At 44.2% G+C, this 288,358-nt stretch overlaps 1 protein-coding gene across 1 annotated transcript; it reads right to left on the bottom strand.

Annotated features, from left to right (window-relative positions):
• Positions 1–117,660: 117,660 nt before the first annotated feature.
• Positions 117,661–285,545, bottom strand: LOC126163887 (cytochrome P450 315a1, mitochondrial). The gene is made up of 8 exons (XM_049920193.1): positions 285,522–285,545; positions 279,509–280,146; positions 162,718–162,899; positions 150,913–151,119; positions 144,462–144,598; positions 136,912–137,145; positions 131,559–131,771; positions 117,661–118,103 (listed from the first exon to the last, which is right to left on the bottom strand). The coding sequence occupies exons 1-8, from the start codon at positions 285,543–285,545 to the stop codon at positions 117,990–117,992; spliced, it is 1,749 nt and encodes a 582-aa protein (XP_049776150.1). The 3' UTR covers positions 117,661–117,989.
• Between the last annotated feature and the right edge of the window lie 2,813 nt (positions 285,546–288,358).

The raw sequence follows: 288,358 nt of genomic DNA, 5'->3' as shown, positions 1-288,358 counted from the left end.
CATACTCCGCTAGCCACCAAGCGGTGTGTGGCGGAGGGCACAATTCGCGGCCAAGTGATATTCCCCACCCCTCTGTTCCACTCGCAGGTCGCGCGAGGGAAAAACGACTGTCTGAACGCCTCAGTACGAGCTCTAACTTCCCTTATCTTTGAATGATGATCATTGCGCGATTTGAAGGTTCGTGGTAATAATATATGCTCTCCATCCTCGGCGAAGATTGGATTTCGGAATTTAGTGAGCAGCTCCTTCTGTTTTGCGCGCCGTCTATCTGAAAGTGTGTCCCACTTCAAGCTTTCTATGAGATTTGTAACGCTCTCGCGTTGGCTAAATGTACCAGTCACGAATCTTGTCGCTCTTCTTTGGACCTTGTCAATCTTTTGAATCAGACACAACTGGTAAAGGTCCCATACAGGCGAACAATAAAACTGGACGAACTAACGTATTGTAAGCTATTTTCTTTGTTGAAGGACTGCATCGCTTCAGGATTCTACCAATAAACCGCAATCTAGAGTTCGCCTTAACCGTTACTTGTGTAATCTGATCATTCCATTTGAGATCATTTCGAATAACACACAGATACTTGACTGATGTTACCGCTTCCAAAGACTTATCATTTATTTTGTACTTATACATTCATGGGGATTTTCGCCTTGTTATACGCAGTAGGTTACACTTACTAATATTGGGAGATAACTGCCAGTCATTATACCAAGCATTTATTTTCTGCAAATCCTCATTGATTTGTTCACAACTTTCGTGTGATACTACTTTCCCGTAGACTACAGCATCATCGGCAAACAGTCTAAGGCTGCTGTCAATACCATCAACCAGATCGTTTATGTAAATCGTAAAAAGCAGAGGACCTATTACGCTGCCCTGGGGCACACCTGAAGTTACTCTTGTTTCTGTTGAAGTGACACCGTTCAGGACGACATACTGCTCCCTGTCTGTTAGAAAACTTTCTAGCCAACCGCATGTGTCACTGGATAGACCGTAAGCGCGCACTTTTTGTAGCAAACGACAGTGTGAAACTGAGTCGAACGCCTTTCGAAAGTCGAGACATATGGCATCAACCTGGAAGCCGGTATCTAGAGCCTGTTGTATATCATGCACAAAGAGGGCCAGCTGTGTCTCGCATGACCGCTGTTTCCTAAAACCGTGCTGGTTTCTGCAGATGAGCTTCACAGATTCTAGAAAGGTAATTATGTCTGAATACAAAATATGTTCCATAATTCTACAACAAATCGATGTCAGTGAAATTGGCCGGTAATTGTATACATCCGGTTTTCTCCCCTTTTTATAGATTGCTATGACCTGGGCCTTCTTCCAGTCCTGTGGAACTTTCCGCCGTTCCAATTATCTCTGATAGATGACGGATAAGAATGGTGCTATACTTGTAGCATAGTCAACAGCATTTGTTCAGTTATACCAAACAGGACGGCCAGTCTCTGCAGCGGAGTGATGCTGTTATCACAAGAGGACTGGGCCGCTGTCCACACGGCTCGCAGCGTCCAAGTTTGGTTTGAGAGCACGAGAATGAGCGTCGCATCGCCCCTGGCCACTGCAGTCAGCACATCTGAATACTTGTTGATCCTTTGTGGTCTGTTATCCGCAGTGGCCAATATTTTGCAGGAAAACTGGTATAATATTCCGTTGATAACCACGCAGGACCTGTGTTTATCCGTGTTTTGAATTTCAGTTGTGGTTTGGGTGGTTCCATATTTTTGTCCATCGCCTGTATATAAACCGAATCCCTGAAGACATAACACCCGTTTTATTTCCTCAACGGTTCGAGATAACTAAACGAATACCTGGTGGGGCGTGTGATTTTGCTGTCACACTATGGTGACAAAAGTCACGGCACAGGGATATGCACGTGTACCTATGGCGGTATATGACGGTAGTATTACGTACAACAGGTATGAAGGGGCAACGCATTGGCGGACCTGTTATTTGTACTTAGGTGGTTCGCGTGGAAATATTTCCGACGTGATTATGGCCGCATCACAAGACTTTCAACGCAGAATGCTGACTGAAGCATGATGCACGGGACACTGCATTTCGGAAATCGTTAGGGATTTCAACATTACCAGTTCCTCAGTGTCAATAGTGTGCCTATAAAACCAAATTTCAGGCATTATCTCTTACCACGGACAACGCTGTGGTCGACGGCCTTCACTTAACGACCGATACCAGCGGCGTTTGCATAGAGCTGTCAGTGCTAACAGACAAGCAACTATGTGTGGAATAACTGCACAATCAATGTGGGACGTACGAAGAACGTCTCCGTTGGGATAGTGCGGCGAAACGTGGCGTTATTGCGCTACGGCAGCAGACGACCGACGCGAATCCCTTTGTCGACAGCACCTCTCCTCGACTCTTGACCATATCGGTTGGATCATGGACGACTGTGAAACTGTGGCCTTGTCAGATGAGTCCTGATTTCAGTTGGTTCAGCTCATGCTAGGGTTCGAGTGTGGTGCACACCCCACGAAGCCATGGACCCATATTGCCAACACGTCACTGTCACTATGCATAATGGTGTGGGCTGTGTTTACAAGGAATGGACTGCGTCCTCTGGTCCAGCTGAACCGATCATTGACATGGAGACCATCTGCAGCCATACATGGAATAGTTCCTAAACAACGGTGCCATTTTTTAGACGCCAATGTGCAATGTCACCAGGCCACAGTTGTTTTGAAGAACATTCTTGACAACTCGAGCGAATGATTTGGCTACCCAGAACGCTCGAGATGATGACATCAGACATTTATGGGGCATAATTGAGAGCCTGCATCGGCAACACTTTCGCTATTGTGGACGGCTACAGGTATAGTTAGTTAGTTGGTTACGTGTTCCATTGATCAATAGCACGGTACGGTAGCCATTATGATGTGGAACGTGCCAAGTACACAAGAAATGCACATATGAAACAAGATTATATATATGTATATAATACAGAGTTAAAGATTAATACTTCTATTATTTACCCCATTCCCTTAAATGGCACAAAATGCATATACTATATTTATAGATTTATTTATTCCTATTCAAGAATTCATGTATGGTATAGAAGGAGTTGTCAAGGAGATATGATTTCAGTTTATTTTTGAAGCTATTACTGCTGTCTGTCAGACATTTTATTTCATCTGGTAATTTGTTGAAAAATTTTATAGCAGCATATTTTACCCCTTTCTATGCCAAAGATAGGTTGAGTAAAGGATAGTGTAAGTCTTTCTTTCTTCTGGTTTTATAATCATGAATATCACTGTTGTTTTTAAACTGGCCCATGTTGTTGAGAACAAATTTCATTAGTGAGTAAATGTACTGTGAGGCTGTTGTAAGAATCCCCAATCTTTTAGAAAGATGCCTACAAGATGTGCGACTATCAACCCCACACATTATTCTAACAACTTTTTTTGGAGCAGTGAATACTTTTTGTCTAGGGCTCAACATTTCTGCACGGGCTTCCAGCGACTTCTTGAGTCCATGCAACGCCGAGCAATAGGAGGTCCAGCGCTGTATGTTGAGGTATGCCATGACTTTTTTCATATTCTTGACACTTCCGTCAACCGACGTAAGTACGTTTTCTTAATGCATTCGAAAGTTCTTCCGAGACAAGTGCAATGGTAGCGTTCGTGTTAACACTTTTCCAAAAGTGTCCCCGAAATGTGATCAAAATGAAAGGCAAAACGATTGTAATCGGGTACTACGATTAAACTCCCCCAAGTCGGGTTCTGATACGAGGCTCCGTCGTTATAACTAGATAAAAAGTATTTTTCTCTTGAACCTGCTTTATATGAAAAAGACACAAGGACAGCTAAAAAAATATTTTAACTAGAATGAAAAATCCTCCGGTCATAAACAGAAAAAAGGCCAATGTGTCCCTGGCAAAGTTAGGGTAGTAAAAGAAGTGAACTAGCTCTTCAACTTACAACAATATTATTAATATTATCTCATGCAAAAACCATGTTCAACATTAAAACGTCCTGTCAACTCTACTCATGTGTAATCGTCTCCTCCAAACGTAGTCTCCTGTTGTAATGTTCGAATCAGTACCTTCTCTCAGAATTCCTATAAAATTTACTCTCAAAGTAGATTCTAAATCTTACATTCCCCAAGTTAACGTTACCCCTTTTACAGCAATTTTTTAAATTAATTTGACCGTGTATTGTACGTCTAATGGAGACAAGTATCAGGCCATTATTTGGTATCCTGAGAAGACTCCAGTACAGAGCAACAATGCAGGTAATCAGGGATCGAACGCGTAACCTTTGGTTACAGGCCTTTTATGTGGTCAAGACTATTTATGAACGGTCTGCAGCTTAATTAAGCACGAAGTTACGTTTATTCAATTATTCTAATGTGGAACTGAGATCAGCTATTTTGCATAGAGCCTACTGTAATTACAAAAGCAGAACGAGTTTGTCAAGTACAGCACAACAGCTGACTTTCATTCTTACTTTGTCATCTCCAGGGAAATTATACTACTGTATCCCAGACACATTAAGACTTCCTCTAATTCTCGCCGTGCGGTTAAAGGCGCTGCAGTCTGGAACCGTAAGACCGCTACGGTCGCAGGTTCGAATCCTATCTCGGGCATGGATGTTTGTAATGTCTTTAGGTTAGTCAGGTTTAACTAGTTCTAAGTTCTAGGGGACTAATGACCTCAGCAGTTGAGTCCCATAGTGTTCAGAGCCATTTGAACCTCTAATTCTCTGTGTAGATAATATTTTTCAAGTACAGACAAAGAAAAATCGGCCATGAGGGGTTTCTGTAATTGAGTTCTTGTAAATATTTACCTTATTCAGAAATAAATTGTTTTAAAAAATGTTATACAAAAATCTTTTAAAACTCACCCTATTGCAATTTAGACTTAAATGTGGTTTACAGCAGTTTTGTTCAAGGTATTAACTTTCACAAATAAGCAATAAAACGATCGAACCTGATAAGACAGATTGTATAGTTTATTTTATTTTATTTTTTTAAGTTACATATGAATCACGGACAATTGTGTTACAGACTTACCTGGCAGCTTCATGGACATTTACATCAAAACATTTTAACATATTTGGGCGTTTTTACTTGTCAGCATTAGTACTACGATCATATTATAATATGCATCGTGTTATGTAAAACAATGTGCTACATGATGTCGTGAAGTATAACATGATACACGCCATTGTGTCCTCCAGCATGTTGTTTGTCGTGTCGTACAATATAACAAAACTTGTATGGGACACTTCATGTTTTAGATGCACCCCCCACTCTCGGATAATTCCTATTGTAGATGCGGCCCACTCACTAGAAGCTTGTGTCTATTTGTTCTCACTCCCTCAATATACATGTAACAGGGGTTGGATTCGGAGGAAGAATGGTTTCCTTGGGTAAAAAATTAACACCCCCCCCCCCCCCGCAATCCAGAATTAAAAAAAAAATTGTTCTAGTGTCCCCACAGAAACAAATCCACCACCTCAGAAATTTTTTTCCTCAAGAAAAATGTTTTTAACTATTACATGTATGTTTTTCAGCCATATGATATACATTGTCCACTATGACTGTAGAATCTTCTGGAATATGGGCACAGGATCATAGATTTAAGCCTATAAATTGAAAGATGCAATGGTACCGACACCTTGAAGCTAAGAGAGTTCACTGCACTTGGGAAGTAGGGTTAACCTGTAAAAAAGCGCGAATACGTCACGGTGTTTTGATTAACATGTCTATGACGCTGCCACATAAGTAGAAAAACTGGTCGCATTCTTTTACATCCGTAATTCTGCCCTGGACGTATTCGCCTTTTCTGTGGTATGATAGGAGCATTTGTCATTCTGATTCCCAACTTTTACTCTGTCCCAGTTTTGACGTTAGACCGCCATAGCTTGGCAACTGATGTAGATTTCTGTTGTTCTTTCCAACAATGTCACTTATATTGTGGCAGCGGATAAAACTTTCGCAACACAACAGAATGACCAATAGTTACGTATATTTGTCTACCTTCTTTCAAAATTTGAACTGACTCGCGCTAGTCAGAAACATCGAAATGGCGTGCGTAAAAAAAAAGTAAGAACGTGTTTTGTACCGTAAAAACGCTTTCCTTATTTATGTGATTCACTTTAAACCGTTTCCGCGCATCCAGTTTACGTGTAAACTAAATTTACTTGTTATAGCTAAACTATCGTATTTCGACAACCAAGAAAGTGTATTGGTTAAAAAAAATTTCGTATTGACTTTATCCATTTATCTACTTTCGTGTAAAATTTGAAACGATTCGTACAAGTTTAAAGCACAGAAGTGGCATAGCTGAAGAAAATCTCAGGGAAATGTGTTTTTTGCTAGTTTTTGCACGTAAAATGCGAATGGTGCACATACAAATAATGGCATTAGCTAAGCAATAATCTGAGGCCAAGTAAAATCTTTTTCAAAAGGAATTAGACGTTTCGCACAATCTGCTTGGGTGGCAGCCCCGATTCGTCGTTCAAACCTAGCTTAATATACCGCAACATAGCTACAGTAAGAGAGATGTTCGAATGGATATACAAACGGCCGCTGGTCCGGGTAAACAGAAACTTTTTAGGAACCGACCAGCAGGACACCCACTCGCCCCTGCGCTTACCACGATTCCGCGTGCGAACTTTTCAGTCGTATTTGTTACACTATTTCCGCGCTGTAGGGTACCTAACGATTTCTAGCGTCTCAGGTTGGACTTTGCAAAACTATTTCACATCTGTGTATGTAGTCCTGCATAAGTGAAAAGATTTTCTGAAAACAAATAAACAACTGAAATATTTGGTACGGCGATAGAACCTGCTATGGTAGCCCCATCCAGCGATATTTACAATAATCTAATACTACTGCCATGTGTTTCACATACAGCGCATTTCTAGGTTTTTTTGTGGAAAGATACAGCGGCAATAATAACAGGCATTAAACGGCGATATCCGTTTTTATATGAATACGTGGGGTCTGCCCTTTCGGACATATCTGAAAGAACAAACATCTGACGGAACCCGCAGCTGTGACACATCACACGTAAATTGATGGTGGAGGGGAAAGGGGGGGGGGGAGAAAAGAAAGGAAAGGAAAGGAAAGGAAAGGAAAGGAAAGCGATTACTGATGTCAGATGCACTGGGCATCGGGACATTACGCGAAATCAGCGGCGGCGAGTGAAAATGTGGACCTGGTAACGCTGTGCCCCGGATGGCGCAGTGGTTAACACACCTGCCTAGCAAGCAGGAGATCCCGAGTTCGAACCACGGCCTGGTACACATTTCCACCCGTCGCCGCTGATTCCGCATATGTCCCGATGCAGTTTACAGCAGTAGCCCCTTTCCTTTCCTTTCTGCCCCCTCCCTCTTCAATTTACATATAATATTCGTCTTTGCAACCGAGCGAGGTGGCGCAGTGTTTATCACACTAGACTCGCACTCGGGAGGACGATGGTTCAAATCTGCTGCAGGCTACTGCTGGAATGGTTCCTTTAAAAGGGCACGGCCGATTTCCTTCCCTACCCTTGAAACAATCCGAGCTTGTGCTCCGTCTAATGACTTCGATGGAGACGGGACATTAACCTCTAACCTTCCTTCTTTCCTTCCTGACATAAACACAGTCCACTTGACAGTCTGCTGTTCCACATACTCGCATGTGGGAGCCACATCGCAACACCTCCTTCCTCCGCCTCAGTGGTCTAAAACACGATCGTTTGTTACCACTCCAAGCGACGTCACATATTTCTTTTTGTTATCAATCACTTCTGGGAAGTAGTTCGATCATGGATTTAGTTTCACATTTTGTCTCAAGGGCCATTCTCTGACTTAACTGCAGCAGCAGTTCTTTGCAGCCGGCCACGGAGGCCGAGCGGTTCTAGGCAATTCAGTCAGGAACCGCGCGACTGCTACGGTCACAGGTTCGAATACTGTCTCGGGCATGGATGTGTGTGATGTCCTTAGGTTAGTTAGGTTTAAGTAGTTCTAGGGGACTGATGACCTAAGATGTTAAGTCCCATAGTGCTCAGAGTCATTTTTTTAGTTCTTTGCAAAAGCAGACAGGCCTGTTAGGCTTTTGACTGGAAGAGGAGGGTTTAGAATTTAGCGGTTGCTGTCGGTCGGTTTCCGTGACGTACGCACACCAAAACAGCATCAGAACAGTGTCATTCGGTGACGAACTGTCGGAACATGTTGGGTTTCCTTAGAAGTCCTTCATTTCTCGCTGCTGACATTTCGAAGCGTGACTCTCAACCGAGACCTTCGCTTTGTGATAGAGAGTTTTCGTCACATGTTGTGGAAGTATAAAGTCAATTTACATTTCGTTTGTTAGCTTGCGAGATGAATGAACAGAACTCAGTAGCGATTCGAGTCCTTATGTCGACTTTAAGATCGATGGTCTGATACTCTGGCAACCTTACTGTACCTTTTAGGTAGTTTGTCATACCTTCTTAGAAAAACTTCAGTTTAAGGAAATTCTAGAAAGAAAACTAATTTACATATAGAATGTTCAAAAAATTGGTTCAAATAGCTCTGAGCACTATGGGACTTAACATCTGACGTCATCAGTCCCCTACAACTTAGAACTACTTAAACCTAAGTAACCTAAGGACATCACACACATCCATGCCCGAGGCAGGGTTCGAACCTGCGACCGTAGCGGTCGCGCGGTTCCAGACTGTAGCGCCTAGAACCGCTCGGCCACACCGGCCGGCGTACATATAGAATGTGTTCGTGACGTCAACCACCAGCTAAAGTTATCATAACATTGGACGACGGCAGGAGCGCTCACTCACAGAATTGAATGTAAAATGTAGTGACAGGAAACGAGTCACCCAAGGTTCCCAAAGCACCGGAGCGTAAAGACAGGAACAAGAGGAGGAAAGGCCGATCCCCCACCAACCACAGTCAATAAGAATGCAACTAAGACACAAACTTTTCTGGAGACTAGAAATCTACTCTGTAGAAATCAGCATGGGTTTCGAAAAAGACGATCGTGTGAAACCCAGTTTGCGCAATTCGTCCACGAGACTCAGAAGGCCATAGACACGGGTTCCCATTTAGATGCCGCGTTTCTTGACTTCTGCAAGGCGTTTGATACAGTTCCCTGCAGTCGTTTAATGAACAAAGTAAGGGCATATGGGCTATCAGACCAATTGTGTGATTGGATTGAAGAGTTCCTAGATAACAGAACGCAGCATGTCATTCTCAATGGAGAGAAGTCTTCTGAAGTAAGAGTGATTTCAGGTGTGCCACAGGGGAGTGTCGTAGGACCGTTGCTATTCACAATATATATAAATGATCTTGTGGATAACATCGGAAGTTCGTTGAGGCTATTTGCGGATGATGCTGTAGTATATCGAGAGGTTGCAACAATGGAAAATTGTACTGAAATGCACGAGGATCTGCAACGAATTGACGCATGGTGCAGAAAATGGCATTTGAATTTCAATTTAGACAAGTGTAATATGCTGCGAATACATAGAAAGATCATTTATCAGTTAGCTACAATATAGCAGGTAAGCAACTGAAAGCAATTAATTCCATAAATTATCTGGAAGTAGGGATTAGGAGTGATCTAAAATGAAACGACCATATACAATTAATCGTCGGTAAAGCAGATGCCAGACTGAGTAAATGCAGTCCGAAAACAAAGGAAGTAGGTTACAGTACACTTGTTCGCCCGGTGCTTGAATACTGCTCAACCGTGTGGGTTCCGTACCAGATAGGGTTGATAGAAGAGAGAGAGAAGGTCCAACGGAGAGCAGCGCGCTTCGTTACAGGATCATTTAGTAACCGCGAAAGCGTTACGTAGATGATAGGTAAACTCCAGTGGAAGACTCTGCAGGAGAGACGCTCAGTAGCTCGGTACGGGCTTTTGTTGAACTTTCGAGAACATACCTTCACCGAGGAGTCAAGCAGTATACTGCTCCCTCCTACGTATATCTCGCTAAGAGACCATGAGGATAAAATCAGAGAGATAGCTCCCACACAGAGGCATACCGACAATCTTTCTTTCCACGAACAATACGAGACTGGAATAGAAGGGAGAACCGATAAGAGGTACTCAAGGTACCCTCCTTCACACACCGTCCAGTGGCTTGCGGAGTATAGATGTAGATGTAGAAAAATAGGAACGCAAATTCTGGCCTATGTTTTATCTTCCTTCCCAAAGCAAGGTCAACAAAATTCACTGATGTTCAGAGAAAACAGAACACCTTACATGACTGGAGATTGGACGTTCATATTCACAGAACATGTGCATTAGTATGTTCTGCAGGAACGATTAGCATTCCAGTCACCTCGGTTCAGCATGTGTCCTGTTGCCTAGTAGTCCATCTACGGTGGTCGGCGTTGGATCACAGTGCTAAAGCCGTCGTTTCACCATTGTTGTTGTTGTTGCTGTGGTCTTCAGTCCAGAGACTGGTTTGATGCAGCTCTCCATGCTACTATATCCTGTGCAAGCCTCTTCATCTCCCAGTACCTACTGCAAACTAGTTCAGTGTATTCGTTTCACCACATCCCACACATTTTCGATTGGCGACAAGTCCGGTGATCTGGTGGGCCAGGGCAAAAGGCTGACATCCTGTGACGCCAGGAATGCGCGTGTTCGTGCAGCAACGTGTGGTGTTGCGTTGTCTTGCTGAAAAATGGCGACTGGGGTGTCGTGTAGAAATACATGGCTACGCGTCGCAGGATGTCATTCACGTAGGTTACACTGCCGTGGACACGCACCAACTGTCATTTGCGGCTGCACCCAGTAGCAAGCCACACCATAAGGCCTCAAGTTCGACCTGCGTGTCTTGTGCGAATGCAGTCAACGCGACGCCGCTCCCGCTGTCTGTGGCGCATCGAAATGCGGCCGTCGTTTTCAAACGAACAGCACCTGTATTCATCCGGAAATACTATCTGATGCCATTTCTGTCCCCAGTGACGTAGTTACACACACCATTGCCGTCTAACAAGTTTCAGCCCATTCGTCAAGGGTATGCTGAGAAGTGGACGACGCGCACATAACCCGTGCCGTAATAAACGCCGACGAACTGTCACCCCTGATAGTGGTTGGTTGGTTGGTTTGGGAAAGGAGACCAGACAGCGTGGTCATCGGTCTCATCGGATTAGGGAAGGATGGGGAAGGAAGTCGGCTGTGCCCTTTCAGAGGAACCATCCCGGCATTTGCCTGGAGTGATTTAGGGAAATCACGGAAAACCTAAATCAGGATGGCCGGACGCGGGATTGAACCGTCGTCCTTCACCCCTGATAGTGCGCCATGTTTTACAGTGTTCCGCTGTTGCGCTAGAGCCAGGATGACGCAGATCTGTCCTGGATGAGATGCCGATTGTCTCGGCAGGTGGTCTGCGTGGTGCAACCTGACCCGTCTCGTCGTGTTCTGTGGCCTTCCGTGAACCATTTTGCACACAACCATTGCACTGACGAAACACTTGATGTGTTGGTGTTACACGAGCAGAAATTTCCGGGATGGATGCGTCTCATTCTGTCAGGCCAGTAATGCACCCTCTTTCAAACTCACTGATTTGACGTTACGGTTCGCGCAGACGTCTTCGAGGCGTCCTGCACGTCTGATCAAATCACACTGATGCATTCGTTACCGTCAATTTACAGCGACAGCGAGAGCCGCAAACACATTTTAAAGGCAGGTTGGCCTTGAACGCGTGGGCGAACATGGTTGAAATACTAATCATTTCTGTAGAACATCTACATATATACTCCACTAGCCACCAAGTAGTGTGTGGCGGAGGGCACAATTCGCGACCAAACTCTTATTTCCCCCCGTTTGTTCCACTAGCGGATCGCGCGAGGGATAAACGACTGTCTGAACGCCTCAGTACGAGCTCTAATTCCCCTTATCATTGCGTGGTGATCATTGCGCGATTTGAAAGTTGTTGGTAATAGTATAGATGGTGGTCCACTGATCTTGACCGGGCCAAATATCTCACGAAATAAGCGTCAAACGAAAAAACTACAAAGAACGAAACTTGTCTAGCTTGAAGGGGGAAACCAGATGGCGCCATGGTTGGCCCGCTAGACAGCGCTGCCATAGGTCAAACGGATATCAACTGCGTTTTTTAAAATAGGAACCCCCATTTTCTCTTACATATTCGTGTAGTACGTAAAGAAATATGAATGTTTTAGTTGGACCACTTTTTTCGCTTTGTGATAGATGGCGCTGTAATAGTCACAAACATGGTATCACGTAACATTCCGCCAGTGCGGACGGTATCTGCTTCGTGATGCATTACCCGTGTTAAAATGGACCGTTTAGAAATTGCGGAAAAGGTCGATATCGTGTTGATGTATGACTATCGTGATCAAAATGCCCAATGAGTGTGTGCTATGTATGCTGCTCGGTATCCTCGGTATCCGGACCGTTCGCCGGATAGTTACGTTATTTAAGGAAACAGGAAGTGTTTAGACACATGTGAAACCTCAACCACGACCTGCAACAAATGATGATACCCAAGTAGGTGCTTTAGCTGCTATCTCGGCTAATCCGCACATTAGTAGCAGACAAACTGCGCGAGAATCGGAAATCTCAAGAACTTCGGTGTTGAGAATGCTACATCAACATCGATTGCACCCGTACCATATTTCTATGCAACAGGAATTGCATGGCGACGACTTTGAACGTCGTGTACAGTTCTGCCACTGGGCACAAGAGAAATTACGGGACGATGACAGATTTTTTGCACGCGTTCTATTTAGCGACGACCAACAGCGGTAACGTGAACCGGCATAATATGCATTATTGGGCAACGGAAAATCCACGATGGGTGCGACGAGTGGAACATCAGCGACCTTGGCAGGTTAATGTATGGTGCAGCATTATGGGAGGAAGGATAATTGGCCCCCATTTTATCGATGGCAATCTAAATGGTGCAATGTATGCTGATTTCCTACGCAATGTTCTACCGATGTTACTACAAGATGTTTCACTGCATGACAGAATGGCGATGTACTTCCAACATGATGGATGTCCGGCACATAGCTCGCGTGCGGTTCAAGCGGTATTGAATAGCATATTGCATGACAGGTGGATTGGTCATCGAAGCATCATACCATCGCCCGCACGTTCACCGGATCTGACGTCCCCGGATTTCTTTCTGTGGGGAAAGTAGAACCATATTTGCTATCGTGATCCACCGACAACGCCTGACAACATGCGTCACCGCATTGTCAATGTATGTGCGAACATTACGGAAGGCGAACTGTTGAGTGGAATGTCGTTACACGTATTGCCAGATGCATTGAGGTTGACGGACATCATTTGGAGCATTTATTGCATTAATGTGGTATTTACAAGTAATCTCGCTGTAACAGCATGCGTTCTCAAAAATGATAAGTTCACAAAGGTACATGTATCACATTGGAACAACCGAATAAAATGTTCAAACCTACCTACGTTCTGTAGTTTAATATAAAAAAACCTACCTGTTACCAGCTGTTGGTCTAAAATTGTGAACCATATGTTTGTGACTATTACAGCGCCCTCCATCACAAAGCGAAAAAAGTGGTCCAACTAAAACATTCTCATTTCTTTACGTACTACACTAATATGTAATAAAAATTGGGGTTCCTATTTTTTTAAAAAAAAAACGCAATTGATATCCGCTTGACCTATGGCAGCGCCATCTAGCGGGGCAACCATAGCACCATCTGGTTTCGCCCTTCAAGCTACACGAGTTTCGTTCTTTGTAATTGTTTCGTTTGGCACTTATTTCGTGAGATATTTGGCCCGGTCACTATCAATGGACCATCCTGTATACTCTACATCCTCGGCGAAGATCGCATTTCGGAATTTAGTGAGCAGCCCCTTCCGCTTAGCGCGCTGTCCATCTGCAACCGTGAGCCACTTCAAGCTTTCTATGAGATTTGTAACGCTCTCGCGATGGCTAAATGTAACAGTCACGAATCTTGTAATGTCCTGTAAATATGAACGTCCTGTATCTAGTCGTTCAAGATGTATTATGTAATACATACAACAGTAAAAGTCGTCTGGACGTAAGAATTTTATGTGCCACAACCAACTACTGTGAAGACAATGACACGTAAATACAGAAGACATGCCGATATGACGACGTATTAAATAAATGACGTATTATAGTAAATAAATACTAAATGTTGAAAAATCCAAAAGCTGTCACAAGGTTTTGTAGTTGGTAATTCATGTATTTGAGCAATTGTAATAAACATTTTTGGAACAGTGATTAAAATTTTTTAAAATTTACAAGAACATAGGTGACCGGTTCCGGTCATATCACACGGCCATCATCACACCCATGGCATCCTTCGAAGATGGTAGGTGGAGCTCTCTTCTCAGCTGCTGTGATGTCAACTGGTCTAATGTCATGTATCTGACATTCTTCATTCTGAATCTCACCCTCAGGTGCACCTCTTTAGCCGTCCGCTCAGCTCTCGTAAACGTCTTAGTACTGTGTCCAACAATGATGGATGTGGCACGAAATCTGTGCAAGATCTGACTGCTGTGTGATAGCCGTGAGTAACATACGAGAAGTGACACTGAATAGCCATCGAGTGATATTGATGCTCATCACACAACGAATGCTCACAGTGAATGCGGAAACTTCTCACAATACCCAACAGTTCGGGGAAGGGTGAGTAAATAAGTTGGCATTTGATACTGGCCCTCGTGTGGAAAATAGCTCTAGTGAGAAAAGTAACACTTTTTCAAAGTATTTAGCGTTGTTTCGATCATTTTAAGAGGTGGTAATTGTAAAAATACCAACCATCATCACAAGTAGGACACTACTGAAGACCAATGTTTGATTGGTTAACCGTTAGAGATTTCGTAGACTTTACTATGGACAGAAAAACAGCAAAACGGTATTATATTGCACGAAGCGAAGCACAAAAGCAAGAATTAAAGTCAAGCTGATGCAACGAGCAGAACAGCGTCATGTCGACAGAGAGGTTCCAATGCGGCCGAGCGGAATCACGCAGTGGTAAGGCAGTGGGGCAGTGGGTCCGTGCTCGCAAGAACGGTGGTTAAAAACCCCTCCCGATCATCATGATTTAGCTACACAGTTAATTTCAGTCAAAGATCTCATAAATGGTGCCCTTAGCCGATAGCTCGGCCAAAGCGAGTTAGGAGTCAACAGTTTCATTAGGTTCCTACTAGCGGCGCCTCAGATTACAGTGACGCAGATTTAAACCAGCAAATCGGCAGCCAAAGACGAGAAAAGAGGTGGGATAAGGAGAGGGGTGGGAGGGAGGGAGGGAGGGAGGGAGGGAGGGAGGTGAGGGAGAAGGAAGCGTCATGAAGCCCGAGTAGTAGGGAGAAGGGCGTGACTGAATAGCAAGCGGAAAGAGGAAGAAGCGTAGCCGAGTGGAGACAGGAGCGTTTCCTTTGCCGTTTGACAAAGAAAAGCAGTTTATCAATTTTTTAGAAAAACATTGAAAAGTCAAAATGGAATGGTTCGTTTTTTTTGTTTTTTTTTTTAACACAACTTAGTATTGAAACGTATGGCGGAGGTCAGCTTGTTCAGGAGACAGGGAACAGCAATAGAGAAGGAGTTTGCCGATGTTTTTGTTTTATGCTTGGCTATAGCTGGGATACTACGAGGGCGTGCTACAAAGTAATATCCCCGAATTTTTTATGTGAAAAACTCATAAAGCTTTTCAAATAGAACAAGCCTTATAAACATTCTACGTCCTTATTTTTCATTTCCATATATTCATTTCTCAACACATTCACCCTGACGACGAATAAATTTCTCCCAAGGACGGATCAGTTTCTTGACATCGTCATCACAGAACGTCTCACTTTGTTGTCGGAGCCAAAATCTCACCGCTGCTTGCACCGCCTCATCACTGTCAAAGTGAAGTCCTTGAAGGTGTTATATAACCCTTTGAGTACCAGTGGTTTCTGCTTGAAAGAACCGTTCTATTAATTATTTTTAAAGTAGCAGAGCCTTTAGCATGAAACCACAGAAGCTGTTGCATCTAGTGGCGCACAGCGGTACTTCTACGAATGTCATTGCATTTGCACTTACAGCGTTCAAAGCAACAGTCGGTGTATAGACAGTCCTACATGATTATAGGAAATTGTGACACGCCGTTCTTTTTTATAGTGGCCATTCTGAGGAAATCGTTATTACTGAAAGTAAGTATATCTAAAATTATTGTAACGATAATTTGAGATTGTACTACTGCTTTTGTCAGTGGTTTCGAAATGAAACGATTAGGGACGTATATAGTTTTGCACAAAATTTTTAAATTTTAGGGCTCTTTTGCTTGTTATTTAGGACTATAATTTGTTTTATGCAATATTATTTCACGAAAGTTTCGAGATGTGGGATTGTGTCTCTCAAAGTGCGAATTTGCTTTCAAAAATATTATATGAAGTGATGGGTGGATGAAGACTGCATTTCCTAGTAGATCGAAACTGAAACCACTTCCTTAAGACAACAGTTTCTTTACTTTTGCCAGTTTCTTCTAGAATGTTTACTTTCTCCCGATTTCTTCTTGCCTTCGTTGCTTGCTATTATAATAAAGATTAATTATCTGAGAAAATTTAAAACTGTATTTTTTTCATATTGATGGGACTGAAAGGGTGAAACTATGGAGAAGTATTAAAATCGGATATGGCCAAGTCGGGACTTTATGGAGAATGATCTGTGACAGTAAAATCAAGGAATAGGATTGTTTTAGTTGTCACACTGCTTGTGTGTGGTTTGGCACTGTCATGCTGAAGTCCATATGTGGATTAACTCTTCGAATTTGTGTTTTCAGTTTTCTGAGGGTCTCGCGATACCTTGCAGCGTTTATAGTGGTGGCTTAAGGTATGAATTCCAAATGCACCACACTCCCATCTATCACACAGTACTGCAATGATGGCCTGTGCACGCTCTCATGATACGCCACGCTTACCTGTGTCTGTGTTATCCGACGAACTTCTCTGATGAGTGCATCAACCCGAGTCCAATACGTCCGAGCACGAACAAGCCAATGTCGGACATTTCTGATATCGATACAATCATCAGCGTACACAGTATTCATTCTTCTATGTATTTCAAATGGAGGAATGTTTTCTGCGGTCAGAATGTCGATTACAGCTCGCTGTTTCTCACGCACCGACACATTTGACGTTACACACTGCACATTACACGCAGAGACCTCTAACGGCAGACGGTTGCAACTTGGGTCAGCGAAGCGAGAAAGTCGACCGAGTATTATGCATGACATGTAATTCCCCAACCGATGTTGGAAACAGAATAATGAATTCGGAGGCATTACTTTTCATCCCGCTGTCTTAGATAAGTGGCAATTTTTATCGCGACTTCGATGAGATGACAATGGACGGCGACCGCACGCCTTTTCATAGGACTGCACTATGAAGGTGTTAGTCACCTGTTAGAAACTTAATTTGCACGTCGATTTGTTTGGCCACGTCTCGCATCTTTTCAAATGTGGTAATGAACGGAGTCGGCCAATGGGAACAAAAGGTGCGTCTGGTTGGTTTCTGTGTGCTGATTGAACGACAAAGGTTGCGGCACTTCTCCTCTTTTTTTCTGCCTTGACAACACGCTACTAACAAACATCGCTTCAGACGTTTGTCTTGTGTGTGGAACATGGAAGCTCAGTTTGATGTAAATGATGACACCCAAGTAGCCGCGCCCAGTGCAGTGCTTTCAGACTAGGGTCTGACCATTTCGTCACTATTTCGCACTGACATGCGTACGGAAATTCCACGCGGTAAATGTGCGTCTTTTTTCACCCTTGTATCTGCTCTACAACACGTGGCGATTCAAATATTTTTCAGGGACTTCTAGGCAGCTCTTTCAACTTTAAAACGATGTTTCACGTACGAGGAGTGTTAATTTTGTGGCATGGCTCTATGGTACTGCATTGAAGTGGTACAAAGATAGTCCATTTAGAGTGTGTATTCGTACCCATCGTGGTTGATTGTAACCTTTCGGTCAATTGTATGGGACTTCAATTGATTTATTGATGTAAATTCATTATCTGATGACACTTTTCCTGATTTAACAACTCTACTTCGTGTAATGGCATTTGTGTTGGAATTTCAGAAATTGATCCCATGGGACAACGTATCTATTGAATGGACACGGCACTTTACTTAAGGGTCATACTGTACAAACGTGTTCCCTTACAGTTTAATTTTTGTAAGTGATTTTCGGCAGTTCAAGTAAATACGATGCCGTTCGAGTACTCCTAGATCATCCGACGGTGGACATGACACAGTTAGAAGTGGTAATTTTCGTAAATAAGAATTACACTCTCAGTTCATTAGGCGACGATAGCTGAGTGTCAGTAAGGTACATTACTAGCGCTAATGGACCTGTACTGTGCATTTTATCACAGTTCGTGTAGCGTCGACTTTGCAGTATCCGCTACATATTCAATGTTCGAATGGTATTACTACCAATAACTTTATCCCGTTCTTGCATGTTGCAGAAGCTTTGTCACCTCCTTATTACTAGTCAAACGCTAGGATCACGTTGTCCATAAATTATTTTTTCTGTTTGAGTGTATATATCAGCGCAAGAACAGTGGCTGTGAACAATTGTGGTTAATACAAAACGGAGAGGTAACTTGCCGCAGGTGTGGTATTGGGTTACGCGGACACTGCGGACCAGGTGATGACAACAGAGTGTGGTAGTCATGTAACTTGTCTGGCTGCATATTGCCACTGTCGTGTTTGATTACGTCACGTTAGAGGAGATTCGGCAGAACGAGTGATTTCACGGCTACACGTTTCACGTTCTATGGGAATATGTTTTAGAACTTCCGGAGGGCAAATGGCCTTTGCAGGGAAGTGTTTTTACAGGTTTTTTTAAACCTTCCGAAGACAGTTCGATCTGCAACTTGCTGTAGCCGATTAATAAATTATACGAAGTTCCCTTAAGTTGTGCGGCCAGCTGCTCATGTCACGATAGATCGAGCTCAATCTCCGACGCAAGCAGTTGTCTCCTGTTCAAAGGAACCCGCGGCATTAACTTTAATAAATTTAAGGATACCGGAGAAAACTTAAATCTTGATAGCCAGACGCATACCTGAACTCCGAACCTCCGAAAAGTGAGCCAGATGTCATAAACAACGGGCCAAATCGGTCGGCCGTCCTGCACAATTCAGTAAGACAAAAAAACTGGTGTAAAGCGGCACGCACAAGGCGCGCCACCAAAGTGGATCCCATGCAGATGAGGTGATTATGTTTTCAGATGTGAGAAATTCGTCTCTGACACCAAGTGTGCTGCTTCAGGTTCTAGATTAGGACTGACTATGAATGAAGGTAGGATGTAATACGACAGCAGAACACCTGCATAAGGCAGATAAACGAAATCACAAAGTCAATAGGCTACTGGAAGTTTATGAGCGTGCTCGTGCATGCGATTATGACAATTTCGGTGAGTCCCGCTTAACATCGACGCTCAGACGAGAGAAAACTGTTCGCTGCACCAGAGGCACACATGTAGTCAGGCGTCTCCTACTGCGCTCTAAAATATGCGAGCTGCGACCACACCTGATTTCTAAATAAGAAGTGTGAAGACTCGAAGGGCGTGCAGCATTTTAAGTTAAATAAATTGTACCTGACGGAACAATGAAAGTGTTTAAACCGTTGTTTTTATAACATTGTTTGGCGTGTTGCTTGGCAAGCATAATATCACAGTAGCTCTTCTTGAATGGACGTCAAAAACGTTGGCAAAGGAACATACATCTAATGTCGACTGACTCCCCGTGCTATCAAAACTTTGCCCATGACACATCATCTCGATTAGCATGTTGACTGTTTTCCGTTGTTGCTTTGTAGAACAACTTCATATCTACAAATGAAAACATATTGTGGATGTCCACCGCACTAACATATTTAGTGATCCCAGAATGTATGATTTTCCGAAACTGCATAAACAATGTGCACCAATCCGTCGTAACGTCGTATTTTAACTTCCTAGTCGACCGGAGTGCCCGAGCGGTTATAGGCGCTACAGTCTGGAACCGCGCGACGGTCGCAGGTTCGAATCCTACCTCGGGCATTGATGTGTGTGATGTCCTTAGGTTAGTTAGGTTTAAGTAGTTCTAAGTTCTTGGGGACTGATGACCTCAGCAGTTATGTCCCGTAGTGCTCAGAGCCATCTGAACCATTAACTTCCTATTTGTTTTCTAACACGCCTTCAGTGTTCTGTTCGCTCCAGACGGACTCGGCATCGAGCGAGATTGCACAAAACTGGAATAATGTTTACGGATTGATTACAAATTTAATTCTTTTCTTATATTTGTGTACCGTATACCAAGCACGAAGAAGCGCGTCAGATGGTGCTTCAACACGATAGCACAGTTCATCACGAGTAGTGACTGGCGTATTGTGACGAGCCAGTTGCTCGGCCACCATTGACCAGACGTTTTCAATTGGTGAGAGATCTGGAGAATGTGCTGGCCAGGGCAGCAGTCGAACATTTTCTATATCCAGAAAAGCCCGCACAGGACCTGCAACATGCGGTTGTGCATTATCCTGCTGAAATGTAGGGTTTCGGAAGGATCGAATGAAGGGTGGAGTCACGGGTCGTAACACATCTGAAATATAACGTCCACTGTTCAAAGTGCCGTCAATGCCAACAAGAGGTGACCGAGACGTGTAACCAATGGCACCCCATACCATCACGCCGGGTGACCCGCCAGTATGGCAATGACGAATACACGCTTCCAATGTGCGTTCACGGCGATGTCGCCAAACACGGATGCCACCATCATGTTGCTGTAAACAGAACCTGGATTCATCCGGAAAATTACGTTTTGCTATTCGTGCACCCAGGTTCGTCGTTGAGTATACCATCGCAAGCGCTCCTGTCTGTGATGCAGGGTCAAGGGTAAGCGCAGCCGTGGTCTCCGAGCTGATAGTCCGTGCTGCTGCAAACGTCGTCGAACTGTTCGTGCTGATGGTTGTTGTCTTGTAAACGTCCCCATCTGTTGACTCAGGGATCGATATGTGGCTGCACGATCTGTTACAGCCATGCGGATAAGGTGCCTGTCATCTCGACTGTTAGTGATACGAGGCCGTTGGGATCCAACACTGCGTTCCGTATTACCCTCCTGAACCCACCGATTCCATATTCTACTAACAGTCATTGGATGTCGACCAACGCGAGCAGCAATGTCGCGATACGATAAACTGCAATCGCGATAGGCTACATTCCGATCTTTATCAAAGCCAAAAACGTGATGGTACGCATTTCTCCTCCTTACACGAGGCATCACAACAACGCTTCACCAGGCGACGCCGGTCAACTGCTGTTTGTGTATGAAAAATCGGTTGGAAACTTTCCTCATATCAGCACGTTGTAGGTGTCGGCACCGGCGCCAACCTTGTGTGAATTCTCTGAAAAGCTAATCATTTGCATATCACAGCATCTTCTTCCTGTCGGTTAAATTTCGCGTCTGTAGGACGTCATCATCGTGGTGTAGCAATTTTAATGCCCAGTAGTGTATCTAACTGATTAAGATTACAATATCACAAATTAAATTAAGCGCAAGATAAGCCATTGCGAATGCGAAATGCAGTTACATTAACAACAGGTGTAACTGCCAGACTGTTGAATGCAAGGACGTAAAGGCGCATGCATCGTGTGGTGCGGGTGCCGGATGTCAGTTTGTAGGATGGAGTTCCATGCCTGTTGCACCTGGTCGATCGATACGGCGACGGTTAATGCTGTTCGCTAATGACGCTGAAGTTGTCAATCGATAACGTCCCATATGTGCTCGTTTGGATGCAGATGTGGTGATCGAACAGGCCGAAATAACATTTCGGCACTGTGTAGAGCATGTTGGGTTACACAGCGGTATGTGAGAGAGCGTTATCCTGTTGGAAAACACCCACTGGAATGCTGTTAATGAGTGGCAGCACAACAGGTCAAATCACCGGACTGACGCACAGATTTTCAGGCAGGGAGCGTGGTACAGCCACTAGAGTGCTCCTGCCCTCATACGAAGTAGCACCACAGACCACAAGTCGAGGTGTCGGTCCACTGTGTCCAGCACGCAGTCAGGTTGGCTGCAGGCCCTCGACGTGTCTCCCTCTAACCAACACACAGCCGTCACTGGCCGTTCTTTCATCAGAAAACACCACACACCTCCACCCTGTCCTCCATCACGGAAGCTACAAATTGCGGTCGTTTGAGGCCAGTGGAATGCAAGCTACATGCCGTTTGGCTCGGAGCTGTCGTCGAAGTGACTGATTTGTAACAGTTCGTCGTGCCACTGCCGTGCTAACCGGTGCTCAAATTCCTACCGCAGGCGGAGTGCGATGCGCCACACCCATTCGCAGAACGCGACGGTGTTCCCTCTTGGTAGCGCCATGTGACTGTCTGGAGCCCGGTCTTCTTGCGTAAGTACCCTCCCGTGACCACCGCTCCAACCAATCATGTGCAGTGGCTACACTGTCAAGTCGTTCTGCAATACGAGGTGAATTCAAGTTCTAAGGCCTCCGATTTTTTTTCTCCGGACTGGAAAGAGATAGAAACATGCGCATTATTTTAAAATGAGGCCGCGTTCATTGTCAATACGTCCCAGAGATGGCAGCACCGTACGGCAGATGGAATTTTACCGCCAGCGGCGAGGATGACAACTGTTTCAAATACTTAAAATGGCGACGTTTTCCTTACTTGAACAGCGTGCAATCATTCGTTTTCTGAATTTGCGTGGTGTGAAACCAATTGAAATTCATCGACAGTTGAAGGAGACATGTGGTGATGGAGTTATGGATGTGTCGAAAGTGCGTTCGTGGGTGCGACAGTTTAATGAAGGCAGGACATCGTGTGCCAACAAACCGAAACAACCTCGGGCTCGCACAAGCCGGTCTGACGACATGATCGAGAAAGTGGAGAGAATTGTTTTGGGGGATCGCCGAATGACTGTTGAACAGATCGCCTCCAGAGTTGGCATTTCCGTGGGTTCTGTGCACACAATCCTGCATGACGACCCGAAAATGCGAAAAGTGTCATCCAGGTGGGTGCCACGAATGCTGATGGACGACCACACGGCTGCCCGTGTGGCATGTTGCCGAGCAATGTTGACGCGCAGCGACAGCATGAATGGGACTTTCTTTTCTTCGGTTGTGACAGTGGATGAGACGTGGATGCCATTTTTCAATCCAGAAACAAAGCGCCAGTCAGCTCAATGGAAGCACACAGATTCACCGCCACCAAAAAAATTTCGGGTAACCGCCAGTGCTGAAAAAATGATGGTGTCCATGTTCTGGGACAGCGAGGGCGTAATCCTTACCCATTGCGTTCCAAAGAGCACTACGGTAACAGGTGCATCCTACGAAAATGTTTTGAAGAACAAATACCTTCCTGCACTGCAACAAAAACGTCCGGGAAGGGCTGCGCGTGTGCTGTTTCACCAAGACAACGCACCCGCACATCGAGCTAACGTTACGCAACAGTTTCTTCGTGATAACAACTTTGAAGTGATTCCTCATGCTCCCTACTCACCTGACCTGGCTCCTAGTGACTTTTGGCTTTTTCCAACAATGAAAGACACTCTCCGTGGCCGCACATTCACCAGCCGAGCTGCTATTGCCTCAGCGATTTTCCAGTGGTCAAAACAGACTCCTAAAGAAGCCTTCGCCGCTGCCATGGAATCATGGCGTCAGCGTTGTGAAAAATGTGTACGTCTGCAGGGCGATTACGCCGAGAAGTAACGCCAGTTTCATCGATTTCGGGTGAGTAGTTAATTAGAAAAAAAAATCGGAGGCCTTAGAACTTGAATGCACCTCGTATCGCGGAAGGAACATCCAGCTTCTCCTAGCCCTATTACACGACTTCGTTCAAACTCAGTGAGACGTTCATACGGTGCCTTTGTTGCCTTAAGCCCATTCTTGATTAACATCAGCTCACCACGTCCGATTTCTAAGGTAACTAATTCTCACGACAGTTACAGCTTGCACTTAAAGGCAACATGATTTGCATCTTCACAGTGGCGCTACCAGTATCACTCTTATGCGACTGGCGCAAAATTTCGATGCAGAAACAGGCCTACCAACTTTCGTTTATGTTGCATAACGCCTTGTAGCGATTTTTTCTGCGCCAGTTTATATGCGCCACGTTAGACGTCTGTCTAACGTCATGGCTAGGTACTGAGCAGACGATGCTCAGTTCAGGGCTGTTCTCCTGATGATGCCAGGTCGCAGAGCTGGTGGCACCTCTCTCTTTGTTGATAGCTAGACCCCATTTCCTCGACCAGTGCCGAGTTTATATATCGCCATCTGAAGTCTCCGTTGCAATATCGGTAATAAAAACACTCTTGATGCGCGAGATTGTCTCATCAGCGTATAATTCTCTAGCTTCATCCGTAGTGTTTGGAGGTGTGCGATTGCACGACGTATATAAAGATTGGCCCAATCGCCGACTCTGGCGGTACACCAGCGGCGATGGATCGACGTTATGACACTCCGTCGGCAGCACATACTTTGAGAGTACGTCGATTCAAGTAACTGCACAGATGTCTCCTGTGTGGTAAAGGGACTCCATGTGTTAGCATCTTATACTATAGTCTCTCATGCCACACGGAGTCGAACGCTCTGGTGACACTGAGGAGCAGGGCTCCTAACAAGTGTTGGTCGATGTCCTACACTGTATCCTACACCAAATGGAGTACTTGTTGAGTTCTGCAACGCCCTTTCTCGAATATGATCTGGACATCATGTGTTGAGTTTCCACGTGATCGGGGAGGCGTCACAGGAAGAGATGTTGGAACACGGCAGATACTTCAGAGAATAGGCTTTTCAGTCAGTAACTTTGGGGGAGAGCAGGTATCTTTCCCAGGATTGGCTATCACCACTGTGTGCTACTATCTTCTGGTCTTATGTCAAACTAGTAAGTCGATCGAAACAGCATATCCAGACACTCCGGGATGATGATGGCATTGAAACAGAGGATAACATGCGTAAAGCTGAAATACTAAACACCTTTCTCCAAAGCTGTTTCACAGAGGAAGACAGCACTGCAGTTCCTTCTCTAAATCACCACACAAACGAAAAAATGGCTGACATCGAAATAAGTGTCCAAGAAATAGAAAATCAACTGAAATCACTCAACAGAGGAAAGTCCACTGGACCTGACGTGATACCAAGTCGATTCTACACAGAGTACGCGAAAGAACTTGCCCCCCTTCTAAGAGCCATGTACCGCAAGTCTCTAGAGGAACGGAAGGTTCCAAATGATTGGAAAAGAGCACAGGTAGTCCCAGTCTTCAAGAAGGGTCGTCGAGCAGATGCGCAAAACTATAGGCCTATACCTCTGACATCGATCTGTTGCAGAATTATAGAACATGTTTTTAACTCGTGTATCATGTCGTTTTTGGAAACCCAGAATCTACTCTGTAGGAAACAACATGGATTCCGGAAACAGCGATCGTGTGAGACCCAACTCGCTTTATTTGTTCATGAGACCCAGAAAATATTAGATTCAGGCTCCCAGGGAGATGCCATTTTCCTTGACTTCCGGAAGGCGTTCGATACAGTTCCGCAATGTCGCCTGATAAACAAAGTAAGAGCCTACGGAATATCAGACCAGCTGTGTGGCTGGATTGAAGAGTTTTTAGCAAAGAGAACACAGCATGTTGTTCTCAATGGAGAGACGTCTACAGACGTTAAAGTAACCTGTGGCGTGCCACAGCGGAGTGTTATGGGACTATTGCTTTTCACAATATATATAAATGACCTAGTAGATAGTGTCGGAAGTCCCATGCGGCTTTTCGCGGATGATGCTGTAGCATGCAGCATTAGAAAATTGTAGCGAAATGCAGGAAGAACTGCAGCGGATAGGCAGTTGGTGCAGGGAGTGGCAACTGACCCTTAACACAGACAAATGTAATGTATTGCGAATACATAGAATGAAAAAACCCTTATTGTATGATTATATGATAGCGGAACAAACACTGGTAGCAGTTACTACCGTAAAATATCTGGGAGTATGGGTACGGAACGATTTGAAGTGGAATGATCATATAAAATTAATTGTTGGTAAGGCGGGTGCCTAGTTGAGATTGATTGGGAGAGTCCTTAGAAAATGTAGTCCATCAACAAAGGAGGTGGCTTACAAAACACTCGTTCGACCTATACTTGAGTATTGCTCACCAGTGTGGGATCTGTAGCAGGTCGGGTTGTCAGAGGAGATAGAGAAGATCCAAAGAAGAGCGGCGCGTTTCGTCACAGGGTTATTTGGGAAGCGTGATAGCGTTACGGAGATGTTTAGCAAACTCAAGTGGCAGACTCTGCAAGAGAGACGCTCTGCATCGCGGTGTAGCTTGCTGTCCAGGTTTCGACAGGATGCGATCCTGGATGAGGTATCGAATATATTGCTTCCCCCTACGTATACCTCCCGAGGAGATCACGAATGTAAAATTAGAGAGATTCGAGAGCGCACGGACGCTTTCAGACAGTCGTTCTTCCCGCGAATCATACGCGGCTGGAACAGGAAAGGGAGGTAACGACAGTGGCACGTGAAGTGCCCTCCACCACACATCGTTGGGTGGCTTGCGCAGTATAAATGTAGATGTAGATGTAGACTATCGCCACTTGCTCTCATACTGCAGGGTAGCTGGCAGTCCTCGCTACTCCATTGGAAAGGATCGCCAAGTGGACAACAACTTTCGCTGGCAGACAGAGGAGCACCTGCTGGAGGCGGTGTCCGCCGCTGCAGGCTCTCTTGGTGCCCAGCGGTGAGGCTGCTGCCAGTCAGACTGAACACAGAGCGCTCTTAAATCGTCCGGCGGGGCAATCGTGCGCTCTAGAGTGGTACTGTAACACTCGTTGCTAAGTTACAACATTAGGGATATAATAGAAGGCAGGCTACTGTCGATAGTGAGCTAACGTACGGCCCAGAGACCCAGACAGGAATGCAGTAAGCAGAGTGAAATGGCTGGAGGTTGCAGTGGTTAGAGGTGGAGAGCCTTCCACAGGTAGGCAACCTTCGAGAGCTGCGTGAAACGAGTAGCGAGAAAGTGGACCGACTTCTGTAGAGTCCCCATTTTCATTAGGCTGCGTGAGGGTTGGTAAAGGCAGGTAGCCAACCACGGTCGGCCAGCGGGCAGCAGGCAGCGGCCACGCTCGCCAGTAGTCTGGGAATTCGCGCTGCGAGGTTAGGCCCTCTCGCTGACAAGTGCTTCAGTCTAGCTGGGGGGAGGGGGGAGGGGGTGGATGTGACGTAACGGCTCTCCACAGTTCTGAGAGACAAGATTTCCACGCCTAAACCGCACCAGGAAATCAGCGAGCAGCTATGAATTAATGTAACTGAGACTGAATAATAATAACATACAAAGCAATGCAGTGGTAATAGTTACTGCAGATCGAAACAATGCTGAGTGCGATATGGAATTAGGAAATTTGTGACCTAAACGATAAGGAAACAGTACCAAAAGCAAGCATCTACATCTACATCTACATCCATACTCCGCAAGCCACCTGACGGTGTGTGGCGGAGGGTACCTTCAGTACCTCTATCGGTTCTCCCTTCTATTCCAGTCTCGTATTGTTCGTGGAAAGAAGGATTGTCGGTATGCCTCTGTGTGGGCTCTAATCTCTCTGATTTTATCCTCATGGTCTCTTCGCGAGATATACGTAGGAGGGAGCAATATACTGCTTGACTCTTCGGTGAAGGTATGTTCTCGAAACTTTGACGAAAGCCCGTACCGAGCTACTGAGCGTCTCTCCTGCAGTCTTCCACTGGAGTTTATCTATCATCTCCGTAACGCTTTCGCGATTACTAAATGATCCTGTAACGAAGCGCGCTGCTCTCCGTTGGATCTTCTCTATGTCTTGTATCAACCCTATCTGGTACGGATCCCACACTGCTGAGCAGTATTCAAGCAGTGGGCGAACAAGCGTACTGTAACCTACTTCCTTTGTTTTCGGATTGCATTTCCTTAGGATTCTTCCAATGAATCTCAGTCTGGCATCTGCTTTACCGACAATCAACTTTATATGATCATTCCATTTTAAATCACTCCTAATGCGTACTCCCAGATAATTTATGGTATTAACTGCTTCCAGTTGCTGACCTGCTATTTTGTAGCTAAATGATAAAGGATCTATCTTTCTGTGTATTCGCAGCACATTACACTTGTCTACATTGAGATTCAGTTGCCATTCCCTGCACCATGCGTCAATTCGCTGCAGATCCTCCTGCATTTCAGTACAATTTTCCATTGTTACAACCTCTCGATACACCACAGCATCATCTGCAAAAAGCCTCAGTGAACTTCCGATGTCATCCACCAGGTCATTTATGTATATTGTGAATAGCAACGGTCCTATGACACCCCCCTGCGGCACACCTGAAATTACTCTTACTTCGGAAGACTTCTCTCCATTGAGAATAACATGCTGCGTCCTCTTATCTAGGAACTCCTCAATCCAATCACACAATTGGTCTGATAGTCCATATGCTCTTACTTTGTTCAATAAACGACTGTGGAGAACTGCAGCGTAGGAAGACAAGCGTTCTGAGATTATAACTCGCTTCTTGGTGGAGTACTATTCTAGTGAAACACTTTTTCTGTCCTCAAATATGTTGCAGCCACATGTAGTAAGTATTGCTTCACGCAGTGGAGAATGGCGAAACAGAGGCACGCCGGCGACCGAGGCGTACCGAAGTAGACAGGCACAGATAACCTTGCTGACAGCAGCAGTCTACCAACCGGCTGACGCAAGGTCGCAAACAGACCGAGCGCCGAGCAAAGCCTGGAGAGTGCTGACAAGAGAACCTCCCCATCGCACCCCCCTCAGATTTAGTTATAAGTTGGCACAGTGGATAGGCCTTGAAAAACTGAACACAGATCAATCGAGAAAACAGGAAGAAGTTGTGTGGAACTATGAAAAAAATTAGTACAATATACAAACTGAGTAGTCCACCCGAAGATAGGCAACATCAAGGACAATGGGAGTGAAGGAGGGCCGTGGTCCCGTGGTTAGCGTGAGCAGCTTCGGAACGAGAGGTCCTAGGTTCAAGTCTTCCCTCGAGCGAAAAGTTTAATTTTTTATTTTCAGTTTATGTGACAAACTCTTACGTTTTCATCACTTTTTTGGGAGTGATTATCACATCCACAAGAAAACCTAAATCGGGCAAGGTAGAAGAATCTTTTTACCCATTCGCTAAGTGTACAAGTTCGGTGGGTCGACAACATATTCCTGTCATGTGACGCACACGCCGTCACCAGTGTCGTTTAGAATATGTCAGATGTGTTTTCCTGTGGAGGAATCGGTTGACCTACGACCTTGCGATCAAACGTTTTCGGTTCCCATTGGAGAGGCACGTCCTTTCGTCTACAAATCGCACGGTTTTGCGGTGCAGTCGCAAAACACAGACACTAAACTTACTACAGTGAACAGAGACGTCAATGAACGAACGGACAGATCATAACTTTGCGAAAATAAAGAAAGAAAACTTTTCACTCGAGGGAAGATTTGAACCAAGGACCTCTCGTTCTGCAGCTACTCACGCTAACCACGGGACCATGGCGCTCCTGAGCTCACTTACACCTTGATGTTGCCTATCTTGCACATGGACTACTTACTTTGTGTATTTTACTACTTTTTTTTCATAGTTCCACTCAACTTCTTCTTGTTTTCTCGATTGATCTGTGTTCAGTTTTTCAAGGCCTATCCACTGTGCCAACTTATAACTAAATCTGAGGGGGGTGCGATGAGGAGGTTCCCTTGTGAGTAAGGGGAAGTGAGGCCGGCACGCTAAGTTACGCTGCAATATACTGTAGAAGAAATAACAAAAAGCTACCACCGAGGGTAAAAAACGCCCTCCTGCCGGATGTAAATAGTGGAGCGCAGGCAGCAACAGACAGAAGCCATTAGTTCGGATCTGAGGAAGGACGTGGTCCGTGTCCGAATGTTCAATCTTAGTAGGTGACCATTCCAGAAGTCTGTTCCAGCTCGCAGGAGTCATCCGTTCGTCGCCAGATGTCAACTTCAGCTCTGGAGGTCGGCCCGACTTCGGTCGGCACCACGGATGACTGACTACAGCGAGAACTTCCAGCAGGACCGGCCGCAGCGCGGTCGCGGTCAGAGGCGCCGCCGGGGACTGACGCCCGGACTTCACAGCAACCCGGCCCCACGGCTCGAGGTCCGTCCACGACGGGACCTCGCGGACACCGCGACTGACGGCTTCCCAGCCGCCGGTGCTGCAGGCGTCGGCAGCTGGACTCACGGCGACGCGGCCCCGTGGGCGTGCCCGTACCGGGGCGCCGAGCGGCGACCAGTTCATCCCAGCCACAGGGCATCCTGGCTTCAGCGGAGCACTGGTGGCCTGAGGCCCCCGAGTGCGATCAGCGGCGCGCTTTGCGCGCATTGTCGGGGAATCTACACAGCAGCAGCCAGGCGGAGGGATCCGCAGGGCTGGGCAGCGACGGCGAGGGAGAAATTGTAAAGAAAGTTCAATAAATAATTGTAAAACTCCACGCCGTCTCAGTCTTTGGCGCAGCCACTGTGTCTGCTGCTAACAAGTGGTGCAGAAGTCGTAACAAATACTATGGTGACAAGTGCATTGGTTTGTTGCCTATCGCGGAACTTCTCTGAACAGATAGAGGGGTAGTATGTACAGGGCTATTACAAATGATTGAAGCGATTTCATAAATTCACTGTAGCTCCATTCATTGACATATGGTCACGACACACTACAGATACGTAGAAAAACTCATAAAGTTTTGTTCGGCTGAAGCCCCACTTCAGGTTTCTGCCGCCAGAGCGCTCGAGAGCGCAGCGAGACAAAATGGCGACAGGAGCCGAGAAAGCGTATGTCGTGCTTGAAATGCACTCACATCAGTCAGTCATAACAGTGCAACGGCACTTCAGGACGAAGTTCAACAAAGATCCACCAACTGCTAACTCCATTCGGCGATGGTATGCGCAGTTTAAAGCTTCTGGATGCCTCTGTAAGGGGAAATCGACAGGTCTGCCTGCAGTGAGCGAAGAAACGGTTGAACGCGTGCGGGCAAGTTTCACGTGTAGCCCGCGGAAGTCGACGAATAAAGCAAGCAGGGAGTTAAACGTACCACAGCCGACGGTTTGGAAAATCTTACGGAAAAGGCTAAAGCAGAAGCCTTACCGTTTACAATTGCTACAAGCCCTGACACCCGACGACAAAGTCAAATGCTTTGAATTTTCGGCGCGGTTGCAACAGCTCATGGAAGAGGATGCGTTCAGTGCGAAACTTGTTTTCAGTGATGAAGCAACATTTTTTCTTAATGGTGAAGTGAACAGACACAATGTGCGAATCTGGGCGGTAGAGAATCCTCACGCATTCGTGCAGCAAATTCGCAATTCACCGAAAGTTAACGTGTTTTGTGCAATCTCACGGTTTAAAGTTTACGGCCCCTTTTTCTTCTGCGAAAAAAACGTTACAGGACACGTGTATCTGGACATGCTGGAAATTTGGCTCATGCCACAACTGGAGACCGACAGCGGCGACTTCATCTTTCAACAGGATGGTGCTCCACCGCACTTCCATCATGATGTTCGGCATTTCTTAAACAGGAGTTTGGAAAACCGGTGGATCGGTCGTGGTGGAGATCATGATCAACAATTCATGGCATGGCCTCGACGCTCTCCCGACTTAACCCCATGCGATTTCTTTCTGTGGGGTTATATGAAAGATTCAGTGTTTAAACCTCCTCTACCAAGAAACGTGCCAGAACTGCGAGCTCGCATCAACGATACTTTCGAACTCATTGATGGGGACATGCTGCGCCGAGTGTGGGAGGAACTTGATTATCGGCTTGATGTGTGCCGAATCACTAAAGGGGCACATATCGAACATTTGTGAATGCCTAAAAAAACTTTTTGAGTTTTTGTATGTGTGTGCAAAGCATTGTGAAAATATCTCAAATAATAAAGTTATTGTAGAGCTGTGAAATCGCTTCAATCATTTGTAATAACCCTGTATATCATGGTAACTTTTTAACGAAGATAGAACTTTTTTCTGTTACTGATCATTTTTCCTTTTCAACCTTCATTGTAACATTCGTTTTACTTATGTATGTAGTTAGCTCCACCAGTTACTATGCAAACAAAGCCTTGTGCCTCGAATACGTGTACTGCACTGAAGCAGCGATGATTTAATGCAAGGGTGCAAAGATAGCAACCTGTGGGCTGCCTGTGGCCCACAGGTGATGTGAGGGCGGCCTGCTCGTCACCATTCACCCTTCTAATTTCTAATTTCATTCCCTCCGAAGAAGAATGGAGCGCGCCCTTGTATAACTTAGTTCTTTTGAGCCATGTTTATCTGGAATTGGGGCAGGATAACCAAAATTCGAAACAATAGCGTTTTTCTCGACGAATCATTTTTTATCTTGTGGCCCTTTCGTAGTCACTGAAGGAGGTTTATGGTCCACGCTACCAGCAAGTCTCTACACCCCTGACTTAGTGTGCTGAGAGCACAACCAAAAAGCCAAGAGCGGAGTCACAGAGAGGCACCTGCAGAGTGCCAGCAGGAGTGTCATGGAGGCGAACTTGTTGAATACTAGCAGCAGTGTGATGGAGAGGCACTTCCAGAAGCCTGCAGCAGTGTTCCGATGAGGCCTGTGCAGAACGCCATGGAGAGACACTTGCAGAATGCCAGCAACTGTGTCATGGAGAGACCCTCTCAGAAAAACAAACTGCATTGTCGAGCACACACATATATTGTCATAGAGAGGCTCTGGCAGGATGCCAGGAGCAGTGTCATGGAGAGACAGTTTCAGAAATACTTAATTTTGTCGATCTCAAATATGATACGTGCCTCTGTGTGCTTACAATGCAATGTATGTATCATAGAAATGACGCTAGATTATTTTACAGGTAGTTTTTTCTTGGATTAATGATAAATATCCATTTTAGCAATTAACATGAGTGATTATCTTAACTAGTGCAGCAGTGACTGCCTAGCGTTGGCCAAATAGTAATTAAATTATTTTAAATGTTACAAAGATTATATGGTATCTTATAATAAGAAGTAAGATCACATATCTTACACTGTTAATAGATTGACATGTTGATTCTCCATTTTAGCATCAATAAAGCAAGAAATATACCAATTACCTTGACATGGTTACTAAACTGTGAAAGTTGTCTCTCATGTTTGCCAGCTGCCATACATCCGATTTCTTACATATTGACTATTAGCGAGTAATTTTTGCTGTTATCTCTGAACTCACGGGTCGACCTCTGTAGTCTGCTGTCGACGATCTTAGAGGTGAGTGTGGTCTCAGCCAATGAACAACAGGGGCACTCAGAGGCAAGAAATGCTTTGCAAGTTCTTGTAAGGTGGCAGAATAAATGGTCAGATTTGCACCTTACATGAGACTTCCACACATCACAACGAGAAGGTGAAGATGACACCTAACGTAATTCGGCGGTTATGAGAACATTTGTCTATCAGTATGTAATGCAAAAAGGGTTGACAGCCAATTGGTGGTAATTAACACACCGTTCCTATAGAATGCATGTCTTTGAGCAGAAGGTGGAACAGGGAGCATGAGTCACTTTTGGTTTTGAAAAGCCAGCAACACAACGGCGTACTGCAGCCGCACTGTGGGAGTTACGACGGAAACCACTTAAAGGGGTGGCAGGAGGAAGGTCAGCGACCCCGGGCCAGGTGATTCAAGCCAAAGGACGCGTGTAGCGGCAACTGTGCAAAAGGGAAAGAAAAGAGCTTTAGAAAGCTGTGTTTCGGAATTCCGACGGGATACGAACAAAAGGAAGTGACGCATTTTTGTACAGCGAGTGCAGCACATGGAAAGGTCAATGACCTTAAGGCGTCTAGAAAAGGCACAAAACGTCCGATTGCGGAAAACGCACTAGGAAGGAGAAAAATACTGAAGTTTCGATGCAGTTTGATAGAAGGGACATTGCGATTGGTAGAGAGAGTTTCTACAAAAGAAGAGGAATGCTCCTATTGGTCGAAAAAAGCCGTGGCGTGAAAAAGGAACCCAAGTGAATGGAGGCAGTTCTGCCATGAGTAGGACAATAGAGAAATTTTTTGAGGGACTCTTCTCTGAACTGGCGTCAAGTGCAGAAAGGAGCCTCTAACGCTCTGTACGGCGCAGAGAAAAAACTTGTGTGGTCACTGCATTCACAGCGACTGCACTTCAGCTAGAAATTAGCTGTAGGAACGTTTAGCTCCAATTGTGGAGAAACGAGCCAGCCGAATTAGTTAACTGTTCTTGCAAGAACTGAGAGGGCACTATAATATGCACACTGCTCCAACCATGCGCGTGTATAACACCACATGATAAGACTAGGGCTGAGTACATATTTTCTTGCATATCGAGAAACATAAGGAAAGTTTCTGCTGGAAAGTTCAGCAAAGGCCAGATTAATTTTATAGGAATTCCAGCGGGAGAGATTGGCCTTGCAGACAGCATCACATCGCAGCTTAAGGTAAATACTGCGTGCAGAGGCGTAAACCTTGTTGGTTCACCAGCTTGCGACCACTGGAAACTGGAGCGGCCTTGGGTAATCTTGCGCTCAAATTTGTCACTTAACTAACCACCTACTGTAGACTTCATTGTAGTCCTAATTAGAACCGAACTTTGAATCGGAATCGAATGATTTTCGTAGTACTGACCAACATCATAAGGTATGCGTAGGAGTAATTTTGTAAAGGAACTTCCAATTAAACTTTCATAATATTGTGTTTGGGATTAATATTCTTTCAGAGAGCTAATATTTCACAGTGTTGTGTATAAAAATATTTCATTTTTTGATGTTGGCAAGATGCGTTATCCATTGCGCTGTTTTTATGTTGGTGAGTTGAAAACTGTGTAAAAGCTGTAATTTTGTGAGAAAAACTGTGACATTAAACTTGTCACTTTACCTTACACAGTTGTTCTCAGCTCTAAAATAAGGAAAAAACAAACCGCACCTTACAGTCTGAATGAGGACAAAGTGTTCCTGATGATTCTATTCTATTGAAGGCTGTGCTTACGATGTGTTATAGTGTGCTATTAGAAGTGGCAGCGTTTAAATATGTTGAGAAAGAGAGAGAGGGAGGTGTGCACAGAAGCAGAAGTGGGTTACCAGTAGTGAAGTGCTAAGTGCTATGGAAACTTTGAAGCTCCTCTCGTGCAACCGTTTTCGACAAAAAGGTAACATATTTTAGAACCGTATGTTTGCTCACCCAAATTGGACTGGAGAAATTTCTGTGACAGTATAATTGAATATATAGCAGTATGGGACTCTAAGGCGTCCAAGTGGGACAGATTCCATTCTCCATATGAGATATCTTCAATTCGGATCGGGTTTTGTAAGACATTATTTAATTCATCAAATAGGTTTTGCATACTATATACGTTTTAAAACGTGCGTTATGGAGCCTTCCATTGTGTGGCTGTGCGTGGGACACCGCGTGTCTCAAGTGCCCTGTGTAAAGTGATTGTATTCTTGCAAGATGGTAGTAGTGAATAACCATGACGCCTTGCACTGATGCTTCCCGTAAGAGCAAACAAATAACTATTCTCAGACCTTCGACTGGATCAATAGTTGAACCAGGCAGGAAGCATTCTATTGTGTTACTTAAATATTTTCAGATCACAGAACGTAAGTTTGTCTTGGTATCTTCAGGAGAGCAACTATTTTGCCATTTTTATACTACGTCTGTGATAGTGTGGCGTTACCAGGTCACTAAATTAAAGTTTCTTAAGTTTATGAGTGAATAATTGCGTGGTTATGGGTACACAGGTCAAAACCCAATGTTGTTTGTGATACTCAAACTTGAATTCAGTGAAGACAAAGCTAGTGACCAATAGAAAAATATTTAAAATGCTAAATAACATTACTTTGTGTTGAAGTACTGTGGCAAACCATACCTGAGAATCGATATCTTAATATTATTTTGTGTGGGGTTTATTCGTTGCGAAAAAAGGGCAGCTTCTTCGTGGAATCTGATGACCATTGTAAGTAGCGGCATAGACACACATATAATAAAATTTTACAGACAATATACAACTGTGACGCTCGGTAGGAGAACAGAGAATTAAGGTATCTTGTTTATTTTTACATTCATGTTTTTACCAGGGCTGTATTATATAATCTGTATAAGTAAATTAAATAAATTAAAAACATTTTGTTCAGCAGCTCTATCTGATACTATAGGATTTTATTTCGTATATGAGCTTATGGAAATAAATTATATTTCTTCGAGTTGCTTCATTCTTTTGCTTTTGACAGGTAGGTGAAATATTTGTAGGCTGTTGTGCTATGTCTGGCACTTCATGTTCATGTTCATATTCAGCAGCATGTGTTTGATTACGTATTTTAAACAAAGAACGTCCATGTGCTCGCAGAATCGTAAACTGAAATTTCTATCTGTTTGGGGGATGTATATATTTGGTTATCAGTTGCAGATGAGCTCTTATACCCTTGATAAACTGCAGCGACTGCTGTTGTTCTCAAATACGGACGGTTTTGAACTTTATTTTGTCATTTGTGTAAAAACTTAATCTCACATTTGTTCATCAGTTAGCTACCTTATATGAAAAGTTTCATAAATATGGCTTGCTCACATATTTTTCAGTTACCTACACTAATGGAAAAAATTTCCAACGCCAAGAAGCAGTTGTGCGAGATAAACGAAAGATGGATGGTGTGTTTCTGCATCTGGAAGAAGACGTCTATTCAGATTTCATGCCCACAACAAATTCTGTATTTTTCAACCAAAATTGGCTGAGACAAACAAAACGTGTTTCGTTACTTATTGAACGCCTCTTGTAGTTAGGTTGTAGACGCTACTTGAGCGTAAGGGTGAAAGGTAATTAGTTAGCTGTAAGTGTACGTTACATAATTATAGGTTCAGAAATTCATTTCTATTGTGCTAAATTTTAATTTCTTTATCTGTTTTACTGATTTGCTATGACTGTTGATTTTCACAGTGATTTCATTCTGAATCACTAACTCACCAACTGTTTTCTTAGAATGGAAAGAACTGCTTTTACTAACTAACTTCGCAGATTTCGAAAATATATAAGACTCTGGTAATTTGAATGAAATGCCCTCCTAAGGTTACACAGTCCAGCACTCGTACCGTTAATGACATAAATTTGGGTATAGCCTGTATCACAGTACTACTTCAAAATACCCGTGCTGTTTCTTTGAAAAAAGAAAAAGAACCCGTGGGAGTTGCATCAAGTTTTTAGTCGTTCAAGATGTAGCACCCTCTACACATTGCTGTTTGGAAATCTGCAAGTTTCTAACTTGCCTGTTTCTCCTTTCATTCACGAATTCGAGTCATCTGTTTGTAAAATTTTAGCTTTTACTCTGTGTTACTTACATGTGGGGCACAGATTGATTATCAGGACATCATATTACAACCGAGAAAATTAATTGCGGTATCTGACCATTGTTCTTGAAAAACTATGCATCCCTGAGGGTTATTCCTAACATAAAAAAGAACGAGCTGTTTTCACGGCGAAGTCCTGTCAATAAAAAATTGGATATGCGTCTGAACATCCACACGTTCATTGGCGATGTCTACGCTGACTTGACAGGACTTCAACATTTGAAAGATGTTTCAGGATATATAGGTTAGTCAGTACTTTTAAGGTGAAGAAAATTCATAGGAATGAATTGTAACGTGACCTCTTCCACCTTTCTGCAAGTAAAATACTCATCTGGGCAGATTTGAATACCAAATCATAATCTGCTGTATTCAGTTATAGAATTTTCATAATGAGGCGACAGTCTGACTGTTATAAATGTAATGAATGTAAATGTATTTTGTCTAACCATAAATGTAAGAGTTAAGGGGCATCTCTGTATTAATCATAGATGATAGAAGCAATCCGTGACCTAGTATTCAAATTGTCATCCAAGGGCGTTTTGTTTTTCTTCATGAAAATGTAAGCAACAGCACTCCTTTTCTGACACTGCAGTACACTGTCGATGGTGTGAACATTAGAAAAAATATTGATTTAAGGAGAGACACCGGTGAAATTTCAACGAGGTCGCAAAAAAATCGTAGGGAACTGAAAATTTGTTTCATAACATGTCTTGGCATGCTGAATTCAGAAAATTCAAATTTGCAAGTTCTGCCGCCACCCATCCTGGATCAGAAATAGTTATAAATACACACATCAAAAAAAGTTTTGCATCACCCCGGTTCCCAATACTCCTAAAGATAGACGTTGACTGTGGATATTGTATCCCTTTGACTGTTCAGGGATGTCACTAAACCCGCCCAAAGATGTATACTGGCGAGGCATTCGTCTTCATGGACGACAATTCGCGCCCCCATCGTTCACATCTCATGAATGACTTCCTTCAAGATAACATCGCTCGACTAGAGTGGTCAGCAAGTTCTCCCAACCCAATCGAACATCCTTGGGATAGACTGAAAAGGGCTGTTTATGGACGACGTGACCCACCAACCACTCTGAGGGATCTACGCTGAATCACCGTTAAGGAGTGGGGCAATGTGGACCATCAGTACCTTGATGAACTTGTGGATAGTATGCCACGACGAATACAGGCATGCATTAATGCAAGAGAATGTGCTACTGGGTATTAGAGGTACCGGTGTGTACAGCAATCTGGACCACCACCTCTGAAAGTCTCGGTGTATGGTGGTACAACATGTAATGTGTGGTTTCCATGAGGAATGAAGAAAGCGGAAATGATGTTTGTGTTGATCTCTATTCCAGTTTTCTGTACAGGCTCCGGGACTCTCGGAACCGAGGTGATGCAAAACTTTTTTTTATGTATGTATTTACTCTCCAGTTCACAATTGAGTCCGTCGCGAACACAAATCCACATGTCTGGAACTTGCAAATAAATGTAAACAGTAGTTTACATTCATTTATTTACGTCGATTCCGGACGCACACATACAATCTTCACATACGCGATTACGAATTTTTGTACAGATTATGCACATATAGAGACATAGTCATAGCAAATTAATGTTACAATTAAATTTCTGCACCCTATATATCTATCTTGTGGTACAAAACTAACTGTACTTTTTTTTTAATCAAAATGATCAAAATCGCTACAATAAAGGAAATGCTACTCCTCTGTCAATTTTAAACATTTCTTGTGAATACATTCCGTGACAAACTAGACTCCACGTATGGATCTGAAAAAAAATATTGATTTTTTCAAAACTCAAAAATCAAAAAGTATGAAAAAATTTGTTTAGCAAACTAGATTTACCCAGTGAAGATAAGTTATGAAACAAGTTTTCAGCTCCCTACGATTTTTTTTTTTTTTTTGCGACTGTGTTGAAATTTCACCAGTATCTCCCGTTAAGTAAGTTTTTCTCTTTGTCTACTGCACATATTCCGAAATACTAAAGGTATGCTAGTTTTCACTTTTCCCACAGACAAACATAACTATACACGCTCTTTCGTCCATGGTGGTGTCATCTGCCGTAAAAGTACTAGTGCTAGAAATAGTACCAGCGGTGGCTAATTTTCAGATGTACGTTTTTTATGCGGCTGATATATTTTTATGATATTATATATATCAGGTGAAGATCCAGATCGTATGGACACGACAGCAGTACTAAAGTAACAACGACTTTAAAATTCAGTTCCTTAAAAATGAACGTCATCCATTAAATTCAAGATCAAAGACAATCAGATTGTCGTGAAGCTGTATTAAAGATGTTACTGAAAGTTCTGTTTTAACATATTACAGCTCATGTTGTGGATGAAATGAATTTTCATATCTATCGCACTGTGCTTCATCAATCTGATTTAATTGTGGCCAGTAATATACAAATTTGTAATCCAAGAAGTGATGGAATTTTCGGGAAGTCTTGTTGGTAAAACAACAGAAAAGAACAGTTTTCTTAATCAGTGTTATCACCACTGCTGTAACCCAAAAATTTTTACATTCCTCTGGACGATTCATCATTCACTAAAATTCTGTCTACCTTATAACAACATTTGGTAATCAGAGCAGATTTAAATTTTCTCAAATCATAGAACTTGTCCACCAGTGTAAGAGATGGATAACGTTTAGCCCATTATCGCGGGAAATGCTAGGGAGAAATAAATGAAAATATGTATGGATATAGTTTACTCTTCGACAATCATTTTTCAAAAGAAGAGTTCAAACACCACTGAGTAGCACGAGTAATGGCCAAGAGGCCAATGTGGTCTACATCACAGGTTGCGAAATGGCTGTCAAAACATGCCTAGTACAGAGCATAGCCGCCTCGGACAGACACACAATGAGTGGCCGTACTGTTAAACTAAAGAGTTCAGGGGAGCCTGTGGAAGTCGCACACATTGCTTCTCCAGAGCGGCTTATGGCTCCTGAGTGATTCTCGGTGTGGAGGTGGCGCGTTGCAACTACCCCCTCTTGCCACTCTCTCCCCCCCACCCTCCCCGTCGGCCGCGGTGGTCTCGCGGTTCTAGGCGCGCAGTCCGGAACCGCGCGACTGCTACGGTCGCAGGTTCCAATCCTGCCTCGGGCATGGATGTGTGTGATGTCCTTGGGTTGGTTGGGTTTAAGTAGTTCTAAGTTCTAGGGGACTGATGACCACAGCTGTTAAGTCCCATAGTGCTCAGAGCCATTTCAACCATTTTCTCCCCCCCCCCCCCTCCCCCACCACCGCCACGAGAGCATCCCAAGCACTTTCTATAGGACTCAGGTCAGGAGATTTAGCTGGCCAAGCCACACTGTAAATATCCTCGCTTCGCAGATTTTCATTACGCAGTTGGGTTCTAAATGCTCTTGCGTTGTCGTCCATAGAGTGAACAAAACACCTGAAAGGTCGCAGATAGGGGTCTAAGATCTCCAGCCTGTATCTCTGGGCATTCAAGTAACCACACCACCGTATCTATCTTGGCCACAAGAATGCGTTCACTATGCTCTTTATAGTAGCTTACCCGCATTCCTATTTTCTTATTCATTATTAAACCTACTCCTGCATTACCCCTATTTGATTTTGTATTTATAACCCTGTACGTCCGCATCTATATCTACATCTAATATATACTACGCAACCCACTGCACGGTGCGTGGGGGAGGGTACCTTGTCATTTCATTTCCTGTTACACTCGCAAACAGAGCGAGGAAAGTGAGACCTGAGTTTCTCCTGGCGTATACAACTTTCAAATAACTTCCGGGAATTCAGCCAGGTAACACTTTCAGCGACCGCCGATATTTCGGCGGGAGAACACCCCACCATTTTCAAGGCAAACTGCAACGGACAGGCGGCGTACATGCAAATTTAAAACCTCGGTCCTCGGACTGAAGCAGGAAAGATAACACACACACTGAACACTAGTGCCACCAAAGATGACCAAAGTCAGAGCTATCGATAGTGATACTATGAATTCGCAGGTGAGGTAGCATTGATTCTGTCCCTCTGTTTTTTGACAAGGGGGAGAGCCGCATTCCAAACAGACTTTAAACAGAAACCTCCATCCCTGTTAACGAGGTTGCTCGCTAATTTACTCTCAACTGCCTCCCTAATAACACTGTCCCAATAGCTGGACGTGCATGCCAATATCTCGGTGTTGTTACATAACATTAGGTGACCAGTATCCAAGCAATGTTCGGCAATAGCACGTGTTGCTCGAATCTACCGGTAACAGACCTAGCAGCCTGCCTCTGAAATGGTTCCATGGATTCCTTCAATGCGAGCGAGGAAAGAACGACTTTCTATATGCCTCCGTATGAGTCTTAATTTCCGGTATGTTATCGTCGTGGTCCTTGCGCGCTATGTATGTTGGCGGCAATAGAATCGTTTGGCAGTCAGCTTCAAATGTCGGTGCTCTAAATATTTGAGTTCCAGAAGCATGTCCGTAACACTCACGTGTTGCTCGAGCCTGCCAGTAACAGATCTAGCAGCCTGCCTCTGAAATAGTTCCATGGTTTCCTTCAATGCGACCTGGTATGGATCCCAAACACTCAAGCAGTAGTAACAATATGTCGCACCAGCGTCCTATATGCTATCTCCTTTACAGGGGAACCACTCTTTCCTAAAATTAGAAGACAAAAAAGTACAAAAGTTCAAAAAATGTCCGACAGATGGTGCTTCATCTGACCAGAATAGCAATAATTAGCATATCAAAGAAAGACAAAGCAAAGATGGTTCTTTACAGGAAATGCTCAATATGTCCACCATCATTCCTCAACAGTAGCTGTAGTCGAGGAATAATGTTGTCAACAGCACTTGCGACTTCAGGTAACCCCAAAGCCAATAATCTGAGGTCTGGGGACCCGGAAGGCCAAGCATGAAGAAAGTGGCGGCTGAGCACACGATCATCACCAAACGACGCGCGCAAGAGATCTTTCACGCGTCTAGCAATATGGGGTGGAGCGCCACCCTGCATACACATCGTACTTTCCAGCAGGTGTTTATCAGCCAGGCTGGGGATGATGCGATTCTGTAACATGTCGGCGTACCTCTCACCCGTCACGGTAGCAGTTACAAAACCGGAATCACGCATTTCCTCGAAGAAAAAAGGTCCGATAACGTTAAATCCAACCCATACCGCGACTTTCTCGTCGTGCAGTGGAGTTTCCACGACAGTTCTAGGATTTTCGGTAGCCCAAATTCTGCAGTTGTGGGCGTTGACAGACCCACGGAGCGTGAAATGAGCTTCGTCGGTCCACAACACGTTACTCAACCAATCGTCAGCTTCCGCCATCTTTGAAATACCCACACCGCAAATGCCCTCCGCTTCACTAAATCGCCAGGTAACAGTTCATGATGCAGATGGATTTTGTACGGATAGCATCGGAGGGTACGTCTAAGTGCCAACCAAACAATAGCGTCTGGAATGCCGGTGCGACGTGCATAGACGAACCCACCACAGTCTCCATTTCTTCCTGAACTGTCTCAGCAGCATTACGCCTTGTGCTCGGTCGGCCACCACGGGATCTATGATCTAAACAACCCGTGCCTTCGAACTTCGAAATCATTCTCGCCACAGCTGCATTTGTCAACGGACGGCCGGCCGGGGTAGCCGAGCGGTTCTAGGCGCTTCAGTCCGGAACCGCGTGACCGCTACGGTCGCAGGTTCGAATCCTGCCTCGGACATGGATGTGTGTGATGTCCTTAGGTTAGTTAGGTTTAAGTGTAAGTAGGCTGTTTAAGTTTTTTTATTGGTAACGCCACATAGCGCTCTATATGAAAATCACTGACAGTACTGTGTGCGGTCTGAGGCTGGTCGGCATTGTTGCAATAGGCGCTAATGTAGTGTTGGGCAGTTGGCTGTTAACAGCGCGTAGCGTTGCGCAGTTGGAGGTGAGCCGCCAGCAGTGGTGGATGTGGGGAGAGAGATGGCGGAGTTTTGAGAGCGGACGATCTGGACGTGTGTCCATCAGAAAGAGTAAACTTGTAATATGGATATCATGGACTGGTATATATATTATGACTTTTGAACACTATTAAGGTAAATGCATTGTTTCTTCTCTGTCAAAATCTTTCATTTGCTAACTATGCCTATCAGTAGTTAGTGCCTTCAGTAGTTTTTATTTACCTGGCAGTATTGGCGCTCGCTGTACTGCAGTAGTTCGAGTAATGAAGATTTTTGTGAGGTAAGTGATTCATGAAAGGTATAGGTTAATGTTAGTCAGGGCCATTCTTTTGTAGGGATTACTGAAAGTCAGATTGCGTTGCGCTAAAAAATATTGTGTGTCAGTTTAAGCACAGTCATGTATAATTTTTCTAAGGGGACGTTTCATAAGTAGTTCTAAGTTCTAGGGGACTGATGACCTTAAATGTTAAGTCCCATAGTGCTCCGAGCCATTTGAACCATTTGTCAACGGGCCTTTACCCGTTCGGATCCCCTTCCTATGGCGATCGTAACGCTGAACTATCACGTTCCCCATTCTGATAATACAGCTTCACTAAAAACGCCTTTCAGGTAACGTCAACATGCTGCATCTGCTGGCGCATCTGATTCTCTCTCTCATTAGAGCTCCTTTTATACACGATTGTCATGCGCAGTCACTGACGTTTTGCTGTCCATCGCCATCTGTCGGACATTTTGTGAACTTTGTTTTTTTTTTGTTCTAGTAATACCCCATGTCATTCCAAGCATGTGTGTCAATTTTTACCTCTCTATCTACATTATTCCGTGGTTTATTCAGTTTTCAAATTTATACTGACTTTTTTATCACCCAGTATATAATGTGAGAAAAGTTGAGTTTCGCACTAGAAATGCTTCCTAAAACCACGCTGATTCGTGCACATAAGCTTCTCAGTTTCAAGAAAGTTTATTGTATTCGAACTGGGAATATGTTCAAGGATTCTGCAGCAAACAGAAATTAGGGATATTGGGTGTATTCTTTTACCCTTCATATATACAGGTGTCAGCTGTGCTTTTTTCCAGTCGCTTGGGACTTTGCGCTGGGCGAGAGATTCATAATAAATGCAAGCTAGGTAAGGGGCCAATGCCGTGCTCTCAGTAAAAGAGAACTGGGAATCCATCCAGACCTGGTGACTTACTTGCTTTCGAATTTTTCAGTTGTTTCTCTACGCCAGGTATCCTTATTGCAATGCCGTTCATACGGGAGTCTGAACAATGGTCAAATGACGCGTCCCTTTCCCTGATGACGCGGGGTTGGTATCGTGTCCCACGTTCACTCCATATAAGTGTCGCAGAGAATCAGGTTGTAGACTGAATCTGGACTCGTACATGAACAGAACATTAGCCCATTGAAACTGTGTCCACTCTCTGTATCGTATGCACCATCATAAACGGCCTCTTTTGTGCGAGACGGTGAGAGGGTTGCACGCGGCCGACTTTCTGTCGCACAGCCCTACTTCATGGAGCTTTCTGGCAACTGTCTTCCAGAAACTGATGTTCCCGTGGCAGCAGCGAGGACACGAGAGAGTTGCGTCGCTGCAGAAGACGTCCTCTGGCGCTTGGCTGAAAGCACCAATTACCGGTCGTCATTCGCCGTTGTGGCTCTCGGGTGACCTTGTCCTGGTCTTCTAGTCACTGTTACACTGGCTTTAAACTGCCTCCATATATTCGAGATGTCAACTGGTATTACATCCAGTTCTCTTGCAACCTGAGCTTGGGACTGCTCTGCCTCAAGCGTACTGACGATTCTCCAGCTCATATTGTTGTCTAAGCGATAATGTGCACTCATTTCACCTAAACAAACAGAAAGAAAACATTACTCACTGAAGGCAACAACACTTGCTGCTATATTGCGGAGTTGACGTCGCTGCGCAGACTTACATACTCGTACCACGCACTGGCTTTCGGACGCCTGCACGAATACGTAATCTTATCTCAGCAACGCGAGAGCCACATTGTTTTTATATGACACCATGCGGTCCCAATTTTGTGTGGTTTTTTGGAGAAATGCGAAAGAAATGCTACTCGTCTCGTAATTTTGTCCACTAATGTAGTTTCAAAGCCGGCCGGGGTGGCCGATCAGTTCTAGGCGCTTCAGTCAGGAACCGCGCGACTGCTACGGTCGCAGATTCGAATCCTGTCTCGGGCATGAATGTGTCTGATGTCCTTAGGTTAGTTAGGTTTAAGTAGTTCTAAGATCTAGGGGACTGATGACCTCAGATGTTAAGTCCCATAGCGCTCAAAACCATTTCAACCATATTTTTTTCTTTTTTTTGTAGTTTCAACGTGGTCCCTGACAGCAAGTTTCTTTTTCTTAATTAACTTAGTATTAGTATTAACTGACTTTGGAAGCTTTTATAGACTACTACATTTACTATACCTCTGTGATTCGAGATGAATTGGAGGAGTACTGTTAACAGCGGGTAATAAGAAAGAAGGCAGACGTAAGGATTTAACAGCCCGTCGACTTTGAGGTTGTCAGAGACAGAACACCATCTCGGACTGGGGAAGGACGGAACGAAAAAAGGACGTGCGACTTTCAGAGAACTGGCCTGCCATTTCCCTTAAGTGGTTTGGGAAAATCTCACAAAACCTAAATCTACGTTACTATGCGGAGATCTGAACCGCCGAGCTCCCGAATACCTGTCGATTTTCTGACTTCGTAGCAGTGGTACATGCGAAGCTACATTCGTAGCAAACGTTGACGCAGGAGGATCGTACAAACATACCGCCGTTTGAGTCTCGTACAGATTCCCGAATCGAGGACATAGTGATAGACATCCCTGGGGTTGTGAAGCAGCTGAATGGGTTGAAAATAAATAAATCGCCAGGTCCTGATGGGATTCCAATTCGGTTTTACAGAGAGTACTCTACTGCATTGGCTCCTTACTTAGCTTGCATTTATCGCGAATCTCTTGCCAACGTAAAGTCCCGAGAGACTGGAAAAAAGCGCAGGTGACGCCTGTATATAAGAAGGGTGGAAGGACTGATCCTAAAAATTACAGACCAATATCCTTAACATTGGTTTGTTGCAGGATTTTCGAACATATTCTCATTTCGAATATAATGAATTTCCTTGAGACAGAGAAGTTGCTGTCCATGCATCAGCACGGCTTTAGAAAACATCGCTCCTGCGAAATGCAACTTGCCCTTTTTTCACATGATATCTTGCGAACCTTGGATGAAGGGTATCAGACGGATGCCATATTCCTTGACTTCCGGAAAGCGTTTGACTCGGTGCCCCACTGCAGACTCCTAACTAAGGTACGAGCATATGGAATTGGTTCCCAAATATGTGAGTGGTTCGAAGACTTCTAAAGTAATAGAACCCAGTACGTTGTCCTCGATGGTGAGTGTTCATCGGACATGAGGGTATCATCTGGAGTGCCCCAGGGAAGTGTGGTAGGTCCGCTGTTGTTTTCGATCTACATAAATGATCTTTTGGATAGGGTGGATAGCAATGTGCGGCTGTTTGCTGATGATGCTGTGTTGTACGGGAAGGTGTCGTCGTTGAGTGACTGTAGGGGGATACAAGATGACTTTGACAGGATTTGTGATTCATGTAAAGAAATGCAGCTAACTCTAAATATAGATAAACGTAAATTAATGCAGATGAATAGGAGAAAGAATCCCGTAATATTTGAATACTTGATTAGTAGTGTAGCGCTTGACACAGTCACGTCGATTAAATATTTGGGCGTAACATTGCAGAGCGATATGAAGTGGGACAAGCATGTAATGGCAGGGGAAGGCAGATAGTCGTCTTCGGTTCATTGGTAGAATTTTGGGAAGATGTGGTTCATCTGTAAAGGAGACCGCTTATAAAACACTAATACGACCTATTCTTGAGTACTGCTCGAGCGTTTGGGATCCCTATCAGGTCGGATTGAGGGAGGACATAGAAGCAATCTACATCTACATCTACATCTACATCCATACTCCGCAAGCCACCTGACGGTGTGTGGCGGAGGGTACCTTCAGTACCTCTATCGGTTCTCCCTTCTATTCCAGTCTCGTATTGTTCGCGGAAAGAAGGATTGTCGGTATGCCTCTGTGTGGGCTCTAATCTCTCTGATTTTATCCTCATGGTCTCTTCGCGAGATATACGTAGGAGGGAGCAATATACTGCTTGACTCTTCGGTGAAGGTATGTTCTCGAAACTTTGACAAAAGCCCGTACCGAGCTACTGAGCGTCTCTCCTGCAGAGTCTTCCACTGGAGTTTATCTATCATCTCCGTAACGCTTTCGCTATTACTAAATGATCCTGTAACGAAGCGCGCTGCTCTCCGTTGGATCTTCTCTATGTCTTGTATCAACCCTATCTGGTACGGATCCCACACTGCTGAGCAGTATTCAAGCAGTGGGCGAACAAGCGTACTGTAACCTACTTCCTTTGTTTTCGGATTGCATTTCCCTAGGATTCTTCCAATGAATCTCAGTCTGGCATCTGCTTTACCGACAATCAACATTATATGATCATTCCATTTTAAATCACTCCTAATGCGTACTCCCAGATAATTTATGGTATTAACTGCTTCCAGTTGCTGATCTGCTATTTTGTAGCTAAATGATAAAGGATCTATCTTTCTGTGTATTCGCAGCACATTACACTTGTCTACATTGAGATTCAGTTGCCATTCCCTGCACCATGCGTCAATTCGCTGCAGATCCTCCTGCATTTCAGTACAATTTTCCATTGTTACAACCTCTCGATACACCACAGCATCATCTGCAAAAAGCCTCAGTGAACTTCCGATGTCATCCACCAGGTCATTTATGTATATTGTGAATAGCAACGGTCCTATGACACTCCCCTGCGGCACACCTGAAATTACTCTTACTTCGGAAGACTTCTCTCCATTGAGAATAACATGCTGCGTCCTGTTATCTAGGAACTCCTCAATCCAATCACACAATTGGTCTGATAGTCCATATGCTCTTACTTTTTTCAATAAACGACTGTGGGGAACTGTATCGAACGCCTTGCGGAAGTCAAGAAACACGGCATCTACCTGTGAACCCGTGTCTATGGCCCTCTGAGTTTCGTGGACGAATAGCGCGAGCTGGGTTTCACATGACCGTCTTTTTCGAAACCCATGCTGATTCCTACAGAGTAGATTTCTAGTCTCCAGAAAAGTCATTATACTCGAACACAATACGTGTTCCAAAATTCTACAACTGATCGACGTTAGAGATATAGGTCTATAGTTCTGCACATCTGTTCGACGTCCCTTCTTGAAAACGGTGATGACCTGTGCCCTTTTCCAATCCTTTGGAACGCTACGCTCTTCTAGAGACCTACGGTACACCGCTGCAAGAAGGGGGGCAAGTTCCTTCGCGTACTCTGTGTAAAATTGAACTGGTATCCCATCAGGTCCAGAGGCCTTTCCTCTTTTGAGCGATTTTAATTGTTTCTCTATCCCTCTGTCGTCTATTTCGATATCTACCATTTTGTCATCTGTGCGACAATCTAGAGAAGGAACTACAGTGCAATCTTCCTCTGTGAAACAACTTTGGAAAAAGACATTTAGTATTTCGGCCTTTAGTCTGTCATCCTCTGTTTCAGTACCATTTTGGTCACAGAGTGTCTGGACATTTTGTTTTGATCCACCTACCGCTTTGACATAAGACCAAAATTTCTTAGGATTTTCTGCCAAGTCAGTACATAGAACTTTACTTTCGAATTCATTGAACGCCTCTCGCATAGCCCTCCTCACACTACATTTCGCTTCGCGTAATTTTTGTTTGTCTGCAAGGCTTTGGCTATGTTTATGTTTGCTGTGAAGTTCCCTTTGCTTCCGCAGCAGTTTTCTAACTCGGTTGTTGAACCACGGTGGCTCTTTTCCATCTCTTACGATCTTGCTTGGCACATACTCATCTAACGCATATTGTACGATGGTTTTGAACTTTGTCCACTGATCCTCAACACTATCAGTACTTGAGACAAAACTTTTGTGTTGAGCCAACAGGTACTCTGAAATCTGCTTTTTGTCACTTTTTCTAAACAGAAAAATCTTCCTACCCTTTTTAATATTCCTTTTTACGGCTGAAATCATCGATGCCGTAACCGCTTTATGATCACTGATTCCCTGTTCTGCGTTAACTTTTTCGAATAGTTCTGGTCTGTTTGTCACCAGAAGGTCTAATATGTTATCGCCACGAGTCGGTTCTCTGTTTAACTGCTCAAGGTAGTTTTCAGATAAAGCACTTAAAAAAATTTCACTGGATTCTTTGTCCCTGCCACCCGTTATGAACGTCTGAGTCTCCCAGTCTATATCCGGCAAATTAAAATCTCCACCCAGAACTATAACATGGTGGGGAAATCTACTCGAAATATTTTCCAAATTATCCTTCAGGTGCTCAGCCACAACAGCTGCTGAGCCAGGGGGCCTATAGAGACATCCAATTACCATGTCTGAGCCTGCTTTAACCGCGACCTTCACCCAAATCATTTCACATTTCGGATCTCCGTCAATTTCCTTCGATACTATTGCACTTCTTACCGCTATAAACACGCCTCCCCCTTCACTGTTCAGCCTGTCTCTGCGGTATACATTCCAATCTGAGTTTAGGATTTCGTTACTGTTTACGTCTGGTTTCAGCCAACTTTCTGTCCCTAGTACTATATGGGCGTTGTGATCTTTTATTAATGAGAGCAGTTCTGGGACCTTTCTATAGACGCTCCTGCAGTTTACTATTAGCACATTAATATTGTTATTCCCTGTTGCATTTTGCCTACTCCTATCTTGCCGCGTCTCAGGAGGCGGGCTGTTAGATTTGTTACTGGTAGGTTTGATCATCACGCGAGTGTTACGGAAATGCTTCAGGAACTAGGATGGGAGTCTCTAGACGAAAGGAGGCGTTCTTTTCGTGAATCGCTACTGAGGAAATTTGGGGAACAAGCATTTGAGGCTGACTGCAGTACAATTTTACTGCCGCCAACTTATATTTCGCAGAAAGACCACAAAGATAAGAGAAATTAGGGCTCGTATAGAGGCATACAGGCAGTCATTTTTCCCTCGTTCTGTTTGGGAGTGGAACAGGGAGAGAAGATGCTAGTTGTGGTACGAGGTACCCTCCGCCACGCACCGTTTGATGGATTGCGGAGTATGTATGTAGATGCAGAAGTAGAAATTGAGTAACTCGGATGTCCACATAAAATCACGCCTCGTCAAGTAGTCTCCGAGAGAATACCTTAACGCAGACATCGGCACCTCCGGTGAACCGGGGGGGCCGTGACCACTTAAGCTCGGACGCCGCTTCGTCACGTGACGTGACGGCAGCGCTCCTGGTGCATAAAATCGAAACTTTTTTTTTTTCAGTCGTCAGTCTTCTGACTGGTACGGTGAGACACGCCCACAAACTCCTCTCCTCTGCCAACCTTCCCATCTCAGATTAGCAATTGCAGCCTATGTCCTCAGTTATTTGCTGGATGTGTTCCAGTCCCTATCTCCTCTACAGCTCCCTCTAGTGCCTTGGAAGTCATTCCATGGAGTCCTCTCCCTTATTCTTCTTGTCAGTGTTCTCCATATACTCTTTTTCTCGCCGATTCTTCGGAGAACTTCCTCATTCCTTATCTCATCCGTCTATCTAATTTTGAATATTCGTCAGTAACACCACATCTAAAATGCTTCGATTCTGTTCTTTTCCGGTTTTCCCACAGACTATGTTCACTGCCATACAATTCTGTGCTCCAGACGTACATTCCCACAAATTTATTCCTCAAATTAAGGACTATGTTTGACTTTAAAGACATTTGTTATAGCCAAGATCGTGTTCAAATCTATTTTTGATTGACCTGTTTCGATGTTCAAAGCTTCAAAAACGTTTTTGGTTTTACGTCATGTCACATTGGGCTTTCGTTACTCATGCTTCGTTAACATTTTAGTGAAGAGTATATCGCACATTCCACACAGATTTGTCAAAAATAAAATTACAAACATGTCTGACATAAGTAAAAATATATCCAATGAAAGTGTATCTTGTGAAAACTGGTATGTTTACATATCTAGTTCTCCTTTGATGCTTGTCAGTTCTTAAAATCTGCAATATATAATATATTACACATATATGACGAGTAAAGCATATCTTGGAACATACTCAATTGAAATATATAGTGAAACTGTGTAACAGCTTTGTTTGATACGTTGTTATATATTTCCTCCTTTGATCGATTATATTAAGTACACTCCTGGAAATGGAAAAAAGAACACATTGACACCGGTGTGTCAGACCCACCATACTTGCTCCGGACACTGCGAGAGGGCTGTACAAGCAATGATCACACGCACGGCACAGCGGACACACCAGGAACCGCGGTGTTGGCCGTCGAATGGCGCTAGCTGCGCAGCATTTGTGCACCGCCGCCGTCAGTGTCAGCCAGTTTGCCGTGGCATACGGAGCTCCATCGCAGTCTTTAACACTGGTAGCATGCCGCGACAGCGTGGACGTGAACCGTATGTGCAGTTGACGGACTTTGAGCGAGGGCGTATAGTGGGCATGCGGGAGGCCGGGTGGACGTGCCAATGATGGTCGTATGCGTGTTTGGCGCCGTGCATGTGAGCGCCACAATCAGGACTCCATACGACCGAGGCACACAGGGCCAACACCCGGCATCATGGTGTGGGGAGCGATCTCCTACACTGGCCGTACACCACTGGTGATCGTCGAGGGGACACTGAATAGTGCACGGTACATCCAAACCGTCATCGAACCCATCGTTCTACCATTCCTAGACCGGCAAGGGAACTTGCTGTTCCAACAGGACAATGCACGTCCGCATGTATCCCGTGCCACCCAACGTGCTCTAGAAGGTGTAAGTCAACTACCCTGGCCAGCAAGATCTCCGGATCTGTTCCCCATTGAGCTTGTTTGGGACTGGATGAAGCGTCGTCTCACGCGGTCTGCACGTCCAGCACGAACGCTGGTCCAACTGAGGTGCCAGGTGGAAATGGCATGGCAAGCCGTTCCACAGGACTACATCCAGCATCTCTACGATCGTCTCCATGGGAGAATAGCAGCCTGCATTGCTGCGAAAGGTGGATATACACTGTACTAGTGCCGACATTGTGCATGCTCTGTTGCCTGTGTCTATGTGCCTGTGGTTCTGTCAGTGTGATCATGTGATGTATCTGACCCCAGGAATGTGTCAATAAAGTTTCCCCTTCCTGGGACAATGAATTCACGGCGTTCTTATTTCAATTTCCAGGAGTGTATTTTATGTGTTATTCGAAGATTCTACTGGCCTTGTCTTTTTGACAATTTCATGCTTTTCTCGTTTTTTCATCTCTTAAAGTTACCCATTCGTCTTATATCGTATTCCTTCCCCTATTTGACCCAATCGTTTCAAAAAAAAATCCTGTGAAACATTCAACAACTTCTGATTCTTTCAATTTGTCCAGGTATTATCTCCTTCATTTATCTTTCTGTAATTTCTTTAGTTTTAATCTCCATTTTGTAACCAATAAATTGTCAGAGTCTTCATCTGTAATTTAATATGTTTTGCAGTTTAAAATCTGTGTTCAAACACTCTGTCTTACCATTACATAAATTATGTGAAACCTTGTGGCGTCTCCAGGTCTTTACCAAGTATACAGATCTTTTTCGTCTTACATAAATCAAATGTTCGTAATGATTCAATTATGCTCAGTGCAAAATTCTCCCAAGCGGTTTCCCCATTCATTCATTTCCCCCAGTCTTTGTTCTCATACTATTTTTCCTTCTTTTTCCTAACATTAAATTCCAGTCTGCTGTCATAACACCTGAATCATTTCCCTTATTTCATTAAACATTTTTTCAAGCTCTACATCAACTGCAAAGCTAGTAGATATAAAAAAAATTGTAGTACTATAGCGGCTTTTGGCTTCGTGTCTATCATGGCTACGATAATAAGTTCAATTTGCTGTTCATAGTAGCGTATCCGAATTCCAATTTTTTAATTTATTATTAGACCAGTCCTGATTACTCCTATTTCATCTTGTGTTGATAGCCCTGTACTCACCTGTTCTACCTGCCACCTGTAATATTAGTATCTGTTTCGATAGCTTAAATAAACTTATATTCTAATCTAACCATGCAGGCTCATAAAAGCCATACAATTTGTGTAAAAATTTCTTAGGTCGTCGCTGAGCAGCGACCACCTGATAGTTCAAAGAATATCTTACGCACCACGGCGCAGAATACGAATATCGATAGCGATATTTTGTGTTTCTTATTTTTTGACAGCTGAAGAATTGTAATCCTATTCTGTTACCACAGTCCTGATATATTTTTTAAAGGCGGCGGAGGCGTATACGGCGTGGTCCGCAATTACTAATTAGTTATTATAAAATATTACTATTGTGCAGTGCTATGTAAGAATTTATGTCTGCAGCTAAGATGAAATATCCAAAATGTTAAAGGACTTTATTTAAAGAAACAGCCAGCAAGATATAAAATTGAAATGTACGGATCCTATTGTTACCAATACTAACGTAATTAAATAGGTTATTGCGCTCACAAATGCTGTAGTGCCTGCTTATTACTTAAAGTATTTCAGTGCTGTCCATCTCCTACTAATGGCAACAGAAATAACGGAGTTTTTATATTTTTCACACAGCTACCAGGGACCGACTGCATGTCGGCAAACGTCGTAGTTAAGGCAGAAGGCGCATTGCCATTTACCTTGTCTGTGATTTAAATCCAATTTCTTTTAACGTGTGGTGCAGTATAGAAAAGAAAATTTACAGCTCTGTCTGGTCCCTTAGGTTTCTCTGTTCGTAGTTGCTATGTCTCATATCCGGTCGTGGTAGAACATGATCACGACGCAAATAAATTAAGTGGCAATGCACTGTGTTCTTGATCTTGAGAACGCTATGCCTTTTGCAAACGATTTCAGGTGAAATATAAACTATCACATACTGTACTTAAGTTTTTGAAAAGTCTTTGCTCTTCCCACCAAGAAGTGGTGCAGACCGCACAACAGATTTCTGACTCTTCACAAAAGAATAATAATTTAATCAAAATATAATTTTTTTTAAGAAGAAACATCACACACTGCACTTCACTCTTTCCCACTATAGCGTATTTTATTGATTCATTTCCGTTTTTAAATTGTCTAACCTACTCTACTATCCGTTTATTGGATCTACCATACCATACTTCGACCCATGAACGCCGGTTTTATTTTTTCTTATGACATACGCTTCGCCCACAACTCCAATTGCGGAATTATTTTACTTCCTGAATATTTTAATCGAAATTATATCGTCAAAATTAAGCCATACAGTACGGTAGCGTGCCCTAGGGTAAAACAACAACTAACGTTTCCTCTCGCTTTCAGCCGTTCGCAGTACTAACATAGTAAGCCCTTGCTGGACAATGTTCTCGTCTTTGTTTTTCGGCCTCTTTCCTCCACAGTTGCGGATATACACGTTGTATACGTTAATTACTGTCTTTTGCAACCGCAATGAAAGTTTTATTAAGACCAGAAGCGTTTCGCTTTATTCTAAAACATCTTCTATGGTCACTGTAACGATATGATTTTTTCTCTTAGAATTTTTTTTCCTTTGACCACGCACAGTTCGCGTGCTTTACTTGCTACTACAAACAGGTTTTTTATTGTTTCCTTAATTCATCTTTTTCTTTCACGTATATGTGTCGGGCTCTTGCACAAAATACTTTCATCGCACTAAATATATTCACGTGTCTGTGTTGAGAAGTATCGCTGTCCTCCCGCCATTTCGTGTTATGTTTTGGTATTGCGAGATGCCTTCATATTTTGTTTGTTCTGGTAGTGATAGGAGCGTCTACTATCGCTCTGTCGTATTTATATAGAGGGGGGGGGGGGGTGAGGGGGTGAGAGAGAGAGAGAGGGAGAGGGGGGGTGAGAGAGAGAGTGTACATTTTTAAAGTGGGGGTGATTATCTTTGTGTGTGTGTGTGTGTGTGTGTGTGTGTGTGTGTGTGTGTGTGAAGGGAGGTAACGTGTCTTAGCTAACATGCGTGCAAACTTGCAAACCATTGCTTTACAGTGGTGGATGACCTGGGGTGAGGATACTGCTCAATTCGTGATATTATTTTGTCATGTCTAGAGGGGCTGTACTTTCTCAACAATATGTTTTATTAGTTTCAACAGCCTGTGGTTGCCGATGTTTATCTGTTCATTTATTACGTGTTTCTTCTCCTTAAATGTATTTTGAATTTGAAAGTTTTCTTGTACGTTTATGTGATGTTTCTTGTTACTGAATATGACTGTTTTCACGGCCTTTTGTATTGTGGTTTGGTGATTGTTTTCTTGCCAGAGGTGTTCTGCAAACCACACGCTATTTAAACTGTTAAAACATGTTGTGGAAAAAGAACATGGACACCACAAAATAATATTACAATCTGGGCATTATCCCCACCACTGTACTGTAGTAAAGCAATAACTTGCACACACAACAGCTGGACATGTGAGCTCAAATGTACAAACTCTCACGCACTCTCTCTCTCTCTCTCTCTCTCTCTCTCTCTCTCTCTCTTATCGGAAAATATAACCACTCGCAGTGCGACAGCAGCCGATCCCACGAGTACCAAAACAAACAAAAGACGAACGTACCCCGCAACAGCAAAACAAAACAGACTAAATGGCAAGAGGACAGGAATACTGCTCAACACAGATACGGGAATGTATTTAGTGCAGTAAAAGAGCTGTGCGCTAAGACCCAACACATACACGTGGGAGAAAAAGAAGAATGAAATAAACAAGAAAAAAACGTGAGTAACAAAAAGAATGAAAATTGTTCATAGCACTAAGTAAAGCATGCGAACTGTACATGATCGTAGCAAACAAAACTGTAAGAGGAAAGATCATATTTTTACAGTGATCACTGAAGATACTTTAGGTTAATGCGAGACGCATCTGGTCTTGCTAAGACTTTGGTTACAGTCGCAAAAGACAGCAATTAACCTATACAACTTGGATAATGTAACACGACCAAATCAATAATCATCTGGGCTGTTGTCCCTGCAACTACTGAAATGGCTGCTGCCCTGTCCTGTCCACAGGTGCTTCTCCATTGCAGTTGCTCCTACTGTATGGATGCCTGTATCGCTGAAGCACGCAAGCTCCCCCACCTCAGCAATTCCCACAGTTTGTAAGGTCAAGTTATAAAGCACTGAAAAATATGAGATGCGTACAAGAGGCATGTAACAAGGACTCTGCACTTACTTGTCAACTGCGTTCTCTCTTTAATGCACCAGACAATATAATCGATGGCAAGCTAGAACAGCTCAGAAATTTACAGTATAGGTAAAGCACTGAGAAATATTTCATAATGATAAACAACGGCTTATTTTAGGCGCACTGTCGTCAACAATAAGCATTTACGTATGTCCATGGTTTGGTCATTTTTACCATCTGCTCATCCTGCCCATATCGTACAACACAATTTGATCGTTTTCAATAGAAATCCGAATACGTCACCGCATCGCCTGATTAACACTTAATATGCGAGCTGTATTCGAAAAAAGACCGGAAGTTTGAAATATCGCGTCAACCAGTACAAGGCTGCGACTACTGAACTTATGTAGCTTCAGGTATAGACAACTGACTGCCATTATCATTGTTTGGCGATGACTTTTAGTTGCCACGATGTCTACAGTCTGAAGTGGGCTGCTTATCGGATTAGTGACAAAGCGAGTATCTAAGAGCTTGAATTACAACTTTGTGTGTTGTGAAATTTAGCTACAAAATGCAAAACTGTTGTGGCTATGATTCATGAACGAAGGGGCAACAATTGTGTGAGCAAACGCACATCAGGATGATGTTGGTGCCTTTTTTATTTTTTTTTATTTTTCATTAGCGTTCAAGTGTCTATCGGGAATTTGTACCACCTGGTCAGATGGGAACGAGGCAGGTCTACGAGAGAATTTTAGCATACTTGAAGAATGCTGGACTGTGGAGAAAAGATGGGTTTAGTTAGCATAATGACAAGACGCCGACTGGTGCGGCTCCTTGTCCACAGCTGTCTAGCGAAACATCAGACCCTCATTGTGTTTCAACCACCCTATTTTCTGGACCTAGCTAGAGTGGGCTTTTTTCTGTTTCCCAAATTTGAAACCACGTTGAAAGAACATTGTTACCAAATCATAGAGGTGATTGAAGCTCACTTTTGTTTTAAATTTCCTTAGTGAGTCAGCTGTCTCCCTCCCTCCTCCTCTCACTTTCTTATGATCCCTCTATTGTGTCCTGTTATCATAGCTCGATCACTAACAGATCATGCAAGCAAATGGGAAAAAAGCTAGCCTTCTCGCAGTTCCCTGATGAGCCAGTTGATTGCGGCACTGAATGGCATCCACGAATCTGTGAGTTGCGTAGTTTTGTAAAATAAATATTGATAGTTGTACAAAGACTTTAAGCCCATTCTGTATTTTTATTGCAAAGGCTCTAGTAAAGTGCAGAGCGTCGGTAAAGAATATCTCCTGCAAGAGGCTATTACGACTAATTTCAGAGAACGGCTGCAGCTTCAGAACTCCTTGCTGTAAGAGAATTCGAAAAACTTCGTAAACGCGTTCGTATGCTCATAAATGTTTAGTGCACTCATAGACAGGAAACTTAAATGGGAGCTTTCAGGGGAAATGCGTTTTTTTTCCTCACGGAACACAGTTGAGTAAGTAAAGTGAATTGATGTCAGAATTTTAAACGTACTAGGCAAATTCGGAAATCCGAAAAGGGATGTGTAGCGGCTCAATTTAGGTATGGTGGAGATCAGTGAAGTGAAATGGGAAGCCGAAAAGGATTTATGGTCTGGTGAATCCACGGTACTATCAGCTACAACGGGAATGGAGTCCGATATGAATAGGAAGGTTGGAGAGAGAGTGAGATATTGTAAATAGTTGAGTAACAGAGTTGTTCTAATCAGAATGGTTCAGGTATAGATGCCGACGTCGGAAGCAGAACGTGAAGAGACAGAGAAAGTATGTGATGATACTGAACAGGTATTTCAGTTCGTATGGGGAGATGATAATCTAATAATCGCTGGAGGTTGGAAAGCAGTATTAGAGGAAGAAATAGAAGAAAGCAAAAAAATGGTTCAAATGGCTCTGAGCACTATGGGACTTAACTTCTGAGGTCATCAGTCCCCTAGAACTTAGAACTGCTTAAACCTAACTAACGTAAGGACATCACACACATCCACGCCCAAGGCAGGATTCTATCATGCGACTGTTGCGCTCGCGTGGTTCCAGACTGTACCTCCTAGAATCGCTCGGCCACCACCGGCCAGCAGAAAGAGTTACGGGAGTATATGGGCTTGTTAGTATGAACGAGACAGTAGAAAGAATAATTGAGTTCTGCAATAAATTTCAAATAGTAAGAGCTGATACTGTATTCAAAAATCACAAGAGGGGGATGTATACTTGGAAAAGGCCCAGAGACACGGGAAAATTCCAGCTGGATTACATCATGGTAACACAGAGTCTGCGAAAAGAAATATTGGATTGTAAGATGTACCCAGAAGCAGCTATAGACTCGAATCACAATTTAGTAATGATGGAAAGTAGATTGATGTGTAAGAGAATCGTCTGGAAAAAACAATGTAGAAAAATTTTGGATACTATCGTACTGAGGAATGACGACATGCCACTGTTCTCTAAGGCTGTAGATACCACGGTAATGACTACCACAGTAGGTATCCCAGTTAACTAGGAATGCACATCTCTGTAAACGGCAGTCAAAAGTTGGACTGACACACCTAAGTACTGCGAAGATAACTGTGAAGAAGTCCTGCATAACACAAGAAGTCAGGTAATCGACGGAAGAAGGAAATGCAAGGAAAGATACAGCAGTGTAGTGTCGGACATCCGTTTGTCCGTTGCAGTGCACCACCTCGACGTAGCACGGATTCAACAAGCGTTGGAAGTCCCCTGCAGAAATATTGAGACGTGCATAATTGCGAAAATGTTGCCGCGCAAAATTTCGTGCGCTAACTGGCCTCTCGGTTATGTCCCATAAATGTTTGATGGTATTAATGTCAGGCGATCTTGGTGGACAGATTATTCGCTCAAATTGTCCACAACCGATCGCAAACAATTGTGGACCGGTGATATGGTGCATTTTTATCAATATGAATTCCGTCGTTGTTTGGGGACACGAATGGCTGGAAATGGTCTGCAAGTAGCCGAAAATAACTACTTCCAGTCAATGATCGGTTCAATTGGACCGTAGGACCCAGTGCATTCCATAAAATCGCAGCATTCACTATTATGTAAACACCACCAGCTTGCACGGTGCCTTTTTGACATCTTGGGTCCGTGGCTTCGTGGGGTCTGCACCAAACTCGAACACTACCATCAGCTCCTACTAACTGAAATCGGGACTCGTGTGACCGGGCCACGCTTTTCCAGTCTCCTAGAGTCCTACCGGTACGGTCAGGAGCCCAGGAGAGACACGCTGTCGTGCTATTTGCAAGGGCACCCGCGCCGGTTGCCTGCTGCCGTAGCCCAGTAACGCCACATCTCGCCGCACTGTCCTAACGGATGTCTTCGTCGGACGTCCAACATTGATTTCTGCCGTTATTTCACGCAGCGTTACTTGTCTGTTAGCACTGACAACTATACGCAAACGGTGCTGGTCTCTGTCGTTAAGTGAAGGCCGTCGGCCACTGCGTTGATCGTGGTGAGATGTAATGGCTGAAATGTGATGTTCTCGGCACACTATTGACACTGTGGATCTCGGAATACTGAACTCCCTAACGATTTTCGAAATGGGATGTCCCATGTGTTTAGCGTCAACAATCATTCCGCGTTCAAAGTCTGTTAGTTCCTGTCATACGACCTGACTCGTGGCGGACTCCTTTTCACATTAATAAGCTGAGTACAAACGGCATCTCCGCCAGCGCAATGCCCTGTAATATCTCGTGTACACGATACTACCGCCATCTGTAAACTCGCATATCGCATATCCCGTGACTTTTGTTACTTCGGTATAAGACACACAGGAACGAAATAAATAGGAATCGCAGATTAGCCAAGACGAAAAAGTTGCAGAAAAAATGTGAAGAAATCGAAAAGAAATAATCGGCGGAAGGAATGACTCAATACACAGAAAAGGTGAAAAAATCTTCCGTGAAATTAACAGCTATGGCGTCAACATAAAGTGTGCAGAGGGAATGCCATTTTTAAACGCAGACGGCACAGCGGACAGGTTCAGAATGTACACAGAACGCCTCTAAGTGGGGCAAGAATTAGGTGACGACGTGATAGAAGAAGAAAGTTTGGCTCTGAGCACTATGGGACTCAACTGCTGAGGTCATCAGTCGCCTAGAACTTAGAACTACTTAAACCTAACTAATCTAAGGACATCACACACATCCATGCCCGAGGCAGGATTCGAACCTGCGACCGTAGCAGTCGCGCGGTTCTAGACTGTAGCGCCTAGAACCCCTCGGCCACCGCGGCCGGCTAGAAGAAGAAAGGAAAGTCGATGTGGAAGACAGAGATGTGGAAGACAGAGTATCCAGTAGTACAGAAAGACATTATCAGAACTTTGGAGGACTTGCTACAAAATAAGACGGAAGTGACAGATAAGACACCTCCGGAATCTCTAAAACCATTGGCGTAAGAGGCAGTCAAACGGCTACGCACTTAGATTTATAGAATCTGTATGACTGACAATATACCATTCGACTTTCTGAAAAAAAGAATCCAGAAGAAGGGAGCGGGAGATAAGTACGAGAACAGTCGCTCAAACAGTTAAAGCTAATGCATCGAAGCTTGTGAGAAGAGTAATAAACGGAAGAACGAATAAGGAAATTGATAATCTATTACACGACAACCACCGTTTCCTTAGGAATGGTGAAAACACCAAAATAGCCGTTCTGACACAGTACTTGACAATGGGAGCAGTACTAAGGAAAAATCGAAATATGTCCATTCCATTTTTAGACGTAGAAAAAGAGGAGCACAAGCTCGGATTGTTTTGAGGAAAGGGAACTAAGTCGGCAGTGCCCTTTCAATGTTACCACCCCGGCATTTGTCCAGAGTGATTTAGGGAAATCACAGAAAACCTAGATCTGAATGGCCGGACGGGGATTTGAAGAATCGTCCATTCGAATGCGAGTCCAGTTTACTGACCACTGCGCCACGTCATCGGTGCAAGAACTAAGAGGCAACAATAACAACGCAAGACCAAGAACAGAATGGTCTAGTTGAAAGCCCACACATACTGATCGTCACCTACATAAAGATTCAAACCACCACCCTAGACAAAAAAGAGGTGTAATGAAAACTTTGATAGACACGGCGTACAAACTTTGTGAACCTGTTTATTTAAAAGATGAGATTGAACATCTACGATCAACTTTCGTGAAGAATGGCCATTCAAGCAAGGATATAGATCGAACACTTCGCTCTAGGCAGAGAATCAGGAGCAACGACGAACAACAGTCGCCCAAGGGAAAAGTTTTTCTTCCGTTCATTAGGAAAGTCACAGATCGCATTGGGAAAGTTTTAGGCAAGTATGGGGTGGAAACTACTTTCAGACCGACTAGGAAAATAAAAGAATTTTTAAGGTCGGCAAAAGATGCACGACACCCTTTGGCTATACCGGGGGTATATAAAATTCCTTGTAGTTGTGGACAGGTTTACATCGGTACCACAAAGAGAAGTGCGAACACCCGTCTTGTTGAACATAAGAGGAATTGCCGCCTGGGTCACGCGGATAAATCGGCCGTAGCGGAACATGTTTACCAGGAATGTGATCATGAAATAAAATTCAGCGAGACAAGCGTCATATCAAAAACCTCGCATTATTATGCACGCTTGTATAGAGAGGCTATCGAGATTGATAAACATCGTAATAATTTTAACAGGAAAGACGAAGGTGTTAAACTGGATAAAATTTGGATGTCAGCGTTGCACGGCAAGCGTGACGATCGATTACTTTCAATCGAGAATGTTGACATCACCAGAGACAATCTCATAGCCGACGCCACGTGATCGACTGTTGCGCCCTCTGTACTGCTTATATAATCAGCGCTTCCTCGAGTTCTCTTCGCAGTTCGCCGTTTTACCTCCGAGGATGTCTCCCGCAGTCGGAGACGAAACGTCAGGAGAGAGTTTTATACTTCGACCACGGCCTATCAGCCCGGAAGTTTTAAGTGAAGACTGCAGGATCTGTTGAACGGAATGACCATTCTAAGCAGTATAGAATATGGATTGAGAGTGGACCGAAGGAAGACGGAATTAGTGAAGAGTGGCGGAAATGAGATTAGCGACAAAGTTAACATAAAAATTGGGGACCATGAAATAGAGGAAGTGCAGGAATTCTGGTACGTTGGAAGTAAAATTACACATAACGGACGACGCAAGGAGGCCATGGAAAACAGACCAGCACAGGCTAGGGGACTGGACAACATTGGCCTTAATTTGAGGAATAAATTTTTGAGAATTTGGAGCGCAGCACTGCATGATAGTGAATAAAGGGCTGTGGAAATACTGGGACGGAGGAGAATCAAAGCTTTTGTGCTATAGAAGAAGAATGTGGAAGTTCCCGCCGTACTAGCGAAGAAAGGAACGTGTGCAAAACAGATGATGACGGTACAGGATGATAGCACATGTGTTACAGTCATCACAGAATAACCTTCATGATAGTAGAGGGAGCTTTACTGGGTAAAACTGCAGGGGAAGCAGAGGTTAGAATACTTGCCACAAATCATTTAGGACGTGGGGTGCAAGTAGTGCTCTGAGACTGAGATGAAGAGGTTGGCGCAAGAGAGAAGTTCGTGGCGGGTCCCATGAAACTCGTCAGAAGACTCAGGCCTAAAAAGAGCATATGCAATATTTCAAATACTTCCGTAATATCTTTTGTGGGGATCATGAGAACAGGACGATTACTTAGACACACGGACACTTTTCTCTTGATCCATACGTAAATGAAATGGGACAGAGTTTCGTTGATAATGGTACGTAGTAACCTCCTCTATAGACGATAGAGTTGCTTATGCAGGATATGTCGATGTGACGTGTTTCGGCACACATCATAAGGTGGCTTGCGGAGTATGGATGTATATGTAGAATGACAATCCCTACAGCTGTCGCAGCATGCAACTGACAAGTGATTTGATCGTTGGTAATTGCGGGGAAAAGATGGAATTTGTCAGACGTTTATAGTGGTTGAGAGGTCACCATTCCTGCATCTCGATCGATACGAGAACAAATGCAATCTCTAGGAGGTGTTACTCCACGGACTTGAGCATCTCAGATCTCTACCATGAGTTTTACGGGTTCTTGTTTTCGAGCGCATGCCGGCGGGGAAGCCGTTAACGTGGAGGCGTCAGACGTGCTCGGGCGCCAACTCCCGGTCGTAAAAAGCCAAGAGGTGTACTCAGCCTTACGGTCTCATTTCGGAAGAACAGGTAGCAGTAATTCACACGTAGGGAATGCAGTCCAAGTTTGAAGTATTCATTAAAATTGAAGTATTATTCGAATCTGGCGACATGATTATATTATATCTTTCAACAAAGGATATACGAGGTGCAATCAAATAACGAACGGAAAGGAGCTGCTGAACGAAAACCGCTGAAAGGATAGTAATTCCACTGCCTGCGAAAGAAGATGTGGTCCCTATAAGAGTGTTTGGATAAAAAACTTGAAAGAAGTTTATTGTTAATGAAATAAAGATCCACGCAACGGACACCAAGTGAAGAAGCTACTCCTTATGTTTCTGATCCAGACTGCCATAAAAATGCGAAGGAACTGTTAATCAGAACTCAGGGAGTAGTTGTAGTCTAATTCACAATCGATTTATTGATCTTAACCATGTCAAGACAACAAAATTATTAAAGAAACATCATACAAAAAATATTTATTTAACAAAAGCCTTACTGAAATGGGATCTATGGTGGACAAAGTGATGTGCTGGGGATCAACACACGATACTAACCAGAAAACTACCCGCTCTATCTCACCTCATACATCTGAATCCTGGTTATGGCATCAAACTATGCCACGACCAAGCATCTACATTCTACCGTACAAACAAAAAAAAGGAAAAATATGGTTCGAAAGAACAGGGTGCTGAGAAATAGATATTATAGCCCTATGTTACAGCAGTGAATACTTTACCGTCCTGCTGGTCAAGGCGGCACGTCACGATGCGTTCGGCGACTGAAGTCATGGACGGCGGCAATCTCTTATTAAATGTGCGTTCCCAAAAAATGCAAGTTAGGTTAATTCAGAACGCAGATACTTCCCTACAAGCCTCTGAGACCTCCACGGATTCCAGTGTGCAGGTGGACCCGTTTGCTGGTCTGCCAAATCAATTTCACTCCCTGCCACGATTGTGCGTGTCGGAATTCGTCAAATGTTTAGACGGCCGACTCAAGACAAATAAGTACATGCACGCATCACTCGTTGTGACCATGATTATATAAGCAGTACCTCTGATGGTTCAAAAGGTGACTGGCCCAGGCTAAAAGTCGTACCCTAGCAAAGAACACAAGTCTCACCATTTAGGTAGAGACCTGCAGCTCTTTACCAGCGAAGCGCCAGTACAAGAGACTTGTACAAGAGTGACCATCTCCCTTTCTCTGTGTTGCCTCCTCAGCTCTGTTCCAAAAGCACATTTCTCTTTTTCACTTCCCCCGATTTCACACAAGCCAATCACGAGATGGAGCCTGGTCTTTGCACTGCAAATCGATTTGACCAATCAGAGACTTAAAGTTAATTGGCAGAAAATGGAAAAAAATTCAGCTTCACAGCCTCTTTCCCACACGTTTGCTGTGTCTTTTGCTAACACAATACAGGGTGGAAGCACAGCCTTCCATAAACAGCTTGTTATCTCCCCTGTTGCGTCCATTTCAAAGTTTGCAAAGAATGGCCATAAACTCGCATTGACAAAACATATTTTGAAACAGAGTCTGGACGTCTGGGCCCCAGTTTCCCTGTCGCACAGACATTTGCAGAACGTTTACACTTCTTTTGGCGGCTTGATCGCTAACAAGGCCTGCAATGCGCTGTCGGCGACTTTTCGGCGCTAGGCTGTATACCTGGACATCTGGCGCCAAAGCTTAATGTGTTTCTGCACAATGCGACCGTGGGACGGGCGGTCTGGAAATGTCTCCTCACCGTTCTCCAGAAAAAACGCGCTTTGTCGTCCTACCAATGCCGTGCTTTTACTGCATTCGTTGAAGTTGGCACCATGTTCCTTTGAATGCAGGTAAAGCTTCCCGTAGTCCTTTCCCTAGAGCACGCAAACAAGACCATAAACTGCTGCCCACCATTTCATCACAACGTGTGAAGTCACATCGCCGTAGATCGTATTCCCTACACCGAACAGAAGTGAGAGTGCCCTGCAATCACTCAAACTTGCCGTTAAAAGCAGCTACTCTCGTAACTCCATGCTTCACAAGCCGGCATGAGCAAGAGTGTTAGCCCAGGCATACTTGAGGGTATGTACTTTAAACGTTCGCAAGAAACAGGACTGAAAAAGCAGCCTTGTGGCTGTTCGAACTTCAATAGTGTATGAGCATGTGTACCAAAATAGCGACGCTTGTGCAAGCATTCATCAGTGGTTTGACTTAATTTTTATTTGGTCCTCTTACATTACATTCTGCTCAAAGGTTGTATTGTAATGCAGGACTAATCAAAGAACACAATATTACATGGAGAAGAAGGGACACAGCACTATTGTGACACAGTTTCCATAGCGTCTCTGTGGAGAACACTTAATATGGGAATAATACGTGGTTTTGTTTGTTTAACCACTCTTTACTCCACATATCACGGTCCCACTTATGTGTGTGTGTGTGTGTGTGTGTGTGTTTTTTTTTTTGTCGTAACAGAACTAAAGAGGCTGCCAAAGCCAGTGCACGATCATGTGAGCTCGACATTTTCCGTAAACAAACTGGTGCTTGTACAAGCATGCTTCATCCGTGTGGAGGCGCGAGGAATTTGAGCGTGCTTGCGCAAGCACGCTTGGGCATGAATGCTAGCCAAGCAAGCATGCAGTTTCGTGTGTAACCACCTTAAAGGGACACGGACACACAACCACGTGACCACAGAGCGAGCAGGCTGACACCTCGACTGGCCACTGCAGTCTGACGCGCTGAGAACAGTGATAAGGACAAAGGGGTGCAGAGCGTTTTCTGACAGCGGAAGGAGTTCGCGTGACGAAAGTTCATCTAAGAATGGCACAAGTGTATGGAGAACACTGCAAGGGTCAAGGCGTGGCGCAAGTGATTCACGGAAGGACGGATGTCATAGGCCGATGATGGACGCTCTGGAACACCACACCACGTTACCGAAGGCATTTTCAAACAAGTAGTTGCCGTTCACTATTCAAGAGTTACAGGGGCAGTCACTGGCGCAGAGGTTGGATTGAGCGTCGGATGTGTTCACATCTACATAGATACTTCGCAAGCCACCGTACGGTGCGTGGCGGCGGGTACCCTGTGCCACTACTATTTTAATTCGTGTTCCACTCGCAAATAGAGCGAGGGAAAAATACTACCTGTATGCCTTCGTATCAGACCTAATTTCTAATATCTCGTATCTCATATCACGCCATCATTAAGAACACACTGCAGTTTCACAAAGTGTGCGCCCAATGGGTGCCTCACAGTCTTCAACCAGCACAGGAAGCATGCTGAATGGGATTCTCTGCTGAACTTCTGGAGTGCTATGCCAACGACTGGAGTCAGTTCCTGCTGCGACTGGTTACTGGAGACTAGAAATGGTGTCACCACTTCGAATACAAGTCAAAACGACAGCGTCCAGAGGGAACATGCAGAGTCGCCGTTAACCAAAACTTCCGGCCGGTGTGGGCGTGCGTTTAAAGGCGCTTCAGTCTGGAACCGCGTGACCGCTACGGTCGCAGGTTCGAATCCTGCCCCGGGCATGGATGTGTCTGATGTCCTTAGGTTAGTTAGGTTTAAGTAGTTCTAAGTTCTAGGCGACTGATGACCTTAGAAGTTAAGTCGCATAGTGCTCAGAGCCATTTGTTAACCAAAACGCACCACACACTATTGCTCTTCTCTTTGAAACCTCCATTTCTCTGTTTGCAGCACTCTTTGGAGGGTGTATGCGTGCACGTTCTCGCTCTCTCGTCTCGTTCATGTGCACCAACGTCTCTCTAGGGCCGAGTTTGGGACCTAAGCGTTCTTACAGCGAACGCACTTTCTTCCGGTGGCAATGACGTTACGATTCTTTCAGAGACGTTCATTTTACTGCCTCCAGCTCGTTACTTTTTGAATACCTCCTTACCAACTAGGCTTGCCAAACAGACCGTAGTCGATTTTTGCCCTCGAAATCACTGTCCTCCATCTTCCTCGGTCCATGTAGTCTTCTCCAGCTACTCACATCTTCCACATTCTGATCCCGCCAGCCCACCTCAACCGTGGTCTTCCCCCCGGTCTGCTGCCCCTGATGTCTTCTTCCACTACCTGCCTGGTGATCTGGCCTTCTTGCAGCATTACGTGCCCGTACCACTTTAATCTCCTCTCTCCAACTACTGAGGTGGACTGGCGGAATCAGAGAGGAAATGTGTAAAATCTGACTATTTGGAGAAGACTACATAGACCGAGGAAGATGGAGGACAGTGAGTGCGAGGGCAAAAACCGACTACGGTTTGTTGGTAAGGAAGTATTCAAAAAGTTACGAGCTGGAGGCAGTAAAATGAACGCCTCCGAAACAATCGTAACGTCATTGCCACCGGAAGAACGTGCTTTCGCTGTAAGAACGCTTAGTTCCCAGACTCGCCGCTAGAGAAACATGGGTGCGCATGAACGAGACGAGAGGGCGAGAAAGTGCACGCATAGACCCTCCAAAGACTGCTGCAAACAGAGAAATGGAGGTTTCAAAGAGAAGAGCAGTAGTGTGTGGTGCGTTTTAGGTAACGGCGACTCTGCATGCTCCCTCTGGACGCTTTCGTTTTGTTTCGGATTCGAAGTACAACTTCTACAATTTGCGGTTTTTCCTTCTCCAGTCGCCCCCACCCTTCACTCGCCTAGAAATCTGTCTCAGAACTCTATTCTCAAATACCACGAATTTTCTTTCTATATTTTGTGTCATGGTCCAGGCCTCTGCTCCGTACATCACGACGTGTTGTATTACAGTCCCGTAAATCCCAATCTTCGTGGATTTTGATAGTCATCCTTCCCTCTGCTCACAGCGAGGTAACTGATCTTATCCATAGTCCTCTTCAGGCCTGCTCTCGTTGCCTCTTCAATTAACGCTCTTGCATCTGGAACAGATCTTGCTCATTCTGTGCTATTACAACAAGCAAAACGAGGATAATGGAATGTAGTCCAATTAAGTCGGGTGATGCTGAGGGAATTAGATTAGGAAATGAGACACTTAAAGTAGTAAAGGAGTTTTGCTATTTAGGCAGTAAAATAACCGATGATGGTCGAAGTAGAGAGGATATAAAATGTAGACTGGCAATGGCAAGGAAAGCGTTTCTCAAGAAGAGGAATTTGTTAACATCGAGTATAGATTTAAGTGTCAGGAAGTCGTTTCTGAAAGTATTTGTATGGAGTGTAGCCATGTATGGAAGTGAAACATGGACGATAACTAGTTTGGACAAGAAGAGAATAGAAGCTTTCGAAATGTGGTGCTACAGAAGAATGCTGAAGATAAGGTGGGTAGATCACGTAACTAATGAGGAGGTATTGAATAGGATTGGGGAGAAGAGAAGTTTGTGGCACAACTTGACTAGAAGAAGGGATCGGTTGGTAGGACATGTTTTGAGGCATCAAGGGATCACAAATTTAGCATTGGAGGGCAGTGTGGAGGGTAAAAATCGTAGAGGGAGACCAAGAGATGAATACACTAAGCAGATTCAGAAGGATGTAGGTTGCAGTAGATACTGGGAGATGAAGAAGCTTGCACAGGATAGAGTAGCATGGAGAGCTGCATCAAACCAGTCTCAGGACTGAAGACCACAACAACAACAACAACAACAACTACATCATCCGCATAAGCCAAAGCGTTGATCTTTCCAGCCAGCAGTATTCCTGTTCCCAGGCTTGTTACCTTTCTCAATGCTCTTTCCAGAACCAGATTAAATAAAAGGGGGGGAAGGACAGTCTGCAGTCTTCACCTTGAATTTCTATAACGTCTTTCCATTTGCTTTCACGACACATGTTGTCCCTTGCATACACACTTGTGTTAGTTTTATTACTTGTTTAGGAACCTACGCCCACCACTTCTCGTCATATTGCTTGCCTATTCACACTATCACGCCCTTTTTGAAGGACCACAAAGAAAAGAGTCGACATATCTTCGAAATTTCCAGCTTTTTGATAGCATTTGCCTTATTGTATATATTTCTTTGAACACACATTATAATAAACATATTGTGGTATCTCAATCTATTGTGCATAAAGAACTTCACCCAGCTTATCATTAAATAATACTGGTGGTGAAACAATACACCATCGACACGGAGAAGTCTAAACCTGCACTAAAAGAAGCAATGAGGTAGCAGACTTATATGGTGTAGGTTACTGAGTTTCTGGTAACAAAGTCAACATCAACCAGTTCCAGTTATGAGACATACATTAAAATTTATTATTAACTACGTAAAGTATATCATCTCAATGAGTCCTGTCAGTAATAACATAGTAGTAAGGGACACTTGCATGACTTTGGAGATTTTATTTATTAAAGCTTAAACAGTAAGTTACAAAACTATTTAAACAACGCCGCCCTCAACTGCTGTATATAGTCCCTGGTAACTAATTTAAAAGAATATAAATTCCGAGGAAAATAAACACACTGTGTTTAAAAAACATAACATCTGCAAGTGGTACAAATCAGGAATCCGGTTTCCTAATTGGTACTGCATGAATCGTACCACCTTTATACACTACATCCCTGAGATTAGAGATATGTGCTACTTTATGTTTAACGAAATGTTACGTATTTTAGTTGTTACCTCACTATTTGCGAGCATTCCAATACGATTTATTCACTTCTTTCTCCACCCATGCCAACTTTTCATGAATCCACATTATGCAATTCATTCTCTGATCATTTTTTATATCCGATCTTCCTCGCACAACGCGCCATGCCATTCCTCTGTTTTACGAATTAGTTTCTGTGGTGAATTCGCCGCAGAGGCTCCAAAACACTTCCTGTAGTTCCAGATTTCCCTTCCTTTGCTTCGGTTATCTCTTATTTCTGCGAGGACCGCTCGTCAACCGAAAGGATCCATGGCCATGCCCTGACGTTTTGTTTGGAGGTTCCAGCATTTCCGAAGGACTCGCTAATATTTCTTGGATGAACTCCTTCAGTCTACTTTTTGCCCGTATGAATTCTTGTAATTTGAAATTATGGTGGGGTCTGTTTCGTTCTGTAATTTCGAACGCTAGCTTTCTGAAGTCCGAAGTGCTTCAACGGTAAGAATTCGCTCTTACAATTCGTTTTCAAGTTCGCTGGAAAAGACATTACAGCGGCCAAATATTTTTATACCTGCGTTTGCATTTTCTTTTTCTTTTCCGCATGTACCTTAATTGATAGCTGAGACACATTGTATACGGATGCACATTTATTTAATCCGTCATATCCTTTTAGATTTACTGTTGAATTTAAACGCAGTTCATCTGAGTTCCACTTCCTATAACGCCTTTCTGTTGACGTACTGTGATACAAAATAATTATTTAATTAATAACTTACCACTTAATTTCTAATCATTATGTTGCACTAATAACGCTAAAATTGCTTATTAAAGCTCACTATACGGCCAACTTTCTTAAATTCTACCGGTTCAATATCAGAAACGTCGCCATTTCTTCTTTGTAAATTCTCTACAGAAAAACCACAACGAATACAGATTCTTCACTGTCTGAAAACTAAGGTTATTTGATGAGTGTTCATCCATAAATAAAATATTATGTTGTTACTTACGTTTGTAAGAGTAGTTCTCTTGCCACGAAAAGTTAGATTAAAACTACAAAACAATCTTTCAAATAACTTCCGGGAATTCAGCCAGGTAACACTTTCAGCGACCGCCGATATTTCGGCGGGAGAACACCCCGCCATTTTCAAGGCAAACTGCAACGGACAGGCGGTGTACATGCAAATTTAATACCTCTGTTCTCGGACCGAAGCAGGAAAGATAACACACACACACACACACACACACACACACACACACACACACACACACACTGAACACTAGTGCCACCAAAGATGACCAAAGTCAGAGCTATCGATAGTGAGACTATGAATTCGCAGATGAGGCAACATTGACTCTGTTCCTCTGTTTTTTGACAAGGGAGAGAGCCGGATTCCAAACAGAGTTTAAACAGAAACCTCCATCCCTGTTAACGAGGTTGCTCGCTAATTTAATCTCAACTGCCTCCCGAATCACACTGTCCCAATAGCTGGACGTGCATGCCAATATCTCGGTGTTATTATATAACATGGGGTGACCAGTATCCAAGCAATGTTCGGCAATAGCAGATCTATTTGGCTGCTGTAATCGTGTGTGCCGTTTATGCTCAGTACATCTGTCCTCCACGGTCCTGATAGTTTGACCAATATATGCCATGCCGCAGCTACAAGGGACACGATATACACCCGCCTTACGCAGTCCAAGATCATCCTTAACGGAACTCAAAAGTGCTCTAATTTTAGATGGAGGTCGGAAAACACATTTCACATCGTATTTCCGTAAAATACGACCGATCTTATTGGACGTGTTTCCTACGTAAGGCAAGAAGGCAGTAGACTTAGGTGTTGACTCAGAATTATCATCAATCACCTGATGTACAGTTGGTCGATAGCGCAACGCACGTTCAATCTGTCTATCACTGTAACCATTTTGACGAAATGTAACTTCAAGATGGGACAGCTCAGCTGGCAAAGTCTCAGCGTCAGAAACGACATGTGCCCTGTGTACCAAGGTACGAAGTACCCCTTCACGCTGAGCCGAATGGTGACAACTATTAGCTTGTAAGTACAAGTCGGTGTGAGTACGTTTCCTGTAGACTGCATGTCCCAAAGATCCATCATCCTTCCTCCTAACCAACACGTCGAGAAAGGGAAGGCAACCATCCTCTTCCACCTCCATCGTAAAACGAATGCTCGGGTGGATCGAATTCAGATGTTCTAGAAAGACATTCAAATTCTCCCTACCGTGAGGGAGAACCTTCCAAAGGTTCATAAGGAAGGGGTTCCTTTCCGTCCTATAGTGAGTAACATCGGCGCCCCGACATATCGTGTATCCAAGCATCTTGCTTCTCTGTTGAGTCCACAAGTAGGATGGTGTGAACATCATATCAGGAACTCAGCTGATTTTTTACGTCATTTGGAGGGACTGAGGCTGAATGACTCTGATATTTTAGTGAGTTTCGATGTGGTCTCTCTCTTCACTCGTGTTCCTCTGTCTGATTCGTTGCGGTTAATTGAAGCCAGGTTTGGTGCTGATTTAACTAATCTCTTTAGGCATGTGTTGACATCCACTTACTTTTTATTTAATGACCAGTATTACGAGCAGACAGATGGAGTTGCGATGGGTAGTCCGTTGTCTCCTGTAATCGCAAATTTGTTTATGGAAGACTTCGAGGAACGTGCATTGGAGTCGGCGCCTTTAAAACCCGCCTGTTTCTATAGATACGTTGACGATACCTTCGTTGTTTGGCCTCACGGTAGGGAGAATTTGAATGTCTTTCTAGAACATCTGAACTCGATCCACCCGAACATTCGTTTACGATGGAGGTGGAAGAGGATGGTTGCCTTCCCTTTCTCGACGTGTTGGTTAGGAGGAAGGATGATGGATCTTTGGGACATGCAGTCTACAGGAAACGTACTCACACCGACTTGTACTTACAAGCTAATAGTTGTCACCATTCGGCTCAGCGTGAAGGGGTACTTCGTACCTTGGTACACAGGGCACATGTCGTTTCTGACGCTGAGACTTTGCCAGCTGAGCTGTCCCATCTTGAAGTTACATTTCGTCAAAATGGTTACAGTGATAGACAGATTGAACGTGCGTTGCGCTATCGACCAACTGTACATCAGGTGATTGATGATAATTCTGAGTCAACACCTAAGTCTACTGCCTTCTTGCCTTACGTAGGAAACACGTCCAATAAGATCGGTCGTATTTTACGGAAATACGATGTGAAATGTGTTTTCCGACCTCCATCTAAAATTAGAGCACTTTTGAGTTCCGTTAAGGATGATCTTGGACTGCGTAAGGCGGGTGTATATCGTGTCCCTTGTAGCTGCGGCATGGCATATATTGGTCAAACTATCAGGACCGTGGAGGACAGATGTACTGAGCATAAACGGCACACACGATTACAGCAGCCAAATAGATCTGCTATTGCCGAACATTGCTTGGATACTGGTCACCCCATGTTATATAATAACACCGAGATATTGGCATGCACGTCCAGTTATTGGGACAGTGTGATTCGGGAGGCAGTTGAGATTAAATTAGCGAGCAACCTCGTTAACAGGGATGGAGGTTTCTGTTTAAACTCTGTTTGGAATCCGGCTCTCTCCCTTGTCAAAAAACAGAGGAACAGAGTCAATGTTGCCTCATCTGCGAATTCATAGTCTCACTATCGATAGCTCTGACTTTGGTCATCTTTGGTGGCACTAGTGTTCAGTGTGTGTGTGTGTGTGTGTGTGTGTGTGTGTGTGTGTGTGTGTGTGTGTGCGTTCGTGTTATCTTTCCTGCTTCGGTCCGAGAACCGAGGTATTAAATTTGCATGTACACCGCCTGTCCGTTGCAGTTTGCCTTGAAAATGGCGGGGTGTTCTCCCGCCGAAATATCGGCGGTCGCTGAAAGTGTTACCTGGCTGAATTCCCGGAAGTTATTTGAAAGTTGTATACGCCAGGAGAAACTCAGGTCTTACAAAACAATCGTTGTTGCCTCTGATGACCTGTTTCTCAACAGACAGAGCTCATAGCTGACAACATGGCTCCGAGAAGCATGTAGTAGCTGATGCTAATAGCACGAAATGAGGTGCGAATTTTATAGTAGGGGCCCGGCACCTCTCCCCTAGTAAGTGCATTGGCGAAGTGGGTGTTATTTCGGCATTTGCGTTTAGCGATGAGCCTGTAGCGGTACAACACTAAGCACCAACTGTTTCGAGAAAAGTTGGTGACGAGGTGACTCTGGCGGTCTTTGTTCACATTCTCCAACTTTGTGAACGATGTAGCTAAGAACGACCCTAAAGGTCCCGAATAATGACGACGCCAGGAGAAAGGGAACTCGCTTTATTCACTCGGAGCACACGAGGCAGAGTGACGTAATCGGGAAACCGCTTGACGTCCAGTGTACCAGTGCTGGACTTCTCCGTGCAGAACGGCCTCTAGCTATACGTAGCCATTTTACTCGTGCGTATTTTCAAATGTTATCTCGATTCCTCCCTCCCCCCCCCGCCCCCCGTCTTCTCCCCAACACCCCAAAGTCCCTGCCCCTATCAGGTCTCGCTCATGGTCTTGATATCTCGGAACAACCCTTCTTTATTTACTATCAGTTGGCCTGGCTACATATTCTGCTCTCCTTAATCACGTTTTGATTATAGTCATAATCATATAACCTTATTTTTAGGGTTGCGTACTTTAGTTGGTAAAAACGGAACTCTCGTAAGATCAATTCGTTGTCCATCTGTCTGTCCGCCTGGTAAGACTCCTTCTTGTCAGGAACTGTTTGAGGTATCAAACCGAAATTTTATATCAATTACTAAGGTCTACGGTCCCTTGGCGGTGTAAAATGTTAAGCTTCTGAGTAAATGGAATCGAAAGATACTGCCATTTATGCGACATATTTTGATACAAACTCACTCATCAAAATCTCTTGATGACCTGCCTACATACGTAATTACGTCTGTACGGAACCCTCACTACAAGGTAAACCGTACAGAAATGGACGTATGCAACCACTGACTGTAAACTCCGTTTCAAGCATTTTGGAATCATTGTTCTGAATGGTCGATTTTCTTAACTGAAAACAGTTCTGACTGTTTTTGTTATTCTGTTAATTTCTTTTGTCTTTTTATGTTTTTTTTTGTTTTTTGCTTGGAGGAATGCTTGTTTCACATATAAAACCATATTATTTTCCTGCAGGGCACTTATACTTTAATAACTTCTTTTCCGCCTCTAATTGGAAATCTCGTCTTTCATAATAGCACCGGTCATTTTCGTGTAATTACTCCCTTCAGTTTCACAGTTAATTAGAGGCGCAGTCGCTTGTTTGAACCGATGGAGCAAATTCGACATCATACTAAGCTAATCTAAGTTACTCAAGTATATGAAATTTTTCGATGCAAGGGTTAGATTAATTTATTGTAAATCTTCATCGAGTTTAGCAAATGTCATGGCATAAATGACGTTTTTGTCGTGTGTAATGTTAAAGACCGAATCCAAGGACACTTACCTTGAACATTCTGTCGACCATTTGGCGTTAGTATGGCGAGCAGACACAGGGTTCTGCGTACAGTAGACTGAACAGACTGGGCTGCTCCACAACAGAGGTAACACTTGGACGCAGCGTTTGGTCTGTGACGAGTGCGACAGTCGACTGTTTGGTCACAATAGTTACAAGCAATGACGAAACCTTAGGTACAGAACAGATATTAAACGGATACAGAATTAATCCAAACAATTGAGAAGTAGAACTGAAGAGATATTAAAAACACCACTATGCACAGTAACAATGGAAAAGGTGATAGTGCTTAAAGCAAACTATAACTTCATTTGACACCTATGACAGTGAAGCCATTATGTGAAACATATCAGGACCGGCAGTTGTAATCTTAGAGAAGGATCATAAGCCATTAGTAACATAGTTACGAAACACGCATTGTTTCTGAAAATATAAAAGAGTTACTGTTTGCAGGTAATAAAATCACAGGCGAGCTGGGTTAACTTATCTGCAACTATTTGCAATGAAATAGCACATAGACCAGTGGTTACACAAAACTGTATCATCACTACGTTGATAATGGGATGCTGCTTATCATGCAATCAATTGTGAAGTAATTGCATATTGTGCAACTGAACATGACTGTACCATGCAGAGTGATAATGACTATGGAATAAAAGCCGTTACAACAAACAATGTCTTGTCATTGGACATATAAAAGAAGTGAAAGTAATCGAACAGGGTAGTTTTTGCGTGTTGGTAACTAATTAAAAGTAAACTGAGCTAAATTTGCTTTATATCTTTACAGTAAAGGAACAGATGCCAAAGCTTACACAGAGTTGTACTGACGAATACAGATAAAGCAGTGTGTAATTAGTTATACAAATTATGAAGTAATTGTACACAACATAGGAAAAAATGTAAATTTGTTCACTCAAAGTGACTGTGAGTAATGAACAAAAGCGACTACACGAAAACGTACTGTCACTGAACATGTGGAATGCTAAAATAATTCTACGCGATAGTTTCAGCCGTCGACTGACAATTAAGATCTAGCTTTGTTAAACTTGCTGCTATTACGTATAAGTACAGAACTATTAAAGGACAGAAACCATTATACAATTAATCCAAACAATTGAGAAACGGACACGAACAAACGTATGTAATACAACTGTGCACAATTACAAGGGAACACGTAACAGTGCTTATTGCAAACTGCATCGTCATGTGACACGTATGGCGGTAAGTAATTAACTATAAAATACAATTACAAAGTAATGAATTGTGATTGTTCTGTGAGATCTTAATTACCTTCCCTGAAATTTTATGCCATTACTTTGTAACTATATTTTATTGTTAATTACCGCCATACGTCTCACATGACGATGCAGTTTGCAGTAAGCACTGTTACGTGTTCCCTTGTTATTATGCACAGTTGCATTACATACATTTGTTCGTATCCGTTTCTCAACTGTTTTGGATTAATTGTATAATGGTTTCTGCCCTTTAACAGTTCTGTGCTTGTACATAATAGCAGCAAGTTTAACACAGATACATCTTAATTGTCAGTCGACGGCTGAAACTATTCCATAGGATTGTTTTAGCCTTCCGCATGTTCGGTGACGATACGTTTTCTTGTAATCGCTTTTATTCATTATTAATGGGCACTTCATGTGAGCGCATTGTTACGGCGTAACGTCAAGCGCCGGCGCACCAGTGGGGAACGACAGAGAAGAGAGGGCTGTGAAGAAGGCGTCGGCCAGTAGCACGCTGACCGACCGCTCTCCAGGACGACAACGCGACAGGAGCGGCCCCTATGTGGAGAGGGCCTAAGCGCCGCACCCGACCGGTAGTCGAATAGTAGCTTCAAGACTAACGACTTGGATGGAAGCGTCAACGCTGGTTACTTTACTTGTAAAGCTTATATAACACGGACTTGGGAATCGTTTTACTGAAGAGATTTCTTATTTTGTCTGTCGCCCTTTGCTTGCGACACCACTGTGTAACACAAAGTTAAGTATAGTATTTTTTTATTTTGTAATAAAACTCATTAACACGACTTGCTTGAATGTTGTCTAGCGATCCGAGAAAGCAGGCTTCCTAGACATCGCACATTTGACACTAGGCTGGATTTAACATTTGGCATGACTGTTAGTACGAAACAGCTAGCTCGTAGACACTGTACTTGGCGGGGTATGGGCACCGAAATACAAAAGATGGCGTCGAATTGTCATGCATGTGCAGAAAAACAGTCCGCTCCGCCACAAAAATTCCCAGCTTGGCCTAAGTCGCAGTGACCATGGCATCGTGTGGCCTTAGACATTGCAGGACCTTTTTGGAACACTGACTGGTTGATTGGGATAGACTCTTAATAGCAAGTTTCCTTTTGCTGTGCCAATGAACTCGACAACGTCACGTAGCACGATGCAGGCGTTCATTTTTTGCCTCGAAGCTTTCCCTAAAGTCATAGTCTCGGACAACGGATCTTAGTTCACCTCAAATGAATTAGAAACATTCTGTGAACGCAATGGCATACAGCATCTAACTAGTGCACCGTTCCATCCACAGTCCAATGGCGAAGCGGAACGTTTTGTCAGAATCTTCAAGCAGCAGATGGTTAAACTTCGCACCACACACACCAGGGTTCAAGCATTGCAAGTGTTTCTCGCCTCTTATCGTTCGCATCCACGAGATGGACCATCGCCAGCAGAGCTGCTTCACGGCTGCCGCCATCGGACACTGCTCCACCCTCCTGAGCATCCGGCGCCGAAGGAAGGCCCCAAGTATCGCTCCTCTCCTCACGGTATCGTGCTTTTCAGGGTTTTTAGCAGCAGCAGACTGTTTGCTGGAGGCGAGATCCTTCTTCGACTTGGTAATGTATGTATCTCATTTCAGGCCCAGACGGATTCCAGCGCCGACATCACAATCCGCCACTTTCATGTGCAGGGTTATCCTTCTGTATCTCTTACCCCAGATTCACGGTTTCCAAGTACGGCGCGATCACAGAGGCCGCCAGAGGGTAACATCACGGCACCACGGGACGACCCCATGGAGACGCTGCCTTCGCCTCCTCCGCCTTCTCTCGTCCTGCCGATGGAGCTGGACTCGCTAGCAGCCGACGCCTTCTACATCTTGTTTTCCGGGGGACGTTTCCACCAGAGCGAAGGCAAAGTATCGCTGGAAGTGTAACGTGCCTCGCAGCCGCAGTTTCCAGCGCATCGCAGTGTCCACGCTCCTGCCTCCTGCACGCTCCTGCCTCCCCTCCTATTGCCTTGCTCCTTATACGACGACGGTCCGTCGCCTTGTGTGGGGGGGGGGGAAGGGAGGGGAGGGAGAGGGGGGAAGGGGGGAGGGGGGAGGGGGGGAGGATGTCACGGCGTAAAGTGAAGCACCGGCACGCCAGTTGGGAACGATAGGATAGAGAGGGCTGTGAGAAGATGTCAGCCAATCGCATACTGACCGAACTCTTTCCAGGACGACAACATGACAGCAGCAACCCCTATGTTGAAGAGGACATAAACGCCGTATCCGACTGGTCGCGGAGCAGTTGAAGAGTAGCTTCGAGACTAGCGACTTGGATAGAAGCGTCAACGCTCGTTACTTTACTCGTAGAACTTATGTAACATGGACTTGGGAATTCTTGTACTGAAGAGATTTCTTATATTGTCTGTTGCCCTTTGCTTGCGGCACCACTGTGTAACACAAAGTTAAATATTGTATTTTTTTAATTTTGTAATGTAATACGATTTGTTTGAATGTTGTCTAGCGATCGGAGAAAGCAGGTTTCCCAGACACCCCATGTTTGACGACTAGGCTGGATTTAGCAATTATGTTGTGTGCAACTACTGCATCATATATGTAGCTACTTATATAATGTTTTATCCGTCTGCTTCGGTGCAACCGTGTGTTAACTTTGGTTTCTTTTCGTTTACTATACAGACATGTATCAAATTCAGCGCAGCTGGCTTTTAGTTAGTCACTAACGCACAAAACTACCTAGTTCAGTCATTTTTCCTTCTTTTGTACGTTCAATTACAGGACATTGGTTGTTGCAACTGATTTTATTCTGTAATCATTATCACTTTGTATGATCATAATTACAGGTTCTGTTGTATAATACGTAACTAATTACTTCACAATCGACTGTGTAATAAGTTGTATGACCTTAACAACCTAATGATGATACAGCTTTGTGTAACTATGTTATATCTTCTCCTCCACAAGTCATTGCAGCTAACTTAATTGTAATTTTACTAACATCACACAATAACCATCAGTTTGGTTGCTTCAGCACTCTTTACGTTTTCAACGACAATGCATCTTTTCTAACTACATAATTAATGACTTACTATCGTTCTGTAACATCGTAATTATCGTTCCTGATATATTTCTCGTAACTGTTTTGCAACTGTACTTCGTAGTGATTGAGTTACAGTCATTGCTGTGAAGTGACTTTAGAGTCTTGTGTAAGCACTGTTCCCTTGTTACTGCGCATAATTGTGGTGTTGAGTTGCATTCGTTTCTTCTTCTCAGTTGTTTGGTTTACTTATGTACGCTTTAATATCAGTTCTGTACTTTTGTCACTGCCTCTAACGATTATGTTCACACAGTCGACTATCGCATTCCATGGAGTCCAAACACTACGTCTACATGTACTCGTACAAATAAGTTAGAGAAACGCAACTAAGTGACGTCATCGACAACCACCGACATTTCGATAGGTGACCCGCCTGTCACAACTGCAGCAATTAAGCACTGAGCAATGAATTTAAAACCTCGGCCTGTGGAGCAATTCCGGAAAGAGAAATCTCTTTCTCTCTCTCTCTCTCTCTCTCTCTCCGTCTCCGTCTCCGTCTCTCTCTCTCTCTCTCTCTCACTGTAAACACTATGATATGTGTGTGACTTCGTATGGGACCATGCTGAGGTCATCGGTCCCTAGACTTACACACTACTTAAACTAACTAACGCTAAGGACAACACACACACACACACACACACACACACACACACACACACACACACACATGCCCGAGGGAGGACTCGAACTTCCGGCGGGAGGGGCCGCGCTGTCCGTGACATGACGCCTCAAACCGCTCGGCCACTCCGCGCAGCTGTAAACACTATCGCCACCACGCAGCCAAAGATGACGATGACAGAATTTACCAGTACTGAAAATTACAAAATAACGGATGATTTGTTGCTGACACTGCCCCTCTCTTGTGTGGTGCCGGTAGTGTTTACTGTTTTCGGGTGCGTGCGTGTGCGTGTGTGTGTGTGTGTGTGTGTGTGTGTGTGTGTGGAGGCGCGCGCGCGCGCGCGCGTATATGTGTTATCTTTGTTTCTCTGCAAACCGAGGTTTTAAATTGCCTTGCTACAGTTCCGCCTTGAAAATGTCAGGGTGGTCGCCTGGCGAAACGTCGGTGGTTGTCGACGACGCCACCCAGCTCCATTCCCGCAAGTTATTTGAACAGTGTATAGGCCGGTAGAAACTCAGGTCTCGCTGTGTCCACATACTCACCTGTGACGTGAGCGGCCCTGTCTGGCCATTTTACTCTACGTAGCAAGCCGTGTCTGCTCGCCATACTTCCGCCAGGCGATCGGCAGTAGGTTTATGAGCAGTATTTTTGATTCCGCCTTTGACATTATATACAACCAGACAATTTGTGTCATCACTCTAGCGCAACTCGGTGAAGACGTAGTGCAAGGTTGTTAGAGTGAGTTCCCCATTTTACTCGTTAACATGCTGCAGCTTTACTCTGACCTCCTGTCTTGTTCAACGGCAGACAGCCTGACGATGTTCAAAGAACTAAACCGGTCGCAGCGCAATAAATGTGCAATATTATTGCTGAGTTGGTTTTTATTAGTAATAAATATCAACAGTGGGATTGTTGCGACATACACTGTCAAGGGGGGTTAGTTTAACTGACTTTAATTAACGACGGCTTCCACTAATGGCAGTCGCAAAATAAATGTAATACAATGACGTATGAGCGAAGTCACTTCGTCAGAGAACACTATTCAAATTACATAACTATGGGAGCTCTTTCACAATTACATGTCAATGAGCATTTTAATTCAACCGTTACTTCTTCAATAACTTTTCACTCTGCAGCAGTGTGCGCGCTATTTTGAAACATTCTGACAGATTAACACTGTGTGCCGTACCAGGACTCGAATCTGAAACCTTTCTCTATAGCGCTCCACCAACTGATCTATCCCAACACGACTCACGAGCCGCTCTCACAGCCGTACTTCCGATAGTATCTCTTTCCTACTTTCCAAACTTCACACTTTTCCTGCTTATCTTGCACGCCTAGCACTCGTAGCCAGGGGCTATAACTTTCTACGCTGCATCCAGTAGGAAACTATGCGAGAATGACAGTGCATCTCGGCCTACTCTTCTTCATCAGTAATCGTATTTATACAGCTCCGTATAACCGACACTGCCGGAAAAACGGAGCCGAGGCAGAACTGAGCTTGAGAGCGAAGAGTGAAGCGGGCCTTATTGGCGTCAGTGGCAATTACCACGAGTGGATCGAACAAATTAATTTAGCTTTCAAAGAGGACACACAGCGCATGCATTGTTGCGGAAATAGTTTCAGGACAGTCCTGCCATATTATCAAACATGTATGCATGTACGTATGTAAGCATGTATCTTCCACATCTCTTAAAGGACTGGATCAATTTCAACCTGACATGGTACAAATATCACCCACCGTCAGAAGACAACCACTGTGTGGCTAAAAACCATCTGTGGGCAATAACCACCTGCCTCCCAAGGAGCTGGGGGGGATACGTGAAAGAGCCCACGACGTGCAAATAATTAGACTACACTTGTAACACCATAGCTCTAATACTCTACTGATTTATTTTGCTTTTGTTTCATTTAACGTTCCATCGTTGAGCTTCTGTAAATATTGTTTGATTGAATCGATAACACAGAATTGTATACTCCTTTCTTTGTACAAACTTTGATGTCATGGTTTGGTTCCATGCAAAGTAGTGTATCTTTCATTTAAACTCTTTGTCCCATTTGGAGGGAACAAAACTTACTGTATATAATTGTAATTTTGTGTGAATAATTTTTGGTAGAAATGTCAATATGTGAAAATGTTCTGTCTTATTTAATGTGTTTGGTTGCTGTTATGTAAACTGCTGATCCTCACTTAGGGTTCGTAGTTATTGTGTATGTAAAAGTTGTTGTGGTTCCCCTCGGGAACGGAACTGTGTAGCGCGAGCAAATTGTGGTTGGCCTAGGTAGAAAAGGTGGAACTGATAGTCCGTCGGGGATAAGCTACGAGTCGAAGACGAGCTACGAGTCGAAGACGAGCTACGAGTCGGGGACGAGCTACGAGTCGGGGACGAGCTACGAGTCTGTGCACTGCCATGTAAATGTGGCATATTGTGCTGGTTCCGAGAGAGGCTTTGCCTGCTACTTTCCAATGCCTCGGATGGATGGATAAATAGCTGGAAATATTCTGGGATTGGTATCAATCATCGCCACCAAGAAATGACAGAGTCCAGCAATTCTACCTGCAATTCCACCTAACAACATGCTGTTGCCACCACATTGCGCAATCATTACATCGGAATACTACAATGATGTACAGTGAAGGATCAGCTTAATGGATGTGTTAGTGTGCTCAAATATAAGGTAATTTATATCTGAATTTATGTACCTACCCTGATTTTTCTCCTCATCATAACACCTCTCAGGTTCCTCTCCGTTTGAGCTAAAGTGATATCCGAGTGTCCTTACTAAAAGAACATTAAAGCCCAATATTTTACTCATTAATGCCTCTTCAACATAGTAAAAAGAAAGTTAAAGTTAATGTGGCAAGAGAGTGAGTTAAAGTCAATGATGCTTGCTGAAAATAATTTTCCTAGTAAAACTGCTTATTAATGTGTTGTTGCCAACTTCAAATTAAAAGTTCTTAAGAATGAGGCTTATAAAGTTTTGCTTAGTAAATGATCACATTACTGCTTGTAAATCGCAGAAGGTGAGTCAGTATCTTACATATATGTTAATTTTGTGTCTCACTGTAGTAAAAGTGGAAAACTGCAGTTGTGAAACGTTACTCGTGTTTGCTAAGTGTTTGTCTCTCTTGTGTATTAGAAGTGCATATTAATAGTAATGTTATAAAGACCATTCACTTTGTGTAAGCCCTGAAAGTAATAGTGTGTTTCGGTATCTGTTATAATTTTGCAAATAGTTAGTGCTGCTCTGTTAGTTTCCATCTTACCGTAAACATATGTGTGTGTCAGAGTTCACTGCACTCGCGTGTGACAAAGTATAGGTTGTGTTGATCCGTTATAGTTACTTATACCTACTTTCTTGAACGAGAATGTTAATCATTCTCTTGCCTAGTTAGGCTGGCGACCGTTTTCTTTATCAGTTAAGCAGTGCAGATAGGCAAAATTTTGTTTCTTACTGTTCAAATATTTACGTAATTCTGACTTTCACTTTCGATAAGCCACGTCCGTTAGGTACAACACGGTCAACATAAAATTCCTCTCAGAGGGTAACACTGCTCTGTTAGTTTATACCATAATTGCTTTAACAAAACAGTTTTATTTCACAACCTGTTTCCAGCTTTAAGGTTATGGTACAGCAGTAGCAGACGGTAGGAGTGTTATACACTGATCAGACAGAACATTGCAGACTAGCCGATTAACTGTTGGTATAAACCCGTCGAGGCGATAGCAGCCTCACCTGCCGATGAATGGCTCCCAATCATGCAAGGTGCATGTCGTGTCAGTGGGTAGAATGGGGAAGGCACGCCATCTAACTGTTTACGACCGAGGACAGATTGCTATGGCCTGGAGGATCGGGACGAGCGTTTCGGAAACTGCACAACTTGTTGGGTGTTCGAGGAGTGAGGTGGCGAGTGTCTTCAACACTTGGCGAAATCAAGGTGAAACCACGTCCAGACGTCGTGGGGTTGGGCGGCCACCCCTCAGTACAGATGTCGGGCGTCGTAGGCTGGGCAGGCTGGTAAAACAGGACAGGCGACGAACAGTGGCTGAATTATCATCAGACTTTAACGTTGGTCAGAGGATGAGTGTGTCTGAACACACGGTGCACCGAACACTCCCAATGATGGGTCGCCGCACCTGACGACCCATGCAAGTGCCATTGTTAGCGCCACGTCATCGGCAACTATGAAAGAAATGGCCACGTGACCATTGGCAATGGACGTGTGTGCAGTGGCAGAGCGTTACGTGGTCTGATGAATCCCGATATTTTCTTCATCATTCCGATGGAGGGCACGAATCCGTCGTCTTCCGAGGAAACAGTTCCTCGACTCCTGTGCTGTAGGATGGAGACAGGCTGGCGCCGGCTCTGTTGTGCTCTGGGGAACACTCACTTGGGCGTTGATTGGTCCAGTGAAACTCGTACGAGGCACCATGATGGCGAAGGAGTGTCGTACACTGGTTGCAGACCTTGTGCACCCATGTTTCCTGACAGCAGAGGCATTTTGCAAGAACATAATGCGCCGTGTCACAAGAACAAGAGTGTGATGGAGTGGTTCGAGGGCTGGGGTGAGTTCCAGTTGATGGACTGACCCCACCGACTCGCCAGACCTGAACCCAGTCGAACACATCTGGGACGTGACTGGTGTCACAGCTGATCGCCCCCCTCCCCGTAGTTTACAGGAATTCGGTGACGTGTGTGTGGAGATGTGGAGACAACTCCCTCCAGTGACCTACCGACGCCTCATTGCTTCCATGCCACGAAGAATCGCCGCTGTTGTCTGTGCCAAAGGTGGACATAATTAGGTAGATGGACATAATGTTCTGTCTGCTCAGTGTATATTCATCCAGTATTTGAGAGTGAGAGCACTTAATGACTTGCCACAAAGTTTAAATATAATGTCGAACTGTTTCCAACTGACATTCGCCACAATATGATGAAAGGAAAAACGTTTATCGCTTACTACATTTTTGCTGTTCATGCTATAAACTGTTGCTTCAGGCATGACGTTTTAATTCATTACTTCTTTACTACTTAGTCTGTTCACAACAAATTTTACAGAGACGATTACGTATACCACCGGATTTACCTGCAGAATTATATCATTTTGCGACTCGTAGCTCGGGAGATAAGACTTCATAAAAGGCAGAAAAATGAAACTTCACGAAACTGCAGGGCGAAATTCGCTAGAGGTACAAGTAAAATATGAATACAAATATTGAATACATATTAAATATATGTGACAGGTGGTTATTCTGGCAAAGCCTCGAGAAAAAATTTCCTCCTAAACCCTTGGATCGATTTTAATTAATTTGGTACATATGTTATCTCCTAATTTCAAAGTAAATACTGTGGGGGAAGGAAACAGCTGCCTTCTGTTGGGGATATAATGCGCAGAGAGAAGTGGGAGAAGATGAAGAGGTAGAGAGGTGAAGCAGGGAATAGAGATGGTGAGGGACAAATGGTCAGAGACAGAGAAGAGGAGGTGATGGACGGAGGGAGGGGGTGGAGGAGATAGACAAAGAGAGAGAGGAAGGAGCACGTGGACAGAAGTGGGAGGAGTTGGTGGAATGACAGAGAGAGCGGAGCAGATGAAAAGACAGACGGGCAAGAGGTACTGGACAGGGAGTTTGGATGTAGGAGTCGGACAGATAGAGACTAATAGAAGACTGGAATAAACACGTACCTGAACAACGCCCGGTACTCAGCTAGTACAGATATAAAGCTAAATGAGTTGAAGAAAACAAACTGAATGCAATTAGTACCGCAACGAGTCTGTCGTTCCAATGTACTCAGAAACTTTCTAGGTGTAATTAGGTCTCAGCCAGTATGTAGGAGAGGCACATGGCAGCAGACACCACAGCTACCGCCGCTCCTATGTAGGAGAGGAGTTCTCGCTGGCCGTGCTTCTCGCCCCCTCTTACACACGGTCCAGTGATATTAATGTGACCACGGCCTATGTTCGGCGTGAACGAACCACTCACAGACGGCAGGTGGCAACACTAGCAGTGGACGGCATGTAAAGCGTGTCGGGAAGGGGGAGGGGGGGGGGCGGAGTAAAGAGTGGAGTCGTTGTCATAATCCGGAAACGGAATGCTTTACCTACAGTCCTAAAGGACATATTCATTGGCTTTCGGACCAAGGGTGGAACCATTGCCGAAATGGCTAACTTCGTAAACAGATCGCTTGTCACCATAGCTACAGTATAGTGTGCATGACAGAATGCACTGTCCAAAATCGGCACTGCGCCAGCTGTGGCTCATCACGGGCCGTATATGACGGGGGTGAAACACAGCTGCAGAGATGCGTACATGCGAACAGATGTGGAACTGTCGACCAGTTGACCGTCCAGATGAACCAAGGGTCTGGCAACAATGTCTCCTCAACGACCGTTTAGCGAACGTCGCTGCATATGGCGGCTGGTTCATGCAGCCATGGTGACTGGTGTTCATCAGCGACAAAGACAGGGAAGTGCTCCTGGACCGCCACTGAGTGCAACAGGTCGCCTTATCAGATGAATCACGTTTTATGCTGCGTTACACCGACGGCCATTGACGTCTGAAAGAAAACAAAATGCAACGATCGTTGTAAGGGTCCAGGTCGATGGAGGGAGCGTTATGGTCTGGGGAATATTCTCCTGGCATTCCCTGGCTAATCAACATTTTATTCAGTACATCTAGCTTTGGGGACCATGTGCACCCCTACACGCAATTTGTTTTTTTCTTGGTACGAGGCACAGTGCAGCGCGCCACACAGTCGGCAGGGTGTGTGCGCGAATCCAAGACCACCAGGGTGAGTTCACCGCACTCCCCTGGACATCAGACTCCCCGAATTGACACCCAGTCGACAGTCTGTGGGGTGACCTCGATCGGGCTGTTCGTGCTACGGATCGTCGACCGAGAAATCTAATGCAGCCAGCCGTCACACTGGAGTCAATAAGGCTCCATTTTCCGCTCGGTACCTGCCTGTCAGGTTTGGAAGCGATTTGGATTCAAAAGCCGTGAAACGCGTGTCTCGTCCCTCTTCCGACCACAATTCTACATCTAAATCTACATATATACTCCGCAAGCCACCCAAAGGTGTGTGGCGGAGGGCACTTTACGTGCCACTGTCATTACCTCCCTTTGAAACGTCCCCTTAGAACAATTTATACATGACTGTGCTTAAACTGACACACAATACTTTTAGCGCAACGCAATCTGACTATCAAAGATCCCTGCAAAAGAATGGCCCTGAGTAACATTGAACTATACCTTTCAGAAATCACTTACCTCATAAAAATCTTCGTTACTCGTACTACTGCAATACAGCGAGCGCCACTACTGCCAGCTAAATAAAAGATTCAAACTACTTAAGGCACTAACTACTGATAGGGATAGTTAGCAAATGAAACATTTTAATAGAGAAGAAACAATGTATTTACCTTAATAGTCATAATATATATAGCAGTTCATGACAAACTACAAAACTCCACCATCTCTCTCCCCACATCCACCACTGCTGGCGGCTCACCTCCAACTGCGCAACGCTACGCGCTGTTCACATCCAAGGTACTGATTCTTGTGCAACATGTCTTCAAAATATTTCACAAGACTGGAAAATTCAGATTGTTCAAAGTGTTTCATCATCATGATGCTATGTTTTACTCGGTCTTGTGTAGCTTGTGACCAATATGCTGAGAGGAAGGCATGATAAAATTCTCCTTCACTGTGACAATCGTGAATGACCGATCGCATTCTTACAGCTGGTTCATTCTCCAAGTAGCCACACATCAATTCTAATCTGTGTTCTAATGACCAGTTGGGAGGAAAACAATGAGAGAATTGATGGAGCCACGCTTGTGGATGAATGTCGTTGGCAGAATTCTTAAACGTTTTGAATTTACGTGTAGTAATGAACAGCTTATAGTCAAAATCATCATGTCGGCGAGTCGCATGTCGGTCATTGTTACGTCGTTTCGGCGGTTCCATCTCAAAATTCGGTGTACCTTGCCAATTTCTTTCATAATTTCCGAAGTGTCCTGTGTTATTATTTTGTGGCTGTTCCGTATTTCCCTCTTCCCGTATTGGAGCGCGAGTATCCTCTGAAATACGTAATTCTTGTATTACCTGTGTCAGCTGATCTTGTACTTCCCGGATTTCTCTTTGGTGTTGCGTATTAATTTGATTCTGATTTTGTTTGAATTTCCTAATTTGTTCGCACTCTTCTGTGTCAGTGATGGCTACAGGTCTTGTGTCATTCAGATCATCATCTACCTTTGTAGAATAAGTTAGTGACCTGATCCGAAAGTTCGGCTACTTTCTCCGATAGTGAACACATTTCCTCAGTATGTCTTTCTACTGTGTCCTTTAAGTTTTCCTGAGTTTTTGCAAGTTGCGTAACCGAATCGGTAGATGCAACTGCGTCCATTTTAGCTTGCAAGGTCTCATGATTTTCATGAACAATGGTTTGCAGTTCTTTTATGGCTGCTTCGTGATTCTGTAATGCATTTTCATGCCGCGAAAAAATAGGTTGAAAATGCTCACAAATTTGTGTTTTTACGTCATTACAGACTTTTTGACATTTCGATTCTATTTTATGTAACTCAGTAGTTAAATCTTCACGCGTTTGTTCAAGTGTGGTGTGAAGATTTTGTTCCATTGCGTCTAGCTGTTGCTGTGTTTGTCTCTGATGTTGTTCCATTGTGTCTAACTTTTGAAGCTTTTGCTGTGTTTGTCTCTGATTTTGTTCCATTGTGTCTAACTTTTGAAGATTTTGTCCCATTGTGTCTAACTGTTGCCGTGTTTGTTTCTGATTTTGTTCCATTTTTTGCATTAATTGCAATAATAATGTATTAGTGTCTGGGACCTGTTTCTCTATGCTTTTTGGCAGTGCCTTTTCACCGGCAGCATTCACATTTTGACAAGCAGAAAATGTGTCTTGACTCATTTGAGAAAACGGTGAGGACCCAAAACCTAAGTCTACAGTATTTGCAATATTGTGTTCTGTCATTTCGGATTCCTGAGGCGAGCTGTTGCCGACCGTTCGATCAATAATGCTTCCCTGCTCACTACCTGTTTGACTGTCTACACCATTATTTGCCGCCCGCTCCATATCCCTATGCACAATTACCAAAATACTACTTCGAATGTCTGTTAATTCACTACCCAGTGGTGCTGATAAGCTACGCTCGTCGTCACTATTATTTCTCAGTTTACTTTGGAGCCGAGTGTTACGTTTTTCACACGCCATTATTGTCACAATATTTCACACGATAACACAGAAAAGCACAATTTGAATAGCAAAAATAAGAGAACACATTAACATAGTACTGAAAATAATATCTAGTTAATTGCAGCTGCGAAATACTTGGTGCAAATCTACATGCATGCCACAAATGTTTTACTGTACAACAATGAAAGGCTGCAACTACAAGGGAGATTCTCTCTACAATTACGCACTAGCAATAAACAAAATCTACACTAATTACACAAACTACAAGAAAAAATCAGAAGATTCCAGTGAGGTATCCTGGCAGGGTCGCCATATGAAACGTCCCCTTAGAACAATTTATACATGACTGTGCTTAAACTGACACACAATATTTTTAGCGCAACGCAATCTGACTATCAAAGATCCCTGCAAAAGAATTGCCCTGATTAACATTAAACTATACCTTTCAGAAATCACTTACCTCATAAAAATCTTCGTTACTCGAACTACTGCAATACAGCGAGCGCCACTACTGCCAGCTAAATAAAAGATTCAAACTACTGAAGGCACTAACTACTGATAGGCATAGTTAGCAAATGAAAGATTTTAATAGAGAAGAAACAATGTATTTACCTTAATAGTCATAATATATATAGCAGTTCATGACAAATTACAAAACTCCACCATCTCTCTCCCCACATCCACCACTGCTGGCGGCTCACCTCCAACTGCGCAACGCTACGCGCTGTTCACATCCAGCTGACGCTGCCTAACACTACAATGGCAGACAACAATGCAAACTAGCCACAGGCTGCACACTGCACAGCCAGTGATTTTCATACAGAGCGCTACGTAATGTTGCCAATAAGAAAATATAAACAGCCTACTTACACCTTTCCTGTTCCAGTCGCGTATGGTTCGCGGGAAGAACGACTGTCTGAAAGCCTCCGTGCGCGCTCGAATCTCTCTAATTTTACATTCGTGATCTCCTCGGGAGGTATAAGTAGGGAGAAGCAATATATTCGATACCTCATCCAGAAACGCACCCTCTCGAAAGCTGGCGAGCAAGCTACACCGCGATGCAGGGCGCCTCTCTTGCAGAGTCTGCCACTTGAGTTTCCTAAACATCTCCGTAACGCTATCACGGTTACCAAATAACCCTGTGACGAAACGCGCCGCTCTTCTTTGGATCTTCTCTATCTCTTCCGTCAACCCGATCTGGTACGGATCCCACACTGATGAGCAATACTCTGGCGTTGTGTTTCGTGACCACGCGTGTTACTCCATTGCCTGTAGACACAATGAACAGACTGTAGCCGGCCGCTGTGGCCGAGCTGTTCTAGGCGCTTCAGTCCGGTCGCAGGTTCGAATCTGCGCGAGCACGGATGTGTGTGATAACTTTAGGTTAGTTAGGTTCAAGTAGTTCTAAGTCTAGGGCACTGATGACCTCAGATGTTAAGTCCCATAGTGTTTAGAGCCATTTGAACCATTTGAACAGTCTGTAGACACACCAACAAATCCAGGAACTTCACACGCCGTATGGCCGTGGGCTACGCCATACACTCTGGCCTCATTTTGCCAGTATATCGTGTCCTCGCATTCACCCATGTTCACCTACAATGTATGTGTTCCGGCGTAATGACAAACGCCGGCTCGAAGGTGAAGAACGCAAGAGCAGACAAGGCTGTGAGACGACATCAGGCAACAGCTCGCTGACTAGGACCGCACCACAGCAGCAGCGGCCTCTATACGAAGAGAACATAAGCGCCGCTCTTGCCAGCCTCGGCCGGACAGTGGAAGACGCGCACTTCCATGGACATTGTATATACAAAGGGCACTGATTGTTTGCATGTCGCCAATCGCTTGTGACACGCTCTTGTAAATCAAAATTAAGTCTTGTCAATCTACTTTATTGTAATAAAAACTATTAATGTGATTTGCTTGAATTGTTGTATAGTTATCCGAGAAAAGCAGCATCCATTAAGCACCCTTTAATCTTTAAAATCAAAAACATCTAGTGGGTATGATGAAATACCAACAAAGTTAATTAAAGAATGTGATTCTGCGCTAAGTATCATATTAAGCTATCTGTGTAACCAGTCGTTTACCAGTGGAATATTTCCTGAATGGCTGAAATATGCTGAAGTTAAGCCACAGTTTAAGAAGGGAGATAAAGAAATAGCATCAAATTTCCGTACAATTTCACTGTTGCCAGCCTTCTCAAAAATTTTCGAAAAAGTGATGTACAGCCGGCTTTATAACCACCTTATCTCAAATAACATACCGTCAAAGTCACGGTTTGGATTTCTAAAAGGTTCTGATATTGAGGAGGCTATCTACACTTACAGTGAAAATGTGCTCAATTCATTACACAAAAAATTGCAGGCAACTGGTTTATTGTGTGATCTATCAAAGGCATTTGACTGTGTAAATCACAATATCCTTTTAAGTAAGTTAGAATATTAAAGTGTAACAGAAAATGCTGCAAAATGGTTCAAATCTTATATTTCTGGCAGGAAACAAATGGTGTTATTAGGAAAGAGACATGTATCAAGCTATCAGGCATCATCCAACTGGGAACTAATTACATGTGGGGTCCCACAAGGTTCCATTTTGGGGACCTTTCATCAGTAACATTACCAGATGCCAAGTTCGTTTTGTTTGCCGATGACATAAACATTGCAATAAATAGCAAATCAAGTGTAGTCTTAGAAAGATCAGCTAATAAAATATTTGTGGACGTTAATCACTGGTTTCTAGCCAATTCTGTGTCACTAAACTTTGAAAAAAAAACACACTACATGCAGTTCAGAACTTGTAAGGGGTGTCCCACGAGTATATGTCTAACATACGATGGCAAGAAGATAGAAGAAGTGGACAATGTTAAATTCTTGGGATTACAGCTTGATAATAAATTCTAACAGCTCAATTCATGGAATCAATACTAGAAATAAGAATAATCTTCACAAGGATTTAAAGTCACTTAGTCTTGTACAAAAAGGTGTACATTATTCAGGAACACACATTTTCAATAACTTGCCAGTAGCCATAAAAAGCTTAACAACCAATGAAATTCAGTTTAAGAGAAGCCAAAAGGATTTATTGGTGGCCAACTCCTTCTACTCCATTGATGAATTTCTCAGTAAAACCAACTGATTTATATATACATATATATATATCTTCTGCACAATTTCAGTGCAGTAATGTGTTCATTGTAAATGTGTGTGTGTGTGTGTGTGTGTTTGTGTGTGTGTAAGTACAATCTAACTTCAGCACCATTTCAGTGTAGTAATGTGTTCATTGTAAATAAGTATTATAGTAGTTGTATTACATGTTTATTACCTTATAAATAAATAAAAAAACTTTTTTATTTTAAATTCAGTGCATTAGTGTTTGTAAAATGACTCTTTCATACAGTGTTCATTACAAAATGACGATCATTCCACTTGGGACCTGTGGAATGGTACATTAGCTTATTTGTTTTAGCTGTAAATATTTGTCATGTATTGTTGTTTTTCTGACATGTTCCACATCCTGGAGGACCTCCTCACTACGGATCAATTCGAATGAAAGTAAATCTAATCTAATCTAATCTGAACCCTATAGGAGGCGAGTGGGCAGGACCCCACAGTCCGCTTGAAACGTCCCACTGATCGCAACAGCCTTATACTCGCACAGAGGCAGTGTGCGCGCGGTTACCACGTGACTTGTTCGCCGCGCCATCTGTAAAAGCTAAACGATTCATCTATTCGTCCACACTGCGATGACTGCTTTTTTCCGGTGAGCTTACTTATCTCTAGTACTTTAATTTACAAGTAGTAGACACAGAATAACTTGAGGAAGAGCTGAACTAGTTTCAGCCTCTGCCCTGAACCCTTTACAGGTATCGAGCTACAAGCAATATCTCTAAGGTAAAGCAATATTTAATAGCGCATGAGCATTGCTACGACTTGGCGACATTTGCTACTGTACTGTCAAATTAGCAAATTTGTAAATTATTTTTTACTGTACTGACAATTAATGATAAAGATTGTTCTGTGATCAAAGGAAAATCGAAATCAATGAAACAAACTCGTAAGATTATCCGACAGTTTTTACAGTGAAGTGTGGGGACCATAAATAATCTAAATCAACATAGCGAGATAGGAATTTCGGGCCTGCTCCTCCCATATACCGGCTGGTGTGCAAAGCTCAAGGACGAAAGCAAATCACACGTTTTATGTCACTGCCGAGTAACGAAGCTCGATGAAACTCGGACATTACACAGTAACAAATGCTACAGTATATTACTGAAGGCAACAAAGGAATATGCAAGGAGACAAACATAAACGACACTTTTAAGCAAAAACGACAGTTACACTGAAGTCACCGCGATTCATGATGGTCCCCTGGACATAACAAAAGGGAGGGGGGGGGGGACGTGGTGCTTAATAAGATGTGTGATCAGCACGGACGGCGTTATGTGCTCTGCAACGTGCTCCCATATTTGTCATAAGGTTGGTAAGGGGTTCTCGTGGTAGGACGTTCCATTCCCCCAGCAACGAAGTTGACAACTGCTGGCTGGAGGTTGGTGCACGTGGCTTTGCTGCAGTACGTCTTCCCAACGCATCCCACATCTGATCGATGCAAAGACCGCTGAAAATTTAGACTAGATAAATGACTCTCGCTGTAATCTTACAGTCAGCCTCTGCTATACTGCGCATACCGAGAAACGATGGCACTGGTATTCGCTATGTCAGAACCACTCTGTTGAGCTTGGCCATGAACTTTTACTTACTTTGTAATGCTTACTTAACTGGACCCCCACACACTATTTTTGGCGGAGTGTAGAGATGGAAAAAAAAATTTATTTTCTCCGTGTTGAGACAGCTGATGTTCCACAACTGTATATCCAGCTGCTGACACACTTCGTTTATACCAAGGCCGGTTTCGGTCTTGCACATCCTCGCCATTGCCATGTGGATCTGAAACTGTCATTGTTAATGCATTGTTGTTGTTGTGGCCTTCAATTCAAAGAATGCCTTGACTCAGCTCTACGCTGTTCTATACCGTGCAAGTATCTTCACCTCTGACTAATTACTCCAAACTACATACATTTCAACCTGCTTATCGTATTCATCCCTCCGTCTCGCTACACAATTTTTACCACCCACAATTCCTTCCACTACTTATTTGAGGACTTCCTGACGTCTCAGGATGTCTCGTACCAAACGGTCCCTTCTTTTAGTCAAGTTGTGATGCAAATTTCTTTTCTCCCCAGTTCTATTCGTCCGCCGCTCGTGGTCTCGCGGTAGCGTTCTCACTTCCCGAGAACGGGGTCCAGGTTTCGATTCCCGGTGGGTCATGGATTTTTCACCTGCCCCGAGATGACTGGTTGTTGTTGTGTCGTCTTCATCATCCATAGACAACGGCAAACCACCTCCATTAGAACCTTGCCTAGTATGGCGGTGCGGGTCTCCCGCATCGTTCCCCTACGCTCTGTCAAGAAGCATGGTACTTCATGTCCATTTTACAGTTCTGTTCAGTACCTCCTGATTAGTAATGTGATCTATCCATCAAATCTTGGAAATCTTCTGGAGCACGACATTTCATTCTTTTATTTCCTGAGCGGCTTGTCCTCCACGCTTCACCACTGTGCGAGGCTGCACTCCATACTAATACCTTCCGAAAAGACTTCCTAACATTTGAACTCATGTCGGATGTTAACGAACGTCTCTTCTTCAGAAACGCCTTTCTTGCCATTGTCAGTCTACCTTTTATATCGTCTCTACTTCGGCCATCGTCAGTTACTTTGCTGCCCAGATAGCGAAAGTCGTCTGTTACTTTTAGTCTCCCATCTCCTAATCTACTTCCCTCAGGATCTCCTGATTTAATTCGACTACATTTTAATATCTTTGTTTTTCTTTTGTTGACGTTCGTCTTACATCTTTTTTTCAAGACACTGTCCATTCTCTCCAACTACTCTTCCATGTCCTTTACTGCCTCTGGCAGAATTACAACGTTATCGGTAAACCTCAAGGTTATATTTCTGCTCCCTGAACTTTAATTTGTTTTCCAAATTTTTCTTTAGTTTGCTGTACTGCTTGCTCAGAATTGACACTGGACAACATCGGGGATAACCTATAACTCTGTTTCACTCTCTTCTCAAGCAATGATTCTCTTTGGTGACCTTCGACTCTGTACACATATCTGAATACAACTTCTTTCAAGGCTAAAGCATGCCAATACTTTTAATGTATCGAAATATACAATTTTTTATGATCGTGACACGTCTTCTTTTCGTATGACATCATTGAGCATGTGGGAATGTCACTTTTAAGTGCAACCGACTTTTAATTTCTCAATAATTTGGCGTTGCTTCACAATGTCATCATATACTGCACATATATAAACTTAGTTTTTCGTGTGCTATTATGAAAAACAGTAATATATACCGAGATTCAAATTAATTTTACAATTTCGTTAATCAGCGGAATTACAAGTACGATGAAAGAAACAAATATTAAGCTTTGAAACAGACAGTATTGAATTCGAAAAGTTTACTTCCTGTGGAGGGTAATAAAAAAAATATGTTTCTCTCAGGTGAAATTCAACAGATGCTAACAGAAAAAGTGCATTGTAACCATGAACTATTTCTAGTATTTCCACCTTAATACGTACCTATTTCTGGCGTGGACCATCTTCACAGGATACAAGACATCCTTATTAGACTTTTGTGGAACATGCTGTGTTCTTTTCTTATACCTATTATGACATTTTGGATTTTCTATCAGAGAGAAAAGAAAATTATCTGTATGTACATGTGATCTGTTTTTTCCTTGTATCCTGTGAATATGGTCCCCTACCGAAACCAGCAGATATTAAGAGACAAATAATAAAAGCAGCTGATGGTTAAAATGTGTTAAAAAAACAGGTTTAAAGAAGTGTCGTGTTGACTTCGTGGAGTAAGCTGTTCGCACTTCTTGGCGTCACATAGCAGCTATTCTAAGTGGATGGATAGAGTCTCACCAGATGGTAAATCCCACTTATTTCGTATGAGGAATATTCGCGTTCACTATCTCCGAAACAGTATTGTACAAATTAAGAGGGTATGTTCTCAAATGCGCAGTTGCTGAGTTTATGGCAGTTCTGGCAAGATATCTCTGTTCGGCGACAGCTTGTGGGTGGTGAGAAGTAGCGTGTCCCCTCGCACGATAGGCAACCCCGCCGTGCACCTGCCACAGCAGCAACCCGCTCCAGCCACTCGCTGGCACTGCCTCGGTCCTGAGGGCCACACCACGCAGACCGCGTCAGCACGTTTACTAACACACATTCTCTCACTGGAATTATAGCTACATGCTGACCATTTATATATCGGAATTTTTACTTTATTCCTTGTCTAATAAATGTAATTCAACCGAACACCAGTCATCTATGGAGGAGAAAGAACTGTTCAGCAGAAATGATTTAAATTTCATTGTAAAACCGTTTTCATGTACAATTGAGGTATTCTAATATTTTTATGGCAGCATACTTTACCCTTTTCTGTGTAACAGCAAGGTTGATTTTTAGGCAGTGTGGCATTTATGCCACATCACTGCCCACATCTGTTACTTTTTGTTCGTAAGTTTTAATGCACAGTATAGGCAGTGTGGCATTTATGCCACATCACTGCCCACATCTGTTACTTTTTGTTCGTATGTTTTAATGCACAGTATAGGAAAATTTTGTTAATGGGACACTATACGTGAAATTCGTTGAGATTTGACATATTCTGTTTTCTTCTCCATAATGTACTCTGGACTTTCCTGAACATTTTGGTACATAATACTTTAAAATCAGACACTTGTGAGACCTTCAAATAATGAATGTTGACTGGCGACTGTGAAATTTCGCGGCTACGCATATGCCACAGTTGAGCGGTCATATCTTGGAAACTACACAGTCTACAAGGTTGTGAATCGTTTTCTTTTTGTGCTACGTCTCAGAAGTTGGCGTTACAAATAAACAAATCAGTCCTTTGTTTCTGATACTAGTTCAAAGTAGTGTGATTATCGGCTATTTTTGTAGTGACCTAACTTATATTGCTTTTTATACGAAAATGAAATTACTAAGCGTAAAAGTAACTTCAAGAAAAGCAAATTTGTGGGTAACAGATATGTGACACCTGCATTTTCTTCTGAAGTACTTGAAAACACGTGTGATAGCAGTGAAGGAAACCGACGATAATATTTCACAAGTGGTCACGCCCCCTAGTGCATCGAAAATGAAAGTAACCTTAGAAACGGGTGACAGAGGTAAAAATAATGATATTATGGCAATCAAATCTATTTACAGACATTTGTCAAATCCTAAGCTACTAAAGAAGTGTTTACATGGGAAGACCCAGAATGTAAATGAGTCCTCCAATAATGTTGTGTGGTGCCGTGTGCCTAAAAAATGTATTTGTTGGCCTTATAACTAGAAAGTTAGCTGTGTTTGATGCTGTAATAACTTATCATGGTGGGTACTATGAAATAATGAAAGTTCTGGTGAAGTTAGAGGTAAGATTTGGACAGAACATAGCTAAAGAACTGCGGGAACTGGATGAGCTACGTGCACGTGAAGCAGAGTTAGCTGCTCAGCAAATGACAAAAGAAGAAAGAAGGACAAGGAGGAGGCAAGCACTGTGCTGTTGTGACACTGAAGACGACACAGACTATGGGCTAGGGCAGTTCTAATGCATAAAATACGCAGAAATGTAAGTCTGTGTGAGAATTTGTAATAAAAAAGTTTTAAACCTCAATATCTCTGAACTACATTTTTAGCAATAAATGACCCGTTTTCTAGAAAAGGACTCATGGTAGAGACATGAAATTTTCACAGCATGCCAAGTGTGAGATTCAACACATATGGAACTAGAATGGTTAAAATATCCTGAATTGTTTTGTTTTATTTTTAATTTACTTACAAAATTCCGTAAAAAATTGAGTGTTTACAAAAAAAAGATAACATGCCCCACAATTCAATTTTAGTAATAATTCTAGTTCAGTGTATCTAGAAAGGTGTATTGAATAATTACGGAAAATTTTAAGTTGGCGTCTCAAAAAGTTTCCAAGATAATGGGTCACAAAATTCGATAATTTAACATTGGTGACATAGGACATACAATGTCCCCTTAAAGGAGGCTAGATAGTAGGTAGGATCACATAGCAGCCTCATCGAACGACGCACCAGATGGTCACATAGCGTGAGAAACGCCGGGTGAGCAAGAGGCGTACCTTACTGGAGCAGAGAGAGAGAGAGAGACAGTGGACGATTCACCTGCCACGCTGAGCGCCAAGTAGCTAATCTTTTATTTTTTACATTTAATGTTTAAGTATTAATATACAGCTCCAAGCGTGCTGCTACCGGTACTTACACTGAGGACTTGTTAATACGAGTAATAATTTCAGCATCACTCAATTTATCAAGAAATGCTAATTACAAATTTTATTTCCTGCCTGTGCTTCTTGATGGAAAGGATGACCAATCACAAGTGCACCCCGAAAGGGCAAGCGCTAAACAGCGAAGATAGCTCACTAGTCTACTATCGGTTTCCGAGCAGATAACACCTGAATCCGTATATAAAATCTGATCCCATATAAAGACGGAACAGTCTGCTGAAAAATTGCCTCGGATGACGTACTTGCGCGATGTTAAGTTAATTCAAGTCAGCCTATGACTGATTTTCAAGATGGCAACACGGGAACTAGTGTGTGAAGAGCAACGTGGAGTAAAGGGGAATTAATTGTTAAATTTGCCTCGGAAAACATATTTGTGCAATCTCATATTGATTCTAAGATATTATGAAATATATTACTGTGACTTTTTCGGTGCTTGGGAAATAATGATTAATGAGCGGTAACCTTGTTAATGTTAACAATAGACTGGATGTCAGAATATTTTTCTTCACTTTCTGGTTTCTATATGTAGAAATAAATATCCATCGGCATCCTAATCCTAGTACTCGGTAATTTCAGTTTTAATAGCACTGAATTCTTTCCCATTTGCCACTTCGTTATGCATTGGTTACCGCATACATGGCAGAACCTGTGTCCAGGGACAAGGAAACCAACTGGGTCATCCCGCGAACATTATTTACTGAAAACCACCGTGTTTGTTAATGATGGCACATCTTTTTCATGGGAAATGTTATGTTCAGGGACGCGCTGTGTGGCATTTGAAGGTAATAATTTGCATTTTTGGGAATAATACTTGACATATCTTCACGATTACTTTACACTTGGCGTCCCTTCTGTGGAGAAAAATATCTTTAAAAAGCGGTTAATTTTAATTGCATGCATTAAAACCCTCAGTATATTTTGTAGTAGTATGCATTATCTGTGATCGTAATGTTTAATTGTGAATGATATTTTGAAATTGTGGATGGTTTTTATACCAAATATTCTAAGAGATTTAATGTGTTGCCAGGCCGTTCTTAGTACGAACAGTTTTTAAACATTGGCCTGCAATAGATTCGAAAATGGACACCAGTTATTAACACTACAGCAAGTTTATGTCCAGTGAATATTTCATGTCTATATCAGGAAAGGCCCCAAGAAATTATTCCATATGACAGTAACGACTTGACGTATGTAAAGTAAGCCAACTTTCTGATGCTTTGATCATGCAAACCAGCAAACACATGCAGAGTACACGCTGCTGCTCAAATGTTTTGGAAAATCGGTAACGTGTCGTACCTTATTCAAATTTTGATTAACATGCACACCCAAGGAAATTTAACCTTCAGTTTTCCCATTTCCTTTTCCTACTGTTACTGATCACGACGAATTCTGTCTCATACAGAATCCAGTAACCTGTGTAACGTTACGTTAAGTTATAGGCTATCTACTGAGAACTAGTCAGTATTATCATCTGAACATTTTATTTATTTGGTTCTGTTGTTCTTGCACCGTCAACTAAGAGCGCTATTTCTTTTTCATAATGTACAATGGAAGATTATTCATACACCGCACGGAAATAACAGGAACAGTTCTATTATTGAACCCTGAAGGAAATCAGCAGCAATTTGTCTCCTCTCAGAATAAGATCCGTCTTCAAAACTTCGTGAGCTACTTAACAGGACTGTTTGAAACTTCCTGGCAGATTAAAACTGTGTGCCGGACCGAGACTCGAACTCGGGACCTTTGCCTATCGCGGGCAAGTGCTCTACCAACTGAGCTGCCCAAGCACGACTCACGCGCCGTCCTCACAGCTTTAAATCCGCCAGTACCTCGTCTCCTAACTTCCAAACTTCACAGAAGCTCTCCTGCGAACCTTGCAGAACTAGCACTCCTGGAAGAAATTAGACACTGGACTCGCATTCGGGAGGACGACGGTTCAATCCCGCGTCCGGCCATCCTGATTTAGGTTTTCCGTGATTTCCCTAAATCGCTCCAGGCAAATGCCGGGATGGTTCCTTTGAAAAGGGCACGGCCGACTTCCTTCCCTAATCCGATGAGACCGATGACCTCGCTGTCTGGTCTCCTTCCCCAAAACAACCCAACCCAACCCAACCTGGAAGAAAGGATATTGCGGAGCCATGGCTTAGCCACAGCCTGGGAGATGTTTCTATTGACCGCGAAATGCAAAGGTCCCGAGTTCGAGTCTCGGTCCGGCACACAGTTTTAATTGGCCAGGAAGTTTTATATCAGCGCACACTCCGCTGTAGAGTGAAAATTTCATTCTAGAAACAGGAGTGTTTGCTTTCTGTCAGTATGCCACTCCGAAAGGATAGAGTGACTGGCATTGACGAATGCATTTTTACAGATCATAAAAAAAATGCTGATCGGTGAAATGTTCACTGGAACGGTCCTTCCGGAATTAAAGTGGTAAATGACTCAGAATTTCATATTTCCCCACATTTATACTACTTAATTTGTAATATCCTTAAACATACGGGACGGTCAGAAACGGTCTGTAAAGCTTGTAAGAGATGCAGAGTAGGTTTCCCCGAGAAATAATGGATAGGAAAATGTTCGACACTTCGCGCCGTTTCCGAATTAACAAGTTAGAAGATAGCTAGTGAGACCGTTGCGTGCGAAAGTTCAAAGAGCCCGCCGGGTGCAGTTGGTATCAGCTGTTCTCACACTGTAGACAACAGCGGACGAGACTGATGGGCCTTTGTCTCGGGTTCGATCGTTACTACCGTCCCACGTCCATTTTCTTCAGGAAACCGAACACAGAACACGTTTGGCGACATCCTCTCTGGAGGTCCGCTTGAATTTGCGCGCACAGTGGCTGGTTGGTTAACATCAATGATACTTTAACTCGCAAACGGCACAACGCATCGCATTTTTTCCTCAACAATTAGTTCCCAGCACATTCTTCCCAGCAACACCCTTACAAGCTTTTCAGACTATTTCTGACAATTCTGTATTACGTTTTTCGCTTTTTTAACAGTCGATCTACAATGCATAACACATTTAAAGTATCACTTTTTGAATTCGCCTAATTGTGTCCCATTGCGGCGCAGAAGTTTCAAATTCGACTCAAAGGTGCGTACGTCCTTCCTCTGTAATGATGCAAAAGCGTGTTGCTCTGCGACGTCACTCCCCGGCTCAACGATGCACCAAACACACCGCAGATCATAATCGACACGAAAAGGCCTCAAGAAGCGGCATAAAGAGGGTAAATGGAACCACCCCACACATTTCGTGGTCGAAAATGACAATTAGCTGAGCGGTGAGCACAGGACGAACGTTCTTGACAAAGTTTGTCACTGCTGACACCTCCAGACGTTTCAGCTCTCCTCTGTGGACATCGTGGGCCTGCATCCCCATTGGGCATGATCATACCGCTTTTGAGTGTAGCGTGATCGCTGTTTTTTGCTCTTATGTACGGGTTCGAATTACTACAGTCCGTTCAAAAACACTAGACGAAATTTGGACGTGACCTGAAGCAGAAAATGGTGCTGATGCGCTTTCAGTCTATCTGTTTGGCGCTCTCCTGTGTCGTGATCATGAAGGGTTGCGACATCGACTCACTCGTGAATAAAATGACAAAGGACCCTCCAAAGACACTCCACTTCGGGAACACGCTCAGTGGCACCTCCACACGTTTATAGAGAATTTTAAAAATGTGCTGTACAGAAACAACATGTAAAATAGTCCTAGGCGCCTGGGAGCAGGCAACCTTGTGACACCTCTGCGATTCCAGATACCTGTCCACAGGCTCCAAGGACTACTTTCAAGGTTGTTTCTGTAAAGGCACAGTTTTAAAATTCTCAATAAAGTTGGGTGGGTGCCACTGAGGGTGGTGACGAACTGGGGGAGAGGGGGGGGGGCATCTTAGAGGGGCCCCTTGTTGTATCATTCACACATATGTCATGTCTCACAACCCCCGCACCTTCCCTGCACTGTTCCCCCACTACGACGCCCCAGGAAGGTTGAAAATGCATAAGTAAATTTTGCGGTTTCAGACCACGTCCAGATTTTATCGAATGGTTCTGAACGGGCTGTAGTGGTGCCAACCTGTAGACGAGAGCAAAAATATCGGTCGTGCTCCACTCCGAATGCGTTTGGTGACGTTCAGTGGGGATGCAGTCCTTAGAGAAGGGTTGAAACGACCAAGAGTCTCAGCAGTGTCAAATATTGTCAAGAGAGTCGTCCTATTGCTCGTCTCACTACGAACTGTAATTTTCGATAGGAAAATGTTTGGGAGTCAGTGTTGCAGGGAAAGGGGTGGTTTGATTGATGCTCTTTAGACCGCTTCCTGAAGCTTTTTAGTGTTGATGCTCAGCGACGGTGTGTCTGAAATGTTTTCCTCGGCCACACCTAAGCAAACTGCAAGCCTTACTTTTCTAACCTCCATCACAAGGGCTAGAAAAGACGGGGTGAAATGTGGATAAGAGGAGTTGTGATGACCTTTCCACATTGTGTGACGCCTTTATGGTTGGTCTGGGAACAATTTTCGTGAAATTTGGTGCAAATGTGACGTCATTAACCGATCTTACAGCTCACATGAACTTCTCTACTCCTGCCTTTCTTTGGCATGTGTCGACATCGTGACTTCTCAGGGCTCCACGCTTTCGCACCATTGCAGAGGAATGTTTTACGCACCTTTGAGCCACATTTCGGACTTAAGGATCGCAATGGGTGGGCATTAACGAAAAAGTTATGTTTTAATTCTGTTGCGCGTTGTATATCGAAGCCTGGCAGACCAGCGAATATAGCTGTTAGCTACCGTCCACTCGCCCCCTAGAGCTGCTGCTACGATCTTTTGGAAAGGCTCATCCTCAGCAGGATCGGCACAAACATCTGTGAAGTTACTCCCAGCGAATAAACTGGTCTCAGACCTAACAGTAGCTGTACTCACTAAGTGCTTTAACCTAAACACACGCATAGAAGCCGGGTTCCAACAATGACTTAAAACATCAGTGGCTTTTGTTGATCTTGTAGCTGTCTGTGATACAGTGCGGAAAAAAGGTTTCCGGTACAAACTTGCAAGTGTTATAAAATGCTACATTACTAGTAAATTGCACTCCAGAAAGTCTGTCTCCTGTGGATATTAAGTTATCTATGGAGTTTAAGTTCATCCGTCGTTTTGAAATACAAGAACGCAGTACAGTTAATTCTTGTTTTGCTTCCTATTAGAGCTTTCAGATGAGAAGATTCTGTACGTGTACCATCGTAATTGGTAGTGAAATAATTACTAAATGCTTAAAAGCTATCTTATGTTTCATTCAAAGTAGTGAAATCAACAAAATGCTCCACTAATCCAAAAAAGTTTGTGTATTTTCAGTTTGTTCATTATACACGGGCCGGTGAAACATGTCACCTGACAGCTGGCATGTGGTTGGCAACACTACGATTGCGAGGTTGCAACAGCTGCCACCGCACACGCCCACAGCTCCGAAGTACGTTTTGTAGTTGTAAGCTACAATCAACGTTTATACGTAAGTGCAACAAAGTACGTTTTTCTAACAATGGAGAGAACGACGACGGAGACTAACCGTTTGATAGCATATTAAACCGAAAATAAAAGCATCTGAAGTTAATGACAATATCTATGAAAAGGTCGTTCCAAATTGTTACAGTAATAGCTGCATGTAAAACGTCGTATAATAATGTATCTAATTACACCAAATAACACGCTATCCACACTCATAGAAAGAAATAAAGAAAAACATGCATAGCTTACTCGATTGCAGAGAGAAAAAGAATTAATTCTGTATACATTTACACTCACCAATTTACGATGTCAATGGCGCAGTTCCATCCAGTTCTCCTTCACTGTCATCGGAATCGGCGCCAAAACCGTTGTCTTCGTCATCATCATCATGAAGAGAAATCATTAACTGTTCGTTTTCATTTATAATGCCATCTATAGTCTGTGCTTTTCTTATCAGTGTAGCAACATGGTCTACTTTTTTCCTCCATTAAGTAGCGTCTACAGTAGCAATACCTTCACGTGGCAGTCTTTCCACTTCTGATAGTAAAAGTCTTGTTGTTACTTCTAATGTACGCCTTGACTACACTCCAAACCTATTCAATTGGATTAAAATGACAGTGATAAGGCGGTAGCCTAATTACCGAGTGCCCTCTTCGCTTGGAATTTCATCTACAACGTATTTTGGCGTCACAGGCTTATTTTGTTTCACGAGCGAGTATAACAGCAGTTTTGTCATGCTCATGTCCGCAGCAATGTCTCTCGCCTGCAACCACGGCACCATAGTTTCTTTACGGTCACTAGTGGTGGTGGTTTTATCTAAAGTCACGGAATGGTACGGTGCATTGTCCATCACAAAAACTGTCGGAACTCTAAACTGGAGTAACAAATTTTTAAACCGCTATAGAAACCGTGGGTGGTCCATATCCTCATCATAGTCGCTGGTTTTTTCGATCGAAAAACGAAGTCCTTCAGGCACAAAGCCGTTTGAAGATCCTGCATGGGCCACAATTAAGCGTGATCCTCTTCGTGTTGGTTGATGACCGCTGCTATTCGGAGTATCATCTGTCCAGTATTTCTCAACTGATTCTCCAGCGTCGACCCAGGTTTAGTCTAACCATATGACTGAGTGTATGTCCTTTCCTACAGTCTTGTGTAAGAAAATTGTACGAGCTGCAACGACATGAGCTTTTTCTAGTATCAGTTTACGTCCATCTAACTTTTTAAAACCGAAGCACATACTTTTAATATCATCTTAAGTGACTTTTTCCCCCCTGAGAAAAGTTCACTTTCTCTTAAAGAAATTAGCAACTTCGCTGTTGTGGGGTATTCTTTCCTTTTATAGTATCCGTATATGCGCCGACGAAATGCATCGGATTGGAAATAATGAAGATCTGTAATAGGACGACTTTTTCTCGCCCGGAGTACTTAAAAACACACTGTTTCTTTCACAGGGGCTTTCTTCCACACTGTTTACTTCACTGTTTTGTAAGTCTTGAAGTAGCACCCCTTTCCTTATAACTGTTCTCTCACCGAGTCCTAGAGTTTTCGAGGTACGCTCTAAAACTTTATCGGCAGGAATCGACGCATGCACATGAACAGAAACAAATTCTTTTTCTTGCTCGTAAAACTCACGCGTCCTCCGCAGTAATTCCAAAGCCTGACTATTTAATGGCACTCCAGGGCGCAACGGATTGTCGCCTGGTGAACGACATCGTTTTGGAGACATCGTTTAACAAACAAAAACTGTAGTCGAGGCGGGAACACAACAGCAGGCGTTCGCGCACTAACATACAATGTTTACACGTAAGCCGGCAACGTGGTAGCGTCGACGACGGAACCGGCTGTTGTTCGGTGCTGTTATTGGTTCAGTAGACGCGGCGCCTCCCGTTCCTCATTTGTTTGTTAGTTGTACTACCAACTCAACGGCGTTTGGGGAGTGACCTTGAAGTGACATGTTTCAGCGGCCCGGGTATAGTTAGTTCATAATGTTAACGAAGTCCAGTATTTATTGTTATTATAACACAAATCGTTGTTTGTACTGAAACCTAACATAAACCTGGTCTCGTGTAGCCAAGCTTTTCCACTTTCTAATAGCGACCTCTGTTCCTGATGATACAGTTTCGTAAAGATAACAGGTATTTAATGAATACTTTAACTCATTAAATCTAAAACTTACGTTTTTCATGGTGCTATTATTCTCTTGTTGTCATGAGTGTGATGCGACCTGTAGCCTTACATTGTGCGAAATTCCCCTCACGTCTGTGTAAACTATTATTTTGGAATCACCGTGGAATTATTACGAGACCAAATACGGACGCCTTAATGTCATTCCCACTGAAGCAGAGGAAGTAATACAATGCTATAGCAATCATCTCTTTATGTAAAAAGTGTCTGTAATAAAGAGAGCCTCTCTTACATTGTTTTATAATTGTCCTTCTTCCCTTTCTGGACGCCGACTCGAACAGATGTAAGTGCATTGAACTGCGCCAATTGTATAACATCGAAACACATCAAACACTTTTATTTGAGTAAAGGGGAAAGTGTCATTCCCTTTTATATTAGATGAATTACGAAAGAACATTTTGGTCGTTTTAAGTGAGTTCGAGACGATAGTTATGGTGACGCGGCTATCAGGCGCCATTAGTGCTGTATCGTTAAGTGTTAAATTAATTAAAGTGAACTTCCATTTTGAAGTCCGACAATCTGTTGCAAAGTATTTCTGTATGTGTGTGACAATATTAACTAACTTACGCGGTAAAGCGTCATCAGGCTAACCGTTGACCAATGTCGAACTTCGGACTATGCCTTTTCTACGGTACTGAAAACTCTAACAAAACGATATAACTTACCGGAAAACGTAAGAAAGAAATGGTTAAACGAATGTGACAGGTAACACATATTCCGTTCCATAAGAGATCGAATTGTTTCCTCTCGTTGAATGTTTTAAAATTCGTAATTACGTTAACAGCTAGAGCACGAAACAAAATCTTTAGACCTTGTTTCGTGAAACTGTTACTTCTGATACTGCAACAATTTAAAACATCCATACCGGTACTCACCATGGCAGCGTTACACTGGTGATTCAGTGACTGCATGTCACCATTTGATGTACGCTTTTATACATTAAATTTTGTCATTACATTGTTTTCTGTGCTTGTTTCATCAAAACTGACGAGTAATGAGAAAATTTATGAACGACCAAAGAAACATCTAATTATAAAGAAGGGAAATCTATCAGCACAAACACATTGTTCAAAAATTGTAAATAACAATTACGCTGTGACATAATACAAAAGGTAAGGGTAACATTGTTTATTCTCCCATGCCTCTTCATAGATTCTGCATAGATTCTGCTGAAGAGGTGTAGTCTTTCAGTGTCCAGTTTTGTTTAGTAATTATTTTAAAATTTTTTTAACAATAATAAAAATTTGGCTTTAGCAAGATCGCTAGCTTCGCTTCACGCTTTCCAGAAATTACTGTCGTCTTTCCAGAACGTTCATTCTCAGCGGTATTGTTATTTGTGTGCTGATTGTTGTGGTTGGCAGGAGAGCCAACACCGTGTTACTACAGGGAGCCGAAAGGCACGCGTTTTAGCTCACGCAGGCTGGCGTGAGGTCTGGAACAGGACAAGGAAATTAGAATTTAGAGAAAACGGACGTAGCTGGTGGAATACTTAACTTTAATCCTTAATGGAGAACGTCGCTCTTGACGGTACATGTTTCAGTATCAACAGTAACTGGTAATGGCGCCTTGCTAGGTCGTAGCAAATGACGTAGCTGAAGGCTATGCTAACTATCGTCTCGGCAAATGAGAGCGTATTTTATCAGTGAACCATCGCTAGCAAAGTCGGTTGTACAACTGGGGCGAGTGCTAGGAAGTCTCTCTAGACCTGCCGTGTGGCGGTGCTCGGTCTGCAATCACTGACAGTGGCGACACGCGGGTCCGACGTACACTAATGGACCGCGGCCGATTTAAAGGCTACCACCTAGCAAGTGTGGTGTCTGGCGGTGACACCACACTGCTATTAAATTGAGATACATGATCTTAAACGTGTGACTTTAGCCTCATTTTTTGTCGAGGGAAATATAGGAAAATTCACAAAAATGGGAGCTGAAACATGAGACGAAATAGAATCGAACGCCGGTAATAGCAAATTCACTGATGCCACCGCTGAGAACATTGTAGCCTCAGCTCGCGAAACTGAATCAGTCGCTGAGACCGAGGAAATCCAGCCAAGTTCCAGTTACTGCAGTGCATCGTAGTTTGAGAGAAACGATAAAAACAATTTTTGGCCGATTATCCTTAAAAAAGAAACGAAATGTTAGCCACGCAAAACGAGGTGTCGTCAAAACTGAAAAATTTGTTGGCGCAGCAGGATGCCCCAACTACTGAAACCACTGGACTAAAAACTACGCACTAGGGCATTCCTGATGCGATAAACCAATTAACTGACAAAAAAGCCCTGTTACAAGAACCTGTTCGTGAACTGAACGAAAAGGTACATCATTTTACATCAGAACAGGAAGCTAAAATCAGCGAACAATCTGATGCAAAAAGAAGAAGTTTCTGTAAAGAGTTTTCGCAGTGGATTTCGAGCACAGACATACAAATAAATGAAAAGTTAAATTCAGAACTAAGAGGTGTTATGCAACAATATGCCAGTGAGGTGTTGTCACAAAAAGGCACTTCACAAGAAGTACGAAAGACAGAACTGAACTAAATTAAGACTACTTTGAGTAAATATTTACTAGAGAAGCAAGGAAGTGATATGTCACATATTAGTAGTGCACGACCAGAGTTGTCCAATATTAAGAAAACAGTATTTGATACACAACCACCTTCCCATACAATCAGTAGTGAAAATATTAGTGCTACAGCACCTGGTAAAATACATAGAAATGATGAAAATGATATAGGTCTGCAGGTCTGCCACCCAAGGATATATCCTACGGGGTGGCGGCATCACATTCTTTACAATAAATTTTATTAAGTGATTGCTTGTTTAAGATGGGACTATTTCAAGTGTTCACTAGCAGTATAATTAATAGTAATAGTAGTAATAACCGCCCCACAGCTCAATCTTCTCTGCCGCGAATGCGATTTTATGGTCGCACCAGATCAAAAGACTATCGCATCAATCCTGAGATGCAGCAGACAATGCCTCCATCAGACAGTGCGCAGCATGCCGACCACAGTCCACCAAATTTTGTTAACACAAGGAGGGATGGTACAGGTACCAAACCGGTTACCATCGTGTTAGGCAAGGCTATGACAGTGACAGTCAATGATATTCCCGCCATGGAAACTACAACAAGCTGAAAGTAAGCAAGAAACACTTGCAAGAAGGACAAGTACAAAACAGTGCGATTGTGGCAAACTATCGATCAGAAAGTACCTCTGCAAATGTTGTTGAGGTGGTGGAAGAGTCGCACCCCACAACAATAAATACAACATACCAAATCACCTGCAAACCATAGATCATGGGGTAAAGTGGGGACAAAGTATGCAGCTCAGTAAATTTATTATGATACCACAATGACATTGATGCTAAAGATGAATTAACTATTGACTACTACAAATGCCATGATCATAGTAAAGAAATTGTTCAAGCTACTGTACATGTTATCATAGGGAATGTACCAATTATAACTGTTCTGGACATGGGTGCTATGGAGAATGTTATGTTGGCCAGTTTATTTAGTAAGATTTTGAAGATCACTAGTTTACTGACTTTCCTAGTACAGAATTTTAAGATTATTGGAGCTACTGGTATCAAATCACGAAATGCCAAAATGCAGACACAAGTGGAAGTTATAATTGGAATGGAGGAATCTTATGCCCATTTCCAATCATAAGTGGGTTGACTGTAGAATACATTTTCAACATAGACTTCCTAATGAAGATGGATGTGGTGATCGACTTCTCCTCAGGAAAATGCTTTCTGAACAATGATGGCAAAAATATTGTACTTGATTTTGTAATAACAGAGTCTGAGCATGGAAAATACTGTCAAGGCCTAAGAGTGAAGTTGATTAAGACGAAAGCTGCATACACTGATACTACACCTTCCCATTGAAGTCTGATTGAGAATAATGAAAATCAGATAAAGGATAAGATTATAGAGTCTACAGCCATTGACACCTTACAACAGGCAGAATTACAGAAACTGCTTTTAAAATATGTATAGGTATATTTGGGCAAAAACTAGATGTTATTAGTGTGTATGAACATCAAATTGAAGTTCAGCCCCATGAAATATAGTGTCAGAATACCTACATACTCCATCCCACGGATAAATAGAGCGGCGCTTATAATAAATTATGGCAAACACAAAGAGATCATGTATTCTTTTGATAACTCACCTGAAATCTTCACTTCTACACAAAAGTAATTGTAAGTGGCAACAGTTCTACATAGTTCCTCAGAAAACAAACAGGATTTAATATGAGAGAAACTACTTGGTTCCTTTTCCTAAAACCAACAAAATTAAGGAATTGTGTGCCCACCAATATCTTAAAAGAATCTACATGGATAATTGATGTTATTAATATGTTAAATCAAGTACTTGTGTACACATGAACTATTGAATATCATTTATCAACTTATCTAGTAAATGATTTTTGTAGAAATTTTTGGAGCTATACGCAGCCATGGTATCTATATGGATTGAAACAAAGCTATGCGAGTCATACTATTGGTGCTTAAGCATTTATTGCAGGGAAAAAAAATTTGATCTGTTAACTAAACTAGTTGTATATGTCAAATAAACTGATTACTAGGCCTTACACTCCCTGTTTCACTGAAACACTAGCTGAAATGTATTTGTAAATAGTGGTTATTAGGTATGTGAGTACAAAAGACATTTTATTCTTAGTAAATGTACAAAATGGACAGCACCCTCTGATAAACATAAGCTAAAACACAAACCTACGTTTTTTTAAATGGAACCACGTTAGTTTTGTTAGCACATCTGAACATGTAAACAAATACGTAATCAGTGCCGTTTGTTGCATTGTAAAATGTTAATTACATCCGGAGATATTGTTACCTAAAGTTGACGCTTGAAACCTCCGACGTTCAGTTGCGTGTTGTAACAAACACATGCCACGGTCGGCGAGCAGCATCTGCAGGGACATGTTTATGATGACGACCGTGTTTACGAGTGTGGCTGTAGTGCACTGTTGTGGTTTGGTCTAGCTGTCGCAGTGTCCGCATGTAGCGCTTGCTGCTATTGTTATCCTGCATTCGTCTCCGCACGCAGACCAACTGCAGTACACCGTGTTACCAGACGTATGTGATAGTGTAGTGTTGTAGGAACTGTGACCATGGTGTATTCGAACTCTGAAAAGGCGGAGATGATTCTCATCTATGGCGAGTGTCGACGAAATGCAGCTGAAGTCTGCAGGGTGTATACAGAACGGTACCCGGACAGAGAGCATCCAACGTGCCGCACATTGCAAAACATCTACCGCCAACTGTATGCAACAGGTATGGTCGTAGCACGCAAACGGGTCCGTAACGGGCCCGTCACAGGAGAAGCGGGTGCAGTTGGTGTGTTAGCTTCTGTTGCCATGAACCCACACATGAGTACACGGGACATTGCGAGAGCCGGTGGACTGAGTCAAAGTAGTGTCATGCGCATACTGCATCGTCACCGCTTTCACCCGTTTCATGTGTCGCTACATCAGCAATTACATGGTGATGACTTTAATCATCGAGTGCAATTCTGTCAATGGGCATTAACAGAGAATGCGTTGCAGTTCCACCTGTTTACCGATGAAGCGGGTTTCACAAATCACGGGGCAGTGAATCTACGGAACATGCATTCCTGGTCCGTGAATAATCCTCGCTGGCTCAGACAGGTAGAGCGACAGCGACCGTGGACTGTAAATGTATGGTGCGAAATCATTGGCGACCACCTCATTGGTCCTCACTTCATTGCAGGGGCCCAAACAGCTGCAACATACATCGCGTTTTTACTGAATGATCTGCCAACGTTGCTCGAAAATGTCCTACTGGAAACGCGTCGACGTATGTGGTATCAGCATGATGGTGCACCTGCACATTCCGCAATTAACACTAGGCTGACCCTTGACAGGATGTTCGACGGGCATTTCATAGGACGTGGAGGACGCATAAATTGGCCAGCCCGTTCTCCTGATCTTACACTTCTGGACTTCTTTCTGTGTGGTACGTTAAAGGAGAATGTGTACCTGATGTGCCTACAACCCCAGAGGATATGAAACAACGTATTGTGGCAGCCTGCGGCGACATTACACCAGATGTACTGCGGCGTGTACGACATTCATTACGCCAGAGATTGCAATTGTGTGCAGCAAACGATGGCCACCGCATTGAACATCTATTGGCCTAACATGTCGGGACACTCTATATTCCACTCCGTAATTGAAAACGGAAACCACGTGTGCACGTGTACCTCACCCCTCATGATAATGTACATGTGCATCAGTGAAAAAGACCAATAAAAAGGTGTTAACATGTGGACGTAATGTGCTGTTCCAGTCTCTTCTGTACCTAAGGTCCATCACCGTTCCCTTTGGATCCCTACGTAATTCGGTGCTCTCCGATACACACGATCGAACAGCGGAGGAGTGGTACTCAAGCGTCAACTTTAGATTACAATATCTCCGGATGTAATTAACATTTTACAATGCAACAAACGGCACTGATTACGTATTTGTATATATGATCAGATGTGCTAACAAACCTAACGGGATTCCATTTAAAAAAACGTAGGTTTGTTTTAAAAACATACTTCCGTGCATTTTTTTATGGTATGTATTAACCAATTACACTAGCCCCTCTCCTCACGTTCGGTCTGTGGAATCGATTCGTCGGTATTTGATGTGGTTTACGAAATATATCCAGCTGTAATGTTAGGTGACTCACCCTATATATATATATATATATATATATATATATATATATATATATATATATATATATATATATATATATAAATGGTATATTATGTTGTATTAAATGTTTAGCTGTAAGAAATATTTATTATGTTTTTTCCCAGTGCTTGGGTACAAATGAAAAGAAAGATTAACAGCATTCAAAGCCATGTAAGTAGTAACATTAGCCATGTAAGCAGGTTATGAATAATTACGTTTGTCCTGGAACCTCACAAGTACTAAGTAAGCACTCTGCTCACATTTGTGCGTGTTTCTTTTGTTATTTCTGTGTATTTTACTGATTTTCGCGTTTAATTTTGGATTACCACAAAGAGGTTGATTTTCTCCTATGAATAGACGATGTTGTTCTGACCTATTCCTGGTTCATGGAGCATGTTAAGATGCTACGAAATTAGACGAAAACTATAAAAAGGAAAAAGATTTTGTTGATTGCAGACTTATTTCTGTAATGGAGCATAGATATAATTCCTACTGGATTAATACAATTTGTCCTGTAAATATTTAACCAGTGTTTTCCTTTACTAAAATTATTGAGATGTGTGGATTTGATACAATGCATGTGCTGTAAATAATGTTTACTGATAAACTGTAATTAAGTGAACGCAGCTTCTAAAAAACTGTTGTGTTAATTAGTATGTGGTGGAGGTATGGGAAACTGCTGAACACTTATGGTGAAAATTTAAGCCACAGTCAAACTAGCACTGTGTTATGATGTGTTTAAATGGACAACAAAAACTAAAACGCTAATGCAATATCTATAAGAGATACTGCACTTACCAGAGCTGGACTCAGCAGTCTGCTATCCACTTCTGGCGTAGAACAAGACGATGAGGTTTCCTTCGTGTGGAATGATTTGACGTATACATGCAAGAGATCTCCCATGCTTGATGCACAACTGGCACAGAGACACACTGGCCTGACTAACCGTTTTGTGTGCTATGGGCCCAACCTCAGTGTCACTGTGAAGTACTGTGCATGTTGTCATTATTGATTTGAACTGTATATTTCAGAGTCACTGACACAGTGTACGTTGTGTACATTAAATACAAAATTGATTTTGACTCTATGTACTTGTTCAACACAAACTTTGGTAATTTAAATCTGGATACTGAGTGATGCTCTGTACATTAAATACAAAGAAATATCCCCCATAGAAGCATGGATCCATTTAATGTATTTCATTTATTCTTAATCATTTCTGTCTGTATAAAGATTTTACTTGGACGGTAACAAAGTATTTTCTTTCAGTATAATCCATGAAAGTCATAGGTGTAATTATATTTTAAACCTGTTGCTTGTAAATGTAGAATTAGTATCTGTAATCTATTCTGTACCATTCTCATTGTTTAATACTCCATAAGATTTTTGATTCTGTTAACATTTGAAGGCCCCGATGCAGTTTTCTCAGGTTTCCAAATGGGGTGGCAAATATTTACTTAAATAGTCCTGAGAGCAGCTATAATTTCAGATTTTAATACTATTCATGACATATGATACTCTACTCCCTTAATAATCTATTATGATCATACACTATATCTGGATGTCATTACAAAGAAATCTATTCTCTCATATTAATTGCCTGAAACTATTTGGATATAAACTGTTATTACCAACAACTAAATACTTGTTCACCCAAACAACTTCATATTCCACTAACTATAACTAAATAATAACTATCATTATGTCAACGATGTGCGACCGAGTGAAACATGATTGAGTGGTGCTTTCAAAGTCTTTGACAGACATTGTCTCCGCCACTGAAGGGAGCATTATAAGAAGTCATTATGATTCAGTGTCAAAGACTTAATTGTACTGTAGGAAGTATACATCTTGTGTATACTCAGCTATCTATGGAACTTCTGTTCTTGTATTGTTTCAAAATGCAAAAACTGATATAGGACTCACTCTTGTTTTGCTTCATTTTACTGTTTCCAGATGAGAAAGTTCTGTATCATTTGCTATGGTAATTACTAATGCAATAATAACTAAATTTATTCCAAGTAGTGTAACCAGCAACATGCTTCACAAATCTTAAAACTTTTAGGTATATTGTTAATTGGTTGTAAGTGATTGATTTCGCAACACAAAGATTGCGCGCTATAAGCGCACCATCGTACCCAAATTTCAGCACGTATTACTGGAGCCTCCAGCTTATTATGTTAACAAACTCCATTCATTATTACTGTTATCATGAAAGTCATTCTTTGCATTGAAATCTAATGGAAGACTCGGTCCTATGTTACCAAGCTTTTCCACGTTTCACCATCGACTTCTGTGGCTGACGATTCAGTTTCATAAAGAAAGCAGGTATTTACCTCATTTCAAAATACTAGACAAGGGAGAATTTTACCACAACTTACCAATGCTAAAGCTCAGGTTTTTCATTATTTTATTATTCTCCTGTCGTCGTCAGTGTGATGTGACCTTGTTTCGCGAAAATTTTACTTCTCATTCTAAAAAATTTAAACAATCCAGACGGTAGAAACGGCGGCACCATCACAATGCAAAAGCATAATTAGGCACGTAAACAACATATCACACGATAGATGCGTCCAAGTGGTCCTCGGCAGTCGAGTAAAGAGAGAGAAGAAACATAGTAATAGTGTTCACCGGGATGTTTTGACACCATTTTGGTTCAACTCACATAATGTAAAAGGAGAACGACGAAGTTAATTTACGAGGATGGTTTGGCTTTTGCAACTCAACAGTGAAGTTGTGAAGCTGGTGAAGGGACACACTCTGCGGATCTGAGTACAGTGTATGGCAGTGTGGAGATTAACATCAAATCTAACTAAGACTGAATTCAGCTGCTTCGATGTTAACAATAGAATGACCAATACAAGACTACCTGCCACCTTTAATGGTGAAGTCCTCCACCACTAAGACTTTCCAAAATACCTAGATGCGGCTAGTGATAGTACCTTGTCGTAGAAGGGACACATTGAAACCATCGAAGTAAAGCACAATTACATGATACAAAACCTGAGTATTACCTCAAGGAGTGCAATAGCTACAATACTACGGTGTTCATCCTTTGAACTCGCCTACACTGCTGCCGTATACTGTGCGCCAGTGTGACGCAGTAGTTCTCATACGAGAAAAATCGATGCTCAGCTAAATCCAACAATGAGAACAAAACAAGTTGTGTTAGATCTACTCTTTTTCACTGGTTCCCACCTCTGAAGTACATCGTGCCACCAGATCTTCGGAAACAGAGTACCCTCCTTAGGAAACACGAGAAATTGATTAAAATTTCTGAGTTCCCAATCCACTCTAATGTGCCTGCACTTAGAATGAACCGATTAAAATGCAGGCAGTCACTATCAGAATCGCTGCAAGCAATGGATTTTGGCAGGTGCAGGAAGTGGTCGGAAACGTGGAATAATATTGCCCATAAGGAATATTAGACCCTCATAAGACCAGCTGGGATGAAATTACCTCGATATGCTTCGAAAACAATTAATGGTATTCTTACAGGCCGAGGCATCTGCGCAGAAAGTCTCCACCGATGAGAAAAGGTTTCATTTTCTTAATGTGATTCTGGAAATGTGCGTCAGACCATCAGATACATTGCAGGCAACTGTAACAGACGAGATTACCCTGGAAATCTGGAAAAAAGTTCCGTAGAGTGACAGAGGTAGGGCTTGACTGGATTGAAGATTTAGATATTAATTCATGTATGTTGTATGTAGTTCTGGTTGTATGCAATTCATGTATGTTATTTGTAGTTCAGTTCATACTTTCGCATACTAAGTAAATATATAAATATTACTTTTGCCAAATCTTTGAGAAGGAAATTAATGCGTTTCTTAACCCGGGAGTTTAAAAATAGTTCCTGATGGTAACTTGTAACTATGTCTAAAAGCTTTTTGACAGGCATTCACCGTGTGAATAGAGTACCAACTGTAATAACACACTTCGGAAGAAGGCAACAAAGAGAAGAAAACCCAAAGAAAACAAGGAACATAGCACATTAAGATGGGCCCGAATCATTTCATGACAGGATAGGTGATAAACTACATTAAATAAATGGAACACTAGACGTGATTTTTATTCATGAGTATAATTACACTGGTAACACATTGAACATTAGGTACAACGGTGATATCCATAAAATAAATAATTAGGTCCTCGAGAGGGATGTGGTTTTGACTGAGATCATAGTATGTAATTTCGTCGGTCAACTTCCTGTTTCCGAAGAAACGGCGTCATACTAGGACACGTCGGCGCTCTCGTCATATCGCTCCTAACCACTCTCACGCACGCAGGTACATATGAAGGATGAAGGGTTGGCCGGCCGCCTCGGGCGCTCGGAATGATCGCTGCTGCAGGTCCCGCGACGTGACGTCACCGCCTCAGTGCCGGGGCACGGGCCGCACTCTGATGGGCTTCGACGGCACCGAGACCAGCCTCATCACCATCTCCGGCTCCTCCTCGTCGGCCAGCTCCAGCCGGAACCTCTTCGTAATCTGGAACGCACACAGGACCACTGTCAAATCCGTGGGGCGGGTGGGCCGCCTCATTACTTGTGCTGCTAACCTGTGCCACACGATTACGAACAGATCGCCTGTACAATAAATGATGCATCTGAAACTTCCTGGCATATTAAAATTGTGTGCAGGACGGAGACCCGAACTCGGGAACTTTGCCTTTCGCGGGCAAGTGCTCTACCAACTGAGCTATCCAAGCGCAACCGACGACCCGTCCTCACAGTTTTAATTTCACCTGTACCTCGTCTCCTGCCTTCCAAACTTCACAGGAGCTCTCCTGCAGACCTTGCAAAACTAGCACTCCTGGAAGAAAGGCAAATGTCCAGAGCTCTAGTCTCAGTCCTGGACACAGTTTTAATCTACCGGGAAGTTTCAAATCAGCGCGCACTCTGCTGCACAGTGAAGATTTCATTCTGTTCAAGTTTGCATCTAATGGCTGTCTTGGCGAAAAGAGCAGTAACCGTATATAAATCCTAAGCCGTCGTCTTGCTTCCTAGACACACCAAGTGGTTGGTGAATTTTTGGAACCGTGTTCAACTGAACGAGGCTAAATGATAACTGAAGGAAACAGAGTGAATGAACCAAAATAAAGGGAGAGGCAATGTGGTATGGGAAGATTTTCATGATGTCATCCACCTCCAATACCTTGGTGTACTACAAAAAACAAAATTTCCACCATCGCTTCCCAGAAACATCGCCATCCTTTCTGAAGCAGACTGAAATACGTGATTCGTCCCGAAGGGGAGCAAGATCACGAAAATCTGTATTTGGGCGTTATTTTGTTATCTGAGTCCGATTCACCTGCGTTTTGTACTGCTGTACGATTGGGTGTCATGCCGGTATACACAAAATCATCAGACATAATATTTTACGAAATATAGCAGCCAGCCACTTTTTACGTATTTTTATTTACGCCAATGCGGGATTAGGGCTTTCAACCATCATTAGTTCGCCTAATACATATTTGAATTCAGTAAGTACATCGTCAAACAGCGACAGAAATTTGAATTCCGCAACTGCCCTGTGAAAAATAGGCACTCTGTTTAGCTACTACGGTACACTTAGCGAGTCGTATATTTACGATTTATTACTCGTTAGATGTACATAGCTTCTTCTATGCATGGTGCTGTTCCGATTTTCGTACCTCTCATCGTGACACCAGCACATTTTCATTTGTACGTTGCATCAAAAAACAGCGCATTATCCGCCATACTGCAGGCTGACATCTTTGTTTACATCCGAAAATTATGTCTGTTGTCAAAGTCACCTTTTACTTACAGGTTCTGAAATTACTATTTCTAGTTTAAGCTTCTGTTTGACTATACAACTGAAAGTCCTTATCATGATTGTATTGACTGCTATGTATAGTTATTTAATAAGTGCTGCAGTGAATGGTTAATTAAACCATACTGAATATTAAACAATAAATCACATCTTTTAGGAGAGAATTAATATTACATATTTACAGTTGAAGTGACATTTGCAAGAATGCCATACCAACTCTGATTAAAATATGTAATATTAATTCTTTAAGACAACGTGTACTATATTGTTTTTATTTTTATAATACTCCATATAGTGCAACTAAACAGTCACTAATACACTAATTTAATAACTATACAGAGAATGTAATATAATCATGCTAAATAATTTCAGGTTTTTTAGTCATACAGAAGCTAAAACTAGAAACAGTACTTTCAGAACCTGTAAGCAAAAAGTATAGATACGACCATCGATATAATTTTCAGATGTAAGTAAAGATGTCAGACGGCAACATGACGGATAGTGCGCTACTTTTGGGTTAGATACATCTGGAAAAATATCTGTGCCACATCTATAAAAATGAAAATCGGAATAACAACAAGCAGACTAGAAGGTAAGTACAACTAATGAACAGTATATCGCAGATATATAACTCGCAAAGTGTACTGGTTAAACAGTTCTTTTGCGTAGGATAGCTGCACCACTCAATTTTCTGTTGATGTTAAAACAATGTACTTACTGAAGACTCAAATATGTAATATGCCAGTTGAAGATGGATGAAGACCGACACGCGTATTGGCATAAATAAAAACAGATAAAAAATTGTCTGGTTACTGAATTTCTTAAAATAAAATAACTCAACAATCCTTAAAATTGATAAATTATATCAGACTTACATTCATCATGTAAAAATAGGCACCAACCGTTTAGAAATTCTATTGATTTACTCTTTACGCTAGTTTAAGAATATATTTATTCCATTTTCAGGCAAATGTATCCCATACTGTGTCGAAAGTTTATCCTGATCTTGGAACACAAGGAACCAGGTGCTCGATCCACAGGCAGCTGGGTGCCGCTATTCAGCAGGTAAATTTTTCCCACCCTATCAGCGGAAGGCTAACTACACTGTAGGTGTCCATTATCTGCCCGCTGCCCATTGAACAATTTTCACACACTACCATATCTTATTAGCAACGGCCTTGCCGCGGTGGATGCAGCGGTTCCCTTGAGATCACCGAAGTTAAGTGCTGTCGGGCGTGGTCGGCACTTGGATGGGTGACCATCCAGGCCGCCATGCGCTGTTGCCATTTTTCGGGGTGCACTCAGCCTCGTGATGCCAATTGAGGAGCTACTCGACCGAACAGTAGCGGCTTCGGTCAAGAATACCACCATAACGACCGGGAGAGCGGTGTGCTGACCCCACCCCCCTCCTATCCGCATCCTCCATCAGGATGACACGGCTGTCGGATGGTCCTGGTAGGCCACTCGGGGAAGCTAAACTAAACAAGAGTATTTGTTAATTGTGTTATTCACCTGGGCCATTATAAAACCTTCGGGTGTTATGCTTCGGGTCAGAAACAATTAAAAAGATACACATACGTACGTAAATGTAACAAAAGCCTGTCGATTAATATTATAATATTAGGGTGCTGCACAAGTTCGTAGCATTTTTGTTTTGCATGTTGGTATTCCGGTTGCTATGGATTTGTTTATCGATTGCCATTGTTGGTTGGTTGGTTGGTTGGTTGGTTGGTTGTTTGGGGAAGGAGACAAGACAGCGAGGTCATCGGTCTCGCCGGATTAGGGAAGGAAGTCGGCCGTGCCCTTTGAAAGGAACCATCCCGGCATTTGCCTGGAGCGATTTAGGGAAATCACGGAAAACCTAAATCAGGATGGCCGTCGACCTCCCGAATGCGAGTCCAGTGTTCGATTGCCATTTTTCATTTCTAGTTCAGTGATGCTATTTGAGTTTACATGTTGTCATTTTCATTCTGTCACTTGGAGATAATAAGTCGAGCTGTGGAAGCTAGAAAATAGAGTGCCAAGTAGAGAAATCGGAACATTTTCTACACATTCTTCTGTTCAATACAGGAGTGAGACCAGGGGAGGCAGCCAGAAACACTTGCGCCCTGTATGGGGATAATGCGATTGGACAGGGCACGGAAAGAAATTTTTTTTCGCATTTTAAGTGGGATCGTTTTGACATTAGTGACTCATCATGTTCATGAAGATCTTCGGGATTTGATGAAGAGCGTTCAAAATTATTAATCCAAAATGATCCACGTTAGTGCACTCGAGAACTGTGAAATGTGATGAACTGTAATTGTCGAGCGACATTTGCATGCAATGTGAAAGGTTCAAAAATCGGGTGTGTGGGTTGTAGATTATACAGTCGAGACAAAAATGTCGTAGAACATGGAAGAAAGATTTGTACCCTCCACACAGAATTAGAAATGCCGTACTTTGAATTAGAGACAATGGGAGTTGGGAGAAGGTGACAAGTAATATTCAAGACGAGGAAACATTAAAAACCAGATTTCAGTTTCCGGTTAGCAATCAGTTTGACTTTTCACCGCTGGAAAATGGCCGGCGCCGAAGAGACACGAAATGTAAGGCGGTTTTGTACTTGTCCAACCTGAAAAGCGTATTGATAGCGAAGATGTTCTGGGAATCTGCATTCAATGGTGACTGGTGGTATGCCTCAGCCAGGTGGATCTTTGAAAAGCACTCTCCCCCGGCAAGCTTGGCGAGAATATCTTCCTGTCGGGGAATGGGGTAAGTGTCTACTAAGCACTGAGCATCGACAGTAGCGCCGAAGTCCCCACACAGCCGAAGGGACCCCTTGGGTTGGGGTATGCGGTAAGTGTCATCGAGGGGCTGAGCACTGACTGTAGCGCCGAAGTCCCCACACAGGCGAAGGGACCCCTTGGGTTTCCGTACGACCACCAGTGGCGTCGCCTAGGCACCGTACGTCACAGGTTCCAGAACGCCAACGGCCTGGAGCCGATGAAGTTCCTGCTTGATTGCCGGCCGTAAGGCCACCGGTAGAGGTCGGGCCCGGAAAAAGCGAGACTGCGCATCTGGCCGAAATGTGATGTGCGCCTGAAAATCGGAAGCACATCCGAGATGCGTTGCAAACAACGACGCAAAAGCGGAGCACAGGTCGTCCAAGTCCTGAAAAGGAACAGCCGTTGGAAACGACCTTAACTTCGTCGGAAATTGAAAAGCCGAACAGTTGAAACGCATACAGGTCAAAAATATTCGAAGCCAACGGATGTTCGACGGCAAAGAGGGTCAGGAGCCGGGGAACTCGCTTGTACGTCGCCTGTACGGCGAACTGCCCACGAAGGGCAATGGAACCGTCACCGTAGGCGACCAAACGGAGTGAGGGAGGTGACAACTCAGGAGAGCCCAGCCGTGTATATGTCGCCATATTAATCAGGGAAACGGTGGCCCCAGCGTCAACCTGAAAACTGACGCCCTCAGTGAAAAGGCGGTGCGTGAGGAAAAGCTTCCGCGCCGACGGGTCATCCCGTGGGACGACCGATTGTAGAGCATGGGCGGTATTTTGAGGCTCAGGCGGGGCAGGACTGGATCGAGTCGAGCGACTACGACAAACCGATCGGACGTGGCCCTCCTTGTTACTCAGCGTGCACGTTTTCCAGCGGTGGGGACAATAAATGTGCAGTAAAGCACTGTGGGCAAGATGGAAGACCGGCGACGAGGGGCGACCGAAGGCGCCGATGCCACAGAGACGCCGGACAACAAGGAGTCCCGAAGGCGCTGGCCTCTGTCGACGTCGCGTGGGTGGAACCCTCCGGAACGCATCGATCGCCGCCACTTGCGATCACGGCATAAGACGCTCTTCAGCCGCTTGAGCAATTTCGCAGGAGTGGTCAGTGCGGAGAATCTCTTCCAAGGAGGGGTTGCCGAGTTTCAACGCCGCAGTGCGGACCTCAGGGTCGGGAGCCAGCTGAACCACCACATCCCGGGAGTCCTCATACGAAGCCTTACACTGCTGATCGGTGCACGTAAAATCGCATCGACGGCTGAGACCCTGCAAGTCCGTGACCCAGGAACGATACGATTGACCAGGCTGTTTATGGTACTGGTGGAACTCCAGCCGAGAGGCGACTACGTGTTAGCGTTGGGAATAATATTTTGTCAGCAAAAGGCAGATCTCCCGGAAAGAGCCAGAGGCAGGTGCTTAAATACAGGATAGGGTACGTCGGTATTGGCTGCTGGGACCACGTGCTCCACCGTGGCGCCCTCACGTTATACGCTGGCCAGGAACGCGCTCAGCCACGGCTCACGGCGCGACGGCTGCAGAGACCTCTGCAGTGGTAACCGAGGTCCATGTCGTCTGAGGCGGATTTGAAACCCGTGGCGCTCGGTACCAGAAGAAACATGTGCTTGAGATTTATTACTGCAATAATATTTCTCTGATAATTGTAACAATCTACAGATCTCCTGTACGAAATATTGAGCTACACGTCATGCAAGAGAAAACAATTAGTAGTTTGTGGAGATTTCGATGTAGATTTCTTCAAAGGTATGGACAGCAAAAGTAAACTAAGATTACTATTTGGGTGCTTCAGTCTAATTTCAGCAGCCGGTTTTCCACCAATTAATGTGAAGCGAAATACTAGGGCACTGATCAATAACAGTTTTATAGACAGTGCTCAGTCTGAAACAACTGATGCGCACCCAACTGCTAATCGACTATCATGATGCACAATTAATGGAAATACACATTACTGGTGTGCAGCCGCAAGAAATCTCCCTCTTCTTCTAATATTTCGGCTGTATACCGTCCAGTCATCTTCACAGTGAGTCTTGTCACTCACTCTGAAAATGGCTGGACGGTATACAGCCGAAATATTAGAAGAAGAAGATTTCTTGCGGCTGCACACCCGAAACTTAGTGGAACAGTCTTTGCGCCGCCAAAACCTGAAGATTCACGTCAGAATATCTCCTTACAACCTTGAGGTAGGTTCATACAAAGCAATGAGGCCTATTCATGACAACAGTATACAGTGTTTTAAGAGTTAGCTAAAAGGACTGGTATGGGATGACGTATGTGCAGAAAGAGACGCTAATGTCAAATTTAATTTATTCCATAATACATTTATGTCAATATTAGAAAGTTGATTTCCTAAAAAAAAAATCCTCCAAAAAATCCATTTAAAAACCAAGTAGGTTGTAGATAATTAAGGGAATTAAAATCTTATATAACAGGAAGAGGTTCAGTTTGAGTTATGATCCAGAAGTACTTGCATTTTATAAACAGTGCTGTAGTACTTGGAGGGAAGTATTCAAATGTATCAAGTATGCATATCCTGATACAAATAAATAATGCAGACAGTAAGGTTAAAACTTTATGGAACATTGTTAAATAGTTAGTGCACAAGTTTCCATAGCAATTAAAGTAAATGACAATGTTATGCCTGATAATTTACAAGCTGCAAGTGCTTTTAAAATCACTTTCTAAATGTGGCAGCTAATTTAGGAATAAATGCTTCAGTTGAAGAAGCAAAATAATATATTTAACATGTCATTCCACAAAATTTTAAGTAATTAGAAGTAGCACTGAAATTAATACAGTCACAAAAATTCTAAAAAACAAAACCTCTTGTGAGGTTGATGAAAGTTCAAACAGAATTCTGAAAAGTTGTTGCAGCTTAATAAGTAATATCCTTAGTAATATATGCAACGCATGTCTGGCACAGGAAATTTTTACAGACGAGTTAAAATATAGAATTGTTAAACCTTTTCATAAGAAGGGTGACAAGACAGACTTAATCAATTGCCATCCAGTTACCTCACTGACATCTTTTTCCAAAATATTCGAAAAAGTAATGTGCTCAAGATTAGTTGCACACTCAAATTGAAACAATTTACCTAGCATATCACATTTCGGATTCGAGAAAGGTTACTCAACTGAGAATGCTATTTATAAATTCTCTCATCAAATAATACATGCCTTAAATAATAATATATCGCCAGTTGGTATTTTCTGTGATCTTTCCAAGGCATTTGATTGTGTAGATAGCGATACTTACTTAGAAAGCTCAAGTTTCGTGGAATTTATGGCTGTATGCACAGCTGCTTTGAATCATACTTGACACACGAAATGCAAGACTTTCTGCTGAATGGGTCAGACAATGTCAGAAAAGTAGAAATTTTAGTGACCTGGGAAAAACAATCACAAGGAGAGACCCACAATGCTCAATTTTGGATCCACTCTTATTCCTTACATATGCAAATGACTTTCCACTTAACATTCGACAAGCAAAATTGGTACTTTTTTGCAGGTGATATAGTATTATAATAAAATACATTAGAGAGAATGCAAGAGAAGAGTTGGTAAATGACATTTTCCAAATAATTAGTAAGTGCTTCTCTGACACTGGACTCTCCCGAAAGTTTGAAAAACAAAGTAATACTCTACATTCAGTTCTATACATCAAAGAGTCATACCAGCAATTGATGTAGCACATGATCAGGAGTCAGCAAGTAGAGTAGATTGCTTCAAATTTTTGGGCGTAAATACTGGTGAAAATGTGAATTGGGAAAAGCATATTATTAAGCTTCTGAAACAATTAAGTTCAGCTACATATGATCTTCACATAATATATAATTATCTTGGAAACAAACGTATCAGCTTCCTGATATACTTTGCACATTTTCACTAGACAAAGTCGTGCGAAACATTCTTCTGGGATAACTGATCACTTAGAGAGAGAGTACTGATTGCACGAAAGTTAGCAGTAGGGATAATGTGTAGTGTTCACCCATGGACCGCATGTTAAGTACTTCTTCAAGGAACTAGGCATTTTAACTGCACAGTCAAAATATATGTATCCACTAACGAAATTCGTTATTGATAATACATCGCAATTTGAGAAGAACAGTGATGTACATATCTACAACTGTTAAAGCTCTCACAGGCTCAGAGAGGTGTTCAATATGCAACAACAAAACTTTTTGATGGTTTGCCCAATAACATTATACGTCTGACAGTTTGCGAAGAAAGTTTTAAATCTAATTTAGAATCATCTCTCCTCGATAACAACTATTCTATTGGCGAACTTCTACTTAAAAAATACTGGTACCCACTGAAAAAAGTTTTGTAGCTGCATACGTAGAATGAAAATAATAATGCTTTCATTACTGTTAACACTAATCATGTATACATATCCTGTAAACTGACTCGTTCCACATCATTTCGATGAGAGAATCGCTCAAATGATCTATGGAACATGTAACTAAGTAATTAACTAAACCGCGGAAGCGTTGCGTCACAGCACAGCAGACCGGCATAGGACGTAGAGAGGGGTGACTTGCTTGTTGATGATGAGGACAGCGCAGCACCCAGTCCGCAAGCGGACAAAATCTCTGACCCGGTTGGGAATAAAACCCAGACCTTGTGCATAGCAGGCAGATTGATGACGACTCAGCTAAGGGGTGGATTAATGAAATACTGTGATGATTTTAAGAGCCATCGATTGCTGGTGAAATGAGGATTACTATGGGTTGGCAACAATATGAGTAGAGAAAATACACGTTAGTTTTCATACTGCGCATGAAATTGTGCTCAATTGTTAGTTTCAAAATTCTGTCAGAGCTGCAACTGCAGTGGCAGGTTAGAGAGGTGTAAACCTCACTGTCGTTAGGTAAAAGAAGCTAACATGGCAACAACGGAAAAAAAGATTTAAAAATTAGGCGAAAGTAAATCGTCCCTTCTTTTGCAATGTCTGCAGAATCCTGTAACCTGTGGTGTTTTTTAATAACAGACAGTTGACTTGCTGTACTGGCATATCGTGGTAAGACTTTTATGAAACTTCCTGGCAGATTAAAACTGTGTGCCGGACCGAGACTCGAACTCGGGTCCTTTGCCTTTCGCGGGCAACTGCTCTACCGACTTTTTTTTCAGTGCCACAATTTTTTTTTTGTTTTTTGTTTTTTATGGGTTTTGAAACTGAATTGCATCTTGCAGACAATGTTAGAAAATTGTAATCCGAATAGATTACCGTAAAAATAACTCTCCCTACAATACTGTTGACTGCATTAACGGAACGCAAAATATTCTTCCATTAGAATTTAAACAAAAATGAGAGAGAAGCAAAAGTAAAAATTAAGAGAGGAAATTAAACTTCTTCAGTGATGCACGTCTTATGCATAAGAATAGTTTTTCCCTACTATTCTTGTGCTGTGGCATGACTCCTGTTACTTTTTGGGAAAACATGCTTTTTCGGGGTTCTGCTGAGGCCTTCATGGCTACCGTATCGGTCCCGGGGCACACGAAGTCCCCACCGTACGTCACCCTCAACAGCAATCCCCTACTTTGGCAGTCTATCTTGTTCAGTCGATTTCATATTATTTAGCTATTAACCGATGCCTTGTTTCTGAAACAAAATTTGCATCATATTCCCGAACTTCTTTTTATGGTCTTTGTTCCGGTATATTTTGAAGTATTCGTCTTTCATATATTCTCGATATTCTTGTAGATTGTCATTGCCTTTGTTGTTGACAACATAATTGAAAAGATTTCCGAATAGCCACAAAATGAATTTTTTTTTTTTTTTTTTTTTTTTTTTTGTGGTGGAAAGGAAATTTCTTCTGGGAAGAGTATATCGTGTAGTGTGATTTCTCTTCCATCGGTCCGTTTGAGAAAAGCGACTTGCAATACAATGTCATTCCAAATATTCTTGTATCCATTACAGATGAAGCGATGCTTTAAGGAGTCCAAATTGTGACATTTTTGGCACACGTTGGTTGCATGTAGTCCTATTGAATACAGTTTTTCATTGGTACTAATAATGTTGCTGACAACTCTGTACTATGACGCTTGCACTTCCGTAGTCAGTCTTTTGTTATTTATATTAGTGCATATTTTTTCCCAGTTTTGTTGGGATACTTCAGCTCAATTTCATTTTGGTTTTCACGTGATTGTAACTTCTCTACTATATATTTACTTGTCCTTTTGTTTTTGTCTGTTAAAATGCATGTCAAATGGCTTATTTCTGCATAAAAATCCTTAATATGCTTTAGGTTGTAATTTATGCTGTGAACATCTACTGGCGGCTGCATGCTTCCGGGTTTAAGAAGGTCAAATAGAGCGGCATGCTGTTCAGCTGCGTCTCTATAAGTTTTAGCGTTCTTTTAATGAAGAGGGCAGTGTTTTTCCTCCGAAGGTCTGTCAGCCCTAGGCCTCCGTTTTCGGGTCTCGATGTAGTCGTTCCTACTGCTACTCTAAAAATATGGCCTTGCAATACGTATCGACAGATTGTGCTCATTATAGATTTCGCTATGTCTGGAGGTGTTGGTAAAATCTGAGCGACATGTGCAGCTTTGGAAGGAACTGCACAGTTTATTGGTTTAATTCTTTGCTTGATATTTAAGTCACTCGTTTCATGCACTATTAAGCTGCCTCTGATTTTTCATAAGACCTGTTTCCAATTAGCAGCCGTTGTTCTTAATGGGCAACTGTAAAAAGTTATGCCCAAAGCAGTGTGACTGTGCACCCTGTTTGCCCACGGTAGCTGCACATTGTCAAGACCCTGTTAATTTAAAAAGGAACTTTTCGTTTCATTTATCCTCGCACCAGTTACCCTGCTAAAAAGCAATAACTTGTCAGTTAGCTGGGCACAGTCGTCATCGCTCCTTACTAGAATTCCCACATCGTCAGCGTATGCATTTGTAACCGTCTTCAGCCCAGCTGTTTACCGACTGAGCTACCCTAGCACGACCCACGACTTGCCTGTGAAAGGGAAGGTTCCGAGGTCGAGTCTCGATATGCCACAGTTTTAATTTGACTGGAATTTTCATATCAGTGCATAGTCATCTAAAGAGTGAAAAATTTCATTCTGTTGTTTGCAAACTCACTAGCCCTAGCTGACCTTCAGCTGTTGGACTGCACCTCTCCTGTCTTGTAGTGGGCCCATAGCAGACGCCCCCATCACTACAGTCGTTTCCCGTCCTAACAATCCATCCCCGCTGGTAGTGACCTGGTTATCTTCCGTGCACTAGAGTAGATTAGTACTTGTTCCATAGATCATGAATAAGCCACTACGTAATGATGTGGAACGTATCAGGTGAATAAAAGGTGTCTATACAAGATATTACATTAGACAAAATATTACATGACACTCAATAATATATATGTTGGGAGATTACCCACTTACTATATACAAAACTTAATCTAATGAGTAGAAGGAGTTAACATTAAGAAATTCATTTAATTTCCTTTTAAATGCTGTATGGCTATCTGTCAGACTTTTGATGCTATTAATTAAGTGACTAAAGACTTTTGTGGAAGCATAATTTACCCCCTTTTCAGCCAAAGTTAGATTTAATCTTGAGTAGTGAAGATCATCCTTTCTCCTAGTGTTGTAGCCATGTACACTGCTATTACTTTTGAATTCGTTCGGATTGTTAATAACAAATTTCATAAGTGAATATATATATATATATATATATATATATATATTGTGAGGCTAGAGTGAAGATTTCTAGCTCTTTAAATGTCTGCAGCATGATCTTGGATGAGCTCGAGCAATTATTCTGATTACACCCTTATGTGCAATGAACACTCTTTTACTCAATGGTGAGTTACCTCAGAATATGATGCCATACGAAAGCAGAGAATGAAAATAGGCTTGGTAAGCTAATTTACTGATATGTATATCGCCAAAATTTGCAATGACGCTAATAGCGTAAGTAGCTGAACTCAAACGTTTCAGCAGATCCTCAGTGTGTTTTTTCCAGTTCAACCCCTCATCAATGCATAAACCTAGAAATCTTGAATATTCTACCTTAGCTACCGATTTCTGATCGAAGTCTATATTTATTAATGGGGTCATTCCAATTTACTGTGTGGAACTGTATATACTGTGTTTTCTCAAAGTTTAATGAGAGCCCACTTGCAGAGAACCACTTAATGATTTTCTGAAAAACATCGTTTACAATTTCACCAGTTAATTCTTGTCTGTCGGGTGTGATAGCTATACTTGTATCATCGGCAAAAAGTACCAGCTTTGCATCTTCGTGAATATAGAATGGCAAGTCATTAATATACAGGGTGATTCAAAAAGAATACCAGAACTTTAGGAATTTAAAACTCTGCAACGACAAAAGGCAGAGCTAAGCACTATCTGTCGGCGAATTAAGGGAGCTATAACGTTTCATTTAGTTGTACATTTGTTCGCTTGAGGCGCTGTTGACTAGACGTCAGCGTCAGCTGATGCTAAGATGGCGACCGCTCAACAGAAAGCTTTTTGTGTTATTGAGTACGGCAGAAGTGAATCGACGACAGTTGTTCAGCGTGCATTTCGAACGAAGTATGGTGTTAAACCTCCTGATAGGTGGTGTATTAAACGTTGATATAAACAGTTTACAGAGAATGGGTGTTTGTGCAAAGGGAAAAGTTCTGGACGGCCGAGAACGAGTGATGAAAATGTAGCACGCATCCAGCAAGCATTTCTTCGCAGCCCAGGAAAATCGACTCGCAGAGCTAGCAGAGAGCTGCAAATTCCGCAATCAACTGTATGGAGAGTCCTACGAAAAAGGTTAGTTATGAAACCTGAACGTCAACTACCCGAGGCGATGGATCGGCCGCCAGGCAGCCAGTGACAGAGCACTTCATCACTGGCCTCCAAGAAGTCCTGATCTTACCCCCTGCGATTTTTTCTTATGGGGGTATGTTAAGGATATGGTGTTTCGGCCACCTCTCCCAGCCACCATTGATGATTTGAAACGAGAAATAACAGCAGCTATCCAAACTGTTACGCCTGATATGCTACAGAGAGTGTGGAACGAGTTGGAGTATCGGGTTGATATTGCTCGAGTGTCTGGAGGGGGCCATATTGAACATCTCTGAACTTGTTTTTGAGTGAAAAAAAAAACCTTTTTAAATACTCTTTGTAATGATGTATAACAGAAGATTATATTATGTTTCATTCATTAAATACACATTTTTAAAGTTGTGGTATTCTTTTTGAATCACCCTGTATATTAAGAACAGCAGAGGACCCGAGACTGAACCTTGCGGCACCCCATTCTCGATTGTTTCTCCAGTTTGAGGAATCACCAGTTTTTTGCATATTATGTGCTCACGCGCTGAAAGGGTAATCTGTGTGTGACGGTGTAGGGTGGGGAGTGGGTACGCACCTCGGCGACGATGAGCGCTATCTGCGTCTCGGCGAGCTTCTGGCCGACGCAGGAGCGCGCGCCCATGGCGAACGGCAGCGAGGCGTGGCTGGCGGCGACGCCGCGGTAGCCGCCCCCGGGCTCCCGCAACCAGCGCTGCGGCCAGAAGCGCTCCGCCTGCGGGAAGTACTGCTCGCTGCGGCCGCTCGTGTACAGCGACAGCACCACCAGTTGCTGCCGAGAGACGAAAACATAACCTGCTACACAAACACTTCAGAGGAGAGTTTCAGGTAGTGACGCATGCTGTCGACAACTTCGAGGAGTCCTAAAGCAATTCAATACACCTTGATGCAATTTCATATGGGGGATGCCTGGCCTCCGACAGCAATTGAATTTTTCATTTTGAGCACGAAAAGAATCCCCCAAACAGCAACTTGCCTTCCTGCCAAACTTTATCCGAAGGTTTATTAAAGTTTATCCGTCATCTCAATCCTGTATCATGTACCAGTATGACAACACACACAAGAGAACTACCATTAAAAGCTTTCAGAAGTTGCATCATCACCAAGCGAGGCGGCGCAATGCTTCTACATCTACATCTCCGCAAGCCACCCAACGGTGTGTGGCGGAGAGCACTTTACGTGCCGCTGTCCTTACCTCCCTTTCCTCTTCCAGTCCCGTACGGTTCGCGCGAAGAACGACTGTCTCAAAGCCTCTGTGCGCGCTCGAATCTCTCTAATTTTACATTCGTGATCTCCTCGGGAGGTGTAAGTAGGGGGAAGCAATATATTCGATACCTCATCCAGAAACGCACCCTCTCGAAACCTGGACAGCAAGCTACACCACGATGCAGAGCGCCTCTCTTGCACAGTCTGCCACTTGAGTTTGCCAAACATCTCCGTAACGCTATCACGGTTACGGACGAAACGCGCCGCTCTTCTTTGGATCTTCTCTATCTCCTCTGTCAACCCAACCTGGTACGGAACCCACACTGATGAGCAATACTCAAGTATAGGTCGAACGAGCGTTTTGTAAGCCACCTCCTTTGTTGATGGACTACATTTTCTAAGGACTCTCCCAATGAATCTCAACCTGGCACCCGCATTACCAACAATTAATTGTATGTGATCATTCCACTTCAAATCGTTCTGTACGCATACTCCCAGATATTTTACAGAAGTAACTGCTACCAGTGTTTGTTCCGCTATCATATAATCATACAATAAAGGATCCTTCTTTCTCTGTATTCGCAATACATTACATTTGTCTATGTTAAGGGTCAGTAGCCACTCCCTACACCAAGTGCCTATCCGCTGCAGATCTTCCTGCATTTCGCTACAATTTTCTAATGCTGCAAATTCTCTGTATACTACAGCATCATCTGCGAAAAGCCGCATGGAACTTCCGACACTATCTACTAGGTCATTTATATATATTTTGAAAAGCGATGGTCCCATAACACTCCCCTGTGGCACGCCAGAGGTTACTTTCACGTCTGTGGACGTCTCTCCATTGAGAACAACATGCTGTGTTGTGTTTGCTAAAAGCTCTTCAATCCAGCCGCACAGCTGGTCTGATATTCCGTAGGCTCTTACTTTATTTATTAGGCGACAGTGCGGAACTGTATCGAATGCCTTCCGGAAGTCAAGGAAAATGGCATCTACCTGGGAGCCTGTATCTAATATTTTTTCGGTCTCATGAACAAATAAAGCGAGTTGGGTCTCACACGATCGCTGTTTCCGGAATCCATATTGATTCCTACAGAGTAGATTCTGGGTTCCAGAAATGATATGATACGCGATCAAAAAACATGTTCTAAAATTCTACAACAGATCGATGTCAGAGATGTAGGCCTATAGTTTTGTGCATCTGCTCGACGACCCTTCTTGAAGACTGGAACTACATGCGCTCTTTTCCAACCATTTGGAACCTTCCGCTCTTCTAGAGACTTGCGGTACACGGCTGTTAGAAGGGGGGCAAGTTCTTTCGCGTACGCTGTGTAGAATCGAATTGGTATCCCGTCAGGTCCAGTGGACTTTCCTCTGTTGAGTGATTTCAGTTGCTTTTTTATTCCTTGGACACTTATTTCGATGTCAGCCATTTTTTCGTTCTTGCGAGGATTTAGAGAAGGAACTGCAGTGCGATCTTCCTCTGTGAAACAGCTTTGGAAAAATGTGTTTAGTATTACAGCTTTACGCGTGTCATCCTCTGTTTCAATACCATTATCATCCCAGAGTGTCTGGATATGCTGTTTGAAGCCACTTACTGCTTTAACCTAGGACCAGAACTTTCTAGGATTTTCTGTCAATTTCTATCCTACAGGAGTCAACTGGAAAATAACGGAAGCAAAAATACATCCGAGAACTTATACGAAAAATACTACTAACTGCTCTCGTTATGATTCGAATGCTTCTGACAGGAGCTGTTCCCCAACTAGAAAAGTAAGTCTTATTACCGGATGTGATATCTGAATATTTGGCGTGAGTTCCCAAGAAATCTGAGAAACCAGTGGGATCAAAATATTCCCATTTGCCCATTCTTGGATTCACCAACATTAGCTTGGAATTTCTCCATTGTCAACTGATTACACATGCCATGTAGTGGCAAAACACGGCCGTGTTATGAAACGACCGTGGTCATGTTTCTTTGAAATTCATTAGAAAAGACTGTATTCATAAAGTTCCAGGGTCATTCAGAGAGCATTTCTGCAAAGCGCCACTGCTGCGACGTAAATTCCAAGCTGGTTCGATTATTCCTGGCGGACTACACGGTGTGATTCCGTCACAATGTTACAAGCTTACAGAGATTACGGAGAAGGATAAATGTTTCACTCTAAGGTAAGGGACCCTCATCCAGAAACGGTAGAGACGATAGTTATATCATTCTAAAACCTCTGGTAGTGGAACCCATGTAACGATTCTGTTGTTGCGTAAATTTTAGGGTAGGCAGCTTTCAGAGGTGGTAGTACGGGCCAAAACAAGAAAAAAATCCGGTAAACATTGGCTCTGAAATGCATATTGTGGAATCATGCATCTATATCACTCTAGTGGCGTGTCACAATTGGCAACGGAATTGCATGTTTCCGTCCAATACTGATAATAATGGTGCGGGATCCGGTGGACCCAATGGAGGACACCTGCTGAGCCAGGCCTGCAACAGCTCTGTACCCTCTGCCTCCGGAATGTAGAACACCTGGCAGCAGCAGCCCAGTCTGCTCGTGCTTGGAGCCTCTTCCTTTTAACATTGCGGTAGCGGCACTCTATTTCTTGTTGCGTAATTTGTAATGAGTCTATGTACGTTTGGAGAAATACAAATTAAGTAAATCTTCTGTTACCTTGTTCACTAATTATTTTCAGCTCCTGTCCAACTTTCCTACGATGTCAGTTGCCGCGCCAACTCCGTAGCCTACCTCTCATTACCGCTGTGTACAAAGTCATACACAACACATAGCTTAAGTGATATGAGCACTTGCTCATTAGGAGAGATGTGTGTCACAATATCGAAGATTTAACACGTGCTGATAACTCATAAGGTATGTATTTTAGGGCCCATGTTTACTAGAATTTTTTTCTGGTTTTGTTCCACACTACCACCTCTGAAAGCTGCCAATGCTACAATCATAGCAAAAACAGTACTGGTACGGGTGTTGCACTGTGAAAAGTAGGAAAACGATTTTCACTTAGAAGTTACGATTCGGTCGTTTCCAAACCAGGGTCCCTTATCTCACAATTGATACATTTACCCTTCTCCATCAGCCCTGAAAACTTGTAACACGATCACAGAATCACCCTTTACAAGGGGTGGTCAGAAGCAGTCTCAAGAGCCTGTAAGGGTGTTGTAGGCTACATTATGCTGAGAAATAATTGTTAATAAAAAACAAAAATTCGGTAGGTTGCGCCATTTTCGAGTTAATCAGCGTCGAAGTTAACCAGTCACGCCACTGCGCACGCAAATTCAAGCGGCCCACCAGAGACGGTATCGCCGTTCGAATTTGCGCGCGCAGAGGTCTCATCGCTAACTCCAGTGGTGAATAACACGGGAATGGCGCAATGAACGGATTTTTTTTTTTTTGTTAACAGTTATTTCTCAGCACAAACTACCGTCCTGCTAAAACTCAAACTCTGTCCAAACTAGCCTCGATAGGCCTAGCGGTATCAACCGACCGCCGTGTCATCCTCAGCTGATAGACGTCACTCGATGCACGTGGTCAGCACACCGTTCTCCGGGACGTCGCCAGTATTTCGCGAATGGAGCTGCTATTTCTCAGCAGACATAGGCGACATAAAAATGAAAAAGCTTGCATACTTTGCCTAGTTTCATTCCATAATGTCATATGGTATAATATTGTGGGGTAACTTTTCGAGACGGAGCGAGGTGGCGCAGTGGTTAGCCACTGGACTCGCATTCGGGAGGATGACGGTTCAATCCCGCGTCCGGCCATCCTGATTTAGATTTTCCGTGATTTCCCTAAATCACTCCAGGCAAATGACGGGATGGTTCCTCTGAAAGGGCACGGCCGACTTCCTTCCCCATCCTTCCCTAATCCGATGAGACCAATGACCACGCTGTCTGGTCTCCTTCCCCAAACAACCAAACCAAACCAACTCCTCAAGTCAAACAAAAGTTTTCAGAGTCCAAAAGCGTGTAATGCGTATTATTTGTGGAGTACATTCGCGGACGTCCTGTAGAAACCTCTTCAAAGAACTAGGTATACTAACTACTGCCTCTCAGTATATTTACTCCTTAATGAAATTTGTCCTAAATAATATATCTCTTTTTCCAACAAACAGCGCAGTTCATACATACAATACCAGGAACAAAAATTATTTGCACAAGGAATTAAAACCACTTACTTTAGTTCAAAAAGGGGTCCACTACTCAGGAACACTCATCTTCAATGATTTGACAGCAAACATAAAAAAATTTAGTTAGAAATAAAGATCAGTTTAAAAGGAGCCTGAAAGACTTACTAGTGGCCAAATCCTTCAGCTCCATTGACGAATTTTTTATTAGAAACAAATGATGCATTTTATATATTCATACTATTAATATTGCTATTTCATCTTAAAAAAAAGGGCATGTTCCACATCCACGAGGATCTCCTCAACACGGATCTATGGAACGAAAAACTATCCTAATCTAAAGTCAAGTACTCTTCCATTGCCATTACAGGGGCTAAGTGCACCCTTCTTGCCCAAAGCACTCGCAGAATTGGACGGTCACCCATCCGAGTTCTAGCCGAGACCGACAGTGCTTAAGTTCGGTTTACTAACGGGAACTGTTGTTACCACAGGAGCAAGGTAAACACCCTTACCAGCTGCTGAGTTTCTGGTGAGCCAGTACATACACGAACATACTACAACTACACACTCACCCCGGCCGGGACGTGGTAGCCGCCGATGGTGGCGTCCTCGGGCAGGTAGCGCGACAGGAAGGGCGCGACGGGGAAGAGGCGGAGGGCCTCCCGCATGGCGCCCCTGGCCAGCGGCAGCCGCGCCGCCTCCTCCGCCCCCGGCGCGGGCGGCCGCGTCAGCTCCCGGTGCAGCTCCTCCTGCACCGGCGGGTGCTTCGCCAGCAGGTACAGCAGCCACTGCGTCGAGTACGCTGTCTGCAACCACACCGCACCACTCCGCTCAGTCCACAGCCCGGCTACGGTCCGTCGGTAAACTGGAGAGCGAGCGCGCGAGTCGCCACTCTGCCTACCCTGCTACGTCACAGGCTGTTTGTTCCACGACGTAGTACAGTGCCTGCCGCGGCGCGCGCTTTAAATCTGTGACGACGCCGTGTACAGATGCGTCCAGTCTGCGTTTATTTTTAGACAAATGCGTTAAGATTATAAGGAAAACGAAAGACGATAGCTTCTTCGAATCAAAACATTATAGACTAAATAATATTAACATAAGAACGGAAGTCAGGATTCTACTACAAACATAGAACCGAATGCCTGTTCATATGAATGTATGTTCCTCTATTCGTAAGACGAACCAGATACAGTGCAATCAGTCTGTAGAATTTAAGGCTTGTTCTTACTTTGTGTTTCTACTAAAAGGTAGGAGTTTTCTTTGAAAGGCTGCATTACTAAACTTCACAATTCTTGCAACACGAAGAGTGTTTAAAAAGTAACCGGAAATTTATAATTACGTGTGTTGTATTAGTTCGATTCGCACTGCTTTTTTTTTGTCATTGTCTTCGTAAACACGTGTGAAAAGTATTTCCAGGTAAATCCCATTTCACGCAGTGTCTTGTGTAAAACATCTTTCTGCAACGAAAATGTATTTTTTGTTTCACGCCATTGAGTAATTTCCGTTATGTGGGCATTATTTTTTGGTTTATGTAAAAGTCCTCCATCGTTTGTCGAATGACCGATTTTGTGAAACTGTCTATAACGATGGGTTTCCTCCCTAAATTATTAGTTCTTCTTCCCGGCGATTCCAGTAAACCGTGCGCCTTGTTTTCGCGTTCCTTCCTTATGCGTCCTATTTTGGCGAGGCTGACGTTTGCATAAACTGCAGCCCTTTGATTGGGACTGGTAATATTAGCCAACAGCTCTTTTTGTGTAGCCTCCTTAACACAAGCTGTAATAACGTTAGAGACGATCGAACGCTCGTTCTCCGCAAATATCTCCTTCGTGTTCTGCACATTTTCTTGCAATGCAGGGCGATTAGTCATCACTTCCGGATACTGAAGTATATCAGTCAGTACACAAAGTCAACTGACTGAGATTGGCAGCTAAGATCCCACCAACAGAAACGACGTACGATACTGCACGCCGAACTACACCGCTAGACAGGTAGCGGGCAACTGATTTTGGGCTGCCCTGTAGGCCAGTGGCACCGTTCTTCCGGGAAAGACCACTTCCTCCACCAAAAGCGCTGCTCGCTCTTGAGTTTACAGACAGACTTATACTTTCAACTACACTGCCGGAAAATAAATGGCAGCACTCTCAAGGACGAGGTCAGTTTATTGACAAGTCATGTGACACGCGGTTCGTCATTGCGGGAGTATATGACAACGAATTCAGAACAAATGAAACGTGCATGTCACCGTAAAGGTTGCCCAAAGAGTCATGTGAACACGTAGTGTACCCTCTCCTGGCGGTAATGCAGGCGCGTATCTCTCTTGCAAAACAACCGTGAACGTGGAGAACGCCATCCTGCAGTGGAATTCGGCAGTGGTTCTTGCAGGCCCTCCACGGCGAGTAACTTACTCCTCCACTGTATACCATACGTGGTAGATGTAACTGTAGCAGATTAGCAATGAAGTACTGACTAGCGTTGCTCCCCATCAGATCTTCTGTCCCAGGCGTCGGACTTGGTTCTTGACAACAGGTGTTTCACCGCCTGTGAGACTTCGTTCCTTACGGAAGGCGTTTCACAGCCTGGTAAGGCACCGATTTACAAAAGGGCATTACGGAAGCTACAAGCAATCAAAGCTGGGATAATTCGGAGAACATACGAAGCTAATTCGGAAATTAAGGGTACAAAAAAATTTTTTTTTAATAAATTTACATGCATTTCGTGTAGATCTTGCATTATTTTTCCACATAATCACCATGTACATCGCCGGCCGGAGTGGTCGAGCGGTTCTAGGCGCTACAGCCTGGAACGGCGCGACCGCTACAGTCGCAGGTTCGAATCCTGCCTCGGGCATGGATGTTTGTGATGTCCTTTGGTTAGATAGGTTTAAGTAGTTCTAAGTTCTAGGGGACTGATGACCTCAGTTAAGTCCCATGGTGTTCAGAGCCATTTCAACCATTTGAACCATGTACCTCAATACATTTCGTCATCCGTGGGACGAGTTTTTTGATTCCTGTGTCATAGACGTCTCCCGCCGCCTTTCTCGGTTTTCATCTCATGGTCGTCAGAAGTGTTTTCCACGAAGTTTTTCCTTCAATTTGGTGAACACATGACAGTCAGTAGGTGTGACATCGGGGCTGTGAGAGGGGTTGCTTAAAACATCCCAACTAAACGAAGTTAACAACTCTTGTGTTGCAGGAGCGGTGTGCGCAAGGGCGTTGTCATGGAGACAGACTTCCGTTGTCAGCATCCCGCGACGTTTGTTACGAATGGCTCTGCGAAGTTTCTTGAATGTCTCACAATATCGTGCAACATTTATCGTTTCACCTCTTTCCAAAAAATCAACTAGCAGAACCCCATTTCTGTCCCAAAGCACTGAGACCATGAATTTCCTCGCTGTTTGCTGAGTTTTGAATTTTTTGGCCGAAGGAGGATGAGTATGGCAGCACTGCGTTCATTGTCGTCTCCTCTCTGGTGTATGGTTGCAGGTTTCATCACCTGCCGCTATAGAGTTCAGAAAAGCCTCGCCTTCGGTCTCGAACGGTCAAGAAATTCGCGAGAGGCGTTAACTCTCAACCTGCGATAGTTCAATCGGTCAGTTACGATTTCATGAACAACAGTTCGTGAAATGATTGGACAAACTGCACGCAGGTCGTCAATTGTCGAACGGCGATCACAGAGTTTTTCAATTTTCTGCACCGCATCATCAGTCACACCAGACGGCCTTCCGCTTCTGTCGTCATCGTGAATTTCCGTCCTTCCAAAACTGAAATTCGGTATCCTTTTTGACAGGTGCTACCTTGACATTACATCCTCTTAATAAACCGAAACAATTTTGCGATGAAGAGCAGTAGGGTTCATGCCCTTAGCATTAAGGTTCAAATGGCTCTGAGCACTATGGGACTTAACATCTGAGGTCATAGTCCCCTAGAACATCACACACACCTATGCCCGAGGCAGGATTCGAACCTGCGACCGTAGCGGTCGTGCGGTTCCAGAGTGAAGCGCCTAGAACCGCTCGGCCACACCGGCCGGCCTGTAGCATTTAGGCAGCGAATTACAGCGCTCACTTCACTTGGCTCCTTTCTGAACAGTGAACACAACTCTAATCTACGAGCTACTGATTGTTGGGAATGCTCATTCCTTCCGCTGGCTTCCCGCTACACGGCAGTGGTACCAACTTCCCCCACCGACATTCCATGCTGAAGCTACATGCCTAGAAACCTTAGTTTCCAGATAATTCTCGTATGTTCAAGTATGAGGTAGCTTCGTCGCTAGTTTTCATAAATTATCGCTCACGCAATACAGTTGCTGGCTATGGTAGCACATAGAAGTTTATAAAATAAAATAAACTTCTACAAATCGTACGGCTGTTGGTAAATTATTGTATCAAGAAGTTCATGCCAGCCGTCGTCCCACGATCCATAATGGAGCAACGAAGATTATTCGCTGACGTCTCATTCTTCGGCATTTTTCTACGAAAAATCGTACAGAGGAATAGTTAAAGTGCCATTACATCAAAGTAGCACATTTCTGTAGCACATAAGTTCAAATTACAAAAAAAAAAAAAAAAAAAAAAAAAAAAAAGTGCCAAAGAGGCGAATTCATCTTGACAAAGATGTGAATTAGTTTGACATCTGCTCTGTTTTATTCTGTTGTCCAGCCATAGCACAGACAATGTGACGCCAGACGAACGTGTTTCTGGATATAATACGCAATTATGCTTCGATATTAGTTTTACTATTCTCTGAAACGATATTTACGCTGACAGACTGATCTGTAGCGTAAACCAGGTTTAAGTTATGTTGGAAGGTGGTAGTTTGATTACTAGTTGGCGACACCAACGAATGTTATTACGTGGGAAGCTGTTCTATTGATTAATGGCTAGGCTGGCTCATCTGTTGTGTAGCCCGAAGTCTAGCTTTTGTGCCGCCCAGTACAGAATGCACCCAGCATAGTGCTTCATCCGCTCGGCACTGATAAAACAGTGAAGGTGATTTCCGACAGCACGCAGTGCGTAGTGCGCCAGAGCTGTACGTCAGACGTGAAAGGCCAACAGGTTCTTGACGGGTCTGTGCTCTGCATTCTAATGAAACAATTCCGCAAGTCAGGTAAAGTTTGTGTGCAAAATAGCTACAAAGTGTGCTAAAAAGGTACAAGTGCGTTTTGGTGACCAGGAAGATGAACTGTTAATTCATGCATAAATGTAAGCAAATAATCCTTTTCTTCGTCACTCATAATGTTTAACTATCGGCAAACTCAGGAGTTTCGTTCTCCGCAGTGATTAGCGCACTGGACTCCGATTTAGGTTTCACGTGATTTCCCTAAATCGCTTCAGGCAAATGCCGCGATGGTTCCTTTGAAGGGGCACGGCCGAATTCGTTCCCCATCCTTCTCTGATCTGAAATTGTGCTCCGTCTGTAATGACCCCGTTGTCGATGGGACGTTAAACGCTAATCTCCTCATAATCTCCTCCAGTTTCCTTTTCTTTCGTCCCACGCAATCCATCAACACTGTACAGTATATTTGTACTTTAGATAACGTAACAACATTCTGTATGAACACTGCACGATTTGGTACTCGGATGTCTAGTGATAAGTCAAATCCGGGTTCGTATCTCGGTCTGATACAAATTTTTAGTTGGGACGTACTTTTTGTTACTTGGTACGCGGGTGGAGGTCATTCCGATTTCCCACTATCAGTGCTAGCTAGGTGTGAACTTCCTGCTGACGTACTACACGATCCGTATTGGTCATCGTCAAAAGTAATTATGCCTGTAGTAGGAAATGTCGAGCAGATACTTCTAGAGACTTAGGCTCAATGACATGAGCTTCATATAATTAAGAATTCTGACAGTAAAGGGTTGTTCTGCTGCATGTGGATTGCACAGCTTTTATCCGTCCCTCTCATTCGGGAAATGGGCACACTAATCTCTCCCTCCGCTCGCACATCATGAAGCCTGTGGCCGGGGTCGGCTTATACGTCGTTACGAACGTAATGCCTCCCTTTTTTTTTTAGGTCGTGACTTTGCATGTCAGCGCCAGATGTCGCTGGTGTAGTGCTAATGCTTGAACCTTCCTCTTTCTTTTGCAGGTGGTTCCGTCGTCCTGCGGTAGTTGACGCTAGCAGAGCGATGTTCCAAAATGGAGTCTGGTATGGACACGCGTATAAAACAGCGATGTGCGGTTGAATTCCCCACTGCTGAAGAAATTGCGCCGATTGAAATTGATCGACGCAAGCTAAAGATGTATGGAGGCGATACAATAGACGTGAGCAATGTTAGGCGATGGGTGCGGCATTTTCAAGGTGGTGGGAAGGGTGTACATGACAAGCCACGGCCCGGACGGCCCTGGACATGAGTGGTCCCTCGCAATGAACAGCGTCTTGATCAACTCATCCGTGCTGATCGGCGGATAACGACCACAGAATTGTCGGCTGTAGTTCTTTGGAAGCAACGTTGGAACATCTCAGTTATGCGAGATGGTTCCCCAGGATGCTTACAGTAGAACAAAAACCTCATAGAATGAAAATTTGTCGGAACCTCCTGGAGCAATATGAAGCTGAAAGTGACCACTTTCTGGAAATTATCGTCGCCGCAAATGAGACTCAGTGTCACCACCCAAAGGACAGTCCGTGGAATGGTTAAATGTGAATTCTTCGTCAAAGAAGTCGTCCAAGTCACAGCTGTCTGCAGGCAAAGTGATGTGCAAAGTCTTCTGGGACAGCCAGTCTGTGTTTCTTTTGGAGCCTGGAGAAACTGTCAGTTCGACACCCTAGAAGACGACAATGACTAAACTGCAAGCACGAATTTCCAGGGTAAGTCCAGAGAAGAAGACCAACTTTCATCTACATCTACATCTACATTTATACTCCGCAAGCCACCCAACGGTGTGTGGCGGATGGCACTTTACGTGCCACTGTCATTACCTCCCTTTCCTGTTCCAGTCGCGTATGGTTCGCGGGAAGAACGACTGTCTGAAAGCGTGCGCGCTCTAATCTCTCTAATTTTACATTCGTGATCTCCTCGGGAGGTATAAGTAGGAGGAAGCAATATATTCGATACCTCATCCAGAAATGCACCCTCTCGAAACCTCGACAGCAAGCTACACTGCGATGCAGAGCGCCTCTCTTGAAGAGTCTGTCACTTAAGTTTGCTTAACATCTCCGTAACGCTATCACGCTTACCAAATAATCCTGTGACGAAACGCGCCGCTCGTCTTTGGATCTTCTCTATCTCCTCTGTCAACCCGACCTGGTACGGATCCCACACTGATGAGCAATACTCGAGTATAGGCCGAACGAGTGTTTTGTAAGCCACCTCCTTTGTTGATGGACTACATTTTCTAAGGACTCTCCCAATGAATCTCAACCTGGCACCCGCCTTACCAACAATTAATTTTATGTGATCATTCCACTTCAAATCGTTCTGTACGCATACTCCCAGATATTTTACAGAAGTAACTGCTACCAGTGTTTGTTCCGTTATCATATAATCATACAATAAATGATCCTTCTCTCTATGTATTCGCAATAGATTACATTTGTCTATGTTAAGGGTTAATTGCCACTCCCTGCACCAAGTGTCTATCCGCTGCAGATCTTCCTGCATTTCACTGCAATTTTGTAATGCTGCAACTTCTTTGTATACTACAGGATCATCCGCGAAAAGTCGCATGGAACCGGCAACATGATAACGCCAGGCACCCACACAGTTTTGCGACCACGCAACTCATTGCAGAATTTGGTTGCACTGCCTTACCACATCCACCGTACAGTGCCCAATTAAGCGTTTTCCGATTTCCATCTCTCTGGGCCTGTGAAAGATGGACTAGCTGGCGAACATTTTCAAGACTCGGATGGTGTTGTCAAAGCTGTAAGGAAGCAGTTAGCCTCAGCTGGTTCAGATTCGTATATGCGAGGCTCTGGTTAATCGTTGGCAAAAGTGCATAGCGAATGGTGGCGCCTATGTGGAAAAATGACAGTCTGCAGCTGAAATATTGCTCTATCGGTGTGTGTTGTTACGACGTGCCTGTAGTATCAGAACGAGTCTTGTATTTGTGAGGGGTGGTCAGCCGGACAGGCGCAGCTGCTGTTGCTGGAGCTGGAGCTGCAGCTGGACAATACTCACGGTGTCTCCGGCGGCGAGCAGCAGGTCCACGACGAGGCGGCGCGCGTCGTCGTGGGAGACGCCGGCGGCCAGGAGCCGCCCCAGCAGCCCGGCGCCGCCCTCGCACGCCGGGATCAGCTGCGTCACCAGCGCGTTACCTGCCGACCCACACACGCCAAGTCCAGGCCGAGGTCTCTACTGCAGTGCGAGCCGTTTCCACACCCACAAGGGAGCAAGGCGGGGACCGAGGGAGGGTAGGGATTGCCGTCCCGTCGACGTGGAGGTCACTGAGGCGGAGCACAAGCATGTTTCAGGGATGGGGAAGGAAATCGGCTGTAGCCTCTCAAAGGTACCACCCCAGCGTTTACCTACAGTGATCTACGGATGTCGCAGAAAATCCGAATTTTCGTGACCGAACGTCGATTTGAAACGTCGTCCTCCCGAAATCCACACTCAGAACGCCCACTGGAATCAGTTCAACTGTCATATTCACCAGTCTCTAGCATCTAAACTACCGGCTGAACGAAAAGTCAGTATAAATTAGGAAACTAAATAAATCACGGAATAATGTAGATAGAGAGGTACAAATTGACACACATGCTTGGAATGTCATGGGGTTTTATTAGAACCAGAAAAATACAAAAGTTAAAAAAAAAATTTCCGACAGATGACGCTTCATCTGATCAGAATAGCAATAATTAGCATAACAAAGTAAGACAAAGCCAAGATGATGTCCTTTACAGGAAATGCTCAATACGTCCACCATCATTCTTCAACAATAGCTGCCGGCCGCGGTGGTCTAGCGGTTCTGGCGCTGCAGTCCGGAACCGCAGGACTGCTACGGTCGCAGGTTCGAATCCTGCCTCGGTCATGGTTGTGTGTGATGTCCTTAGGTTAGTTAGGTTTAAGTAGTTCTAAGTTCTAGGGGACTTATGGCCTAAGATGTTGAGTCCCATAGTGCTCAGAGCCATTTGAACCATTCAACAATAGCTGTAGTCGAGGAATACTGTTGTGAACAGCACTGTAAAGCATGTCCGGACTTATGGCGAGGCATTGGCATCGTATGTTGTCTTTCAGCATCCCTAGAGATGCCGGTCGATCACGATACCCTTGCGACCTCAGGTAACCCCAAAGCCAATAACCGCACGGACTGAGGTCTGGGGACCTGGGAGGCCAAGCATGACGAAAGTGGCGCCAGAGCACACGATCATCACCAAACGACGCGCATCTGACGGACATTTTGTGAACTTTGTCTTGTTTTTTTTTGTTCTAATAAAACCCCATGTCATTCCAAGCATGTGTGTCAATTTTTACCTCTCTATCTACATTATTACGTGGTTTATTAAGTTTTCAAATTTATAGTGACTTTTTTATCACCCGGTATATTATAAAGTTTATGAAATGCGTTCTGTTGTAATAATACTCCACCAGAGCTCCTTTTTTACATTTAATTTACCGAGCGAGGTGGAGCAGTGGTAGCACACTGGACACGCATTCGGGAGGACGACGGTTCAATCCCGCGTCCGGCCATCCTGATTTAGGTTTTCCGTGATTTCCGTAGATCACTACAGGCAAATGCTGGGATGGTTCCTTTGAAAGGGCACGGCCGATTTCCTTCCCCATCCTTCCCTAATCCGAGCTTGTGCTCCGTCTCTAATGACCTCGTTGTCGACGGGACGTTAAACACTAATCTCCTCCTCCTTTACATTTAATTTACCACTATTAGTTCTAAGTCTACAAACATATTCTAGAAGACGCCGCATAGTGCATGGCGGAGGGTAGCTTCTACTAATACCAGTTATTTCCTTTCCTGTTCCACTCATGGAATACACCAAGTTGAGAAAAGTCATCAGATAGCGACCGATATGAATATACAGGGTGTTTCTGTAAGGGCGTCCAAAATTGTAACACGACACAGAGAAAGCCCCACTCAACAGTTTGAGGTAGCGAATCTGGGCTCGGAGAAGCTACCTCAAGGAGATGGCCAAGTAAACATGTATACCGCTTTGCCTAGCATTACTGTTTTCCAGCTTATTTACATGCGTACAATTTTACGCGTATTGTGCTGTTTATTTGCATGTGCGTTATTTATTTCCTGCAAGGATACAAGGAGGACGAGCCTCATTAGTACGAGGTATTTCCTGGTCGCTTGTTTGGAAGTTGAGGTCCTATTCCATGGCCTGCGAGGTCACCTAACCTGAATCCCCTTTATTATTTCCTACTGGGTTATCTAAAGTCACTTGTGTATGAGATCCCAGTGAATAACAAGGCAGAATTAGTTGCCACAATTGTAGCTGTTTCTGACATGATTCGGAACACACCAGGGTTACTTCTCACGGTGCATCAGAGTTTTCTCGTCATGCTTGCATTCAGATTGAAGGCCATCAGTTTCAGCGCATTTTGCGAGATACACTACAAATGGTACGTTCATTGTGTCAGTGATGGTATTTGCAGTTAACTAATGTAAATAAAAAAGTACACAGTAAAACTTTCCTGGCAGATTGAAACTGTGTGCCGGACCGAGACTCAAAATCGGGACCTTTGCCTTTCGCGGCCAAGTGCTCTACCAAGGCAAAGGTCCAGAGTTCGAGTCTCGGTCCGGCACACAGTTTTAATCTGCCAGGAAAGTTTCATATCAGCACACACGCCGCTGGAGAGTGAAAGACTCATTCTGAAAGTACACAGTAAAGTGATTTTATTCCTATCATCTCCTTAAGATGGCTTCTCCGACTCCAGGTTCCCTACCTCACATTGTTCAGTGGAGCGTCCTCTGTGTGCCGTTAAATCTTTGCACGATCTTACGCAACACCCAGCATACAGAAGCCGGTAGTATCGTGTGCAAAAAGTATAAACGCGGAGTGCATTGGTGGACCTGTCATTTTTACACACGTGGTTCATGTGAATCCGACGTGATTTTGGCAACACGGCGGGAATTAACAGGCTTTGAACGCGAAATGGAACATGGAACATTCCAGTTCGGAAATTGTTAGAAAATTGAACATTACGACATCCACAGTGTCAACAGTGTGAATCCAAATTTCTGGCATTACCTCTTACCACGGACAACGCAGTGGCCGACGGCCTTCACCGAGAGCGGAGGCGCTTGCGTAGAACTGTCAGTGCAACACTGCGTGACATAATAGCAGAAGTCACTGAGGCACGTGCGACGAACATACCCGCTGGGACAGTGCGCCGAAATCTTGCATTAATGGGCTGTGGCAGCAGACGACCAACTCGAGTGCTTTTGCTAACGGCACGACATCGCCTGTAGCGCCTCTTCTGGACTCGTGACCGTATCGGATGGACCCCTGGACGACTGGAAAACCGTGGCCTGGTCAGATGAGTCCCGATTTCAGTTGGTAAGAGCTGCTGGTAGAGTTCGAGTGCGGCGCAGCGCACCACTGGCTTGCTTCAGTGTCTTCCTTCAATCTGACCTGATGCGGATCCCACATACTCAACAATAGGTCGCAGTAGCGTCCGAAACGAATCTCCCATACAGATGAACCACTTTCTCAAAATTCTCCCAATAAACCGAAGTTGGTTATTGCCTTTCCTACCACAATCCTGACATACTCTTTCATTTCATTTGACTTCGTGATATTACGCCCCGATATTTAAACAACATTACTGTGTCAAGCAGGACTCTACTAACAGTGTATTCGAACATTACAGGTTTGTTTTTCTGTGGTGTCACCGCCAGACACCACACTTGCTAGGTGGTAGCTTTAAATCGGCCGCGGTCCATTAGTACATGTCGGACCCGCGTGTCGCCACTGTCAGTAATTGCAGACCGAGCGCCACCACACGGCACGTCTAGAGAGACGTACTAGCACTCGCCCCAGTTGTACGACGACTTTGCTAGCGACTACACTGACGAAGCCTTTCTCTCATTTGCCGAGAGGTAGTTAGAATAGCCTTCAGCTAAGTCCATGGCTACGACCTAGCAAGGCGCCATTAACCACTTCTAGAGAGAGTCTCACTTGTATCATCAAGAACGCTGTATACAAATGATGGATTAAAGTTAAGTATTCCAGCAGCTACGTACTTTTCTTTATAGCATTCATTACGTATCCTGTTTCAGACCTAAGCAAGCCTGCGTGAATTAAACGCGTGCCTTTCGGTTACCCGTCACTGTGGACTGGCTGTCTTGTCAGTCCACTACATTTTCCTACTCATCTGCATTAACATTTAGAGATAACTGCCATTCACCACACCAACTAGATACTAGTATTTTGTCTAAGTCGTCCTGCGTCCTCTTACACTCACTCAATGATGACACCTTCCCACACACCACAGCATCGTCAGCAAACATTCGTAGATTGCTATCCACCAAGCCCACCAGATCATTTACGTACACACAAAGTACCAGACGTCCTGCCACACTTTTCCGGGCCACTCCTGACGATATTCTTGCCACTTTCAAGAGATGGCTCATTCTCAAGCAGCACCAAGATACAATCAAGCTCTTATCAGTGTGTATCAGCACAGTTTTTGATTATACGTATAATTCTTACTTACATTATAAGATCTTAATTGTTATTTCTCAATCACGATATTTTGTTTTGTTTGTATGTAACTGCTATAATTTAGATGTGAGGCATATGGTTCGTTACTGAATTTATATCTCTGATGAAAATCGATTTATATCGAATGCGAAATTTAGGATTGTCGTTTATTCTCATCATCTAACACTAATAAGAATTTTCCAGAATGAGATTTCCACTCTGCAGCGGAGTGTGCGCTGATATCAAACTTCCTCGCAGATTAAAACTGTGTGCCGGACCGAGTCTCGGTGTGATTTGGTGTTCTCGAATATTGACTACACTACTGGCCATTATAATTGCTACACCACAGAGATGACGTGCTACAGACGCGAAATTTAACCGACAGGAAGAAGATGCTGTGATATGCAAATGAATAGCTTTTCAGAGCATTCACACAAGACAGGCACCGGTGGCGACACCTACAACTTGCTGACATGAGGAAAGTTTGCAATCGATTTCTGATACACAAACAGCAGTTGAGCGGCGTTGCCTGGTGAAACGTTGTTGTGATGCCTCGTGTAAGGAGGAGAAATGCGTACCATCACGTTTCCGACTTTGATAAAGGCCGGAATGTAGCCTATCGCGATTGCGGTTTATCCTGTCGCGACATTGTTGCTCGCATTGATCGAGATCCAATGACTGTTAACAGAATATGGAATCGGTGGGTTCAGGAGGGTAATACGGAACTCCGTGCTGGATCCCAACGGCCTCGTGTCACTAGCAGTCGAGATGACAGCATCTTATCCGCATCGCTGTAACGGATCGTGCAGCCACGTCTCAATCCGTGAGTCAACGGATGGGGACGTTTGCAAGACAACAACCATCAGCACGAACAGTTCGACGACGTTTACAGCAGCATCGACTACCAGCTCGGAGACCGAGTCTGCGGTTACCCTTGACGCTGCATCACAGACAGGAGCGCCTGCGACGGTGTACTCATCGACGAACCTGGATGCACAAATGGCAAAACGTCATTTTTTCGGACGAATCCAGGTTCTTTTTACAGCATCATGATGGTCGCATCCGTGTTTGGCGACATCGCGGTGAAGGCACATTGGAAGCGTGTATTCGTCATCGCCATACTGGCGTATCACCCGGCGCGCCATTGGTTAGACGTCTCGGTCACCTCTTGTTCGCACTGACGGCACTTTGAACAGTGGACGTTACATTTCAGATGTGTTACGACCCGTGGCTCTACCCTTCATTCGATCCGTGCCAAACGCTACATTTCAACAGGATAATGCACGACCGCATGTTGCAGGTCCTGTACGGGCCTTTCTGGATACAGAAAATGTTCGACTGCTGCGCTGGCCAGCACATTTCCCAGATCTCTCACCAATTGAAAACGTCTGGTCAATGGTGGCCGAGCAACTGGCTCGTCACAATACGCCAATCAGTACTCTTGACGAACTGTGGTATCGTGTTGAAGCTGCATGTACACGGCATCCAAGCTCTGTTTGTCTCAATGTCCAGGCGTATCAAGGCCGTTATTACGGCCAGTGGTGGTTGTTCCGGGTACTGATTTCTCAGGATCTATGCACCCAAATTGCGTGAAAATGTAATCACATGTCAGTTGTAGTATAGTATATTTGTCCAATGAATACCCGTTTATCATCTGCATTTCTTGTGAGTGTAGCAATTTTAATGGCCAGAAGTGCATAATGGAGGGAGAAGTAGGAGAAAGAGAAAAGTTCATATTAAAAATTGTATGTTTCAAGGGATCCAAGGAAAAAAAGAAATTGACAGGTACAGGATAGAGAGAAGGCAGGAGAAGAGCAGAGCGAAAGAATGAGGAACAACTGCAAAGCTAGAAAGGAGAAATGGAAGGAGGCACAAGGTATTTCATGTGGTACGTAGCAGGCCAGAGCAGTGAGAACAAGTGGGAGACGTGAGTCGCGGCTAGAGAGCGCGGCGCAGCGGCGACTCACCCTGCGCGAGGGCGGCGCCGACGGCGTCGACAAAGTCCCTCCAGGCGGGCAGCCGCAGCAGCCGCGCCAGCCGCGCCGGCAGCAGGGAGAGGCGCGCGGACTCGCCGAAGACGCGGTGCACGGCGGCCGCCAGCTGCTGCGTCGGCGCCCGCAGCTCCGGGCGCATCGCCGAGTACTGCCGCTCCCCCAGCAGCACCGCCACCAGCACTGCGGGCACACAGCACGAGTCACGCGTCACCACAGCCACTGTGCGCGACATGCTGGAGGATCAAAGCACATCAGCCGTTCTCACATGGGACGCGGTACTCTTCACCATACCACACTTACATTTACGTAACATCGAATACTAGAGAAAATATTTATACAGGGCGTTACAAAATGGTATGGCCAAACTTTCAGGAAACATTGCTCACACACAAAGAAAGAAAATACGTTATGTGGACATGTGCCCGGAAACGCTTACTTTCCGTGTTAGAGCTCATTTTATTACTTCTCTTCAAATCACATTAATCATGGAATGGATACACACAGCAACAGAACGTACCAGCGTGACTTCAAACACTTTGTTACAAAAAATGTTCAAAATGTCCTCAGTTAGCGGGGATACATGCATCCACCCTCCGTCGCATGGAATCCCTGATGCAGCCCTGGAGAATGGCGTATTGTATCACAGCCGTCCACAATACGAGCACGAAGAGTCTCTACATTTGGTACCGGTGTTGCGTAGACAAGAGCTTTCAAATGGCCCCCATAAATGAAAGTCAAGAGGGTTGAGGTCAGGAGAGCGTGGAGGCCACGGAATTGGTCCGCCTCTACCAATCCATCGGTCACCGAATCTGTTGTTGACAAGCGTACGAACACTTCAACTGAAATGTGCAGCAGCTCCATCGTGCATCAACCACATGTTGTGTCGTACTTCTAAAGGCACATGTTCTAGCAGCACAGGTAGAGTATCCCGTATGAAATCATGATAACGTGCTCCATTGAGCGTAGTTGGTAGAACATGGGGCCCAATCAAGACATCACCAACACCGCCTGCCCAAACGTTCACAGAAAATCTGTGTTGATGACGTGATTGCACAATTGCGTGCGGATTCTCGTCAGCCCACACATGTTGATTGTGAAAATTTACAATTTGATTGCCGGCCGCAGTGGCCGAGCTGTTAAAGGCGCTACAGTCTGGAACCGCGCGACAGCTACGGTCGCAGGTTCGTATCCTGCCTCGGGCATGGATGTGTGTGATGTCCTTAGGTTAGTTAGGTTTAAGTAGTTCTAAGTTCTTGGGGACTTACGACCACACCAGTTGAGTCCCATAGTGCTCAGAGCCATTTGAACCATTTTGAACAATTTGATCACGGTGGAATGAAGCCTCATCCGTAAAGAGAACATTTGCACTGAAATGAGGATTGACACATTGTTGGATGAATCGTTCGCAAAAGTGTACCAGTGGAGGCCAATCAGCTGCTGATAGTGCCTGCACACACTGTACATGGTACGGAAACAACTGGTTCTCCCGTAGGACTCTCCATACAGTGACGTGGTCAACGTTACCTTGTACAGCAGCAACTTCTCTGACGCTGACATTAGGGTTATCGTCAACTGCACGAAGAATTGCCTCGTTCATTGCAGGTGTCCTCGTCGTTCTAGGTCTTCCCCAGTCGCGAGTCATAGGCTGGAATGTTCCGTGCTCCCTAAGACGCCGATCAATTGCTTCGAACGTCTATACAAGGGCGATGTACTTCAGGACAATATTATAGAAATGGAAGAGAATGTATTTGAAGATGAAATGGGAGATATACTACGTGAAGAGTTTGACATAGCACTGAAAGACCTAACTCGTAACAAGGCCCTGGGAGTAGACAATATTCCATTAGAACTACTGACGGCCTTGGGAGAGCCAGCCCTGACGAAACTCTACCATCTGGTGAGCAAGGCGTATGAGACAGGCGAAATACCCTCAGACTTCAAGAAGAATATAATAATTCCAATCCCAAAGAAAGCAGGTGTTGACAGATGTGAAACTTACCGAACTATCAGTTCATAAGTCACGGCTGCAAAATACTAACACGAATTCTTTACAGACGAATGGAAAAAGTGGTAGAAGCCGACCTCGGGGAAGATCAGTTTGGATTCCGTAGAAACGTTGGAACACGTCAGGCAATACTGACCTTACGACTTATTTTAGAAGAAAGATTAAGGAAATGGAAACCTACGTTTCTACCACTTGTAGACTTAGAGAAAGCTTTTGACAATGTTGACTGGAATACTCTCTTTCAAATTCTAAAGGTGGCAGGGGTAAAATACAGGGAGCGAAAAGCTATTTACAATTTGTGCAGAAACCAGATGACAGATATAATAGTCGAGGGGCACGGAAGGGAAGCGGTGGTTGGGATGGAGTGAGACAGGGTTGCAGCCTCTCCACGATGTTATTCAATCTGTATATTGCGCAAACTCTAAAGGAAACAAAAGAAAAATTCGGAGTAGGTATTAAAATCCATGGAGAAGAAATAAAAACTTTGAGGTTCGCCGATGATATTGTTATTTTGTCAGACACAGCAAAGAACTTGGAAGAGCACTTGAACGGAATAGACAATGTCTTGAAAGGAGGATATAAGATGAACATCAACAAAAGCAAAACGAGGATAATGGAATGTAGTCGAATTAAGTCGGGTGATGCTGCGGGAATTAGATTAGGAAATGAGATACATAAAGTAGTAAAGGAGTTTTGCTGTTTGGGGAGCAAAATAACTGATGATGGTCGAAGTAGAGAGGATTTAAAATGTAGACTGGCAATGGCAAGGAAAGCGTTTCTGAAGAAGACAAATTTGTTAACATCGAGTATACATTTAAGTGTCAGGAAGTCGATTCTGAAAGTATTAGTATGGAGTGTAGCTATGTGTGGAAGTGAAACATGGACAATAAATAGCTTAGACGAGAAGAGAATAGAATCTTTCGAAATGTGGTGGGTGCTACAGAAGAATGCTGAAGATTAGATGGGTAGATCACATAACTAATGAGATTTTGAATAGAATTGGGGAGGAGTTTGTGGCACAACTTGGCTAGCAGAAGGGATCGGTTGGTAGGACATGTTCTGAGTCATCAAGGGATCACCCATTTAGTATTGGACGGCAGCGTGGAGGATAAAAATCGTGGAGGGAGACGAAGAGATGAATACACTAAGCAGATTAAGAAGGGTGTAGGTTGCAGTAGGTACTGGGAGATTAAGCTTGCACAGGATAGAGTAGCATGGAGAGCTGTATCAAAGCAGTCTCAGGACTGAAGACCACAACAACACATTAAATTCAGGTTCTTCAACAAATGTTTCAATCTTCTTGTAGGCTTCATTGGTTAATACGTTATTAACTGACATTTAATTATAACAAGTGCAACTAAAAACGACGCGTTTTTGGTGAATCTTCAATATTGGGCGAGTCATATTACAAAAATAACCTAAAACAAAAATTATTCAATGTCCAGTATATCTTTTCTCGTCATTTTACTACAACAAATCCTACAAATAACGACCCATTTTCGAGAGATCGTTAGTGTTCTGGTGTTTAGAAGCAGCGTATACTCATAAGGTGTAAATTATGATATAAAACCCACCAAACAACTGAAAACGACATGTACAATATGGCGTCTCGGAAGTGCTGCTTCTGTCGTAAGGGAAGTCTTGACTCTCATTGGCTCAACCTCTCTTAGCATGTTCCCAAAATATTCCATAACATGCGTTTCGCGCGGGGTGATGGCTTCTTAACGTGAAGCTATACGAATTGATGTCACCAAACTCTTACAGTTCTTCGTGAACTTCAGCTAAGCGACAATAGTAGTCTCGCAGTACTCTGCGCGCTGTACGATATTCAGGACGAAAGAGCCAAGCATGTGGGTAACAGCAATTGGTGAATGGGAATGGTGCTCAATGGCGTGTGTGCACGCTAGATTGCACTGCTGCCTTGGAAAGAGGAAATAAATGATTCGAGACCCCTCTGGGAAAGTGACTATTTGTCAGTGTGTGTTCATTCCATAGGCGCCGTATTCGTGGGTACACGAGGTCAAGTGTCTGAGAAATCGATAGCTACACAGAGTGAGTGAGGGGGGGGGGGGGGGGGGAGAAGGAGGGCGAATGCAAACGTAATGAACACATTGAAGATAGCTGAGACCCAAACACCGATCTTTTTATAGACTATGTTCGGCTGTTAATAGGTACAAAGCTAGGGAACGAGTAAGGGCAATGAAACCAGCAGATAATTCCAGCAAACATAGGTTCGGAAACAAAAAACGTTTCTGCGTACGGGGTATTACGACTGAGTGCACGAACACTTTACAGCGAAGTCTCCGAGGATACACACTGTAGATATACACATGAGTACAAACACATTACAAATGCTGCACATGGCCACCGTTCAGGAGAAGGCAGGCCTCGTCATCGACGCCTGTACATGTTCAAAAACCTCTCCTTTACCAAGGCATGTTCACTCTGTTTTGTGTAACAAAACCTAGTCGACATTTCCGATCATGTTCGTTGTGGCACATACATGTCTGTACACTGGCACATTCTCTTGTGGCTCCTATGTAACAGGAGTCTTGGACAACAAGTGTATCTGCGATGGCTCGCCAGCACCGTGGTCTCCCAGGCTTCCCGAATCGAAGTCGTTGGATTTTTTTGTGTGGGGATTTCTAAAAGCTTTGGTTATTCTAACCTTGTTCACAGTGTAGAACTCTGAGAACGCACTATGGGTCGTTGTCAATGCATTCGGAACACTCTGTGGTATTTTTTGAACATGTACGGGCATCCGTGAGGAGACGTACTAAAGCTCGGCTTCCCTTCACATGAGTCATGGCTATGTAGAACACCTGGAATGTGTTTGTACTCAAGTGCGTATCTGCAGTTCGGATACTGGGGACTATGCTGTAAGGTGTTCATGTATTTAGCCATAACAATTCGTATCTGGGAAATCATTGGTTTCCACGCCTATATTAGGATCATTTGCTTGATCGATCGTTCTCTGCTCATTCCTTTCGGTTGTGCTTGTCATACAGTCTGTAAAGGTCGCAGACAGTTATTTTTATTTTTATTTTTTTTTTCTTTGAGGAAAAGACGGAAGTTCCTCATGCTCTTGAACGTTCACTACTGGGGACGTGGGCGATGGATACGCTCGGTTCTTTGACAAAAAACTTAGACTAGGCTCGTGCCTAGGAAGGAGCATGTGCTGCCAGCAATCAGTAAACACGGAACAGTCCATGCAGTTGCCACCGTTGAGCTGGTAAGTCGAAATCATGCAACATCTAACACATACGGCCCGATTCACGGAAGGGAATAAACACTGTGACATGTACGGACGAAAAGATCTTTTCTCAACAACGCAATGTCTGGTTCCTGCACTGCACAGCTAAAGCTGTAAGTTGATCTCAATCCGAAAAGCGATATGAACTTTGTAGTGATTGTCTAGGTATTGTCCACTGCCGTACTCCGATCTTCTTGCTGACGTATCCAAACAGTTATAGGGGACCTATAGTTTACGATGGGCGCCGATGTACGTTGTAACGACATTTTTCACATATTAGTAATCCTTGTTAAAAGTGAAAGAAGCGATAAGTTAAGTACCGAATGAGGGGTAAAACAAAAAACTATGAACTATTATTGTGCTCCTTATCCGCCTAGCCAGATACTAGCCGGGTTATTACTTTAACGAAATGGGAATTCGGATTGATGAGGGAGGCGTGCTAGGATGGTTGGTCCGTGCAAGTGTGCAAAACCAATGAGCCAGGCTGGCGTAGTGGATAGTTCATCTGCCTAGTGAGCACGTGACCCGGGTTCGAATCCCGGCCTATGTAGCAATCTCTTCAGTCTGCATACATTCATATACACATACCTTAACGAACTCTGCTAGACACATAGTTTTCGTTGAAATGTGTCATGCTTCAGTTGGAATGGATCATGTTCTGTGGCATATGCAACCAGAAGGGTAAGCGTTGATGATGACGTTCGGTTTCTGGGGCGCTGAACTGCGCGGTTATCAATGCCCGTACAAAGTCCTAATCTTTACACAGTCCAATTTCGCCACGTTCAGGAATGATGATGAAATGATAAAGACAACACAAACATCCAGTCCCCGGGAAGAGAAAATCCCCAGCCTGGCCGGGAATCGAACACGGGACCCCGTGATCCAGAGACAGCAACACTAGCCACTAGACCACGAGCTGCGGACGGTAAGCCTTGAACCTGAACGCAGTTACAATGGATGGTTGCTTACTCCACTGACTCTCGCCTCGATTGTGAAACTTTCTGTTTGCTCAAAGCAGCACAAATCGCACGCCGTGTCAATCACTTTGGAACCAACGGGGTTACACTTCTGTTGCTACCAGCACAGCCGTTTGAGGAACGGAGACAGATCTTTCTTGCGCCTTTTAGTTTGCCTTTTATCAACTAACTTTCCGTTTTGTACACGATCTGTTCGTTTAAACATCAATATCCTTCTTTTGCACTACATTTCAGTTGCTTCGGTAACCATTTCCTCACATTCTTCTGTGGGCCCTATTTCATTTCTCTGCTCGGATGTACTGTCAGAATCTTCTTTCTAGTCTGAACGGTAAAAGCTGGAGGATACGGTGTTTCTTCTTTTTTAAGAAGCCTTTTCTCCTGTACGAGTCTTGGTTTGATGGTTTTCTTGCTTGAATCATTTTCGGAATCTCTCTTCCCCTACAGCAAAATTATTTCACTTCTTCTGGTATCGTCTGTTTCAATTTTGAAACTTCGTAGGATACCATTTTCTTTTCCCTTACGTTTCATTTCCGTGTTATTTGAGTTTAACCCTATTTTTCCATACTAGTGACCAGAAAGTCTACGTCGTGTGAAAACTTTGTTATTGATACATCTTTACTTTTCGCTTTTATCCAGTTATTATATTTGCTTTATTCATTTTTCTTACGTATGCAGGTAGTGATACGCTGTGACACTGTCGTTATCGTAAGACATTCACGTAATGCCTTCTTGATGTTACACTGGTACAATTTTCACTTAGTTTCTAAAAGTATTGTAGATTTTTGCACTGCCATTGCACGTTATTCTAACTTTTTTCAAGATGTTGAAATAATTGACTGCAGTGTTAATCGGCAGTTGCCTATTTGAAATTACTAAGAGAGGTACGAAAACAAACAAATGCATTCTTGTTCTGAGGATTCCAACCATCTTGCACCCCTTCAACCACAAACATTTTCAATACATTCATACACTTTTCACTGCCGCTGTTTACTTCGACTGTGTAAGAAGTCTCCGGAGATGAAAGGGCCGCTGCCATTTTATCTCTCACGCACTCTCACGCACTCTCACGCACTCGGAGACGCAAGTCAGGGAACAATTTCATATATCGATTCCAGCCTCTCATGTACGAACGTTTTAAATTAAAGTTAAGACGTCATTTAAAAAAATTCTTGTTAGCTGCCATCAAAATTATCATTACAAAGTTTCTTGAATGTGATACAGACTGACCTGTTGAGAAGTTTTATGGAAGGAAGCTTCATTTGCTGAATGAGAAACACTCTCTCAGCGATATGAGTGCAGTGTAAAGCACGTGGAAAGCCTGCATGTCCTTCAAACGAAAATAGCTCTTCTAAATTTGCCAGCAAAGTATTCCCGGAACAAACTGCACTCAGCGTGTCTCTCCGTCATACGCGTAAACAAACATGCGGGAACGGGCACGCAGCACGATTACGGACGGTTCAGGTGTGCATGAAGACGACGCTGTGGCCCCCTGTTCAGTAAGGAGAGCTGCCGGTGACGCCGCCTTGTCTGACCCTAGTGCGATTATCCGCGCTTGCGAATGTTAACGCCTGGGCGCACCGGTTCCTCATTTCACTGTATTCTCGATACTGTACAGCACTCTAGTACATTCTAGTAAGTAACTGTTCACAGCACCTCCCTGTTCACACTTCGTTAATTAGCTTCTACATCTAGATCCGCGTACCGCGGTAAAATGCGCGGCAGAGGGTAACATTCATTGTATAGAGGGGATGTTTGACTGCTTCTGTGCCTACATGGAGTTTATTTGTACATGCCACTCTTGAACGCGCAAACTTCACAATTCGCTTTTATCAGCCTCGGCTACTGCCATCTTCAGATCAACTACAAATAACAAATAAACATAGTGTAACAAACCAAGTTCATTTAGTTGAAGCAAAATCTGTACCACAAGTGACGATATGTAAGAAAAATAAAAGATATTTATATGATTAAGACCCATGCATACCAGGCATACATACCGTCGGTTGGTTGGTTGGTTTGTCTGAGGGAGGGGACCAAACAGCGAGGTCATAGGTCCCATCGGATTAGGAAAGCGTGGAAACGGAAGTCGGCGGTGTCCGTTCAAAGAAACCATCCCGGTATTTGCCTGAAGCGATTTAGGGAAATCACGGAAAACCTAAATCAGGATGGCCGCACGCGAGTTTGAACCGTCGTCCTCCCGAATGCGAGTCCAGTGTGCTAACCACTGCGTAACCTCGTTCGGTCATGGATACCGAAAAACATTCTGATGTTCGTATCAACGTCAAAATCTATACATGTGTGTACCCAGTAAGTGCTGGTGACTGCCTGGATGCGTCTGATATTTATACAAATAACTGAGGGCACTATAGTTTGGATGCATGAGGAACCAGTATAGTAAATTTAGTGTTTAAAATGCAGTAGGTATAATCATTGATTAAAATTACTTCGCAAGGGAAAATGAGCGTCTGAAAATGTGGAATCTTCTACATAGTTAAAATTCACATGCAAGCTGTAAAGAGTAATAATGTTAAGCTCCTAGCCTGTCAAAGTAAAAAATACACAATTGTGCAAAAGCCTGACTAAAGTTTAAAAATATTATCACATATCACATCTATAAATGGAAACCTTTCTGCATGACACAACAATTAAACCATAACCGTAAATGTAAGGTAATTGACAAAACAGTGACTGTTAATTGAAAACTCGATAGTCAATAACAAATCTGCAGTGGGATCGCAATGGTGCCGCTTCGTGGCTTCTCTGTGTAAAGTTCTAGTTTTCCTGTGGCGGAGCTTGCGGCAGATGGCCAAGTCTGCTCGTCGCCGGTGATCACACGCCAAGATGTTGCGGCTCTAGACACTGCTGAAATTGCTAAGTTTCTGAATACATCAAAATAAGGATTCAGGTTGACCGTCGCGCGAGGTAATGCCTGAAATTTGGTATTCTCGGCGCCTTCTTGACACTGTGGATGCCAGAATATTGAATCCTCTAACGATTTCCGAAATGGAGTTTCCCATGTGTCTACCTCCAACTACCATCCCGCGTTCAGAGTCTGTTAAATCCCCTCGTGCGGCCATAGTCACGTCGCAAACTTCTTCACTTGAAACACCTGACTACATAATGAACGCTTCTCCAATGCGCCGCTCCTTTGTAACTTGCATATCGCTGTCCCGTGACTTTTGTCATCTCAGTGTATACAGCATTCTGGGGAAAGCGAAACAAATACATCCGGTAACTGACAACTGTGTGTGTAGAGTGATCGTGATGGTCGCTCATTGAAGACGAATGTGACGAAAAATAAAAGATAGCTGCAAAACCGGCCACAGTGGCCGAGCGGTTCTAGGCGCTTAAGTCTGGAACCGCGCGACCGCTACGGTCGCAGATTCGAATCCTGCCTCTGGCATGGATGTGTGTGATATCCTTAGGTTAGTTAGGTTTAGGTAGTTCTAAGTCTAGGGGACTGATGACCTCAGATGTTAAGTCCCATGGTGCTCAGAGCCATTTGATAGCAGCAAAAGTCACTTCAGAACTCAATGTACCCCTCGCGAACACTGTCAACACCAAAACAACAGGAGGGATCTCCGTAAAGTGGGAATTACAAGGCAGGCTGTAATTCCAAAACTCCATGTTAGTGATGGAAATTCCCGTAATACGAAAACGTGCTACTGAAGCCACGAAACAAGCCACGAAACCTTGTACTATGGAGCAATGGAGGGAAGTAATTTGGCCTGTCGAGTTTACGCCATCCAGCGACTGCTTGCTGCGATGAGAGCAATACGGAGCGGTTCTGCAATCATTTTGCCAGTCTTATCGTGATATCCCATGGACGCCACGATTGCTCTGAATGGTCGCATTACTGCCAAAGATTACGTCTCCAGTTTGACTGACAGTACAGTTTTTGTTCCGCAGTGGGGATGCTGCGCTCCAAGACGATAGAGCCCCTGTTCATACAGTCACTATCGTCTAAGAGTGGTTTTGTCAGCACGAGTATGAACTGTCCCATATCCCCTGCTCACAACAGTCATCAGACCTTAATATTACTGTGACTTTGTGATCTACTTCGAAGAGAAGTTTTTATGATGGCTAACCACTTCCAACATCGTTAACTCCACTTCCCACTGTCTTGTAGGAAGAATGGTGTAAGATCCCCTTGAAAACCACACAGGATTTGCGTTTATCTATTCCGAGACGGTTCAAGTGTGTTTCGAATGTCTAAGATTTTCCTGCACAGTAAGAAGCATGGTAATGCGTTGTGCTTTAAGTACTTTCATATTTTTGTACACCCCCTATATATCAGCATATGCAATCATTTGTTTATTTTCCACTTTTATTACACAATATATACCTTACGTTGTTCATGTATGTCTTGTTGCCTAACTCTGGAATTGTAGTGTCTTTTTCACATCTGAAAAAGTTTTATAAGTTGTAATTATAATATGATATGAAAATGCTAATCTGTAGCTGAGGTAATGTGCTGTCCCACATAACGATAAATATTATCTTTGTGAATGTTCTCCAGGTTGAGAATATTTTGTTGTTAAAACAAAAGCATGCAAGTTTCCGTGTCGGGAAGAGGAACTGCGAGTGTATGCAAACGCGCTATGTGTAAAATTTAATTAGACTATGAGACATTTTCGGAACGACTTTGAAATTTGGGGTATGAATTGCTTCAGACATTGACCCCCAAGAGATCTTTTTATTTGGCACGGCCAAGTGAAGACAACCTGGAGGATGTGTAATAGCAATTTTGTACGTCCCATTATTACGTAAGTGGAGGTTTCTGTTGTATTAAAGCCGAAGGTTATTAAAAGATTATGCTCACTGAATTGAAGTATGAGCGTGTTGGAAATTTTAATAATTCTGAACTCTTTTGATTAGATACTGAAGTATGTCTGTATTGAACTGCGATGTTTTTCGGCAAAGAGAAGTTTAAACGGGGAGAAAGTGGCCGATTTTATGGGTCATTCAAGTATTTCACGTAATGTGTGTGTGTGTGTGTGTGTGTGTGTGTGTGTGTGTGTCTGTAGACGAACTAAAACGATTGAAAACGTCTGGTCAATGGTGGCTCGTCACAATACGCCAGTCACTACTCTTGATGAACTGTGGTATCGTGTAGAAGCTGCACGGCCAGCTGTAACTGTACACGCCATCCAACCTCTGTTTGACTCAATGCCCAGGCGTATCAAGGCCGTTATTACGGCCAGAGGTGGTTGTTCTGGGTACTGATTTCTCAGGAGCTATGCACCCAAATTGCGTGAAAATGTAATCACATGTCAGTTCTAGTATAATATATTTGTCCAATGAGTACCCGTTTATCATCTGCATTTCTTCTTGGTGTAGCAATTTTAATGGCCAGTAGTGTAGGTTCATCTAAATGGCCACGACGGCAAAAACAGAAGTGTACTTGTTAATGTGGGAGGTTTACCGACACCCGGTGTTTCCGCGGACCATCCGCGACTGAAGTGTGGGAAATGTGGTCGGTAGCGCACTCGCTGACGCGGCACGCAGAGACGTGTACGCCGGCGGCGGCGCGCGGCACTCACCGTCGGTGGCCCAGAGGTACATGTGGCCCTCGAGGTCGGGCACCACCTGGCCGGCCGCCAGCTCCGCGGCGAAGTTGGCGGCGACGGCGCGGCACGGCGCCACCAGCAGGTCGGGCGCGCTGCCCGCGCGCAGCAGCTGGCCGCTCAGCACGCGCCGGAAGCGCAGCCACTCCTCGCCGTCCCTGCGGGACAAACACCAGAGCACCACTGTCACCCAGCACTCACAGGGCGCCAGGCAGAAATGTCGAAACACCGCGGGAGCTGCGTGCCAGGATGTAAACGCCGTCGTTAGCAGAGATGGGCAAACTCGTTCATCCTTGGGAACTAGTTCACTGCTGATCGTTCTTTTTCGGGAACCGTTCAGTTTTTACTCGTTCACCGTTCATGTGCTTGGTATAATGGTTCTTATGAAAAACTGAAAACTAGTAGTGTAGGTGACTGAGGGATGCAGGACACCAAGAGGGGGCACTTGCCTCCCCCCTGGAGTATACAGTTTTTATTTATTACAGATTTCTTACGCACTTTTAGAAGTAATTTCTGTGATTCTGCAGAACCTCTTGTTTAGCCAACCCTAGCCTTGTGTGGCTGATCGCAGGGAAATAATACAGGGTGGCGCACGGAAAACCGGCCCCGAGTACAGACTGCTCGCCAATGACGGACGATGAGTTGCCCGTTACGAGCAGACACAACAAACAGACAAACATGTAACAACTAGGCAGTGAAGAAATGACAAGCTAATGCAAGCAACAATCGCGAAATAATCGATGACGATGTGTAGAGAGCTGGAGAAGAGAACATGAAAATCTCACGCGACGCACATGGGCTGTAGCTCATGTAGTCTTGTAAACCTTTTGGTGGCTGTTTCCCAACTTAATAGACTACAAGTGTCTTGTATAAAATTCTTCGTTTCGACTTTCACTACACAGCTATACTACGTTGTAAACAATAATCGTTTACACCCTATATTGTCTCTCAGTTCGTAGGCGAAGTAGAGACTTTATGGAAGCATAAAATAATATGTGATTTTCACATACTTGCGTCACATGCTTCGTAAAAATTAGATTTTTATGTTGCATTATTAAAGCTAACGCAGCAATAACAATAATTAAGTTCGCAGTAATAAAGTTTTTGGTTTGAAAGCTCCTTCTGAACAAATGTTTTTGAGATAATAAGTAAATACGATTTTATGGCAATCTATGTCTTTTGAAATGGAGAGGCACCGCTTTTCCTACTGAGCCAAAATGACCCTCAACCACTTCTTTTTTTTTTTTCTTCAAAGAAACCAAACTAGCAGCTAATGCAAATTGGAAACAACCAAACTTAAAAATAATTAGAGCCTTCCAAAATGTAATGTTTTGTATATGAAAGATACACGAAAATCGTTTTATATGAATTTTCCTAGACGAAAATTAAGCAAATTATTGAAAGTTAGCTGCTAAATCAAGTCGATGAAACAAAAAAAATGTATGAATAACAAAAAACTTGCCTTGTTATAAGTATGTCTTTTGCTGTTCATCGATATAATGTAGTGAGCTGATATGCCCTTTTTGTTACCTGAAATGACGTACCTATTACATACAACGTAATTTTTATGTAATTTACGTAACTATAAAATACTTTTTGATTACCGGTCGTGGACGCTGAATAGCCAGAACAAAATGCAAGAACAGTTTGGAACACATGTAAAATAGGCGAGCGCAGTGAACGAAACGAACAACTGTATACTGAACTAAGTAGGAGCAGTCGGCAGTGGAACTGAGACAGGTGGTCATGCGAAGAAAGACGAGTGCGGCCGAGGGAAACCGAGACTGAGACGAGCACGCGACCGAGGCTGGAACGAGAACAGCCGAAGCGACCGCCGCGACCGAAGTGAACTAGTGAACTATGAACCGATCGTTCCTCGTTCCCGGGAACTATAAGTAGACCGCCGCGCCCGAAGTGAACTATGAACCGATCGTTCCTTGGAATTCGTTCCTCGGTCCTTTCGATCATCTTGGTGAACCCTTCCTTTGCATCCGTTCGTTCGCGAACTACCCATCTCTAGTCTGCAGTCTGCGCTGCTATATTTGACCGCGAACGACACCTGTTGGATCGCCTCACACGTTGCAAGTGTCAGTCGTGGTCCGTACCCGAGGTTCTGGTCAAATGAAACTGCACTGAAGCAACAAAGAAACTGGTATGGCAACAATACAACAAGCACACCTATACAGTGTCCACTTTTCTGATGTTTACAATGGTACAAATGAAGGTTCGAGTGTGTCTCCACCTGCAATGTACAATAAGAGAGTCGCAACAGCAGCCCTCCCCACCAACCCCAATTCTGCAAACAATCCAACTGCCACGAATAAATCAGCTTCAAACGTCTGATTACTTTACAAGTTGAGTTAACGCGTTAAACATTTCACGTTACGCCTATAAAGCCTTAATGGTTGAAGATACAAAAGGTTTCAAATTATACTTAAACTTTGTTGGAAGTCGCTAAGTAGCTCCATTCTCGGTTACTGGATAAAGGGAGTCCGGGTAATTTACGCGCTTTAAGCCGTACTGGCTCAAAACATATACACAGCGTCTAACCTTAATGATCGACTTACTCTGTTAAACCTGTGGTGGGCAATTAACCGTCACACTACAACTTCAAATAAGTATATGAACTGTATATTTTAACCTTGAAGTAACAAATACCGAAATGACCCACTGTACTTTCGTGCAGGAAAAAGCAAGAGAACACATGCAGTGAGTTTATAATAGTGTTACGAGATGTTTCGCACGGTCTGATAGTTGTCTATTCTCCTCCTCCTGCAGCATCAAACCCATACGATTTTTTATCTTTGCGGGGTATTAAAAGATAAGGTGCACGCATACACTTCTCATACACTTAGGTTTCCACTTTAAAGATTTTAGCACCCGAAATTCAACGAGGATTCTTTGATGAGTTCAGATGGTGTCAGGTTGCTCTAGCGATAGAGTCATTCTGAACTTCTGCAGTAAATAAAAGTACGTTTAGGTCAGCCCTATTGGGTCTTAATTTCTGTTCAACCCAGAGAAGACGCGCCTTGCCATCATGCGACATCTGTCGAGGGAACTAAAAGGGAAAAAAATAAACGTTTACTCTATCTCACACTAAGCGACCAACATTACACACCGTTAATCGATGCATTATTAATGGTAGAAGGAGTATATAGAGGGTCCATACAAGGGCGATGTACTTGAGGACAATATTATGGAAATGGAAGAGGATGTAGATGAAGATGAAATGGGAGATATGATACTGCGTGAAGAGTTTGACAGAGCACTGAAAGACCTGAGTCGAAACAAGGCCCCGGGAGTAGACAACATTCCATTAGAACTACTGACGGCCTTGGGAGAGCCAGTCCTGACAAACCCCTACCATCTGGTGAGCAAGATGTATGAGACGCGAAATACCCTCAGGCTTCAAGAAGAATATAATAATTCCAATCCCAAAGAAAGCAGGTGTTGACAGATATGAAACTTACCGAACTATCAGTTTAATAAGTATAATGGATTCCGTAGAGATACTGGAACACGTGAGGCAATACTGACCCTACGGCTTATCTTAGAAGCTAGATGAAGGAAAGGCAAACCTACGTTTCTGAAAGTATTTGTATGGAGTGTAGCCATGTATGGAAGTGAAACATGGACGATAAATAGTTTAGACAAGAAGAGAATAGAAGCTTTCGAAATGTGGTGCTACAGAAGAATGTTGAAGATTAGGTGGGTAGATCACATAACTAATGAGGAGGTGTTGAGTAGGATTGGGGAGAAGAGATGTTTGTGGCACAACGTGACTAGAAGAAGGGATCAGTTGGTATGACAAGTTCTGAGGCATCAAGGGATCACCAATTTAGTATTGGAGGGCAGCGTGGAGGGTAAAAATCGTAGAGGGAGACCAAGAGATGAATACACCAAGCAGATTCAGAAGGATGTAGGTTGCAGTAGGTACTGGGAGATGAAGAAGCTTGCACAGGATAGAGTCGCATGGAGAGCTGCACCAAACCAGTCTCAGGACTGGAGACCACAACAACAACATTAATGGTTACAATATCTGTGCATGTATGGTGTCTGTATCTTCAGATTACCTTACAAAATGGTTCAAATGGCTCTGAGCACTATAGGACTCAACTGCTGTGGTCATAAGTCCCCTTGAACTTAGAACTACTTAAACCTAACTAACCTAAGGACATCACACAACACCCAGTCATCACGAGGCAGAGAAAATCCCTGACCCCGCCGGGAATCGAACCCGGGATCCCGGGCGTGGTAACCGAGAGCGCTACCGCACGACCACGAGCTGCGGACGGGCATGGATGTGTGTGATGTCCTTAGGTTAGTTAGGTTTAAGCAGTTCTAAGTTCTAGGGGACTGATGACCTCAGATGTTAAGTCCCATAGTGCTCAGAGCCATTTGAACCATTTCAACTAAATGAGATTTCTTAGCGGCTTAGTAGAATTATAGGAGGCGACCAAAAAGTTTCCGTTCGAAGACCATCCAGTCAAGAATCGGAATGTCAATCGGGAAAAATGGAAGTGAGCACTGAGACGATAATCCAATCGACGCACCAGCTTGAAGACAGCCGTTTGGTGAAACACCGTACCCTACTGTGTGAAGAAGTCCGTAGCTGCCACCTGAGTACCTTTGACCGACAGGAATCGTCGACCCGCCAAGGTCTTTTTTAAGGGACCGAAGGCGGCATAATCGCTGAGGAAGAGGTCACGACTGTACAACGGGTGCTCGAGAATCTCAAAAATGGTTCAAATGGCTCATAGCACTTCAAATGGTTCAAATGGCTCTGAGCACTATGGGACTTAACATCGGAGGTTATCAGTCTCCTAGAACTTAGAACTAGTTAAATCTAACTAAACTAAGGACATCACACACATCCATGCCCGAGGCAGGGTTCGAACCTGCGACCGTAGCAGCAGCGCGGTTCCGGACTGAAGCGCCTAGAACCTCTCGGCCACACCGGCCGGCTCGAGAATGTCCCACTTTAACTGGCATAATGGGTGAGGCTGGCCTTCGATATCGATCAGAGACATGTGTCGAATCGCGACCACCGCGGAACTTGGCGCATTTCACAACGGTGCTTTTCGACACACATCCTGCCCCACACACATTCCTCATTCTCCGACGGAGGTCTACCGGTGTTTGTTCTAGAAGAATAACAGGACGTTGGTCCTGTTTTGATTCATTTGGTGGTTACATCACCATAGTTCACGTTTCCGCATTTACCGCACGCGATTGGGTACCATGAACTGGTATATATAAGTCATCATATATATATATATATATATATATATATATATATATATATATATGACTTTTCAACATTATTAAGGTAAATACATTGTTTGTTCTCTATCAAAATCTTTCATTTGCTGACTATGCCTATCAGTAGTTAGTGCCTTCAGTAGTTAGAATCTTTTATTCAGCTGGCAGTATTGGCGCACATTGTATTGCAGTAGTTTGAGTAACGAAGATTTTTGAGGTAAGTGATTCATGAAAGGTATAGGTTATTGTTAGCCAGGGCCATTCTTTTTCAGGGATTACTGACAGTCAGATTGCATTGCACAAAAAAAAATATTGTGTGTCAGTTTAGTGATGATCACAATAAGTAAAGAGAGAAATGTGTGAGTACGTTCAGTTTTGCTCAGCTGTTTGAAAATCAAATAACGTAAGATGTTTACCAGCACTGTCATTTACAAAATTTTTTTAAGGGGATGTTTCAAAATCAGTTGTTGCGAATCATGTATACGAAATAGTTCATCCCCTCTAGTGAATAGAAGACGACTGCACATAGAAAAGAAAGTGAGGAAACTTGACTTTCTAGAAGAACTTAACATCACCATTCATGAAAAGTAAACACACCAATAGCCTGAACTCACAAGTGAATGAGCACTAAATGAGAGCCGGCCGGAGTGGCTGAGCGGTTCTAGGCGCTTCAGTCTGGAACCGCTCGACTGCTACGGTCGCAGGTTCGAATCCTGCTCGGGCATGGATGGTTTTGGCTCTGAGCACTATGGGACTTAACATCGGAGGTTATCAGTCTCCTAGAACTTAGAACTAGTTAAATCTAACTAAACTAAGGACATCACACACATCCATGCCCGAGGCAGGGTTCGAACCTGCGACCGTAGCAGCAGCGCGGTTCCGGACTGAAGCGCCTAGAACCTCTCGGCCACAACGGCCGGCTCGAGAATGTCCCACTTTAACTGGCATAATGGGTGAGGCTGGCCTTCGATATCGATCAGAGACATGTGTCGAATCGCGACCACCGCGGAACTTGGCGCATTTCACAACGGTGCTTTTCGACACACATCCTGCCCCACACACATTCCTCATTCTCCGACGGATGTCTACCGGTGTTTGTTCTAGAAGAATAACAGGACGTTGGTCCTGTTTTGATTCATTTGGTGGTTACATCACCATAGTTAACGTTTCCGCATTTACCGCACGCGATTCGGAAAGACACATGCCTACATGTTGGTGATTACATACACGCAAAGGAGTCGCGCTACGAAGCGTATACGCTGCAACAACTCTATAAAACGGAAACTTTTTGATAGCGTTTTATACTTTAGGTCAGGTACAAGAATATAAATCCGTAATACTTCTTTGACGAAATACACTATGTGACAAAAGTATCCGAACACCCCCATACACATACGTTTTTCATATTAGGTGCACTGTGCTGCCAGTTACTGCCAGGTACTCCATATCAGCGACCTCAGTAGTCATCAGACATCGTGACAGATCAGAATGGGGCGCTCCGCAGAAATCGTGGACTTCGAACGTGGTCAGGGGATTAGGTGTCACTTGTGTCTTAAGTCTGTACGCGAGATTTCCACATTTCTAAACATCCCTAGGTCCACTGTTTCTGATGTCATAGTGAAGTGAAACGTGAAACGACACGTACAGCACGTCTGTTGACTCACAGAGACCGCCGACAGTTGAAGAGAGTCGTAATGTGCAATAAGAAGACATCTATCCAGACCATCACACAGGAATTCCAAACTGTATCCGGGTCCACTGCAAGTACTATGACAGTTAGGCAGGAGGTGAGAAAACTTGGATTCCATGGTCGAGCGGCTGCTCGTAAGCCACACATCACGCCGGTAACTGCCAAACGACGCCTCGCTTGGTCTAAGGAGCGTAAGCATTGGACGACTAAAGAGTGGGAAAACGTTATGTGGAGTGACGAATCACGGTACAAAACGTGGCGATACGATGGCAGGGTGTCGGTGGCGAATGGCCGGTGAACGTCATCTGCCAGCGTGTGTAGCGCCAACAGTAAAGTTCGGAGGCGCTGGTGTTATGGTGTGGTCGTATTTTTCAAGGAGGGGGCTTGTATCGCTTGTTGCTTTGCGTGGCACTAACACAGCACAGGCCAAAATTGATGTTTTAAGCACCTTCTTCCTTCCCTCTGTTGAAGAGCAATTCGAGGATCGCGATGGTATCTTCCAACACGATCGAGCACCTGTTCATAACGCACGGCCCTTGGCGGAGTAGTTATGGTTATACGCCGATGTCATCCCTGTAATGGACTGGTCTGCACAGAGTCCTGACCTGAATCCTACAGAACACCTTTGGGATGTTTTGGAACGCCGACTTCTTGCCAGTCCTCACCGACCGATATCGATACCTCTCCTCAGTGCAGCACTCCGCTAAGAATGGGCTGCCATTCCCCAAGAAACCTTCCAGCACCTGATTGAACGTATGCCTGAGAGAGTGGAAGCTGTCGTCAAGGCTAAGGGTGGGCCTACACCATATTGAGTTCCAGCATTACCGATGGAGGGCGCCACGAACTTGTGAGTCATTTTTCAGCCAGATGTCCGGTACTTTTGATCACATAGTGTAGTTTGAGGAAGGCGATCGTAGGCTTAGGAAGTAAGGAAAAGCAGGTGACAAGTAGAACAGATGGTTGATCCAATAGCTGCGGTTACATTGTGATACCAAGGACATTTGAGTTCACAGCCTCTGCGAATCTCTGCAGAAGCGTCAAGTTGACAGAGCAGAGCGGTAGATGGCCGCCTGGTTTTTGTGTGTCCATTATGAGATGGGGCGCCGGCGATTTTAATGTTAGGGGAGGACCCACAGTCCTAAGTGTTTTTGTTCTATTTGGTCTTAGGAAGGCAGCACTTGCTATTGTTGGTACTTTTTTTACTGTTTTAACTTCATGAGCTAAGTTTTACAATCCGATTGCGAGAGCACTGTCTCGAAACGCGTTGTTGAGCTTTACGTATGACATAAATACCGTTGAATGCAACCAAAAGCCCGCATCTCGTGGTCGTGCGGTAGCGTTCTCGCTTCCCACGCCCGGGTTCCCGGGTTCGATTCCCGGCGGGGTCAGGGATTTTCTCTGCCTCGTGATGGCTGGGTGTTGTGTGCTGTCCTTAGGTTAGTTAGGTTTAAGTAGTTCTAAGTTCTAGGGGACTGATGACCATAGATGTTAAGTCCCATAGTGCACAGAGCCATTTGAACCATTTGCAACCAATTAAGGCTGTATAAAAACTGTTCATTGTAAACAATTTCTGAATTTGATTCATTAGAGGCTGTGTAACAACAATCGTGCCAAAGTATTCACTTCTTAAATGACAACGACTTTTGTCCAAATTTAAGAGGATGATATGGTTTACAGAAGCAAGGAGTAACCAATAATCGATGTTGCTTCAAAATGTAATCTGGCACATCTTAACGTCGACAAATGAGGTACTGCACGTTAAATTCATATTGAAAAAGAAAGCTAAGTCAAATAATTTAATGTTCAGATACGGCGGCCTGTGTTTACAACTTCTCATTCAATTATTTTGAGCTGTAATCGCCTAGCAAGCTGCGAGCGCTGTTTCCAGTTAATTTGAGTGTAATTCTCTTTCAGTCTACACTTTTCACGCTGTTGTGGGAAGCACTGCGAAGCCAGTGGCTCCTGGAGGTGTTTGTTACCGTTTCCTTCAGCACCAGAGCGTCACAGAGGAAGGGTTCTTTCTGACCTGGAACGATTACGCTGTCAAAACCGTCGAGATGAACTGGCTTATTGGTCCTTTGTGGCGTCAGCCAAAACAGTCTTCGTCTGCCAACATTTCACATTTCGCAGATGAAAACAATCACGAAAGACATGATTCGCCAGTGAATTCCGAAGTGATCGCCGAATAGAACAGCAACTACAATCGCTTAGTACTAGAAAGGTACAATCTAAACAAGGTGAGGAAACCTGTGAGGTTCTACAGCTCACCTTCAATGCGACTGGACAAATGGGCAGGCCATTGCCATTTCCAAGAAGTGTCTTAGGACAGATGCACTTCATTACAATCCTATATCGCTGATGTCTCTCTACTGTAGAATTTTTAAAACGTGTTGTATGTTCATGTACTACGACGTTTTTAGTGGAACAAAAACCACTTCTACAAAAAAATCGGTACTGATACCGTGAACATAGCTGTTGCGAAACTGAGTTCGCCCTGTTTGTCCATGAGATACATAGCGCCGTAGACTTGGAGTCCAAATGCTTGTCGTGTTCTTTGACTGCAAGAAGGCATTTGACAGAGTTCCACATCGTCGTTTAGTGAAAAAAAGAAAAAGAAAAGAAAATACCAGCTTGCCTATTATCGGACCAGATTTGTGACTGGGCTCGTGATTTCCTTGCAGACAGAAGTCGCCATTTACTTATTGTTTTTATTTGTTTATTGCCTATTTAACGCGACGAGATTAGGGCCTTAAGGCCCTCTCCTATTTGTGACCATGAACAACAGATACCAAATGTATTACAAAGACAATCACATGAGTAATAATAATAATAATAACAATAATTGTTGTTGTTGTGGTCTTCAGTCCTGGGACTGGTTTGATGCAGCTCTGCATGCTGCCCTATCCTGTGCAAGCTTCTTCATCTCCCAGTAGCTTCTGCGATCTAAATCCTTCTGAATCTGCTTAGTGTATTCATCTCTTGGTTTCCCTCTACGATTCTTACCCTCCACGCTGCCAACCAATGCTAAATTTTTGATCCCTTGATGCCTCAGAACATGTCCTACCAACCGATCCCTTCTTCTGGTCAAGTTGTGCCACATACTCCTCTTCTCCCCAATTCTATTCAATACTTCATCATTAGTTATGTGATATACCCATCTAATCTTCAGCATTCTTCTGTAGCACCACATTTCGAAAGTTTCTATTCTCTTCTTGTCCAAACTATTTACCGTCCATGTTTCGCTTCCATACATGGCTACACTCCATACAAATACTTTCAAAAACGACTTCCTGACACTTAAATCTATACTCGATGCTAACAAATTTCTGTTCTTCAGAAACGTTTTTCTTGCAATTGCCAGTCTACATTTTATATCTTCTCTACTTCGACCATCATCAGTTATTTTGCTCCCCAAATAGCAAAACTCCTTTACTACTTTAAGTGTCTCATTTCCTAATCTAATTCCCTCAGCATCACCCGACTTAATTCGACCACATTCCATTATACTCGTTTTGCTTTTGTTGATGTTCATCTTATATCCTCCTTTCAAGACACTGTCCATTCCGTTCAACTGCTGTTCCAAGTCCTTTGCTGTCTCTGATAGAATTACAATGTCATCGGCGAACCTCAAAGTTTTTATTTCTTCTCCATGGATTTTAATACCTACTCCAAATTTTTCTTTTGTTTCCTTTACTACTTGCTCAATATACAGGTTGAATAACATTGGGGAGAGGCTACAGCCCCGTCTCACTCTCTTGCCAACCACTGCTTCCCTTTCATGCCCCTCGACTCTTATAACTGCCATCTGGTTTCTGTACAAATTGTAAATAGCCTTTCGCTCCCTGTATTTCACCCCTGCCACCTTTAGAATTTGAAAGAGAGTATTCCAGTCAACATTGTCAAAAGCTTTCTCTAAGTCTACAAATGCTAGAAACGTAGGTTTGCCTTTCCTTAATAATAATAATAATAATAATAATAGCTGGCATTAATACTGATAACAATAACTGACACTAATAGTAATAATGATAGTAATAGTGAAGGGCATATAGATTAGTTTAGCACGTTTGAATACATGTTTAGAATTATAAAACCGGAAGGGATAATGAAAGAGGAAAGGATTGAAGTGACAGTGGCAGTAGCTGATACGAAAGAAGAGAATTTAAATAGAGATCTCTGGGAACATGGGTGAGGGGATAATTGTGGGGGAGGGAGGTCTGACGAGAACTGCGCTGCAGACCAGTACCTAGGAGAGGTGGCTATTGTGATAGGTGAACCATTCACTGTCTTTTGAAGTTTGCAAGGAATTTAATTTCTCTAATTTTTTGAGGAAGATTGTTCCAGACTCGCGTTACTGATAAAGAAAATGTTGTAGAGAACACGGCAGTGTTACGTGGTAGTACAGAGAGGATTTTGCTTTTCTTGAGAACGAGGATTTCTGATGTAGTGTTCGGATAACAGTGTAAGGGTTGAAGATAAATAAGGGGCAGTTCAGTGATTGAAAAGACGATAGAGCAAATAAGAATGTGATGATCTCTACGCTTATCAGCACATAGCCATCATACACTACTGGCCATTAAAATTGCTAGACCACGAAGATGACGTGGTACAGAGGCGAAATTTAACCGACAGGAGCAAGATGCTGTGATATGCATATAATTAGTTTTTCAGAGCATTCACACAAGGTTGGCGCCGGTGGCGACACCTACAAGGTTCTGACATGAGGAAAGAAAAAATGGTTCAAATGGTTCTGAGCACTATGGGACTCAACAGCTTAGGTCATAAGTCCCCTAGAACTTAGAACTACGTAAACCTAACTAACCTAAGGACAGCACACACACCCATGCCCGAGGCAGGATTCTAACCTGCGATCGTAGCAGTCCCGCGGTTCCGGACTGCAGTGCCAGAACCGCTAGACCACCGCGGCCGGCATGAGGAAAGTTTCCAACCGATTTCTCATACACAAACAGCAGTTGACGGGCGTTGCCTGGTGAAATGTTGTTGTGATGCCTCGTGTAAGGAGGAGAAATGCGTACCATCACGTTTCCGACTTTGATTGTAGCCTATCGCGATTGCGGTTTATCGTATGGCGACATTGCTGCTCGCGTTGGTCGAGATCCAATGACTGTTAGCAGAATATGGATTCGGAGGGTTCAGGAGGGTAATACGGAACGCCGTGCTGGATTCCAACGGCCTCGTATCACTAGCAGTAGAGATGAAGGCATCTTATCCGTATAGCTTTAACGGATCGTGCAGCCACGGCTCGATCCCCGAGTCAACAGATGGGGACGTTTGCAAGACAACAACCATCTACACGAACAGTTCGGCGACGTTTGCAGCAGCATGGACTATCAGCTCGGAGTCTATGGCTGCGGTTACCCTTGACGCTGCATCACAGACAGGAGCGCCTGCGATGGTGTACTCAACGACGAACCTGGGTGCACGAATGGCAAAACGTCATTTTTCGGATGAATCCAGGTTCTGTTTACAGCATCATGATGGTCGCATCCGTTTTGGCGACATCGCGGTGAACGCACATTGGAAACGTGTATCGTTATAGCCACACTGGTGTATCACCCGGCGTGATAGTATGGGGTGCCTCTTGTTCGCATTGACGACACTTTGAACAGTGGACGTTACATTTCAGATGTGTTACGACCCGTGGCTCTACCCTTCATTCGATCCCTGCGAAACCCTACATTTCAGCAGGATAATGCACGACCGCACGTTGCAGATCCTGTACGGGTCTTTCTGGATACAGAAAATGTTCGACTGCTGCCCTGGCCCGGACATTCTCCAGATCTCTCAGCAATTGAAAACGTCTGGTCAATGGTGGCCGAACAAGTGGCTCGGCACAATACGCCAGTCACTACTCTTGATGAACTGTGGTATCGTGTTGAAGCTGCATGGGCAGCTGTAGCTGTATGCGCCATCCGAGCTCTGTCTGACCCAATGCCCAGACGTATCAAGGCCGTTATTAGGGCCAGACGTGGTTGTTCTGGGTACTGATTTCTCAGGATCTATGCACCCAAATTGCGTGAAAATGTAATCACATGTCAGTTGTAGTATAATATACTTGTCCAATGAATACCCGTTTATCATCTGCATTTCTTCTTGGTGTAGCAATTTTAATGGCCAGTAGTGTAATTGTTCGTACGCAGGAGTGGTATGGTCGAAACAGCGTAGGTCACAGATGTATTGTACACAAGCATTCATTAACAGTTCCAGCGTGCATAAGCTTTCGTGCGAAAGTTCTTGGAGAACGCCATCACCATAGTCGAGTTTTGCGCTCGTACAGAAATCAGTATAGCGAGCTTGTTCGGGGGCCCTGCCCGTAATGTTCCTGATGTCCTCAGTTAGGTAGAGGTACGGCGAGGTGGAGTTCGGCAAGTAGGAAGTCAAGCTTTAAAAACTCTCCCCACGCGCGGGCAGGCATTATCTTGCTGAAATGCAAGACCATGAAGGGTAACGAAACGGAGCGTAGAGTATCGTCGACGTGCAGCTGTGCTTTAACGGTACCACGGGTGACAGCCAAAATAGTCCTGCTACGGAAATAAATGGCACCGCAGACTTCGAGTCGTACGGCGGGCGGCAGCCAGGTAGGACTCCCGTCGTCTTCCACTACGTCCCCAGACACGTCTCCGCCGGTCATCAGGGCTCAGTCCGAAGCGGGACTCGTCACTCAAGACAGTTCTACTGCACTCAGCGAGGTACTAGGCAGGTGTGTCTAATCATAATTTCATAAATAATCTGATCAAGTCCATTTACACTCGACTCCAGAGTTATTAAGATCGACCCTGTCACTAATATATGTTTCAAGCGATTTCCGTTGGTGTAGTGTGTACTAGTTGATTTCATTTATTGAGTGACAATACTGAAAGACTAATAACCTCACCGGACAATAAACTAGTCAACCCTGTACACTACAGATGGCGCAGCGATCGAGTCTTATGCTGAGGCACGCGCACTGCCTCTACGTGAGCGCAAGGCAGTAGCGTCCATTGGGACAATCATGTTTCGAGCGGGCATTGTTCGCAGAGATGGGTAAACGTAAGGACGTAAACAGAGTGGCCGAAAGGGGCTACCTTGTTTGCGCATGTCCATGGACACAAGGTTGTAAGCGAACTGTCATATCGCTGGCTTAGTTGTGGAGTATCCTTGCTGGCAGCCGCGTTTGCAGAGTCGAGCACCGGACACGGAACTGTTGTGTTGTGTAGTGTGTAGCTCTGCCTGTGAGAGGTATTGTTAGTATGGAAGTTTAAGTGTTGCTACAAGGGCTATTACAGTAAAGTGATGAAACATGGAAATGGTTCAGAGGAAAGTGCGTCAAGAAGTAATTTAAAAATGTGCAGTGCTGGTGATAACGTATTTGTGTATCCTCTCGTTGCGTGTCACACAGCATGGATCATCCCCGCCGTGTTCGGTCTCCCAGAACGAACTGATGTGAATCAGCAAAAATCAGTTACCATAAAAGAGTGCAGTCAAGTGGCAGTGTCTTGTAGCGAGCGTGAGGACGTGCGTTCGGTCATCGCGTTTCCGCACGATCAACAACCAGCCGCGCCGCGTCGGTTACACGCACGCACGCTCGTACAACTGAGAACTGTGAACTGTAAATTTAACTTTGTGAACAGTATTAAAATTTATTACTAGTGTCAAAGTGGACCGGTACCAAATATCTGTGTATGCGTGACGAGCGTAAGAACTTCCGTGCGATCATTCGGCTTCCGCATCATCAACAATCACCCGCGTCGTGTCGGTTACGCGTACGCTAGTCCGAATGATATTTTTGGACTGTTAATCATCAAGATTGTTGATTGGGATAAAGATTACGATTTAGAGTGTAAACAGTGCAACCTGTGGGTTCCATATCGTCTCAGAATATAGATGTTCATAGCAGACATAGAACAGTGTTGTGTTTTAACGTTGAGTGGCTCCCCTAAACCCCCTTGCAAATTTCGATAGATAATTTCATGCAAGCCATCAGCAGTGTGGAGCAGGACAATACGACCGCCGTGGGATTACCAGGTACGTGGTGTGGACAGGGCGCACGGTCAAGAAAAACAGAAGTGAAAACAGTTTAAGGGTCCCCCACCCCCATTTGTACTCCCGGGCGTGTTACAAGGTGTGTGAAGCTGATAGGTTTGTAGGCGTTTCGCGGCAGACTGTTCAACATGTCTATATGAAGAGCTGTAACACACGTGGACACGCAATACGACGTCAGAGCTACGGTCGAAAAAAGGTCCTGGCAGAGACACGGGAGACGGGTGGGCTGGTGACTCAAAATCGCTTCCAAACCCGACACAAATTGCTGGAGGCAGTGGATGAAGGCCCGTCCCATCTTGTCAGCGAGAGGACATAGCGACGGGAGCAACGTGCAGCGCACATTTGGTCGGTTGCCTCACATGAGACCATTGCCCTCACGGGCACACAAACCTGCACGTAAGACTGTGGGCTGGAAATCGTTGAACGTGTCCAGCAGTTGACTGGCGGAAGGTAACGTGACGAATCACCCTTTGCCCTGTTTTCAAATTACACGCGAAGTAGAGTGCAGCGAAGGCCCAATGAATCATTTTACGCTGAATGTGTGCAAGGTCGAGTTCAAGTCGGACGTGCATCTATGATGTTTTGGAGATGTTTTTCTTCCATGAATTTGGACCGCCCACTGAGGTGATCACTAATATGAACCAGCATGTTTACTTATATAGTCTGAATTATCAGGCGTTGCTTTGCACTCACCATCTGCGTGATGAGTATGTTGTTGCTACAGGGTGACAACTATTGAACTATATGAAATAAAATCGTCACAACTTCTGAACGGGTTGCGTTAGGACGTTCAAACTGCACGGCTGGTCGCGGGGCATCTGGGGAATTAGTATGCGCATGCACGGTTTGGTTTAGCGACGAAGCCCACTTTCATTTGGATGGGTCCATCAATAAGCAACACTGGCGCATTTGGGGCACTGAGAATCGGCATTTCGCGATCGAGAAGTCTCTTCTCCCTCAACGGGTGACTGTGTGCTGTGCGATGTCCAGTCACGGAATAATCGGTGCGATATTCCTCGATTGCAATGAGACTACCGAATAGTACCTGATGGTTTCGCAAAATGATTTCATCCCCGTTATCCAAAGTGACCCTGACTTCGACAAGATGTGGTTCATGTAAAGCGGAGCTCGAACCCATCGAAGCAGGAGAGTGTTTGCTCTCCTGGAGAAGCACTTTGGGGATGACATTCTGGGGCTGGGCTACCCAGAGGCCACTGGCATGGGCCACGATTGCCCGCCATGTTGTCCAGATTTGAACACATGCGACTCCTTTTGTAAGCGGCTATATTGACGACAAGGTGTACAGAAAAAACCCCAACGGAATTGCTGAGTTGAAAACAGCCATTCAGGAGGTCATCGACAGCGTCGATGTTCCGACACTTCAGCGGGTCATGCAGAATTTCGCTATTCATCTGCGCCACATCATCACCAATGATGGCAGGCATGTCGAACACGTCATAACCTAAATCCTAATATCTGTAGTAACGTTCGCACGTTGAACAAAGTGTATGCGCGCCGTAGTTTGTAACTAATTTACGTTTTTTTCATATAGTTCATAACTGTCACCCTATATATCTGATTTTCAGGACGACAACAGCAGAGTTCGCAGGACTCGAAGAACACATGACTGGTTTTTCGGACACTTCCCCAACTTGTTACCTCTCGATTGGCATGGAAAATCAGCAGACTTGTACTCTATAGAAAGTCTGTGGTGCATGTTCGAACAGTGGGTAACACTGCGGCGTCGGCATCCCCGCGATTTGGTGGAATTCCGCGATCTAATCCTCGGCGAGTGGCTTAACCCGGATGCGACATAGCTGCACAGTCTTGTGTACTCACTTCCTAATAGAATCCAGGCGTTCATCAAATACACGAGCAGAATTACACGGTGTTAAATGTTGCTTGTAATCACTTCTCTATGAGTAAGTACCTTATTGTCCGTTGAGCTTATTGGTCTTTTCGTACTGTCAACCAGTAGAATATTGATCTAGTTCCGATTAAGAGACTGAAATTAATAATTTACTGGTAGTTCAATCAATATTTACCCACTCTGTATTCTTTTGCATATTTTACGTTCAACATATTCCTCGCCAATTTCCGGGCGCAAATTTTTAGCAGGCGTCGTTTACAGGCTACCGTGGTTTCCTTTTCAGTTTCGGCAGTTGGCGCGATGCCGTTAACGAACAGTATGGAGCCAATTTGAGGAAGAAATTTCTGAGGATGTACGTCTGGAGTACAGCATTGTATGGTAGTGAAACATGGACTGTGGGAAAACCGGAACAGAAGAGAATCGATGCATTTGAGATGTGGTGCTATAGACGAATGTTGAAAATTAGGTGGACTGATAAGGTAAGGAATGAGGAGGTTCTACGCAGAATCGGAGAGGAAAGGAATATGTGGAAAAAACTGATAAGGAGAAGGGACACGATGATAGGACATCTGCTAAGACATGAGGGAATGACTTCCATGGTACTAGAGGGAGCTGTAGAGGGCAAAAACTGTAGAGGAAGACAGAGATTGGAATACGTCAAGCAAATAATTGAGGACGTAGGTTGCAAGTGCTACTCTGAGATGAAGAGGTGAGCACAGGAAAGGAATTTGTGGCGGGCCGCATCAAACCAGTCAGTAGACTGATGACCAAAAAAAAAAAAAAATGGAGCCAATTATCTATCTTTGACAAGTCATTCCCATATCGAAATAGCCCTTATAATCCCTCATCGCCTCCTGCTTTATGGACTATATGGGCACAGATAGCCAAAAGAAGAATGGATTGAAACAAAACAAAAATCCTTCTCCAGTTCAACGTCTCCGCCTAGAATGAAGCATTGCGAAAGAGAAAAGTGAGGGATCTGAAATAGGAATTGCTAGAACATCCAGTACTTTCACCAGATTTGGCACGCTTCACCAACAGCTTGCACACAGGTACTCCCTCAGGCGTCGCCACGCGGGACGAGGCAAGTGACGTCGGCGAGGGCGTGGACAGGGCGTGCTGCCTCGGCAGAGAGAGCGCCGGCGGATGCTGCAAGTGGTCTCCGCTCTCAGCACTCTCCAGCGGCACTTGTCGGCCGCACACTTTCCTTACCACGACATACGCGCTTAAAACAGCTGCGTCTACGTGATTACAGTGCTATTCACAATAAAGTGCCTGGTTGATGGTTCAATAAGCCACCTTCGCCGGCCGCAGTGGCCGAGCGGTTCTAGGCGCTTCAGTCTGGAACCGCGCGACCGCCACGGTCGCAAGTTCGAATCCTGCCTTGGGCATGGATGTTTGTGATATCCTTAGGTAGGTTAGGTTTAAGTAGTTCTTAGTTCTAGGGGACTGATGACCTCAGATGTTAAGTCCCACAGTGCTCAGCGCCATTTGAACCATTTGAGCCACCTTCAAGCTGTCTCTCTACCGTTCCACTCTCGTAACGGCACGCGGGAAAAACGAGCACTTAAATTTTTCTGTGCGAGCCCTGATTTCTCTTATTTTATCGTGATGATCATTTCTTCCTACGTACGTGGGTGGCAACAGAATCTTTTCGCAATCGGAGGAGAAAACTGGTCATTGAAATTTCATGAGAAGATCCGTCGCAACGAAAAACGCCTTTGTTTTAGTGATTGCCACTACAATTCACGTATCATGTCTGTGACACTATCTCCCCTATTTCGCGATAATACAAAACGAGCCGCCCTTCTTTGTACTTTTTCAATGTCAGCCGTCAGTCCCACCTGTTGCGGATCCCACACTGCACAGCAGTACTCCAGAATACGGCGGACGAGCGTGGTGTAAGCAATCTCTTTAGCAGACCTGTTGCACCTTCTAAGTGTTCTGCCAGTGAATCGCAGTCTTTGGTTTGCCTTACCCACAACATTATCTATGTGATCGTTCCAATTTAGGATATTTGTAATTGTAATCCCTTAGTATTTATCTGAATTTACAGCCTTCAGATTTGTGTGACTTATCGCGTAATCGAAATTTAGCGGATTTCTTTTAGTACTCATGTGAATAACTTCACAGTTTTATTAATTCAGGGTCAATTGCCACTTTTCGCACCATACAGATATCTTATCTAAATCATTTTGCAAGTCATTTTGACATCTGATGACTTTACAAGACGGTACATGACAACATCATCTGCAATCAATCTAAGACGGCTACTCAGATTGTCTCCTATGTCGTTAATGTAGATCAGGAACAATAGAGGGCCTAGAACACTTCCTTCGCGAACGCCGGATATTACTTCTATTTTACTCGATGACTTTCCGTCTATTACTACGAACTGTGACCTTTCTGACAGGAAATCACCAATCCAGTCGCACAACTGAGGCGATACTCCGTAGGCATGCAGTTTGGTTAGAAGGGGCTTAACTATGTTAGCTAAGTTGAAGGAGAGAGGGGAAAGTTGCGAAGAAGATTATGGACTTGTCATGGCTTGAATAGCGAACTGCTGGTAGTACAACACTAAATAATGCTGCGCAACGATCTGAGATACGTTCTAGTAGAAGCTATTCGTTAACTCAACGGAGTTTTCACCCAGCTTTTTATTTTAAATTTAATATTTAAAGCATAGCGTTAAATGTCAGTCTGTACAAGGACAATATTCACATTCTGGATGTTGTATTGGCTACCGGTACATAGAAATAACATGCTTCATCACATAGATTTCAAGATCGAGATTCGTTTCGTAATTTCCTTCGACTGGAAGAGGAGACTTTTTAGAAGTTGGTCACCATCGTTGAAAGAGATTTTTATTGGCGAGATACAAACATGAGCCGGTCCATAAACCCAGAGATAGGTATACGTAATTTACAGAAAGTTTCGTAATAGCAAAAACTTCCGTTGTGTATCTTGTGTTTACTTTCAGTCATGGACTAGCAGTCACGTTAAGATTTCTGGTCACTGGAGTAACATTTCAGTCGTTGGCCATTGCGACTAGAATTGTAGCAGATACATTATTTGTAATAAATAACATCGATATTTCAGGTAACACTTCTATTAAATTAATAAGAAAGAGTCACAATCTTTTAGAAAACAAAAGGTGGAAAAAAGTTTGGAAGGTGGAGGCGAACCTTCTGACTTCTTCTTCACATCTCGGAACCCACGGCGCTATCAACGGCGCTACAGCTTCGTCGTAGCAACTGGTCTGCCGTGTATTGCATACGCTGGCTAAAGACGGTACCTACAAATGTCATTTCTTGATGTTTAATATGGAAACTGAAAGAGGCGCTTTCTACAGATCATTGTGCCGCAGCACTGATACGTTGTGCATTCGTAGCGCACCAGTTCTAACACCAAATGTATCAGCTACAGGAAGCCTTTATCTACCGATATGAAGTTTCCTGTCATTTTATTATAACAAATCGTAGATATAACGATGCGTTTTCGAGAGATCCTCAATTTGCTGATGCTCTGGAGGAGTTTGTATTCATACCAGGTACTCGGTGAGAAAGACAGTCATCCAAATACGATTTTTAACCCATTCAGACGATATGGTTCCGTTTGAAGTCACGTACGATTTTCACATTTCGTGGCATCTGCACAGTAGCTACATCTATAGCCACCCTTTGTGTCTCTAGTAGATGCTACCCTTTAGCGGCTGCAGCTTGAACAGGTTTATATGTTTCGAATCTTAGCAGTTAGACGAGCAAACGTGGGAGCCATTTTTGTATGCAGTGCACGATTGTCTTTGTTTTCAAACTGGTATTGACTTTGTCTCTATAAGGCTGTTTTCCGCGTGAATTAGACAGAGAAATTTGTCCTGTTCCAGTGTATACTCCGCGTATGGTGATAATAATTAAAGTTATGTATTTATTTTCATAATTATTGTGGTGGTTCCTTTGGAAACGACTGTGGTGCTATGGACAACATGACAGAAGTAGATGGAAGAGTGTTCTCTCTCAAGAAGCCCTATGCCTGTCTGCAGAAAGCACCTACCAAAAGTAACGATATATGTTCTTGAATTTTCAAAAAAATGGTTCAAATGGCTCTAAGCACTATGGGACTTAACATCTGAGGTCATCAGTCCCCTAGAACTTAGAACTACTTAAACCTAACTAACCTAAGGACGTGACACACATCCATGCCCGATGCTGGATTGAAACCTGCGACCACAGCAGCAGCGCGGTTCCGGACTGAAGCGCCTAGAACCGCTCGGCCACAGCAGCCGGCTTGAGTTTCCAGTTTCACAAGACGTACTCTAGCAGAACGAAGTAAGAGGAAATTCCGACGCGCCTTCTGGAAGATTCTTTTCATGCCGACTCAGATTGACTGCAGCAATGAAAGTGGAGATGTATTAGTTGAAGACAGTGATCTCGATTTCCTAACGCAAGTTGCCTTGCATTATTTCAGAGAGTGAAATCAACAAGCCTTTAGGGAAAAAAAGGAATTTTTTACAGATTGAAAACATACAACAGAAACAAAGCATCCACCAATACACGGCACCTCAAGGCACCACGTACACTGTATCACGAAGAAGGCACCCCACAGAAGTAGATGGGAGTGTGCTCTGTCTCAAGAGGCCCTATGCCTGTCTGCAGAAAGCACCTACCAGAAGTAACGATATTTCATGCGCGGTCGCTTCTTTTCAAACGACCCCGTACGTGTTGAGTTAATGTATGTAACTGTTGTTTTTCTTCTCAATGTATGTCTAGTAATCTAATAAAAACAAGAAAATTTAAAAAAGTAATTTTTAATATTTCGAGTCTAAAAGGATTAGAACGGTACGCATTGCGGAGGCTCTTATGCTCTGCTTCTAGCGTAAAACGATGTCGCATCTCATTGGTTACGTTCTTCACCAAGTTGCAATAATCAAACATGCCAGAGTCTTTATTTCAATCTCCACAGTGTACAGGGCTGTGGAATTACACACAATGACGTCACCGGCTCCTCGTCCACGTGTGTTTTAACGTCTCATGAGAAGACAGGTTTGAACACCAGAGGGCGCTCCTTCGTTCTAGTTACGAGCCTTTCCTTCCCCCAGACTCGTTCATCTGAACGAGTGATTTGTCTCCAGCGCCCTGGATGCTGACGTGATTCCGAAGAGGAGAAGAGCCCCAGTTCAACTGAGTTACGAGCGTTGACGATGGACGATCAGTAGCTGATGGCAGATGCGGCGGGCAAGGCGAGCTTCCTGCTCTGCGACCGCTTCCGGGGCTAGGCGGCCGCCTGGAACGCGCGACGGCGGCTGGAGGCTCCAGGGGGTCAGTGATCCCCGCGGTATGGAGTAACGGATCTCTCTCCACGCCCCAGCAGCTACAGCTACGCTACGTGAATGGGGGCGCTGGCCAAGCAGGAAGCTGAACTAGGTTACAAGGCGAGCTGTCTACCATAATGGCGATCAGGGCGTTGCGAAAACGTGACGAGCGGCCGCTGCCGCCGGCGGAGGGCGCGGATAAACACGGCCTCTCCAGGAGACGGTCACGTTTTACTTCCTCGTGCGTGATAAATTTATCTGTCTCCACATTAGAGCGATCAGCATTTGACCATAATTTTAAGTGAAGCGACCAACATTTGACCATGATCTGAAGGGTGTTTCAAGGCAGATTTAATTGCAATAAAGCTCTACTCCACAATTACATCGCATTTCCTTAGAATGAGTGGTAAGTGCAAAAGTTCTTATCCAGGATGAGACAAAAAGGGCTTGACAGCTTTGGAACGATATAGAAATTTATCGAGGTAACTTAGAGAATTCAACTAAATACCTAGGTATTACAGTTACGAACAAATTAAATTGGAAGGAACACACAGCAAATGTTGTGGGGAAGAGTAACCAAAGATTGCGTTTTATTGGCAGGACACTTAGAAAATGTAACAGACCTACTAAGGAGACTGCCTACACTACGCTTGTCCGTCCTCTTTTAGAATACTGCTGCGCGGTGTGGGATCCTTGCCAGATAGGACTGACGGAGTGCATCGAAAAAGCTCAAAGAAAGGCAGGACGTTTTGTATTATCGCGAAATATTGGAGAGAGTGTCACAGAAATGACACAGGATTTGGGCTGGACATCATTAACAGAAAGGCGTTTTTCGTTGCGACGGAATATTCCCACGAAATTCCAATCACCAACTTTCTCCTCCGAATACGAAAATATTTTAATTACTTTTGAATACATTATGGGCGTGACAGTGATCAATGTGTTACACATATTTACTATTAAAAACAGTCTTGATCACGATTTATTTATCAAGGTGACCGGTTTCGACCACTGCTGTGGTCATCTTCAGACCATTGAGTAGGAACCTCTTCCTGTTTGAGAATCACTACTAGTGGTCGAAACCGGTCATATTGATAAATAAATCGTGATCAAGACTGTTTTTCACACTAAATACGAAAATATTTTGTTGACACCGACCTACATTGGGAGAAACGATCACCACGATAAAATAAGGGAAATCAGAGCTCGTACGGAAAGATATAAGTGTTCATTCTTTCCGCGCGCTATATGAGATTGGAATAATAGAGAATTGTGAAGGTCGTTCGATGAACCCTCTGCCAGGCACTTAAATGTGATTTGCAGAGTATCCATGTAGATGTATATGTAGTTATGCCATTTTGTAACAAAACAACCTCAAATCTGATTCACGTAGTATTTCTTTTGTAAACCTCGTCGCCAGGTTTTTCAAGGCCTCGGTGCTACTGTTGTGGAGGCCGAGTGGCCACTGCTGTTACGGTAGTCCGAGTCTGTGAGTTCGAGAGATGGCTTCTGGCGCAGTACACCGCTAAGACAATATGTCCCTGCCACTATTACGAGCCAGGTAACAGGACAGATCAACCAATGTTCAACGACACTCCTACAGATAAGTAACAAAGTCACACAAATGCGTTAAAAAGGTTTACTCATCTTTGTGATCTGTCGAATAATGGTCTGCAACACTCCGTGTAATATAACACGAAAAGGCCCTCAATGGCTAAGTGCAAACAATCGTAGGTAAACTTCAGAGTACATAGCAAATGCAGTTTACAGCTACTGTCTGTTCACTTCCAAGAGTTCACTAAACGACGTTCCCTGTCTAAGTCAGCCCTGGACGATGATCTATAACCAAGTGGGCGAGAGCTACTCTTCCGCCTTCCGAGTAGGCTTCTGTCCGTTGTCGTCCGGTCCTTTGAGGATTGGACTCGGCCGGCCATTGGCCGAGGCGAAGTCGATATCTTCATCATCAGTGCCGCCCGAGGCGCTGGTGGAACTAGCGGAAGTGACGAGTCTCTATGGCAGCGACACCAGCTCGCATCTTTGCGCCCGTGGTGCTTTTCCTGTGGCTGCGTCTTGTTCCAGCGACACAGCAGTATAAGTATCCCATTCCGCCACCAGGAGCGCCAACGCAGTGCGTAGTTAAAATGGCTTCTTTCACTGGTGCGGAGTGTGCTCGGTGTCTGTTTTGGTTTCATGAAACGAACTTGAAAATTTTTTAATTCCACAGATCGATGGAGATGACCGGGATGGGTTGGCTTAGCGCAAACTAGACTGTGCACCACCTCATTTCCTCAAGAAAGTTCGAGGTTTCGGTGATAATCGCTTCCCACGTCTGTGGACTGGCCGTGAAGGTCCATTCGCATCGCCGCCCCCCTCCCGTGACTTGACACCACTGGATTTCTTTCTTCGGAGTTTCATTAAAGACCGTGTGTATATTCCCGCCCTACCAAACAAGTTAGCCGATCAGAAAAATCGAATCTACGCTGCCACTGCACAAGTTACTCCCGATCTATTGCAACGAGTGTCGGGAGAAACTGATTACTGGTGGGATGTTTGCCGCGTCAAAAACGGTAGTCACATCGAACCAAAATGACACTTGGCACCTTCATGTTAAACTCGACATTGTCTGCTACACAAAAAGACACATCTACCGATTCCGTAAGCTACCTCAGTAAATTTCTATATCATTGTAAAGTTGTTAAGTCCTTTTTGACTCGCCCAGTATTTTCAAGACAGTCACTCCAATATCTACATCTAATGCGTCACATGGTGGTTTTGTTGCAATGTACAGTATGTGGTTCGAGCATTTCGTTTCAATAAATGCCTGTTTGTCTTCCTGAAGCAGTTTAAACACAGACTTATGCTTCCGCGAATTTAAATTTTCATTATTGGCACAGTATGTAGTCAGGTTCTTTACATCTGGATTACGTAAAATCATGAAAACTTAACCCGACTGCGGATAGCATCAGCTGTCTCACCAGCCTGCTCAGTGTAGTCCAAAAGCCTGTGGCTTACTCGCTTTTACAACCAGACGCGAGCAACATCTTCCTGTCTTCGTTGTTGGAGACATCGATGCAATAGAGAAAAGGTTGCTTGATTTTGCTGGATCTTTCAAGACCCAAATAAAGCTCTGAACACTTCTTGGAGCCAAAATATTTTACACATTTGCGTCTGCCTTATTCATGTCATCATCCTAGCGAAGTTAGTCAGCCGGCCGCGGTGGTCTCGCGGTTCTAGGCGCGCAGTCCGGAACCGTGCGACTGCTACGGTCGCAGGTTCGAATCCTGCCTCGGGCATGGATGTGTGTGATGTCCTTAGGTTGGTTAGGTTTAAGTAGTTCTAAGTTCTAGGGGACTGATGACCACAGCTGTTAAGTCCCATAGTGCTCAGAGCCATTTGAACCATTTTTGAAGTTAGTCATGTAAAACACCTTCGCTAATTTATCTCCACAATCCGTACATCTATGGCTGATATTATTTTTGACAGAATGGAAAAAAAGGAAACTATCGGTAGCTCACCTGCTTCGTTTTCAATGCCCTCACTACCGTTATCTAAGTATTTGAGTAAATTTTAGGACGGCTTCCCTTCTCTTTCGTTCCGCTAATGATCTTCTGTACAAGAATGTGGACTGCAGGCTCATTGGCCTATGAGAGATGCTGAAGACACACTAAAGTATCACAGAATAAGCCACACTTTATTCCAATTAGCTTCCTTTCAGAGTATGCTGATACAATATCTCCATACCTAACAATCATATACAACCGTTCGCTCGACGAAAATCCGTACCCAAAGAATGGAAAGTTGCACAGGTCACACCAACATTCAACAAAGGTAGTGGGAGTAATCCACTAAATTACAGGCCTACATCATTAACGTCAATATGCAGCAGCATTCTGGAACACATATTGTGCTCTTGTAAAAACGAGTAGGTCTTTATTCACATGAAGTGTTGAGTGCTATTGACAAGGGATTTCAGATGGATTCCGTATCTCTGGATTTCCGGAAGGCTTTTGACACTGTACCACACAAGCGGCTCGTAGTGAAATTGCGTGCTTATGGAATGTCGTCTCAGTTACGTGACTTGATATGTGACTTCCTGTCAGAGAGATCAAAGTTCATAGTAACTGTCGGAAAGTCATCCAGTAAAATAGAAGCGGTTTCTGGCATTCCCCAAGATAGTGTTATAAGCCATTTTCTGTTCTTTATCTAGATAAACGATTTGGGAGACAATCTGAGCAGCCGTCTCAGGTTGTACGCAGATGATGCTGTCGTTTATCGACTCATAAGCTCATCAGAAGAGCAAAACAAATTTCAGAACGGTTTAGAAAAGATATCTGAATGGTGCGAAAATTGGCAGTTGACCCTAAATAACGAAAAGTGTGAGGTCATCCAAATGAGTGCTAAAAGAAATCGGTTAAACTTCGGTTAAAACTATAAATCAGTCAAATCTAAAGGCCGTAAATTCAACTAAATACCGAGGAATTACAATTACGAACAACTTAAATTGGAAGGAACACACAGATAATGTTGTGGCGGAAGGACTGCGTTTTATTGGCAGGACACTTAGAAAATGTAACAGATCTACTAAAGAGACTGCCTACACTACGCTTGTCCGTCCTCTTTTAGAATGTTTCTGCGCGATGTGGGATCCTTACCAGACAGAATTGATGGAGTGCATCGAAAAAAAATAAATCAAAGACAATTAACCTGCCGACAGGTGTTGTTGATATATCTCGATGAGGACAGCTGTAAATGTGTGCCCCGACCGGTACCCGAACCCGAGATATCCTGCTTACATGACAGACGCTCTATCCATCTTTATTTTTTTTAATCTAATTTTGTTCGTTGTATCTGCTCGGGGCGGACGTCGCAAGACACCCGTTTCAGTTCGTCGTTGATCCATTAACTAAGATTTTTTTTTTTAATTACAGAGGACAACTAACACTCTGACCGAACACGCTGAGTTACCGTGCCGGCGTCCATCTGAGCCATCGAGGACACAGAGGATAGTGCGACTGCAGGGACTTATCCCTTGCACGCTTCCCATGAGATCCACATTCCCAACTGTCCACTCTCTACATACGTAATGTGCCTAATAGATATTTGCCCATCCACTCATTACTCGCGCACACTAACGTGACGATTCCCGTAAGAGTTCGGGCAACCTGTGCGCTTTCGCGCAGACGAAGGTCAATAGTTAGGTAGCCTTTATGTATATACACTCCTGGAAATTGAAATAAGAACACCGTGAATTCATTGTCCCAGGAAGGGGAAACTTTATTGACACATTCCTGGGGTCAGATACATCACATGATCACACTGACAGAACCACTGGCACATAGACACAGGCAACAGAGCATGCACAATGTCCGCACTAGTACAGTGTATATCCACCTTTCGCAGCAATGCAGGCTGCTATTCTCCCATGGAGACGATCGTAGAGATGCTGGATGTAGTCCTGTGGAACGGCTTGCCATGCCATTTCCACCTGGCGCCTCAGTTGGACCAGCGTTCGTGCTGGACGTGCAGACCGCGTGAGACGACGCTTCATCCAGTCCCAAACATGCTCAATGGGGGACAGATCCGGAGATCTTGCTGGCCAGGGTAGTTGACTTACACCTTCTAGAGCACGTTGGGTGGCACGGGATACATGCGGACGTGCATTGTCCTGTTGGAACAGCAACTTCCCTTGCCGGTCTAGGAATGGTAGAACGATGGGTTCGATGACGGTTTGGATGTACCGTGCACTATTCAGTGTCCCCTCGACGATCACCAGTGGTGTACGGCCAGTGTAGGAGATCGCTCCCCACACCATGATGCAGGGTGTTGGCCCTGTGTGCCTCGGTCGTATGCAGTCCTGATTGTGGCGCTCACCTGCACGGCGCCAAACACGCATACGACCATCATTGGCACCAAGGCAGAAGCGACTGTCATCGCTGAAGACGACACGTCTCCATTCGTCCCTCCATTCACGCCTGTCGCAACACCACTGGAGGCGGGCTGCACGATGTTGGGGCGTGAGCGGAAGACGGCCTAACGGTGTGCGGGACCGTAGCCCAGCTTCATGGAGACGGTTGCGAATGGTCCTCGCCGATACCCCAGGAGCAACAGTGTCCCTAATTTGCTGGGAAGTGGCGGTGCGGTCCCCTACGGCACTGCGTAGGATCCTACGGTCTTGGCGTGCATCCGTGCGTCGCTGCGGTCCGGTCCCAGGTCGACGGGCACGTGCACCTTCCGCCGACTACTGGCGACAACATCGATGTACTGTGGAGACCTCACGCCCCACGTGTTGAGCAATTCGGCGGTACGTCCACCCGGCCTCCCGCATGCCCACTATACGCCCTCGCTCAAAGTCCGTCAGCTGCACATACGGTTCACGTCCACGCTGTCGCGGCATGCTACCAGTGTTAAAGACTGCGATGGAGCTCCGTATGCCACGGCAAACTGGCTGACACTGACGGCGGCGGTGCACAAATGCTGCGCAGCTAGCGCCATTCTACGGCCAACACCGCGGTTCCTGGTGTGTCCGCTGTGCCGTGCGTGTGATCATTGCTTGTACAGCCCTCTCGCAGTGTCCGGAGCAAGTATGGTGGGTCTGACACACCGGTGTCAATGTGTTCTTTTTTCCATTTCCAGGAATGTATATGCCCGGTCGGTGCAGACATTTTCAGCTGTCCGCATCGAGGTATATCAACAACACCTGTCGGCAGCTGAGGGTTTCAATTAATTATCATTCATTCTAGAGAAGCTGCACGGTCATCAATGGTATCTGTTCTTTCGAGAACAGTTACTATCTTCATACATGCTTCGGAAAAGTTCAAAGAAGGGCAGCACGTTTGCATTATCGCGAAACAGGGGTGAGAGTGTCACTGAAATGCTACAGGATTTGGGGTGGACATCATTAAAACAAAGGCGTTTTACCTTGCGGAGGAGTCTTTTCACGAAATTCCAATCACCAACTTTCTCCTCCGAATGCGAAAATGTCTTGTTGACGCCGACCTACATAGGGAGAAACGACCACCATGATGAAACTAAGAGAAATCAGTCCTCGCACAGCAAGATATAGTAGTTCTTTCCACGTGCTATGCGGGATTGGAATAATAGAAAATTGTGAAAGTGGTTCCGTGAACCGCCTGCCAAGCACTTAAATGTGATTTGCACAGTGTGTATGTAGATGTGAATCAGCTGAAATGTAAACAGTGTAGCGAATGTGTTGGAACATGAATGTCCCTGTGATCCAGTTTCGCGAGTCCTCATTACTTCGACGGTTATCGATACGAGGCGAGCGCATCTGTGGGTGGGCGCGAGATGCGGCGACGCTCTCAGGCAGGCGCGCGTCCGCGCTGGCTCATCACGGCTGTTCCGCGGAACACCCGCGGCCGACTCTGCAACCCGGCAGCTGGCAGCCGAGCAAGCCGCCACTGCACTGCTCTCACTACCTGTTCCACTGTCGCAGAGGTTTTTTTCCCACGGCACTTTTTTCCCTCCGCTCTTCAAATTGCTACCCTGATTCGCGTTTCGTCCACTATCCATCACCTGATGGACCGTGTTAATGCGTAGTCTTACCCAGACGCACGGATAACACCACAGCCCAGCATCCTGTGATCCACCTATTAGATAACTAACATGTTTGACGGAGGTGACACGGTGTTATTCACTCCGCGAAGGCGGCACAAGACTGTTCATTTATTTATTTAGGACTGTAATTGGAGTCACGAACGATAGCGATCGAGTTTAGGCTTGTTCTACGCACCTACGTCACGCATTCTTCGACAGACAATGAGCGTCCAGTGGTGTTCTAAGATATCTGCTGTGACTGTCGTAGCGGGTTATCATCGCTGATGTCCGTGGTAAGCGGGAAACTCTAGCAAACGAGGGGCGTAGTTTCCACAATAAAGAGAGCAACGCATGTTGTATGCCTGTAACGCAACTCTACATCTACATACATACTCCGCAATCCACCATACGGTGCGTGGCGGAGGGTACCTCGTACCACAGCTAGCATCTTCTCTCCCTGTTCCACTCCCAAAAAGAACGAGGGAAAAATGACTGCCTATGTGCCTCTGTACGAGCCCTAATCTCTCTTGTCTTATCTTTGTGGTCTTTCCGCGAAATGTAAGTTGGCGGCAGTAAAATTGTGCTGCAGTCAGCCTCAAATGCTGGTTCTTTAAATTTCCTCAGTAGCGATTCACGAAAAGAACGCCTCCTTTCCTCCAGAGACTCCCACCCGAGTTCCTGAAGCATTTCCGTAACACTCGCGTGATCATCAAACCTACCAGTAACAAATCTAACAGCCCGCCTCTGAATTGCTTCTATGTCCTCCCTCAATCCGACCTGATAGGGATCCCAAACGCTCGAGCAGTACTCAAGAAAAGGTAGTATTAGTGTTTCATAAGCGGTCTCCTTTACAGATGAACCACATCTTCCGAAAATTCTACCAATGAACCGAAGACGACTATCCGCCTTCCCCACAACTGCCATTACGTGCTTGTCCCACTTGATATCGCTCTGCAATGTTACGCCCAAATATTTAATCGACGTGACCGTGCCAAGGGCTACACTACTAATGGAGTATTCAAACATTACGCGATTCTTTTTCCTATTCATCTGCATTAATTTACATTTATCTGTATTTAGAGTTAGCTGCCATTCTTTACACCAATCACAAGTCCTGTCCAAGTCATCTTGTATCCTCCTACAGTCACTTAACGACGACACCTTCCCGTACTCTCACTTGGAACTGACTACAGTGCAGTCACCGTCTTTGCCTCAACGTGCGCGAACCGCCATCGTTCGTGAAGCGGACTATAGCTGTTCCCAGCCACGCGGTTGCTGGGACTCAGTCTGGTTAAATGGAAATCAAACAAGAGAGAAGGCACAGGTTTCTAACATATGCGGGAATTGCTCACATGTCCTCATCTCTCCGCTGTCTCTGTCCATCTCCTCCTTCCCCTCTCTTTATCCATTTCCTCATCCTTCCACTCCTCTCTGTCCATCACCTCCCCCTCAGACTGAAGCCGATATTCGGTACTAGTAGACTTCTCTTGGTAATGAATGCCACCTTTGTCCGTACTGCTCTGCTTTTTGAGTCCTTCTTACTTCGTCCGTCACATGTTATTTTGCTTTGAAGGCCGCAGAATTCCTTAACTTTGTCTACTCCGTGGTCACCAATTATGAAGTTAACTACACCACTATTCTCGCTTCTGCTACTACTCATTAGTCTCTCTCCGATTTATTCTCAGTTTATATTATTGGACTGTTCATGTCATTCTAAAGGTCCTGTAATTCCTCCTCTCTTTCACTGAGCACAGCAACGACATCGCGAATTTTATCATTGATATCTCTCATCCTGAATTTTAATCCCACTCTTGAACTTTTCTTTTACTCCCGATATTGTTTCTTCGATATACGAATTGAGCAGCAGGGACGAAAGACTAAGCCGGCCGGTGTGGCCGAGCGGTTCTAGGCGCTTGAGTCGTGAACCGCGCTGCTGCTACGGTCGCAGGTTCGAATCCTGCCTCGGGCATGGATGTGTGTGATGTCCTTATGTTAGTTAGGTTTAAGTAGTTCTAAGTTTAGGGGACTGATGACCTCAGATGTTAAGTGCTATAGCGCTTAGAGCCATTTGAACCATTTCGAACGAAAGACTAAAGCCCTGCCTTACACCCTTTTTAATATGAGCATATCGTTCTTGGTCCTCCATTCTTACAGTCCTCTCTCGCTTGTTGTAAACATCACATATCTTCCGTCTTCCAATATAGTTTACTCCAACTTCTATCAGAATTTCGCACGTTTTGCGCCATTTTACATTGTAGAATTTTTTTTTTTCCAGGTCGTCAAATCCTGTCAACGTGTCGTCTTTAAACATACTTGCATTATCAGCCGCAATTCCAGGAGTGCATTTCTGATGTTCTTACCTTTCCGAAAATCAATCTGATCGTCGTCTAACTGATCTTCAACCTTCGTTTCCATATGTGTCACAATTAAAAGTCTCCTCTTTCACGCAGCAAACAGTTCTCGCTAACAAGTCTAAAAAAATGATTCAGCACAACAGGGAACCGAAGCATTTGGGATGTGGCGCTACAGAAGGATACTGAAAATCAGGTGGAGTGATAAAGTAAGGAATGACGAAGTTAAAAAACGTTTGTGGCCATCTTCCACAGCAGCTGTTAACATGTGTTACTGTAGGTTGTCTGTCATAAGCTGACTGCAATCTAATTCAAAAGAATTACCACAGACGCGTTTCTCTTTTATTTACAAGAAGGGAAGGAGCAGACTATGTAAAGAAACACCTAAGTAGCTTGCAGGCCAACTTTATAAAAAAAACGCGGTTTTTAACCTAAAACAATCAAAAAATGTACAAATGTATGTATCCAATTTACAGGATACCACAGCAGGTGCTTTGTAAGTAAAAGCGAAACGCGTCTTGTGTAATTCTTTTGAATTAGACTGTAGTCAGCTCAAGTCAGATAACCTATAATAACAAATGATGTTCTCCGCAGAATCAGGCGAGGAAAGGAAAATATGCAGAACACTGACGAAGAGAAGGGATAGGCTGATAGGACGTCTTTTAAGACATTAAGTAATAACTTCCTTGGCTCTAGAGGGAGCTGCAAAGGGTAAGGACTGTAGAGGAAGACAGGGATTGGAATACGTCCAGCAAATAACTGAGGACCCAGATTGCAAGTGCTACTCTGAGATGTAAAGGCCGGAGAGCAGTTCGTGGCGGGCTGCATCAGACCACTGAGAAGACAGACGAGTCAAATAAATAAATAAATAAAAATTAAAAAATTAAAAAAAAGTGAGAACCACACGTACTATCGTTCAGACACCACTAATTCCCTCCCCCCCCCCCCCCTGCCCCTCTCAATCTGGTGCGTTCCAGCCGCGAATGGTTTTCGGATGAACAATAGTTGGTAGGGCTCCGTACGACCTCGAAATTCCCTGATTTTTCCCATCACAATAATTTCGTGAGTGTATGAGAATGGGACGCACCTCTTGAAATGCCAACAGTGACCCATAACGCCTGTCTTGGTCCTGCTGCCACTGGGAGCATTTCTAACTAGTAGTTTCTATATTCACCTATGCTTACTAAACGAACTGGTAACTTAACATGCTGCTACTCTTCCAGACTCATGAGGAATGCTCAACAGTCTGTCAAACGAGGCCTTTGTTATGTTAGCTCTTTCGTGCGTGAGTGACTCTGCCTTGTGAAATCAGTCAAACGTCAGTTTTTCGTATAACTATCTTTACGTGTTCCTTGCGCTGTACGTCATCCCGATTCGATTTTACGATTTTCACGACTTCCAGTCACGGATTGCCATTTGAGAAATATCTGCTCGCAGACGGATTCGTAGAACCTCTGTTGTCTTTGTTCCTGTCACTCTCTTCCCAATTAGAACGATCAGCTAGCCCTTTAACATGGGTACCAAAGACAAAGTGGACGTCTGTGGCGGAATCTACAGCACACTGCCAGCAAGTTATCATACTCGGCTTGAAATGTCACGTGTGTTCTACCACAGATAATTAGTAGTTAGATTAAGAGCGACAGCTAAAATGGTACAGGAACCATCATACGGTCACTTGATAACCTCTTTTACTTTTTTGTTGTAGACTGAAATCTTGAGCTTGAAAACGCCATTTCTGACTATCGAATTCACAAAATAAAAATATCTCTTCTTCAGGAACTGTTGTATAGGGTGTTTGGCAGTTCTTGTTACATACTTCTAGAGCTTGTAGAGGGGCCTTTATACACCACGTTTTACATGGGAACCCATGTCCGGAAACGTCGTCCAACGACGCCGCAGAGCGCGAACGTTATGGGCACCGGCTCATGTAAATGATGATTCCGTGATGTTACAAATTTTCTAGGATGAAGGAGAAGAATAAATGAATCAATTTGAGGCAAGGGTCCCTGTACAGGAAACAAAAGAGTCGAAAGTTATAAGCGAAAACCTCTGAGATGTACTGGTACTTTTGTTAGCAAGATTGTACGGTAAGCAACTTTCAGAGGTGCTAGTGTGGGCAAAACAAGAAAAAATGTCTATCAAACATTGCTCTGAAATGCATATCTTGAGAGCTATGAGTACTTGTTCGTCTTCGCTATAGTGAAACACATATCCTCTACTGAGTAAGTGCTCATAACTGTTAAAGTATGCATTTTAGAGCCCATGCCGCCCGGGGTGGCCGAGCGGTTCTACGCGCTGCAGTCTGGAACCGCGCGCCCGCTACGGTCGCAGGTTCGAATCCTACCTCGGGCATGAATGTGTGTGATGTCCTTAGGTTAGTTAGGTTTAAGTAGTTCTAAGTTCTAGGGGACTGATGACCTCAGAAGTTGTCCCATAGTGCTCAGAGCCATTTGAACCATTTTTGCATTCCAATCTCTGTCTGGCTCTACAGTTTTTACCCTATACAGCTCCCTCTAGAACCATGGAGGTTATTCCCTGGTGTTTTCTTTTTGTCAGTTTTTTCCATATACTCCTTTCCTCGACGATTCTGCAGAGAAACTCCTCATTCCTTACCTTATCAGTCCACCTAATTTTCAGCTTTATTCTGTAGCACAACATCTCAAATGCTTCTATTCTCTGCTGCTCTGGCTCTTCCACAGTCTTTTAGAGCCCATGTTTAGTGGAAATTTTTTCTTGATTTGGTGCATACTACCACCTCTGAAAATTGCCTACCCTACAATCTTGGCAAGAACAGTACCACTAATGTATTACACTGTCAGAGGTCGTTTGTTTCCGATATAGAGTTACCTCAAATTGATACATATGTCCATCATCCTAAAAAATTCGTAACATGTTCACGGAATTACTCTATACATACATAAATTTACAGGCGCTGGCACCTTTAACTCAGACGCCATTTAGCGTCGTAGCATAACGTTTCCGGACATGGGTTCCAGTGTAAAACGTGATCTACTAAATCCCCTCTACAATGGGAACATGAACTATGAAACACTCTGTATATTAACTGAATATGAGAGGAGGAAACACTTGCTTTAATACATTTCTCTCAATAAACATTAACATTCCTTACATTAATTGAACAGTGTTTCACTTCTTGGGATAGGGACAGAATTAGTCTTCCGCTGTCCTCGTGACGTCATCCTTTTCGTCGTCACGAGCTTCAGCATAGTGTGGAGCAGAGCGTGTCTGGGAGAAGGGGCGCCGCCGCATGGCCTAGAACAACAGCCGACGCAGCAGGTGTCGAATGGCGGCAGACAGCTGTCAGAGCCGGCCCACCGGCTCGTGGAAACGCTGCCTGCGTCCAGCCTCCCGACTTCAAGCACATACAAACGAATTCCCGCACAACGTGCGTATTTCTCTTTATTACCCACCTAACGAAATTTTTATGTGCAGGCGACAATCGTCATTCGTCGCTAACAGACACACGTAGTAGCTCATCGCTTCTACGAAGTGATACGTTACACTACAAACTGCATTTCAGCACAGAGGAAACCGACAGAGGGAAAACAAAAGCTAAATTACAGTTATTAGTTTGGTACATAATTTCATAACGATTTTCTTTTGCATGTTGGCATTTCGTTTTTTTTTTTTTTTTTTTTTTTTTTTTTTTTTTTTTTTTTTTTGTGGTTACCGATTGTCATTCTTAATTCGTTGTTCACTTTCAATTGTCGTAAGGAGTGTGACCAAAATGCAACTTAAATGTTTATTTGACACTACAATAGTGAAGCCACAGTCACAGTACCTATTTATTTTAAGAAAATATTTTATGTACTATCACTATGGCTTCATTATGGTAGTGCAAGGAAAGCATTTCTGAAGAAGAGAAATTTGTCATTATCGAATATATACTTAAATGTCAGCCATGTATGGAAGTGAAACATGGACGATAAATAGTTTGAACAAGAAGAGAATAGAAGCTTTCGAAATGTGGTGCTACAGAAGAAGGCTGAAGATTAGATGGGTAGACCACGTAACTAATGAGGAGGTATTGAACAGAATTGGGAGAAGAGAAATTTGTGGCACAACTTGACTAGAAGAAGGGATTAGTTGGTAGGACATGTTCTGAGTCATCAAAGGACCACAAATTTAGTACTGGAGGGCAACGTGGAGGGTAACAATGGTACAGGGAGGCCAAGAGATGAGCACACTAAGCAGATTCAGAAGGATGTAGGTTGCAGAAGGTACTGGAAGATGAAGAAGCTTGCACAGGATAGAGTAGCATGGAGAGCTCCATCAAAGCAGCCTCTGGACTGAAGACCACAACAACAATAATTGTAGTGTCAAATAAACATTGTAGTTCACTGTTGCTATTTGAGTTTATATAGTGTCATTTTGTCATTTGGAGATGATGAGTGGAGTTGTCGACGCTTAGAAATGGAGTGTGAAGTGGAGGAAGCGGAAAATGTCCGACATATTCTTCTGTCTGAGTTCAACAGAGGGGAGACAGCAGCGGAGGCAGCCACAAACATTTGCGACGTGTATGGGGGGGGGGGGGTTTAACGCCCCTGGACAGAACACGGCAGCGAAATGGTGTTCTCGTTTAAGGAGGATCTTTCTGATATTCGTGACTCTCCACGTTCAGGACGACCTTCGCAGTTTGATTAAGATCGTTTAAACGCGTTAATCCACAATGATACACGTCAGCGTAATCGAGAACTGGCGAATATGATGACCTGTGATCAGTCCTCCATCGAGAGACATTTTCATGCAATGGGAAGGGTTCGAAAATCTGCTGTATGGGCACCGCATGCGCTAAGCCAAAATCACAAAAATCAGCGGGGGCCACAGGTTCATCTCTGCTTGCTCGTCACCAATCGGCTCGTAAACGATACCAACCGTTGCTATCTTTACCGTTGCTGGTGACGAGAAATCGGGTCTTTAGGCTGATATAAAGAAAAGAAAGGAATGTGTGAGCCCGAAAAAACAGCAACGCCCCGTACAAAGAGCTGCTCGCACCCACAAAAGGTAATGTTATGCATCTGGTGGAATAGCGACGGTGTGGTGTACTACGAATTGCTTCCCCCAGGTGTAACTATCGCTGCTGACTTTTATTGACAATAACTGACACGTCTTGTAGACGCAAGCCAAGAACAACGACCGGGAAGACTCCGTGAAGTGATTGTAATCCACGATAGCGCTCGCCGCATCTGCTACACTGACAAAAGCACTATACAGGAGTTGGGTTGGGAAGTCATTCTGCGCACACCTTATCCACTTAAGCTTGCGCCCTCATATTTTCACTTTTCCGTTCTCTATCGAACACTTTCAAAGAACTACCTTCTCAGATGAAAATGCGCTCCGAATATGGCTATACTAGTTTGTCCGGTGAAAACCACGTGATTTCTAGGGTCGCAACATCGAAAACTGACTCCAGCGTTGGCAGAGTGTTGTAAATAGTAAAGGAAATATTTTATTGATGACTAAAGTCTCTGTTATGCGTATCTGTTGTGTTTATTAAACTTAGAAAACACGCTGTATTGGCACCGCATGCGCTAAGCCAAAACCACAAAAATCAGCGGGGGCCACAGGTTCATCTCTGCTTGCTCGTCACCAATCGGCTCGTAAACGACACCAACCATTGCTATCTTCACCAGCCTAAAATTATTTAAAGTCTGACGTAGTTCCCCAGAATGAAATGAACAACAGAAAACTCCTTCCGAAAGTGGCGAGGCGAATAGACATTGGCGTCTCAGTGTCTGCCCTTGGCAAAGAAGCAGATCGTTATCTGTCTTTTATGGTTGCTGAAGGTCGATGAACTTGGCGCAAGGCGCAGAGGTTTCGCCACTATTTACCGCGGCATCGGCGCACTTTCACTGTCTAGACACGTCTCCCGTTATTTATAGGAGCATTGTCTGCACGAGCTGACGTCACGCGCCAGCGGGCAAGCTGTTTTCCAATCTTACATAAAGCCCATGTGAATCCTCGAGAGGTTCTTCAACTCGAGCTCACGAGGCGCTTTCGTAACCGGAGGGCGTCGATCGATTCGGAAGACGCAGCGACATACTCCGAAACCCCCCCCCCCCCCGGGTCGGTCGCAACGAAAGTGACGATTATTTTCTCTGCGGGTCCTCAGTAGAAAAATGAGAACGATGAAAGCTCATAATTTCCCATAATTAAGTTAAACTGCTGCAAAATCTGACATTTCTACTGTCAAAGAAAATATCGTACAGCAGCCGAATCAAAGACTTGCTATTTTACTGACTGAAAGCTCTGCTTACACTATGATTCTTCGCCTGACTAATTGTTGAGTGCCACGATATTCTTTCAATTGAAAGGAGGGTATAAGATGAACATCAACAAAAGCAAAACGAGGATAATGGAATGTAGTCGAAATAAGTCGGGTGATGCTGATGGAATTAGGTTAGGAAATGAGACAAAGTAGTAAAAGAGTTTTGTTATTTGGGGAGCAAAATAAATGATGATGGTCGAAGTAGAGAGGATATAAAATGTAGACTGGCAATGGCAAGGAAAGCGTTTCTGAAGAACAGAAATTTGTTAACATCGAGTATAGATTTAAGTGTCAGGAAGTCGTTTCTGAAAGTATTTGTATGGAGTGTAGCCATGTATGGAAGTGAAACATGGACGATAAATAGTTTGGACAAGAAGAGAATAGAAGTTTTCCAAATGTGGTGCTACAGAAGAAGGCTGAAAATTAGATGGGTAGATCACATAACGAATGAGGAGGTATTGAATAGAATTGGAGAGAAGAGGAGTTTGTGCCAGAACTTGACTAGAAGAAGGGATCGGTTGGTAGGACATGTTCTGAGGCATCAAGGGATCACCAATTTAGCACTGGAGGGCAGCGTGGAGGGTAAAAATCGTAGAGCGAGACCAAGAGATGAATACACTAAGGAAATTCAGAAGGACGTAGGCTGCAGTAGGTACGGGGAGATGATGAAGCTTGCACAGGATAGAGTAGCGTGGAGAGCTGCATCAAACCAGTCTCAGGACTGAAGACCACAACAACAACAACATGATATTCTTAACAAGTACGACACGCAGAAAACGTCGAAATCAAACAAGGGTACCTTGCTTTGTGTTGGCAAACGAAATGGGAGGAGACTATCACGGTTGTGATAACCAAGTTGCGACGACGACAATTAAAACAAAAACGATTTTCATTGGCTCGAAATCTCTTCACGAAATTTAAACCAACAACTTTCTCTTGCGAATGTCAAAATAATTCGTGACCTACCACTCTCGCCGAAAGATTTAGTTCATTTCTAGCACGTTCTATTCAAGAGCAAAGCGGTAGAGACGTACACCGAAGTGAGGAAAGCCACAAGATACCTCCTAGTGTCGTGTCGGAGTACCTGTCGCCCGGAGTAGCGCAGAAACTCGACATGGGACGGACTCAAACACGTCGTTGCTAGTTCCCTGCAGAAATATTGAGCCATTCTACCTCTATCGCCTTCCACGATCGCGAAAGTGTTGCGGGTGCAGGATGTTGTGCACCAGTTGACCTCTCCATTACGTCCCATAAATGTAGGATGGGATTCATGTCGAGCGATCTGCACGGCCAAATCATTCTCTCAAATTATCCAGAATGTCCTTCAAACTAATCGCGAACTATTGTAATCCGGTTGCATTACGTTGTTGTTTGAGAACATGAATTCAGTGAACGTCACTGGTCTCCAAGTAGCCGAACATAACCATTTCCAGTCTTTGACCGATGCAGTTGGACCCGAGGAGCCACTTGATTCCATCATTATGTTGCTTTGTTGAGATCTTGGGATCCATGGCTTCGAGACGGGGGAGTGCCTGCGCCGCACTCTACCACTATCATTAGCGGCTACCAGCTGAAATCGGGACTTTTCCAGACCAGGACACGGTTTTCCAGTCGTCTACAGTCCAACAAATGTGGTCACGGGCCCGGGAGAGGCTTAGCAGGCGATGTCGTGCTGTTAGCAAAGGCACTCGCGCCGGTCGCCTGGTGCCACAGCCCCCTTTATAACGTGGAACACCTGAGTTCAAATATGACAGCTCCGCCAATGCATTGCCCTTTGATACCTCGTGTATGCGAAACGAGCGCCATCTGTATATGTGCATATCGCTCTCCCATGAGTGTTGTCACCTCAATGTACACTCCTGGAAATGGAAAAAAGAACACATTGACACCGGTGTGTCAGACCCACCATACTTGCTCCGGACACTGCGACAGCGCTGTACAAGCAATGATCACACGCACGGCACAGCGGACACACCAGGAACCGCGGTGTTGGCCGTCGAATGGCGCTAGCTGCGCAGTATTTGTGCACCGCCGCCGTCAGTGTCAGCCAGTTTGCCGTGGCATACGGAGCTCCATCGCAGTCTTTAACACTGGTAGCATGCCGCGACAGAGTGGACGTGAACCGTATGTGCAGTTGACGGACTTTGAGCGAGGGCGTATAGTGGGCATGCGGGAGGCCGGGTGGACGTACCGCCGAATTGCTCAACAAGTGGGGCGTGAGGTCTCCACAGTACATCGATGTTGTCGCCAGTGGTCGGCGGAAGGTGCACGTGCCCGTCGACCTAGGACCGGACCGCAGCGACGCACGGATGCACGCCAAGACCGTAGGATCCTACGCAGTGCCGTAGGGGACCGCACCGCCACTTCCCAGCAAATTAGGGACACTGTTGCTCCTGGGGTATCGGCGAGGACCATTCGCAACCGTCTCCATGAAGCTGGGCTACGGTCCCGCACACCGTTAGGCCGTCTTCCGCTCACGCCCCAACATCGTGCAGCCCGCCTCCAGTGGTGTCGCGACAGGCGTGAATGGAGGGACGAATGGAGACGTGTCGTCTTCAGCGATGAGAGTCGCTTCTGCCTTGGTGCCAATGATGGTCGTATGCGTGTTTGGCGCCGTGCAGGTGAGCGCCACAATCAGGACTGCATACGACCGAGGCACACAGGGCCAACACCCGGCATCATGGTGTGGGGAGCGATCTCCTACACTGGCCGTACACCACTGGTGATCGTCGAGGGGACACTGAATAGTGCACGGTACATCCAAACCGTCATCGAACCCATCGTTCTACCATTCCTAGACCGGCAAGGGAACTTGCTGTTCCAACAGGACAATGCACGTCCGCATGTATCCCGTGCCACCCAACGTGCTCTAGAAGGTGTAAGTCAACTACCCTGGCCAGCAAGATCTCCGGATCTGTCCCCCATTGAGCATGTTTGGGACTGGATGAAGCGTCGTCTCACGCGGTCTGCACGTCCAGCACGAACGCTGGTCCAACTGAGGCGCCAGGTGGAAATGGCATGGCAAGCCGTTCCACAGGACTACATCCAGCATCTCTACGATCGTCTCCATGGGAGAATAGCAGCCTGCATTGCTGCGAAAGGTGGATATACACTGTACTAGTGCCGACATTGTGCATGCTCTGTTGCCTGTGTCTATGTGCCTGTGGTTCTGTCAGTGTGATCATGTGATGTATCTGACCCCAGGAATGTGTCAATAAAGTTTCCCCTTCCTGGGACAATGAATTCACGGTGTTCTTATTTCAATTTCCAGGAGTGTAGTTTAAAAGTTTGCCTTGCACCATTTGCCAAACACATAAATACTGAATGCTATTTCATCACGTAGATGTAGAGTCCTTATTTTGCACGAAATAATATCAATGTGTTTTTAATCTTTTAATAGCTACTGGGAAAGTGTTATTGCTGTGTACAGCTTTCGGTCTACTTGTTTTTTATATTTCAGTGCCGGCCAAAGTGGCCGTGTGGTTAAAGGCGCTGCAGCCTGGAACCGCAAGACCGCTACGGTCGCAGGTTCGAATCCTGCCTCGGGCATGGATGTTTGTGATGTCCTTAGGTTAGTTAGGTTTAACTAGTTCTAAGTTCTAGGGGACTAATGACCTCAGCAGTTGAGTCCCATAGTGCTCAGAGCCATTTGAACCATATTTCAGTGAGTGAGAACTAATCATATCCGGTTCAAAAAATGGTTCAGATGCCTCTGAGCACTATGGGACTTAACATCTGAGGTCATCAGTCCCCTAAAACTTAGAACTACTTAAACCCAACTAACTTGAAGACATCACACACATCCATGCCCGAGGCAGGATTCGAACCTGCGACCGTAGCAGTCGCGGGGTTCCGGACTGAAGCGCCTAGAACCGCACGGGCACCGCGGCCGGCAATCATATCTGGTATTGTGTACAGAAATAGTTACAGCTACTGTTGTTACGACTGATCTGTGTGCTACATAAGTTAGTCGTTCAAATGGTTCTGAGCACTATGGGACTTAACGTGTAAGGTCATCAGTCCCCTAGAACTTAGAACTACGTAAACCTAACTAACCTAAGGACATCACACAACACCCAGTCATCACGAGGCAGAGAAAATCCCTGACCCCGCCGGGATTCGAACCCGGGAACCCGGGCGCGGGAAGCGAGAACGCTACCGCACGACCACGAGCTGCGGACTACATAAGTTAGTCAGTGCATGTTAGGAATGCTTCCGAAAATAATGACCAAGTGAAAATAAACCTACGGTTTGCCAACGTTACATCATTTGCGTCATGGCCGAAGGAAAACAGGTTGGCTCGTTGTTTCCAAATTATCGAAAAGCTTTTCATTCATTATCGCGTCGACGCCTTCTTTCGTATCGGATATCTAACCAGATTTTTGACTGGATCGATGTTATGTACGAGTATTGAAAACATATTCAATAGTATCAACTGAGAGCTTAGATTAATGTAGGTTAATTCTTACAAAGAAGAAAACAGCAACCAGCCACTATTAATACTGCTATTTATTTAGGTAAATAGCGCCGTTACCGGTTTCGAACTGGCAATGTTCATCATCCGACGGCTGTTCACATGATTTTCAAGATACACTTTACATTATCGTCCGTTTTCGATTTTTATTATTCTACTGTGTGTGTGTTGTTGTTGCCCTACGGTAGAAAACAGTGTTAGAAGGGCCCTATAGAAAATAACCAACCTCCAAACGATGAAATACAGTGTAAATAAATGTGTGAGGTTAAGTGGTTATGATACTTACGTAAAACATTCCGCGCGAGAACCGGTAACCGGTAACCTAAATAAATAGCAGTATTAATAGTGGCTGGTTGCTGTTTTCTTCTTCGTAAGAATTAACCTACATTAATTGTACACAGCCACGGTCTCACTACGTCAGTTTTAGACAAAATAGCATGAGAGCTCGGACTTTTAATGCCATAATTTTTTGCTGTGATTCATGATTCAATATCTCAGCTTATGGCATATCATTAGCGCCATACTTTCTGAAGACGCTTGTCAAAGTTGTACCTGTAAGCAACTAAACACGGCTTTAGAATTCCGAATGGATCAAGACAGCCATAATACAGCCTAGTAACTTTTGTTATATTGATCTGACGTAAAAAGAAATATATTCCGTACAGCCATACATTAAAAATGGAGGTATGTCTTAAAAGGTTTTTTGCATTGAGGCCATCTTGGACTACTGTACTCCACGCACGCAAACTGTTTGCATACGTAATATCTTGAAGAATCAGCCTCAGTTGCGCAAATTTTCTGGTCTTTAGCAGGTTTAGGCTAAATTAATCTAGCCTTCTTCAGAAGCATAAAATTACTATAAAAAGCGAGAGTAAGGCACAGTCAACATTAAAATTAAAACCTTTAGTACCGTGGTATGATGTCGAATTAAAACTACTTCGACATGGTACCACGGTACTATAGGTTTTAGTTTTAATGTTGACTGTGCCTTACTCTGGCTTTTTATAGTAATTTTATGCTTCTGAAGAAGGCTAGATTAATTTAGCCTAAACCTGGTAAAGACCAGAAAATTTGCGCAACTGAGGCTGATTCTTCAAAATATTTGTCTTTCACAGTTGCTGACGGGGCTGCAATATGCTAAAAATTCTTGTCTTCATACATTGTTTTTCATGTTTTGTTAATAACATGGTACCTGCTAATGTAGGTAATGGCTTGAGGATGAACGAAAATATTCACATATTGAGTTACTGATCCTGAAAGCAAAACAAAGTAGGAATGACTTAATTTTATATACACTTGACTGGTATTCGTTACTGTCGTGCCGCCGCCCCCCCCCCCCCTTCCTCTCCTCCCGTAGCACACGCACGCAATCCTTTCTACACAAACGTTCAGCTAGAAGACTGATACGTGACCTGCAGAGGTGTGAGTGGCCGGTGTGTGACAGTCGAGACAAGGTTCCCACGGTACTGGGGCATCACCGCCGCACCCCTCCACCCTCCCCCTCCCCCTTTTCCACGCTCTTTTGAGGCTGGTTTGGGACCGCAGAGTGACGTCCAGGCAGCGGCACACAGGCCACAGGAATCCTGGCCAGGTATCCTGCCTCCTGCCTCCTGCCCGAGTTACCTGAACACCCGCGGGGGTGTCTGGGGGTGTCCACGGCTGGCGCGGCGGTCCCCCACGCCTGGCAGGTGGTACGATTTCGCACGGTCATATACCTGCCGGCGTATACTCTGATTTTATCGAGAGTTCAGCGTACCCCAAAACAGCGGAAATTCCCGTCAGATGCGACAGTCACGTACGAAAGGAGAGCTGTTTCGCATTAAATGGTTAAAAGGCGTAAATAAAGACCTTCACTGCAGGACACTGAACCCGTGGGTGACACTGAATGATGGCATTACCAGACGATCTCTAGTGGGATTGCTTATCGCGTGTTTACATGTTTTGCACGAGAGCTCTTTGCGGCATTAGTGTAGCAGTAAAACCTCGCCACTGACTTAGCTACGGGTTTGTCTCCTTTGAAGTAAACAGACTGACACAAGCTTACATTATTTTCTTTTTCTTTGTTCTTCGTCTCGTTCCGCTCTGTGCCTGTCTCTCTGCCAATTGTAACCCCCCCCCCCCCCGCCATATTCTTTATGCTGGTGCGATTTTTATCCGAAACATCCTCATTAACATCACGACTGTTTAATACTTTCCTGTAAGTAAACAGCTGTTTAATGGAGTAGCAGGAAAAAAACGCATATAAGTTGAGCCTTTCAAAGAAGAAGACAGCAGCCAGCTACTACTGATAACGCTATTTATTCACATAAATAGCGCCGCAACCGATTTCGAGTCGAGTGGTTCATTTTCAGACGGGTGTTCACAAGATGTACATTTCTTGAAGTTTACACATGTTTTCGGTTGCTGTCTTCTTTTTTGAAAGAATAAACTTATTTTCTACACAACCACGATCTCAAAATGCCAGTTTTAGACAAAATAGAAGAAAACATATATTTTACACTTTTGTCACAAACAGGAAGGTCTGTGAAGGATACGGTTCCGCGATATCTGAACTTGATAGAACGGGCGGTACAAGAGGACTACTTACTCCCCCGGCTCATAACCACTTGCAAATACAGCACACATTGCGGAGGGCGTTGTGAACGCAACGCGGGCGGAACATCTGTAGTCAGGGCAGCACGAAAGGGATCGCAGTATCGTTTATTTCAAAAGAATAATGGCTGTTAAAATAAAACTTTTCCAACAGAAAGCTCTTCAGATCGGAAACAGATCTTATCGCGCGTTACCCTTACGTTAATAACACCGCGAAACTTCTTGTGGCTTATACACTTAGAGAAAGAAGTATTTAGTGATCGACGTGTCGCCGATTTCAATTTTATTGCTGAAACGCAGTTGGCTTAGTTGGGGAGAGGTGTGTAGGCGGGAAAGACCGAGGCGTTTTCTTAGAAACCACCTAGCATTCAATCGGAGCTGTCTGTGGAACAGAGGAAATCTACATCAGGTAGGCCATCCCACCTCCAAAATTTTTATTCCAGTACTTTAACCACTGTATCACTTTGTTGGTTCACTTCTATATAAAAATAAATAGTAAATAAAAAATTATTCTTTATTATACGAAGTGAAGTGCTATAAAATTCAATCGATAAAATATTACAAAACCTTGAATCTTGTGCTAACTACCAAATCTACATGTCTATGATCGACACTGACACCACTGCCAAAGGACTATGCTACGACGATTAATCGAAGTCCTAAGTAGGCCATCTGACGTAACGGTATGCTCCCACATCACATTTGTAAAGATTGTACGGGATCACGTCCAAACCGATAACACAGTAAGGCGTACATAGACACCAGGGAAAGCTTTAGACTTCCGCCTCGGTTTCACGGAGGATTTATAGCCGTGGCTGCAATATATGTGTCTCTAAGAATGTAGGTGAGTGAAAAAAATAATGGTCTCGTTCTAGAGACTAAAAAAAAAAAAAAGACCGCTTTGTCGGACCACCTAAAAAAATTGGCATGGCTCTTAACATGTAATTTTACTCATTTGCAACTCATCTGTACAGTCTATCAGACTGGATACTTCCGTCATATTGACATCACCGTTTCCAGTTATTTTGTTTCCTTTCTTGACCTATGTAGATACGATTTATGGTGAATGACTAAACAGAATTTCATGTGAGAAAAGAGGAGTCGCAACTCTAGGAAACTGTAGCGAAATGCCGGAAGAGCTGCACAGAGTACCGGCACTGACGCACAACATAGACAAATGTAGCGTACTGCACGGGAAAAACCGTTGTTGCTTATTACACATATACCTTACACTGTTAAAAAGAGTCACAGCCATTAGACGTCTGGGAGTATTCGTATGGAAATATTTAAAGTGCTACGATGACATAAAACTAATCGCAGGACACACAAATGCAGCTCTGAGATTGATTGGAAGAATCCTCACCAACTATAGTCCGCCAACGCAGGACGTAGCCCTCCCTCTACCGAAACTTGGGCATTGCTCCTCATTGTGGGACGTAACCAGGTAGGACTGTTAAAAGTTCTCTTCATGTTGATTCAACGCGCGTATCCAGTTCCAGTCGCAGACGATAGAAGAAATGTTTAGTGCACTAGAGTGTGATTTACTATAAAAACGCCGAGAGTGTAGTTTCCTAGAAGAGCCAAACATTATAATGCCACCTCTACCTATAACTCACGAAAATATTGCATTCATTTATTTATTTACCTCTCTTACATAAGACCAGGATTTCACACATACAGTAACTTTTTTACATAACGGATTTAAGTATTATAATATGCAAATAGTATTAAATTGATTTGAGTGTCTATATAGACAATGTGAGTAAATAATACTGAATATGGTGCGGGCAGTACTACTACTGCTGTCACAAATAATAATAATAATGATGATGATAATAACAACAGTGATGGTGGCACTTATAGGTGACTTATAGGTGGACAAAGTAGATGTTTCTGATATATCGAGTTCTGAGGAAGGGAAATTTAATGAGGCTGCTCAAGCAAAGAATACTGGGAAATGAGGAACAGCTGGTCGGAAAGAAGGATGTACAGTGGTAACGAGTGCATGCAGGGACATTGGTACTTATTATTGTTGCTTCAGTACATATGTCATTAACTGTCTTGTGAAGCTGGAGATGTTATTCAGTTCTTTAACATAGTGCGGGAGGTTCTTCCAGATACGCGCTCTAGCTACTGAGAAAGAGTTCGAGAAAGTGGAAGAACGATGGAACGGGACAGAGAGGATTTTTTCCGGATGGAAACTGACGTTTCTGCCGTGTTTTTCAGTCAAGAGCGTTAAGGTCGGGGAAAGATGTGAGGGACAGTGTTCGTTGGTAATACAGTAGGGAAGACAAGAGAGGGGTGCGGACATCTGTGCACTTGTCTGTCCGCGCCTGGCATTACTGTGCGCATGATGCCGACATGTAGCCAACGAGTCGAACATCACAGATATAACGAACACCGGTTTTCATAACCAGTTCCAGCCGCTGTGAGCTTTCGTGAGAAGGAACTTGTAGGACAACATCGCTGTAATGATTTATTGGAAATATTAAGTGTTTGCAAAAGTTTCTTTTTCAGGTCAAGAGGGAATAGCTTTTTTTATACTTTTTTAGGCCATTGAGAGATGCTAGTGCCTTATTGCACAGTGCAGTTGTGTACTCCGTCCAATTTAGATTTTCATCTATTATTACTCCTTGACTCTTCGCTGAAGGAGAGAAATTGTTATTTGTCCCATTTAGGATTAAAGATAGTAGATACTCCCGATATTTCGGGCTAATGAGTCTATAACGACTAACTAGTACAACTTGGGTTTCGAATGGCTCGAGCTTTAATCGTATATTCTGAGCCCATTTTGATATTCTTGAAGTACACTGTGCAGTCACATTAGTATGTACACCAGCCAAAAGTCTAACTAACCGTCTTTAGCAGCGCGAACCGCTGCGAGATGTGCATGAAGAGACAGTACTGTGCACGAGGTTCTAGAAGGCACTGACGGGGACGTGAAGCCAGCCCAACTAGAGTGTCGTAGCCAGCTGCTTAGGTTTCTCATTTGAGGATCCGACAGAGGTGGTTCTACAGATTCTCGATTCAGTTCAAATCCGAGGAGGTTGGTGACGAGGTGAGTACAGAAAATTCGCCCTGGTTCTCTTCGAGCGACGCACGTTCACTGAAATCTGTGAGATACCTCGCACTGTCCTGCTGGTACGTGCCGTCGTGAAGAGGAGAAACAAACTGAATGTAGGGGTGGACTTGGTCGTCAGGGATAGATGCATTCTAGTGGTAATCCACTGTGCCTCCCAGAAATATGACGTCACCCAGAGAATATTACGAAAATATTCCACAGACCATAATGCTGTCTCCCCCGGCCTGAACCCTTCCGACGGTTTCTTTGCTTTCAGACGTTTCAGGCCGTAAAACGTGATTCGTATGAGAAAGGAAGGAAGACTCGTTTTAACGCCCCGTCAGCATTTCATCCACTCAGTGGACGTCCAATGATGTACTGGCGTGCAAATGCCAGCCCTCATCGCCGGTGAACCGCGGTCAGTATGCGTGCATCAACCAGGCCCGTCGGCAACAACGTTCGGTGAACGCTCCTTGAAGAGACACTGTTAGCAGCCCCTTGATCCATTTGGGTGGTCAGCGGCGCCTCTGCAGCCGTCATTGACCACTGTCTGTCATATGTGTGACTCGTGCTGCAGCACAATTGCCTCAGCGCTGGTTTTGATACCGCCATTTTGCCATACACGATATACTTCAACCACGGCGGCATACGAATAGTTTACAAAATTAGCCGTTTCGAAAGTGCTTCCATCTTTGGCCCGAAAGCCAATGATAATGCCGATTTGGACTTTAGATCACGACAATGATTGCACCGTATTCCGCGTCCTTCCTAAACACGCTTTATACACAGAAGAGCCAAAGAAACTGGCACATCTTCTTAATATCGTATAGGGCCCCCGCCAGCGCGCAGAACAGCTGCAGCACGACGTGGCACGGACTCGACTGATCTCTGAAGAAGTGCTGGAGGGAACTGACACCATGAATCCTGCAAGGCTGTCCATAAACCTGTAAGAGTACGAGGAGGTGGACATCTCCGCTAAACAGCACGTTGCAAGACATCCCAGGTCAACAATGTTCCTGTCTGGACAGTTTCGTGCCCAGCGGAAGTCTTTAAATACAGAAGAGTGTTCCTGGAGCCTCTCTGCAACAGTTATGATCGTGTGGGGTGTCACATTGTCCTGCTGGAATTGCCAACTCCGTCGGAATGCACAATGGCCATGAATGGATACAGGTGATCAGACAGGATGCTTACGTACGTCTCACCTGTCATTTCGCACTAGACATACCAGGCGTCCCACATCACTCCACAGGCCACACACCATTACAGACCCTCCACCAGCTTGAACCGTCCCCTGCTGACATGCAGGGTCCATACATTCGTGAGGGTGTCTCCATACCCCTACACATCCATCCGTTCGATACAATTTCTAACGAGAGTCGTCATTCAGAATGAGATTTTCACTCTGCAGCGGAGTGTGCGCTGATATGAAACTTCCTGGCAGATTAAAACTGTGTGCCCGACCGAGACTCGAACTGAGGACCTTTTCCTTTCGCGGGCAAGTGCTCTACCATCTGAGCTACCGAAGCACGACTCACGTCCGGTCTCATTGTTTTACTTCTGCCAGTATTTCGTCTCCCACCTTCCGAGTTCGAGTCTCGGTCGGGCACACAGTTTTAATCTGCCAGCAAGTTTCATATCAGCGCACACTCCGCTGCAGAATGAAAATCTCATTCTGGAAACATCCCCAGGCGTGGCTAAGCAAAGTCTCCGCAATATCCTTTCTTTCAGGAGTGCTAGTGCTGCAAGTTTCTCAGGAGAGCTTCTGTAAAGTTTGGAAGGTGGGAGACGAGACACTGGCAGAAGTAAAACTGTGAGACCGGGCGTAAGTCGTGCTTCGGTAGCTCAGATGGTAGAGCACTTGCCCGCGAAAGGCAAATGTCCCGAGTTCGAGTCTCGGTCGGGCACACAGTTTTAATCTGCCAGCAAGTTTCATATCAGCGCACACTCCGCTGCAGAGTGAAAATCTCATTCCAGAAACATCCCCAGACGTGGCTAAGCCAAGTCTCCGCAATATCCTTTCTTTCAGAAGTGATAGTTCTGCAAGTTTCCCAGGAGACCTTCTGTAAAGTTTGGAAGGTGGGAGACGAGATACTGGGAGAAGTAAAACTGTGAGACCGGGCGTGAGTCGTGCTTCGGTAGCTCAGATGGTAGAGCACTTGCCCGCGAAAGGCAAAGTTAGCGAGTTCGAGTCTCGGTCGGGCACACAGTTTTAATCTGCCAGCAAGTTTCATATCAGCGCACACTTCGCTGCAGAGTGAAAATCTCATTCTGGAAACATCCCCAGGCGTGGCTAAGCAAAGTCTCCGCAATATCCTTTCTTTCAGGAGTGCTAGTTCTGCAAGTTTCACAGGAGAGCTTCTGTAAAGTTTGGAAGGTGGGAGACGAGGTACTGGGAGAAGTAAAACTGTGAGACCGGGCGTGAGTGGTGCTTCGGTAGCTCAGATGGTAGAGCACTTGCCCGCGAAAGGCAAATGTCCCGAGTTCGAGTCTCGGTCGGGCACACAGTTTTAATCTGCCAGGAAGTTTCATATCAGCGCACACTCCGCTGCAGAGTGAAAATCTCATTCTGGAAACATCCCCAGGCTGTGGCTAAGCCAAGTCTCCGTAATATCCTTTCTTTCAGGAGTGCTAATTCTGCAAGTTTCGCAGGAGAGCTTCTGTAAAGTTTGGAAGGTGGGAGACGAGATACTGGCAGAAGTAAAGCTGTGAGACCGGGCGTGAGTGGTGCTTCAGTAGCTCAGATGGTAGAGCACTTGCCCGCGAAAGGCAGAGGTCCCGAGTTAGAGTATCGGTTGGGCACACAGTTTTAATCTGTTGGTCATTATTGTGCTTTACATGGTATTGCTTCATCAGTAACTGGTGCTTCTCTGGTCTTTAAAGTAGTGAACCTTCATTCACCAATCACACACATATGCAGAGTTTCACGTGTAAATAACCTTGATAACCTCGTTAGGTGGTAGAACAGACACAACTCCGACTTTTAAAATAATTTTTGTTTGCTTTCGGCCTCTCGAGTTTGAATGCTTCCCTTCTTACGGCTGGAGAATTACGGACGCTGCAGAGGAAACTTTTCAGCAAGTCGGTCTTCACTTTCTGCAATGACATACGGTGTGCTTGAAGCACAGAGGTTCAAAAATGGCTCTGAGCACTATGGGACTTAAATTCTGAGGTCATCAGTCCCCTTTAACTTAGAACTACTTAAACCTAACTAACCCAAGGACATCACAAACATCCATGCCCGAGGCAGGATTCGAACTTGCGACCGTAGCAGCAGCGCGGTTCCAGACTTTAGCGCCTAGAACCGCTCGCCCACCTCGGCTGGCGAACCACAGAGGAATACCGCATAATTATAGCACTGTAACTTTACACAAATGCTTTGAAATCAGAATGTAATTATCAGTAAAACAACTGCAGAAGGTTTCTTTATCAAAAGAAGACGTTTTAAAATAAATATGGTGTCTATTTCTGCCTCATACACCCGCAAAATACGAAATTGAACACTGTAGCTTCGGTGTGAGAATTTGCATCTGCATCAACATCTACATAAGAGGGTTGGAACTTTAATAGTGGTAATTATTTATTTACAGCTCGTACAAAATAGATACGTGTTTCAAAGTTTTACTGACCTTCAGAGTAGTCACCAGCACTCTGTATAAGCCCTTGCCAGAGATGTGGAAGTCGTAGAATACTCTTAGCAGAGCCACTTGTGTTGACACTTGAAGCGGCGCGGTCTGTTGCCCGACGAATTTGTAGCAGTTCTGAAGCGAATCCCGTGAAGTGTTTCCTTCAGTTTAGAAATCGAGTTGAACGTACGACGGCTTAGGCCAGGGAATGCAGCAGGTGGTATAGCACTTAGCAACACCAGCAGTCACACAAATCAGTAACAGCTTGCATTGTACGTGCTTGAACATAGTCCTACAAAATGATGGTCAGGTCCTGCAGTGTCATCACTTCTGTCTCTAAGCTGGTCGTAGGCTGTGTTCCAAAAATGAACAGCAGACAGCAGTGATGACACTCTTCAGGACCTGACCATCGTTTTGCAGGACAATGCTCAAGGGCGTACAGTGCAAGCTGTTACTGATTTGTTTGACTGATGGGGCTGCTAAGTGCTATACTACCTATTGCACTCCCCTGACTTGAGCCCTCGTGAGTTCGATTTCTAAACTGAAGGAAACACTTCACGGCATTCGCTTCAGAACTGCCACAGATTCGTCGGGCAATGGACCGCTCCGATCGACTGTCAACACAACTGGCACTGCTAAGAGTATCCTACGACTTCCGTATCGCTGGCATTTTGGTTGTACACAATGGTGGTGACCAATCTGAAGGACAGGAAAACTTTGAAAAACTTATCTCTTTTGGACGACCTGTACATAAATACACTCCTGGAAATTGAAATAAGAACACCGTGAATTCATTGTCCCAGGAAGGGGAAACTTTATTGACACATTCCTGGGGTCAGATACATCACATGATCACACTGACAGAACCACAGGCACATAGACACAGGCAACAGAGCATGCACAATGTCGGCACTAGTACAGTGTATATCCACCTTTCGCAGCAATGCAGGCTGCTATTCTCCCATGGAGACGATCGTAGAGATGCTGGATGTAGTCCTGTGGAACGGCTTGCCATGCCATTTCCACCTGGCGCCTCAGTTGGACCAGCGTTCGTGCTGGACGTGCAGACCGCGTGAGACGACGCTTCATCCAGTCCCAAACATGCTCAATGGGGGACAGATCCGGATATCTTGCTGGCCAGGGTAGTTGACTTACACCTTCTAGAGCACGTTGGGTGGCACGGGATACATGCGGACGTGCATTGTCCTGTTGGAACAGCAAGTTACCTTGCCGGTGTAGGAATGGTAGAACGATGGGTTCGATGACGGTTTGGATGTACCGTGCACTATTCAGTGTCCCCTCGACGATCACCAGTGGTGTACGGCCAGTGTAGGAGATCGCTCCCCACACCACGATGCCGGGTGTTGGCCCTGTGTGCCTCGGTCGTATGCAGTCCTGATTGTGGCGCTCACCTGCACGGCGCGAAACACGCATACGACCATCATTGGCACCAAGGCAGAAGCGACTCTCATCGCTGAAGACGACACGTCTCCATTCGTCCCTCCATTCACGCCTGTCGCGACACCACTGGAGGCGGGCTGCACGATGTTGGGGCGTGAGCGGAAGACGGCCTAACGGTGTGCGGGACCGTAGCCCAGCTTCATGGAGACGGTTGCGAATGGTCCTCGCCGATACCCCAGGAGCAACAGTGTCCCTAATTTGCTGGGAAGTGGCGGTGCGGTCCCCTACGGCACTGCGTAGGATCCTACGGTCTTGGCGTGCATCCGTGCGTCGCTGCGGTCCGGTCCCAGGTCGACGGGCACGTGCACCTTCCGCCGACCACTGGCGACAACATCGATGTACTGTGGAGACCTCACGCCCCACGTGTTGAGCAATTCGGCGGTACGTCCACCCGGCCTCCCGCATGCCCACTATACGCCCTCGCTCAAAGTCCGTCAACTGCACATACGGTTCACGTCCACGCTGTCGCGGCATGCTACCAGTGTTAAAGACTGCGATGGAGCTCCGTATGCCACGGCAAACTGGCTGACACTGACGGCGGCGGTGCACAAATGCTGCGCAGCTAGCGCCATTCGACGGCGAACACCGCGGTTCCTGGTGTGTCCGCTGTGCCGTGCGTGTGATCATTGCTTGTACAGCCCTCTCGCAGTGTCCGGAGCAAGTATGGTGGGTCTGACACACCGGTGTCAATGTGTTCTTTTTTCCATTTCCAGGAGTGTAGTTGCAGATTGAGATCTCGGAGAATAGTGTTTCAAATGGCTCAAATGGCTCTGAGCACTATGGGTCTTAACTTCTGAGGTCATCAGTCCCCTAGAACTACTTAAACCTAACTAAGGACCTCACACACATCCATGCCCGAGGCAAGATTCGAACCTGCAACCGTAGCGGTCGCGCGATTCCAAACTGTAGCACCTAGAACCGCTCGGCCTCGGAAAATAGTGTCTGTGGTCAAAATTAGGTTTTGCTTACAGGTTCTGAAAGTACTGTTTTTAGTTCAAGCCTGTGTCTGATCATAAAAGTGTTTAGCGTGGATATACGAGTGCCACGTATGGTTATTTAACTACTGCAGTACTGAATGATCAATTGAGCCATATTAAATATTACAAAAATAACATAATACATTTTGGATAAGAGAATATTAAGTAATTTACTCGCAGCTGAACTGACGGTTACAATAAATAAGACAGATCGACAGCCAGGTGGAGTATTTGTAGTTTATGTGCTATATATATCGCTTGACGATTATCTTCAGCAACATAAAGGCAAATGCAGATTTCGTTAAGGATTTTTAAATGAGGAGCATCCGTATTTATCGAGTATCTTCCTCGCTGGATTGACGCTGTTATAAAGGGTATAACCGGCGTTACTCGGTGTTAGCTTGATGAGCCATGGGAGAGTGATATTGACATATTCAGATGGCGGCAGTATCGCATACACAACGTGTAAAAGGGCAGTGCATTGGCGCAGTTGTCATTTGTACTCAGGTTAGTCTCGTCAAAATGTTTCCGACATGGTTATGGCCGCACGACGGGAATTAACAGACTTTGAACCCAGAACGGCAATTGAAGGTAGAAGCATGGGACATCCCATTTCGGAAATCTTTAGGGAATTCAGTATTCCAAGTTCACAGCATCAAGAGTGCGCCGAGAACAACACATCTCAGGCATCACCTCTCAGCAAGGACAATGCAGTGGCCGACGGCCTTGACCCAACGGCCGAGAGAAGCTGGTGGTGGCCGCATAATGGCGAGTGCTGCGTTTTCGTGGAATCGACTGCGACCTCTGGTCCAACAGAACCGACCATTGACTGGAAACGGTTATGTGTGGCTACTTGGAGACCATTTGCAGCCATTGGTGGACTTCACGTTCCCAAACAATAATGCGCCGTGTCACCGGGACACAACTGTTCGCGACCAGTTTAAAGAACGTTCTGGACAGCTCGAGCGAATGATTTGGCCACCCAGGTCTCCCGACGTGAATCCTATCGAACATTCATGGGGCATTATCGATAGCTCAGTTCGTGCACAAAATCCTGCCTCAACAACACTTTCGCTGTCATGGACGGCTATGGAGGCAGTTTGGCTTAGTATTTCTGCAGGAGACTTCCAACGACTTGCTGCGTGCATGCCACGTGGAGATGCTGCACCACATCGTGCAAAATGAGGTCCGACACGATATTAGGAGGTGTACCATGACTTTTCTCATCTCAGTGTGTATTAACAAAATAAACAAGACGGGATTTAGCTTAATTTGTTTCCAGGAAGTCCCCGACGGAATAGGAGTCAGCCATGAGAAAAATCTTCAATTGAGTGTAGGTTGATTCTTACAAAGAAGAAGACGGTAACCAGCCGCTTTTAATTAATTAATTGCTGTCTTCTTCTTTGTCAGAATCAACCTACATTAATTGTACACAGCCACGGTCTCACCATGTTAGTTTCTCCAATTTAGACTAGAAAGTGCGACCATTAATGTTAAGATTCTTTTTTTTTACATTCTTGTGTTCATCATCATCATCATCATCATCATCGTTTAAGAGTGATTATGCCTTTCAGCGTTCAGTCTGGAGCATAGCCCCCCTTATACAGTTCCTCCATGATCCCCTATTCAGGGCTAACATTGGTGCCTCTTCTGATGTTAAACCTATTACTTCAAAATCATTCTTAACCGAATCCAGGTACCTTCTCCTCGGTCTGCCCCGACTCCTCCTACCCTCTACTGCTGAATCCATGAGTCTCTTGGGTAATCTTGCTTCTCCCATGCGTGTAACATGACCCCACCATCTAAGCCTGTTCGCCCTGACTGCTACATCTATAGAGTTCATTCCCAGTTTTTCTTTGATTTCCTCATTGTGGACACCCTCCTGCCATTGTTCCCATCTACTGGTACCTGCAATCATCCTAGCTATTTTCATATCCGTAACCTCAACCATGTTGATAAGGTAACCTGAATCCACCCAGCTTTCGCTCCCATACAACAAAGTTGGTCGAAAGATTGAACGGTGCACAGATAACTTAGTCTTGGTACTGACTTCCTTCTTGCAGAAGAGAGTAGATCGTAGCTGAGCGCTCACTGCATTAGCTTTGCTATACTTCGCTTCCAGTTCTTTCACTATGTTGCCATCCTGTGAGAATATGCATCCTAAGTACTTGAAACCGTCCACCTGTTCTAACTTTGTTCCTCCTATTTGGCACTCAATCCGTTTATATTTCTTTCCCACTGACATTACTTTCGTTTTGGAGATGCTAATCTTCATACCATAGTCCTTACATTTCTGATCTAGCTCTGAAATATTACTTTGCAAACTTTCAATCGAATCTGCCATCACAACTAAGTCATCCGCATATGCAAGACTGCTTATTTTGTGTTCACATATCTTAATCTCACGCAGCCAGTCTATTGTTTTCAACATATGATCCATAAATAATATGAACAACAGTGGAGACAGGTTGCAGCCTTGTCTTACCCCTGAAACTACTCTGAACCATGAACTCAATTTACCGTCAACTCTAACTGCTGCCTGACTATCCATGTAAAGACCTTTAATTGCTTGCAAAAGTTTGCCTCCTATTCCATAATCTTGTAGAACAGACAATAACTTCCTCCTAGGAACCCGGTCATATGCCTTTTCTAGATCTATAAAGCATAGATACAATTCCCTGTTCCACTCGTAACACGTCTCCATTATTTGCCGTAAGCTAAAGATCTGGTCCTGACAACCTCTAAGAGGCCTAAACCCACACTGATTTTCATCCAATTGGTCCTCAACTAATACTCGCACTTTCCTTTCAACAATACCTGAGAAGATTTTACCCACAACGCTGATTAAAGACATACCTCTGTAGTTGTTACAATCTTTTCTGTTTCCATGTTTAAAGATTGGTGTGATTACTGCTTTTGTCCAGTCTGATGGAACCTGTCCCAACTCCCAGGTCATTTCAATTATCCTGTGTAGCCATTTAAGACCTGACATTCCACTGTATTTGATGAGTTCCGACTTAATTTCATCCACCCCAGCCGCTTTATTGCACTGCAATCTATTCACCATTTTTTCCACTTCCTCAAATGTGATCCTATTTCCATCATCATTCCTATCCCATTCTACCTCGAAATCTGAAACATTACTGATGGCATTTTCACCTACATTGAGCAACTCTTCAAAATACTCCCTCCATCTGCCCAAGGCATCCACAGGATTCACCAGCAGTTTTCCTGACCTGTCCAAAATACTTGTCATTTCCTTCTTACCTCCCTTTCGAAGACGGCTAATTACACTCCAGAATGGTTTCCCAGCAGCTTGACCCATAGTCTCCAACCTGTTTCCAAAGTCTTCCCACAATTTCTTCTTGGATGCTGCAATTATCTGTTTGGCTTTGTTTCTTTCTTCAACGTAACTTTCTCTGTCTACCTGGGTTCTGGTATGTAGCCATTTTTGATACGCCTTCTTTTTCCTTTTACAGGCTGCCTTGACTGTATCATTCCACCAAGCTGTTTGCTTCATCCTACTTTTACACACTACTGTTCCAAGACATTCTTTAGCCACTTCTAGTACTGTGTCCCTGAACCTTGTCCATTCCTTTTCCAATGACTGTAATTGACTACATTCAATTAACTGGTACCTTTCTGAGATCGCTGTTATGTACTTGTGCCTGATTTCCTTATCCTGAAGTTTCTCCACTCTTATCCTCCTACATATGGACCTGACCTCCTGCACTTTCGGCCTCACAATCCCAATTTCGCTGCAGATTAAATAATGATCAGTGTCATCAAAGAATCCCCTGAATACACGTTGTAAGTAGGCTGTTTATGTTTTCTTATTGGCAACGTTACATAGCGCTCTGTATGAAAATCACTGACTGTGCTGTGTGCAGTCTGTGGCCAGTTTGCATTGTTGTCAGCCATTGTAGTGTTGGGCAGCTGGATGTTAACAGCGCATAGCGTCGCGCAGTTGGAGGTGAGCCGCCAGCAGTGGTGGATGTGGGGAGAGAGATGGCGGAGTTTTAAAATTTGTCATGAACTGCCATATATATTATGACTATTAAGGTAAATACATTGTTTGTTCTCCATTAAAATCTTTCATTTGCTAACTATCCCTATCAGTAGTTAGTGCCTTCTGTAGTTTGAATCTTTTATTTAGTTGGCAGTAGTGGCGCTCGCTGTATTGCAGTAGTTCGAGTAATGAAGATTTTTGTGAGGTAAGTGATTTCTGAAAGGTATAGTTTAATGTTACTCAGGGCCATTCTTCTGTAGGGATTTTTGAAAGTCAGATTGCGTTGCGCTAAAAATATTGTGTGTCAGTTTAAGCACAGTCTTGTATAATTTGTTATAAGGGGACGTTTCAACGTGTGTCCCTCACAGCCTTCCTGAATTCCTGATCTGTTATTATATAGTCAATGACAGAGCTGGTTCTCCTGCCTTCCCAAGTATACCGGTGAATGTTCTTATGTGTTTGGCTGTTGAAAATGGAAGCAGCAGAATACTACACGGCTTTTTCCACAAGAGTCAAGGAGTTGCGATCCAAATGCAGATTGGATTTCTGGTCATTAAACGAGTGAAAACTGCTATTCATTGGGAATAAGATCATTTTGTTAACAATAGACTATATTATTGTCAACCACAAACGACATTAAGTAAAACAGAAATTGAGAGGCAAATGTCAGAACGTCCAGACCCCTTAACAGAGGTCGAAAAGAGGTTCGCGATCTTACAGCACACATTGCTCGAACTATCGGTTTCTGACAAATATACCCTTTGTGAAGAGAAGAATTACCACAGAATATAATGTTTATAACTGAATGAAAATAAGAAAATTAGACTAATTTTGGACAATTTTTTATTGCACATACTGTTCTAATGGTAAATATAGCAGCATTCAGTTTCCTAAAAATGATCCTGAATATGAGCTCTCCATGACTTCTTACCATTTATGTGTACACGTAGCAATCTGGATTGTTCAGACTCATTAATCATATTCCCATTCTGTGTAATCAAACTATCGGCATTAGTTAAATTTTGTCTTAGAAACTGTAAAAACGAGTCTTACTGTGATTTAGCATCAATTTATTTTCTAGAGGCCGCGGACTTCTGTCTCGATATGAGCTGTTTGATACACTGCCTACTTTGCTGTCAACATACTTCAGTAGAAAGCTAGTGTCATCAGCAATCACAAATATATTAGAAACACCTGTCGTATCAGAAGGCATACAATTTATTCACATAAGAAACAGTAGTGGTCCCATCACTGACCCCTGAGGCACCCACTACTTAACCGTGCCCCAGTCACACGCCACACCATAGCCGTTATGAATAACGTGGAGAGTGACCTTTGGTGTCTGTTCTTAAAATATAGAGGAACCAAAACAGAAATATTTTAGAATGATCTCACATGGCTGTTTTTAAAGTGGGAGAGAAAGCAATTACGATCTATTTCCTCTTAAACCATAACGACCAATAGATGCAGTAAATATTTTATGGTCAGCACGATCACACGCCTTAGTCAAATCAAAGAAGGCGCCTAGTGCTCGCAGATTTTCCGACGATGAGGACGTCATTTAGTGGTTCTCGGGTGGCTCCGTGACAACGGAGCGGATTTATACAGAATCGCCAAAGAAACTGGTTTGGCGTACGTATTTAAATACAGAGATATGTAAACAGGCAGAATGTGGCGCTGCGATCGGCAACGCCTATATAAGACAACGAGTGTCTGGCGCAGTAGATAGATACGTTACTGCTGCTGCAATGGAAGGCTATCAAGATTGAAGTGAGCTTGAACGTGGTGTTATAGTCGGGGGACGACCGATGGGACAGCATCTCCGAGGTAGAGATGCAGTGGGGATTTTCCCGTATGATCATTTCCCTAGTGTACCGTGAATGTCAGGGTTCCTGTAAAACACGAAATCTCCGGAAAAGATCCTGCAAGAACGGGACCAACGAGGACTGAAGAGAATCGTTGACCGTGACAGGACTGCAACCCTTTCGCAAATTCCTGCACATTTCAATACTGGGCCACCAACAAGCGTCAGCGTGCGAACCATTCAACGACACATCATCTATATGGGCTTTCGGAGCCGAAGGCGCACTCGCATATACCCTTGATGACTGCACGACACAAGGCTGTACACCTTGCCTGGGCCGTCAACACTGACATTGGACTGTTATGACTGAAAATATGACGAGTCTCGTTTCAAATTTTATCGAGCAGATGGAGACAACATCATGAATCCATGGACACTGCATGTCAGCAAGGGACTGTTCAAGTTGGTGGAGGCTCTGTAATGGTGTGGGAATGTACAGTTGGACTGATATGAGAACCCTGATACGTTTAGGTACGAATCTGACAGGTGACACGTACGTAAGTATCCTCTTTAATCACCTGCGTCCATTAATGTCCATTGTGCATTCCGGTGGACTTGGCCAATTCCAGCAGGACAAAGTGTCACAGCAGACGTCGAGAATTGCTACAGAGTGGCTCCACGAACACTCTTGTGAGTTTAAACACTTCCGAAGGCCACCAAACTCCTCAGACGTGAACATTATTGAGCATATCTGGGATGCCGTGCAGCGCTCTGTTCAGAAGAGATATCCAGCCCTTCTTAGCCCTGCAGGATTCATGGTGTCAGTTCCCTCCAGCACTGCTTCAGACATTAGTGGAGCAGATGCCACGTCGTGTTGCGGTACTTCTGCGTCCTCGTGGGAGCCCCACACGATATTAGGCATCTCTACCAGTTTCTTTGCCCCTTCAGTGTATATCTTCGAGGAACTGAATGATTCTTAGAACCTTCCGACCGTCTTTCACAGAAGCGTGATGACTACGTTGAAAAACAGTGTCATGTATCTGTGTCATTTTGAAGTGCAGTGCAGAATTCATTATTAGTTATTTGGCCTGCAACGATAGTGAGGAGCCGGCCGAAGTGGCCGAGCGGTTCTAGGCGCTTAAGTGTGAAACCGCGCGACCGCTAGGGTCGCAGGTTCGAATTCTTCCTCGGGCATGGATGTCCTTAGGTTAGTTGGGATTAAGTACAAGGGCAGTTCAATAAGTAATGCAACACATTTTTTTCTGAAACAGGGGTTGTTTTATTCAGCATTGAAATACACCAGGTTATTCCCCAATCTTTTAGCTACACAACACTATTTTTCAACGTAATCTCCATTCAATGCTACGGCCTTACGCCACCTTGAAATGAGGGCCTGTATGCCTGCACGGTACCATTCCACTGGTCGATGTTGGAGCCAACGTCGTACTGCATCAATAACTTCTTCATCATCGGCGTAATGCCTCCCACGGATTGCGTCCTTCATTGGGCCAAACGTATGGAAATCCGACGGTGCGAGATCGGGGCTGTAGGGTGCATGAGGAAGAACAGTCCACTAAAGTTTTGTGAGCTCCTCTCGGGTGCGAAGACTTGTGTGAGGTCTTGCGTTGTCATGAAGAAGGAGAAGTTCGTTCTGATTTTTGTGCCTACGAACACGCTGAAGTCGTTTCTTCAATTTCTGAAGAGTAGCAGAATACACTTTAGAGTTGATCGTTTGACCATGGGGAAGGACATCGAACAGAATAACCCCTTCAGCGTCCCAGAAGACTGTAACCGTGACTTTACCGGCTGAGGGTATGGCTTTAAACTTTTTCTTGGTAGGGGAGTGGGTGTGGCGCCACGCCATTGATTGCCGTTTTGTTTCAGGTTAGAAGTGATGAACCCATGTTTCATCGCCTGTAACAATCTTTGACAAGAAATTGTCACCCTCAGCCACATGACGAGCAAGCAATTCTGCACAGATGGTTCTCCTTTGCTCTTTATGGTGTTCGGTTAGACAACGAGGGACCCAGTGGGAACAAACCTTCGAATATCCCAACTGGTGAACAATTGTGACAGCACTACCAACAGAGATGTCAAGTTGAGCACTGAGTTGTTTGATGGTGATCTGTCGATCATCTCGAACGAGTGTGTTCGCACGCTCCGCCATTGCAGGAGTCACAGCTGTGCACGGCCGGCTCGCACGCGGGAGATCAGACAGTCTTGCTTGACCTTGCGGCGATGATGACACACGCTTTGCCCAACGACTCACCGTGCTTTTGTCCACTGCCAGATCACCGTAGACATTCTGCAAGCGCCTATGAATATCTGAGATGCCCCGGTTTTCCGCCAAAAGAAACTCGATCACTGCCCGTTGTTTGCAACGCACATCCGTTACAGATGCCATTTTAACAGCTCCGTACAGCGCTGCCACCTGTCGGAAGTCAATGAAACTATACGAGACGAAGCGGGAATGTTTGAGAATATTCCACAAGAAATTTCCGGTTTTTTCAACCAACATTGGCCGAGAAAAAAAATGTGATGCATTACTTATTGAACTGCCCTCGTAGTTCTAAGTTCTAGGGAACTGATGAACTCAGATGTTGAGTCCCGTGGTGCTCAGAGCCATTTGAACCATTTTTGACAGTGAGCAACTTACTTTTTGACCTCCAGTCATACATACAGTGTTCACGTAGGTCCCTCTCCTAGCCTGCCCCCTGGGCAATGAGCCGGTCTCGTCTGCACAGACTACCGTGCTCCCACTGAGCGCCGTGCTCGTCTCGTGCGCCCCCTGTTGCCGCGACCTCCAAGGACACGCGCCGCCTGCCACTTCCTGCCTCCTACCTGTCCGCCCTTGCAGATCCTTTGTCAGACAGGCAGGAAGGAACCCCTGCTGCAACTGACGCTTTCGAGTGGATAAATCGTCCGCTCCCTTTCGAGCTGCAGGGGGCGCACCGGATCCGCTTAACTGCTACAAACAGCCGGTGACAGTGACACCGCCCCCACTTTGTCTAAACAAAGTTGTGAAGCGAGACGCCGGAATGCCGCTGTCCCTTCCTCAGCAGAGTTCCGAAGAAGTCGGATTGCCGCCGTTCTCTTCCGACCACTGTTTGTTGTGTAGCAGAGATACGTAGACGAGTCCGGTGGGTGCATGTTAAAGCGTAGCGGTGAGCCCGTTTCCATATGTATGAGTCCGGGGATGAAAGGAATGACTGAGGTTGTTCAGCCAGCAGGTGTTGTACTACCGTTGAAAACACCAAAGGGACAGCCAACAACGCACTCTAGAGTGCTTCGAAACGCTCCACAGCACACTGGCACAGTTTGCAGTCGTTTGAATCATACTCACCGAAACCAAAGGGCGAAGTACAGCCTGAGAAAAACAGTGAAGCAACCACTAGACATGGTGGTGATGATAATAGCGAGTACATCAGTACTAGCTGGAAGCGAATGTATTTTTTAACCCTTAATTGGTATCATATGATTCTGTGACGTAACTGGCAGCATAGTGTCGCAGACTCCAGAAGCTTACTATTGATTTATACAATAGTATTTTCACTTATTAATTATTTATTATACCTCATACCTCAACTAGCGGCAACATGTATTTTGCAAACACGCGATACCGAAATGACACAAAACATATTAACAGTTTCAAAATGGTTCAACTGGCTCTGAGCGCTATGGGACTTAACTTCTGAGGTCATCACTCCCCTAGAACTTAGAACTACTTAAACCTAACCAACCTAAGGACATCACACACATCCATGCCTGAGGCAGGATTCGAACTTGCGACCGTAGCGGTCGCGCGGTTCCAGACTGTAGCGCCTAGAACCGCTCGGCCACACCGGCCGGCAACACATATTAATAACCAAGGATAAAATACAGAGAAAAAAAGCAAGTGATCTACCGAAAAAGAGGGCTCACCTACTTTTCTCAAAAATGTAGAAATAAGACTTGCAGTTATTAATCCTGTTCTGTGTTAGAAACAAAGTTGCTGGAAGATTTCAGGGATAAATTCACATTTTATTGATGACTTTAAAATGTTTTACAGGCCACATTGCAAGCGTTGTATAGGTACTGGTGTCTGCCACACACACAATCTTTAACCCATATTTCGCCGGTCTTTTTGGCACGTACGTCGGAAATTTAGATCAACCATGGAAAGGCACAAGCATTTCATAAGTGCACGTAGTACAAGCTGGAGACCGACACTACCAACATTTCACGATAAATCTGTAAAATATATCCGACAGTGCGGCAGCCGCATCTCTTGTCCTTTCTGCCTGTAATCTGAGTTTTGAAATAGAAAAGCTGACGTTATGAATATAAACTTCTTATGTTACTGTGAAAACTAGAGCGTTCGGTTGCAATAACTGAGAAAAGATTATCTCTGGATTTATTACCAGAGTTGGAGACAGCCCATGAAACCTTTCATTTCCAGAATTTCAAATCAGTGTACGAAAGAAACGTTATTTTGAGACTACTTTTATTTTACCGATATTATTCTCCAACAACTGTAGGATCTCGTCTAAAATGTCGTGAATAAAAAGCAGCTGACGTACTTCTTCAATAAGTTGCAGATCAGGAGTCTGCAACATTTCGTTGCATTGTCTTGTTCCGACGTTACTTGGCGGTTATGCAGTCCTCCTTACCATAAAAGAAAGAATCACAGCGATATGACTATTTTTTACTCACAATCAGATAACCTTAACCTGTTTTATGTGCTCCGTTTCATCATCATCACCATCATTCACTTCCTGTTTTGAATTTGTGTCATCAACACTTTATGTCTCGTAATACGCGTCCAGAACTTCGTTAATCATACCTTCCAACTGTATTTCGATGTTTGGCTCGTTTACTCTCACAACTCGTTGAGAATAACCGCTCTGTTCAAGCTATTTTGAAAGGCGAGTTGGACCTGCTACGTGCTCTGTACTGCGCAGATAAATTACGAGATATGTAAATAATAACCAGTTATTGCAGCAAACATGAGTTGCTGATAAACACAAAAAATGGTTCAAATGGCTCTGAGCACTATGGGACTCAACTGCTGTGGTCATAAGTCTCCTAGAACTTAGAACTACTTAAACCTAACTAACCTAAGGACATCACACACACCCATGCCCGAGGCAGGATTCGAACCTGCGACCGTAGCGGTCGTGCGGTTCCAGACTGTAGCGCCTTTAACCGCGCGGCCACTCTGGCCGGCTGATAAACACAGGTGACGAACAATAAACACGCAAGTGCTATCATATTTCTGCAAGACATTGCGGTGACCTTACTGTGGATTTACTGAAGATAAATAGTGCGATCGGCACTCCACGTTCAAAGCAAGGAGTCACTATTCCAGTTGATGAGTAAACGGAGGGAAAAAGCAAAACGACTCCGGAAATGGAGGGGATGTCCACGAGAAAGTTCGACAGCTGTCTCACAAACATACGATACCAGTTGAGGGTTAAGCATACATCAAAAAGTAAAATATAAAATGTAGTTCTGAGCTATCCAGCTACGCTCTCTCCTCCACTCTCAACCACTTTTCCACAAAGAACACCGCAAAACACCAACAGACGTGTCCCTTACGTCAGTTTAGATTAGATTAAATTACATTTACTTTCATTCCCATTGATCCATAGTGAGGAGGTCCTCCAGGATGTGGAACACGTCAGAAAAACAACAATACATGACAAATATTTACAACTGATACAAATAAGCTAATGTACCTTCCACAGGCCCCAAGTGGAATGATCGTCATTTTTTTAATGAGCACTATATGAAAGAATCATTTTAGTGAAGCATCGTACACGCACGCACCATCGCTGGGAATCTAAAGGATTTGGTTGCAGTTCTGTGTGAAATGTACAACGGCCGCGAAAGAGCGTAAGAGGGAGAATCTGCGTATTGTGCAGGAAGCACATCGTAGCCCCATCGCGTCTGCGCGTGCGGGACGGAACAAGTGAGGGATTCGCTGTACATAATTTGTCATCCCACACGATTGGTCGGAGACTAACAGCAGCCGAACTACACGCTGTCCGTCATAACAATAAACCTGATGTACACAAACACATACGCTGTGATTGGCCAGAAGCCGTAGCACACGTACACTGGTGTTGTTACGCTCTTTGAAGTAGGTTCTGGTTGTTTATTAGATATTTTGTTACCAAGACAGTGTAAAGTCGGCATCACGACAATTTAAAGTGATCTGATTACAAAGAGTAAGAAATAATACAACTTCATACGTAACGTTGTCTCAGATTAGATAAATCTCAATACCATGGCTGTAGTTGTAAGTTAAGCTACATAATCAATTCGGTTACTATAACATGTAGCTGTTGTGGTCTTCAGTTCGAAGATTGGTTTGATGAAGTTCTCCATGCTACTCTGTCCTGTTCAAGCCTCACCATCTCCAAGTAACTAGTCCAACCTACAAACTTCCGAATCTGTTTACTGTGTTCAACCTTTGGTCTCCCTCTGCGATTTTTATTCCACATGCTTCCTTCAGATACTGAATTCGTGATCCCTTGATGTCTCAGAACGTGTCTATCAACCGATCCCTTCTTCTAGTGAGATTGTGTCACAAATTTCTTTTCTCATCAATTCTATTCAGTACCTCCTCATTACTTACGTGATTTACCTATACAACACATATAATACTTTGAGGGTAGTACTCATCCAAACTAGAAAAACAAGTCCAATGGGTCCAGAAATGCATACTGTCTTCGAAGTGAACTCTTGTACATAGGAGCAGCTCATTCAGGATAATACGTCCGCCTGCCCTTCGGGTCAAGTACTTCTTTGAAGTACACCACCTGTCCACCAGGTACTCTCTACGGGATGACTCAGGCATTGCGCTGCCGCCAGTCGCCGCACTCTGCCTCTACGACATTACCGGGGACTTCCACTGTCTACCTTCTGGGGCGCTACAGAATCTGTGCCCATAAGAACCTGCAGAAGTCGGCGCAACAACTCGCTGGATGGTTCACAGCCAAGCGAATATTTCTGAGCGGAAGGATACCGTCTCCTAGGTTACTTACATTTGGTGAACCATAGCAGGATATTTAATACACAATGTCATCTGTGGAGTACTAGTAGTAATCTTCTGTTGCTAAGAAGTGGCAGCGAAGAGAAAGCGACTTAAAAATATTCTTCATTCCAAGACGCGTGCAAATGCCAGCGGTGGATCTGGCTGGCAGTAATTCTAAGATACCTGTATGTCCATCTTTTCAGAGATGGTTGCGGGACTCGGCTGTTCCATAGAGGATGCCAAATTGAACACCTTTCAGCCGTCAAATTTCCAACCTTTTTTTTATTTGGCAGGTGATAGTTGAAGCGATCACTGTAGCAAGTATCTACTAATACCATTATTGCTGGCCCCTGTTTTGATCACAAGCAAGGTAGATTCTTCGTACACGTCGGTCAGGGGCCTGAAGATGGCGTAGTAAAACGCCGAAACTGGTTGCCAAATAAGATAAGGTTGGAAATTTGAGGGCTGAAAGGTGTTTGACATCCTCTAAGGTATTCCTGTGCGACCAATCCTGAAACTTCTCCACAGCCAGGGACATCTAATCTAGTTGATGCGGTTGACACTGCTTGCTGCCTTGTGATCAAATTGAAACCTGTGTACGGAAGTGAACGTATTTGACTAACGTCGTTACTGTGTATACGATGAGAGTGTACTCTAGTCCAACTGATCCCTTGCGAGCTTACGTAATCATTATGTTAGTAGTATCTGGCAGCCTATGACAACACGGAGTTGACACAGGTACGCACGCCCCCCCCCCCACCCCCGCCCTCTTTCACCGTCACGTGAGCGGCAACTACGCTATTCGTCAGGCTCTCCCAACAGGGCTAAGGAGAAGAAAATAAGGCACAGGCAGTGTACTTCGTAATAAGCAGAGCTACATGTTGAAGATTCTTCTTCTTCTGTCATGAAGGCATATATTAGTAATGAAAAGCTTCTTTCTGCACTTTTGACTCTTCAGACACTAATTCTTAAAAGACGTATTTACATTTCACCTTGGCTGTGCTTATTAACACACTTGTATAAGTTTTCCCACGATCGGTCGATTTTTGTTTTTTATTTTTTGTGTCCGTACTTTTACGCCCAGATCGCGATGCGAACCAGAAATGGATTCCATAGATACACTAATGGCCATTGAAATTGCTACACCACGAAGATGACGCGTTACCGACGCGAAATTTAACCGACAGGAAGAAGATGCTGTGATATGCAAATTATTAGCTTTTCAGAGCATTCACACAACGTTGGTGCCTGTGGCGACACCTACAACGTGCTGACATGAGGAAAGTTTCCAACCGATTACTCATACACAAACAGCAGTTGACGGGCGTTGCCTGGTGAAATGTTGTTGTGATGCCTCGTGTAAGGAGGAGAAATGCGTACCATCACGTTTACGACTTTGATAAAGGTCGGATTGTAGCCTATCGCGATTGCTGTTTATCGTATCGCGACATTGCTGCTCACGTTGATCGACATCCAATGACTGTTAGCAAATATGGAATAGGTCAGTTCGGGAGCGTAATACGGAACGCCGTGCTGGATCCCAACGGCCTCGTATCACTAGCAGTCCAGATGACAGGCATCTTATCCGCATGGCTGTAACGGGTCGTGCAGCCACGTCTCGATCCCTGAGTCTACAGATGGGGACGTTTGCAAGACAACAACCATCTGCACGAACAGTTCGACGTTTGCAGCAACATGGACTATCAGCTCGGAGACCACGGCTGCGGTTACCCTTGACCCTGCATCACAGACAGGAGCGCCTGCGATGCTGTACTCAACGACGAACCTGGGTGCACGAATGGCAAAACGTCATTTTACGGATGAATCCAGGTTCTGTTTACAGCATCATGATGGTCGCATCCGTTTTGGCGACATCGCGGTGAACGCACATTGGAAGTGTGTTTTCGTCATCGCCGTACTGGCGTATCACCCGGCGTGATGGTATGGGGTGCCATTGGTTACACGTCTCGGTCACCACTTGCTCGCATTGACGGCACTGTGAACAGTGGACGTTACATTCCAGATGTGTTACGACCCGTGGCACTACCATTCATTCGATCCCTGCCAAACGCTATATTTCAGCAGGATAATGCACGACCGCACATTGCAGGTCCTGTACGGGCCTTTCTGGATAGAGAAAATGTTCGACTGCTGCCCTGGCCAGCACATTCTCCAGATCTCTCGCCAATTGAAAACGTCTGGTCAATGGTGGCCGAGCAACTGCCTCGTCACAATACGCCAGTTATTACTCTTGACGAACTGTGGTATCGTGTTGAAGCTGCATGGGCAGGTGTACCTGTACACGCATTCCAAACTCTGTTTGACTCAATGCCCAGCCGTATCAAATGGTTCAAATGGCTCTGAGCACTATGGGACTCAACATCTTAGGTCATAAGTCCCCTAGAACTTAGAACTACTTAAACCTAAGTAACCTAAGGACATCACACACACCCATGCCCGAGGCAGGATTCGAACCCGCGACCGTAGCAGTCGCGCGGTTCCGGACTGCAGCGCCAGAACCGCTAGACCACCGCGGCCGGCCACCCAGCCGTAACAAGGCCGTTACTACTGCCAGAGGTGGTTTATCTGGGTACTGATTTCTCAGGATCTATGCACGCAAATTGCGAGAAAATGTAATCACATGTCAGTTCTAGTATAATATATTTGTCCAATGAATACCCGTTTATCATCTGCATTTCGTCTTGGTGTAGCAATTTTAATGGCCAGTAGTGTATGAGTACACACTGACGTGACAAAAGTCACAGGACACCCCCTAATATCGTGTCGGACTTCCTTTTGCCCGGCGTGGTGCAGCAACCAGACGTGGCGTGGACTCAGCAAGACCTTGGAAGTCACCTGCAGAAATACACAGCCATACTGCTCGTGCTCTCGCGGTAGCGTTCTCGCTTCCCCGGCACGAGGTCCCGCGTTCGATTCCAGGCGGGGCCAGGGATTTTGCCTGCCTCGAGATGACTGGGTGTTGTTGTATCGTCTTCATCATCGTCATTCACCTCCATTATGGTCGGAGGAAGGCAATGGCAAACCACCTCCACTAGGATCTTGCCTCGTACAGCGGTGCGGGTCTCCCGCATCGTCCCCCTACGCTCCTTGGAGTATGGGACCTCACATCTCATCACTGCCTCTACAGAAGTCCATAACTGCGAAAGCGTTGCCGCCGCAGGACTTCATGCACGAACTGACCTCTCGATTATGCCCCATAAACGTTGGATTCGTGACGGGTGATCTGGGTGATCAAATCACTCTCTCGAATTGTCCAGAGTGTTCTTCAAACCAATTGCGAACTGCTGTGCCCCGGTGACATGGCACACTGTAATCCACAAATATTCCATGAAGTCCATCATGGCTGCAAATTATCTACAAGTAGCCGAACAAAACAATTTCCAATCAATAAACGGTTCAGTTTCACCAGAAGACGCAGTCCACTCCATGTAAACACAGCCTACACCATTATGGAGCCACCACCAGCTTCCACAGTGCCTTGTTGGCAATTTGGTTCAATGTTTTCGTGGGGTCTGTGCCGTACTCGAATCCTACCATCAACTCTTACCAACCGAAATCTGGACTCACCTGGGCAGACCCCTGTTTCACAGTCGTGGAGGGTCCAACCGATATGGTCCCCTAGCCCAGGAGAGGCGCTGCACGCGATGTCGTGCTGTCAGCAGAGGCACCCGAGTCGGTCGTCTGCTGTCACAGCTGATTAACGCCAGATTTCGCCGCACTTTCCTAACGGATACGTTCGCCGTACTTCCTACATTCGTTTCCGCGGTTACTTCACGCGGTGTTGCTTGTCTGTTAGCACTGACAACTCTACGCAAACGCCGCTGCTCTCGGTCGTTAAGTGGATGACGGATGGTAATATTCGTTATTTCGTATTCTGGCCACACTCTTGACCGTGTGGATCTCGGAATATCGAATTCCCTAACGATATGCGAAATGGAATTTCCCATACGTATAGCTCCAGCTTACATTCCGCGTTCAAAGTCTGTTAATTCCCGTCGTACGGCCATAATCACTCCGGAAAACTTTCCACATGAATCACCCGAGTACAAACGACCTTGCGTACGTGATACTACCGCCATCTGTATATGCGCACATTGCTATACCATGACTTTTGTCCCCTCAGTGCAATGCATTCCCTAACGTGGTATCGGGTCAGCTCCAGAAACGGTCATAGTCATTAGGATTCTTTTAAATTTTTTGTGTTGCTGTTTGCTATACATTCAGTGCAGATACCATCACATTACGTCAGTAGTACCTTCTTTTAATCAAGTTGAACCATGAAGTGCCTTTTGATTCAGTACGTCCTCGTTAGATACCCAAACTGTCCTTCTAATATCCGGGATTCTTCTGATTTTCATTCTTTGTTTAATTTGTCTTGTACAACGAAACTAAAGAAATGGATTTAGTTTGGGTCGATAAATCCTTAAATGATGTTACATTTTCCTGTTATTTGTCAATGCATGTAATGCACGTCTGGTTCAAAAATGGCTCAAATGGCTCTGAGCACTATGCGACTTAAATTCTGAGGTCATCAGTCGCCTAGAACTTAAAACTAATTAAACCAAACTAACCTAAGGACATCACACACATCCATGCCCGAGGCAGGATTCGAACCTGCGTCCGTAGCGGTCACTCGGTTCCAGACTGTAGCGCCTAGAACCGCACGGCCACTCCGGCCGGCAATGCACGTCTAGTTGTATCGCAAAACGGACATGGACGATTTGATAATGGAGTAGTGACAAGTGAAAAAATAAAACTGCCCAAACAAATTAAGACGGTTCCTATAACAATTGTTTTGAAGATTTGAAAGGTTTAATTATTTTTAAATTAATCATGCAGCCAACGAAATGTGATTGCTTCCTCAGTTTTGCATCAATCTAGCAAAAAAATTTATTTTGTGAAACTTTTCCGTTTCGTCTGTCAGTCGCAACTGGTAAGCGTCCCATACCGTAGAGCAAAACTCATATATCGGTCAAATGGTCAAATGGCTCTGAGCACTATGGGACTTAACATCTGTGGTCATCAGTCCCCTAGAACTTAGAACTACTTAAACCTAACTAACCTAAGGACATCACACACATCCATGCCCGAGGCAGGATTCGAACCTGCGACCGTAGCAGTCGCGTGGTTCCTGACCGAGCGCCTAGAACCGCTAGACCACCGCGGCCGGCCCATATATCGGTATAACTAGGATTTCGTAAACGACTGAATAACGTCTTTTGTGTGTGGGCAGTAGTTACTGAGGGTTTTTCCAATGAGTGACTACTTGGCCCTTGCCTTTCCTGTAGTTTTATCTAATCCCTCTAAAATCGTTCCGTACGCATGCACCTTTTTGTATTTAATGGATGTAACTGCCTCCACTGATTGTTCGGCAATCGTTGTTCGCACATTTCACCTGTTTATATTCAACGCGTTACATTTATTTATGCTGAGAATCAACAGCATTTCGTTACAATTTTCTAGCGTTGCAACTATTCGACATACCACAGCATCGTACAACAACAACAACAACAACCGCCCCGTGAAGCTGCCGGTGCTCTCCACTAAGTTCATTTGCATGCCTTTTGAAGAGTAATGGATCTATAACACTCAGTTGAGGTACGCCTGAAGTTACTTTCACCCCCTCCGTTACGAATTACACGTTGTGCTATATGGTACGAACTCTTCAGTCCAGTCTCGAGGCCGATCTGATATTCCGTACGCACGTATATTGTTCACCAGGCGACAGTTCGCAACTGAACCCAACGCCTTCCGGAAGTAAAGAAAAGCGACGTCACCTTTAGTTGGAGTGGGCCGTTGTTTCCCTTAAGCCGGCCTCACGCGAGACGTGTATCTTGCAGTTAACTACACCAGACATGGCTCCCACTGCGTTTGGTGCACGCTTACAAAGGAGCTGGTGCGTCACACGGAACGTGCTCTCCTTCGTGATTTGCGATCACAGCGCTGTGGAAAGGCAGTTGGTAGCTGTACGTGATTCACAAATCACTTTTTTTTTTTTTTTTTGCGAAAATGTACGGACGTAAAATTCTTACATTAGCTCTATTACAACGCGTATTTCCTCTTGCCTAATATGCTAGTCATGTCTTACTCTATGGAGCATACATAAATAAAAACTTCAGTGTTCATAGATATGTTATAACACAAAAAGGAAGGTTCTATGTACAGTCAATAACGACAACAGCATATTAAAGTTCAGTTGCAAATAGTGCGATACAAAAGTCGACACACAAGGTAAGGAATTCTTTCATTATTCTCACTTCTTTGGTAAAATCTTATGGTCAGTCTTGCTAGATTACTGATTGTGTTTAGTAGCATAACATTTGGAACAGACGAAATACAAGGCTTTAAACAAGAAAGTGTGAAAATCCGACTGCAAGTAATGCAAGCTGTCATGCAGATAAGACCAAAAAATGATATATTTACTGCAATATTAGTAATTGTGATCGAATCGAGGAGTGATGCAGGAAGCAGTCTTGCAGTTTGTTGGTCCGTGGTCCCTGCCATGCTCACGGGAAAGAACAAAGTAACTCATGAGAGAGAACGCTCTTATGTTTACATAACTTCGATTGCCTACTTGAATAAAAAGACGAACTTAGAAGACAACAAACAGTGAAGAGAATTAAGAAAATGCGAACGTCCTGCTTCTGACAAATAAACCTTTCCTTTCTGCGTGGTGGAGGGGGTGGGGTGGTCCTCCTTTGCCACTTTCTTCTGATAGCCGTTCTTTTGATTGTAACTGTACTATAATGTAGAGTAAATTTAACAAACTTACGAAATGAAAGTATTTTTGTTTTGTTTTGTTGATTGCTTATGAGTATTTTTTAAGTTGTAGTATTTTTGTGTTACTATTTCCTTGAAGATTATTGTGAGTGGTATACGACTGTTGCAGCAGTGTATACAGACCAACAGCACGAGTGCTCCTGAGGTAGCAGGTATCGACCCTCGACCCACGCTGTAACACCCCCACTAGTATGACGTGCAGGCTCCACGGACGGCAATGCAGGCGCCTACTATAGCATTCAGTCGATCATACAGATGGCGAATACTGTCCTGGGATGCGCTATGCCACGCCTGTTAGACCTGTTCCCGAATATCTTGGACGTTGGCTGGCGAGTCGCACTACTCGCTTCTGGTCCCACACGTGCTCGACTGGAGGTCGTGCTGGCCAGGGAAGTTGCTGCACGTCTTGCAAACTACACTGAGTTTCACCGGCGGTGTGTGGTCGAGGAGTATCATGTTGCAACAAGACATCACCTTCCTGTTGCAAGAACGGCCACGTATCGAGCGAATGTTACACCAAAGATATACGATAGTTGTAGCTTATCGCACACCCGGCCATAAGGCCTGGGATGTGGCCCAGGTGTGTCTCGGACGAAAGCACTCTGCGAGACACCATTCACCAGGTCTACGTCGTACGCACAAACGGCCGTCACCTGCGTGCAGGCAGTACCTGATTTCATCACTGCAGACCACGGCGCGCCATTCCATCTAACAAGGGAACCTCCCCATCGCACCCCCCTCAGATTTAGTTATAAGTTGGCACAGTGGATAGGCCTTGAAAAACTGAACTTAGATCAATCGAGAAAACAGGAAGAAATTGTGTGGAACTATGAAAAAAGTAAGGAAAATATACAAACTGAGTAGTCCATGAGCAACATAGGCAACATCAAGGAGAACCTGAGCTCAGGAGCGCCGTGGTCCCGTGGTTAGCGTGACTAGTTACAGAACTAGAGGTTCTTGGTTCAAGTCTTCCCTCGACTGAAAATTTTACTTTCTTTATTTTCGCAAAGTTATGATCTGTCCGTTCGTTCATTGACGTTTCTGCTCACTGCAATAAGTTTAGTGTCTGTGCTTAACGACCGCATCGCAAAACCGTGCGTTTAGTAGACGAAATGACGTGCCTTATCAATGGGAACCGAAAACATTTGAACGCAAGGTCATAGGTCAACCGATTCCTCCACGGGAAAACACGTCTGTTGTATTCTATACGACACTGGTGACGGCATGTGCGTCACATGACAGGAATATGTTGTCGACCCACCTAACTTCTGCACTTGACGAATGGGTGAAAAGATTCTTCTACCTTGCCCGATTTAGGTTTTCTTGTGGATGTGATAATCACTCCCAAAAATGTGAAGAAAACATAAGAGTTTGTCACATAAACTGAAAATAAAAAATTAAATTTTTCACTCGAGAGAGACTTGAAACTAGGACCTCTCGTTCCGTAGCTGCTCCTGCTAACCACGGGACCACGGCACTCCTTGCCTGCCAGTGTCCTTGATGTTGCATATCATCGCGTGGACTACTCAGTTTGTATATTTTACTTATTTTTTTCATAGTTCCACACAACTTCTTCCTGTTTTCTCGATTGATCTGTGTTCAGTTTTTCAAGGCCTATCCACTGTGCCAACTTATAATTAAATATGAGGGGGGTGCGATGGGGAGGTTCCCTTGTAAGAGATCCTCTCACAGTACCAGGCGACCCTTGCACGTCTATACTGTGGCGTGAGTGGGAGATGGGACAGAGACGTGCGTGCCCCTACTACCACTACTGCTGTCGAGTTCACATCCGTTCGTGTTGACACGGTAGGGTTCACAGGCCTTCGGGGTGCAGTCGTCTGCAAGTAGTTGCTCACGTCGGCACCAATGATGCCCGTCGCTTGGGTTCTGAGGCGATCCTCAGCTCGTACAGGCGGCTGGCGGATTTGGTGAAGACCGCTGGCCTCGCACGCGGGGTGCAAGCAGAGCTCTCTATTTGCAGCATCGTTCCCAGAGTGGATCGGGATCGTTTGGTTTGGAGCCGAGTGGAGGGTCTCAACCAGAGGCTTCGTCGACTCTGTGACGGTCTTGGATGCAGATTTCTAGACTTGCGCTATTGGGTGGGGAATTGTAGGACGCCCCTAGATAGGTCAGGGGCACACTACACAAAGGAAGCGGCTACTCGGGTAGCAGAGTACTTGTGGCGTGCACGTGGGGTTTTTTTTTTTAGGCTAGGCAGTAGTGCGAGGTGTCCTGATGAACACTCACCAGTCGACGTGCAGGCAGGGAAATCAGAACGCGCTCAGTGTAAATACACTTCAGCTATCAAGATACTAGCAGTAAATTTTCAGAGTGTTCGGAATAAAGTTCCTGCATTTACTGCCCTCCACGAAGCGTGTGGCGCGCAAATTATTCTCGGGACTGAGACCTGGCTGAACCCTGAGACAGGAAGTTCTGAAATATTAAGTGAGGGTTGGAACGTGTACCGGAAAGACAGATTAGACACCGTAGGAGGTGGTGTCTTCATTGCAGTTGACAAAAACACTGTGTCTAATGAGGTCGAAGTAGAGTGTGATTGTGAAGTTATCTGGACACGTTTAACAGGGCTAGGGGAAATAAAGTTAATTGTTGGGTGTTACTACCGGCCACCAGGTTCCACCGTCACAGTTCTACAATCATTCAAAGGGAGTCTACATTCTGTATCGCAGCAGAACCCGGATCATGCTATATTAGTCGGAGGCGACTTCAACCTAGCTAGTATAGACTGGGATGTCTATGGATTCATTACAGGTGGTACAGACAAGCCGTCGTGTGAATTACTTTTGAACACGTTATACGAAAACTGTCTTGAGCAGCTAAATCGACAGCCAATGCGTAATGGAAATGTTTTAGATCTGGCAGCCACAAACAGACCAGATCTCATCGACGGTGTCAGTGTTGAGACAGGGATTAGTGATCGTGATGTTGTCATTACGACTATGGGTACGAAAGTTAAAAAGTCGGTCAAGGGTGGATAGCAATGTGCGGCTGTTTGCTGATGATGCTGTGGTGTACGGGAAGGTGTCGTTGTTGAGTGACTGTAGGAGGATACAAGATGACTTGGACAGGATTGGTGATTGGTGTAAAGAATGGTAGGTAACTCTAAATATAGATAAATGTAAATTAATGCAGATGAATAGGAAAAAGAATCCCGTAATGTTTGAATACTCCATTAGTAGTGTAGCGCTTGACACAGTCACGTCGATAAAATATTTGGGCGTAACATTGCAGAGTGATATGAAGTGGGACAAGCATGTAATGGAAGTTGTGGGGGAGGCGGATAGTCGTCTTCGGTTCATTGGTAGAATTTTGGGAAGATGTGGTTCACCTGTAAAGGAGACCGTTTATAAAACACTAATACGACCTATTCTTGAGTACTGCTCGAGCGTTTGGGATCCCTATCAAGTCGGATTAAGGGAGGACATAGAAGCAATTCAGAGGCGGGCTGCTAGATTTGTTACTGGTAGGTTTGATCATCACGCGCGTGTTACGGAAATGCTTCAGGAACTCGGGTGGGAGTCGTTAGAGGAAATTTAGAGAACCAGGCTTTGTGGCTGAATCGCTACTGAGGAAATTTAGAGAACGAGCATTTGTGGCTGACTGCAGTACAATTTTACTGCCGCCAACTTACGTTTTGCGTAAAGACCACAAAGATAAGATAAGAGAGATTAGGGCTCGTACAGAGGCACATAGGCAGTCATTTTTCCCTCGTTCTGGTTGGGGATGGAACAGGGAGAGAAGATGCTAGCTGTGGTACGAGGTATCCTCCGCCACGCACCGTATGGTGGATTGCGGAGTATGTATGTAGATGTAGATGTAGAAATCTTGTACGCTCTGCCACTGCCGCCCTTACAATACGACGATCCTGGCGGGCGTCTAAGCTGCGTGGGCGTCCGGAACTTGGTCTACGGGTGTGAGAGTGTTCACGTGGACACTGTGCCAGCATCGATTCTCAACTGACGCAGCACGTCCAACTTGTGTGGCACTTCCCCGCAATCACTCGCAAGACCACAATGTGACCACTGTCAAACTGGCTGTAGGAAGCACGAGTGAGTTGCCTGCTTACTTCTCACTTTTGCATGACACTCATCCATCTGGCTGTGAGTATTCCCTGTTAAAGCGTAGACACAGATGGCGACCTGATAGCTGTGTCTCTAAGCGGTGCGTGGGCGCACGACGTTGAAACCACTATCAGTACATCTGCTGTCTGCCAGGTCGCATATGCCGTCATCGGATCAAAATAGCCGATGCCTTTCCAGGTGTATAAATTTATTTTCGGCAGTATATACACGCATTTCGTAATAACCGTACCTCTGTGCATTATTCATGACACTACACTGAACTTCTATCACAAACGACCATGTCTTTAACGTTACGATTTAGTCATTCATATGTTATTAACAGACATTTGATTATAAAAAATCGTAACAAAAACTGAGCGTTTTTGGTAAATCTTCAGTGTGATTTTGCATTGAAATGGCATACTTGCACAGCACGCAAGTTATAATATGGAAATAACGAAATACGAAGTTTCCCGTCATTTTATTACCAAAAGTCGCACCAGTGGGGGCTCGTTTTCGAGCATCCTCAATGTGGTGGTACTACGATTCAGCATACATTCACAGGACGTAAGTTATGAAACAAGACGCACCAAATATGGTCTTTAATGGTCAGTTGTTTAACTGTCTCCAACATGGCGCCTGTCAAATTCTGCTTGTGACGTAGCTTCTTCATGTGAATAGCCACATTCCTGTCCACGAAGCAAAAATCTGATTTGTCTTATTCAGTCTTTCACGCTACCGAATTGAAGCCAATTCACACTGCCTGCCACGCCGTGTCCCGTTGCGTCAAAACATTCTGTGATGTATTCCAAGTGGCGGCACAGCGCTGGCCCTGACGTCACGTCACGGCACGTCACGTCACGGCACGGCACCGCCAAGGTTCTCCTTGGGCAGAAAGTTTTTACATCTGATGTCATCCGTCCCTTGTTGACCACGTGACCCCAGAGCTCATTTCCTCCTATACACTGCCATGCGCATATCTCCATATTTCGTTTTGTCGTGGTTTTCGTGGTTCGTATCAGTTGTTTGTTGTTCGTTATTTTTGTACTTGTTATAAATTGTTTCGTTCAGTTATTTCTTTTGTTAAAGTTAATAACTTGACGATAAAAGACAAAGATTAAGCGAAGCAGTGAGGCAGTAGTCTGAACTGCACATGAGTGTACTAAATTATTTGGCATCTATTAAATTTATAAAATGGATTTTCGTACATGCCGGTACCGCATTTAATATTTTACAATGAAAAGAATTTCCAGTATGGCTGCAGCCTGAAGTCAGAAAAAGGACTGTGGATAGAATCTGACTAGTAAGTGGAATCCATTTGTATGTTGTCAGGCATATGCTACGTTTCATAAAGAAATAGACTGAAACATTCAGACAGTGCAACAATGGTAGGGTGCTTTTTTGTAAAGTATACATGAAGTAATGTATCAGAGTTGTTTGTTTAAATGTATGTTTGTGGTAGGCTTATTTATTGTTAAGTAGCTCTCTGGATTGTGTGTGAAGCTGTTTTGCAAGCATCAAAAATGGTTCAAATGGCTCTGAGCACTATGGGACTCAACATCTTAGGTCATAAGTCCCCTAGAACTTAGAACTACTTAAACCTATCTAACCCAAGGACATCACACACACCCATGCCCGAGGCAGGATTCGAACCTGCGACCGTAGCAGCCGCGCGGTTCCGGACTGCAGCGCCAGAACCGCTAGACCACCGCGGCCGGCTGCAGGCATCAATGGTCAATATTTATGTGGTTTCACTAGCTAACCCCAGTACAAATAAGGCTAATGAACTATTAGAAGCCAGATACAATTTGCAAAGAATCGTTATAAACTTTGAACTGATAGGTGTTGAGCAAGATATAGCTATTGCACAAAAGTTTTTACTGGCAACTAAACCTTAAACAAACCAATTTTTCATAGGATGTGATGGCAGCTAGTAACGCTGAGTTTCTTTTAAATAATTCTAGATACCACGTGAGGTAACAAATGAAAAAAAAATTGGTGCTTCGACTTTCTAAAATACTTATAAAATGCAGATTCCTGTTCCTCGAGCTCCTTGTATAGTGCGTGAAATTTCCCTTATGCACCATGTAAGGACGTTTTTCGGACCCACACACCTCCATAGTCCAGGTTTTATGGCTTCGACATCACGTTTCCTCTTCAATAACGATCATTTAACACACACTTCTGTCGACACTGTAACTTAGCGAATGATTGGTTTCCGCTTTCACTTTGTGCTGAACATATCGTTGGTATGATGACTTTTGAAACACCAAACACCCGCGTACCTTGGTTACGGAAACACTCACCATACGAGGACCAACAATTTCCGCACGTTCGAATTAACGGAGTACATAGAGAAAGTACAATGAGGCACAGCACGTTTTGTACTAGCGCGAAATAGGGGTGAGAGTGTCACGTACATGATAAAGGATTTGGGGCGGATTTAATTAAAACAAAGGCGTTTTTCGTTGCGGCGGTATCTCCTCACGAAATTTAAATCACCAAGTTTCTCCCCCTAATGCGAAAATATTTTGTTGACACCGACTTACATAGGGAGAAACGGTCATCCTAATAAAATTAGGGAAACCGGAGCTCGTTTCTCCCGCGCGCTGGAATAATAGAGAATTATTGTGAAGATTGTTCGATGAATCCTCTGCAAGGCAGAGTATCCATGTAGATGTAGATTGATGTGGAGAACTATTGTAAATCTGCATAGCACTATTTATAGTGGAACCTTTACAAGCCTATGCGCTTATTGATTGGATATAGTACTTACCTATTTGCGTTACACCGTGTTCACACATATTGAAATTTTTTATTTATGTGTACTACAGGTAGGACAATATGACTAGCATATGGACAAGGGAGGAAATGTGCGTCTTAATAGAACCAGCGATGTCGCAGCATGTTAAAGCCTAGGAATCTTACGCCCGTTCATTTCATAATCAACGTGTTTTAGCAGCCACTTAGAGCCGAGAACTGCCGAAGGAGTTCGCTGCTATCGCGGGTACTGAGGCGCGTCTTCATCTACATAGACAGTAGGGAAGCCACAGTACGGTGCGTGGTGGAGGGTGCCCTGTACCGCCACTACTCATTTTCTTTCCTGTTCCACTCGGAAACAGAGCGAGCGAAAAACGACTGTCTGTATGCCTCCGTATGAGCCCTAATTTCTCGTATCTTACCCTCGTGGTCCTTACGCGCAATGTATCTTGGCGGCAATAGAATCGTTCGGCAGCTTCAAATGCCGGTTCTCTAAATTATCTCAATAGTGTTTCTCGACAATAGCGTCGCCTTCCCTGCAGGAATTCCCATTTCAGTTGGCACTGCATCTCCGTAACACGTGTCGTTCCAACCTACCGGGAACAAATCTAGAAGCCCGCCTCTGAATTGCTTCGATGTCTTCCTTCAGTCTGACCCCGTACAGATGCGAAACACTCGAGCAGTACTCAACAATAGATCGCACTAGCGTTCTATATGCAGTCTCCTTTACAGGCGGACCACTCTTTCCTAGCCGGCCGGAGTGGCCGAGCGGTTCTAGGCGCCGCAGTCTGGAACCGCACGACCGCTACGGTCGCAGGTTCGAATCCTGCCTCGGGCATGGATGTGTGTGATGTCCTTAGGTTAGTTAGGTTTAAGTAGTTCTAAGTTCTAGGGGACTGATGACCTCAAAAGTTAAGTCCGATACTGCTCAGAGCCATTTGAACCATTTGAACTCTTTTCTAAAATTCCCCAATAAACGCAAATCGACCATTAGCCTTCCCTACCACAGCTCTCGCATGCTTTTTCCACCTCATATCGCTTTGCTCGTCCAGATATGTAAGTGACTGTGTCAAGCAGAACTCTAGTAATACTGTATCTGAACATCTTCCTACCCATCCACATTAACTCACATTTTTCAACATTTAGGGTTATCTGTCATTCATACACTACGTGGAAATTTTGTCTAACTCGTATCTTTCTACAGCTGTTCAACTTCGACACCTTACCGTACACCACGGCATCGTCAGCATACAACTGCACATTCCTGCGAACACTGTTCGCCAAATTATTTACGTATGTAGAGAAAAGCAGCGGTCCTATCACACTAGGGAATTCCTGGCGATATCCTTGTTTCTGATGAACACTCGCCGTCGAGGACAACATACTGCGTTCCATAAATTAATAAGGCTTCCAGCCACCGAGATATCTGGGAAGGTATTCCACATGCTCGTACTTTCGTTAACAGGCTACAATGGGGCACCGCGTCAAATGCTTTCCGGAAATCTAGAAATATGGAATCTGCCTGTTGTCCTTCATCAGTAGTTCTGAGTATATCATGTGAGGGCAATCTCAGCTTCGAGCGATGCCTTCTGATTCGTGCACATAAGCTTCTCAGTCTCGAGAGAGTGTATTATATCCGAACTGAGAATATGTTCAAGGATTCTGCACCAAACAGAAGTTAGAGATGTTGTTGTTGTTGTGGTCTACAGTCCGGAGACTGGTTTGCTGCAGCCCTCCATGCTACTCTATCCTGTGCAAGCTTCTTCATCTCCCTACATGCTTCTGAATCTACTTAGCGTATTCATCTCTTGGTCTCCCTCTACGAGTTTTACCCTCCACGCTGCCCTCCAGCACTAAATTGGTGATCCCTTGGTGCCTGAGACCATGTCCTACCAACCGATCCCTTCTTCTGGTCAAGCTGTGCCACAAATATTTCTTCTCCCCAATCCTATTCAATATCTCCTCATTAGTTATGTGATCTACCCATCTAATCTTCAGCATTCTACTGTAGCACCACATTTCAAAAGCTTCAAGTTAGAGATATTCGTGTGTAATTTTGCGCGTCCGTTCTTATATACTGGGGTCACTTGCGCTTTTTTCCAGTAGCTTTGGACTTCGTGCTGGGTGAGAGATTGGCGATAAATGCAAGCTAGGTAGGGAACCACTGTCGTAAAATCGAACAGGGATTCCAGCCGGACCCGGTTGTTTATTTAGTTTCAGATCTTTCAGTTGTTTCTCTACGCCAGTTATGCTTACTGCTATGTCGTCCGTACGGGACGTATGCCCAAGTCGCGCAGTTTGTGGAAGTTTACCAGAACGTCGAACTCGGCATGCTCGACGTTGACGTTACGTGTGCCGACGGCTGGAGGGGCAGGTCGGCAAAGTGGTGGCTGCGCTCAGAGCCTGGGGTGAGGCAGAGAGAGAGAGCTGGCAGCGAGCGGCCGGGGCTATTTGCAGCCGCGCTCCTGCGCGCCGGTCACGATTTTCTTGCCACGCGAGAACAATTGGCGGCGAGATCGCCGCTAGCGCCGCTTTCTATTCGAGAGGCGGCGCAGCCCCGGCCGGGCCGCGGGGGTTCAACGGCCATCCTTGCCGGGCGGCAGAGCAGCGCGCTGCAGTGGCTGCCGGCCGGCCCCGTGTGTAACAGGACCAGGGCCGGCGGACACGCCCCCACGCCGACGCGGCGTCTGGCTGCGGGAGCGTGTCCGCTTGGCACATCTCTCTTCGGCAAACGGGAGGCCCAGACCGCCGTCACACGGTACGCGGAGGCGGTCGTGGACTGGCAGCCGGCCGGGTTCTGTGACGTCACTGACGCATAAAGGCCACATCACACTGCCCGTCACGTCAGGGTGTGTTCACACTGTGCGTCACGTGACAGCACGTCGAGACAGTTCGAGTCACGTGATCTCAGCTCACACGGCTGTCCTCAACTGTGTTTTACGCGGGAATTGCGATCCGCGCAAGATGATTTCCAAATGTGTCTACGCGTGAAGTGCACATACACAACGTGGTAACTTACACGCGTAGATGCTGGAGTCCACATTTGTACGAAAATGACATTTCCAGAATGAGATTTTCACTCTGCAGCGGAGTGTGCGCTGATGTGAAACTTCCTGGCAGATTAAAACTGTGTGCTCGACCGAGACTCGAACTCGGGACCTTTGCCTTTTGCGGGCAAGTGCTCTACCACCTGAGCTAGCTCAGATGCTAGAGCACTTGCCCGCGAAAGGCCAAGGTCCCGAGTTCGAGTCTCGGTCGGGCACACAGTTTTAATCTGCCAGGAAGTTTCATTATGCGACCATTTCGGCTGTCAGTCCACTCCATTGTACAAGGTTCTTTCCCCAACGGTGCTGCGGTGTTCCGAGAGGACACGGCTCCTGTCCACAGTTCCCATCGTCGTCGTCTGAGCGCGAAGGTGAGCTGTCGCATTGCCCCCTGGCTACCAGGGCTACCAGGAGCTGAGCCTCCTCGTGTGTTTTGGCGAGAAGTGTGTGTGATCGCTACCCACCTCGACGATCCTCAATTGAATTTGCCACTATTATGCAGGTATAAAGATATACAATTCCCTTGAAACCCATACAGGACCTGTATTTACCCTTTCCAACTCAAATGGAAGCTGTTTTGAATGTCAACATGTTTCCTACACCGTATAAGGCACACCGATGTGTTGGAGTTTTGGTGTTCCTACACTTTTGCCCACCCCCAGTGGGTCATATGAATATGTGCTGGTTCAGAGCACCAACACTTTGAGGATCTCTCAAACGTGTCGTTTTTGGTACGATTTGTTCTAATAATATGGCGGGGAACGACATACTGGTCATTAAAGAATTCCTCTATTTGTTTCTTCTTGTATCATAATTTATACCTTATTCAAATATGCTGTTTCAAGGCTATGGCGCATTAAAGATTTATCAAAAACATGTCGTTCTTCGCGCTATTTGTAATAATTAAATGTCTGTTAATGACATATCGGCAGTTAAAGCGTCAAGGGTACCTTATAAACCAAAAACGTAGACACAGGTAGCACCATGTTACTGTAGTCTAGCGGACAGCAGTGGACAGAGGTTGAGGTGGAGAGAGTGGCCCAAGAGGAAATCGTAGCGGGCGGCACCGACATAGGGAGAAGTCTAATAACTCCCCTCTCCCCATGAATAAATAAATAAATAAATCAGGTGTTTTACTTTTTCTCAACTGAAGTGCTTTGTCACAACTTAAAACTTTCATCACTTCACGAACATTCATGATACAGTCGCGATTTTTACTGTCAGCATTTACGACTAAATCCCCTTGTACTACTGTCAGAAGAAGTTGCTCTATTGGAACAGAACACACTCATACGGCACACCACGGAATAATTATGCCCTGCTTTCAAATGGCTCTGAGCACTATCGGACTTAACATCTATGGTCATCAGTCCCCTAGAACTTAGAACTACTTAAACCTAACTAACCTAAGGACATCACACAACACCCAGTCATCACGAGGCAGAGAAAATCCCTGACCACGCCGGGAATCGAACCCGGGAACCCGGGCGTGGGAAACGAGAACGCTACCGCACGACCACGAGCTGCGGACCCTCGCTTTCAATGGATGGAGTGATTCTAGATCTAGAGACAAATTAGCAATTATTGAGTGTGGTACCAGAAAGTGTGTGCTCAGTTTCGGAAAGCAGCGGATGCGTCATCTGCTATGTGTAGCTTGTCACCTCGTGCTGCAGAAAAGCTGCGTGAATAAAACGTTTACAATTTACGTAGGTGGCAAGGTACTGCCGCTGCTTCTGTGCTGCCTTTTATTGCCTGGTAGCGCTCTACGTCAAACTACTGACTACTCTTCCACGAGTGCCACCTGCTCTATCCTCGAAGGATAGCGGAAGAGACTGCCTGCCACTGCTGGGACAGGCCAACGTTGTCTGCCAGGAGCGGCGCAGGCGGCGTGCCGGGCAAGCAGCCCTGCGACCGCTGCCCGAGGTTCCCCATGAGAGGGCGTGATTAGTTACTCACAGCAGCACTGAACTTCCTCCGTACAGTGTACGACACACCCACTCACTCACATGCACGCAAACACCCACCGACACACACACAAAGAATGTTAGCGTGTATAACTGCAGATGTGTCCACTAATGACTGAGGGGAGTGTATCGAACAGAACTACACCAGTACATACTTCATTACCAGACTAATCACCATAGCTATTACGAGTGGCATTGCTTTAGGTTGGTTAGTAACTACAGATACGTGTGGCACAAGGGAGGCATTAAAGTTCATTTTACTCTGGGCAGCAGGTTACGTAGGGAAGTCAGAGCTCGTACGGAAAGATATAGGTGTTCATTCTTTCCGTGCGCTATACTAGATTAGAATATTATAGAATTGTTAAGGTGGTTCGATGAACCCTCTGCCAGGCACTTAAATGTGATTTGCAGAGTATCCATGTAGATGTAGATGTAGACGTATTGATGTATGGATGCATGGACGAAAAACAGATAGTCTATACTAAGAAGCGTCACCTACTTCGCATCGCAGTCACGACCGTGCAGAAAACATCAAGTAGTAAATTACGTGGTGTATTTGTCGGAAGACTATTAAGCACAGAGAAAAAGCACCTTAACGCTGAAGAGGGTACCAATTACAACGATATCTGTTTCTGTACCCGCAACACCCCATTTACAGAGTGTTACAAAAAGGTACGGCCAAACTTGCAGGAAACATTCCTCACACACAAAGAAAGAAAATATGTTATGTGGACATGTGTCCGGAAACGCTTACTTTCCACGTTGGAGCTCATTTTATTACTTCTCTTCAAATCACATTTATCATGGAATGGAAACACACAGCAACAGAACGTACCAGGAAATGTTCAAAATGTCCTCCGTTAGCGAGGATACATGCATACACCCTCCGTCGCATGGAATCCCTGATGCGCTGATGCAGCCCTGGAGAACGGCGTATTGTATCACAGTCGTCCACAATACGAGCACGAAGAGTCTCTACATTTGGTACCGGGGTTGCGTAGACAAGAGCTTTCAAATGCCCCCATAAATGAAAGTCAAGAGGGTTGACGTCAGGAGAGCGTGGAGGCCATGGAATTGGTCCGCTCCATCGTGCATGAACCACATGTTGTAAAGGCACATGTTCTAGCAGTACAGAAATCATGATAACGTGCTCCATTGAGCGTAGGTGGAAGAACATACTGACGAAATTAAATGAGCTCTAACATGGAAATTAAGCGTTTCCGGACACATGTCCACATAACATCTTGTCTTTATTTGTGTGTGAGGAATGTTTCCTGAAAGTTTGGCCGTACCTTTTCGTAACGCCCTGTATATATATTGAAAAACGTTTTGCATCACCTCGGTTCCGAGAGTTGTACAGAAAACTGAAAAAGACATCAACATAAGCATCATTTCCGCCCTTTTTATTGCTCATGAAAACCACACATTGCATGTTGTACCACCATACAGCGAGACCTTCAGAGGTGGTGGTCCAGATTGCTGTACACACGGTACCTTTAATACCCACTAGCACGTCCTCTTGCATTAATGCATGCTTGTATTCGTCTTTCCGTACTATGCACAAGTTAATCAAGGGACTGTTGATCCAGATTCTCCCACTCCTCAACTTCGATTCGGCGTAGATCTCTCAGAGTGGTTGGTGGGTCACGTCGTCCATAAACAGCCCTTTACAGTGTATCCTAGGTATGTTCGAGAGGGTTCATGTCGGAAGACGTACTGGCCACACTAGTCGAGCTATGTCGTTATCCTGAAGGAATTCATCCATAAAATGTGTGCGATGGGGACGTGAATTATCGTCTATGAAGACGAATGCCTCGCCACTATGCTGGCGATATGGTCGCACTATTGAGCGGAGGATGGCATTCACGTGTCGTACAGCCGTTACGGAGCCTTCCACGACCATCAGCGGTGTATGTCGGCCCCACATAATGCCACCCCAAAACAGCAGGGAACGTCCACCCTGCTGCCCTCGCTGAACAGTGTGTCTAAGGCGTTCAACATGATCGGGTTGCCTCCAAACACATCTCCGGAGATTGTCTGGTTGAAGGCATATGCGACACTCATCGGTGAAGAGAACGTAATGCCAATCCTGAGCGGTCCATTCGGCATGTTGTTGGGCCCATCTGCACAGCGCTGCATGCTGTCGTGGTTGCAAAGATGGACCTCCCCATGGTCGTCGGGAGTGAAATTGCGCATCTTGCAACCTATTGCGCACAGCTTGAATCGTAACACGACGTGCCGTGGCTGCAGCAAAAGCATTATTCAACATGGTGGCGTTGCTGTCAGGATTCCTCCGAGCCATAATCCGTAGGTAGCGGTCATCCACTGCAGTAGTAGCCCTTGGGTGACCTGAGCGAGGCATGCCATCGACAGTTCATGTTTCTCTGTATCTCCTCCATGTCCGAACAACATGGCTTTGGTTCACTCTGAGACGCCTGGGTACCTCCCTTGTTGAGAGCCATTCCTGGCACAAAGTAACAATGTGGACACGACCGAACCGCGGTATTGACTGTCTAGGCATTGTTGAACTAGAGACAACACGACCCGTGTATCTCCTTCCTGGTGAGTAACTGGAAGTGAGCGGCTGTCGGACCCCCTCCATCTAATAGGTGCTGCTCATGCATGGCTGTTTACATCTCTGGGTGGGTTTAGTGACATCTCTGAACAGTCAAAGGGACTGTGTCTGTGATACAATATCCACAGCCGACGTCTATCTTCAGGAGTTCTGGGAACCGGGGTGATGCAAAACTTTTCTTGATGTGTGTATAAATTAAAACAAAAAATAAATACAACGACGCATCACAAAGGAATTAACCGAATTTGACGCAAATCGGTAGAGGTGATGTACAATTAAAGACAAACAAATTATTACAATCTCAGAAAAATTGGATGATTTATTCAACAGATAGAACTTCACAAACTTAGCAAGTCGATAAAGTGTTGGTTCGCCTCTCGCCATTGTGCAAGCAGTTATTCGGCTTGTCATTTATTGACAGAGTTGTTGTATGGCCTCCCAAATTCTGTCCAATTGGCTTGTTACATCGTCAAAATTCCCAGCTTGTTGGAGAGATTTGCCCATAATGCTCCAATCGTCTTCAGTTGATCGATCGGGGAGAGACGCGGCGGCCATGCTGGCCAACGCTGGTTTTGACAAGCACGAAGACAAGCAGTAAAAGCGGTCGCCGTTTGCGGGCGGCCATTATCTTGCTGAAATGTAAGCCCATGATGGCTTGGCATGTAGGCCAAAAAATCGGGGCGTAGGGTATCGTCAACGTATCGCTGTGCTGTAATGGTGCCGCAGGTGTCAACCAAACGCGTCCTGCTGTAAAATGAAATGGCCTATCACTCGTGGTTGTCGCGCTGCTGTAATGTCCAGGGGCCATGATGAATCGCGGTGACTTCTATGTATAATTATTGTTTTTAAATGAAATGTGTCATTTCCGTTAGTGTTATTGCTTTCAGTTATATGCTGTACTATACTGCAGCAGTTATTTCTGTGTACGGTCAATATATATATATATATATATATATATATATATATATATATATATATATATATATATATATGTGTGTGTGTGTGTGTGTGTGTGTGTATATATATATAAATATAAAACTCAGTAATATATATATATTTATATATATATATACACACACACACACACACATATATATATATATATATATATTACTGAGTTTTATATTTATATATATACACACACACACACACACATATATATATATATTTTACTGAGTTCCTAGAGCCGCTCTGTAGGAATTCTGGACGTGTCGTGTGTCGCATTGTCCTACTGGAATTGCTCATGTCCATCGGAATGTACAATGGACATGAATGGATGTAGGTGATGAGGCAGGATGCTTACGTACGTGTCACTTGTCAGAGCCGTATCCAGACGTATCAGGGATCCCACATCACTCCAACTGCACACGCCCCGCATCATTACAGAACCTCCACCAGCTTGAACAGTCATCTGCCGTCAGGCACGGTCCATGGATTCATGAGGTTGTCTCCATATCCGTACACGTCCATCCGCTCCATACAATTTGAAACGAGACTCGTTCAACCAGACAACGTGTTTCCAGTCATCAACAGTCCAATATCGGTGTTGACGGGCCCTGCCGAGCCGCAAAGGTTTGTTTCGTTGAGTCATCAAGGGTACACGAGTGGGCCTTCGGCTCCGAAAGCCCATTTTGATGACGTCTCGTTGAATCGTTCGCACGCTGACGCATACTGATGGCCCAGCAGTGAAATGTGGAGCAAATTGCTGAAAGGTTTCACTTCTGTCACGTTCAACGATTCTCTTCAGTCTTCGCTGGTCCCGATCTTGCAGAATCTTTTCCCGGCTATAGCGTTGGCGGAGATTTGATGTTTTCGGGATTCCCTATATTCAGGTACACTGGTGAAATGGTCGTATGGGAAAATCCCCATTTCCTCGGTACTTCGGAGATGCTGTGTCCCATCTCTCGTGCGCCGGTTATAATACCACGTTCAAACTTACTGAAATCTTGATAACCTGCTATTGTAGCAGCAGTAACCGGTCTAACTACTGCAGCAACCACTTGTTGTCTTACATAGGCGTTGCCGACCGAAGCGCCGTATTCTGGCTGTTTACGTATCTCTGTATTTGAATACGCATGCCTATACCAGTTCCTTTGGCGCTTTAGAGAGAGAGAGAGAGAGAGAGAGAAAGTGAGGGGAAAAATCAGTGAAAAAAGAATAAAAGACAGATGCACATAGAAAGAGTAAACAAAGAGAGAAAAAAATTGATGTGGACAAAGAGAGTGAGGTAGAGAGAAGCTGGAATTTCCTTTCGCCGAAAACAGTTAGGCGCTTTAGGTTATACTGTTTGATTTAGCATTTCAACAATAACGACATTAAACATAATACTTTTTTGTACACGGATTCATGGTAGAAAAACGAATGAGTCTGCTCTTCTGAAAATGAAGCGTGATTCGTGGGTAACGCAGGTTTATATGAGTTTAATACAAGAGACTGCGCGAAATACGATAACGTATTGTAAATATAGGCAAAGTAGCAGTTTGTACGCAGCTAATCTGAGGATACTTAAAGATGCAGCAGCAGTTTTTGATAAAACTAATCAGGCTACAGTGAATGGTGACGCACAACGACCAAATTAACTTGTATCACGTTACGGCTGAGGTCGCGACCCGATGACGCAAGGATCAGTTTGCTGGTACAGAACCACAGCACAGCGGTCAGCCGTCACGTTGTCATAACATTGGCAGCCTTCTCCCGTGTCCAACAACTTTACAGCCTCACAATGTGTGATTCTCGTGCCCTTTAATACAAAAGCACAAAAAGCCTTAAAATTGTGCTCTTTTTCCTTGTTTGGCAGCCAAGATAGTCACGCAAAACGGTTCCAGTAGATCAGTGTAGTGATAGGAAAAATCTAGCGAAGAGCCGTGCCTCGCAGTGGTGAATGTTAGACTAGTTAGCAGGATAATGCTTGCAGCTAAATTAATATAGTGCATTGTCAGAGGTGAGTGCTAGTGTAGTTCGGAAAACATCCAGTTTTGTTTATTATCGTGTATTGATAGACACAATGATAGCCTACTTAGGGGGACAGAGTAACCGTCTTACGCCATAACGTTTTTGTTATGCACTGATGTGCAAAACTTGAGGATGAAAGTAAGTCGGCCGGGGTGGCCGAGCGGTTCTAGACGCTACAGTCTGGAACCGCGCGACCGCTACGGTCGCAGGTTCGAATCCAGCCCCGGGCATGGATGTGTGTGATGTCCTTAGGTTAGTTAGGTTTAAGTAGTTCTAAGTTCTAGGGGACTGATGACCTCCCATAGTGCTCAGAGCCATTTGAACCTTTTTTTTTATGAAAGTAACTTTCACATGGTGTGATACTGCCAAATAGCATACCTCAATGAAACCTGGATCACACATAGAAGGAACTGCTGCAGTACAGTGCAGAAGGTAACTGAAAGACAATAATTACACTGATCACGGTTTATGATGGTCCCCATGACATTACGAAAAGTGGGACATAGTTGTTGTTAATAGTGTGAGTGACGGCCGCGGGAGCCAATGCGTGATCTGCAAGGTGCTCCCATGCTCACCCAGGGGGTCGATACGGAGTTCCTGGGGTGTGGCGCTCCACTGCTTCAGCAGCACGCTGACAACTGTTGGACGTATTGCAACACGTCTCCTCAACTTGTACCACACGTGCTCGATGGGATTTAATTCGCTGGCACGGGCAGGCCTGTCCAGTCGCCGGACAGCCTCTCATTCGAAGAGGTCCTCCACCCGTCCAGTTGGATGCTGTCGCCCGTCGTCATCCGGTCCGCGCGGGGTAACCACGCGGTCTGGGGCGCCTTGTGGCGGTTCGCACGGCTCCCCACGTCGGAGGTTCTACTCCTCCCTTGGGCACGGGAGTGTGTGCGTCCTCAGCGTAAGTTAGTTTAAGTTAGATTTAGTAGTGCGCAATTCAGAACAGTAGTAACCAACATAAGATAATAACAGTTACTTAATAAATAATGATAAAAACAATTTCTTATTAAATAGAAACCTTGAGTCGCGTAAATCACTTGAACGAATGACGTTCCAATATGTCACGCGCTTCCGCTTGTATTTGTCGCGGTAGAACGACTTTACAAGAGATGGGAGAGTTCTGTTTGCGTACCGCAGAGCTCTTGTGACTTACCATGTAGGTGGCAGGTGGGCCATAGCATTAATCGACGATATTGTGAAATATTTTGAAATTAGCGTCGTGAAAATTTTACACAATTTAAAATCACGTTATATACCAAAGGAATCAGAAGAAATAAAAACTTTGAGGTTCGCCGATGACATTGTAATACTGTCAGAGACAGCAAAGGACGTGGAAGAGCAGCTGAACGGAATGGACAGTGTCTTAAAAAGAGAATATAAGATGAACATCAACAAAAGCGAAACGAGGATAATGGAATGTAGTCGAATTAAATCGTGTGATGCTGCGGGAATTAGATTAGGAAATGAGGCGCTTAAAGTAGTAAAGGAGTTTTGCTATTTGGGGAGCAAAATAACTGATGATGGACGAAGTAGAGAGGAAATAAAATGTAGACTGGCAATGGCAAGGAAAGCGTTTCTGAAGAACAGGAATTTGTTAACATCGAGTACAGATTTAAGTGTCAGGAAGTCGTTTCTGAAAGTATTTGTATGGAGTGTAGCCATGTATGGAAGTGAAACATGGACGGTAAATAGTGTGGACAAGAAGAGAATAGAAGCTTTCGAAATGTGGTGCTACAGAAGAACGCTGAAGATTAGATGGGTAGATCACATAACTAATGAGGAAGTACTGAATAGAATTCAGAATAGGAGTTTGTGGCACAACTTGACTAGAAGAAGGGATCGGTTGGTAGGGCATACTCTGAGACATCAAGGGATCGCCAATTTAGTATTGGAGGTTAGCGTGGAGGGTAAAAATGGTAGGGGGAGACCAAGAGATGAATACACTAAACAGATTCAGAAGGATGTAGGTTGCAGTAGGTACTTGGAGATGAAGAAGCTTGCACAGGATAGAGTAGCATGGAGAGCTGCATCAAACCAGTCTCTGGACTGAAGACCGCAACAACAACAACCACCAAAGGAATCAGAAATATTTGCACCTGATTCGTTTACAGAGATATGGCGCATTCCCTCTCCCGCTCCCCCTATCCTCACCTCCCCCTTCGAACAACGCTTTCCCCCACTTTCCCCCTCCCTTACCCTCCCATCGTGCCACCCCCTCCCCTGTTTTTTAGATTTGTTGTTTTACTGTGCGTACAATACTTTTTTGTATAACTAGGATGGATCAGTGAATGGTACTTACAGGGTATAAATAAAATATCCTCGTGTACAGTGGGCGAGCCCATCGGCTGTTGTTGTGTATTGAGCGCCTTGTAGCACACAATGACAGTCTAGGAGGATTACAAACCTATGTTACCATTACGTTCGTCCACGCATGTAATTTATATTGGTGAAATGAGCCATATCTTTGTATATGAATCAAGTGTAAAGATTTGCCTTTATCATTTCTGTAGTATGTAATATGCTTTTTAAATTGCGTAAAATTTCCATGAGACTAATTTCAAAATATTTCAACATATCGCCGGTTAATAGTATGGCGCCACCTGACGCCTGCACTGCTAGTCACAGGGGTTCTGCGGCGCCTCAGTTTAGTCCACGTGAGGTCGTCGACACGGTGAGTAGTTTTAACTCTACTGGAGCCATGGATGTTGTACTTTTACCTTTTTTTCCATTTGACAACCTATCTGGGAGCACTCTGTGTTATAAAGAAGAAACCATGTGAGGTTCTTTAACGTAATTACAATTGTTCTCAAAACGTCGACAACAAATGTATGTTAACACACACGGAAAGGTACGTAGAAGCGTCTGTAAAATGTGGCTCAACCCAAAAAATAGTTGTCTATTGCGCAGATTACAGCTTGCCTATTTTCTTTCCACACAGTGTAATGCCAATCTGAAGATGACAGCGCTGTTCTGTCTAAACTAGTGGTTGGAATAAAGATCTTAAAAATCAAGCGATCTTGGCTTTGACCAAAAAGTATGTATGTATTCTGGAAGGTCGGGTTTCGGATCCGCGTCCGGACAACCTGATGTAGATTTTTCCTGATTTCGCTAAGCAACTTAAGACTAATGCCAGGATCGGCTTTTTGAATAGGAACCCCTAACCGTAGGTTTGAGCAAATGCTGCGCTTCTAATGGCACCATAAATGAGAAATCCAATTTCCTTTTCGAATTTATTAAACAAATGAGAATTCCACTAAAACGAGATTCTTGCTTTGTAGTTCCCCAACGGAGATCGTATTCCGATGGGACGGGTTTGAAACATCTCTCTGGCTTCCACAGTATTAGGTTACTGCGGTTCTCCAGACCGCATCAGGAGCGGTACGAGATAATTTCTTCTACTGGACCATTCCAGATTCCTCTCGCCATTCTCGTACCGTGGAACTCTGTTCCTTTGGAATAACGCAGATGGCTGGGAAACACCAAACCATTATTAGACGAAGACCATACAGGTACTAGATTATTGTAATACAGCGTAAGCGAAGCAAAACAAATTTTCATTTTATACTTACCGGTCATGGTCTAGTTTAGAAAGTCACCAGCTGCTCTCTTCTGTCCTTCACCCTACTGAACTCTGCATAGCCGCCTTGCAGTTCCTACACTCAGAACACTTGTCAGCCAACTCTACGCGTCTTATCATATCATCACAGCAGACTATTCTAACTGTCCAGTTATGATTTCGCCTTAATAATCACTATTTGTCGGTTCTCTCTACTGCCTCTTCATTTCGTATGTTATTTGTCGGAATCAAAATAGACATTAATCGTAAGAAACAACACGTGAAATTGCTGCAGTTATTTTTTTCGCATCTTTTTAGCGGTAGCTTTCTTTCCCAAGCAAAAAAATAAATGAGATATACATATCCATGTGACCCAAAGTCTGCGAAAAACCATTGGCACCAAAGACACGTGCCATGTAAGTAACAAACAGCATGCATGCACTCCTTTTCGTATTTTCGCAATCAATTATTTCTTTAAATACAGTGGAAAGATAATTCCTGTGATAAGTGGTTTCCACCTATAAGAGCCTTCTTCAGGTATCCAAAGACTTTTTGTAAAAATTGGCAAGAAGTCATTTCACATTAAACATTTATTTTTGAAAAATCATGATTGCGCACAATATCTGTATGTAATTTCAGTAAAATGAGCAGTTCTGGTCAAGCACAACATCTTCATGCATTAAAAATGATATTTTATGCCCCCTGATGGTCTTTTGTTTGAAGAGAACTGGTAGTTTCAATAAAACGACAAAAGAGTATATCTGTAGTGCCAGATCATGATTTTCAAAAATGTTTGGAAAATATAAATGATGGACATATTAAAAAATGTTAACTGTTTATTGCCGAACGGGAAAAGTGATTTAGGATCATTACGACTTTCGTTTTCCGGCCTCCATAGCTGAGTCCCCGCACTACCATCGGCTACATACAGCCTCGTGAGGCCAGTTGGTGAGCTACTCGACGGATTAACTACGGTTCCAAGGTCAAAAAATCCTAGACAAGGAGAACGATTTGCTGACCGCTTGCTTTCTTTTCCGATGACGCCACCGGCAGAGGATGACACGGTGGTCAGTCGGGTCCAATTGGCAGACGCGTCCACAAAGCATCGACAGTGGTTGTAGGAGGACCAGAACGAAAAAGTTGGCGACCATTCGTATCCCAAACATGTTGTATAAGCCGAACGTACAGTATAGGCGGAGGAGGAAGTGTTCACGGTCGTCCTTGGATGAAAACTGGAATATTCCTCGCCGTATGGGGCTAGGCTTTCTCATGATAAAATATGTCACGTGGAGATGACTACAGGATGGGCAGCGAGTGCCTCGGGTTCTAAAACCTCCCTGCTGAAGTGGATACAGTTCAGATTGTCCTTAACACATGGGAGGCGAGATCGCATGTGGTAGCCAATGCGTCCCAAATTTTCACCCTTGCCGTTTGTCCGCTACAATGCAGTCTCGCCCGACTGCGTTCTCCACGGTAGCACCGAACACTGTACAGGCTGTTTCAGAAATGATAGTCACTAATTCATACATGGAAAGAACAGACCAAAAGTACCTAAAAAGTTCCACTAAACATAGGTCGCGAGACCGCTACGGTCGCAGGTTCGAATCCTGCCTCGGGCATGGGTGTGTGTGATGTTCTTAGGTTAGTTAGGTTTAAGTAGTTCTAAGTTCAAGGGGACTGATGACCACAGAAGTTGATGGCTTGGCTCAAATGGCTCTGAGCACTGTGACTGAGGTCATCAGTCGCCTAGAACTTAGAACTACTTAAACTAACCTAAGGACATCACACACATCGATGCCCGAGGTAGGATTCGAACCTGCGACCGTATCGGTCGCTCGCTTCCAGACAGTAGCGCCTAGAACCGCACGGCCACTCCGGCCGGCTCAGAAGTTGAGTCCCATAGTGCTCAGAGCCATTTGAACCAGCCAAAAATAGGTCAAGATACATTTTCTATTGCGGCTTACCAGTATCGATGAACACACGGCATCTCTACATGTTTAAGTAGGTGTTCGAAATGTCCACGCGTCTGAATATAACATTGAATTCGTCTCTGAAATGAGTTGCGAATCGTCTCAAGCAGTAATTCTGTAAATGATGGAAGGATGCTTTCGTCTGCAAGCGTAATTCCTCAAGAGAGTTGACCCCGGTAGCGTGGACAGGCCTCTGACATGACCACACACACAGAAACCCTCGGGATTTAAATCCGGAGACCTTGGAGGCCGTGGTATAGGCTCTCCTCTACCTATCAATGTAGACCATTCGTCCGAGTAAGAAGCCAGCGCACTCGTAAATGAAAATGTTCTGGAGCACCGCCATGCATGAACCACGTGTTCAGGCGTTGGTTAGTGGGACACCATCATGTACATCTGGAAGTGTATTCCGCAGAAACCGCATGTACCGCTATCTGGTTGGTCCATGTGGTAGCAAGTGTAGCCCAGTTATGTGGTCTGCGAAGAATCCTGCCCAGACGTTCAACGAAATACGCTGCTAGTTATTACGGTATATTGATAATTTTTACTTACGGACCGTCTGACAGCAACTGAATAAAACACAATTTTAGTGCCATACGCGTTTCGCCTTTATTCTCTGCTAGGCATCATCAGTGGCCTGGACTATGTACATATGTTAGCTATTTAATTTACATTTTCGTCACTGTGCCTATAGGTTATAAACAGTTCTGGTGGTTGGTATTTCCTATTAAGTAGTAATGAGTTGAACTGTACTTTCAAGTTGCGTGGACAATTTCTTATATATTACGCTCCTGTTGCATTTCTGGTGTTCCTCTTCTTCTTATGAATGCCAATTTGCGGTTTTTTTTCCACATTCCACAGCACTATGAACTGAACGCTTGTTTCAATGCAATGTTTTGGTTTCTGTTGCCGACTGTCAAATGTTTTTGCCAAAGATCGAATGTTATTGCCAAACTTTCGAGTGTAATTATTGAAATATCTGTGATCTGTTCGTGTATTCATTTGTGTGTGTGTGTGTGTGTGTGTGTGTGTGTGTGTGTGTGTGTGTGTGTGTGTGTGTCCTGCTAGTGTCGTGATACGTGTGTTGCATTAGGATTGATATCGGCCCAAATGTGACAGTTATGGTAGTTAAAAATACCGTCACAGGCAAATCCAGCCTCATCCGTGAACAGAATACGGCTTACAAACAGGGCATTCAGGATACACTGTTGTGCCATCCATTGGCATAAATTATCTCTGGAAGTCTGCATTGTTGGGGGCTTACACACGCTCTAGATGATATGGACAGAGTACTTGCCAATGTAAAATCCGCCACACACTGACTATCTCAGGACACGGTGTTGGGTGGCAATCCTCCTTGTTGAAGGACTCGCACGTCCGTCTGCAATGCGTAACATCTTTCCTCAACATCGGGTGTTATGAAACTGGGGCGACCTTCTCGTACGTGGTATGCGAAACTCCCAAGCTCTTTAAGGCACTGATGTAGCCGGCTAAATGTACGCCTGTCGGGCTGCCTGCTGAGAGGAAAAGCTTCATACACTCGTGCAACCTCCAGGGCACTGCTATTCGCTGTGTCATACAAGCAGCGCATATCAGCGTACTCTTCACTGGAGCAACCTCTGCCCATGGTAACGAATTGTGAGGCCGGTACGCCACAGTGCACGGAGGGCGTAAACAGATAGTCTATCCCAAACCTTGATATACCTATGTAAATATCGCGGTATCCAGGGACGTTTACAGTTGGCTCTCAACTCGGAATTAATGGGATACCTCGGCAACGGATGATTTGCGGACTCATGTTTAGTGGAGCTTTTTACAGGGTGTTTCAAAAATGACCGGTATATTTGAAACGGCAATAAAAACTAAACGAGCAGCGATAGAAATACACCGTTTGTTGCAATATGCTTGGGACAACAGTACATTTTCAGGCAGACAAACTTTCGAAATTACAGTAGTTACAATTTTCAACAACAGATGGCGCTGCGGTCTGGGAAACTCTATAGTACAATATTTTCCACATATCCACCGTGCGTAGCAATAATATGGCGTAGTCTCTGAATGAAATTACCCGAAACCTTTGACAACGTGTCTGGCGGAATGGCTTCACATGCAGATGAGATGTACTGCTTCAGCTGTTCAATTGTTTCTGGATTCTGGCGGTACACCTGGTCTTTCAAGTGTCCCCACAGAAAGAAGTCACAGCGGTTCATGTCTGGCGAATAGGGAGGCCAATCCACGCCGCCTCCTGTATGTTTCGGATAGCCCAAAGCAATCACACGATCATCGAAATATTCATTCAGGAAATTAAAGACGTCGGCCGTGCGATGTGGCCGGGCACCATCTTGCATAAACCACGAGGTGTTCGCAGTGTCGTCTAAGGCAGTTTGTACCGCCACAAATTCACGAAGAATGTCCAGATAGCGTGATGCAGTAATCGTTTCGGATCTGAAAAATGGGCCAATGATTCCTTTGGAAGAAATGGCGGCCCAGACCAATACTTTTTGAGGATGCAGGGACGATGGGACTGCAACATGGGGCTTTTCGGTTCCCCATATGAGCCAGTTCTGTTTATTGGCGAAGCCGTCCAGGTAAAAATAAGCTTCGTCAGTAAACCAAATGCTGCCCACATGCATATCGCCGTCATCAATCCTGTGCACTATATCGTTAGCGAATGTCTCTCGTGCAGCAATGGTAGCGGCGCTGAGGGGTTGCCGCGTTTGAATTTTGTATGGATAGAGGTGTAAACTCTGGCGCATGAGACGATACGTGGACGTTGGCGTCGTTTGGACCGCAGCTGCAACACGGCGAACGGAAACCCGAGGCCGCTGTCGGATCACCTGCTGCACTAGCTGCGCGTTGTCCTCTGTGGTTGCCGTACGCGGTCGCCCTACCTTTCCAGCACGTTCATCCGTCACGTTCCTAGTCCGTTGAAATTTGTCAAACAGATCCTTTATTGTATCGCTTTTCGGTCCTTTGGTTACATTAAACCTCCGTTGAAAACTTCGTCCTGTTGCAACAACACTGTGTTCTAGGCGGTGGAATTCCAACACCAGAAAAATCCTCTGTTCTAAGGAATAAACCATGTTGTCTACAGCACACTTGCACGTTGTGAACAGCACAGCCGGCCGCTGTGGTCTAGTGGTTCTAGGCGCGCAGTCCGGAACCGCGGGACTGCTACGGTCGCAGGTTCGAATCCTGCCTCGGGCATGGATGTGTGTGATGTCCTTAGGTTAGTTAGGTTTAATTAGTTCTAAGTTCTAGGCGACTGATGACCTCAGAAGTTAAGTCGCATAGTGCTCAGAGCCATTTTGAACAGCACACGCTTACAGCAGAAAGACGACGTACAGAATGGCGCACCCACAGACTGCGTTGTCTTCTATATCTTTCACATCACTTGCAGCGCCATCTGTTGTTGAAAATTGTAACTACTGTAATTTCGACAGTTTGTCCGCCTGAAAATGTACCGTTGTCCCAAGCATATTGCAACAAACGGTGTATTTCTATCGCTGCTCGTTTAGTTTTTATTGCCGTTTCAAATATACCGGTCATTTTTGAAACACCCTGTACCTACTTATGGCCTGTACTTTCCATGTGTGAATTATTGACCGTCCCTTCTGAAACGCCTTGTATTCTGCGACTCTGCAAGACATTGGCGGCGCTCACGTGGTGCCCACTGCAGTCTGTGGCGTTGCTGGTTTCTGGACAGTGGAAGCCGACGCAACGGTATCCGTGTTCTCCAGCAGATGGAATAGACCCGTCAGCGCAGACACTTTACACCGCCCCTTCCACTGTTACGAGTTGAGCCAATACTGCGAATGCAGCTGTTCCTGTCGGTTACGGCCATGCGGATAAAGTGGCGGTCGCCTTGCACAGTAACCACACACTGCGTGGTCCAGCAAGCGCTCGTTGCCATGTACCACCCTCTCCCATCCACTGGTTTCACACACGCTTCACTGTGGTAGCACCGTGCTCTACAACCGCAGCGGTGTACACAAAACTGTTTCCCGGAGACGTATCGCTCTGCCCCGTTCGAACTCACTCACTCACATGCTGATATTGCGTCCTTGGACGTCGACGACACATATCGGCGCTTGCTTGGCGTTTGCACTTAGTTTGAAGGATCTGCAACGACTGAGCTTGGCGTAACACTGACCTCTATAGTCGCACTTTTTCACCTTCGCTGCTTTGAAACACAATTCTTCTACTGAACAAGTACTCATAACTTTTAAGATATACATTTTAGAGTACATCTTTACAGGACATTTTTTTCTTGTTTTTATCCGTAGTACCACATCCCAAAATACGGAAAGCAAAGAAGTTGCAATAGAAGAGATTTGTTTCACAGTATCGGAGATCAAAAATTACTCATAGTGCTTAAGAAATGCGCTTTAGAGCCCATGTTTATTTGTTCTTTCTATTTACAATGATCATTCCTGTCATATTCGTAAATATTGCCCATACTATTGACCATCACATCTGAAACACCCCATATGTATACATGTATAAAGTGTATTGCTAAGGATAACAAGCGTCAGTGATACAGTTTACAAACAACTTCAAATCGTGGATCATCGTCTGGAAATTCAAATATAAGAAATGCAGTGATTTTTAGTAGTGAACGGCTTGAACCCATTTTAAGTATTATTTCACCACGCACATCTTCATCTGAAGCCAAACAGTTCATCCTAAACCTCGTCCTTAAGTAGGCCTACTTGAGAGTGCTCACACTTGATCGAAATTTCACAGCTGACCAGAAGCGGTTATACGAACTATTAATTCAGACTCGAATCCTCTTCCATTCAATGTCTGAACTTCTCTGCGAATTAATCCATACGCATTCTGCGCCAAATAGCGCCTGCGTCATCGGCAATTCGAGTGCTCCCCGCACATCACTCCTGCGCAGTCGCAGCTCTGCATGGTAGGGCTGCCGTCAGCACACGTCCGTCTGCCGATTTTGAGGCGTTTTCGATAAACCTCATTGCACTTTCGCCTTTTAAACACCAGAATTTCGATTATTCTGGAAATTTTACACAAATTTTGTTTTTGACGAAATAATTCACGCGTGAACGGCCTGAGGTCTGTCCGGCGCAATTCGGCAAACGACTACGACGCCATCATTCATCTGATGATGACAATGCAGTCGCTTGCAGAAATATTGTTCACCTGTAAACTATTTCGACAAGAATTACTGTGGAGGATGCTAAAGAACCACAACTCTGTCGTAAGTCAAAGAATTAAAGTTGACAGATTTCACAGAGGTTGCTTTACAGAGGATGAAATATCAGTCACGAAAATTGCCAATAAGTTTACTAGCCACAGCTATTTGTCTAATACGACGTAGCAAATAACGTGTAAAACACGACGGACATTGCCGGCCGCGGTGGTCTAGCGGTGCCAGGCGCTCAGTCCGGAACCGCGCGACTGCTACGGTCGCAGGTTCGAATCCTGCCTCGGGCATGGATGTGTGTGATGTCCTTAGGTTAGTTAGATTTAAGTAGTTATAAGTTCTAGGGGACTGATGACCACAGATGTTAAGTCCCATAGTGCTCAGAGCTATTTTGAGCCACGACGGACATTTTGACCGAAACGTACCGTCAGAGCAAGTCACAAGTTTACAATGATTGATACCACGTTATTCATCACCAAATTGACGCAAGACGTATTTTTGTATGTTTCATATTTTTCAAGATAAAAAAAACCAAATTAGTTTCAAATTTCGTAGCGCCCGTTCAAAACGGATAGACTCATACTACGGCAGCAGAAAGAGACAAGTTTCCCGTCAAAGCATTGATATCAGAAGGAAAGAGTCGCACAAGTCCCCCCCCCCCCCCCCCCCCACTCCATTCGCGGAGGCGGCACAATTCCTTCTTTGACGTCCAGCTGATATCGCTCGATAGCGATGTAGTAAACAACTGCAGAACTCCGCCAATTAAGACTCGCCAAATCACTTCCGTAAACATCACCCCTTCTCTTCTCGGCGCAGGCACGCATGAAAGGTCGTTAACTCCAGAAACTCAATCAGCTGTTTATTCAACGCCGCAAAGGCGTCCCACTGTCACCGCCGACCTGTGTACGCAACCTGCGGCGGAACTGGCCCGGCTATTGCTGCAGTTCACCGTAGACGTTTTACACTGAAAGTTGTCTTCACATTATGCGATGTGTATCAAAGTTACATTTGACTTACGGTATTTACGCAACTTGGCAAGAAGAAAGTGCGATCGGCTTCCGTTTCGAATATATTTCGGTATTCAAGGCGCGCCTTGTCTGAATTAAAATACGAGCTTTCGAAGACACTCGCCGTCAGGGACACCGAGAAAACTGTGTACGGGAAGAAAGTAGTTGCGTGGTTGTTAGGAAACTGGAGCATACTGTATGGAATGAAACTCTTATAAACCAGAAGATTATTTTGAACAGTACGCAGCATTACTAGGATGTAGTATGCTCTCGTTTGAACTGACTTACCAATCCAGTTTTAGGGGAACCTACAGTCCAAACGAGGACTCTGAATTACGGTGAAACTATACATTTTTCACATCAACAAAAAAAGGTTCAAATGGCTCTGAGCACTATGAGACTTAACATCTGAGGTCATCAGTCCCCTAGAACGTAGAACTACTTAAACCTAACTAACCTAAGGACATCACACACATCCATGCCCGAGGCAGGATTCGAACCTGCGACCGTAGCGGTCGCGCGGTTCCAGGCTGAAGCGCCTAGAACCGCTCGGCCACAACGGCCGGCTCACATCAACAAACGTTTGCAGATTTGACATAAACGGAAAGTGACAGATAAAAATTCCACGAGTCACTGAGGGTCGAAATGCAGATCTCTTTATTCGTATTCTAGCACTAGTTCACAGAGTCACCGGATATTCGGAACATCAGTAAGCTAAATTAATGTACGTCTTACAGAGATGGCTACGAAAAAATTCTATGTAAGTCAAGAACAAGGAAAGCAAATGTCAAAATATTATTTTTCATTAGCTACAGATTATCTTCCGTCGGTAAGTTTCGAGAAGGTGTCATTATCGTCCTTTGCCTGTGTAGAAGATAAAATTGTGCTGGGAGGATAAATTACCTCTTGTAATAACTAACACAAAAATATTTTAGAATAATAATGGAATAAAATCAAAAACGAACACATATATACACTCTAATAAAAAGTAAATAAATAAATAAAACGACACACCACGAAGGAATTATTCAAACGGGACGCAAATCGCTAAATGTCCTGTACATGTAGAGACAAAAAATGATTTAGATTATAATTTCGTAAACACATATACAAAAGAAGACGAAGTAAACATTCCAGAAGCCGAATCGAGAACAGCTGCCAACATGAGTAACGTAGAAGTAAATATCCTCGGAGTAGTGAAGCAACTTAAATCACTTAATAAAACCAATTAGGTTTCTTTCGGAGTATGCTGATGCAGTAGCCCCATACTTAAAAATCATATACAACCGTTCGCTCGCCGAAAGATCCGTACCCAAAGACTGAAACGTTGCACAGGTCACACCAACATTCAAGAAAGGCAGTAGCAGTAATCCACTAAATTACAGGCCCATATCGTTAACGTCGATATGCAGCAGGATTCTAGAACATATATTGTGTTCGAAGATTATGAATTACCTCGAAGAAAACGGTCTATTAACACACAGTCAACATGGGTTTAGAAAACATCGTTCCTGTGAAACACAACTAGCTCTTTATTCACATGAAGTGTTGTGTGCTATTGACAAGGGATTTCAGATCGATTCCGTATTTCCGGATGGCTTTTGATACTGTGCCACACAAGCGGCTTGTAGTCAAATTGCGTACTTATGGAATATCATCTCAGTTATGTGACTGGATTTGTGATTACCTGTCAGAGAGGTCACAGTTCGTAGTAATTGACGGAAAGTCATGGAGTAAAACGGAAGTGATTTCTGGCGTTCATCAAGGTAGTATTCTAGGCCCTTTGCTGTTCATTATCTATATAAACGACTTTGGAGACAATCTGAGCAGCCGTCTTCGGTTGTTTGCAGATGACGCTGTCGTTTATGGACTAATAAAATCATCAGAAGACCAAAACAAACTGCAAAACGATTTAGGAAAGATATCTGAATGGTGCGAAAAGTGGCAATTGACCCTAAATAACGAAAAGTGTGAGCTCATCCACATGAGTGCTAAAAGGAATTCGTTAAACCTCGGTTACACGATAAATCAGTCTAATCTAAAAGCCGCAAATTCAACTAAATATTTAGGTATTACAATTACGAACAAATTAAATTGGAAGGAACACACAGAAAATGCTGTCGGGAAGGCTAACCAACGACTGAGTTTTATTGGCAGGACACTTAGAAAATGTAACAAACCTACTAAGGAGACTGCCTAAGCTACGCTTGTACGTCCTCTTTTAGAATACTGCTGCGCGGTGTGGGATCCTTACCCGGTAGGTGCGACGGAGTGCATCGAAAAAGTTCAAAGAAAGGCAGTACGTTTTGTATTATCGCGAAATATGGGAGAGAGTGTCACAGAAATGATACAGGATTTGGGCTGGAAATCATTAAAAGAAAGACGTTTTTCGTTGCGACGGAATCTTCTCAAGAAATTCCAATGATCAACCTTCTCCTCCGAATGCGAAAATATTTTGTTGACATCGACCTACATAGGGAGAAACGATCACCACGATAAAATAAGGGAAATCAGAGCTCGTAAAGAAAGGTATAGGTGTTGATTCTTTCCACGCGGTATACGAGATTGGAATAATAGAGAATTGTGAAGGTGGTTCGATGAAGCCTTTGCCAGGCACTTAGATGTGATTTGCAGAGTAACCATGTAGATGTAGACATGTAGATGTAGATATACATAAATGATTGAAACTCCATAAAAACTGAGTGATTTGCTCCAGAGAGTGAGCTGCACAAACTGAGTAAGTCATAACGCGTTGGTCCATCTGTGGCCCTCATGCAAACAGTTACTCGGCTTGGCGTTGATTGAGCGAGTTGCTGCACGTCCTCCTGAGGGATACCGGGCCAGATTCTGTCCAACTGGGGCGTCAGATCGCCAACGTCTCCAGCTGGTTGATGGATACTGCCCCACAGTGTTCCAAACGTTGTCAACTGGGGCGAGATCCGGCGACCTTACTGGCCGAGGCAACGTCTGGCAAGCACGCAGACAAGCGGGAGAAATTTTCGCCGTGTTATCTTCCTGGAATGTAAGCCCAGGATGGTTTGGTATGAGCGGCAACAAAAGGGGCAGTGGATTATCGTCGTCGGACCGCTGTTCTGTAAGTGTGCCGCAAATGACAGCCAAAGGGATGCTGCTGTGGAATGAAATGACCTCCCAGAGCATCAGTCCAGGTTGTCGCGCCTCAAGGCGAGCGACAGTCAGGTTGGTACCCTACCACTGTTCGAGGTGTCTCCGGAGACATCTCCGCTGTTCATCGGGGCTCCAAAATGTGCTCGGAATTGAAATCGGTCAGCGCAAAAACAGTAGTATGAGCCATCTGCGAGCAATAAATAAATAAATAAATAAAAATAAAAAAGAAATCGTGCTTGTTATCAAAAGAGAAATTTGAAGGATTATCTATTCGACGGATAAGAGAGGAACTCTGGTATTGCGAAGATACAAAATGTCGATAGCGTATGATCAAAAACACACTGAAGATGACAAAATATTGCCTACCTCTCGATGTGTACTTCATTAAAAAAGACAAGGGCCGTGGACGTTCTAAGACTCGCATGCGGAAGAGCACAAGTGAAGTTACACAACTGCCACTTCACAACCAGACTTGAGTCTGTGCTGTACGATCAGCACACTGCTCCGAAGTACAGCGAGGAGACAAAACTCATCCGACAGTGATACACGCGGACATACAGACGGCGGTAGCATCGCGTACACGATGTATGAAAAAGCAGCGCATTTGCGGAGCTGTCATTTGTACCCGGGGGATTCATGCGAAAAGGTTCTCTACGTAACTATGGCAGCACGGCGGGAATTAACAGTCGTTGAACGCGCAATGGTAATTACAGTTAGTCGCACGGGACATTCCATTTAGGAAGTCGTTAGGCTTTCAACATTTCGAGATCCTCAGTGTCAAGAGTGCGCCGGGAAAACCAAATTTTAGGCATTATCTCTCACCACGGACAACGCAGTGGCCGACGGCCTTGACTTAACGACCGACGTCAGCGTCGTATGCGTAGAGTTGTCAGTGCTAACAGACAAGCAATGTGGGACATGCGGCGAACGTATCCCTTAGGACAGTGCAGCGAAATTTGGCGTTAATGGACTACGGCAGCAGATGACCTATGCGAGTCCCTTCTCTAACAGCACGGCATCGCCTGCACTGCCTCTCCTGAGCTCTTGACCACACCGGTTGGACCCTAGACGATTGGAAAACCGCGTCCTGGTCAGATGAGTTCCGATTTCAATAGGTAAGAGCTCATGGTAGGGTTCGAGTGAGGTGCAGACCCGAGAAAGCCATGGATCCAAGTTGTCAACAAGCCACTGCGCAAGATGGTGGTACCTTCGTGATGGTAAGAGCAGTGTTTCCAAAAAATGGTTCAAATGGCTCTGAGCACTATGGGACTTAACATCAGAGCACTATGGAACTTAACATCAGAGCACTATGCGACTTAACATCAGAGCACTATGGGACTTAACGTCAGAGCACTATGGGACTTAACGTCAGAGCACTATGGGACTTAACGTCAGAGCACTATGGGACTTAACGTCAGAGCACTATGGGACTTAACGTCAGAGCACTATGGGACTTAACGTCAGAGCACTATGGGACTTAACGTCAGAGCACTATGGGACTTAATCTAACTAACCTAAGGACGTCACACACATCCATGCCTGGAGGCAGGATTCGAAACTGCGACCGCAGCAGTCGTGCAGTTCCGGACTGAAGCGCCTAGAACCGCTCGGCTACCGCGGCCGGCGCAGTATTTCCACGGAATGTATTTGGTTCTCTAGTCCAACTGAATCGATCATTTAATGGAAATGGTTATGTTCGCCTACTTGGAGACTATTTTCAGCCATTCACGGAGTTCATGTTCCCAGACAACGATGTAATGGCACTGGGCCACACTCGTTCGCGATTGGTTTGAAGAACAATCTGGACAGTTCAAGCAAGTGATATGGCCACACACATCGCCTGACACGAACCCCATCGAATATTTATGTGCACAATCTAGAGACAAGTTCGTGCACAACATCCTGCACCGTCAACTTTTTCGCAATTACGGAGGGATGCAGACGCAGTGTGTCTGAATATTTCTGTAGGGGATCTCCAACGACTTGTTGGTTCACATCGGATAGCTACACTATGCTGGGCAAAAACAACACGAGATTAGGAGGTATCCTATGACCCGTCTCAGCTCAGTGTGTAAGACTACGTTACAATATGCTAGGCAAAAGGCAGTTTATGACACTGACATACCAAAATCATCATTTGAAAATGTAATTAGTGTGGCATTTTATATTAGACGGAAGTGACGTCGAAAGCAGAAAAGAGGCGTTAGTCAGATGCGCCTATTGTTCCGTCCCTCTATGCTTTGAGCAGTCCACTGACATCCCACACTTGCACTTTGAAGACAGAATAGCTGTGAAATGTTTATCAGGTCAGTAGAAACAGTTCGTTGTCCAGTCTTTGTAATTATTTTAAGCAGAGGTAAATTCAACGACACTGGAATATGACTGTTTTTCGCCCTATTATATCGAAATTTTGTTTTTCAGTGTTACCAAAACTGCGCTATTAGATGCACAATAGGTGATCTTTCAAATGTATCTCGTGGTAATACTAGCCGTTTTATGTGCGAATGCTTAATCACGGTACTTTTGGGACGAGTGATTTACATCCTGAGTACAGTTTCGTGCGTTCCCAGCGCTCAACTTCACGCACTTCCCTCGTGTGAGACGTGACGTGGTACGACTCCCCGTGACTCATGTGCTCTACACCAGTACTGTGAAGTCGACTATACTGTGTGTGGCAGAGAGTGCATACCTGTAGGGTTACCTCCAAGTACCTCAGGAGATTCAAAAGACGGCTGCGTAAAAACTGCAAGGCTCACTGAAAAAAAGGCCTCAAGACAGTGGACAGAGCACCTCTCCAAATGTCCACTCATAACAGGCGCCGTGGAGTATTTACGCTACGAAGCAGCCGCGTCAGATTCTTTTTATTTATTTTTTTTTTTTTTTTTTTTTTTTTTTTTTTTTAATCTCATTTTGTTCGCTTGTGTTCGTTGCATCTGCTCGGGGCGGACGTCGTAAGACATCCATGTATGTTCGTTGCTGATCGATTGACTCAGTTTTTTTATTACAGAGGTCACGTAACCCTCTGACCGAACACGCTGAGCTACCGTGCCGGCATCAGGCAGACAAACTGACCGCTCCGTATTGTGCCGTTGAATTAGTTCGCGCCTGTGCATAGGCATCCCAGTGAACAACTTTCCTAAGCGGGCAGCGGTCGCGCCTAACCAGGCAGTTTGTGCCAGCGACTTCAGTGAATTCGAAGCACGTATTGACGTTTCCCACGTCACACACCGTATTTGTACTGAGCACACGTATGCCTAGTAGAAACTTTGGGCAATACTCTACGCACACCTATCGGTCTATTTTCCGTGTGTCTTGTAGTTTTCACACAGTCGCCTTCTGAAACCTTGAATTACTATCAGACTATCACCATTCGCCATGACTCATACGATTTACGGATGATATTTGGGTTAATTCCAGGGGCAGATGTGGACTCTGACCACAATCTATTGGTTATGACCTGTTGATTAAAACTGAAGAAACTGCAAAAAGGTAGGAATTTAAGATGGGACCTGGATAAACAGAAAGAACCAGAGGTTGTACAGAGTTTCAGGGAGAGCATAAGGGAACAATTGACAGGAATGGGGGAAAGAAATACAGTAGAAGAAGAATGGGTACCTTTGAGGGATGAAGTAGTGAAGGCAGCAGAGGATCAAGTAGGTAAAAAGACGAAGGCTAGTAGAAATCCTTGGGTAACAGAAGAAATATTGAATTTAATTGATAAAAGGAGAAAATATAAAAATGCAGTAAATGAAGCAGGCAAAAAGGAATACAAACGTCTAAAAAATGAGATCGACAGGAAGTGCACAATGGCTAAGCAGGGCAAATGTAAGGATGTAGAGGCTTATCTCACTAGGGGTAAGATAGATACTGCCTACAGGAAAATTAGAGAGACCTTTGGAGATAAGAGAACCACTTGTATGAACATCAAGAGCTCAGATGGAAACCCAGTTCTAAGCATAGAAGGGAAAGCATAAAGGTGGAAGAAGTATATAGAGGGTCTATACAAGGGCGATGTACTTGAGGACAATATTATGGAAATGGGAGAGGATGTAGATGAAGATGAAATGGGAGATATGATACTGCGTGAAGAGTTTGACAGAGCACTGAAAGACCTGAGTCGGAACAAGGCCCCAGGAGTAGACAACATTCCATTGGAACTACTGACGGCCTTGGAGAGCCAGTCCTGTCAAAACTCTACCATCTGGTGAGCAATATGTATGAAACAGGCGAAATACCCTCAGACTTCAAGAAGAATATAATAATTCCAATCCCAAAGAAAGCAGGTGTTGACAGATGTGAAAATTACCGAACAATCAGTTTAATAACCCACAGCTGCAAGATACTAACACGAATTCTTTACAGACGAATGGAAAAACTAGTAGAAGCCCACCTCGGGGAAGATCAGTTTGGATTCCGTAGAAACACTGGAACACTTGAGGCAATACTGACCTTACGACTTATCTTAGGAGAAAGATTAAGGAAAGGCAAACCTACGTTTCTAGCATTTGTAGACTTAGAGAAAGCTTTTGACAATGTTGGCTGAAATACTCTCTTTCAAATTCTAAAGGTGGCAGGGGTAAAATACAGGGAGCGAAAGGCTATTTACAATTTGTACAGAAACCAGATGGCAGTTATAAGAGTCGAGGGACACGAAAGAGAAGCAGTGGTTGGGAAGGGAGTAAGACAGGGTTGTAGCCTCTCCCCGATGTTATTCAATCTGTATATTGAGCAAGCAGTAAAGGAAACAAAAAAAGAATTCGGAGTAGGTATTAAAATCCGTCTTGAAAGGAGGATATAAGATGAACATCAACAAAAGCAAAACGAGGATAATGGAATGTAGTCGAATTAAGTCGGGTGATGCTGAGGGAATTAGATTAGGAAATGAGACGCTTAAAGTAGTAAAGGAGTTTTGCTATTTGGGGAGCAAAATAACTGATGATGGACGAAGTAGAGAGGATATAAAATGTAGACTGGCAATGGCAAGGAAAGTGTTTCTGAAGAAGAGAAATTTGTTAATATCGAGTATAGATTTAAGTGTCAGGAAGTCATTTCTGAAAGTATTTGTATGGAGTGTAGTCATGTATGGAAGTGAAACATGGACGATAAATAGTTTGGACAAGAAGAGAATAGAAGCTTTCGGAATGTGGTGCTACAGAAGAATGCTGAAGATTAGATGGGTAGACCACATAACTAATGAGGAAGTATTGAATAGGATTGGGGAGAAGTTTGTGGCACGACTTGACCAGAAGAAGGGATCGGTTGGTAGGACATGTTCTGAGGCATCAAGGGATCACCAATTTAGTATTGGAGGGCAGCGTGGAGGGTAAAAATCGTAGAGGGAGACCAAGAGATGAATACACTAAGCAGATTCAGAAAGATGTAGGTTGCAGTAGGTATGGGAGATGAAGAAGCTTGCACAGGATAGAGTAGCATGGAGAGCTCCATCAAACCAGTCTCAGGACTGAAGACTACAACAACAACAACAACATTTGGGTGAAAGACTAATGTCATTCTATACCTGCCCAATTTTTTCCTAAATTCACCACCGTGAATAAGGTGCTCTGCAATCCACGTCTTAGTTATTAGGTCTCCACTGTAATTTGTTGGACATTTCTGTGACTCTCTCATGCTGACCAAAGAAACTCGTGACGAACCGTGCAGCTCTTCTTCCAGTCATACGTATTTCTTCCAACTTGGTAGGAAAAAAGATCGACAATAGCAGTGTACTTCAAGTCTCGGAGTTGCGAAGCGTTCCTAACGACACAAAAAAGAGCAGGTCATTCCCGTCCTCAAGAGGAGTCGTCGAACAAACACACAAAATTTTTAGACCTCACGTCGGTCTGTTGTAGAATTTTGGAGACCGGACATCTCCTATAGTGTGTTTCTGTAGGAGCGTGCAAAAATTTAACAGGACGTAGAGGAAGCTCCACTGAACAATTTGAGGCAGGGAAACTGGGGTCGGAGACGTAAGCTTACGGAGATAACAGGAATAAAATAACGATCCTGTGTACTTTTTTATTTACTGAAAATGCGATCACTGACGCAATGAACATACCATTTGTGCCATATATTACAAAATGTGCTGAAACTGACGGCCATCGACATCAATGTAAGCATGACGTCGGCGAAAAAGATACTGACGCACGCTAACAAATATCCCTGGCAGCTAGAATTCTGGCAACTAATTCATCTCTGTACCCACTGAGGTCCCATTCACACAAGTGACTTTAGATATTCCCTTAGGAAAGAGTCACGGGGATTCGGGTCAGGTGACCTCGCAGACGATGGAATAGGACTTCCCCCTCCAATCCAGCGACCAGGGAACACTGTACTAGTACTGCACTATCGTATTGTAGAGTACGTTTTTGAAATGCAGTGAGTATTGAATGGGTCTGTCGCTGACCCATAGCCCTTTCTGTCGTGGGACGAAACAAATACGATGCAACAGATCCATGACTTCCTGGAAATCAGGCTGCTCGTACTCCTTGTTTCCTTGTAGGAAGTAAAGAGCGTGCATATAAATAAACGTGTAAGCTGGTACGCATGTTAGTTGTAAATAAGCTGGAAAACAGCAATACTGGACAAAGCGGTAGACAAGTTTACTTCCATATCTCCATAAGCTGACTTATCCAACCCCAGAGTCCCTATCTGAAATTGTTCAGTGCAGTATTCTCTATGTACTGTTACATTTTTGCGCCCTCTTACGCAAAAATATCCTGTATAAGAATAATCACAGATTCTGAAAACGTCGATCGTCTGAAACCCAGCTCGACATGTTCGTCGACGAGACGCAGAAACTAACAGGTACCGCGCTCAGGTTGATGCGGTGTTCCTCGACTTCTCCGAAAGCGATCACAGTCCCGCAGTGGCGCCCGATGAACGAACTACGAGGGTAGCGATCATCACACCAGCAGTGTGATTGGATTGAAGAGTTTTCAGCAAACAGAAGATAGCATGAAACTTCATGGCAGATTAAAACTGTGTGACGAGCCGAGTCTCCAACTCGGGACCTTTGCCTTCCGCGGGGAAGTGCTCTGTCAGTTTTCGAGGTAGGAGATAGAGCAGTTGCCCGCCAAAGGGAAACGTCTCGAGTTCGAGTCTCGGTCCGGCACACACTTTTAATCTATGAAGTTTCATACCAGCGCACTCTTCGTTGCAGGACGAAAATTTCATTCTAGAATATAGCATGTCACTCTCAACGGAGAGAAATTTTGAATAAGTACCTTCCGGCGTCGCTCGAAGGAGTTTCGGACACCATTACTTTTCAGAGTATAAATGTAAATGACGTAGTAGACAATGTCTGATGTTCATCAAGGCATTTCACGGATGATGCTGTTGCATACAGTGAAGTCGCGACGCTAGAAAATGTAGGAAAACTTGAGAGAATTGACGGTTGGTGCAGGCATTATCAGTTAACCCTGAACATTAACAACTGTAACGTACTGCGGACAGAAAGACCGATTACTGTGTGTTTACACGTATACAGGAAATTCACTGAAAGCAGTTACACCGAGGAAATATCTAGAGGTATGCAAGGGGACGATTTGAAATGGCACGACAACATAAAGCTAATTGCAGGTAAAGCGGATTCACTTGAAGAATTCAGCCATATACGAGATAGTTTATAAGGCCTTTGCTTAACCAATACTCTAATACTGCGTACCAGATCGGGGTGATGAGGAAACAGAGAACATCGAAAGAAGAGCAGCGCGTTTCGTTACGGGTTCCTTTAGCAAGCGCGAAAGCGTCACGCAGATGCGTACAGCATCGCAGTGTTGTTTACTATATATCTAGCCAAAAGACGGTTAAGGTAAAGTTACAGAGATTCGATTTCGCACAGAGGCTTATCACCGTTCGTTCTTCCTGGGAAGCTGAAACGGGAAAAGGGGAGAACTGACAAAGTACCCTGCGCCACACATCGTAACGTAGTTTACGGAGCATACAGGGTGTCCTAGGAGGAATGATCAATACACAGGGACATGGCGCAAATGGTGGTTCGAAGCCAAAAAGACTATTTGGCATGGGTTGTAAGATGCATGCCTTAACATCTATGAGCACTTCCTCGTCTTCGCTACTGTGAAACAGTCTGTCCTGTTGCAAGCTCTTTACTTGCCGTATTATGAGAGATGGTACTACGCACCAAAAGAAGAAAAATATCTCTACTAAACACAGACTCTAAAGTGCATACCTCAGAAGCTATGAACACTGGTTATTCTTCGCTACTATGAAAGATATCTCTTCTCCTGAACAAGTGCTGATAGCTCTTAAAGTAAGCCCTTGTTTATAGGCAATTTTTCTTGTATGGACCATATTGTCCCCACCTAACATATGGAAAGCAAACAGGTTACAGTAGATGACATTTGTTTCACAGTATCGCTCTTATATCCCTTGCGGTATGCATTTTAGAACACATGTTCACTAGAGTTTTTGCCTTCGAATTATCGTTCCTGTCAAATCCATTACAACATTCCTCCTGGCAAACTCTGCAAATGTAGATGACTTCTGGTGACAGATTTGGCGTCTATTTTAGCTGACAATTAAACTACTGTAATTCGACGTTTATAATTTTGTGAATTGACCGACTTGTTCCCTAAGATTTTAGGGCGACGTTTTTAATGTGCTGCGAGGGGGTGGCTGGCTCACCCATGTTTTTGGCGAGTGATCACCCAGCCACATATTCCTGCAAATCTACTTTACTTTTGCTCTCGTCTTCCTTAGTTTTGGTTGCTTGGTTGATTTGGGGGGGAGGGGACCAAACAGCGAAGATATCCGTCACATCGGATTAGGGAAAAGAGACGGAAGGAAATCGGCAGTGCCCTTTCAGTAGAAGCATCCCGGCCTTTAGCTGAAGCGATTTAGGGAGATCACGGAAAACCTAATTCAGGATGTCCGGACGCGGATTTGAACCGTCGTTCTTCCGAATGCGAGTCCAGTGTGCTAACCACTACGGCACCTCGCTCGGTTCCTTAGTTTTTCTTAATAGTTTGAGAACATTAAAAGCTAACATTTTAGATTAGGCTTTACCGTGAGAATTATTGATATCAAATGAAACAAGTTTACTGTTACATGTTTATCCCCGAGACGCGTTTCAAAGGTTTAAACCTCCATCATCAGGGCGATATACATTTGTTAGTATGACATATGTGTCTGATGTGTTACGATTTTTGCAGAAACTTGTGGTACTGTCTCCAGTGGTTACAAGTTCCTTTCACTGTCGTAGCACATCACTTGTATAGTGTCATCTTTTGTAAACACAGATGGCCTCAAGTTCCTCCAAAACTCGTAACAGAACACACACATATGTCATGCTAACAAATGGATATCCACCTTTGAGACGAGTCGTGGAGGTAAATGAACAGTGACTAGTAACCATAAACTTGTTTGCTATTAAAAAGTCTTGATCACGATTTATTTATCAAGCTGACCGGTAGTGATTCTCCAGCAGAAAGAGGTTCCTACTCAATCGTCTGAAGATGACCACAGTAGTGGTCGAAACCGGTCGCCTTAATAAGTAAATCGTGATCAAGAATGTTTTTAATAGCAAATATTTGTAACTCATCGCTCACTGCCACTCCCATAATGTATTCAAAAGTAATAAACTTGTTGTTTCGTTCGATACTTTTAGAACATCTGAATACATTTAGCACTATCTTCCATGCTGTGAGCTAGTGTGATGCTGCATGTGTTCATGAGTGAGACTGGATGGAATGGGTGTGATTTCATCTGAGATTGATTTTTATCTCTTTTGTCACATTTTTTTGCCGTTTCAAATACATTCATTTCTACTAATTTGGTAAAGACGCTGATAATCTCATCGCTGAGCGGCCCTAAAAGACACACACACACACACACAGAGAGAGAGAGACAGACAGACAGACACACGCACACACTATCTCTGTCTCTATCTATAATAGCGAATATCATATTGATGTGAGGCGCTTTACATTTTTGAAATTATCGAGACGCAGTATTGTGTCTTCTATTGTAGAGCAAATTTCTGCGATTTTTTTTTGCCCGTGTTTTTACGAAAGAAATGCTAGATAAATTTGCAAGTGCGTTTAAGCTGCCAGCCAGTGTTTACGTATTCGTGCTATTTTCATCTGCTGATAAAATTTATGTAAAACACTGTGATTAACTTCCTCCAGTTTATTCAGGTCCTCAAACCCTTGTGTGTACCTAAGTACTAAGCTGATATTGTCTAATTGTCTGTAAAATGCAAATAATAATAATAATAAATAAAAAACTGAAGATAATGGATAAGCAGATGGTGTGAGTTGCTTACTTACTGTAGCAATTTCCTTTGCTACAAAGTACGTCCGTGTAGAGGTACGTCCTCGTCGAAATGACAAGTGTGGCAGCGGTGCGCGCGGGACTTACATGAAGAAGAGCCCCCGCTTGTAGCCGTAGACCTCGTTGTAGAGCAGCCAGGACTCGGGCACGATGTGGGCGGGGTAGCGGCCTTCGACGGAGAAGACCCGCCGCATCTCGTCGGCGTCGGCGACGAAGACGGCGTCGACGGGCCCTATGGAGTCCCGGAAGACGGGCCCCAGCTCGCGGTGCCGCCGGTCGACGTAGCGGTGCAGGCGGGGGGCGGCGCCGGCGGCCAGCAGGTCCAGCGTGGTGCCGAGCAGCGGCAGGCCGCGCGGCGACGGCGGCGGGGGCGGCAGCTGCTGCTGCGGCAGCGCGCGCGCCGCCCACGACGATCCGCGGCACCACACGCGCACCCGGCTCCACATGGCGAAGGCGAAGGCGAAGGCGAAGGCGAGCGCCGGACCGGCGGGCTGCGTCTGCCGGCGCCGCCGCCGACGCCCCGGAGGACCCCGCCGGCCGAGGGGCGACCGCCGCGCCCCTGGCGGCCGCGCGCCGAACCGGGCCGGCAGCCGCGCCGCCGGCGGCCAGCTGGTGACTCCGGGCGCCTCCACTGGGATCGAGAACGCGCCCGCCGCACCGTAGTGTGTAAGATAACACGCAAACAACTCATCCCCATCGACACCGGGCTGTCTGTGTCCACCAGCCTCACACAGTGCAAAATTCTCGTTAGGACAAACATCACCATCATCATTTATTTATTTTATTTATTTATTTATTTATTTATTTATTGTTCCGTGGGACCACATTAAGGAGAAGTCTCCATGGTCATGGAACGAGTCAATACATGAAATTATAACACGATTCTAGAAACAGATAAAATGAAATATAAGAAACATATTCATGCGACACGTCATTAGTTTAAATAAAGAAAATCAAGAATGTAACACTGGAATTTGCTTAATTTTTTAGCTCTTCCAGGAGCTCCTCGACAGAATAGAAGGCGTGAGCCATGAGGAAACTCTTCAGTTTAGACTTAAAAGCGTTCGGGCTACTGCTAAGATTTTTGAGTTCTTGTGGTAGCTTACTGAAAATGGATGCAGCAGAATACTGCACTCCTTTCTGCACAAGAGTCAAGGAAGTGCACTCCACATGCAGATTTGATTTCTGCCTAGTATTAACTGAGTGAAAGCTGCTAACTCTTGGGAGTAAGCTAATATTGCTAACAGCAAACGACATTAAAGAAAATATATACTGTGAGGGCAATGTCAGAATTCCCAGACTATTGAATAGGGGTCGACAAGAGGTTCTCGAACTTACACCACACATAGCTCGAACAGCCCGTTTTTGAGCCAAAAATACCCTTTTTGAATCAGAAGATTTACCCCAAAAAATAATACCATATGACATAAGCGTATGAAAATATGCGAAGTAGACTACTTCTCGTGTTGAAGTGTCACTTATTTCAGATACTGTTCCAATGGTAAATAAAGCGGCATTTAGTTTCTGAACAAGATCCTGAACATGGGCTTTCCACAACAGCTTACTATCTATCCGTACGCCTAGGAACTTGAACTCTTCCGTCTCGCTTATAACATGCCCATTCTGTCTGATTAAAATATCAGTTCTTGTTGAATTGTGAGTTAGAAACTACAAAAACTGAGTCTTACTGTGATTTAGCATCAAATTATTTTCCACAAGCCACGAACTTATTTCATGAACTACATTATTTGATAATGTTTCAATATTACACACAAGATCCTTCACTACCAAGCTGCTGTCATCAGCAAACACAAATATTTTTGAATCACCTGTAATACTAGAAGGCATATCATTTATATAAATAAGAAACAGCAGTGGCCCCAGCACCGATCCTTGGGGAACGCCCCATTTAACAGTGCCCCATTGGCACTGAACATCATTACCACTCTCAATATTGCAGAGAATTACCTTCTGCTTTCTGTTCTTAAAGTAAGAGGCGAACCAATTGTAAGCTACTCCCCTTACTCCATAATGTTCCAACTTCTGCAGTAATATTTTCTGGTCAACACAGTCAAAAGCATTCGTTAAATCAAAGAAAACACCTAACGTTCGCAACCTTTTATTTAATCCGTCCAAAACCTCACAGAGAAAAGAGACTATAGCATTTTCAGTTGTTAAGCCATTTCTAAAACCAAACTGTACATTTGACAGCAAATTATGTGAATTTAAATGCTGCAGTAACCTTGTATATACAACCCTCTCGATAACTTTAGCAAACACCGATGGCATAGAAATAGGTCTAAAATTGACAACATTATCAATGTCTCCCTTTTCATAAAGTGGCTTCGCTACCGAGTACTTTAATCGGTCAGGAAACCGACCACTCCTAGATATGGCTAAGTACTGGGCTAACATACATGGAACAATACTTCAGTATTCTGCTAGATACCCCGTCATATCCATGAGAGTTCTTGGTCTTTAGTGATTTAATTATTAACTCAATCTCCCTCTTGTCAGTATCATGGAGGAGCATTTCAGGTAACAGTCTCGGAACACTTTGTTCTACGAGCGCTATATGATTCCCTGTTGGGACTAGGTTTCTATTTAGTTCACCTGCTATATTCAGAAAGTGATTATTAAATACTGTACATATATGCGACTTATCAGTAACACGGACATTCGCACTACGCACTGATTCTATATCCTCGACCTGTCCCTGCAGACCAGCCACTTCCTTTACGACTGACCATATGGTTTTAATTTTATCCTGAGACTTAGCTATTCTATCTGCATACCACATACTTTTTGCCTTCCTAATAACTTTTTTAAGCACCTTACAATACTGTTTGTAATGGGCTACTGCATTTAGATTGTGACTGTTTCTAACGTTTTGATATAATTGCCACTTTGTTCTACAAGATATTCTTATACCTTTAGTCAGCCACCCAGGCTGCCTGTTTGTGCTAATACTCTGTTTTGAACGTTCTAACGGAAAGAAACTTTCAAAGAGCACGAGAAAAGTCTTGAGGAAAGCATTATATTTATCGTCTACTCTATCAGCACTATAAACATCTTGCCACTCTTGTTCCTTGATAAGGTTTACAAAAGTCTCTACAGCAACTGGATCAGCTTTCCTAAAAAGTTAGTAACTATATTTAACCTGTGTTGCAGCACAAAAATCTTTTAGACTTAAAATTTGTGCATCATGATCTGAAAGGCCATTCACCATTCTGCTAACAGAATGCCCTTCTAGTAATGACGAATGAACAAAAATATTCTCTATGGTTGTTCTACTGTTCCCTTACACTCTCGTTGGAAAGAATACGGTTTGCATAAGATTATATGAATTAAGGAGGTCTACCAGCATCCTTTTCCTCGCACAATCACTTATACAATTTATATTGAAGTCACCACATATAACTAACGTTTTGTATTTCCTATAAAGTGAACCAAGAACCTCCTCTAGCTTTAGCAAAAACGTTGTGAATTCGGAGTCTGGGGATCTATAAATAACAGTAAGAAGTTTAGTTCCACTAAATTTAACCACACCTGCACAACATTCAAACACCTTTTCAGTGCAGTACTTTGAAATATCAATTGACTCAAATGGGATACCGTTTTTCACATAAATGGCTACTCCCCCACACCGCAAAGAGCTCCTAGAAAAGCTGCCAAACAACCTGTATCCTGGTAAAGGAAGCCTCTGAATTATCTCCTTATTTAAGAAGTGTTCAGATATACCAATAATTTCAGAGTCAACATCTATAAGTAGTTCACTAACTTTATCTCTAATGCCTTGTACGTTTTGATGAAATATACTAATTCCCTGATTAATCGGATACCTAAGCTTTGTCGAAAGTGGTTTCTTTGTTAGAGAGACTTCCCTTAAGCAGGAATACCTGTCAGCTGACTTCAATCTAAAAAAGGTACAGCTCTAACACCCACAACTAACGGAATTTTCCCATGAGTGATCCCACCACCCCCACCTATGTTGTCACCTATAAGCTTTGCCAACCTCCCCTTTCCATACCTGTTGAGGTGCAGGCCATGTCTAGTGAAACCCGTCCTGCTGATAGACTCCACCGACACCCTTGAAATGTGACTCATGCCTTCTGTCATTAGCGCACCCCCAAGTCTCATGTTATTACGCCTGACGGCTGTATTAAGATGAGGACGATCGTGACGCTGAAACAATTCCACGAAATGCACATTCGTGTTGCCAGTCTGAGTGGCTATCTTTTCCAGGTCACCATCTATGTCATACTCCCCATCCCTATCAATACTATTACCAGCCCCACCCACAATCACTACCTGATCCGCTTTTGTAAAATCCCTACATAGCCCCCCTATGTTAAAAGTCACCTGAGCCAATCGTGCATTAGGCTTCACAATGCTGGTGACCTGGTACTCACTCCCCAAAACTTCCTGCAACTGCTGGCCTACACCTCTGCCGTGAGAACTACCTAACAGCAGAACCTTCTTCTTTCTCTTAGACTTTGCAACTGTCCTAGCTACCGTAACTGCTGAGGTCTGCTGCATACTTCCTACATCTACAGCTACTAGAGATTCCTCTCCACTAGACTCTGACAGTCGGTCAAATCTATTACAAACATCAATAGTAAAACTATCTGAAAATCTCCTTCTCCTAGCAGATCTCTTGCCAACAGCCAACTCCCATTCCCCAACCCCCTCCTCCCTCCTCATCCTATCTAGCTCCTCCTGTGCGTTTTCCAACTGCACCTGAAGGGCACAGATCTTAGGCTCCTGCTCCTCTATCAATTTACTCTTGCTACATAACCTGCAGTTCCAGGAGAGGATCTCACCAGAATGCCCACTGGCTTCCCCACTGCATTCCCCCCAGTGAAAATACTTCGAACAAGTCTCACACCGCAATCCACTACTCACGAACCTACGGCAAAGCCCACACTTCTCACTCATGGTAAAATTTTACAGTTATTGAAACAAGAAAACATCTTTATCTAAGTTCCGCTACTACAATAAGAAGATGTTAAAAACTGACTACAATAATCACAAACTTGCTCCACAAGGAAAGTAACTACTATTATTGACAGTATTAATCAACAACAAATGAAAATATAATAAAATACTAACACAAAAGAAAATCAAACGTCTAATGACAATAACGAAACTGAAAGCAGTTCGCAAAAATTTCTTCTGAAGTTATTTCACCGGAAAACACCAAGAACACCGGTTGAAAACTACTAAAGTTCCTAAATAAACTACTATACACAAACAATTAATTAGTACTTAGCTTTCGATGCGCCGCTACAGCTGCAACTGGTCAGCGCGGAATGTAAACACGGGTAAGAGGTTAAGTTGCTCGATACGAAACACTCACAAATATCAGGTCACATCACAAGAAAGGTAGAGGTGAATGAAGAAACCACTAATAAGTCACTCCTATAGTAAATATTAACACAAAAACCGTTAAAATATATATCTGCAACCTAAAAATAGATGAAAACTTAGAGAGCGATCTCACACGCAGTCACGCGCGTGTGACGTCACACCAAAGATCCATTACTTTTTAAGAGTCACCCTCATCTACATCGCGCTCATAACCATATTATGTATGTGTTGTAATGTCTCTTGCAGCGGTCTCTCAGCGATATTTTCAGAAATTTTATAAATTATATAACTCAGTACATATCTCGAAAAATCTCTTCTTATCTTACCGATTCCTAAACTTTAATATACGATGATTATCAATGCAAAGTAGTTTCAAGCCCTATTATTCCTTGGAGCGTCCATTTACTCCATGGAACAGCTTCTCTGCTATCTACGTTTTCTCTTATGAAACGAATGAAGGAGATCTTGCCGATTAGCCGTGAAAGGAGGAGGATGTATTGTTGAGCTAGTCGCCATCTTGATGAGATTATGTATGAGAAGGAATTTAATACATGAACTAAACTAAAGTAAGTGTGTTCGCGTATTATTTAACTGATTATTATTGACAGTGTCTGCTTACTACGCTGTGTTGCACGGGATCAGTGGGGAACGTCTGATTTACACTGGACGAACCTGCCGTTTTGTATGCTCAAGATATCCAGTATAAATAAATAGGCTAACACGGTCTTACCAGCAGATCTCCGGTCTTCCCCATGTGATCATCGAAATTTAATAATTATTACAAATCTTTTCAGGAGATCGACTGACAATTTTCGTCGCACCGGGACTTCGAAATTGCTTCACTGCCTTATGGAATTTAGGTTAAGCTCAATTTAATCGGGATGGAACAGTATTGAACTGTGTGAATGTGATAAGCCTGCTTTGTGAATGAAAATTCCCTTAATATACGCATGTTTTTTACTATCCTGATCAGTGAAGCTAAATCAGGCCGGTGTGAGAGAGGTTTTCAAATTTTAGATGCCACAAAAAAATATTAAAGTATAATGTATATCTGTGACTATCCCACTCCGTCTTTCTACAAACTCTGACTGCTCCTACTATAAAAATAAAACAAACCTACCCTAAGAATTAATGATACTACATAGACCACTGCAACTTATAGTATATGTAGAAATGAATTAGCAGCAAATAAACCAATAATGACCACACTATCACAGAATTTCTCAGCCTAGCATCAAAGTCAGAAGGAGATGCAACGCCGGCCGGGATGGCCGAGCGGTTCCAGGAGCTACAAAAAATGGTTCAAATGGCTCTGAGCACTATGGGACTTAACTGCTGAGGTCATCAGTCCCCTAGAACTTAGAACCACTTAAACCTAACTAACCCTTGGACATCACACACATCCATGCCCGAAGCAGGATTCGAACCTGCGACCGTAGCGGACGCGCGGTTCCAGACTGTAGCGCCTGGCCGGCCGGAGTGGCCGAGCGGTTTTTTTGTAGATGCAGCGATGAAAATAGTTCTCAAACACCGAGCTGCCAAAGAACCTCGCTTAAGATGCTGCAGCGGTACGTGACTCCGCTGCCTTCCTGCGTCCACGTCTAGTCGTGGGCACAAGTATTCATACACCGTGTAGAAAAACTATACGTATTAGAACCACAGAGTATAAATATGTGTGCAGTGAGCATTCGGATGCGCAGAACGACAAATCTGTCCGTAACAACTCGTGCTGCTCAAGTCACGTGATATTGGGACGGAGCATGTTAGTCGGTATGCCGCTTAGCGTATTTTGACTTATTACTTCGCTAGAGCAGATAGATCACCTTAATCAAGTATCCTGAAACTTTGTATATGCGTTTCATAAACATCTTGAAAATTTTATACCTGCAACTGAAATAGTTTTAAAGCTCTGAAGAGCAAGGGTATTGTCCTTTTTCGTCACAGTACCATAGCTCAGTTCCACTTTACTTACGTTTTTTCGGGTGCGGGAAAAAAAAGTGACAGCCAACAATACCTTTTTAGGTTTTCTCTTGCACTTATTCATATTGTCGAATCTTTGTTCCAATTAATTACGTTACAATCACACAGTACTGGGCGCCGATGCATCACAGAAAGGTGGAAAAATCGCATCTCTAGCAATGAAATTGCTACAGTAAGTAAGCAATTTACACCATCTGCTTATACATTATGTTCAATTTATTTATTTATTTATTTGCTTTTTACAGACAATAACACAATAACAACTTAGGTACGCACAAGGGTTTGAGGACCTGAATAAACTGGAGGAAGTTAATCACACTGTCTTACATAATCTGCAGATAAACATAGCACGATTACGTAAACACTGGCTGGCAGCTTAAACGCACTTGCAAATTTATGTAGCATTTCTCTCGTAAACACACGGGCAAAAAAATGAAAAAAAATCGCATACATTTGCTCTACAATACGAGATATTATAATACCGCGTCTCGATATTTTTAAATATATAAAGCGCCTCACGTCAATATGATATTCACTATTAGAGATTTGTTGTACGTTGAAAGGTCTCTGTTGGATTCCTTTCATGTTTAATTTCTTAAATCTGTTGCCATTTATGGAATAAATTCCTCTTCTAAATGTACTGTGGCGTTTCTGACTATCTGGGAGGAGACTGAGCAGTGGAACGTGTTACTTTTACACATAAACAAGAACGATCTGTCACACTACTACACTTTAAAGCACAGTTTATATGTAATTCTTATATGTAATTCATGTCACACAGTCTCATACGGAACCTACATCCGCTTTCTTTTATATACTGTATATGATAGGATACTGTCATCCCCCTTCCCTTTTGTGTGAGAGGATGAATGAGCATATGTATTTCTAGTTGCATGCTTGAGGGTAGCAGACAAGGCTGTCTGCTAGAGAACAGTAGGACCAACATCGGAACAGGTAGCTACGCTTCCTAAAAGCAAAGAGGTTTCTATCCTTAGTATGGTCCTGTCCGTCCGTTGTCATGTTGGTATAGGAAGCTGCCCCTCTGGCCACTTCCGTTGATCTTTGTGAGCCACCCTCAGGAAGCACGCTCGGCAGTAGGGCAGTTGCAGTGTGGCGAGCGTCTGAAGTGGTAAGATCTCCGGCTAAGCGCGTGTCTGTTAAGTCCGTAGGACAATGGATTTCTTAAGTTCAGCCTAACTGAAAATTTAATCACCTTGATTTCAGGTTTAGCGCTAAAATATCTAATGCTATCTTAAAGTGCAGCGGAGTGTAATTCTCGTGTTAAATTCAGATTATTTTGCGGTAGTTGCTTTGTTACTACTTTGTGAGTAAAGTGGAACCACGTGTTGATCAGTAACTCTAACTAAGTTCATCAATCTTAAATGCGAATGTTTGTGTGATTATAACGTCTCGTCTTGACTATATTTTCAATATAGCAACTTTTCTTTATGTTCAGCTCACGTGGGGTGTACTTTGCGAGACCACTACCACGTGCTTATATAACTGTTTGACCCATCAGGTTAATAGTAAGACGTTAGTAACCAGTTCAAGGTTTTTCTTTTGTCAATTGCTTTTCGATCTAATGTA

The sequence above is a fragment of the Schistocerca cancellata genome, chromosome 1 (assembly GCF_023864275.1).
Source record: "Schistocerca cancellata isolate TAMUIC-IGC-003103 chromosome 1, iqSchCanc2.1, whole genome shotgun sequence".
NCBI classification, from domain to species: Eukaryota; Metazoa; Arthropoda; class Insecta; order Orthoptera; family Acrididae; genus Schistocerca; species Schistocerca cancellata.
Note: the sequence above shows the minus strand (reverse complement) of the source record. Positions and strands in the feature narration are given on the sequence as shown.

Excerpts from the sequence above, each read along its gene's own strand:
- LOC126163887 (XM_049920193.1), bottom strand. The coding sequence starts at position 285,545 with ATGGGGAAGACCGGAGATCTGCTG. Across the intron at positions 131,772-136,911 it reads GCTACCACGTCCCGGCCGGG|CAACTGGTGGTGCTGTCGCT; the intron begins GTGAGTGTGTAG and ends GTCTCTCGGCAG. Across the intron at positions 118,104-131,558 it reads TAGCGCTCATCGTCGCCGAG|ATTACGAAGAGGTTCCGGCT; the intron begins GTGCGTACCCAC and ends TGTGCGTTCCAG.